At 48.3% G+C, this 251,755-nt stretch overlaps 5 protein-coding genes and 1 long non-coding RNA gene across 14 annotated transcripts; 3 read left to right on the top strand and 3 right to left on the bottom strand.

Annotated features, from left to right (window-relative positions):
• Window positions 1–11,152: 11,152 nt before the first annotated feature.
• LOC114021096 lies at window positions 11,153–16,236 on the bottom strand. The gene is made up of 3 exons (XR_003565767.3): window positions 16,094–16,236; window positions 13,084–13,127; window positions 11,153–12,715 (listed from the first exon to the last, which is right to left on the bottom strand). It is a non-coding gene; the product is annotated as an uncharacterized LOC114021096 (long non-coding RNA).
• A 16-nt stretch (window positions 16,237–16,252) lies between these two features.
• LOC102943251 (ER degradation-enhancing alpha-mannosidase-like protein 2) lies at window positions 16,253–29,525 on the top strand. Its single transcript, XM_037915678.2, has 11 exons — window positions 16,253–16,477; window positions 16,870–16,980; window positions 17,757–17,796; window positions 18,809–18,914; window positions 19,960–20,085; window positions 21,085–21,296; window positions 22,540–22,681; window positions 23,189–23,313; window positions 24,086–24,230; window positions 25,470–25,591; window positions 26,546–29,525. Exons 1-11 carry the CDS (start codon window positions 16,380–16,382, stop codon window positions 27,044–27,046), a joined length of 1,728 nt encoding a protein of 575 aa, XP_037771606.1. The 5' UTR covers window positions 16,253–16,379; the 3' UTR covers window positions 27,047–29,525.
• Window positions 29,526–45,130: 15,605 nt separating this feature from the next.
• LOC102947502 (transient receptor potential cation channel subfamily C member 4 associated protein) lies at window positions 45,131–121,673 on the top strand. Of its 4 annotated transcripts, XM_037877303.2 has the most exons (20): window positions 45,131–45,307; window positions 68,969–69,097; window positions 69,388–69,504; window positions 76,913–76,970; window positions 77,965–78,020; window positions 79,909–80,037; window positions 81,487–81,688; window positions 86,935–87,123; window positions 90,518–90,660; window positions 99,044–99,175; window positions 99,631–99,689; window positions 103,722–103,823; window positions 105,861–105,944; window positions 106,258–106,348; window positions 106,870–107,010; window positions 107,560–107,668; window positions 108,092–108,204; window positions 108,442–108,648; window positions 118,522–118,696; window positions 119,478–121,673. In XM_037877303.2, the coding sequence occupies exons 1-19, from the start codon at window positions 45,176–45,178 to the stop codon at window positions 118,657–118,659; spliced, it is 2,331 nt and encodes a 776-aa protein (XP_037733231.1). In that variant the 5' UTR covers window positions 45,131–45,175; the 3' UTR covers window positions 118,660–118,696; window positions 119,478–121,673. The 4 variants fall into 4 exon arrangements, with proteins under 4 accessions (XP_037733231.1, XP_037733230.1, XP_043382564.1 ...); XM_037877302.2 differs by having other exon boundaries at window positions 118,522–121,673; XM_043526629.1 differs by lacking the exon at window positions 86,935–87,123 and having other exon boundaries at window positions 118,522–121,673.
• Window positions 121,674–123,667: 1,994 nt separating this feature from the next.
• MYH7B (myosin heavy chain 7B) lies at window positions 123,668–175,587 on the bottom strand. 3 transcript variants are annotated; one of them, XM_007053910.3, is made up of 42 exons: window positions 175,573–175,587; window positions 174,574–174,736; window positions 173,601–173,704; window positions 169,035–169,178; window positions 168,040–168,196; window positions 167,038–167,065; window positions 165,303–165,399; window positions 164,471–164,494; window positions 159,605–159,697; window positions 158,555–158,618; window positions 158,337–158,435; window positions 156,799–156,902; window positions 152,914–153,052; window positions 152,055–152,173; window positions 150,840–150,989; window positions 150,352–150,522; window positions 149,472–149,651; window positions 149,242–149,374; window positions 147,932–148,008; window positions 146,318–146,405; window positions 145,465–145,582; window positions 144,652–144,775; window positions 143,889–144,025; window positions 142,558–142,813; window positions 141,473–141,715; window positions 138,485–138,661; window positions 138,101–138,246; window positions 136,726–136,816; window positions 135,373–135,762; window positions 134,606–134,732; window positions 133,515–133,633; window positions 131,426–131,622; window positions 129,211–129,560; window positions 128,649–128,773; window positions 127,847–127,962; window positions 127,468–127,660; window positions 126,984–127,187; window positions 126,597–126,722; window positions 125,711–125,881; window positions 125,463–125,567; window positions 124,835–124,930; window positions 124,099–124,342 (listed from the first exon to the last, which is right to left on the bottom strand). In XM_007053910.3, the coding sequence occupies exons 2-42, from the start codon at window positions 174,662–174,664 to the stop codon at window positions 124,139–124,141; spliced, it is 5,877 nt and encodes a 1,958-aa protein (XP_007053972.3). In that variant the 5' UTR covers window positions 174,665–174,736; window positions 175,573–175,587; the 3' UTR covers window positions 124,099–124,138. The 3 variants fall into 3 exon arrangements, with proteins under 3 accessions (XP_037771960.1, XP_007053972.3, XP_037771959.1); XM_037916032.1 differs by lacking the exons at window positions 165,303–165,399; window positions 168,040–168,196; window positions 169,035–169,178; ... (1 more) ...; window positions 174,574–174,736; window positions 175,573–175,587 and adding an exon at window positions 123,668–123,794 and having other exon boundaries at window positions 124,205–124,342; XM_037916031.1 differs by lacking the exons at window positions 165,303–165,399; window positions 168,040–168,196; window positions 169,035–169,178; ... (1 more) ...; window positions 174,574–174,736; window positions 175,573–175,587 and having other exon boundaries at window positions 124,100–124,342.
• A 29,374-nt stretch (window positions 175,588–204,961) lies between these two features.
• Window positions 204,962–222,212, bottom strand: LOC102943825. 2 transcript variants are annotated; one of them, XM_007053911.3, is made up of 4 exons: window positions 216,485–217,010; window positions 214,040–214,147; window positions 210,594–213,415; window positions 204,962–206,099 (listed from the first exon to the last, which is right to left on the bottom strand). In XM_007053911.3, the coding sequence occupies exons 2-4, from the start codon at window positions 214,140–214,142 to the stop codon at window positions 205,995–205,997; spliced, it is 3,030 nt and encodes a 1,009-aa protein (XP_007053973.3). In that variant the 5' UTR covers window positions 214,143–214,147; window positions 216,485–217,010; the 3' UTR covers window positions 204,962–205,994. The 2 variants fall into 2 exon arrangements, with proteins under 2 accessions (XP_007053973.3, XP_043382705.1); XM_043526770.1 differs by lacking the exons at window positions 214,040–214,147; window positions 216,485–217,010 and adding an exon at window positions 221,199–222,212.
• A 213-nt stretch (window positions 222,213–222,425) lies between these two features.
• On the top strand, window positions 222,426–241,134 carry GSS (glutathione synthetase). 3 transcript variants are annotated; one of them, XM_037915554.2, is made up of 14 exons: window positions 222,426–222,539; window positions 223,031–223,232; window positions 225,344–225,489; window positions 227,582–227,727; window positions 229,572–229,647; window positions 230,396–230,535; window positions 230,753–230,869; window positions 231,572–231,652; window positions 233,145–233,222; window positions 236,057–236,123; window positions 236,795–236,989; window positions 237,331–237,412; window positions 238,196–238,385; window positions 239,791–241,134. In XM_037915554.2, exons 3-14 carry the CDS (start codon window positions 225,352–225,354, stop codon window positions 239,912–239,914), a joined length of 1,434 nt encoding a protein of 477 aa, XP_037771482.1. In that variant the 5' UTR covers window positions 222,426–222,539; window positions 223,031–223,232; window positions 225,344–225,351; the 3' UTR covers window positions 239,915–241,134. The 3 variants fall into 3 exon arrangements, with proteins under 3 accessions (XP_037771482.1, XP_037771483.1, XP_037771484.1); XM_037915555.2 differs by lacking the exons at window positions 222,426–222,539; window positions 223,031–223,232 and adding an exon at window positions 223,234–223,449; XM_037915556.1 differs by lacking the exons at window positions 222,426–222,539; window positions 223,031–223,232 and adding an exon at window positions 225,586–225,937 and having other exon boundaries at window positions 225,356–225,489.
• Window positions 241,135–251,755: the final 10,621 nt, after the last annotated feature.

A 251,755-nucleotide genomic window follows, 5' to 3' on the forward strand; every position in this document is an offset into this window, starting at 1 on the left:
GGCTCCACTGATGTCAACATCAGAATTCCCATAGATTTCAACAGGGGCAGGATTTTACCTCCAGTGTGGCTCTACCGTACAGAGCATCCCATTCCCCGTTAACAACAGATCTGGCTGGGCTCCATCATTCTCTCCGTGACTACTTGTGGCGATTCACTTGTGCTGCTTTCACAGTTATTTGGATGTCACAAAATTGGAAATTATTTAGCATCCAAGTAATTTTCACAGAGGATAACGGGTTTCAGCATCTGTCAGATTATTATCGCAAGCAGACTAAAACAACAGCATCAGGGAGGAACTTGCTATTTACTCCTGTCAAAAAATAAGTCTGAAGACATGATGTAGCCAAGAGGATGTTCTCTGATTGGCTTTAATGTGACACACTTCATGTGAAGGCAACGAAGTAATTTTAGGTTTGAAAGCAGAGATATTGAGACAAGAAAAAAGAAGGCATATGCTGTCTCTGAAGGCATATGCTGTAATTCAATGCATGTTCCAGCCACATGTATTTAAATGCATATTTACTCGCAATACTTTCACAAAGAACCTTCATTAAGCAGAACCTGCCACCAGGCTTCAGTGTTCTGCATAGACAGCATAATCCCATCCCTCAACACTTGAGTTGAAATCCTGTCTCCATTGAAGGCAATGGCAAAACTCCCATTGATTTCATTGGGGGCAAGAGTTTACCCTTAAAGTGTAACACCATGCACTGGAGTCAGCCATCATGTTAGGGGATAGCTGACAAGAATTATTCACTAATACTAAATAAGCCAGGCATCAGCTGATTCAAAACATTACAACACAGACTGAGTGAGTGACATGTGCAAAATCCTGGAGAAAATCCTGGCCCCAGTGAAGTGGGAGTTTTGCTATTGACTTCAATGTAGACAGGATTTCACCCCTGTTCTCTAAGCATGGAATTTTCAAAGGACCATAAGGCAATTAGGGGGGCTTCATGTGCCTAACTCCCATAGGCTCCTTTGAAAATCCCAGCCTAGATCAGTTACAATCCAGCTATTCTCTAACGGTACCATTAGGAGCAAGCATTTAGCCTGGTGATTTTAGCCTCGCTCTAGTGCACTGATCCAAAGCTCCTGAGAATTAATGGGAGCCTTTCCTAGAAATGACTATTCATTTTTGTGAAACGTTTCTAAGGAAGCAAAGCAATTGCTGTCTGGTTAGAAAATTTTCAGATTTTTAAAAATTATTTTCAAAATTCATTTCAGTTAGGTTTGAAACAAACCATTTCATTTCAATTCTATTTGCTCTGAACCTCCATGAAAAAAATGGTTTTAATTTTTTGGGTCTTTTCCTCCTACGTTCTCTCACTTTTTTGCCCACTAGACAAGGGAAATAAAATGGAGTGAAGGGGAGGGGATAACAAAAAATAGAAATTGAAAACTCTGCTCTTATTTGACTAAACAAAAATTGGTTTAACAAGAAAAATCAGAAACTTTCAAATGACAAAAACATTTTCATGAGAAATTTTTGTATCATTTAAAAAGACATTTTTCACTGAGAAAACTTACCAATGAAAAATTTCGACCAGTTCTTATTTTTGTTGACATAGATGTAGTTAAACTGGTGTCACTTCTATGCAGAGACACGTACACTTTACAATGAGTTTATTTAATCTGGTAACAAGCCCAATGAGGCGACATCAGCATAAGGCACTCAAACGGATTTGAGAGTGTCCACAACAATATAACCACACTGATCTCAAAAATCCAGTGTGTGTGTGTAGGCCTTAGAGCAGTGGTCCCCAAACTGTGGGGAGCACACCCCACCCTGAGGGGCATGGAGGAACATTCAGGGGGACACAGTGGGGCCTGGGCCAGCCCCCATGGGGGGGCGAGGAGGGAGCATCACCCAGCCCTGCTCTGTCCCCAACTCTGCTCCTGGCCCACCCCCTGCCTCGGCCCCTGGCTACCAGCTCCAGCCTCAGCCCCTGGATTCCTGCCGTGGCCCCGGCCTCGGCCTCAGCTGCTGGCCCAGCCACAGCCTCGGCCTCCGGCTCTCAACTGCAGTCTGGCTCCTGGCCCCACTCTTGGCCCCAGCCGCGGCTCTGCTCCCGGCTCCAGTTCTGGTCCCAGCTGCTGTCGCAGCTGCAGCTCTGACACCAGCCGCAGTTCTGCCCCGGGCCTTGGCTCCTGACTGTAGCTCCCAGCGAGGGCAGGGGCAAATTACATTGGGGTAAGGGAAGTGCGACTTAAGAAGTTTGGGGACCACTGCCTTAGAGTCAATGGAACAGCACATTCTGCACAATCACTGCCTCCTGCTTTAAAAAACAACCCCTCCTTGTTCTGACCATTAGCTAACAGCAGGAAATCCTGTTGGCAGGGGAATCCAAGGGCCAGTGAGTTCATTTTACATGGTCCTAGCCTACTAACTCAAACCTCTCTGTATCCAAAGTGTGTGTTAAGGTAGCCAAGGGAGAAATAACTCAACACTTCTGCTCCACTTCCATGTTAAACTCGGGCGATCTCACCATGTTTCCATGTGGTCATGAAAGGAAACGCTAACAGGTGCAAAGCCTTTAAACATCTAGGATGCAATTGTGGCCCCACTGAAGCCAATGACAAAACTCCCATTGATTTCAATGGGGCCAGGATTTCACCCCTCATGGCAGCTCCTCTTCCCTAGCTCTCCTGTGCACAGCATTGATCAAGGTTAGAAAAGTCTGCATGGTCCAAGACTCTTTCATCTACTAAAAGGAGCTCCACAAAGCATTCCTGGTTCAAAGACACTGGGAGGGAGAAACCGCGTCTCCCCTGCAAACATAGATCCTGGAACTAGGGTGCTGGGGGTGCAGCAGCACCTCCTGGCTTGAAGTGGTTTCCATCATATATAGGGTTTACAGTTTGGTTCAATGGCTCTCACATTATACAAATTGTTCCAACACCCCTGCCGACAAGGGGCACAGTTGTTAAATGTAGAAAGGCAAACAAGCAGAGCTGGGCAGAAGATGGTTTTCACGATTCCAAAATTTTTCCCGTTCTGTATCAGAATGAAACCAAGACCTTTTGAACATTTTAATTAAAAACACAAGGATGTGGGAGATCTAGGTTCAAGACTCTCTGTTCCCACATGAATATCCTACACATGGGCCATTGTTTCAGGCTGTCTGCAGACTCAGGCAGAGATCACGGGGCAGGTTTGTCTCAGTCACATTTGGGATTAAGTTTGCAACCATGAGAGGCTAAAAATGTACATGAAAAAAAAAGCAAAAAGATAAAAACATGAGTTTCTGCAGAATTGTAATAATCTATGCATGCCAGCTGTGTGACCTGGGACCTAGACTCTACAGGGCACTTCCCAAATCCAATACAAAACAACTCTCTCCCCTCCCCCCCGGCTAGACATGATAGTGAAAGGGACTCCCAGCCCTCCAGTGGAGTACTCTTCACCAATGGAACCTCCAGTTCTCAACACTGAATTCACAACTGATGTTCAGAACTGACTTCCCCATCATACAATACAACCCCAAACCTGCTGCCTAGGAGGGGAGGCAACTTGAGATGCCCTGTTACCAACTCACAACAGGCTCGTGGATGACAGTTTAGGACCTGGTCTCAGGTTTTGCACATGGATAGGACAGAGACTGAACGCGCCATTTCATCCTAAAGCTCATCTACCCCATCTGTGTACAAGGCAGCCAAAGATGGAGGGGCCAATCCTGGAACGTGCTAACACACTGCTGGAGCCACTGGGGGCTGAAGGTGCTCAGTGGCCCTCAGAAGGCACTCAGTACCCCACAGGATTGGGCCTGAGGCTTGTACGTCTGGCACCTCTCCTGGCCAATTGTAGAAATACCCTGCAATGGGCATGGAGCCTCACCGTGTCAATCTATCTAGTTACTCATATAGTGGCCATCTCCACAGTGTCTAGTGCCTCCAAGTCTGCTTGGGTAAAGAAGACCAAAATCATAATCCCTTTGGGAAAACCCTAGTACTTGGCTAATGAAAACAAAACCCCATTCACAGAAGTGTGGCAGCCCTGGACTTTATTGAAGTCATGCAATGCGAGTACCAGAAATGCCCATCCTAAAAACCTAGACATGTTAACAATTAAGTCTGGTCTATATTTCTAGCTCACCTGCCAAAAACATAGCACTAAACTGGACCTGCATAAAATATTCATATTCTATATAGATCCATAATTCTTTGTGTGATGCACATAAACAGTCTCGCCATGACCTACTGCACTGTACCCTCCTATTTGTAAAGTACCTGCTCTTCGTAATCCTCACTGCATTATTATAATGTAGGGAACATCCTTTTTTTCTCTGGGTATTGTCTATGGATGGATGATGGATGATGAAGAAAAGGAAAGAACTGTTTAACTCAACTGTTCTGCCGGCAACGATATACGAAGTGGAAAGTTGGTCAATGACGAAAGCAGAGGAAGAAAAATTCGCTGTAACCCAGAGAGCAATGGAAAGGCGAACGTGTAATATATCGTTCCGTGATCATATACCGTATGAGGAGATCAGAAGGCGTACAGAGGTGACCAATGTAGTGCAGGCAATGTATGACGCAAAGCGAACATGGGCAGGTCATGTAGTCTGCGGGCACGACAATGGGTGGACAACCCGCATCAGTGACTGGATCCCCAGAGACCACAAGGGACCGCTGGGCAAACCGAAAATGCGATGAGCCAATCCCATGACAAAAACTCTTTGGACAGAAATGGAAAGAACGTGCTCACAACAAAACAGAATGGTGTGGCATTGACTTGCCTTTGTGGAGGGATGGACGAGGACAAGCTGGGCATAGGTGAAAGGTGATTGTCTACGGACAATCTCTGAAAATCAACGTTTATTAAAAAGCGAAAAGGAGATTTAAGGAGGCACAGTTGAAGCCTATGGAGTTGCATTGTTTATGCCACCCTGGAATGCTGCTGAGTCAACTGCCGCCTCTCCCCACACATACTTTCTGTCAGTTTCTGATCCTTTTTGAAGATATACACCCTTCCCCCTTGCTCCCCAAGGACTACTTGATTTTGTAACGCAGCGATAGGATGTCCTGTCATTTATAAGTGAAGAGCTGTGTGCATGCTTCTTTCTTTTTAAACTACAGGATGACATAATTTCAAGGAACCCAAAAGAAGAAAACAGGGTCCCACTGTATTTTCTGTACAGTCAGCTCTAGTGTTTGGCTGTGCTTTGTTTTTTTCTTTCATTATTTTAGTCTCGTGCTAAGCAAATAAAATCAATTCTGAACGTATAAAAAGCAATTGAAAATGTCTAGTCTTTTATAGTGAAATCTCAACTCGGCAGCCCACAATACTTGGAGAAAAATCAATCATCATTTCCATCCTGCTACGGGTGCTACTAAAATTAAGGATTGATGTGAGCCTGCAAGTGAAAATTATTCCAAGAGAACCACCTTTGCAACAATTTTTAGTGTTCATAAAACTCCTGTTTATGGTTTCTTCTTGTAGCAAGCAAACTCCTGCATTCCGGCATGAATTATAGATATTAATGGGGTATCCTGATTTACATACAGTTTCCATCTTAATGGGCATCAGATCTGCAGGCAGGGCAACAAAACTACTTATGATAATAGTATGTAGTAAACAAGTCATCAGCTTAAGGATTTCATAAACTGAAGCATTAAACGCCCTCATAATAATTAGGGAGTACCCTCCCCCACAGCCAAACAAAACTTTTTATGACTTCACCAGTGGTCTTTTGATAAAGATTGAGTGCCTGAGCAGTATAGTGAGATAGCTGAAGAAGCACTTAAGCCTGATGTGGCCTAAATATTTTAGTAATGTACCATGTCCATTTGAAAGCACTGTTCTCAACATTCCTTTTTGCATCCATTGGAGCCAGACATATGTAACTAGCATGATCTAGGGAAATATATGAGGTATTCCACCACAATCAGACCAATAGTTTCCATTTCTCCACAGTATTTCTGTTCGCACAGGGCACATCTGTGCTTATTAACATTAAGGCACTGCTTGTGCTACTACCTGGCGTTCACTCTATATCCTAAAGGCAGGTGCTACGCAGGCTCCAGCAATTTCAGTTTCTCTAACACGCTCTGGAAGCATGAGCTATTCAGAGCCAGATTCCTTCACAGCGATGCTGCCAAACTCCATGCAGCGGAGGGCGTGGCACTGCCCGCAAACTCATTTTGTTTCAATGGGATTTAGGGTATGTCTACACTAGGAAATTAGGTCGAATTTATAGAAGTCGGTTTTGTAGAAAGCGTTTTTATACAGTCGATTGTGTATGTCCCCAGACAAATGCTCTAAGTGCATTTAGTCGGCGCAGTGTGTCCACAGTACCGAGGCAACCGTCGACTTCCGGAGCGTTGCACTGTGGGTAGCTATCCCACAGTTCCCACCGTCTCCGCCACCCATTTGAATTCTGGGTTGAAATCCCAATGCCTGATGGGGCAAAAATATTGTTGCGGGTGGTTCTGGGTACATATCGTCAGGCCCCCCCTTCCCTCCCTCCCTCTGTGAAAGCAACAGCAGACAATCATTTCGCTCCTTTTTTCCTGGGTTACCCCTGCAGTCGCCATACCACGGCAAGCATGGAGCCCGCTCAGCTCTTCATCACCGTATGTCTCCTGGGTGCTGGCAGACGCAGTACTGCATTGCTACACAGCAGAAGCTCATTGCCTTTTGGCAGCAGATAGTGCAGTATGACTGGTAGCCATCATCACCGTACTCCTGGGTGCTCTTTTAGCCGACCTCGGTGACGTAGATCAGGGGCACCTGGGCAGACATGGGAGTGACTCAGCCAGGTCATTTCCCTTTTTAAGTTTTGTCTCATGGAGATTCAGTCCTGCCGGCAATCGTACTGCACAGTCTTCTGGTAAGCAGCCAGGAGACGACGATGGTCAGCAGTCATACAGCACCGTCTTCTGCCGAGCACCCAGGAGATGACGATGGCTAGCAGTTGTACTGCACCGTCTGCTGCCAGCTAAAATGTATAGAGATTGATGAAGTGGATCAAAACAAGAAATAGACCAGATTTGTTTTGTATTCATTTTCTCCCCCCTCCCTCCCTCCATGAAATCAACAGCCTGCTAAACCCAGGGTTTTGAGTTCAATACTTGAGGGGGCCGTTTTGTTTCTCCTTGATGCAAAGCCACCCCCTTTGTTGATTTTAATTCCCTGTAAGCCAACCCTGTAAGCCATGTTGTCAGTCGCCCCTCCCTCCGTCAGAGCAATGGCAGACAATCGTTTCGCGCCTTTTTTCAGCACAGACGCCATAGCACTGGGAACATGGAGCCCGCTCAGATCACCACGGCAATTATGAGCACTATAAACACCACGCACATTATCCAGCAGGATATGCAGAACCATAACCTGCAAGAAAAGCTAAACCAGGCGAGGAGGAGGCGACTGCAGCGCGGTGACGAGAGTGATGAGGACATGGACATAGACTTCTCACAAAGTACGGGCCCCTGCAATGTGCACATCATGGTGTCAGTTGGGCAGATTCATGGGGTGGAACACCGATTCTGGGCCCAGGAAACAAGCACAGACTGGTGGGACTGCATAGCGTTGCAGGTCTGGGACAATTCCCAGTGGCTGCGAAACTGTCGCATGTGTAAGGGCACTTTCATGGAACTTTGTGACTTGCTTTCCCCTGCCCTGAAGCGCAAAAATACCAAGATGAGAGCAGCCCTCACAGTTGAGAAGCGAGTGGCGATAGCCCTGTGGAAGCTTGCAACGCCAGACAGCTACGGGTCAGTCGGGAATCAATTTGGAGTGGGCAAATCTACTGTGGGGACTGCTGTGATGCAAGTAGCTAACGCTGTCACTGAGCTGCTATAAAGAGTAGTGACTCTGGGAAATGTGCAGGTCATAGTGGATGGCTTTGCTGCAATGGGATTCCCTAACTGTGGTGGGGCGATAGACGGAACTCATATCCCTATCTTGGCACCGGAGCACCAAGGCAGTGAGTGCATAAACCGAAAGGGGTACTTTTCAATGGTGCTGCAAGCACTGGTGGATCACAAGAGACATTTCACCAACATCAACGTGGGATGGCCGGGAAAGGTACATGATGCTCGCATCTTCAGGAACTCTGGTCTGTTTCAACAGCTGCAGCAAGGGACTTACTTTCCAGACCAGAAAATAACCGTTGGGGATGTTGAAAGGTCTATAGTTATCCTTGGGGACCCAGCCTACCCCTCAATGCCATGGCTCATGAAGCCATACATAGGCAGCCTGGACAGTAGTCAGGAGCTGTTCAACTACATCGCGAGTGCGTTTTTTTCGCCTTCTAATCTTTGCTAGCCTCTGGGAAGGAGAAACATATGCAGCTGGTGGAGCGAAAAAAGGGAGAGTGGTAGTTAAAAAGACACATTTTATAGAACAAGGGGTACACTCTTTCACGGTAAACCTTGCTGTTAACATTACATAGCACATGTGCTTTCATTACAAGGTCGCATTCTGCTTCTTATTGAGGGTATGCCAGTTTGGTGTGAGAGATCACTCATGCAGGGCAGGACAGCAGAATTCGGCTTGCAGGCAGCCATGGTAAGCCACAGTCTTTTGGCTTCTTTAACCTTCGTAACATGTGGGAATGGTTTCAAACAGCAGCACCCTCGTTTCCCATACGAAGTAGCCGTTGGGTTGGCCATTTAAAATGGGTTGGCAATTGAAAAGGAGGGGCTGCGCTTTCCAGGTTAACGTGCAGCAGAAACCCAACTAACCTCCCACCCTGCCCCCCGCACACACACACACAATTCTCTGGGATGATGGCTTCACCCCTCCCCCCCACCGCATGGCTAACAGCCACAGGCAAACAGCCCAGCAGAAACAAACACCTCTGAATGTCCGATTACTAAAACCACCCTTTTTCAACCAGGTGACCATGAATGATATCACTCTCCTGAGGGTAACACAGAGAGATAAAGAACGGATGTTGTTTGAATGCCAGCAAACACCAGGACCATAAGCTGCAATGCCTTGTTCTGCAATGATTCCCGACTACGTGCTACTGGTCTGGCGTGGTAAAGTGTCCTACCGTGGAGGACGGAATAAGGCTGCCCTCCCCAGAAACCTTTTGCAAAGGCTTTGGGAGTACATCCAGGAGAGCTTTATGGAGACGTCCCTGGAGGATTTCCGCTCCATCCCCAGACATGTTAACAGACTTTTCCAGTAGCTATACTGGCCGTGAATGCCAGGGCAAATTAATCATTAAACACGCTTGCTTTTAAACCATGTATAATATTTACAAAGGTACACTTACCAGAGGTCCCTTCTCCACCTTCAGGGTCCGGGAGCCTGCCTTGGGCGGGTTCAGGGGGTACTGGCTCCAGGTCCAGGGTGATAAACAGATCCTGGCTGTTCAGGGAAACGGTTTCTCCACTTCCTTGCTGTGAACTATCTACAACCTCAACATCATCATCATCTTCCTCGCCCACAAAACCCGCTTCCGTGTTGCCTCCCACTCCTTGCATGGAGTCAAAGCACAGGGTTGGGGTAGTGGTGGCTGCACCCCTAGAATGGCATGCAGCTCATCATAGAAGCAGCATGTCTGGGGCTCTGAACCGGAGCGGCCGTTTACCTCTCTGGTTTTTTGGTAGGTTTGCCTGAGCTCCTTAATTTTCACGCGACACTGCTGCGGGTCCCTGTTATAGCCTCTGTCATTCATGCCATTGGAGATTTTTTCAAATATTTTGGCATTTCATCTTTTCGAACGGAGTTCCGCCAGCACGGATTCGTCTCCCCATACAGGGATCAGACCCCATACCTCCCGTTCGGTCCACGCTGGAGCTCTTCGGCGATTCTGGGACTGCTGGTCACCTGTGCTGATGGGCTCTGCATGGTGACCTGGGCCAGTGAGGTAGTCATGCTGGCCAAACAGGAAATGAGATTCAAAAGTTTGTGGGCCTTTTCCTGTCCACCTGGCCAGTGCATCTGAGTTGAGAGCACTGTCCAGAGCGGTCACATTTGAGCACTCTGGGATAGCTCCCGGAGGCCAATACCGTCAAACTGCGTCCACACTCCCCGAAATTTGACCTGGCAAGCCCGATTTCAGCGCTAATCCCCTCGTCGTGGTGCAGTAAAGAAATCGATTTTAAGAGCCCGGAAAAAAGGGCTTCGTCGTGTGGACAGGTGCAGGGTTAAATCGAGGTAATGCTGCTAAATTCGACCTAAACTCGTAGTGTAGACCAGGCCATAGGGTAAATTGGCAGTTTGGTTCCCAAGTGTCTAACATGATTAAAAGGCAAAGCAGTCAGGGGATGAGGACTGCCAGGAGTTCAGAAATGATGCAAAGTTCCAGCGCTACTTCACCTCAGCTCCTACAATACAGGATCCATCTGCCTCTCAAATGTTATATAGCGGGCCTGATCCTGTAAACACCTTCTGCATGGTGATGAGCTGCTATTTATAATAGAAGTCCAGAGTCTTAGCACTACACAGGATGGAGTCTGTTACAAGCAAGACTCATTTTAGAACCACCTATTCCTCCATCCTAAACAGTTCTGCTCTCCCATCATTACACCTTAAAGGAATGATTCAACATCATTGACAGCCTCCTCCTCTGTTAGTGAGACAAGGTGGGTGAGGAATATCTTTAGCAATGAGTAAGAGCTCTCTGGAGCTTGAAAGCTCATCTCTCTCAACAACAGAGGTTGGTCCAATAAAAGATATTACCTCACCCACTTTGTCTCTAATATCCTGGGACCGACACAGCTACAACACCACTGCAAACTCCTCTGTTAGTCTCGTTCTTGGTCTTGGACACACTCTGGCCTTAGCAGGTCAAAAGATAGGAAGCTCTTTTGTTTGGAATATTTTCATACCACATTATAGGAAGGAGGAAGGAGATTTTTTTCCACCATATTTCACAGGTGCCCACTGGAGTAATGTGCAATTAACATGCTCCGATGGGTATTTGTGTAATTTCACCTGTGGAATCTGCCTTTTTCATATTCCGTTATTTGTAGTCTCACTGTTGATGTCTTGTGTCCCAGATTCCAGCATCTCACTGTATGAGAGACACTGGAACATTTTACTGCTCTAGCATCTTGTCCTCCTGTTTTTCTTTCAAGTCACATACTGTATCTGTTTCAAAAATATGTTTGACAACTTTTAGAATTCAATAACTGACTTTGATAGAGAAATGACTGTTCCAGTGCATGGTAAATGACAGTGGTCTAGAACACTGTTAAATTTAAGTCTGGAAAATGAACTTTAATAAAATGTGCTCCAATAATGTGCTGTGACAGCTTTTAGTGAAATCAACTCCAGTACTTTGATCCTCCCAGGAGCGTAGTGAGACATACTCTAGCAGCCTTCAGCCATGGAATAAGAGAGCAGACGGCTTTATGATAAATGGCCCTAGAAGACTAAATTACAACTGCAGCAAATGAACAATATGTGGAAATTATTCGGTGGCTTTTTGTTTGTACACAAGCCTGCAGTGACACCTAGTGGTCACACACCCAGCCAAGAAACCAACCCACCAGCACTGTAGCTGTCAGTCCATGAAACTTCCGCTTTCTTTAAAAGAACACCAGTTTGCAAAAGACTGCACCAAAATTAGCTGTCACCCCGCTCTGCCCACTGCTGTGGGTACTTCAAATAAAGATGTATCCCCTTAAAGACTGAGAGTAAAAGCAACTTTCATTCTAACAAGTGACAGCTGGCAACAATGTGATGCACCATAGCAACACACAGCTGGCTTTCAGGCTGACCGTACTCTTCCCTTTCCTGAGAGCAATTTGCTTGATAGGTTTAGTTTCCACAGAGCACAGCTTTGGCAGGCCAAGACCTAGATTGCCAAATGCCTTGACCTTCCTACCATCCCTTCCTGCGCATGTGCCTCGCCTGCACTCCTTCACCATGTGCATGCACACTCACTTCCGGGAATAACTGCTTTAGAGAGAGAACGTGAGCTATTATGGACCAATCGAACCCTCTGAGACATGGGGGGCACAGAGAAGAGAGACCAGCCGCTGTTAATAAACACCCATACTGCAAGGGAGAGCTCACAATCAGCATGGGGGAACATAGATTTAATGGACCGTACCAAGAGTGACGTTGGGAACATTGGGTAACTGCCAACCATTCAAAACCAGGGTAGGTCAGGATTTACAATGTGCTGCCAGTGGGGAATGCTGGCAACAGCACATCAGTATAGCTCAGTGCCAGCCATCAGCCTCCAGCTTGGTTGAAGCATGTCCCTGTGGGCACTGGGCATCTTGCAAGGGCTCAGTCTGAAGTGAAGGGAGGCAGAGCACGTGGAAGGAGGAAATCTGGAAGGCCAGGAAAGGGAAGAGACATCTCCAACTTCACCTGTCGATCCCCAATATACAGGAATCTTCCCAGTTCAGCTCCCAGCCAGATCATAGAGCAGAAATGGCATCAGTGACCTCCTCCTATCCCCACACAAGGCAAGGGTGCCTATTTGCATGACCCTCAGACCCTCTGTGGCACCTGGTACGGTCAGCTGCAGTGTACCGCACTAATACAGGCCTGGAAGAGAATGCTCTAAGATTCTACCGATTCTTCTTTGCAGCCTGCGTTCAGAGTGATGAAGTACTGGTCTTCAGCAGATCATTCACCTGTGGGGCTCCAGAGGCACCATGCTCTCACCTATCCTATTCAAGATCTACAGGAGGAAATCATGAGACTGTACAAGCTCAAATAACTGCTCTGTCTCCTGTTCTTAGACTGAGCTCTTCTGGGCAGGGCAGGGCTGTGTCTTCCTGAGTTCATGAGCCGCATGCTGTGGGCATTAATGGAAAAGAAAAGAAAAGAAAAGAAAGATTAACTTCTGACATGCATAGTGCCATCATGCAGCTATCCTGGTTCCATTCTAGACTCCACTCTTGGGTGAGAAGCAGCTGCCTGGAGATGAACTCAAACAAGATGGAGCGAACGGTGGTGAAAATGAAAAGCTAGCTACATAGCATCACTTGGTCTGGAGGAGGCTTGACCTCCAATAGCCACATTGGTTCATGATCCAACTACACTCATCACTGCCCAGCAGCACTACTAACCATCAGCTGGGGCTGTGTTTATAAGAAAATATGTATTTGTATGTGATTGTGAAACTGAAAATCATGAGATTTTAAAAATAAATATGTGGCTTACCTGTCCTTTGGAGGTGGAGTTGCTCATATTTTCCAAGCTTTTCCCTGCAACCATAAGGATGAGAAACTTACAATTTGTTTTAAACCAAAGCTAAGATTCTCATGAAATCACATGGCTCTGGGAACTGGGGCTGTAAGAAAAACAAGCAAGTGTTAGAGTGGGGAAGCGGGGAGTGATGAGCCAAGCAACCTCTGAGCTGCTGCTCCTTTGAGAGCAGGGTTGTGAGCAGTGAGAGAGAGCAGAAGGTGCTGTGTTGGAGTCTTCCCAGGAGGAGAGCAAAGCAGCATAGCAGCCTGTGCACAACAAGCTGGGTCTTCCACGAGAGGGTGCACCAGGAAGAGGGGCAGCAGAGGGCCCCCAAAGAAAGGTCAGGAGGAAGGAGCAATTGACTGTTGAGGTGGAGGTGCCCCCACTGCAGTAGATTCTGGGAGGGTTGTAGGGCCTCAGTGAATTACTTTATTTGACAAGGAGAGGGGTGAATTGGTTTTGCAGAGGGAGCAGTTCATGGGCAATAGAGGCCTAAGAGAGATTTTGAGTGGAGGGTGTATTACTGAGTGGCATGGAAGGAAGGATAGAAATTTGGAGATGAAGAGTGTTCATGGGAACATGGGAGCATGGAAAGGGAGATGGGCTGAGTTCCTGGGGGCTGGCTGGAAGGAAGCAAGGCTGAAGGACCTGGGGAAGAAAACACTTTTCCCTCAGGGACTGGACCAAGGAGACTGGTTTCATAGGGTCAGAAGAAGGCAGAGACAGGTGTGTTTCTGAGGCACAGAGGCACTAAAAGCAGGATTCAAAAAAGGAAGCTCACACTTCCTGCCCCCCACCCCCAAAAGCCCAACTGGTGCTCTGAAAAAGTAGCTGAGCAGCTCTGAACCCAAAGTTGCGTGCCAGGACCTGTGTTGGGAGCTGCTGTTAGGCTCTAATGAACTTTACTTTGAGGGGTAATCTTCAGAAGAAACCATTTCAAAGGCTCACTAGACAACAAAGAACCACAAGTTATCTTTCACCTGAGACAACAAAGAAACCATTTGGACTTTATGGGAGATCTTGACCAAAGGGGCTGGTCAGCCACTTTCTGGAGCATATGTTGGTAAGGAAACTCCCTTGAACAAAGGCTGTAGCTTGTTTTGTAAGGTCTTAGCCTCTAGAAAGCATTTTTCACTTTAATTTGCTTGTAACCATTTCTAACTCTACCCTTTATACGTGAATTCACTTACAATCTTATTGCCTTTTGTTAATAAACTTGTTTTACTTTTAATCTAAACCATTCCAGTGCTGTGTTTGATGTAAAGTGAATGTTAACTCTGGCTAAAGTGGCAAGCCGCTTGGTAATATATTTTTAAAGGAACAAACTGGATGACTGGGAAACAAAATGGCAGATGAAATGTAATGTTGATAAATGCAAAATAATGCACATTGGAAAACATAATCCTAACTACATATACAATAATAGGGTCTAAATTAGCTGTTACCACCCAAGAAAGAGATATTGAAGTCACTGTGGATAGTTCTCTGAAATCATCCACTCAATGTGCAGCGGCAGTCAAAAAAGCAAACCGAATGTTGGGAATCATCAAGAAAGGGATAGATAATAAAACAAAAAATATCATATTGCCTCTATATAAATCCCTGTATGCCCACATGCAGATGTGGTTGCCCCATCTCAAAAAAGATATATTGGAATTGGAAAAGGTTCAGAAAAGGGCAACAAAAATGATTAGGCATATAGAACAGCTTCCGTATGAGGAGAGATTAATAAGACTGGGACTTTTCAGCTTGGAAAAGAGGCGACTAAGGGGGGATATGATAGAGGTCTATAAAATCATGAGTGGTACAGAGAAAGTAAATAAGGAAGTGTTATTTACTCCTTCTCATAATACAAGAACAAGGGGCCACCAAATGAAATTAATAGGTAGCAGGTTTGAAACAACCACAAGAAAGTATTTTTTCACACAACGCACTGTCAACCTCTAGAACTCCTTGCCAGAGGGTGTTGTGAAGGCCAATACTATAACAGGGCTCAAAAGGGAGCTAGATAGATTCATGGAAGATAGGTCCATCAATGGCTATTAGCCAGGATGGGCAGGAATGGTGACCCTAGCCTCTGTTTGCCAGAAGCTGGGACTGAGTGACAGGGCATGGATCACTTGATGATAACCTGTCTGTTCATTCCTCTTGGGGCACCCGCCATTGGCCACTGTCAGAAGACAGGATAGTGGGCTTGATGGACCTTTGGTCTGACCCAGGATGGCCGTTCTTATGTTCTTAGTCTCTCTCTGAATTCTCCAGGAAAGGGCTGGACATTACAAAGCACATGTTTTGGGGAAAATTCAGGACTGGGGGGGGGCATTGCGTTCATCGTGCCAGGTATAAACAAGGCTGGTGAAGGCCAGAGTGGGGACATGGTCTAAAGAGCAGGTTCCTAGAATTAGAAGACTGAACCTGGGCTGCTTAATACACAGTCACTGGGTGTGTGCGTTGTGATGGATGGATGCCTCCAGACACAGGCGCTCCAGCGGCAGGTGTTTTGAGGCACTCAGGGTTACAGGGAAAGCAGCGGCACCACCGCTCACTGGTCTGGAAGGCACCCCGGAAGAGAAGACGTTTGATTCAGGGAGTCTGAAGAAGTCCCAGGGAAAGCAGCAGACTGACAGGGCATTCGAGGTAAGGCAACGGCCACGATAAAAGCTGCGTACCAAGGCTCCTGCGGTGCCGGAAGAACTGGCGGGAAATTAAGCCACTGGTTCAACTCAAAGCTGACCGGCCGCGGGTTAAAACCCTCCCTCTCATTCGCAGCCCCGGAAGAGGACCTGCCCCCGGGCGCCCCGCGCAGGGCGGGGAGAAGAGCGCGGGGGGGGGGGGTTGCCAGGGACGCTGTTGTCTGTGCAGGGCTGGGTCACCGCGCCCAGGGCGAGGCCCGTCCCTGACCGTGGCTGTAACGGGCCGGGCCAGGCGCTAGGCCGGTGGCTGGGACACGCCCCTCCCCGCGAGGGAAACCAAACGCGGCTACCTCTAGGGTCAAGACCCCTAGCCTGGCAGCAGCTCCAGGTGCTGCCCTATGCCCCGGAAGGGGAAACCGCAGCCTCGTCCTGAGACACGACGGATTCCGGAGGGCGGCGACTTGCTACGGTAGCTAGAGAAGCCGGAAGTGGAAGGTACTTTTTGTGCGCAGGCGCATTAAGGCTTACTGCGGCGGGGGGAGGGCAAGTAGTGGGACCGGCGCGCAGAAGGGGCGTGGCTACCCCCTCGTGAGGGGCGGAAGTGGCGGCGCGGCCGGGCTCCGTTGCCACCCCCCGATGCTCCGCTGCTGGTACCTGCTGTGCTGCCTCTGGGCCCTGCACCTGCCGGGCGCCGGGGAGGGGGCGGCCCGCGGCATAGACACCGCCCACTACCGGTGAGGCTCAGGGCGGCTCGGGTCCCCCCACCTCCCCACTGCCGGGAGCGGCCCCCTCAGCCTGGCCGGCCCCGCTCCAGCCCCGGGCTCGCTGCGGGCCCCGCGCGGGCCCGGCTGGGGGCAGTAGGCGAGTCCCGCCCAGGCTTGTGGAAGGGGCCGCGCCGCCCATCTGGGCGCTTAAGGGGAGACCCGGCCTCCCCCGCGGGCGGAGCCGCGCGCCCGTCCCCGCCGCGGCGAGCCGCAGCCCCGAGGTGCGGCTGCCCAGCGGCCCGGGCAGTGCGGGCGGCGGGCGGGGGAACCCCGGGGCCGGTTTGGCCAAGCCGGGGGCGCAGCCCTCGCGCGCCGATGGGCCCGTAGCCGTGTCCGTGCTCCAATGCCGCCTCTGCCCTCAGGGAGCGGGTCAAGTCCATGTTCTACCACGCCTACGACAGCTACTTGGAAAACGCGTTTCCCTACGATGAACTGCGGCCTCTGACGTGCGATGGACAGGACACCTGGGGAAGGTACTGGAGAGGGTTAATGTTCCCTATGAGCTTGTTCGCCTGCTGTGTCCAGGGTGCTGGCGTTTCCCTACCTCTCCCTAGACTTAAAAATCTAAAAGACCTTCATCTTTAGCTCTGATGACTCTGTGGGGCGCTGTCATGGTCTCTGCTGTAACTGTGCCAAGCCATTTGGTAAAGGTGGAGTCTCAAACTGCATTAGCTTGAATCGTTTATGTTGGTGAAGGAGAAAAACCAATTGGATCACGCAAGCCAGGCACCTGCCAGTAAAAGAGAATTGTTTAAGGAAAAGATGAGAGACAGGGTGGGTAAGGTAGTATTTTTTTATTGTCTCGCTAATGTTCTGGGACTAACGTGGCTAAAACAACTCTGTAAATAAGATGATTATGTCACGAAATATTATTGGGAGGTATTTTTCCCACTAAGGCTGCAGGTATTGCTGTTGGAATACAGTATATTTTTGTTCTTAGCTCCACCTGTTGCTTAGCCCTCCAGTGGAGTCACAATTTTGTGTTGATGCTATCAGTGGCAATGGTTGTGATCTGACAGATTCAGCAGGATGATAGATGTCCTGTGGGTAGAATTCCCAGCCTTCTCTATACACAGCTTAGGGGTCTCAGGTTGGCTCATGCTGTTGCCTCCCAGTAACTGGAGTTGTAGTTAGACATTTTTTGTTTTTGCTGTTAAATATTCAAGTGTTGTATTTGTTACTGTCTGTCACCCTGTCTGCTACTTATCTCACTTGACATTTCCTCACACTGCCTTCTTTTCTCTCTTAGTTTTTCTCTCACGTTGATTGATGCTTTGGACACTCTACTAGTAAGTACCTCACTCAATTACAACCTTTTCTTGTTAATTTCCCTCTGTTTTATTTCATACAATATTACTTTCTGCACTTCTTAAATATCCTGCATTAGAGGCCTCGATTTACCTCTGCTCCTCTCAGGTGCTCTTCACCTACTTGTGAGAGTAACTTATTAACTGAGAGAGGGAGAGCCTGCATTGACTTCACTCCACTGAGATGCAGGTGCCTGGAGTGCCCAGCCTCTGACACCTTCTAAATATGGCATAAGGACCCAGAATGAGGGGGGAAAGCTTTGAAGACAATCAAATAGGAATCTTTTTCTTAGTGTCTTTTATAACCTCAGTTTCGTGAATCAGCAGCTTGTGCTCCCAGCTAGTCGGGGCGGCAAGTTGTATGGGCCCGTGGTGCCCGGGCTCCAGCAAGTTCAGGGCCCAGTTCCACCAATGTTTGGGGCCGGGTCTCTCCCCCGGCTCTGCCTGCCACCCCCGCGCACCTCCCCTGAGCTGTCCCCTGCAGCTCCGTGCTGCGCTCCCTCACCGGCCGCTCCCGGCTACAAGGGAGCAGCACCAGGGGCAGGCTGAGGCAGCTGCTGCGCCGGAGGAGGCACATGGCAGTCCATTCGTCTGTCCCCCCAAACTCCCTCTCAGAGCGTGCATCCCCGCCTGCACCCCCTCCTGCATGCCTGCCCCAGCCCAGAACCTGCACCCGTCCCAGAGCCCGCATCCCTCCTGCACCCAAACTTCCTCCCAGAGCCTGCACCCCAAACTCCCTCCCGCACCCAAACTCCCTACCAGAGCCGTGGGCAGGATTTGGACCTGTTCTGGGCACCACCAAAAATTATACAAACCTGCCGCCCCTGCAGCTTGGTCAAGTGAAAAAGGTTTAAAACAGCATCTAACCCTACAGTGAAGCTGCTGAGGAGTCTGTTATGTCATGCGTTCCTTATAATTGTTCCTTTGTTTTCCTGAGTGTAGTCATTTGCTGCCTCATGAGCCTCCCTCTCATTTTTCCTGATTTCTTTTCCAGATTTTGGGAAATGTTTCAGAGTTCCAGAGGGTTGTCAATGTGCTGCAGGAGGGGGTGGATTTTGATATTGACGTAAATGCGTCTGTCTTTGAAACCAACATCCGAGGTGAGCTGGGTGCTGGAGTAGGGCTTAACTTGAAAGTCGTTTGTGTGTCACAATCACAGTCTCTGTGAATTCATAATTTTATATCTAATGCAGAAGAACAGTGTGAATTGAATTCTGCTGCATACAAATTAAACAAAGAAAAATACACCTCCCTTCCTTCATTGTGCATTACTTCCCAGCCCCCTTTTGAATGGTTCCATATGTAAACTATACATACTACAGTTTGTGTTCTTGTTCAAGGTTAGTTTTGAGTTTCAGAATGAGAGGTTTCATGCTGAAGTCATAAAGTTACACATCAAATCTGCTGTTGCTTCTAGAATAAGTTTCTTGTGTCCCTTGAGGCAGACTTTGCTCTGGAATGGAGAGTAATTTAGTCTATTTAAGAAGCTATGATTAAAGTCCTCTTTCTCTTGAAAAATCATGACGACCTCTGCCTTCAGCACTACTTGCTTGTTTTACTCCTTCAATTCCCTCCACCTAAATGACACTTTCAGAGAAGAAAACTGTGCTATGCTTATTCTCATTTTCCTGCTCTGCTAGTTTCTGCACCCGGAGACAGTTTCTGGTAAAATATTTTACACATTAATAGTTTTTGACCTACACTTGCTATGTTACGCATTTCTGGGCTCATTTAAAATACAAGACAACCCCATCCACCCTCTTTTTTCCTTTCAATTGCTCATACTTTATTCTCCTGATGTCATAATCCCAGTAGTTCTTCAGTTGTCTATAGACTAGTACAGATAAATGGGCATAGGTAAGATCTGCTGTTTCTAATGCAATGAGGTAGAAGAAGTGCTTCCAGTTCTTTTTGACAGTTTACAAAGAAGCAAGAACAAGAATAAATCCAACTTTTTGTCTTTGCAAAGCATCTTTGATTAGCACCTTCTTAGACACTAGAGATGAGCCATCTGTCTTCCCCTTCCCCGCCACAACTTCCTAGTTATGGAATCAAATGCTGCTTATTTGGGGGTTTTGTGGGCAAAACCATCAGTTCATTCCTCCCTGTACTTCCTAATGAGCCCCTCACTTTGCACTGTTCCAGTGGTAGGTGGTCTCCTGTCTGCTCACTTGCTGTCTAAGAAAGCTGGTGTTGAAGTGGAAGCAGGATGGCCGTGCTCAGGGCCTCTTCTGAGGATGGCAGAAGAAGCTGCTCGTAAACTCCTACCAGGTGAGTACCTTTCCAGAGCTGCAGATCTAAATTCTCTCTGCACTCTTCTGCATAGTAGATGCTGAGTTAACTGGCCAGTAGTAATACAAGTGCCATCACTTCAGCATCTAAAATAGTCCCCAGATCACTGGAATCATAGGGGAAGTCTAACTAGCTGTATTAAACAGCCATATTTTTGTCAGTGCTGCACTGATGTACAAGTATTTTGGTGTTACTGAAGTCTGGGGAATGAGCCTAGGCTCAAATAAATCCTTTACAATCCACATGGAAACCTCTGAAGCTTCCAAAGCAGCTGTGGGATGGTTGTTGGAAGCAGAATGCAGGACTCTGGGTCACTTGAGACAAAATATCGCAGGAAATGTGGGTGTATTCTTCTGAAATGACAGCATTAGGTATATGTAATGCCTGTAGGAAACACCCGGAACGTGGTGCTATCAGTCACATGAACGTACGCCATCATGTATATTAGTTACTCCAAGCAAAAAAAAAAATGCTTAAAGAACATTAAGGTGGTCAAGTGATGGTCTCTAGAGGCAGAAAATGTGCAAACTCAACTCTGCCCAATGTGGGCTTCCATTAGGATACACAGTCAGAGTACGTGAGTTGTTGTGTTGGTTTTATGTGCCTCGTCCCGGGCACAGGTTGGACTGCATTCAGTTAATGAGGCAGCTGTTCAGTGTTTGCATCCTCACAGAGATCATCCCGCTTGTGCAGTGAGGCAGGCATACCCTCAAACACTGCATGCTAAGTGGTAGGTCTCCACAATCGATGTCCAGCATTTCTTGTCTAGCCTTCTGGGTTCTACCTCTCTCCCCCATACTGGGCTATGGTGCCACCTCCCATTTATTTCAGTGCACTTCAGACTACTCCAAACCCTGGTCTCTTGCTGGCATCCATGCTTGAACGAGAGGCACAGGCAGTAACAGTCAGCCTGTTAAATGTTGTCTGGTGATGGATGCCGAACATTCTCCTGTGAATCACGACTGTGATGTGTTTCAGCTTTTCAGACCCCAACTGGGATGCCATATGGGACAGTGAACTTGCTGCATGGAGTAAACCCTGGAGAGACCCCGGTTACCTGTACTGCTGGTATCGGAACATTCATAGTGGAATTTGCCACGTTAAGCCATCTTACGGGTAACCTAGTGTTTGAGGATGTGGCCAGAAAAGCCATTAAGGCCCTGTGGAAAAATCGTTCCGATATTGGATTGGTGAGTGGGGGGAAATGCCCTTCATGTTATGCTTACATCCTTTTTGTAAACAGTGTACAGGAGGCAGTACTAGGTAAGCCAGGATAGATAGAGGACATGCGTTAGCTTTAAATGAGTGATACCTTATAGTACTACATGAGTATAACTGCAATACCAGTAATCCTGCAGTAGGTGGCACGTAGCCTACTGTTCCAGAACACTGGTAACTTCAGTTACAAACTATATCCACCTCAGATACATTACACAGTTCTTGAATTCTACCCAGAAAAAGCTGACGGACAAATATGGTGTGGTTTTCACAGTTTTTATAACTCTGCTTTCGTTATGATCCTGTCATTACTGACTCACAGCCTCCTTAAAATGCTGCTTTAGCGCCGCTATTCCAAGTTTAGTCTCTGTCGAAGGGGGATTTTTTTTTTTTAAAAGAGACTAGTCAGTTCAGATGTTTATAATTTAGGCTTTGGAGAGGAGGGTTGGAACACAATTTCCCCATACTTAAAATATAAATATAAATATTTTCTCTTGACACTTACATTTTTGTACACAACTTGGACATTTCTGAAGTTTAAAAATGTCTGTCTCCACATGTGACTAGACCTCAATGAGGACCTTGGCAAATTTAAAGAAAAAAATTATGAATAACTACAAATCTGTTTCCACACATGCACTGTAACAGAGAAAAATCTTTAAGCATATGGTTATGGTCTTGCCCAGCTCCATAATGCCATGCTGTAGAACTCGAGTGCCACAAATAGGTTTTTTTCCTTGTATCTAAAGAGTTTTTTCTAGCTTAAAACCCTCTGGAATTTCAGAAAAATGCATTTACTCTATTCTGTAGTCCCAGAGTTCCGGTCAGATAATACCTAACAAAGCTGCACTTTATGGCATTGTAATCAATAAAATCCTACGTAAAACTTTATACCAATGAGGCATTAATGTTGCAAATAAAAAATGCAAAGTAGTGGTTCCCATAGCATTGTTCATGTCTGCCTATTGACAAACCAGGTGTAGTTGTGAAATGCAGAAAACATTTAATTTAACTTGAAGGTTGCAAATTCATCATAAAATCAGGACAGCAATACTAATGTTGTATTGCTATATGTGTCTGTAGTTCATAAAGTCTTTGCCAAGTGCTTTGGAATCCGTGGCTTTCAAATAAACGGTAGAAAGAGAAGGTCGTCCTCGGAATCTAGTATTAACAGGCAAGCTTTGGCTTTTCTTTAAACTCTTCCTTTTCCCACAGGTGGGTAACCACATTGATGTGGTAACTGCCAAATGGGTAGCCCAAGATGCTGGCATTGGGGCCGGGGTAGATTCCTACTTTGAATACCTTGTTAAAGGAGCCATTCTGCTGCATGATGAAGAGCTGATGTCCATGTTCCTAGGTGAGAGCTTTTTTCTCCTGGATGACTGGGCCTTTTTTCACCAGATTTTCTCAAAAGTGTCTCCTTAAGTGCACCTGCAGATATCTGTATGTGCAGAGAGAGGCCCCTGGAAATGTGACCTTAAGCAACTCCATGGTGCAGACTCACTTCTGAGGTATCTTCAGCTCTGTGGGTGAAATTCTGGCCTCCCATTGACCTCAGTAGAGCCAGGCTAGTACCTGTGTCTTTTTGGAGCTAAATTTCTTTTTCCATCATTTGGTGTGTTAGACTCCTTTTAACAAGAGGATGCTAAAAGTCTGACAAAACTCCTTTCTAAACTGTTTCCTGTAGTGATGGTTTTTGTTACAATAAGGCCTTGTAAGATTTGTGAGTGTTCTGTATGACAGTGCTTGGGAGAAATGAATGTTCTTAGTGTTAATTTGACTAATCCACAGTGGAAAAAGGGGCTTCTCTTCTGCTATTTAAAAATTCAGTTGTATTAAATTATTTTTCTCCATTTCTTTTTAGAATATAACAAAGCCATTAAGAACTACACAAAATTCGATGATTGGTACCTGTGGGTTCAGATGTACAAAGGGACAGTGTCCATGCCTGTCTTTCAGTCCCTAGAGGCCTACTGGCCAGGCTTACAGGTAGGAAGAGAAATAACATACACTAATCTTGTTCCTCCCTGTCTTGGGTCCATCTGCACCACAAATACTGTGCCAGGGCATATGATGATAACTTATCTTCTGTCCTGGTTAAAGCCTGGCTCTGCTCCGCAGTATAGATGGACTTCACCTCCTGCAGCCTTTGGCAGAGCTGAATTAGACTCCAGAAGTGCTACATACAGAACCATAGATTAAGTGTGAATGGGGACAGCCATATGGTAACCTGCTTTCCTAACACAGTTCTTATGAAGATGGGGGGGGGAGGGGCCCTAAGAAGAGAGACCCAAATCCCTTCCCCATCTCCTCCTAAACACTTTTTATGTTTGAGTCTATTTCTTGCAATGAGAATTGCTTATTGAGTAGTTCCCACTCCCTAGTGTCCTGTAGTTGACTACGCAGCAACAGCCCCTCTGCTGCTGAAATGAAAGGAACAGTGTCTTCTAGATGAGTCAGGGAAGCTCTAAAATGAATACTCTGAGACCCACATCAGCCAGAAGGGAGTAGAAAACTTGGTATGAATTCAGAGATCACATGGAATATGATCCAACAGAAAAGTGTCACCAGCTTCCTTGTTAGTTCCAGCTATTCTTAAGGTACCCTGTCTGAATATGACTATGTTCAAACTCTGTGAGCAGTCCATTGGCTTCTCATTTAATGACTGTAGGAAAGCTTGTGTTTTTTTTAAGCTAAGTCCTGTGTAGTTTGTTCTTTCCCAACTGAGTGTTGCTTCACTAGGTGTTTTTTCTTTCCCCAGAGCCTGATAGGGGACATCAATAATGCCATGCGAACATTCCTCAATTATTACACTGTTTGGAAACAGTTTGGTGGGCTGCCTGAGTTTTACAACATTCCCCAGGGCTATACAGTGGAAAAGCGAGAAGGATACCCACTCAGACCTGGTAAACAGAAGCAACAAATAACAAACATGTTGACACTGAGTCCTGCTTTTACTCTAGTGTAGTAATTAAATGTTACCTAACCTCTAACCTGCAAGATCTTACGCTACTGCAATAATAACTTCATTCTCAGTGCACTCCCATTTTCCATTTCCGGCAAGAGTCTGACTTTCACTATAGGTAGGACTACATTTTAAAGGAGCCTAACCACTGTGCCACTTCTTAAAGGGGCCCTGTCAAATGGATTAGGCCCAAAATACAGGGTTTGTGCTATTGGAAAAAGATGCATCAAGTGTAGTATTAAGTGTTCTCAAAGTCTGTCAGTAAAAGGCTTTTTAATGTAAATGTTCACTTGCACACATGAATTCTGTACTAGTGTAACTAGAAAGTGAAATTGACTATAAACAGACCAGTCTGGTTTTGCTGATTGAAGTGCATAGAGTAAAGCAGACTTTTGCTATTCCTCCAGTTTTATTAACCTTATTGCAGTTGAGTAACACAAATAATGTTAATGATCCCGTGATGTAAGATCCTCTGTGAAACTTGAAAATAACATTTCTCCCTCGTTCCTTTGTCCTTTTCTGTTCCACAACCATTGATTTCCCTTTTCCCTGTTTCTTACAACACACATGGTTCTACTTCATTTACTTGTGCACCTGCATCATGTAGGTCTGCAAATGCATTTGTTAATTTGAGTTTCCTGAATGGCTGTTACAGCAGCATAACAGCATTCGCCATGTGGCATGTAAACTTAGCATGTATCACAATATCACAGTAGCAATGTTTCTAGAGTAAGGAAAAGAGAAGGTGCACCTGATGTCTGCCGTGGATGTATCCTTATTACCCATCCCTGTATCTAAACATCAGGAAACCCTATCTTTCAGTAGCTTATAAAATGTACAACTTTTTTTTTATGGGGCTGAAATGTCTGATGCAGAATTGCGGTATCAAAGAATTTTCTAAATTTAGGTTTTTTTAGGGCAAGTTTAATTTTAAATTTTTTTAACTTCACTTCATTCCCATCCCCTAAATGTGAGGCGGGAAATGCATAGTTAACATGTCATCTCAATTCAAACTGTTTAATTTCAGATTTGGCTTGTCCTCTGGGAAGATGGGTGAGAGCCAGAGGCAATATATAGGGCTAACTGATCTGATCCTCTTGAATTGTATTGGTGAATCTATGCAAATTGCAGGTGTGTCTTCTGTGCACTGTAACAAAGTCTTTGCTGCTGGATTTTGCAGAGCTGATCGAGAGTGCCATGTATCTGTACCGTGCCACACGAGATCCCACCCTCTTAGAACTGGGGAGAGATGCTGTGGAGTCCATAGAGAAAATCAGTAAGGTGGAGTGTGGATTTGCAACAGTAAGTATCTGCCGAAAATCAGCTTTCAACCAGCAAGTGTTGGTCTCTTGATAGTTTGTCAAAGAGGGTGATGTCTGTAGGCTGGCTGATCACTTGTGGGGAGGTTTTCTTGTTTTTTAAAGACCAATCAAACAGTCCCGTGGTAAAACTCAATTTTGTAACCCTGCTCGTGCTTCAGGGAGTAACTCCACTGCCAGAGCAGTAAGGGAGTTAGGGCCATATTGTGCCCTGCTACTGTGTGGGTAAGAGCTGGGGATGGCACAAAAAGCCTCCCCACCTCCCTCTGCCCTCAGCACAGGAACTACTTCCTGCTGGTGCCTCTGTGGGTGCAAGGGGTTGGGGAGAAAGCAGGGCCAGGGCATGTTCCCGCTGCATGTAGGGCACTGCACCTCTCAGCGATCTGCTGGAATGGTGCAGGTCTGCATTGTCCTGACATGGGCCTGTGCTGATCAGATACAACTGAGCCTGTACGAGTGATTTCTTTACACTTCTCTAACACCTGCCATTCAAGGATCTCGCACTGTCACAATGAATCGTTAATGCACAAACACTGAGAATTCAACCTCACAACTCTGAAGTAGATAAGTCCCCATTTTATAGGTTGGGAAATGGTGGGTAAGTCGCTTCATGTCGCTAAGTCACATGGGAAATCCTTAGCACAGAACTCCTCTCTCCTGATTAGCAGTTAGAGCAAGTGACTGGCAGACATTTCAACTGGATAAAACAGCCAAAAAGAAACTGTTAGAAGTAATTAATTTTAAATGTTGTGCACCATCAAGCCAAATGGCAACTCCTCGGGGTAAGGATCGGCAATGGACTGGTGAGTCCATGTATTGCTTAGCTGTAGGGATGAATTCCAAGCTGACTGTTTTCCCAAGTTCATGACATCTTGGAGTACTCTGTGAGGTTCTGGGTTCAGGACAGATGTAATCCACTTGATCTGCTCTCTTACAGATCAAAGACCTGAGGGATCACCGACTGGATAATCGCATGGAATCCTTTTTCTTGGCTGAAACAGTGAAATACTTATATCTGCTGTTTGACCCAGATAACTTCATTCACAACGATGGGTCAGCCTTTGATGTGGTGTCTATGCCTTATGGGGAATGCATCCTTGGTGCTGGCGGATACGTCTTCAATACCGAAGCTCACCCCATAGACCCTGCTGCCCTGCACTGTTGTAGGAAACAGAAGGAAGAGCAGTGGGAAGTGGAAGACTTAATGAGAGCGTTTTACTTTCTGAAGAAAAGCAAAAAGTCCACGTTCAAGAGAACTGCAGACCATAGTGGGAGGGAAAGCCAGACAGCATCTGCAGATACTTCCTCAGAGAGCAGCAGGGTGGAAATGAACCCGGAGAAGAACACCAAAAGGAGAATCCCTCTCCTGAGCTGCCCTAATCAGCCCTTTACCTCCAAACTTTCAGTTCTGGGACAGGTCTTTCTAGACAACACGTGACTCCTTCACTACGAGTCCGAGTTGTTGAAGTTAATAAATCCGCTTAGATTTGCACTCTGTGGACCTTTTTATTCTGTGGGAAATATTTTTCAGTGGTGGAAAAAAATGCACAACAGGATTTCCACTGTTACGTAAAATATCCTACAATTAGATCCCCTTGCACTCTTGCCTTTTGTATTGCGTGAATCAGGGTTACTCTTCCGTTTGTTAACGCAGCTCAAAGTGTTATACCAGAATGAGTCGCCAGTTTGGAAAGCAGAAATCTCTGAGAAGGAAGAGCCTGCAGCCTGTGACTTTTGCTGTTTCATTTGCAGCTGTGTTAAATGTTCTGAGGCCGTTTAAAGTCTCGACCATATGCAGAGTTTCCAGTGCCTCCTGCTTAAGAAAAGAAGGAAATTGAGCTACCTGGCTGTAGCAACATGAGAACAGAAGCGAATTACTAGCAGCTACTTCTCTTACTCCTTAAATTGCAGATTTTCTCTGATTAGCCTTAAATTTTACTGCTGGTCCCAGGAGATCATGTGGGCACAGGCTTGAACACCCAGAGAGCTCCCAGATGGGGAATAGTTCATGGGCAACCTCTATTCCAGATAACAGGTTTTCAGTTCCATGCTGGGCTGTTGGACAAATGAACTGTACATCTGGCAGCTGGGGGGAACCAACATGGGAGGATCTGTCAAGTGTCAGGAAATGAGTTAATTTGTGTCATAGAACATTTCACATCACACATTCCCTTACATCTAGCACTAGTGCTCATTAGTACCCTGTACGTGACACTGTCCCTTAGGAGGCTGGCTGGCTGATTGCTGGGTGGATGTCACCTAGAAGCTGATTAAATTTCTGTAGTTTTCTGGGGCCTGTGATGTGCGGAAGGAGGGACTTTGTGCTGTGGATTAGAAACCCTTCTAACCCCAAGGGACGAGGCTTGACTGACTCCCCAAATGTTCTGCCTGCCTCTGCTCTGAAAAACCCTTCCTCCTTCCCTGCCTTCAATGCCTAATATGACCCATCTCCCTCTAACAGCTGCGTGGACCTTCTGGTTGGGAGCTAATGCGGCAGTCAGCAGGAATCCACGCAGCATGAGGCAGGCAGCATTGGTCGGGCAGGGGTAGTGTGGGGTGGGGAGATGGGACCAAAGCCAGGGAAGAACACCAGTTTTGTTCAGAGTGAGGTATAGAATACTCCAGCCCCTCAATACAGAGGAGAGGCTGAATAGACATGTAACTCCTCTAAAAGTGGGGGAGGATGGGTTTCTAATGGCCACATTCTTTTAAAGTGAAGTCGAACCATGATGGTTCCCTTTCTAATAGTGAAAAGCCTTGCTCCTGAATGAACAGGCTGTTGGTGGGATCTGACAACCCCTACCGCTCTGTGAGTCTCAGGAGATATAAAGAACCCTGACCCTTCTGCTTCAGCAGGGGAGATGATCTTCCAGAGTCCCCTGGGGAGCCTGTCTCCACCTCTATCATGGTGGCCAGGTGCATTGCAAGAGTTTCATTTTGATGTAGCAGGAACCAAACTGCCCAAGGCTACAGATGGCATAGCCTGATGGTTTGATTCCATATAGCCATTCCTCGCTTCCCTTCTACCTTTCTTTGCATGTGCAATACATCTGTTCTTGCTTGGGGTAGCAGAAGCTGACCAAGCAGGGGCTCTCTACACTCATTTTTATGCCAGTAGTGCCCCACGGTGTTAAGTAGAATGGGAGCCTTGGTGTGGCAATAGGTCTATAACTTTTGCCTGTTTTAGAATTGGCCATGGAAAGTAGGTCAAGTTATTTTCAATAAAGAACATTGTAAATAGGTGCAAGAGAACCAGACAACCTAGATTAGCCTAAACCAAAAAGGCCATGATTGATATAATCCAAGGACTGTTGAAATTATGCTCATTAAAAACAAATGATGTGGAGCCAGAAGTTAATGAACTGAAGTTGGCGTGTTGCATATTAGGCCAAATTGGTGGATTAAACCATGAGAGGATCAGCTATTCCACCCAACATTCCCTTTTCTTGGTCCTTGAAGAAAGACACTTTGGCGGAGGGGAGATACAGAGAGAACTCTCAGAAGCTTCTGGAGGAACTTCATCATGGCTGCCACTCTCACCATCTCCTGGGACCCTGGGCCTTCAGCATCCTGATCCTGAGGGATGTTCTGACCAGACTGGACCAGAGAGAGGAACCCCAATGACATTGCCACCTGTACTGGCCCCAGCTGAATCTCAGACACCAGCTGGGATGAAATGGGATCAGACTTTAACAGCATCGACGGCTCCAGCTCATTTCAACTTCTTCTCTTTTCCCCAAAAGGACAGTTATTACCATCTGATACCATTTAAGAGACTGTCAGACAAGGATGTTTTCCTTCTAAAAACTCTCCAGCTTAAGGGAAAGGGGGAAAGGATGTTGTTAAAATTAAAGGCTTTACATTCCAAATACTGTAACTGTTTGTCCTTCTTTATCTTTAATAAAAGGTTCAAATGATTTTTACTGTCATGTTTAGCATGATACTAGGCAGGCTAAGGTCTCTGTATACCAAGCCCCAAACAGTAACTAGATTATGTTAACACAGGGATTCCCAAACTTTTTGCCAGCATAACCCCATTTTGAGACTTATGGTCTCCAGTGCCCCCAGACCACATCATAGCAACCAAGGAATTTACACATGAAGTACATTATTTAATGCTCTCTAATGTGAGACAGGGGCTTGTGTGTTGCAACACAGCTTCCTGAAGTCTGGTGGCATAGTAGAAATTGCACATCTAATCTCCAGTTGTGACATCCACAGTAGATCAACCCTGAAACTTGATGGACACAAGCACTGAATCCAGCCTCACCCAAATACAGGCTTGCAAATGGCACCATCAGTTTGAAGGTGCAGGTTGAGAGTGCAGGATATTTGTTCTTGTGACAGTGAGCCAAATTCCCAGAGAGAAAGTTGAGCACGTGTTCCTCGCAAGAATCTATCACAGGAAATTTCAGTGAGCTGTTCAGTTTCAACTGCTGGCAACTCCATGGTGTCAGGCTTGTACTGAAAAGGGTTTCGCACCCAGTCATACTTTGTCATGTCCAGGTCAGGGGGAAAGGATGTAAACTGTTCTGGCCAGCTGAGACGCTCGGCCATCACCTGTGTAGGAGGCTGAATAATTTCATTGTCAGCCAGGAACTTGCAAAGCTGAAGGAAGGATTCATAGTTTGTCTTCAATAGATTATACTTCCAGAAAACAATTCATAAATCTTGTGATTTTGATTGACTCAGCTGAAGGATGGGGGGGCAAGGGGAGTCTTTCCTTGCAGACCTGTATTTAGTTCATTCAGATTCCCAAATACATCTGTGACAAGGCAAGAAGGCACCTCTTCCTGTAGGCATACAGGAAAATCAACACATTCACTCTGTTCACAGTCCATTGCACGGGCACACAGCTCGTCTCTCCGTTCAGAAAATTGGCCCAGCACTTTTCATTTTGAGAGCTAACAAGCTTCATTGTGGAATAATAATACGGCATGATCGGACCCCAGGTCTTCACACAGTTTTGCAAAAAGACCTTGCAGGGAGACAGAACAGAATGTCTTTGAGAACTGCACCATACGTGTGACGTCGCACTGTGTGTGTGAGGTCACACCATGAGAAGGCTGCTATTTTGATCTACAGCCTGGTGGCCAGGTCATGCTGGGTAGGGGCTACCATTTTGTAGGTCAAACAGGCAGCCTCCTGGTGTGGCATTTGTGGAGCAGGTCTGGACATGGTGTGGGGGATCGGGGACGGGACAGGTGGTATTGTCTTGCAGGCCAAATCTGGCCCATTGGGCCCATAAGCATATGTTCCTCCACCACCATCTGCTGGTGGTGGTACAACCCGATTTGGGGTCACAATCCACAGTTCCCAAACTGTGTCCCATATAGTCCATGGCACAGCCCCCAGGGTGGTGTACAAATGCATATGAAGATATATTCTCTGTCTTGAGGAGCTTGCTTTGATGACTTGAGTGTGAGGTTGCACCTGCTGACTCACTCCACAAACACAAAGGCATGCTTTTCTCTGTACGCCTATAAAGTTTCTCCACTCGTTTTGTAGCTTAGTCAATTCTCTGCCCTCTTTGGTGACTGTACAGAGTGCTCTTACCAGAACCACTGATAAAGAGTAAAAAAGGAGACTTTTGAACAGAGAGCAAAGGAATTGCATGTCACCTGCCTTCACACCCAGCCAGCTGGAACAGGCAAACTGGCTTTTGTAATGCTAATTTTCATCCCAGTAAGACTGCCTGGCTGCAGCCCAGGAGGAGTAGGGTTTGTTTGGGAACATCTCTGAGCTATACTGGATTACACTAATTAGACATTGGATAGAGGAAACTCAGATCCTCCCATGCACCATGGCTACTTCCTGTGCCTCCCATAATGCTCCTTTTCCTGGAGTCATTCCAGAATGCAGTGTGTGCAGCCCAGGTGTGGGAGAAGGACATGGTTTTTCAGTCTTTGCTTCCACTAACATCCTCTTTTCCAGCTGCCAAAGCACCAGCTGTGGCTCTAGCGCATGGGGCAGTGAATGCTGTAACCAGCTCAGTGGCCTGTGGAGGAGGGGTTGTGGGGTTTTGGCAGGCCCCATAGGTCTGTCTATTACTGAATGGGAGTCCTGTGTATTGCTGAGTTTCTGTATCCCTGGGCAAGAGGGGGTCAGACCAGATACCCTTAAGAGCAGGCTGTGGGGTAAGGTTCACGTAGTTTCCGGCCACACTGATGCTTGTAATGGCTTACTGCTGTTTCGCAAACACAGCTTGAATCCATTCCTCTGGTGTTGGAAAGCATCCTGCAACTGTGTTCAGAGCCCTACAGAAAACCCTACCATAGACCTCCATGGTGCAGGGTCAGAAACTACCAGGCTCTACCAGGTTGGCACTACCAGTTCTCCCTGCCCCAGAAACCCCCCTCTCCCAATTTCTTTTATCCCCCCAGAAATGTCAGAGAAGCTGGTGTAAGAGAAGCAAAAACAGGCCAGGTTTCTGGAATTAGGCAGATGCCTGCTCATGGAGGAGATGCAGGTGCTCTGATATTATAGTAACAACAAGTGTTATTATCCCCTCTAAATATATGTTAAGTACTAAAAAACCCTATTTTAAAACATTAGGTTGCAAAGTGAAACACTCATTCCAGAACTAAGTTTCTTCCCTATGTGGGTAGGCCTTATGATACAGTCTCTGACTGCGTGATTATGTACAGTTTTTTCCACGGGACCCCTGCCTCATGCAGTGAGCTGTTCTCAGGGAATGAGACTATTGTTCAATATTTCTGCTTGTCCTTGACATTCAAGCTGTGGCCCCATATCTTATTTACTACACACTGTTCAAACCCTGCACTGACTAGGGAATATTAATTGCCTCATGGTCTTTTCCATCCCACTCATCACCATGTCTCATCCTCACAAGTATTAATACCTGGCTCTTATGTAGTGTTTTTTGTCAGTAGATTTCAAAGCACATCACAATCTTTTGTGTATTTCTCCTCACAGCCCCTCTGTGAGGAGAAATTATTCCCGTTGAACAGATGGGGAACTGAGGCACAGTGAGATCAAGTAACATGCCCAGCGTCACATGGGAAGTCTGTGACAGAGCAGGGAATTAAACACGGGTCTCCCAAGACCTAATGCTCTAACCACTAAGCCAGGATTGCTTTGCATTTCTCTTCACTTCTTCCTTGTGAGACAGAATGTTCTCTTCAGGTCATAGATGGGGAACTGTGGCACAAAGGAATTAAGGCCAAAATTTGCAAATGTCTCCACTAATCTTGGATGCTTGAGTGATTGCAGCACACCAGGCTTCATTTTTCAGAGTACTTTTCTATGTCCTAAACACTGTGTCGAGGGGATGCAACTGATCCTCAGCCACCCAGGGAAGTAGGAGAGGAGTATTTCCATTTTACAGATGGGGAAACTGAGAAAAACAGCAAGTTGCACAGTGAGCCAGTAGCAAAACATGCCTCAGAACTCATAATCTCTTAATTCCCAGCACTGCTCAGTCCACCAGGGCCCACTGCCAGAAATATTGAGCAGTCCCAGCTTCTCTTCACTTCAGTTGCAGATACGTGCACTCGGCATTTCTGAAATTGAGGACACAGGTGGCTCAAGTTGGGCATCCAGAAATTGAAGCACACACAATGCCTCCCGCAAGAGCTTTGGCAAAGATAATTGAGTTTTCCTGAGTAGCAATCATTTGTGTAACTCCAAGATCATACTTCCTTTTCCTGCAACCCTTGCCTCGTTTGCTGCATACCTGCTAACTTTTGGAACACACGAAGCAGGACTATCCTACAAACAGGAGCTTCATTCCCTGACTCAATCCCTGAGCTCCGTCCATCCTGTGCACTGAATGAGATAGAGGGATTGTGGAAACTATAGGATAAGATCTTGCAATTATAGCCTGTGTAAACCTTCTGTAACCTTTCTGTGAAATGTTCCCAATTAATATTAAGTTGTTAAAATAAGGGTGCAGTAAAACCCTACTTAGTGTTCTGATTTGAGCCTCTAGGTTGGTTACAGAACATTTATTTAGTGGAGGACCACTAGGTGACACTTGGAATAATATAATTAAACTTTATTAAAAAGAATAATGATTAGTTAAGCTAGCAGGGATGCAGTTACTACTAACACAATACTACAATTATATTTACCTGTACACTCATAGATGAAATAGTGTATCAATGTGTGATCAGTCGACTAACAACAGAGTGAAGTACCCTTTATAATCCTGGAACCTAATAGTACCTTTCTGATGTTAACTGGAGCTCTCCTGCAAAAGCTCTCTCATTAAAAACCTTGCTTAACCCAGTTATAACCACAACATAAGGGTAACATAACCCTGGGTCATGGCCTTCTAACTCTTACTCTCCCATAACACTCTGACTCCAACGTCTCACACGGGCAGCTTCAGTTTCCCAGACTCCTCCTCACTTCAGCTAACTTAGGTCCCCAACCTGACTTCCACTTATTTCTTAACCTAAACCATCCTACAGGCTACATTTTAATGGGTAATCCATACAAGAAAGGGGAAAACTTAATTTTGGCATTTCCTAACTTTTGAGTGCTTGACTTTGCAGCCTTAATAACACTGTTTTAACGGGGGGAAGGATGGGGAGTAATTTCCTAGGTTCTTTTAAAAAGAAAGAAAACAGAAACAGCAAATTATACTATGTGCAGCTCTAACAGTCACCCCTTCGATCCATCAGCATCACTGCGTGAACTGTAAACTTTCAGCACTGCAGCACAGACTTGAGCTAAAAGGTAGCTGCATTAGCAGTAGGCTAATATTATCCTCTGTGGACTAGCCACTAGAGGAAGACATATAACACATTTAAACTGTGAGGTTACCTATGCATGAGTAGCACCATTTTACAGACAGCCTAGGCAAGGACCAGTATTTGGGAGACTCTTTCAGAGGGACAATTAGATTAAGTGGCTGATGCTTGGTTCTGCCATATTAGTGGTCTGGTTCCATTCACAGGTCGTGTAACCCATGAGGCCTTCTTCATAATAAGGGTTATGATGGGTACAGAGTTATTAACACAAGTTAGTTGAAAAAGTGAGTCTAGATTTCCTGGTTCCCAGTACAGTGCATCTTCCCCTAGGTCAGAGGCTATCAGAATCGGGGACAGGTTTGGCTCTGTGGACTGCTGAAGTCAGGCAAGAGGGTGGAGTATGTGCCGCATTAATAGAATCTCGAGGGATAGAGGCAGCAAGCCAAAACCAAGCTATGCTGTGTGAAACACAGGTGGGCAATGGTGATTTTCAGTGGTTTACAGCTCAGCCAAACTTGACTTGATTTTCATGAGGCCCCACCTTGCTCCCAGGCTATGCTCAGAGTCCTGGTGCAAATTGTGGAGTTGGCAGAGCTCTTCACAGAAAGTTCGCAGGAACTAATTTCATGGACAATGACAGGCAAACTAAATATAGGTTTCAGAGCAGCAGCCATGTTAGTCTGTATCCGCAAAAAGAAAAGGAGGACTCGTGGCACCTTAGAAACTAACCAATTTATTTGAGCATAAGCTTTCGTGAGCTACAGCTCACTTCATCGGATGCTCACGAAAGCTTATGCTCAAATAAATTTGTTAGTCTCTAAGGTGCCACAAACTAAATATAGGGGCCAGGGCTACTCCCCCTGTAATGTCGTTATTTCTCTTCTTCCCCACAAGCAGGAAACTCAAAGCAGACACTATTGTAATATTTCAGGAGCAGCTTGCCAGGACATGTTTGCAGAGTGCCAGATTTATAGCTGGTTGAACTCTTTGCTGTGAACAATTTACTTGAGCAAATTGTTGATCAGCAGATCATGATTGTTACAAATTCGAAACAGTTTAGTTAATAGATTTGATGAGCGTGTTGGGGCCTGTGGATTGTTCACAAACAGCACATAATGGGAGATACACCAGAGACGTGCTGCACTGTCAGTAAGAGAGCAATCTTTTGTTTCCTGGCTAGTCACATGACATGGGCCAGTGTTACAAACGGTTAGACAACCCTGCCACATCCATCTCCATGGACTCCAGTGGCTGCTCTTTCAACTTCCCTCTTTTCTTTTGCACGTCAAATGAAAATAAAACAAAATATTGTTACCCCTTGTGACCTAAGCGGTGAGCCAAAAATTCAGGGTCTTGTAGGTTGTTCCAGTTAGGAGGTGAGAGTTGGGTATTTCTTTGATGCAAGTGTGTTTATTTACGAAGAATGTACAAAACCCTGCTTCTCTGAACATGGGAGGAATTCAAGAATGGAAGACAGTTTCCTTGCTCACAGATCCAAGCTTCTTTCCATACGGCACCTTGACCCAAAGCCATAGATAACCCGCACCTACCGATAGTGGGGGGGCAGAGTGAGGGCAGCAGGCTTCAGCAGTGTTAGTGAGCATGCTCAAGCCATGTGAGCAGCATACTCACTACAAGCTAAGCCACAAATCTGGTAGGGGTGGGCCTGTGACCCCACATGCTCCCCCCAACGTGTCACCTCGGCCCAAAGCCTCTCTCCAGGATTCTCCTAGGGCCACACACCATGCGACCAGGCTGTGGCTGCTTGGTGTTCCTTCTGCTTCTGAGGTGTGCCAGCCTGGGCTGTGTGTCTCACACATGGAGACAAAAACAGTTCCACCAACCCAAACACTAGCCCCTGCATTGAAACCCCCTGGCCACATGGTTCAGCTTCTTCTCAGGCTTTTTCCAGGTGCCCATGTTTTGGGTGCTACTGCTGTGGTTTCAGTCAGGTTCTTATGTTCATCCTGAATGTAAGGCAGTAGTTACCCCTTACCCATAACAACAAGGTTTAACCCAACCCAGAGCAACATAAACCAAATCCCACAGACACAAACAAATAGAGCCCAATAATTTATATCTGGCATGGAGGTCGGGGAGACAACCTGACCCTTCCGACAAAGGAAAGCCGTGTTCACTCTGTTAATGCACATATTACCTCAAGGGCCTTCTTATCATGGAGCCACTTCTGGTCTCAGAACAGTTTCTTTTGCAGTGGCTTGTTCAGCCAATGACATGGATCCACCTCCTGAAGCCGGTATTTGTTGCTTCTCGTGGTTTACGCTGTTGGTAGTGATGGGTGTGACGCTGGTAAAACAAGTGCTAGCTCTGGCCAAGGCCATAGGTATCAGCTAAGAACTGACAAACTTATAGCTGGAAACCAAACAAACTCACCTGTATGTTAGTTTTGTTCAAAATAGGTAGTAGTCTGATACGAATGTATTTAGTGTTCAGACTGTGAAATGCTTGTAAGTTGCTGCCTGCATTAACCGCACTTGCAATGTCTGTATTCCATGCTATAAGGAAATATGTAAATTATTCTTTATAACTTTGAAAATGTTTGCTATGAACTTGTGAACCCAGGCATGGGAATTGTCCATCCAGCTCCCACCCATCCAGAAGGACTATCCAAAATTAAGTAGGCCATTATAAGACAAAAGTTTTGTTAATTGCCCCATCCGCCCATGGAGGATTATATGCAGAAGGCTGGAAGAGGGAAATAAAAATAGTGGACATGAAGATTTTTCATCTCTTTGCTGTTTGAACTCTCACAGGGCCAGAGACATTACATGAAGCCAGAGATCCCCAGGACTTTCCCCTGGGTCTGCCCTGAAAGACATTTTGAATTGACAGATTCCCATATCTTTGTCATCTTTAGAAATCATAGATAGTAGTAACTCATTTGTGTGTACGTTTGCTTGCTTTCACTTGCTTAGCCTGGAGAATCTAAGGGGACTGTCTGTGACTCCATGGTAAGACTGTCATCAGTTTGGGGTGTCTGCCCTGTTTTTGACAGTCTGCAATGAGGTAGGCACTCTCAATGGTGAGCCACCCCAGACAGCATGACAATGGGCATGTCACTTTTGTCTGCCCAGGAGAGCTGTCAGAGGCATTCTGCATGGCCCCAAGAAACAGAGAGACAACATCCTCTTTCACTTGGTTTCAGTATCTTCACTAACCCTCAGGGGTTTTTATAATGTGTGGTCTTAGTGAGGACAGTAGCTGTTATTTTAGCAGATTGCCATCCACCTTCTGTTTTCATACATTCATAGATTAGAAAGCCAGAGGGGACCATTGTGATAATCTAGTCTGACCTCCTGTAGAAACAGGCCAGAGAACTTCCCCCAAATAATCCCTTTAGCAGATCTTTTAGAAAAACAGCCAATCTTGATTTTAAAATGTCCAGTTATTATCTCCTGCTTGCTGGGGGGGTGGGTGGGGGTGATAACCATGTGACACTCCTGCCATATTACTTCTCCTGCTCTAGTTTCCTCTCATACAGCTCTTTTGTTACTACTTCAGAATTAATGTCAATTGGCTCAAGATGCTTTTCAGATGCTGCACTCTGGATCCTAGTCCTTGTTCCATAAGCCTCTGAACTAGTAACCCTGTGATATTCTAACACAGCTAAATATGACAGGTTTCAGGGTAGCAGCCGTGTTAGTCTGTATCCGTAAAAAGAAAAGGAGGACTTGTGGCACCTTAGAGACTAACAAATTTATTAGAGCATAAGCTTTCGTGAGCTGTGCTCACGAAAGCTTATGCTCTAATAAATTTGTTAGTCTCTAAGGTGCCACAAGTCCTCCTTTTCTTTTTACAAGCTCACGAAAGTTTATGCTCTAATACATTTGTTAGTCTCTACGGTGCCACAAGTACTCCTTTTCGTTTTACAGCTGATATGCATCTCTTGAACTACCAGAGCTTTCTAAATTCCAGTACTCAGCTCTTTGTACTGACTGGTCTACTGACCCTTTGACTGTATGTAGTAAGGGCTTGAACTGATATATTAAAGAGAATGGACAAAATGAGTCACACATGGGTTGTGGGTCATTATCCATTATCAACTCAGCTGGTATCCCACAGTGAGCAAACTGCCGTTTGCAATGTATTATGCCACTGCAGTGAAACTGACTTCAGTTTCTCTCTGGCACTCTTTACGCTGATTGCTCTGTCTTGTATACCTAGCAGTGTTTTGGAAGGAGGCTTGATATGCAGAAAACAAACTGAGTCAGGGAAGCTTCTCTTAAAATCAGACCTAGAGCTGTGGCTGACTTCGACATGCAAAAACCAAGATACAGCAAGCAAGCAGACGCTGTGCAAATCATTACTGGATCAAGCTCTGTGAAGAGATACAGAGAGCCTCAGACACAGGAAACCTCAAAGTCATGTATGATGGCCTGAAGAAAGCTCTAGGTCCCATTGTCAACAAGGTTGCCCGTCTCAAATCACACAGCGGTGAAATCATTACAGATAAAAGCAAGCAGTTGTCTCATTGGGTTGAACACTGTTCAGAGCTATACGGACAAGAAAGAAACATCACCAGTGAATCACTGGACCAAATACCAGCTCTACAGGTCATGCCAGAGCTAGATGTGGAGCCCACTGTAGAAGAGCTAAGCAAAGCCATTGATTTGCTATCTAGTGGCAAGGCTCCTGGAAAAGATGGCATCCCAGCGGAAATCCTCAAGTGCGGGAAAGACAGCCTATTACCATATCTTCATCAGCTGCTACTTAAATGCTGGAAAGAGGGTGAGGTACCACACGAGACGTGCGATGCAAACATCACTTTGTATAAAAATAAAGGTGAAAAGGGCAACTGCAACAACTACAGTGGAATCTTGCTACTAAGAGTAGCAGGAAAAGCTTTCACAAAAGTCATGTGAGTGTGACTACAACAGCTGGCAAATCTTGTCTACCTTGAATGATGGTGTGGATTCAGGGCTGGAAGATCAACTATAGACATGATATTTTCTCTGTGTCAACTCCAAGAAAAATGCAGAGAGCAAAACCGACCATTATACATCGCTTTTGTGGACCTAACCAAAGCATTCGACACAGTCAGCAGAGCAGGTCTATTTGCAATACTAGAAAAGATAGGATGTCCACCAACCTTGTTAAGTCTTATACGTTTCTTCCACAACAACAAGAGAGTAACTGTCCAGGTTGGCGGGTCCACTTCGGACAGCTTTAAGATGAAAAGCAGAATGAAGCAAGGATGTGTTCTTTCCCCTACACTCTTTGATATCTTCTTCTCTGTACTTCTGAACTACGCGTTTAAGGACATGAAAGATGGAGTGTATCTCCACACAAGATCAGATGGGAAACGCTTCTGTCTGTCCCAATTTAAGTCAAAGACCAAAGTCAAAAAGGTGCTAATCAGGGAACTTCTATTCACTGATGCTGATGCCCTCATAGCCCATAATGAAGATCTATTACAAGAACTCATGGACTGCCTTTCAAGTGCCTGTCAGGCATTTGCTCTCACCATCAGCATCAAGAAAACGGTTGTATTAGGACATGGGGTTCCACAAGATCATAAGAACATAAGAGTGGCCCTACTGGGTCAGACCAAAGGTCCATCTAGCCCAGTATCCTGTCTTCTGACAGTGGCCAGTGCCAGGTGCCCCAGAGGGAATGAACAGAACAGGTAATCATCACGTGATCCATCCCCTGTCGCTCATTCCCAGCTTCTGGGAAACAGAGGCTAGGGACACCAATCCTACAATCACTTTAAATGCAAACCAGCTAGAAGTAGTTCAAAAATTCAGCTATTTAGGTTCTACAGTGACCACCAACCTCTCACTGGATGAAGAACTAAATGTTTGCATTGGAAAGGCTGCCACCATCTTTAGCAGACTAACTAAAAGAGCATGGAACAACTCAAAGCTTACCATCAAGGCCAAAATGCTAGTGTACCAAGCTTGCGTCCTCAGCACTCTCATGTATGGTGGGGAAACATGAACAACTTATGCTCATCAGGAGAAAAGGGTGAACAGTTTCCACCTACATTGTTTATGCTGCATACTCAACACCAAATGGCAAAGATAAAGTCACCAACGCAGAGGTTCTTCAAAAGGCAAATTTACCAACTGTGACAGCCCTGCTCAAGCAAAGACGACTGAGCTGGCTGGGCCATCTGAGTAGGTTGAAAGACGGATGCATACCCAAGGACATGCTGTATGGGGCGCCATCAGAGGGAACAAGAACAACAGGACGTCCCAAGCTTTGCTATAAAGATTCATGCAAGCGAGATATGAAGGAATTTGGAATTGATCCTGACCAATGGGAAATCTTGGCAAGTGATCATAACAAGTGGTGCCATCGTCTCCAACAGGGTATCAAAGTCCATGACAGAAGCTGGCTCCTTCAGCTTGAAGAGGAAAGAGCCCGTAGGAAGCAAGGAGCTCCCAACCAAGATACATACATTTGTAATACCTGCCAAAGATCAGATTGGCCTATTCAGTCACATGAGACATTGCAAACCATCTACCTCATAGGCTGCAATTCCCACCGTCTCTCGCAGACGAAAGGATGCCAACAAAATATACCTAGCAGTGTTTTGGAAGGAGGCTTGATATGCAGAAAACGAACAGAGTCACGGTAACTTCTGTTAAAATCAGACCCCAGAGCTGTGGCTGGCTGATTAAGGTTATCTCTGACTAGTGTTCCATGACATTACTCTGCAGTATTGTCCGTCTCCTGTCCTGTGGCAGCAGCGTGAAGGATGCAGTGACTCTGACGGCCTGGCTATGCTGCTCCAGGCAGTCAAACATTTTATTGCAAGGTTGCTTGGTATAAAACTCCTGAGAAGAACAGAATCCAAACTGAGTGAAGAGACACCAGCTCTATTTTTCGATATGACATTTGTTCTGGATGAAATGTGCCACATGTGTAATCAGTGTAATAAATCCTATTAGGCACATGCCATTGGACAGAGGCGTATTAATTAGGCTAAGAGGACTAGTGGAGAAGTAGCATAACTGAAATTGTAATGACTTACAGGCCACTGATACCTCCTGCACTACCTGCTCTGGTTTATTTAAGATGTTGTGAATGTCCCTATAACAGTTTCCAGAAAGTGTCCGTGTAACATAGTGCCGGCCTCGAATAGTGCCGGCCTCGTTATTCACTAGGAATTAATTAGCTGATGAAGTTAATCTTTGTGTATCTGTCAGCAGATCATCTGAAAGCCCAATCTGCTCTGTGTGAATCTATCGGGTTATTCATAAGTATTCATCAAATAGGCTGAACAATTTTCAGCCAGTGGGATAGATGTAAAATGATCACTTCTACTAGTATCTGTGTGCGTGGTGGATGATTGATAAAGTAAGTCACGTGGTTTTGTTTCTACTCCCCAATTCAAGAGCTGAAACTTTTAAAACAGAAAAATAAAGAATAACAAATAGTGAATCTCTGGGATCATGTACGTGCACAAAGGACAACTGTTTCCCAAACGCTCATGTGAACAAACCCCAGTTGTGCAAATGTGGGCAAATAGCAATTAATGAAAGGCTTGACGCAAGATGGCACCAAATAGCCGTTCAGAAGTGGAAGGAATGTTTATGAACACTGTTTTGGAAATATTTGACCCAGTTCTAGTCAAGAAAGAAACATAATGGATGCTTCATATGAGTAACTACATACAAAAGCACTATGTTAAAAGAAAGTTAAGGTTGCAAAGTCAAGCACTCAAGGTTGCCAGAATTAAGGTTCCTTGGGCAACCTTAAGTTGGCCTCTTTGGGCAGATGATGCATGTTGATAGTCATTAATTATATGATCACAAATTATTTTTTCCAAAAGACCCCTACCTTGCAGAAGGTGCAACTAAAGGGAAAGTCCTAGTCAGTTCTTGCAACCCCAGGTTGAAGCCAGCTCAGTGCTGATGGACTCTTCAGAGAATTTAAATGCCAAATTCTATCAAGTCTTTATTGAGCATGTGCAAACTCAGATTTTTTTCAAAGCTTTATAACTTGGTCAAATTTGAGCAATTTTCCTGGGGAAATTCCTGACACCAGGATGATCTCCCCACTCTGCCAAATTTCACGTCTGCATCAAAGCATGGAAACTCTTGAGCTTCTCAGTGAAATGGCTGTAAGAATTTTTTAATGTGGGCAAAACAGTGTATTTTTCCTTAACCTCATTTTGAGAAATGGCTGAACTATTTTAGCTGAAACTTTCCAGAAAAGTTCAGCCTGAGGCAGACACCCAGTATGGAAAATTTCAGCCTGGATAGTTGAAGGGTGGCAAAGTTTAAATCAACTGAAACCAGATTCTTATAATGGAAAGAGTCAGGCAACTCGAGGCATTGCTGCAAATTCCACCTATAACACACATTCACATAATTAAATATAAAGCTGAACAGAAATAGCGGTTTAATTAATTGAGTTAATTAGATGGCCAGGATAGCGGAGGCTTGATAGCCATGGTTATAGCATATTGCAGCATAGTATAGAGTAGCTAGGTACTGGGTAAAGCTTCAGTCACTCCACTCTGCTTAACACTATTGTCTGTTTCTCCAGTCATGACCCGGTCCCACTCCACACCCAGCTCTGATGATGTACCTCAGTCCTGACCTTCAGTGCCTTCTGCTAGTCCAATAGTGGGCCACCACATAACTCTACCACTGTATTGTAGACTTGGCCTGTAGCATCCCCTGCTCTTCTAGTCCTGGGCTCTGGTGTAGCTGTGCAGTGCACCTGCAGCTGCTCCTCTTTCTACCAACCATAGGCTTCTTTGTAGCTCTGCCAGTGCACTTCCATCCTCACTTGCCACATCCTGGGCTAAATTCTGTCCCTGGATGTGCATACTAAGGTTCCCCTGAAGTCAAGAACAGCTGCACGCATATATGTATCTGAGGGCAAAATCTCTCCCTCACTCACTCATACATGTCCCCAACACAAGCGCTGGCTTCCAATTGTCCACCAGGGTGCTCAATCCTCCCGCTCAGCCCCAGGCCCCACTCCACCCCTTCCCCCAATGCCCCACCCTGCCTCTTCCCAACCTCTCCTCCGAGCGCACCCTGTCCCCGCTCCTCCCTGCCCCCTTCCAGCACCTCCTGCATGCCGCAGAACCCAGCTGATTGCAACAGGTGGGAGGTGCTGGGAGGGAGAGGGAGGAGGTGATCGGTGGAGCCACTGGCAGGCAGGAGGTGCTGGGGAGAAGGGGTTAACTTGGCTACTAAGCACAAATTTTTTTTCTGTGGTGCTCTGGCCCTGACGCACCAATAGAGTCAGCACCTATGGTCCCCAAGCTCTTCCAGTCCTGGGCTGGGCCCCCACACTTTTCCTCAGTCCTGACCTGCTGTCCTCCTGTTCCCTCAAAGAGCTGTTCTGACACAAGTTCTGTAAGTCTCTTTGCTCAATCAGGCCAGATGTCGTTTGCTGCTGTCACACTGTTTCACTCTGCTGGTGTGTTCTACCCCTTCCCCCACCCGATGACTGTTTACACTGTAAGGGCTTCGGGGCAGGGACTCTGTGTTTGGACAGTGCCTGGCACAATGAGCCCCACTTTTTCTTGACGCTTAGGCACCACTGTAATAAACAGGATTCATAATAATGCTGGCAGAATGGGCTGAGAGTAGCTGTGTGCATTGTGTTGTGTTGTTATTATGTAGTACTTTGGTGCTGTGGGGCGGCATGTCATAGAGTCTTAAGAGTTTAAGGCCAGAAGGGACCACTAGATCAGCTAGTCTGGCCAGCTGTATGTCACTGACCATCAGCACCATCCAGCACCTGCACACTAACCCCAATGGCTGAAATGAGCCCAAAGTAAATGACACCCACAGGAGCCTAGACTGTGATGTGCCCCAAGCTGAGAACAGAAGGGGACAAAGTTTACCAGTGCCCGAGGCCCCTGTAGTGGGACAGAGATGATTAAATGAGATCTACCCAGATAATTCTGGCAAGTGACCTGCACTCACACTCTGCAAAGGAAGGCAAAACTCCCCAAAGTCACTGCCAATCTGCCCTGGGGAAAATTCCTTCCTAACCCCACATATGGCGATCAGATAGACCCTAAGTGTGTGAACAAGAATCAGGCAGCCAAACACCTGAGAGAGAGAATGCTCGGTGCCACCTCAGAGCCCTGGCCCACCCCTCCCAGGATCGTGTGATGTGGGTTGCTGTGTTGTTCGGTGGTTTTGTGATGTGCAGGAATGTGCTATGACATGTTGTGCCCTGTGTTGCAGTTTTGTGTGCTGTGTTGCAGTGTGGTTATGAATGTCTGGCTGTGTTGTGTTGCAATTTATTTTACTGTTTTGTAGTGTTTATGACGTTTTGCAATTAGGCAGTGTTCTGTGCAGCAGTCTGAGTTGTGTGTTTTGTGGCATTCTGTTGTGTTGTGCACTATGTTGCAGTATGGTTTGTGGGTGCTGTACTGCAGTGCTCTGTAGTGACTTGCAGTGTTGTGTGATGTATTGCAAAGTGGTTTGGATTGTGTTGTTGCAGTGAGGGTGGTGTTGCGGTGTTACAATGAGGGTGAGATTGCAGTGATGGGTGTTGCAGTGAGGATGGCATTGTGAGTTGCCCTGTACTGTCCACCCTACAGCTCTAGGTTGGAATCTGGAGGCAGACCCCTGCCCAACCGAGCACCCGTTGCCTATAGGCGGTCCTGGTGCGCACGCGCGCCATGTCCCCTCCCGGGATGGGTCGGGACTACGTTTCCCAGCGGCCCCCGGGCGGGCGGGCAGGCGCTGCCCCTCGCTCCGCCCGGCCGTGCAGTGCGGCCGGGGCCCAGCGGCTGGCGCTGTGGGGAGGGCCCTGCGCCGCTCCGTACAAAGCGCTGGAGGCGGCGGGGGGCGCTTCTTCCTGTTTGTCTCCGTCCGATCCGAGGCCGAGCGGCAGGAGCGGCCATGGCGGCGGCGGCGGGGGGTCCGGGTTTCGGCGGGGGCGGCCGCCGCGGAGCCCGCAGGGGGGCGGCCAACATCCTGGCCCAGCTCCGGCACGGGCAGCTGAGCGGCCGGGGCCTGACCCGGGGGGCGCAGGTACCGCGGGCCGGGCCGGGCCGGGGCGGGGCGGGGGGGGCGGCGGCGGCGGCGCCGGCGGGCTGAGGAGGCCGCGGGTCCCCGCACGGGGCGGGCCCAGTCGGGCTGGGCGCTGGAGGGAGTCAGCGCCGGGGGCAGGCCGGGGGGAACCGCCTCGGGCGGAGGGGCAGGCCCGCCGCTGGAGACCTGTCAGAGGGGCCTTGGGGTCCGGGGCGGCGGCCAGCCGAGCCCTCCTGCCTCGAGCTTCCCCAGTTGCCTGTCCCTGGCCTGGCGCAAGGGCCGGCCTTGGAGGCCTGTTCCGGAGCAGCCGCTCGGCAGGGCACCGACACTTCCTTCCCCGCTCCCAGCCCGGGGTCGTGCTGCTCTGGCCTTGGCTCTGCTTGGCCTCGAGCCTTCGCACCTTCTGCGAAGGTGGAGATCGCAAAATCTCGCCTGGGCTGGGAGAAGCCTGGGCTTTGCGCTCCGGTTTTGTGTGCGGCAGAAGTGAAGGTCTCTGATTCCCCTGCTGGATGCAGGATTCAAGTTCACCGTCGCCAGGGCTGTAGGTTTTTAAATTCTCTCCTGGCTACTTTACATCTGCCCACTTGGAAGACTCTTGCCTGGCTGGGAGGCCTCTGGTTCCCCCCTTGGTGGACTCTTCAGTGTATAGAGACAAGGTGGGTAAAGAAGAGTTAGGTGGAAGCTTGAAAGCTTGTGTCTCACCCACAGAAGTTGATCCAATGAAAGGTATTACCTGCCCCACCTTGTCTCTCTAATATCCTGGGACCAGCATGGCTACGACAACATTGTATATCTTCAGCATATAGGTTGTCTGGAGGGCCTCACCACAGCTGCTCTAGTGGGTCTATGTGGAAACTAGAGGAAAAGTCAACTGCTGAACAGCAAAACTGTAACTAATATCAGAGGTTTTAGAGGGGTAGCCATGTTAGTCTTTATCCATAAAAACAATGAGAAGTCCGGTGGCACCTTAAAGACTAACAGATTTATTTGGCCGTAAGCTTTCATGGGTAAAAAACCCACTTGCATTCATGGGATCACAGAATATCAGAGTTGGAAGGGACCTCAGGAGGTCATCTAGTCCAACCCCCTGCTCAAAGCAGGACCAACCCTCAATTTTTTCCCCAGATCCCTAAATGGTCCCCTCAAGGACTGAACTCACAACCTTGGGTTTAACAGGCCAGTGTTCAAACCACTGAGCTATCCGTACCCCCATTCTTCAGATGCATGGAGACATCTGTATCTCCAGGCATCTGAAGAAGTGGGCTTTTTTACCCATGAAAGCTTATGCCCAAATAAATCTGTTAGTCTTTAAGGTGCCACTGGACTCCTTGTTGTTTTTGTGAAAGCTGTAGCTGAGTTCTTATTTAGTGGCAGCAACTGAAGAAGCGACCCTCCGTGTCCCCAAACTCTCAACCACTTTTCTAATTAGTTCTTGGGCCTTCCAGGAACTAGGTTTTCTCCCCTGTCTGCTTTCTGGGTCCGTCTAGCATTGCAAGCCATCAGCACTAGGAACCTAAGCATCACCTGTAGCGAGGAGAATGAACTTATTTTTTGTGACTTGCTTTCTCTTTCCCTGCCACCAGGGTATTTGTGTAAAAGAACTGGAGGAGAAGGGCAAATTTCCCACAACATAGAAATGCTGTTCTGCAGCAGCATTTTGATTGGAGGTGGGGATGGGTAGCTCTCTGTTCTGAAGAGAAATGAAGCCCTGCATGGAATTATGATTTAATATGTTAAGCCCATTATTGATTCAGTTGGCGCACATGACCTGGTGACTTTAGTGCTGAGCAGAACTCTGGTTCTGCACCTGTTGAGTAGGAGGCCCGTTTGTGTGTTCTATTAAAATAACACTGATCTTGACTGTTTGAAATCACTGTTTTCACTGTTGGTCTCGTGGACTATTGAGAATGACGTCTGTTTCTTCACTGGGACATTGCTTACTCTGTGTCTTCTGTTTTGGAAAGCTGTGCATGGGTGCTGGATGGCAAGCGGCTATTGCTACAAAGAAAGTAGCATTTATTTTGGAGGGAAATATGAAGAATTATATGGACATTGCAGACTGAGAATTTGTTTATACTATTCTGGCAAGCCCTTCCTCCTCCCCCAAGTAGAAATACCCGCAAAAAAGGTTCACTGAGCGTTGGTTAATGAGACATGGCCTCTACACTTAACTTCCTTGCTGTTGGGAGGGGAATGGGACGAGAGATCATTTCAGTGGAAACAGGTATTTGTGTTTAGGCACTTTTGACCTGTCCAGGATATTGTCCAATCTGAGCCAAATGACTTTTCACCAGCTTTTGCTTTTCCTTATATTTTGTTAACATATTAATTTAACCTTGACATGGCTTCTTTAAAATGAGTTTTTATTTCCACAGATCGTTTCATATCTGTAATACATTTGGGGTCTGAGTTATACCTTGTGCTGTGTTCACCACAACTAATCTCATGTTATACAGATTTAAGTAAATGTTCAGGTGTGCATGTAATAAGAGAATGCACAGTAAGGTGTTCTGTCACTTTAGATATCTGTACAGCTTCACTTTAGCCCCTGTCTCTGCACATAGCTGAGAAGTGCTGATGACCGCATTAGTGCATTTTTTGTTGTCAATGCTTGTATAAAGTGTGTGTGTGTGTGAGTGTGAGAGAGACTAGACCTGTGCAGTTACCCACAATACTTGGTCCGAATCTTTCTGCTAGCTGCCTCACTCCTTTTATAAAACTGACTTTCTGAAATGCTTTCAGCATGACTTGGCTCTATTGAGCGGCTTAAAGCTGAAGGCTGAGAGCTCCAAGTGCTTAAGTGGCCACAAGAACACTTCATTAAATTACTTGGATTGAGGGAGCAATTTAATTGCCTGACAGGTTACGAACTGTATAACTGGCATAGGATTAGCATTTAACTATGGCATTAAAAATGATTTTAGTAGTGCAGTGTTAAATGCCACGTACCTGTGTACACTTGCTTGGAGCTGGGAGATACTCAAGCAAGTGTCATAATTTCAACCTGGCATGTATTTCTTTTGTGTTGTGGCAAATGTTGCTGCTCTTTTAAACTCATGGGTTTTCATGTGTTGTGTGAAAGACTTCACCAAACAGTTCAGTTCACCAAACAGGGGCGGAGGGAGGGAGTAATCACTGTTCTGATATACTGTCTGAGTTTCTCCTCTGTTTCTGTGGGAAGTCCATGTGTAAAGCACTTGGGTGTGACTCCTGTTCTGTTTGTTTGGACACTTATTTACTGCTTATAAAAACAATCTTTAGGTGCCTTGTAATCAGTTAAAATTCCATGTTATCAAAGTATTACAAATATTTCCCAATAGACTCTTAGTTCATTTAGTTCTTAAGCCCTCATCTGAGCAGGCTTCTCAGCTATCCTTCCCTCCCTTCCCCAGATGGTCAATTCATCCACTCCTAGATGCCTGAGAGAAATGGTTGGCTTTGCAGGTATATGGAAGGCTAACTGAGCTGGGCTCTGACAACCCGAGAGTGGAGATGAATTTTAAAGTCAAGGATAATGGCACAGGGGTCATTCTTTCCTGTTCATAGCAGAGAAGCTCCATGTCAACTGCCTCCACTGACTGTGGGTGAGGCAGTACAGCAATGGGACAGGCAGTCTCTCAGGACCTGGTTACCTAAACCATTTAGAGGTATATGAGTCAAAACCAACACCTCCGATTCCATCTAGACCCTGAGAGTCAGGCAGTAACCTTCCTTGAGCATCTCGTATTTGGTCTCCACATGAAGCTCTAATTAGTAAATGGATTCCTGTATTCAGCACTAGCTTCAGTTTCTGGGCAATCTCAAAATCCAGCCCCGCATAAGAGGCAATATAGAGGCCTAGTCTAAAAATGACAAAGGCACAGATAAATGTTTCAAGATCTGCATCTGGAAGGTACAGTTCTAGTCTTACCAGGAACAGATGGAAAAGCTTGTCTGGCTGCAGCTGGCACCTTAATATCTAGCAGCAGTTTGCGTCTCGCCAGACCCGTGAACTATGGACATCCTATAACAAATTGTGTCACGTTCTCTCAGCAAGCGTGCTGATATAATTCCTTTCAGTTCTTCCTGGCTACTTCTCAAATCTACTGACATTATCTCCATCTTATCTGGATTGAGATTCAGCTAGTTAGCCCTCATGCGGGCAGGCACCAATCACCAGTAAGGGACTAGGTCAATCCACTGTGCTGCGTTAGTAAGGTCCTATAATAGAGACATAGAGCATAGTGCCAGAAACTCAAACAGAAAAGACTCTGTGTTTGTCTTAAGTCTTGCCTCAGTTTGAAACAGGTTTTCTTCGAGTAAAAAATTCCTCACAGCAAGAAAAAGTGGGTGCTAACAAAGTAAAGGAACATTGATAAATTATCAACCCATCAGAACATTTTCACTCTATGCAACTCTTCCTCCACCATAGCTTCTGCCAATAGACTTTTATTTGCCTTCTGTACAGTCATGGCATAAGACCTGAAACATTTAGTTGCAATTGATCAAACTCAAAATGAGACTCCCCTACCAGTGTTCTAACAGTCTCTCCTCTTCCTTTATCTGGTGCAAATCATCTGTAAACAGTGGTGTAATGTGAGGGTGAAACCAAGTTGCCTAGGGGCCTCTCTACAATGACATTTTTTCCATCATTATTGAAAGTCCAGCCAGGTCATTCACGGTGGTCTATTGGCAACACACTTATGCTCCCTCAGCAGTCTCTGAGAGCAGGCTATCAAATTGGTCTTAAACCCTGCAGGACTGCCAAGGTCTAGCTGAAACAGTTGGAATGACGTTCAAAAGGCCATTCTCTACCCATGCCATATGATCTGCTGCTCCTGGGAATAAAGTCTCCAAGCTGACAGTGCCATTCTTATCCACTTATATCAAATCCCTCACTCCCAAAGAAAACGTTTAATTCCTTAAAAATATACATATTATCAATACTCTGTACAAATCTCTTCTCCTCTCCCCACAGCATCACCTACAATTTTTTTTCTTCTAAACAGTCTTCTCAGCCCTGTTCAAGTATTGGCCCTTTAAAAAAGGGAAGTTTCTTCACATCCACCTCACCCACTCAAAAAGCACTATTTCTGTTGCCAGTCAACAGCCTCACACAAGTTCATGCAAAAGGGAGGGATCGGGCTACAGACAGAGGAGCATCTGAGACTCCCTTGTAGTCTTGCTTGGCTGTAGCCTGAGGCCTCTGACAGCTTCCTCTTCAGGCTGCTCTTCCTACTGGTGAAAGGACGTGGCTGGCCCCAGTGAAGTTGCTGTTGGTAGATTGCTGCCTGTTCAGGATTGTGGGCATAGGAAGCCTGGGGATGTGCTTATGTATGGCAGAAGGGAGAGCATGCCTGATGGCTATACCCTGCTCTAGAAGTGCTATGAAATAAGTGCTGGATGTTAGTACTCTTATACTATTACTTTATTTAGTATACATAAAAGTGAGTAAAAAGGGAAAACTTTAGTCAGTTTCAAGGCGCCGGTAACAACATCTTCCAAAAATTGGTCACCTCAAAGTGAGGAGCCAATCCAGTTACTTTGTGAACCACTGTTATTGCCTTGTGCTAATCCATAGCAGAGTATGCATGTCCAGTGTCGGAATGATCCATCCATGCTAAGAAATTAGACCCTGTTCTAAATGACAGTTGTCATGGAATAACAGGATGTCTAAAGCCGACACCAAAGGATAACCGGTACTGGCTGGCATTGCACCACCTGATGTCAGGAGGAAGATAGCAAGCCAAAGGAAAAGATCACGGCAGATGGAAGATCCAAGGTATCCATTATACGGTCACATAGGAGCAATCAAATGCCTTAAATCACAAGAGTTTTATAGCCAGTGTAGTGCCTTTGGAAATGCCAGCTGGCAAGGCATGACTGTGGTTATGGAATGAAAGACTACGCACAATTGGATGTGCTGAAATAGATCTGGAACCCTAGGAGGACATTCCCGGAGGGGCTGATACAGACTGGTCAACGTGGCGATGCCCGAACTGCCTGTGCATGCAAACAAGCAGATCAAAGTCTATAGCTCAGTGCTTTGAGCATTGGCCTGCTAAACCCAGGGTTGTGAGTTCAATCCTTGAGGGGGCCATTTGGGATCTGGGGCAAAAATTGGGGATTGGTCCCGCTTTGAGCAGGGGGTTGGACTAGATGACCTCCTGAGGTCCCTTCCAACCCTGGTATTCTGTGATCCTTCTATGATCAAATGGGACTACTCTAATGACACGAATATATGTGAGTGTGGTGAGGTGCATCACCTGCTCGTTTGCTGATTCCCCGTCTGAAGGAGGACCTCGCTGCAGCGACGGAAAGAGCCATCGCTTGTGCACAGTTCTGGTTTGTGAAAAGGGCACAGGAAGTTGTTTCAAGGCAGTAAACTTTCCAATTTTGCTATCCTGTGAAAGAACAGTCAGGGATTGAAAGGTAAACTAACCAATGGATGGGGTTGTTTTCTTTAGAGAAAACATACTTGCCTTGTTCTGAGCATTAGAATGTCTAAATATCATTGGCCTTTTCTGCAAACTATCACAGTCTGCTCAATACTGATGGCTGCTGTAATTAAGGGCAATATTCTGTAGCTGCTGTACACACACAAACCCCATTGTCTTTAGTGGGATTTCCACATGAGGAGGAGCTGCAATATTGGATCCATTATTCATCTTGAAAGGGAGACTCTTCAGTGATAGTGGGTTAGCATCAGCTCAGGCACATCTGTGATTGGCAATCCAGCAAAAAAGAAATCTCCTAAAATGTTCAGGCACTGAGCTGCTTATAATAATGAAAACTGCAGCATAATATGATACTTTCGGTATAAGTAAATGTAAAAAGTATGTTGCTAATGTTTTAAAAAGAATCTTTTGTATAATTAAAAGTAAGAAGCCACCATCTTGAATCTGACATGCAATAGAATAGGACACATGGGCAGTTCTGCATACAAGAGCATGAGAGGCAGGGGTTTTTCATAGTCTTTTCTAAAGTAAAGTAACTTTTGAAAGAAAGTATAGCATTGTGTTATGGTAGTGCCTGTACAAACACGTAGTAAAAGGCAGTCCCTTCCTTGAAGATATTAGTCTAAATCGACATGGCAGACAAAGGGTAGAAGGGGAAACAGGCCCAGAGAGGTGAAGTCACTTGCCAACAGTCTTGCAGTAGGTCAGTATCAGAGCTGGGAAGAGAGCCCTTGTCTCCTGAATCCCAGTCCAGTGCCCTAGCCACTAGATCATGCTGCCTCTCAAGTAATAGTAAAAATTAATGGAGCGCTATAAACATGTAACTCTTTAAAAGACCGAGGAGTCCGGTGGCACCTTTAAAGACTAAGGTGCCAGCGGACTCCTCATTGTTTTTGTGGATACAGACTAACATGGCTACCCCTCTGATATTTAAAAGCCCGAAGGATATATTACATGTAATCTTAACAGAATTTGGAAAGTCTCGTGCAGGTTTAATGCTCTCATATGTTGGTTGAGCTGCCCTACTGGAGTCCCAGTTATATCGTTATCAATAAAATAATCTCTGCGGTAATCGCAACATTTACCATTTATTTATGGATGAGCAATTCATCCCTGTTCACTTAAAACTGCTCTGAAAATTACTGTGTAATCCTGATTTAGTATTTCTGTTACCATGTGTAGTGGTAAATTGAAGTGGGTGGTCTTGTTCACCTTTTCAGTCGAATTGTAGTTCTTTCTGTAGAGAGAAAGTTGTATTGAGAAAAAACAGCCAAGCTGACGTTGTCGTTAGTGACTGGAAAACTACAACTAAATTAATCAACTGAGATGACCGGGCACTCCCTAAAATAAAGAATAGCACTCCTCTGGCAGTTTTCCAGTGAGTGCTTGCCAAGGAATACTAACTAGTCTGAGTAAAGGATTTAAATGATTAGTTGCACAGACATCAACATTCCCTTTTTTTTTCCTCCAGATAAAATGCTTAGAACATATCAAGTTTAAAAAAAACCAAACGAACCTTCAAAAAGTTTGAAGATTCCTTATTTTTAATAATGTGGAATTTTTAAAGAATGGAAAAGCATATCTGAGATAATCAAACAACCTTAATTTTGTTGATTAGTACCATCAGCTCTACAGTCTTCTCTTAAATTTGTAGAAGACCGTGTTTGAAAAGCTGACAGGTGAAATACTGGAAAAGTGGGAGACTTGGCATTTCTAAAAGGCTTCCAATCTATGTTTGATGCGTCATTACCACACTAACCTTTTTTTATACAAGTGCTACAGTTTCAGGATCGTGGCCTAAGGATTCACTCTCCAGTGCAAGGTGTAATGGTTAAAGGATGGTTAGGTGCCCATCTTTTGGGAACTAGAGATAATAGAAGCAGGGATAGGAAATGACAAGGAGGGAATGCACATTAACAAACATGGGACGCTGGGGGATAATCTGAAAAGATTCGTTGGAAGGGAAGAACATGGGAAGCAGGAATGGCTGAAAGAGACTTCAGGGTGATAGACAGTCAGATAAATGTATTTGCAAAGAAAGTACAGTTTTGAGTGCAAACACAGTGGCCCTGTCACAGAGCAGAGGATGGGATAATCCCCTCCGTATGACAGATTGCACCTGGAATACAGCATCCATTTCTGGGCACTTTAACAAATGCATTAGCAAATTGGAGTGAGTGCCGAGAAGAGGAACAAAGCTGATAAAGGGCTTGATTTTAAGTAAATATTTTAAGGTTGGGCGGCTATTTCAGATCATCTGAAAGCTGCAAGTACTAGTGATAGTCTTTGGGGTATTATAAATAGGAAGAATGGGATGAAATTAAAAGGAAATGTATCACTTTGTTCTTAAAACGCCTCTTTTGAAAGCACACGGTGCTGAACATAGTTTAGAAATAAACATAGGAATAGATTTATTTAGACGAAATAGTGGGGGAAAAGCTTCGTGACTGAGTTATCAGGTTTTGGAATGATCTCAAGGGAAATGATGAACAGTCCTGGGTGGGCTGTATGGCTGAGGTATTTTATAGCTCTGTGTTTTAACTACAGTCTTCTCTAAATATATTCTGCTTGTTAGCTTTCAAATGAAGCTGTACTTTTATGCTTTCAGTTTTACACTGTCTGGAAACACAGAGCTAATATTTGATTAGGTGTGGTATGTAGAACAATGTACAGCTACCTGGCAATAAAAGCTGACCATTTTGAATTTCTTTCAGCCTAGCACGTGCCATTAAGTTGGGACGTCCTCCATAATAGTACAGGTTGTCTGCTTTCTGGTTGAAATCCTCTGCACAATATGAAAAACATGGAAGACCTGAAAATCCTTACACATACCTTCAAGTCTGTTTGTAATATCTAAAGTAAAGCAAAATAGTACCTTGAGAGAGAGGTCCTTCAATACTTCCACTGTACGTAACCCAGTATTAAAACTAGCACAAGTGTTTAAAAGTTCTAAAGCTTGGTGACTATAGTGTGTGGATGACTCTACTTTTCATCTAGTGTAGTTATGCTTTAACTTCAGTTAAACTTCTTTCCTCTGTAATGCCAGTTAAAGCATGTGATAGTCATAGCTCCTTTAACTGAGAATTGGACTGTCTAGTTTAATGGATGCTGTCTTATCTAGTTATACTCCACATTCACTTGCTATGCAGGACCTTCTTATCTCAAGCTGCAAATCATATATCAGAGGCGTAGCCGTGTTAGTCTGTATCCACAAAAACAGCCAGGAGTCCGGTGGCACTTTAAAGACTAACAGATTTATTTGGGTATAAGCTTTCGTGGCATAAGCTTTTCGGGGTTCACAGGTCCAACCTAGTATAGGTTAACAACCAAAACAAAAACCCATTCCGTAACAGAGATCTGTGGTGAATTGGACCTTCTCCTCTTGTGGGTTCCAGGACTAGCTGCTCCAAGAAGCAGTCATTTAAGGTGTCAAGGAACTTTATCTCTGCATCCTGTCCTGAGGTGATATGTACCCAGTCAATATGGGGTGTGACAGGGCAAGGCCAGATGGCTATAGTAAAGTAGTCCTGTTGGGATCCAGGAAGTGGGTGGGCGGAAGCCTGCCCACTGCTAAAGCACCTCCCCCCAATGAAGGGAGGTAAGAGCTTGGAGAAGGTAGTGTTCTCTTTTGTGTTACTAACACCTGCTAGCTGGTCACTACTGTAGACTGTTGCCTTAGAGAGGGCTTTACAGTAACTCCTCGCTTAACGTTGTAGTTATGTTCCGGAAAATGCTACTTTAAGCGAAACAATGTTAAGTGAATCCAGTTTCCCCGTAAGAATTAATGTAAATGGGTGGTTAGGTTCCAGGGAAATGTTTTTCACCAGACAAGAGACATTTTATATATATATATATAATACACACACACACATATATACAGTATAAGTTTTAAACAATTTAATTCTGTACACAGCAATGATGACTGTGATGCTTGCTTGAGGTGGTGGAGTCAGAGGGTGGGATATTTCCCAGGAATGCCTCGCTGCTAAATGATGAACTAACACTCGGCTGAGCCCTCAAGGATTAACACGTTGTTGTTAATGTAGCCTCACACTCTACAAGGCAGCACAAATGGAGGGAGGAGACACAATAGTTGCGTGGCAGTGGCTGCGAACATTCCCTGCGGAAACTGAACATGATGATGAACCCATGCTATCCCACTGGAGCACACCACTCCCTCCACTTTCCAAAGTGGCGGGTGGTGCATGTGAGAGAAAGACAGAGGGGTGTGGCGGTGGGTGTGGGTGTGTATGAGAGAGATGCGCGCATTGCCCATTTAAATACTTTGACCCCACTCTTAAGTACGCTGCCTTTAAGTATATCAGCAAGTTGAGACAGCAGCTGCTGCCAGCAAGCTCCCTCCATCCTGAACCTTGTCATGTGTCCCCCCCTGCCCCCGCTTTGTGGAGATGGGGTGGAGGGGGAGGGGGACACCCTGACATCAGCACCCCTCTTTTTCCCCCCCCCCCCACCCCTTGCACAGCAACCAAGAGCTCCCAGGAGCAGTTCCAAGGCAGAGGGCCGGAGCAGCACACAACAGTGCGGTGTGCAACACCTGAACTGCCTGGCACTTGATAGCCTGCTGGGTGGCTGCCGTGCAGGAAACTTAGGGGAGCTGATGGTGGGCTGCTGGCCCACCCTGGTCCCAGACCCCCCCCAGCTAGCTCCAACAGGCCGCTCTTCCTGCAAGCAGTGGACAGAGCAGGCGGCTGCCAAACAACGTTGCGCAACTTGAAACGAGCATGTTCTCTAATGGATCAGCGATGTAACAACATTAACTGGGACGATGTTAAGTGAGGCGTTACTGTATCTCCTTCCAGCAGCCCAAAGGAGTGGCAGGGGAAGGGAGCTGACTTCACATTTACTAGAAGTCCATTAGCCAGAGGCTATTACCAAAATCACAAGACCAAGACCTAAACCAAAACAACTGCAAAGAAGAACCAGCCAGCAATCTGGATTGGTGCAGATGCTTGTACAAAATGTGCACATTAGCAGATGACATCACCTCAGTAGAAATATGCAAAGCCAAGGTAGACTCAAACAAATACAGAATAATGGACCACCAACTAAAGTTAGATAAGGGAAAACCCAAAGCATATTGCAAACCCAGAGAGAGATTGACACATACTTCCTTCTCTCCCTTTCAAAATATTGGGGCAGTGCTAGAGAGATTTCTTCAAATTAGCAGAAGTAACTTCTGTTGCTAGATGCTGGGACTGGCCGACAGTATGGATCACTAGATAATTGCCCTATTCTGTACATTTGCCTCTGGCTTTGGCCGCTGTCAAAGACTGGATACAGGGCTGGATGGGGCATTGGTCTGACCCAGTATGACTGTTCTTATGTTCTAACTTGCCATTAATTTTTGTGTGGGAGTCGGGGGAAACGGGGGGGTAAGAGGGAGGACTTTATTACCCAAGGAAAGAGGACAGATAGTATAGCCTTTGTTAGCATCCTATCACTGAATCTGAAAAGGGCAATAATGACTAATGGACACAGGGTAAAAATCTCTTGCACATTAAAACCCTGTCCTGGGCAGATGCTTTGACAGAGGTATCTGTCCTTTTACCTTGCAGTGCTTGGATTGCTTGTCTGGTTAGTAATGTCTTCTGAGTTGAACTAGGCATCATTATAGCACCTTTCCCATGGCCTGGAGGGTGGCATCTGGGCTTCATATCAGGGCATTGTCCCTGGACCTTGCTACAGACTCCTCCTTTGATATTGGTCTGTTCCTATTAGGTGTAGTCCTCTGGCAACAGATGGCTGGTACATTTTTCAAACTCTGGTTATTAGTAGTGATGCGTGTGCATTGAGATTCTAGCACACACATAGTGATGTGTGTGCTAGAATTTTTTTAACTTGGGTTAATTGATTGCCTGTTTGTATATACTAACTACTTTGGTTTATAGCTAGTTGGGACACTCCCCAAACTTTTGTTCCAGGTGAAAAACAATTTGTGCTTTATTCTAAAGTGAGCCCTACTTCACATGAGATGCATGTACATTAAGGAAAATGATAAACTGCGACTTTAGCGTACACTGGGTTTTATTCTCTTTCATGTATCAGATTTCTAGCTTTGAAGTTCTGATGTTTTCTATGTACGTTATTTACTTAGCCATGTGTCCTTCATACAGTGATGTATTCATATGGACTTCCTTTTGTTCACCACTGGTATATTCCCAAGGAAGTTTAGAACCTCTCTTTCCAAACAACTCAGCTTACCACAACTGTCTAAAGCAGTGTCTGTCTGCATGGAAAAAATGATCCGTTTCTTGGTTCAGTTGCATATTGCAACTGTATTGGTGAAAAAGCTGGTTTTGAAACACTTTACTAGGTGCTTACTAGACTGGGGGAAAGCCCTCTGGCAGCTACGTAATAGGTAGCCTGGTGTCTTTCTCGTCTACCATGCAAGACTTCCCTGAGGGTTCTTCCACTGTGGGAGTGTGCCCTCTCCCCATTTTGCAAGACAGATGCAAAGGAGTAGTCTCCACTCCATTGTAGTTAAGTGAGGAATTTTCTCTTCCTTCTCTCCACTAGGCATTAGGGTGAAGAACGCTTCTTTCTAGTTCCCATTATCCAAACCGTGGTGACTGTGAGGATGGGGCATCACTATCTGTTCCCTTTTTGACAGGTTTCAGAGTAGCAGCCATGTTAGTCTGTATTCGCAAAAAGAAAAGGAGGACTTGTGGCACCTTAGAGATGAACAAATTTATTTGAGCATAAGCTTTCATGGGATGAAGTGAGCTGTAGCTCACGAAAGTTTATGCTCAAATAAATTTGTTAGTCTCTAAGGTGCCACAAGTACTCCTTTTCTTTTTGTTTTGTTTTCTCTTTCATCTTTCTTCATTTCCTTGTCTTTGTACCTTCCCAGGATCATGTCAGGTTTCTGCTATTAAGTGAAACTGCCCTATTTGCGCAGGAGAAGTGAAACATTTGCAAAGCTAAAGGAATCTCCTTAGCTGTATCTACTTTGCTGAGTATCTTCCATGCTTTACAGTAACACTAAATATTCTTGGACAGAAGTGGTTTGGGGCTTAACACTATTAACCATACTGAGAAGTATACTTTGCCTTACCATATGTAAACTGAATTGTAATTACAAATATTTAATAATAATTAGCATTACAGAGTTTATTGCCAGTGTGTCACCCTTTTATTAAAGAAAATAATAATTTGTTTCATTGGTGTCATGGAGTATCCAGCCAGTGTCACAAACTCTAGATTCCTGGCATAGCTGCCCTAGCAGTTAGCTCAGACATGCCAGTTACACTTGAGTGTTCTTTATTCATGGTGAAAATACTCCTCTTTCGTGCTGCTGTGCTGAGCTTGACTGAGTATGTGATTCTCAAATGTAAACTGACTGTCTACCTCAATCCCTCCTTTCAGCAACAAATTCACCATCAGATTGTAACTTTTAAAAATAGGTTACCATGAGGTCTATTGGACTTCTGCGAAGCAATCACAGTGTACAGGCATAATGTATTTTTTTAAAATAAAGTTTGTCCCCTCAGAGGAAAGTGAGCTCTTGTCATTGTTCAATGTGTAATGTTCCCTCTTAAGTTACTGTTTTCAAATTTGTCCATCATACATGTTGAAACTCTTTTCTTCCTAGCTTACTTCTATGCTAGTATCCATTCATGTCAGGCTTCTTGGAAGTACAGTACAGACCCATTTACGCTTGGATGTCGGGAGTCAAGCAGTCACGACTGCGTGTTAATGGACCGCGGGTTAAGAGGGCCATGCTGAAAAAAGTGTCTCTGATTCACTTAGAAAAAACACCGTTATTTTCTGCTCTTTCTGGCTCGCATTTTTTTTTCTTATGAAGTCTGTCATTTGCCTCAGATGAATGATTTCGATATTTCCGCATTTTGCTCCTCCACAAATCTTACAATAGTTTCTACAGCACTACGGGCTTCTGTGGGCGAAATTTTGACTTTTTCAACGACATCCTCGCCATCACTTTCGCAGTCTGACGTAGCCTCGCAGCCCGTTAACGTTTCTTCCTCAGACAGAAATTCTGAAGTCAGGCAATCTTCATCCATCTCCAGCCACTCACTCAGTAATGATTTCCAGCCATGTATCCAAACTAAAATCTTTTATCATTTGAAAGAGAAGTTTACCTTTATCCTCTTTTGTCGTGTGCGTGTTTGTAGGATGTCTTCTGAAAATCCTTCGAAGTCTGGCTCTGAATCAGTGCCACTGCTGGAGTTTTCCGAGTCTGAGCCGTCTTTGATGGGAAAGGCATCACCGAGAGCCTTCATCCAGCAGTTTTCAATGGACTTTTGTTTTACTCCTTCCCAAACTTTAACTAAACAAATAATGTCCTTCATGTTTAACTGTTTCAGGAATTCAGAAATGCCTGAAGACGTGCATGACACGATCGCCGAAATCTGCTCCCGTCGATAATTCTTTTTAAAATTGTGAATAATGCCCTGGTCTAAAGGTTGAATTTTTGATGTTGTGTTGAATGGTAGATATAGCACTTGAATTTTTCCATCGCTCAATACCAGTGATTCAGTTGGAGGATGGGCTGGACAATTGTCAAGTAGCAAAAGTGCTTTGGCTTCAAGTTTCTTCAACCGCAGATGCTTACGAACAGCTGGAACAAAGCTGTTGTGGAACCAGTCATCCAAGCATTTTTGCTGTTAGCGTATATTACTGGCAGTTTGGATCTATTGAGTTGATTAAAGCAGCGAGGGTTATGAAAGCAGCCAATGAGAAGGGGGGCAAGCTTATGGCTGCCTGTCTTATTACTACAAAAAGGAAGAGTCACACAATCTTTTATCTTTTTAAATCCAGCTGTTTTCTGTGTCTCGTAATTAAAGGCTAAAGTCTTATCAGGTAGCAGTTTTGCAAATAAAGTAGTTTCATCACAACTATAAAGTTGTTCTTCATGGTAGCCTTCATTTTGTAAAATAGATTTTAACTCTGCGGGAAACGCGTTGGCGGCCGATTCATTGGTTGATCGGCTTTCTCCAGAAATCGATACCTGCGCTATGCCATGACGCTTTTTAAAACGACTTATAAACCCCTTTCTGGCTTGGAATGATTCATCCCCCGTTAAATTTCCAAATTTTGTCGCTTGGGCTTGAAGAATTGGCCCACTTAGTGGTATTCCTTTCAGACTTTCCCGAGCAAACCCCGTGCACATGGCTTTGTCTGTTGTGGATTTTGCTGAATAGCGCACAGGTTTTCGCTTAAGCTCCGCGGCAGAATCGATATTTTGTACAAAGCCATTCAGTTTAGATTAGTTTTTTAGCCATCCTTGGAGAGTAGATTCGGCAGTCCCAATATCTTTTGAAACTTTGACCTGGGTTTCTCCACTATTTACTCGATCTATTGCAGCTAGCTTTTCTTCTACCATGTAGGAACACTGACGCTTGCCCTCTGCCATTATACAGTATTAGGCCTAGGGTTAAAATTTTCTAATATAGTGTGTGTGTGTGTGTGTGTGTGTGTGTGATATAAACGACTATATATTATATATCTCTCTAGCGTGACCATGACTAAGCGTGCGTGATATGTCTTTACCAATATCGGTAAAGATGTACAACACATTTCCACTCTGTACTTCCTGTCGATTTCTATGCCCGTGAGTTAGTGAGCAAATCTGTAGCGCTACATAGCAAGTTCCTGTACCGCGTATTAACGAGTCTCGCGTGTTAAATAGGTAGCACTGGGAAGCATGGCGCTACCATGCGATAAGCAGATTCGCGTGTAAACGCGTCTGTACTGTAGCTCTCGCGCAGCTCTGATATACAAGTTAACTAAAGATAGAGCTTGAAAGCCGTGAAATGTAAGCCTCTTGAACAAGCTTCTTACCTTGGGTTAAGTACTTCAATGAGAAAGGAGCCCTACTGTGAGGGTGTGGGGCGATCTACAGGAGCGAATGCCTGTCGGATTTCTAATTAGAGATGGAATTTTTTCTATCTCAGGAGCTTCAGTTCAGCTTGATAAGATTTTGTTTTGTCTGAAGAGCATGCTGGGTAAGTGCTGTTAGTGTGCTTGGCACTGTACTGTGCATACAGATGGAGACAAGGTCTCTGCCCAAAGGAGCTCAAGCCTAAATCAGATGCTGACAATAGGGCAAGGTGGAAAGCAAAAATTCTTATTTGTGAATCAAAGCCAAATGCTGAAACCTCGGTGTTGTGCATCAGGATGAACCAACACCTCTTGGAATTTTTTTGTGAAAACAAGGGACTCCCGTCCTTGAATATCCATAGGCCAGTGGTTAAGTCCCTAACCTGGGATGTGGGAGACCCAGGTTCAGGTCCCTGCTTTACCTGATGCTTTTCCTGATTCAGAGGCTGGTCTTGTGTCTGGGTCTCCCACATTGCAGGTGAATGCCTTAACCACAGAACTAGTGGCTATTCTGGGGTGGGTGTGTCAGATGTTGACCAAAATTCCATCTTGGAGCAGAGAAACAGGTATTTCACTTCTGGCGAATCAGCATTCTCTGATGGAAAAGAACATTTTGTTAAAATTGCTGACCAGATGTAGCTGATAAGTGTTGTACTTGATATGAAAGCTCAAGCTTCAAGAGAGGCTGTATGCCCGTGTGTGCATAGTATGTATTCTAAATTCAGTGGTGTGTTGAATAATGGGCCTCGGGTACAATTAAACAATAAAATCCAAAATGTTCCTGCTTGAGACATGTCTGTGTTCACTGGAAGAACAGATGAAAGCAGTACAATCCCATCCCTAGGGAAAGTCTGGTAGTCATAGCCTGGAACTTCTGTTTATCTTAATCTGTCAATGGTCCCCAAACTTTTTTGGTCATGGGGCCCCCCCATTACTTGGCCCACGCCCCTGCCTGCCAGGGGCCAGGAGCTGGGGGCTGCGGCTGGGAGCGAGGGGCCGCTGTTGGGACCGGGGCTGGGGCCAGGGGGCAGAGGGCAGAGCGGGGCTGGGTGTTGCTCCCTCCCTGCCCCCTGTGGGGGCTGGTCCAGGCTCTGCTGTGTGCCCCCCCCCAACATTCCTCCATGCCCCACAGTTTGGGGACTACTGGTCTACGGTGATGTCCAAGAGGCTACATTTCTAGGATAAAGAGACTCCAGAGTGTTTTGAAATGTGGTGGTGGACTCTGCCTGTGTTTGAGTGTTCTCTGATTACAATAGGTATGCCATTGTTCTGTAAGCATTTCTTAGCAGGTCCTCCTGCAGCGGACTGCCCATCTGACTCAACACAACAGGGGCAAACTTCCTTGTGGAGTTCAGTCTAAATTTATGCATGAATGTGCGGGGATGAAGGAGGGTAGAATAATCCTACTGAAGAACCCCTTTTCTTTGGGTGAGAGGTTGTCTCCCTTTTCAGTGCCCCACATCATGCAGATCCTTCCTCCCTTTTCAGTGCCCCACATCATGCTGATCCTTCTTACAGAAGGAGGCTGGACGTGGTTTTGTTGGTGCCATTCATGAGCTGGCCAAAGGTGTACTGTCTGTGAAAGGAGTACCGTGGGGATAAACAGTCATCTCCCTATGAGTTAATGGAGCCATCTTTTCCTTTCCAGGAAGATTAGCAAAGGTGTATTCTGCAGTTCCTGAAGCCCTCAGATGGATTTCAGACCTATTAACTTATAAATGTTGCTATTTCCGTATAAAAGAAGAAGACTGAAGCCATGCATAGAGATGGGTATCTTAGGCTATGTCTACGGTTAGGGCATGTCTACACTACAATCTTAAATTGACCTAAGTTAGGTTGACCTATAGCCACTACAGTAATAACTGTGGTGGCTGATGTAGACACTGCCCTCTTTCTGTTGGTGGGGCGCATCCTCACGAGGAGCTCTTCCACCGACTGAAGAGGGGCAGTGTGGGGGGCTGAGAGCCAGGGCTCTGAGCTCTGCGCAGCTACCCACCACGAACCCAGCTGCCATCTGGGGCTTCTTGCCTTCCCACTCGCAGGTGGGGGAAGGAGGGGAGAAGGGAGGAAGCTGCCTGGGGCTTCCTGCTCCCAGCTGGGGAGTGGGGAGCTACACTCTGAATCCAGTTAGCTACTGTGCTCCCAGCAGGGAAGCTGAGAGTTGGGCTCTGAGCCTGGAGTCTTGATACAGCCTGGTGGGGGAGGGGGAGGAAGCAGAGCTCCAAGCCGGGACTGCGGGGGGGGCAGCCCAAGCTGGGAGCCTGGGTGGCAGCCTGGTTTGGAGCGAAGACCCGGCAGTAACCCAGCTGGGGAGCAGGGCTTTCTTGCCAACAGCGAATGTAAATCATGCAGTGTTTACGTTGACACTGTGTCACCCTAACTACACCAACATAAGCCCTATGCCTGCCAGTGTAGTAGGGCACTAACATCAGCGGGAGCAAGGCTGTAGTGTGTACACTGACATAGGTCAACGTAAGCTGCCTTGTCAACCTAACTGTAGTGTAGACCAGGCCTTATACCAATGCGGTATCACAGCAGCAGTGTTGCAGTGTAGACATTCATTACAACAATGGAAGGGGTTCTCCTGTTATACTTAATCCGCCTCCCTGAGAGGTGATAGCTAGGTTCATAGAATCATAGAATATCAGGGTTGGAAGGGACCTCAGGAGGTCATCTAGTCCAACCCCCTGCTCAAAGCAGGACCAATCCCCAACTAAACCATCCCAGCCAGGGCTTTGTCAAGCCTGACCTTAAAAATATCTAAGGAAGGAGATTCCACCACCTCCCTAGGTAACGCATTCCAGTGTTTCACCACCCTCCTAGTGAAAAAGTTTTTCCTAATATCCAACCTAAACCTCCCCCACTGCAACTTGAGACCATTACTCCTTGTTCTGTCATCAGCTACCACTGAGAACAGTCTAGAACCATCCTCTTTGGAACCCCCTTTCAGGTAGTTGAAAACAGCTACCAAATCCCCCCTCATTCTTCTCTTCCGCAGACTAAACAATCCCAGTTCCCTCAGCTCTCCTCATAAGTCATGTGTTCCAGTCCCCTAATCATTTTTGTTGCCCTCCGCTGGACTCTTTCCAATTTTTCCACATCCTTCTTGTAGTGTGGGGCCCAAAACTGGACACAGTACTCCAGATGAGGCCTCACCAATGTCGAATAGAGGGGAATGATCACGTCTCTCGATCTGCTGGCAATGCCCCTACATATACATCCCAAAATGCCATTGGCCTTCTTGGCAACAATGGTTGATGGAAGAGTTCTTCTGTCATCACTGCATTGTCTGCACCAGGAGTTAGGTTGGCGTAATTACATTGCTCAGGGATGTGGCTGGGTTGACGTAACTCCTTAGTATAGATTTAGCCTTAGATTATAGAGAGCTGGGAAGGAAGGTTCAGGAAGTATTTGAGTGGCAATTACCTGGTTGTAATTACCTTACACAGGGTAAGCCTCTGCCCCACAGCAGTGTTGTGAGATCCGCATAGCTTGTGAGCCGAAACCTTTCTACTAACAATTTTGCGGGCATGCAGCTTCCAACACTCAAAGTTTCAGCAAGCCTCAGGAATTAGCTGCTTCGTTTTGTACTGTTCTTCCGATCTAATGTATTATGGGTCGTGCTGGTAGCGACACCTCTAGTTAAGGTTGCCTAGTGTTTTCCATTGTAAGACCATGTTTTCAGTTGCTTAAACTTAGCCAAACTTAATGTTTGGGCTGAAATTTTTCATACCAGATGTCTGCTGCAGGCTGAATTTTGTTGGAAGACTTCAGCAAAAACAGTTCAGCTTTTTTCTCACAATGAGGTTAGGAAAAAACATATTACAACCATTTTATTGAGAAGCTCTAGCTTCGTCACAGAAAACTTGAAATTTGGCAAGGGTATCAGTAGGAATATTCCTGTAGTGTCTAGGACGGGCACATGGAGACCTGGCAAACTTGTACCAGGATGAGGCTGTTTAGGGCATTGCTTTTAGCTGCCTCTTTCTGGTCACAGGCTTGCAGCAGTGTTGCAAAATATATAGTCTTGGATGGCTAAGCCAGATTCTTATTAAACAGAAGGCAAAAGGAGAGAGAGAAAAGAGAAGAAATAAGGTTGGGAAGGAAAAGGACAGGGGGGAGGGAATGAAATCTCACATCCCAGGTAGTAGTTGGGTTTCAGCCGCTTTCTGGCCTGGCCTGGTCTGGTCTGGTCAGGACATCCTTCAGGATGAGGATAACAAAGGCCTGGGGTCTCAAGAGATGGTGGGGGTGTAAGTCAGGATGGTGAAGCTCACTCCAGTAGCCAATTTTTCTCCCCAAAGTCTGTCTTTTGGGTCCTTAGAGGGAGTGATGGGTGGAATAGCCCATTCCTCTTACTATGGTGTCCACCAGTTAGGCCTAATTTCTGACACACTAATTTTGGTTTACTGATTTCTGTTTCTACACTTCTCTTGTTTTCCATAACACAGTCCTTGAGTTATAGCTGTAGGCCTTTTTTGTTTGGACTAATTCAGTTTTTCTGTCTTGCTTTTTCACTTTTTCCCATCAACATTTGTTATAGGTGGTTATGACATTTTATGAATGTATACTCCTCACGGCTGAGCTCACAATTAGGGCAAATTTATAGGCCCAATTATCACAACATGCCCAGGTCAGTGGGAGCACTCATGGTAGCAAAGTTGAGCATATGCATAAGCGTTAGCAGGTTGGAAGCCTCTGAACACAGTCCATCCTGTGAATTGAATGAGACAGGTGCTGTGGGGGAAAAATAGACTACGATCCTGTAATTAGAGTGTATCATAATGCATACACGCAAGGGAGTCAAATGAAGGTTGCATGGGAAACCTTAATTCTGGCATTTCGTAACTTGAGTGCTTGAATTAGCAACTGTAATGTTCTTTTTATGGTAGATTTTAATGTAGTTTTTTGTATGTAAAAATTTTAGTGTCTGTCGTAGTGTGGAAGTGCTCAATACAGTAATTTAGATTTGCAAGGTGTAATTCACAGACCACATTGCGGTGGATGATACTGAGTCCTCCGCTTCCAGGTTCTAGGAAGCTTTGCTTCCTACTCTTTTTTGTGACTAGTTCCTTCTTGGTCATGGCAGGGGGGCTCCAGAAACTCTCTTAAAAACAGCTGGTAGTATTGAGTTGAGTAAAGGTTCTTTCCATTCCAGACTCTCCAGCAAGTGCTCTTTGTTGTGGCATATACTTCTCCTGGAATTGAGAGACTTAGAAATGAGAATCTGTAGAAGGTTTCGCACAGTGAGTGCATTTGGTGCAGTTTATATATGCTTTTCAGCATCCATTCCCCCCACTCTTCAGGTCCTAGTTCGTGAGATACTTAAACACTGTTGAAATCCTTCCATCTTTTTCCAATTTAAGTTGGGAGATCTTTGGTGTTTTCCTGGTGTGTCTAATTTTGGGGCACTGCCCCTGTTTAAAAAACCCTCACAGCCTGCCAAGAACTTCCCCTCCCCGCTCCATCCACTCAGGAAGTAGTCCACCCTGGGGAAGATCTGTATTTTCTCTGCTGCTATGCATCCCTACTGGAATCTGCATGAAACTTCATTCAGAATCTTCATAGACTTTCAAGGTTAAGGAGATAGGGTTATCTCCAATTCTTCCCCGCCCCCCTTCCATTTCTGGTTCATTGGGATTAAGGTCTTTATATAAGACTCAATTTTTGACAGCACTCTTCTATTTTGGACTAGCTACTACACAATACTGTAAATTTACTCAAGTGTAGCGGGTTACAATGCTCTTTAGGCTTTCCTACAAAGGAAAGTTGACACAGTTGGTACCAATCAACACTGTCCAGCCTCTTGTTGAGTGTCGTCCCTCCTGCCATAACTAGCAAAAAGGAACTACTAAGAAAAGAAGCTTATATCCCTGAACAAATTTGATTTCATAAGCAGGCCCTTTTTCTACTCCTTGAAGTGCAATTAATGCTCAGTCTTGCGCAATGTGGACAGGAGCATGTTGGTGACTCACTAAAGAAAGGTTTCAGAGTAGCAGCCGTGTTCGTCTGTATTCGCAAAAAGAAAAGGAGTACTTGTGGCACCTTAGAGACTAACCAATTTATTTGAGCATAAGCTTTCGTGAGCTACAGCTCACTTCATCGGATGCATAAAAGTGGAAAATGCAGTGAGGATGTTTTTATACACGAGGACCATGAAAAAATGGGTGTTTATCACTTCAAATAGCTTATAAGATAAGCTATTACCAGCAGGAGAGTGGGGTGGGGGGAGAAAACCTTTTGAAGTGATAAACATCCATTTTTTCATGGTCTGTGTGTATAAAAACATCCTCACTGCATTTTCCACTTTTATGTGTCGGATGAAGTGAGCTGTAGCTCACGAAAGCTTATGCTCAAATAAATTGGTTAGTCTCTAAGGTGCCACAAGTACTTCTTTTCTTTTCACTAAAGAAAGAGAGCAGTGTATAGGTAGAGATATAAGATATTGCTACCCTCATTAAAACAACAGCTTAGAATCTGGGACTCTACCGCAGTATTCAAATGGGTCATGAAAAGCACTAACTTACTAGAGGGTTGAATACGTAATTGCTTATATAGGCCAAACTGTACAGCCAGCTGGGCCCTCTCCCCCACTATAGCAAGGCCCCTTTCTCTCTGGTCAGAACCCTGTTGTTGTTGGTGTTAGTGAAAATCAGAACCCCTGGTTTTTGTGGCAATAGCCTTTATGTCTAATTTTATTTTAACTCCAACCTTCTCTCCACTTTGCTGGGCCAGTGTAATTCCTGAAAGAGGAAACAGGAGCTGCTTATGATGCTGGCAGCAACAACATATGACTCAAAGCTTTACTAATCTCACAGGGAGAAATATGAACTTACTAAATGTAATGGAACTACTGAGATTTTATAGACAATATCATAAGTGTGGAAAGAAATATTTAATATACTAAGTGACACCCTTGCACAAAGATCTCTCATCTTGTAATGCCTACAACACCTTGGCAAACCAGTATGAACCCTTTCAGGAACAGTAACATTATTCAGACGCTGGTCCTGGACCAGTGGTTTGAGAGGCGAAATGCTGATCTCTACTATTGGGTATTCTGGTACGGATGTTCTCTCGCTCTGTTTGTGCTGGAATAATCTTATTTGGTACCCAAATATAGATTCTTGTTTTCTCCTTTTCATGGTTTATTTACCTTAAAATTAGAGAACCCCTTCAATTATTCCTTTGTTTGCGTTGTATGGAAACGTTTAGTGGTTAAAATGGAGTAAAATAAGCGAGAGCTCACCAAATTTGGGAGCATAACAATGGGTGAGTCATGAGGTCACCTGATGGCATGCAGTATGGGGAAGGGGTAAGCAAATGTTAGTGTGAAAGCCAATGGTATTCTCCCTTGTCATAGATCACTGAGGCCTTGTTAAAGGAAAGGGATAAACAAGCAAAATGGAATGGAATTCCCCTGCTGTTGCAGAAACTATATGAGAACAGCCATCCGAACAGCGACTTCTCTCAGTGCCAAAGCATCCTCAAGGTAATCTATACTCAGTCACTGACTCTACTGAAATACCACCCTGCTTCTTGGAAGCCAGTCTCTTCAACTGTTGCATGTTGGGAAACTTGACTTCATGCAGTTGTAGCTTCAGTCCTTGAAATCGGGCATATGGAGTAATGCCCATCTGTGAAGTGGAATAAGTAAAGAGGCATGTAATCACAACTAGGGATCAGATGATCATCCAGTTATTCTAGGGCAGTTACAGAAATTGTACATTGCTAGTGTTTTGACTGAATGTGGTGGTGGCATTTTTTTTTTCTTCTTCTCAGGAAATTTCTCCACTTCTCTCAATGGAGGCCATGGCGTTTGTCACGGAAGATAGAAAAGCTGCTCAAGAATCCACTTTCCCAAACACCTACACATTTGATTTGTTTGGAGGAGTAGATGTAAGTGTTTGGGGTTTTTGTTAACCATGGCTATAGTCGAGAAACCCTCTGAGGCTTTTAACGAGAGTAAATGGGAGAAGTGTCTTTAAATCAAACAGTTTGGAGGGACTATAAATGCAAATCACATATGATTAGAAGCTTTGGTTGTACTGTCATATATGTTTGATTTCATAAGAGAATCACCACAAGATTACGTCTGCTTTCAGTTTGGTTTGCAAGTACTTTCCAAGATATTACGTGTTCAAAAGCAAGAGACTCTTTTCCATGTGGTATAAAAATACTTGGTGAGTTTCTGTTCGGGCTCTTGGGCACATAACAAAGATGATATTCTTTTACATTGCTGCCTGATATTTCCGTGGGATTTAAGAAAATAGCTAAATTCTTGGAAATGATAAACAGATACCAGACTAAGTTTAAAAAAAATAGATTTCTGATTACATACATAACTTGTATAACATGAAAAGAAGCAAATATCACTTTAAAAAAGAAAATGCTAACAATACTTTGGATACTTAAAGTTCTGCAAACCCGCCCCCCGACCAAAAAAAAAAAAAAAAAAAAAAAAACACAAAACAAACCGAAAAACAAAAACCTAATCAAATGGTATTGGGCACTCCTTAAGTGTCTTCTGTCCAAGGATCTCTGTGCTATATGGTAGGGACGTGGGGGCAGAATTGGGGATTGAGGCCAGAAGTTCTTGAACAGTGTCCCTATGAAGAAAAGGAGTACTTGTGGCACCTTAGAGACTAACCAGTTTATTTGAGCATGAGCTTTCGTGAGCTACAGCTCACTTCATCGGATGCGCATCCGATGAAGTGAGCTGTAGCTCACGAAAGCTCATGCTCAAATAAACTGGTTAGTCTCTAAGGTGCCACAAGTACTCCTTTTCTTTTTACGAATACAGACTAACACGGCTGTTACTCTGAAAAGTGTCCCTATGGACGCTTCACTGTAGGTGTGCTTGTGTCCATATGCAACTGATCGGACACTACTACTGAAGTTCTCCATTCGACCTGCACGTGCAGTGTCCTCCTTGTGCCCCTCCACAAGGCTAACCAGCACATGGGAGCTAACTCCCTCAGTTCCTTCTCAGCTGCCCCTGGCTAGAGACACAGCAATTAGCAGTTTGTTCATGATGATTAACTTCTTTAGCATTTTTAGTAGTTAATCTCCTTCAGTTTTAATTGTTTTTTCTCTTTATTTTCTCTTTGAAAACAGAAAAACTGTTTATTTCCCCCCCCCTTTTTTACTGGGGACCCCTTTTTCTAACAGGATTTGCCCAGCTCACCAGGCTTCAAGAAGTGCCTTTCTTGCAAAGAGGCCATCCCTGTGGCAGAGAAACACTCTCGCTGCATAGGCTGCCTCGGGGGAAAACCACATTCTGCAGAATGTGGGTCTCTGTCAACAGTTTAATAAACCCAGGTCTCAAAAGGATAGGGAGTTGAGACAGAAGATCATCCTGATGGAGGCAGCCCTCCAACCTTCCCTGGGTCCATGCCAGGAGTCACCCAGAAGGCATGAGTCTTCCCCCGTAGGCCTCAACATCCAGGAACTATGGGTCAAAGAAATCCCCTCTTGTACATCTAAAAAAGAGAGCAGTGAGTCTCCAGAGTGAGCCGTGAGCTAGCTGCGAAAGGTCTCCGGCAACCTCGGTAGTGTCGGCTCCAAGACCATCCAAGCCTGGTACCTATAGCTTACGAGGGTCTGGAGCTGCAGGTACTATAGACACGCTCAAAGACCTGATGGGCACAGGCACCAAGCCCCAACTGTAACAAATGGCAAAGATCAGAGGGGTAGCCGTGTTAGTCTGGATCTGTGAAAGCGGCAAAGAGTCCTGTGGCACCTTATAGACTAACAGATGTATTGGAGCATAAGCTTTCGTGGGTGAATACCCACTTCTTCAGATGCATTGACAAAAGACAGGATCAGGGAGCACACCAGTAAGAAGACACTTCCAGTACGCACTGTACTTTCAGCACTGTCATCAGTGAGCCAGCAAGCACTGGAGCATTCGGTGCAGGCAAGATCCCTGACTCCCTCCGTACCACCAACAGCACCAGATCGGTCCGATTCAATTCCAGGGAATTCCAGCACTCAGGAGATGTCAGGATATCTGTTAAACCAGAGTCTCCTCTTGTCAGCACCAGGACTTTGGTACCGAGTCTTCTCCAAGTGTGGGAATCCTCTCCGGTACTCTGCCATGCACCTGCAAATGTATAGTGGCAAATCAGACAGTGAGCCAGAGGAGGTCATCTCCCACCACTCCACCCATGCTCTCTATGATGCCCATTATCAAGAGGCTCCTCAGGCATACCCTCAGCCTGCTGCACCACCACCATGATATGGCCAGCCATGGGCATGACCACCAAGCTCTATCCCACCACTTGAGTGGCCCTACTGGGGTCTCTGGGTGGCATATAGCCCCCACACCTCTCGGGCTTCCAGCCTCACCTGTGAGTCCCTGAGACGTTCTCCCTTGGCTATGGCATCCAGAACCTCGGAATCTCCAGAGGAGATTATGGAGGAACAGATATGAGAAGGAGGTTACACCGAGAACTAATATATCTTCCTCCTCTCCAGATGAGACAATCATGCTTCCACCACCATCCTTAGCCAATGATTTCCAGCTCTTCCAGGCCTTGGCAAAAAGGGTAGCAGACATGCTGCAGATACCCCTGGAGGAAGTCAAGGACACTCACCACAAACTCCTTGACATCCTACGCTCTTCCTCGTCCTCCAGAATAGCCTTACCCTTCAGTGAGGTTCTCCTGGATCCTGCAAAAACTGTATGGTAAACCCCAACATCGGTGATGCCTACTTGTAAACGGGCTGATAAAAAATATTACATTCTGGCTAGGGAGACGGAATTCCTTTTTCCCCCGACCCCAGCTCCATTGTTGTGGACCCGGTAAACTCCCGGGGCCGCCAGCACTAAATGAGATCATCCCCTTACAATAGGGATGGGAAATGTTTGGACCTCTTTGGGAGAAAAGCCGATTCCTCTGCCACATTGCAATTTTGAATCACAAATTATCAAGCCTTAACAGCAAAATATGACTGTTATTGAAAACTCAACACCTTTACTGATCAGCTCCCAGAGTCACAGCGTGACCAGTTCCGAGCTATCGTCCAGGAGGGGCAGCTAGTGACAACAGCCAAAACAACACTCCAGTCAGCCCTTGATCCAGCTGATAAGTGTCCCGGTCCATCTCTATGGCGGTGGTTATGTGACATGCATCATGGTTACACCTTTTAGGCTTCCCTAAAGAGGTGCAGATGATTGTTGAAGACTTTCCCTTTGAAGGCACCAAAGTTCTTTGCTGAAAAGACTGATGCATCCTTGCATACCCTTAAAGATTCCAGGACCACTCTCTGCTCATTAGGGATCTATATGCCTGAACAAAAGAGAAAATTTAGGCCACAGCCCCAACATAAAACCTGTACCTCCCAATACCCAACTCAATGCTTTTACAAATCTCAAAGAAAGAAATCTAGGTTCTCCAAATGCAAACCATCAGGTCCACAGCCTTCCATGTGACAACCATCCACCTCCATACATGAATTTTGACATGTCGGTCAAGGTGTCGACAAACCATTCCCCTCAACCACTACAGCTGACCAACCTATCCTACCCATTTGACTACCACCTTGCCAAGTTCTGCAGCATCTGGGAACATATAACATCGGACCAATGGGTCTTGGAAATAATTCGCAATGGGGGTATTCATCCATTTTACCTACCCCTGTCCCCAGCACACTTCTCCATCCATCTTTAGGGACCATTCTTACAAGAGTTTACTACAACAAGAAATAGATCACCTCCTCCAGTTAGGAGCCCCAGAACAAGTATCTCGACATCTACGAGGCAAAGATTTTTTTTTTTTTTTTTTTTTACTCTTGCTATTTCATAGTACCCAAGAAGGAAGGAAGGTTGGAGACCCGTACTAGACATCAGAGCATGCAACAAGTTTGTCAAAGCCCAAAAATTGAAGATGGCCACTCTAGCAACAATTATTCCATCATTGGAACAGGGAGACTGGTTTTCGGCCTTCAACCTTCGGGACACCTATTTCCATATCTCAATCCTACTGTTCCACAGGTGGTTCCTCAGATTTACCCTGGGACAAGACCACTGTCAGTACAGAGTATTCCCCTTCGGGCTAGCATCAGCTCCAACGGTATTCTCCAAAGTCCGCTCAGTAGTGGCTGCTCACCTACACTCCCAGGGGATCATGACCTACCCCTACCTGGACGATTGTCTCCTTCAACGAGGCTTGCTGGATTACCAGTATCGCAATAGACTTGTTCATGGAACTGGGTCTGAAGATCAATGTCCAGAAATCAACCCTCACCCTGGTACAGCACCTGGAATTCAGAGGGGCCAACCTGGATTCATTACAGACCAAAGCGCTCCTGTCTCAGCAAAGGTTCCTCTCCTTGGCCACATTCATAGACCGTACAAAATAGCCCCCAAATATCAGCCAGACACTGCCTCCAACTCCTGGGGCATATGGCAGCCAGCACAGCGGTGATACCTCATGCCAGATTTCATGTGCAGTGTCTCCAGAGTTGTTTCAGCTCTGTCTACAGACCAGATAGACAGACTAGACAAACCTCTGTCACTGTCCACCAAGGTCAAAAATTCCCTGGACTGGTGGAAAACCACAGCAAATGTTTGCAAAAAAGGAGATCTCTCTGCAAACTTCCCTGTCGTTACTTCTCACCACCAATGCATCCCTTATAGGATGGGGTGCACATCTAAATGACATTACAACACAAGGCAAATGGTTGTCTATGGAGATGTCCTCCCACATCAACCTCCTCAAGCTCAGGGCGGTCGGGAATGTCTGCACCCATTTCCTCCCACTGATCAAGGGAACACACGTGAGTCTTAACAGACAACATAGTATGTATGTATTACATATATTGACAAGGAGGAGCCAGGTCACCCTCCCTCCACGCAGAAGCATTAAGGTTAGGGAACTGGTGCATTTCCCCCATCACGCCATCAGCGGCCTATCTTCCAGGAATGCAAAACTCTATAGTGGACAGTCTGTCGCAAGTTCCCACACGACCATGAATGGGAGATAAAGCCATGACCTATTAAGGCGGCGGGGGGAGACGGGACCAACCACAAATCTGTTCACTACTTACCTGTACAAGAAATGTCCATGACATTGCTCCAAAGCAGGGATGGGGCAATACTCCCTGCGCAACACTTCTTCTGTGGGACAGGGACCTTCTGTATGCCTTTTCTCCGTTTCCCCTACTATCGAAAGTCCTATTAAAAATAAAATAAGAAGGCCCACATGTCATACTGATTGCCCCCACTTGGCTGAGACAGACTTGGTACCCTTACCTGTCACAACTTGCGGTGTGCTCACCGAGCTCTCTCCAGTCCACTCCATGCCTGCTCTCGCCGAACAAAGAACGCACTCTATGTTCCAACCTGAGGATTCTCTGCCTCAAGCTTGGCTCCTTCATGGTTCCAACACAGAGAAAGCTCCTGCTCGGATGAGGTACAAGAGGTATTACTATGCTTAAAAAAAATCCACAACGCTCCGTACTCTACCTTCAAAAGTGCTTCCGGTTTCAGACTTGGTGTAAATCCCAACAAAATTCTCCGACATCTGCTACTCTTCCAAAGTTCCTAGGCTATGTATTGACTCTTAAAAAAATTGACTCTCTCAGTTCACTCAGGGTCCACCTAGTGGCTATAGCAGCCTTTCACCAACAAGTAGAGCAGGGCTGGCCAACCTGAGCCTGAGCAGGAGCCAGAGTTTAACAATGTACATTGCCAAAGAGCCACAGTAATACGTCAGCAGCCCCCCGTCAGCTCCCCCACCCCGCTCACAGTGCCTCCCACCCACTAACAGCCTCGCCAATCAGCACCTCCTCCTCCCTCCCCGCACCTCCTGATCACCTGTTTTGTGGCATGCAGGAGGCTCGGGGTGGGAGGAGCGAGGGCACTGCAGGATCTGGGGATGGGGCAGGAAGGGGTGGAGTGGGGGCAATGCCTGTTGCAGAGCCAGGGGTTGAGCAGTGAGCACTCCCCAGCACGCTGGAAAGTTGGCTCCTGTAGTTCCAGGCCCAGAGTCAGTGCCTATACCAGGAGTCGCATGTGGCTCCGGAGCCACAGGTTGGCCACCCCTGAAGTAGAGGGATACTCAGTACTATCGCACCCAACCACAAAATGATTCCTTGGGGGTATAGTAAACCTTTTTCCCCAACCCTGACATCCCACCCCAAAATGGGACCTAAACCTAATGTTGAAAAGCCTGACTAGACCTCGCTTCGAACCCATGGCTACCCATTCTCTTACATACCTATCAATGAAAACAGCCTTCCTGGTGGTGGTCACCTTAGCTAGGAGAATAGGAGAAATAGCAGCTCTGATGGCACATCTTTTCCCTCCTTCCCGCCCCCCTCCCCAAGTATTCTTTCAGGACCTGGAGTACTGATGTTTTGTGAAGCTGGTTGACTGGGAACTACTCAGCTTTTCTGATTCTCAGTAACATCCCTACTTCCTGCTCCAATCCAGGAATTTTCTCCTCCAGCATAGCCACCAACTTGAACTTTATGCACAGGAAATCCCTTCCATCTTCAGGCACGAAAGAGAACATGGCACGTGTGTAGCAGGTCACCGCCACTGTTGAATCACTAAGCAGTTTGAAATGTCAAGTGCAGAACCTGGAAGGAAAGCCTTTCGTGGTCCTTCTCTAAACTCCCTCCAAATCTCTCCTGTTAGTTACCTTTGTTCACTGTTAAGGAGGAGAATCCGCTTGCTCTAACTAGCATAATCAGTTAAGGAAAACTTTTCTTTTTATCTAAAATTCTTTTTGCTTCCAGTTGTAACGGCAATGGCTGTGGGTGATTTCCCGTAGGATTGAAATGATGCTAAAATCTGGTGGGCTAGGCATTACTTCAATCTGTGACCTTGAATATCTGTTAATGGGATCTTGTTTAGAGGTGGAAAAGGGCACTTGGTTCAAAAAACACTTTGGTAAGTTTGAAATACTTCATTTAATATGTTTATTACTTCAGTTCCAAAGGGCCAACCAGTAGCAGGATCCCATTGTGCCAAGTGCTCTCTCGGCTGTTTTGTGCTTGGACAATGCAAGGTGTAGGAATGTGTGCAGCGCTACAAGTGCGTGTGCAGTACCTGACTTCCTCCAAAACCAGAGCACTAGCTTAGCAGCAGGCCACATGATATTTCATGCAACCAGAAAGGAGGTAAATTGAAGCAGCCATGTTTGTACTAGTTCCCTCACTGTTATCTGTAGCTCTGTAAGAAATCGGACTGATTTGGGGCTTGCTATTTAGAGAAAAAAACATGGGTCTTGGGTGTCTTTTTGATTGAGTCTGTTAAAATGACTCTGCACTTCAGTTCATTCTCTTATTTTCACAGCTTCTAGTGGAAATTCTCATGAGACCAACACTTATTACACAGAAAAAGAAACCGAAAAGTAAGTAGATAAAGGTTTAAGGTTAAATAGCTGTTTTCAGTATCTTTCCTTGTTTCCTCCTCCATTTATTTATATCTTTCACCCTTTCTTTACTAAACAAATGATTCACTTTTCCTGAAATAGGAAAACTAATGTCAGTCATTCTTTGTGGTTCTAATTTGAGGGGGTGAATTATAGTCAGTATGTGTTTAAGGCTTAGTTTGTTAGTGTCTGTATTTTTTTTCAGTGTATAAATTTGTTTTCCAGGCATTGGCATGTCTGCAAATGTTAGAAACTTCCACTGAAGTTACTGGTGGCTATATAGCTCCTATTCAATCCCTCCAGAATGCTGTCCCTAGAATACAGAGCAGTTGAGTGAGTCATGAAGAGAATCCTATTTTTCCAGACATGTAATGAATAGTAATTTCCTAACTATATAATAAAGGGAGTGTGCCAAAGTGAACTAACTAGTTGCTTCAGAATAGCATTTTGTCTGCTGGAGCAGCTCAGTAGGCTCAATATTTGTATTTTTCATCTTCCATATCTACCTGACACTATCCGGTCCTTGCAATACCTCTGAGAAGGACAAGTATTATGATATCCTCCCCACTTCTCAAGTGAAGCAACTGAGATTCACAGGTGAAATATCAAGATAAAATCTGTCAAAGGTTTTGTTTACGCTGGGAAAATGCGTCCTGTTCGAAACCATGTTAGTTGGTTGCGGTTAATCCGAGGAGGGAAAGACTAGAAGACTGATGTTCGTTGGATGTAGGTCAGAATTAGCATGCCCTATAACATGTCCTCGGGCCATTAAATCTCTTGGACTATACTGCTCGGGTATCTCATTAATCATTTCTAACTGCTTGCTAATTGCAGCTTAATTTTTTTGCATATCCGTTTCAGGCTGTTTAGCTGACTATATAAAATGTCATACACAATGCTCTGTGATTATAGCATAGAAATTAAGTGTTCTGGAAACTGTGTAATGAATTGGTGTCTTATTTTTGCTTTGTAGTAAGTGACGACCTGATCAAGGACTGCTTAAGCATATTGTACAACACTTGCATATGTGTAAGTATTACCTTTTAAAAAATACTTTGTTCCATTTCTTGGCAAACAAACATGTTCCACGCTTCGGCATTGGCAGCACATACCCCAGGAATGAAAGTATATTTGCTTTAAAACATAATTTAAAGACATAATGCAACTCTAGTTTGCAACATTTTCCAAAGCCTTGTTACATATCTGGACCTACTATATTCAGCCACTCTCTGTGTTTGGGTGTTTAAGTAGTGTTTTATTTATAGGCCTTTCTATAATGCATTACTGCAGTAGCTGAGTGCCCAGTAATTCTGACACACTATTGTGGACATTAGTCTACATATTCATGTTCCCATCTGAGAGCTATTTTCAGCTCTTGTACTTAGAAACATAAATATCAAAATTAGAAAAATGTATGCCCATTAATTTGAGCATCTCTGCCTGTGTGCTGTTCAATACCCTAGTCAACCGAGGGTATTAGGGGCCTGATCCTGCAGACCATTCATATGCAGAACATCCTTGGTCAATCACTGGAACCTGAGTGCCGAGGAAGGGCTGCAGGTTAGAAGTCTGTAGAGAACTTGGCTCAAAAATTGAGGCCTAAAGTGCATATCTAATGACTAAAACACTGTCAATAAGGAACATATTTTCAATATTGTATAGTTAGTCATAACCCTTCAGTGGATAAATGATCACAAGCCTGAGAGCACATTTAAAATACAGTAGTTTTAATGAAATGCTGCATGTAATCACTGAGTTGGAGCCATCTTAGAGAAACTGACTTTCTCTTAACATTACAAAAGTATTCGTGCACAGTGTTCTCAAAACAATACAGAGACCCAGTAAAAGTGGCAAGGGCTGGTGTTTGACCATTCTTTATTTGATCTCCTAAGGGGGGGAAAATAGAGGTAGTTTGATAGCTGCATTTGATCTAAAGACGAGCGCATTTGCAATCCATAGAATAGCTGCTGGCTGACTTAACTCATTTCAATTGTAGTGCCCTCTCTGGATTATTGGGATGGATTTGAGTGGAGGGTTTCTTCAGGATTGTAAGACTGTCTAATGTCTTGGTGCAGTTCTGGACTAATTCTCTTTATATCTAGGTATGATATCTATGCTGATATCTAATCCATTTGATCAATACCTTATTGATAGGGTTCAGAGTAACAGCCGTGTTAGTCTGTATTCGCAAAAAGAAAAGGAGTACTTGTGGCACCACAAGTACTCCTTTTCTTTTTATTGATAGGGGTTTTTAAGAATAGTTTGTACAAATGCCTGTCAGGGAAGGTCAAGGTTTACTTGGCCCTGCCTCAGCGTAAGGGCCTGGACTTGATGACTTCTTGAGGTTTTGTTTCTATGCTACGGCCGCTAGTACATGGTCAGTCTTGCTGAACTCTGAACAGACAGCATTTCAAGCATTTGGGGTAGCATTTTCTGGAATAAAAAAAATACTGAATTAAACCGAAGAGCAACCTTACTCCAACCAGTGATCAGGGTGAAATACTAGCCCCATTGAAGTCAGTGGAAACTTTGAGCAAACTCTGTTCAACTGAGAACTATGTTAGCAGTTAGGCAAGAAAGATTAAGGCAACTGCTATCAGCTCCAATAGAGAGCTAAAGCCCACAGGCAACGCAGGATCCAGCTGTGCAACTTTTAATCTTGTTCCAAGCAGGCAAACAATTCAAGTCAAAATGGAGTTTTTCATCCCGGGGACCTGTAGTTTTGGCAGGCCCCATGAGGATTAGCTGAATTGTTGATCTTCCTGGTCAGCACGTCACCAAGTTCTAGGACTTGCCGAATTAGGTAACCAAGAGAGTGTCTGAAAGTGGCTTGCTACATATGATTATCACATCTGATTTGCCAGTGCAGCCACCTGCCATTGTTGGGTGTATTTTACTGTTCCTCACTTTCTTCTAGACTGAAGGAGTCACTAAACGATTGGCAGAAAGAAATGATTTTGTGTTGTTCCTGTTTACATTGATGACAAACAAAAAAACATTTCTGCAAACAGCAACGCTTATTGAAGATATCCTAGGAGTTAAAAAGGTCTGTGGATGTTTCCTATAATCGTGGTTGCGTAACTGTTCAGGGTTGTGTGCTAGAGGGGAAAAGTCATCTATGTTAATAGTGGGGTTTTTTTGTGAACATGCATTGAAGAAAATTTGCCATTTGTTACATGTCATTTAGTGTTACAAATAAAATATTGTTGGAGATATATAACCATTGTAAAACCTTGGGCAGGATACATTTAAGATCTCATCTACATTATGTGCTATAATCAGGTCAGGGACCAATGTTGTAAATTGATCTTTTGACACTGTTGCATTTGTAAGGTAGATGTACTTCTCTGTCTTGTCTTTGGGAATTTCATTCTCATCGCTAAATACTGAAGAATGAATATGTCAGGCTAAACTGCTTTCCAAATTGTCCTAAAAGGAGCCTTTTTGCTTGAGTTAGTCAGTCATTTGGTGGCTTTTAGTCTTCTCTAATTTAATGTTCGGGACTTTGTGCAATGTCACTGTTCTGCCTTAAAGGAATGTAATATTTAAAATATTGGTAGCCAAGCTTCCTTATGTTGAGAAAAAGTTCTATTAAAGTTGAAACAGCATAGATAGCAGGTGGAACAATGAAAATACACTTGTCAGTTTTACTCCCTGGTTCTCGTGCAGTGAGTCCTGCTAATGCCAAAACCTCTCCTTTTTAAAAAATGTCTATAGTACTGTTTTAATAAATTCTAAATGATAGCCCTGAATAATATGACCAGTATTCCTTCTTAGAGGGTGTCACTGCTACAAACCTAATTATTCCCTTTCCTCTGCTAATATCTCTTCAGCGGTGAAATATAGTAATTGGATTTCAGTGTCCAGCTAATTTCTGCCCCATAGATAGGGTTTTGGGGTTATATGGTTTGTGTTTTCCTGAAATTCAATATTTATGTAAATTCGGACTAATTATTAGGTTGTATATTTTGATTAACTTTGCTGAAGGATGCTTAGACGCTGTCTGAACTTTCCTTCTGATTACTTTTCAGAATCTTCCCTTATCACAGATGAAACTGTAATTTAAAAATAGCTGACAGCGTAGTCAATCTTTAGATGCATTTAACTTCGATAAATTTGGGGGTACAAACCAACAAAAGTTGGGGGGCGAAATTAAAATTTCAAAATAGCTAAAATTGACTTAGCGCTTATTTTTTCACAATTCTGTTTTGTTTTTGTTTTTTTTAGTAAAATGACTTGAGAATAATTTGATCTCTTATGAATTGGTGAACACATGGGATCTTAGCCTTGATTTGGGATTCACAGCCCCTTTCAAACTCTGAGGAATTTCTGCTACCCATCTACCCTTGTGTCTGACTAAATTTAAAACAATTTTAATTCTGTTGGGGAAGGCTCTTTAATTTTTATATGTTCCCTCTGTTAACGTTGATTTTTGGTTAAAAGACTGTGGGTTTATTTCATCGAATGATCAATACATTGTTTTTGTTTTCTATAGGAAATGATACAGTTAGAAGATATTCCCAATCTTGCAAGTCTAGTGTCCAGTTTTGATCAACAGCAACTTGCTAATTTCTGTAGGATCCTTGCAGTCACAATTTCAGAGCTTGAGACAGGGAGTGATGACAAACACACGCTTCTTGCTAAAAATGCACAGCAGAAAAAAAATTTGGGTCCTTCTCGAGCTGAAGTTAATCAAGGTAAAGTGTCCCAGTTACTAGAGTCTTGCATTCTAAACACAGGTCCAGAGGAATCAAAAAGGAAGTCCATAAACCTTCTCTCCATCCTGTCAAGAGTCTGAGGCTTCTGTATTGTGATATTGTAAGCCTTCTGCATTTATGATTCTTATTTCTTTAATTCTGCATTCCATGTAGGTTCTTACCCAAACTATCATTATCAACAACAACAACAAAAAAAACAGTTTAGTTTGATTCACATGCACCCTAGAAGTTAGTTGAGTAGGTATTGATGGTTAGAGTGGAGGGAAGATGTTTTCATGCTATGACGGGCTATAATGTCTCAGTACCATAGGTGTAGCCAGTGCTTGTCTGTTACCCAGGCAAGCATTTACATTGGTGTCAGGTGGCTTTATCTAATATCTTGCTCTAGAGCAATATATCAGTCTTTTTCCCCTTTCTCATTAAGGAAAAAATGTTTAATACAGTTTTTGGTTCTGGCCAGTCACCTACCAATTGCTATGCCAGTGTGGAGGAAAATACAACTTCCGTGGGGAGGGATACTCTTGATTTATTTCATACATACTGGTGAGGAGGTAGCATAGTGCATTAGAGTGTTACACTCGGAAGCAGACATAGGTTCTGTGTCTGTCCCTGAACTAACTTGGGTTGTGACCGTGAGCCAACTCATTGACCTCTGTCAGTGTCCAAGTGAGCTGTGCTCGTGAAGGGTTATGTAAGAGCTACGTGTGGATTTATCACTATTTGTGGACCTAGGATTTCTAGCTTGCGTTTAGTCATGCTTTTGAAGACTCTCTGGTGTGATGATCTGACTAGAATACCTCTTCCCTTAGAGTTTCAGGAGTTAATTTTCCACGTTATGGGAAGTAACCTTTTATATTAGATATCAGAAGGTGAGGACCATTGTAAGAGAACAGTCCAGACCAAAGTCTGAACTAGAAATTATATTGGGCAAAATCTGTCTAATCTTAAATTCTTGCTGGAAATCTTGAAGCAACACGTGTGCTGCTTTTCAGATTGAGTTGGCATTTTTGGAATAAAACTGAATGTTAAGGAGTTAATATTTTAAGCAGTTTCAAATAGTATTAGGCTAAATCTTGGTTCACATTTTGACCTCAGTTTTTTGGTATAATGATGACTCATATTAAGTATACTTAATTAAACAAATAGCAGAGAGAGATCTGTATATAGACGTTGCTTACATTTAAAGTCCCTGATGGTTTGTAATTTTTTTTTTCCAGAGGTGTTGCATGCCTGATGCCCTTTTGGGAGGCATTGGTAGTTGCAGGTGCTCAGCATCTTGGAACTTGAGGCCACTGTGTGAGCTTTTTTATTGCCTTGAGCACCTTTGACTCGAATGTTATCTTAAGTTCCTACTTCACTGTGAGCCTTCTAGGCTTTATCAGACAATGTAATCAATTAAAATGCCAGCAAAGGGAAGGTGAACTGGTTTCACTTTTGTTGTCTGAAACTCTTTGAAATATGAGCAGCCCAGGGCTTTGGTATATAGACTCTCCAGGAAGCTCTTGTCATTAGGATCCAGTCCATTTAGCGGTTTCAGTGTCAATATCTAAATGTTCAACTTAGCCCTCATCTACAAGTAGCAAATTCAGAGTATGAAGCAATGGGCTGGCCAAAAAGATTCTCCTCACACCTCTCAACAATCATGCTGCTACATTCTGCACTGGTTGTGGGCAGCAGAGTGGCCTTTTCAGAAGCTCTTTGTAAAAAGTATGTATGCATGAGAGTGGTGCCACTGGATGGTGACAAATGGGTATTCTTTACCGCAAATAAGCCCTTATGGCTGAAGATCCAAGGACATCTAATATATTAAAGTGAATGTGCAAATCTTCAGGCTGTTTAAGCAAACTAACTGAATATGTCCCGGATCCTGCAAATGCTTAAATCTGAGTATTTCAGTAGTCTCTCTGCACATGCTTGAAGTGAGCTATTTGCATGTTTGTTTGCAGGGTCCGGGTCTAAATGTATAAACCTAAAATATTATTTTTCACATATAATTTTAAGTTAACTTAATCTTTTTCTAAGTTCAGAATTCCATGGTTGACATGCTGCTGCTGTTGGAATTGCAGCCACTGAAAATGGTGGTACTTAGACTAAGGGCCTTGGCTTTTGAGTGCACAAGGATGAAGATTTAGCGTAGGATTATATCTAACAGCTCTGTTTTTATTTGATGATGAAGACCGGATACTATGTATCTTTGTGAAAGCCTTACACTGAGGGCAAACTGCAGCTTTTATTCAAAGTTGACATAGGAATCAACAAAAACAAATCGAATGTGTAATGCAGCAACATCAGTCCACCCTGCGTGGGAAAGGATTTAAAGTACCGATTTTAATCATGATTTAAACCAGCAAGCAGGAAAACTCAATTTAAATAATTGATTTTGATCTTCTTTTGCCTTTGTGCTTTTTAGTTACTTTCCTTTAGTTGATTCTCCATTGGTTGGTAATCATTATATTTAGTTGAAAATCAACATGTTTTAGTCTCTGTGCTAAATTTGGTGGTACTTTTTGCCAACCAGAAGGATACATTATATCTCTACATTTATTTAAGCAGTTATATAGATTCTTAATTTTTACATTTCCTTGTTATGTTAGAAAATGGTGAATAATGCATTTCTTATTAGATGGTTTTTTTACTTGTTTCAAGCTCTATTTGGATGGAAATTGGAATTCAATTAAAAATATGCAAAAGCATTGTTTTATTGATTAAATAAGCTATCTTAAATATCCTATACATATAAGAGAAAAAAGTTTTTCAAAACCATGTGCATTTAAAACTGATTTATTAAACAAAGGAAGTATTATCTGTAGTTGTGAATTATACTGATAGTTTGAGCACCATGTCCTTTGTGATTTTTGAGCTAGTAGATACCATGTTCTCTCATTTAGTTTCTTTTAATATATTGGAGAAAGAAAACCAGCTTTCCTACTTTTTCAACTCCCAATCAATTTCTTAACTTTTGAAAGAGCTGGTCATTGAACTGAATTAGTTGAATAAAGTGAAATGGGGAAAAAAAATTCTTTTTGCATCTGCAGAAGAGGCAACTATTGTTAAAGCCAGTTTAACAATTCAACAAACGCTGGTTCCAGGGCCTTAGCCAGTTACTTCCACCAGTTCAGTGGTCTGCCTCTCGTTAAAACTTCAGTAGCAAATGTATTGATTGATGTGAATGTTTTTGTTTTATTTAAATTATTTTAATAGGTTATAGTAAGTTTAGGCCTTAACAGAGGTTGTCATAATTTGAGTTTAATTTTAAACTAGTAGATGAAAACCTGCACTGTTGCACAGATGTAATCTGTAAAGGGAGGTGTGGGGGTGTTTTTGTTTTAAGAGAAGGCAGAGAACTTTAAAAATTGAACAGTAACAGACCGCAAATCCCAGTGATGATGGAATCTGGTGATATTTTAAACAAAAAGAGTTCTCAGCCATACAAGTATCTGTTTCCATCACTTCACACTGACTCAGCGGATGTTCAGAGTTGAGGATAGATTATTCTATGTGCTGGTGGTGGTGGTGTGTGGGTGGTTGTATTTGTGTTGTCCTGGGAGAGTTGTATAGATTTGTGCAGGTGGTGAGTGAGGACTGGGTGCTCCAGTGAGGGGAAGGGTGTTTGAGGCTATTGTATGTACTGGTGATAGACCTGTGCATGGTTTTGAAGAACTGTAGCAGTTGGGCCAGGTAATCCATCATCTATGCCAAAGGTCTCAAACTCAAATGACCATGAGGGACACATGAGGACTAGTGCATTGGCCCGAGGGCCGCATCACTGACACCCCACCCTTGCTGCCCCCGGCTCCTCCCCCACTCCACTCCTTCCATGAGGCCCCACCCCTTCCCTGCCCCCATTTCAACCCCTTCCCCGAAGTCCCTACCCCAAGCCCGCCCCCTTCCTGCCCCCAGAGGGAGCAAGAGGGGTGCAGGGTGTGGCGGGGGCTGAAGGCAGGGTGTGCAGTGTGTGGCGGGGGCTCAGGGCAGGGAGTGCAGGAGGTGGGCAGGGTGCGACAGAGGGCTCAGGCAGGGAGTTGGGGGGGTGTGGGGTGCAGCAGGGGGCTCAGGGCAGGGAGTTGGGGTGCAGGACGGGTTCAGGGTGCAGGCTCCGGCCCAGCGCCGCTTATCTAGAGTGGCTCTGGAGTGGCAGCGGCATGCACCGGGGCCAGGGCAGGCTCGCTGCCTGCCCTGGCCCCTCACCCCTCTGCTCTGCTCCAGGAAGCAGCTGGAACCACGTCCCTGGAGGTGGAGGGGGGCACACAGCTCTGTGTGCTGCTCTTGCTGCTGCTCCTCCAGGTACCTCCCCCAAAGCTCCCATTAGCTGCGGTTCCCTGTTCCTGGCCAATGGGAGCTGCGGAGGGCAGTGCCTGGAAGCGAGAGTAATGCATGGAGTCCTCTTCTCCCTCCCCCCCGGGGAGGGGGGGGGCCGCAGGGGCATGGTTCCGGCCGCTTCAGGGAGCGGCGTGGGGCTTGCGGTGCCACGGGGTGGAAGGAGGGGCGCGTGGGAGCTTGGTGGGCTGCACGAAAGAACCCCGCGGGCCACATGCGGCCCGCAGGCTGCGTGTTTGAGACTCCTGATCTATGCAGTCTTCCTCATACAACCAGTGAAATTGTTGCCTGCTAATTAGCTGTTGAGTAAGGGTGGTGTTTGGTTGAGTTACTTCAGATATCACAGTGCACTAGGACTCTTGACATGGCAGACTAAATTACTTTCCTAAATGATTTTAATAAGTAAATGTAATAGTAAGTTTAGGCCTTAAACTCAAATTATAACAGCCTATGTTAATTTTGAAACTAGTTGCTGAAAGCCCTTGCTGTTGCATGGGTGTAATTCATAAAGTCAAAATGGCTGAGAACCTAAAAGTGGGACAGTAACAGACTGAATCCCAGTGATGATGCAACTTGATGATATTCTGACCAAGAAGAGCTCTCAACCAATGCTCGTAGCTGTTTCCTTCTCTTCATGATGACTTAACAGACATTCTAGGCTTAAAAAAGATCCATTTTTTAAAAACGATTTGTTTTTACCCAACCTGTCATGTCTAACTGTCAAGGATCTCTCTTGCTGCTGTTGAGCGCTCATCAAAAAAGCCAATATTTGGCTCTTGTCAGCTATATAGAATACAGTTGTGTACACTGTTGTATACTTCGATAAGAGCATTTTGAAAAGTGAATTTGCCATCTGGCATGGAGTCTTTTGTTGGTTGTTGACTTGTTGTGGTGTTTTCCTGTTGTAGCTACACTCCTGAATATTCCAGGCTTTGTTGAGCGATTATGCAAACTGGCAACAAGGAAAGTATCAGAAACAACAGGTACTTCCAATTTTCTCCAGGAGTTAGAGGAGTGGTACACCTGGCTGGACAATGCGCTTGTTCTTGATGCCCTGATGCGAGTAGCAAATGAGGAGGCAGAGCAGAGCAGCACAGGTATCTGTTGTTATTTACTAATCTATGGCTTTGCTTTATGGCTTGTAGAATAGCTGGGTTTCGCTTCTATCTCCTCCCCATTCCCTCTTCCAAAAAAAAAAAAAACCAAATCAACATGTTGAGCACAGTATGCTTAAATCTGTCTCCTGTTTTACTGCAAAGTGATTTGATTTTTGTACTTACCAATAGATCCTATTGCGAAGTTTACTTCTCAGCTGTCCAAAGAGCTCCTTATATAGTGTTATGCTTGCAACCCTCTGAATCCCTCTCACGAGAGGTAGGAGAGTTTTATTTCCATTTTACAGATGTGGGAAACTGAGGCACAAATTAAGCAATTTGCTCAAAAGCTACAGCAAACTGGCTGTAGAATTGGGATTAGAATCTAAGCATTCTTGCATCCATCTCCATGCTCAGGCAACTCAGTGATTAGTCTTCACACAATGGCAAGTAATTTGGATAAACTGTTAATTGTTCCAGCAAATCATTTAGCTGCTATCTCCAACTGAATTAAGACAACTTAGAACCATACAAATGTAGGGCTGGAAGGGACCTGGAGAGATCATCAAGTTCAGCCCCCTATGCTGAGACAGGGCCAAGTAAACCTCAACCATCCCTGACAAGTGTTTGTCTGTACAACCTAATCTCAAACGATGGGGATTCCATCATTCTTTCCTTGGAAACCTGTTCCAGAGCTTAACTACCCTTGTAGTTAGAAGGCTTTTCCTAATATCTCACCTCAATGACCTTTGCTGCAGATTAAGCCCATTACTTCTTGGTCTACCTTCAGTGGACACAGAGAATAATTGATCCCCATTCTCTTTGTAACAGCCCTTAACGTATTTGAAGACTGTCATCAGGTTCCCCATCAGCAGTCTTTTCTGAAGACTAAATGTCCAGCTTTTGTAACCTTTCTTCACAGGTCAGGCTTTCCAGACTTTTTATCATTTTGGTTGCTTTCTTCTGGATACTCTCTCCAATTTGTCCACATCTTTCTTAAAGTGTGGCGCCCAGAATTGGGCACAGTACTCCAGCTGATGCCTCACCAGTGCCATATAGACAGGACAGTTACCTCCCATATCTTACATACTACACTCTTGTTAATACACCCCAGTATGACATTGCCTCATTTTGCAACTGCATCACTTTGTTGACTCATATTCAGTTTGTGATCCAGCAGTACTACCAGCCAGCCAAGTACTCCCTATTTTGTAGATGTGCATTTGATTTTTTTTCCCTTCCTAAATGTAGTACTTTGCATTTACTGTAGAATTTCATCTTGTTTTCAGACCAATCCTCCAATTTATCAAAGTCGTTTTGAATTCTAATCCTGTGCTCCAAAGTGCTTGCAACCTCTCCCAGTTTGATGTAATCTGAAAATTTTATAAGCATACTCTCCACTCCATTATCCAAGTCATTAGTGAACATATTGACTGTACCAGACCAAGGACTGACCCCCATGGAACTCCACTAGATACACCATCCCAATTTCACAGCAAGCCATTTATAATTACTCTGAGTACAATCTTTCAACCATTTGTGCACCCAATTTACAATAATTTCATCTAGACCACGTTTCGCTAGTTTGCTTATGAGTGTGTCATGGGGGACTGTATCAGAAGCCTTTCTAAACTCAAGATATATCATGTCTTCTGCTTCCCACCATCCATTAGGCCAGTAACTCTGTCAAAGAGGAAGTTAGAGTGGTCCGGCATGGTTTGTTTTTGACAAATCCGTGATGGCTTTTCCTTATAACTGTATTATTCTGTGCTTACAAGTTGATTGTTTAATAAGGTGTTCCATTGTCTTTCCAGGTATTGAATTTAGGCTGACTGGTCTGTAGTTCCCTAGGCCCTCTAAAAATAGGTACTATGTTTGTCCTTCCCCAGCCCTCTGGGACCTCACCCGTCCGCCATGTGTTCTCTCAAAGATAATGGCTAATGGTTCCACGATTGCTTCAGCCAGTTCCTTAAGTACCCTAGAATGAGTTTCATCAGGCCCTGCTGGCTTGAATACATCTAATTTATTGAAATATTCTTTAACCCGTTCTTTCTCTATTTTTGCTTGCATTCCTTCCCCCTTTTTATGTTTGTTTTGAAGATGTGTTATGTAAGCTCTGAAGTATTGTGATGAAAATACATATACACTCCCTTCACTATGGGAATACATAGATTATGAGGTCAGAAGAAACCATTCTGATCTTCTTCTTAGTTTGACCACTTGTATAACACAGGAGGTGAACTACTCTCCCAAAAATGTAGTCTCCTTAGTGGAGTAGACCTTATAAGGTTGTTTTATTGATCTCCAAATTTTACATAGCTTCTGAAGATACATAGGAGCAACTTTCGTCTTGATCCTACTTGATCAGGATTGTGGCAAAAACTCTTATTAAAAATCCTGCAAATATACTAAAACAAAATTAAGTGTAGGTCTTGCACACAGAACTGTCTCTGTTCAGTGTGTTATCTCGGTATGTGTGCACAATTTTGGTTTGGTGTAAAGTGGAAAAAGCTTGCTACTATAAAAGAGAACTCTCTCAGAAATGGAGTACACATTTCACAGAACTCTTGATCTTGGATAATCTCTGTGATCATCAGAATAAGGGCTGCAACTTCCTCTTCTGGGCAATGTGAGTGTCTCTCTGACTTTGGCTGCATGCCTCCCAGCACTCATGCATGTTTAACCGGTTCACAGAAATGTAGTATGGGGACAGCATGACTTGCACCTCCTTAAGTCAAGCCACCATGATGGGTCTAACTTTAAATCCTAGCCTGTTTATTTAAAGTGTGTCAATTTTGTGATCTAAATAATTCCATATCGTGGCTTCCATTGCATCCCAAACGTGTTACATTTTTATCTCTGTCCTTCAACATTATACTTACAGAATGGATTTTCAGAAGCATTTAGCACTGGCCTACCTGTAACCCCCCACTGGAGATAGTTAGAGGAGAGTTAGGCCAAAGCTGAGCATTTTTGAAAATCATACCCCCGAATTCATGATTTCCTGTGTACAAAGAAGAGAACAAGGGTCGAAGTGACATAGTGTCATTAGGAATTTCACATTTGTAATCCATTAGTTTTGTGTATGAAATGCTGTTTGGCTTGTTATGAGAAGGTGAGCTATTTTAAAAAAAAATATTTGAGGTAAGGATCCTAACGCTGTCCTAATCTAAACCATAGTGGTGCGTTTTTCCCAGAGTGAGAAAAACGTCTTGCAGATAACTTGGAATTGCTTATTTCAGTCCCATGACACATCTTCATTTTTGCTAGGAAGATCTTTAAGCAAATGTGCTGGTCATACGTTTGCAGTACTGCAGTATTGGTATTACATAAAGCAGTAACCAGTCCTTTTCCTGTGGGGACTACCTCAGGCTCATGTCTCTGATCTCTCATTTAGAATCTTCAGATGAAAGTGGATTAGCCAACACCTCAACAAGAACTCAGCTTCCACAGTCCATGAAGATCATGCATGAGATCATGTACAAGCTGGAGGTGTTGTATGTTCTCTGTGTATTGCTGATGGGGAGACAGAGGAATCAGGTGAGTGTCTACCTAAATGTTCATGTGTGCATAGAATAGTCATTGTCTTTTTAAATCCAATCATTCAGTTTAGCCTACCTGAACCCACCATCATGCGCTCCAAGTTTTTGTTTAGTGAAGCTGTATTGGAGTCACTGGTTAGAAACCACTCAGTACTTTCCCGCTTAGAGTTCCTTTACATCTGGGCCTCATGGTGAGGTTTGTAAACACTTTTTTTATTTAGAGAAAGTTCTACAAACAAATGTACATTTTAAGTACAATCCTATAAGCACAAATAACTGGTACTTTATAAACCTACGTACGGATACAAAAGAACATGAAAATGAACAGAAGAATTGTTCATGGTAGTACACAATGTGTGCTTCGCTGCTTTCTGGGCAAAGCACAGTCTCTGTTGCATGGAGTTCATAGTTCAAGGACATACAGAGAAAGTGAAACTAATATATATGGATAGGCTGGGGCTGTGGGATCAAGAAAATCATGGACTCTGTGAAAGGCTTTTTGATGGGGGGGGGGGGGGGGGGTTGTGTAAATGCAAAGACTTCATTTCTGCCTTTTTCCATTGCAAGAATGCAGCTTTCATAGTATACATGAATGTGCTGCAAAAAGCTGCCTCCGATTTCTATCCCACTCCAACCCCTTTCGCTGTCATAAGGCACAAACTTTGCTGCATACAGGTGTCCATTTGAATACTATTTTTGTTAAGTATGGCTGTTTGAGAAGTAAGCGTTCCACTGAAATCGAGGCACATTATAAGGAAATCCTTCTCTGATTCCACTATGCTGAGAAATGCCAGCAGAAAAACAACGTGTTCATGGATACTAAGGTCAGAAGGGACCATTATGATCATCTAGTCCGACCTCTTGCACAATGCAGGCCACAGAATCTCACCCACCCACTCCTGCGATAAACCTCTCACCTATGTCTGAGCTACTGAAGTCCTCAAATCGTGGTTTAAAGACTTCAAGGAGCAGAGACACCTGCAGCAAGTGACCTGTGACCCATGCTACAGAGGAAGGTGAAAAACCTCCAGGGCCTCTTCCAGTCTGCCCTGGAGGAAAATTCCTTCCGGACCCCAAATATGGCGATCAGCTGAACCCTGAGCATATGAGCAAGATTCACTAACCAGATACCCAGGAAAGAATTCTCTATAATAACTCAGATTCCACCCCATCTAATATCCCATCACAGGCCACTGGGCCTATTTACCATGAATATTTAAAGATCAGTTAATTGCCAAAAACATGTTATCCCATCATACCATCTCCTGCATAAACTTACGGAGTCTAATCTTAAAGCCAGATAGGTCTTTTGCCCCCACTGCTTCCCTTGGAAGGCTATTCCAAAACTTCACTCCTCTGATGGTTAGAAACCTTCGTCTAATTTCAAGTCGAAACTTCCCGATGACCAGTTTATATCCATTTGTTCTTATGTCCACATTGGTACTGAGCTTAAATAATTCCTCTCCCTCTCCTGTATTTATCCCTCTGATATATTTAGAGAGAGCAATCATATCTCCCCTCAACCTTCTTTTGGTTAAGCTAAACAAGCCAAGCTCCTTGAGTCTCCTTTCATAAGACAGGTTTTCCATTCCTCGGATCATCCTAATAGCCCTTCTCTGTACCTGTTCCAGTTTGAATTCATCCTTCTTAAACATGGGAGACCAGAACTGCACACAGTATTCCAGGTGAGGTCTCACCCAGTGCCTTGTATAACAGTACTAAAACTTCCTTATCTCTACTGGAAATACCTCGCCTGATGCATCCCAAGACCGCATTAGCTTTTTTCACGGCCACATCACATTGGCGGCTCATAGTCATCCTATGATCAACCAGTATTCCAAGGTCGTCATCCTCCTCCATTACTTCTAATTGATGCGTCCGCAGCTTATAACTAAAATTCTTGTTGTTAATCCCTAATGCATGACCTTACACTTTTCACCATTAAATTTCATCCTATTACTATTACTCCAGTTTACAAGGTCATCCAGATCTTCCTGTATGATATCCTAGTCTCTCTCTAAATTGGCAATACCTCCCAGCTTTGTATCATCCGCAGACTTTTTTAGCACACTCCCACTTTTTGTGCTGAGGTCAGTAATAAAAAGATTAAATAAGATTGGTCCCAAAACTGATCCCTGAGGAACTCCACTGGTAACCTCCCTCCAGCCTGACAGTTCACCTTTCAGTATGACCCGCTGTAGTCTCCCCTTTAACCATTTCCTTATCCACCTTTCAATTTTCATATTGATCCCCATCTTATCCAGTTTAACTAATAATTCCCCATGTGGCACGGTATCAAACGCCTTACTGAAATCTAGCTAAATTAGATCCACTGCGTTTCCTTTGTCTAAAAAATCTGTTACTTTCTCAAAGAAGGAGATCAGGTTGGTTTGGCACGATCTACCTTTTATAAAACCATGTTGTATTTTGTCCCATTTACCACTGATCTCAGTGTCCTTAACTACTTTCTCCTTCAAAATATTTTCCAAGACCTTGCATACTACAGATGTCAAACTAACAGGCCTATAATTACCCGGATCACTTTTTTTCCCTTTCTTAAAAATAGGAACTATGTTAGCAATTCTCCAATCGTACAGTACAACCCCTGAGTTTACAGATTCATTAAAAATTCTTGCTAATGGGCTTGGAATTTCATGTGCCAACTCCTTTTAATATTCTTGAATGAAGATTATCTGGGCCCCCGATTTAGTCCCATTAAGCTGTTCGAGTTTCGCTTCTACCTCAGATATGGTAATATCTACCTCCATATCCTCATTCCCATTTGTCATGCCCTAAGATCCTCATTAGCCTTATTAAAGACTGAGGCAAAGTATTTGTTTAGATATTGGGCCATGCCTAGATTATCCTTGACCTCCACTCCATCCTCAGTGTTTAGCAGTCCCACTTCTTTCTTTTTCTTATTTATATGGCTATAGAACCTTTTACTTTTGGTTTTAATTCCTTTTGCAAGGTCCAACTCTACTTTATCCTTACGTGTTCTGACCTCAATAAGGTAGCTTTCCTTGCTGATCCCTCCCATCTTCCACTCCCTGTATGCTTTCTCTTAATCACCTCTCTGAGATGCTTGCTCATCCAGCTTGGTCTACAACTCCTGCCTATGAATTTTTTCCCCTTTCTTGGGTTGCAGGCTTCCGATAGCTTCTGCAGCTTTGACTTAAAGTAATCCCAGGCCTCCTCTGCCTTTTAGATCGATAAGTTCTTCAGTCCAATCCACTTCCCTAACTAATTTCCTTAATTTTTGAGTCAGCCCTTTTGAAATCAAAAACCCTAGTTGCAGGTTTATTTTTGTTTATCCTCCCGTTCAGTTTGAACTGAATTAGCTCATGGTCACTTGAACCAAGATTGTCCCCTACAACCATTTCTTCTATGAGGTCCTCACTACTCACCAAAACCAAATTTAAAATCCCCTCTAGTCGGTTCAGCAACTACTTGATGAAGCAATCCATCAGCTATCGCATCTAGGAAAATCTGAGCCCTATTATTACTAGCACTCGTCCTCCAGTCTATATCTGGGAAGTTAATCTCCCATGATCATGCAGTTTCCATTAGTATTTACTTCATTAAAAACATTAGAGGGCTGCATCCATATCCAAATTAGATCCCGGCAGTCTATAGCACACCCCAAGCACTATCCCAGGGGAGGCTCTAGTAGTTTTCTTCCCCAATGTAATTTTTGCTCAGACGGACTCTGTCTTATCCATTCCATCACTTATTTGTTTATGTTCTGCCTCATCACTGATATACAGTGCTACTCCACCACCTTTACCTTTATTTCTGTCTTTCCTAAACAGCACATACCCTTCAAAACCCATAGTCCAATCATGACTACTGTTCCACCATGTTTCTGTTATCCCTATAATATCTGGTTTCACTTTCTGCACCAGTAGCTCTAGTTCCTCCATTTTGTTACCTAGGCTCCTCGCATTGGTGTACAAACATCTTAATTTTTGCTCTTTGGCCTCGCTCACATTCTGTGCCCGATTAGGCACAGTCATTCTACAGCCAGTATAACCTATTAGACTGGTATCCACACTGCCCTTCCTTCTTATGTCCATTCTCCTACCCACAGCTGTATCCTTTCTTACTTCATTTTCTTCCCTCTCAATGCTAAAATCCGGCATGGAGATTACCTGGACATCTCCCAACCATCTCCCCCAAATTCCTAGTTTAAAGCTCTCTTAATCAGTTGTGCCAGCCTCCATCCTAGAAGTCTATTTCCTTCCCTACTCAGATGAAGTCCATCCCGAGAGAACTGTCCTCTGTCCATGAATGTCTCCCAGTTGCCATACACCCCAAAGCCCTCCTTATAGCACCACTGCCTAAGCCATTTGTTGATAGTCATAATCTTGTCACACCTTTGTTGCCCTTCTCTAGGAACAGGCAGAATCCCACTAAAGATCACCTGAGCCTCGATTTCCTTAAGCGTCTTCCCCAGCCTAGCATAGTCTCCCTTAATACTTTCCAGCAAGAATCTATCCGTATCATTTGTTCCCACATGAAGGATAATTAAGGGATTCTTTCCTGCTCCCTTTAGGATCCTTTTCAACTTCAGGTCTACATCCCGTATCTTAGCACCTGGAAGACAGCACACCCTTCTAGTCTCGGGATCAGCTCTGGTTACAGGCTGTCTATCCTTCTCAGTAAAGAGTCCCCGATAACATAGACCTGCCTTTTCCTGGTGACGGTGCTATTCTCCAGTCTGTCCCCTGATCCCTCTGGCTGCAAGTTCTTTCCATTCCTGTTCTCCCTTGTAATCCTCTTCAACCCATCCTGTATCCTTCTGGGGCTCATATTTTGTGTGGTCTCCATTGACTCTTCCCCTTTTCCTATAGGACTAGCCGCTCTTCTCTTCTCTTCTTGCCCTTCCACCTTCAGTGACCACCTGCTGAGCCCCTTCTTCATTTTCCAACTCTGCAAACCTGTTCTTGAGCTCTATTTCTCCTTCACTAGCCCATCTTTTCCTCTGCCTGGTTCTTTTAGTCACATGCTTCCACCGTCCACTTTCCTCACCTAGCAGTCTCCCCTCAGAATTCCTCAGTCCTGCTTCCATCTGCAAGTCTGAGCTTTTCCCTTCAGATACCTCATGTCTTTGCTCCATAATCTGCTCAAACCCCTTCCTAAACTCTACCAGACTTTCCACCTGCATCTCCAAACCTCGGATCTTTTCCTCCATCAGCTCTATCAGACGGCATTTCATGCCGACAAAACTCTTACCAGGTACCCCCTCCAGGATCATGGACATACCGCAGCTTCCACATCCAGTCATCCTCATTGTGTCTTCCACGACATGGGTCACTCCCACTGCTGCCTCTGTATCTGTCATAGCCTTCCCACCTAAACCCTGTTAATCTTCTCCTCCAACAGAACTGCCACTGAAACTCCCCTGCTTACAGCTCTGTGTGCTGGCTCCTGGGCCGCTGCAGCTGTCTGTGCTCTCCCTCTGCTGCTTCTGCCATGGTAACCACCATATAGATCAGCAGTTGCCAGGCTGAGGGGATTAAAGGTCATAGGTTTGTGACATCAGTCTTCCAATTCGCACAACCAAAGATCTTGCTTCAGCAATTCCATGCAGAATTATGCTGTTGTCTCAGGAGGTTACAAAACTCTTTTTGGATCACTGATTTATGAGGAAAAGTGTAAATAGGCATTTAATTTTTCAGCAAGGGAACATTCTAAAAAAAACTAAATTCTCCGATACTGAAGCATCTCTCTAGATTCTCTTCCTGGTGACATCGTACACTGTTCAGTTCTTCTCTGCAGTGCTAGCAGTGGCTCCGTGACCACACTGCACTGCCCCCTTGGGATGATCACACTCGGGTAGAGAAGTGGCTCTTTACTGCATTTGTTGGCTTTTCATGCCCTGTAATTATAACCGCACCCTCATGTAGTCACTTCACATGTTTCTTTAGGTTGTCTTACATGGTTCTACTTAAGTGGTGAAAGATACTCTGCTGCTCTACCTGCTCCTTTCTCGGGGAGCCAAGCTGCACGCGTTAAGAGGACGTGTGATGGGGTTTAGCATAATGAGGAACTGGAAATGGGCATTAAACCATCTGCACAATCTTGAGCAGCAGTGGGAAGGTGCCAAAGAGGATTTGTTCTGGCATTAAACTGAACTATATAGCTATAGTTCAAATGGGGTCTCTAGGAGGGACAATGAAATTAGAAAGCAACCCTTATGGTTTATGGGTGTCATAGGATATAAAGGTTAGCCCCGCTTGGTCTTAGTTCAGCAGGCTAATATTAAGAAGGCAGGAAACTATCTAGGGGTGTGTTGGTTGGCACAGGACACAAAGGCACGGAGTATGACAATCTGATTCTTGTTGTTAAAACGGTGAACACTGGTGGAGACAACAGGGAAGCTGCAAGTTCTGCATTTTCACATGCAGGTTTTATACATTTTATAGTTCACCCTGCTGCAGTTATGCCATACTGGCCACTGTGAGGGGCTAGTGCATCCAAAGTAGTTTCTGTGGACAGGTATTGGCAACTGTCTCTGGAAATGATTGGGAGAGTCCCTTGCTCTGTGCAGGAGGCTCTTGGCGTGTGAGAGCATGTGAAGGCGGAGGTGGGGGTAGGTAAAAGGCTGACTGAAATGTTGGACAGAGTGCAAATATAATGTTGGGAGGATTCCACTTTCTGGGACTGCTGAGTTAGACTTCATGTGTGGTTCCAGAAAACTGATGCAGAAACAGGATCCCACATTCCCTGTTAGGGAAATGTCCTGATTTACTGAGAGATCATGTTAAAATGTGACTGCAGGCCGTCCGTGGATTTCAGTACTATGACTGCTAAACAAAATGCCAGCTATGGAAATGATTGATCCAAATAAAATTAAGAAACCTGCTGCCTGGGTTAATCTAAACGGCTGAACTATTTGAGGAAAGATGGGCTAACACCGACTAAATCATCCCAGCCAGGGCTTTGTCAAGCCGGGCCTTAAAAACCTCTAAGGATGGAGATTCCACCACCTCCCTAGGTAACCCATTTTAGTGCCTCGCTACCCTCCTAGTGAAATAATGTTTCCTAATATCCAACCTAGACCTCCCCCACTGCAACTTGAGACCATTGCGTCTTGTTCGGTCATCTGCCACCACTGAGAACAGCCTAGCTCCATCCTCTTTGGAACCCCCCTTCAGGTAGTTGAAGGCTGCTATCAAATCCCCCCTCACTCTTCTCTTCTGCAGACTAAATAAGCTCAGTTCCCTCAGCGTCTCCTCGTAAGCCATGTGCCCCAGCCCCCTAATCATTTTTGTTGCCCTCTGCTGAACTCTCTCCAGTTTGTCCACATCCCTTCTGTAGTGAGGGGACCAAAACTGGATGCAATACTCCAGATGTGGCCTCACCAGAGCCAAATACTCATAAGACTGTCCTAGTCAAGCTTGTGAGTAGAACTCTGACTTGCACCTCATCTCCAGGGCCATTGCTCATTTTAGTCCCAAAGCTCCCTACATTTCACACACACTTGGCCTTCTCTCTCCCCCTCCAAATCACTTACATCAGAAATGGAGAATTCTGAATCTGAGGTGTTAATTGAAGTCCTTTCCACAGAAGGAAGAAATCCCACAGCATAAGTTTCCTGCATGACTGACTGTCCCTCATTCTGGTTTTGTCACATGGCGTCCCACATCTGGGACTTGGCTGGCAGAGGCATGTTTAAGAGATGATCCGTATTTTCTTTCTTTTTAAAAAAACAAAAACAAAAAAGAACAGGGGGTGGAGTGTGGGAAGCATCAGGAAAAACATACTGGTTTGCTGACTAACATTTGTGCTGCTTTTGCATTGCAGGTCAGTTCCCTGCTAGTGCTGCAGGACAACATTCTCCACAGCACCTAGTATCCCATGCTAGGACCCTGGGAAAATGCCACAGGCATTATTTTCATTCCTGCCTGCAAGGAGCCACCCTAGAATCAGTGGCCTGACCTAGGATCAGCAGAAAAGAGACTAGGGAACTGGCACTAAAATGTTATAGGAAGAATTTCAGCATACATAAATAGTTGGGTGTCCCTTTACCTTCAGTGTGCTAAATTTCCTCTTCCAGAGTATGCTGTTGCCCCTAGCTCATTCTTCAGAGGAACCTCCATAAATTCAAGCATCAGTTTAGGCTGTCTCCAAAGAAACTGGATCAAATGTTTCTGTTCAATGGACGTGGGCAGAATTAATTCTTGAAGGAGACTGAAGTCTTCCCCTTGGGATTCACCACTTCTTGTGTGTGGAGTAAAACCCACATTGTTCAGTAACACATTTCAGTGTCTCTGCTAACAAGAGATGATGTAGCCATGCCCATCTGTGTTCTAAACTGCCTTTTTCCCCTTTGTGAAGGTACCAGACACGTTTAACACTTTTCTTTTCTTGTCCAGGTTCACAAAATGATAGCAGAATTCAAATTGATTCCTGGTCTTAACAACCTGTTTGACAAACTGATCTGGAGGAAGCATTCGGCATCAGCCCTTGTTCTGCGTGGGCATAATCAAAATTGTGACTGTAGTCCAGTGAGTACCCTAGTTTCACATTTGGCATGGTAATTTAGATGCTACAATTATAGAACATTTCCCCCGCCCTTGGAGTTGCTGTAGTCCATTGATTTGAGAGCCTTGATACCAGATACGAGGCATTGCTTTATACCTGGAAATGTGGAGGTAAACTTAGCTTTTATTTATTTTATTTTAAATAAACTTAGCTTTATGTTACACTGCACACATCCCGTCACCCTTTTCATTCTCTTCTGTTTTGGGGAACTTATGATGAAGTTCTTTCCTTCCTTCCTTTACTCCAATTGCTTGTCACATTCAGGATGTTGTGAATACTTTTTCAGTCTTGAAAGATGTCCAACTCCAGCCTAGTCTGAGATACCTATTTCTTCTCTGCTTATCATTAGTGATGATACTGTAATATGTATAATACATATTTAAAGGGTTTTTTCACCTTTTTTTTTTTTTTTTGGTAGGACATTACTTTAAAGATACAGTTTTTGAGGCTGCTTCAAAGTTTTAGTGATCATCATGAGTAAGTATGGAAAAAATAAGCTTACAGTAAATTGTATTTAGTAGTGTCTCTTGTTCCCTTCTAACTAAATTATTGAGCACCCCAAATGTATTTAAATGCTTTGCCCCGAGCTATTGTATTTAAATGTTCCACTGCTGATATAAAAAGGCTTTTTGGTAAATGAGAAATAGTGTGAAAGTAGGTTTCATGAGTGCTAGGTGGCTCTCCTCCCTCAGAGTGAGTACTGAGCCAGTGCAGTAGTGTGGCACAAGGGTTTTGCTGCAGGTCTTTTGAGATAGACCTTGATTTTGCTAGGCAACTTGTGATCATTAAGGGTCCTATGGAACTCTTCACAAGTAAGGATTTAGTCCTGATAAAACTCAGGCTTAGGGAATTGTATTTAATCATCCTAAATTTCTTCCTGTAGCTTAAATTGATAGTGTTTTCAGGAGGGTACATAATGAACAGTTCTATCTCAGGTGCTGTGTATGCAGTTTTTCCTTCCAAAAGGTGGTGAAGGTGGTCTCAATATCCTAGTACTTGCTTATTGGATGTCAAAAATTGAGTGTCTTTCTAAGAGTATGTCTACACTGCAATTAGACAACGTGATTGGCCCGTGCCAGCTGACTCAGGCTTGTGGGCCTTGGGCTAAGGGGCTATTTAATTGCTGTGTGGACATTCAGGCTTGGGTTGGAGCCTGAGCTCTGGGACCTTCCCCCTCAAAGGGTACTAGAGCCCGGGCTGCAGCCAGAACCTGAATATCTACATTGCAATTAAACCAGCCCGTGAACCCAAGTCAGCTGGCATGGACAGCCGCGGGTTTTTAATTGCAGTGTAGATGTATGGGGAAGCACCCCCATGACCCCAGCCCAGACACCCCCAGCCCCCCCATACGCCATGCCCTGACTCTTGCACCCCCCCACATCCCCACTCCCACCCTGATCACCAAATGGGAGTTCCTGAACACGCGTGCACATAACACACGCGCACCCCTCGCACCAAATGGGAGCTGCCCAGGTAAGCGCTCCACACCCAAACCTCCTGCCCCAACCCTGAGCCCCCTCCCTCATTCTAGCTCCTGGCCAGACCCTGCACCCCAACCCCCAGCCTGCTCCTTCACCCCCAGCCCTGTGCTCAGTGCACTCCCACCCTCATCTCAGTGCAAAGAGAGGAAGAGAATGGCTAGAACCAGGGAGAAGGTAGGTAGCTACTGTATGTGGACGGGGCCGAGCGGCAGCGGGCCGAGCGGCAGCGGGCCGAGCGGCAGCGGGCCGAGCCACTTAGCCCACTGCCAGTCTGGGGTTCTGGCTGCCGGTCCCTTGCCAGCTGGGATCCTGGCCTCAGGCTCCGCTCAGCCTGCTGCCAGCCTAGGTGAACGGAACCCCAGGCCAGCAATGGGCTAAGCGGGCCGGCGGCATAAGATCAGCATTTTAATTTAATTTTGAATGAAGCTTCTTAAACATTTTGAAAACCTTGTTTACATACAACAATAGTTTAGTTATATGATCTGTAGACTTAGAGAGAGAGACCTTCTAAAAAATGTTAAAATGTATTATTGGCACACGAAACCTTAAAGTGAATAAATGAAGACTTGGCACACCACTTCTAAAAGGTTGCCGACCCCTGTTATAGACTAACAGACGTATTGGAGCATAAGCTTTTGTGGGTGAATACCCACTTCGTCGGATGAATGTAGTGGGGCAAATTAAGAAGTGTTCTGTCACGCTTGCCTTTATCTGATAATTTGTTAATTACATTCTTACACCTTTTCAGCAAACATCCCACTGCATGAAAAATGTCAGTCTGTAATTTGTAATTTCCTGAAAATAGGGACTGGGAAAGGAAGTGCTGCCTGGTGTAGAGCTCTAATAAGAACTAATGCGGAAGTGCTTTCTGACAAGGATAAATAAAATGTTCACTTCTAGACACAGACAGTGCAGGTAATTCCCATTTCAAGGAGAAATCTAAATTACACCTATAGCACTGGATTCTGACTGGTTTGTAATGTTTCAGGGGAAAAAATGCAAGGATAGAAAATACCAAAACTATCCTAAGAGCATGCACACGTTGCTCAGAATGAGAAAACATGCATCTCATCTCGAAAGGTCAAAATGGGGTAGGTGGAGGGAACCCAGATGCTGTTCTCTTGCACTCTCAGAAGTTTCTGGACTAGACAGTAAATAATGCTCTTACACCAATTCTTATGCTGTAAAAGTGTCACATTTACCTTGAGAGATCTCGCGCCATGAAAGCTGGGACCTAGATCTGTATCTCAGCCAAACAAAAACTTTCCCTCTGCAGCCACTATTAGCCCAGCAACAACTCCCAGATGGTACAGTAAGTCTCCTCAGATGCTGTCTGTATTAAAGCGATCACTATAAAAACCTCAAGCATGGTTGAAACAAAAATTATAAAGTTAAACATCTAAAAGTTGAACATCTTTAGATCATGAACATTGGAATCCACTGAAACTGAATGAAAAGTGTGGAATCTAAAACAGACATGCTTAAGAAAATGGATTATTAAAATTAATAGTAAAGTAAAATCTCTGTTAAGGCATGTAAAATGACTGATAAACTTGAGTTACCTGAAAACCTGATGAAAGCAGGAGACTGAAGAGTGCTTGAACTCAGCTGGTACAGGGAGAGAAGACTCAGCTAAATCCCTGAGTTCCTGGCTAAGGATTCAGAGAATTCCTTTTTTTAATAGTGAGAGATGTTAGAATTCCGTTGCAGAAACCTGTTGACCTGGAAGGAAACCGAGATACCATGTGGCAACTCCAGCTGATGCTAATCAGCAGGGTTAGGTGTTAAAAGTAATAAGGCATCTGAGGAACAATTTATATTTTGTCTTGGTCCAGCATCTTAAAGTAGGGGAGAGGTGCTGGCAGATGCTAAACAATACTTGGAGAGAGATCTCAGTCATTACTATAGCCAGTGAAAGGAAGCCTTTTGTCATCTTGGAAATCACCTTGACTAACTGGTGGCTGGAATTGGTGTGACCTAGAAAATAGCTAGATAACCTCCTGGCCTTCATTTTCAGGACTATGTTTATAGTTAAAAAATCATTGTTGGCCACTTGCAACTAAAACAGACTAAAATTTATGATTTACGGCAAAAGTGAGTGTGTTGCATTTGAAAGAATAGTTCTTGTAATGCATTTCTTTAAAAAAAAAAAAAAATTCTTTCACAGTGAATATTGTAGAATAGAGTATATAAATGATTTTTGCGTTCTCGAAAATGGGGAATGGGCAATTCAGGTTTGTTTGAATGACATTGGAAAAACACTTTCTCTTTCACGTAGTTACTTGGCTAAATATTTTATTGTGTGAGTTCTTTACATTGCTATACCCGTCCCTGTTTTTCTAGTTTGTTTCCTGATGTTTTTTGGTGCTTTCCAGGAGTAGGATGGGAGCATAGTCAAGTAAATTGTAACCAAGTACTGGAAAAGTTGAGTGCTTTATACAAATTAATGTTACTAGTTAATCTTCATATTTTTGGGCAGGTATTGATAGGCAGCATAGAGACTCTTTGAGGGATTCTTGGAAGGCTGTGCTGTCTGAATTTTCTGAAATCTGTTAAGCTGCCATTTATATTTTTGAAAGTTAATGTCCTTGCTATTTAATCTGTTGGAAGCTATTATAGGAGATGAAATACCTCTATTTTGTAAGAGCTGAAAGGCTATCCTTGTATTGTATCTTTTTTCTCTAATTTGCTTTTGGATGGTTATGGTATAATAAAGACAAGCGTAAGAAGCCTGGCACTGCTTTTTTAATGATTAGCGACAGGGACTGAATTTCAGGAGGACTAGCAATGTGATAGCATGCACTCTTAGGCAGGGCGACAGCCCAGTAGTGGGCTGCACAAATAAAGGTCTGTTCCCGTCTTTCCAGTTCCACAAATAACTTAGCCACACTGTCTTGTTCGGCTTGGAGTTGCTGGTTGCAGCTGCAGTGTCTATAACTAGCAGCATTTACCTACGTCATGAATTAAGGAGACAAATGGATGTGCCCGGCCTCATTTTCCCTTTTCTCTCTCAATGATTTTTGTTCAGGAACAAGTATCTTCTGCTAAACAGCCAAGAACTTAATGAACTGAGTGCAATCTCCCTCAAAGCCAACATCCCTGAAGTAGATGCAGTCGTCAACACAGACAGGTAGGGAGGAAGCTGTAGGTTTTGTAGCCTGCTATTTCAAGCTTTCTTAAACTCTGAAAGTTTGGTAAGTGCTTACACTAGATTTTTGTATTATTTTCTCTGCTCTGTTTGTTTGAAATCCTTCATGAAGCCTCGTTCCTTTAACTTCAGCAATAAGTTACACTAGCAAAACCACTAGGAAATTGTGGAAATGCAAAGAGATGCATTTTCCATATATCACATGTGAAAGAAGCTAGGTGAAATTGCCACATCAGTATCAAAGAGTGTTGCTCTATAAGGCCATTGCACTGCCAGGTGGAGAGCCAGATCTTTCAAAGGAAGAAATAGCTACCCCTATTTTCATGGTAAAGACTAGCTGACATCTTAAAATGCACTTTATACTCTAAAAAGAGGCTATGACAATGGCATTATGGAGTTTGACGTTTTGTGTCCGTGATCTCTGTTATATGCTTTTCTAACTGCCAGCCTCACAAATTGCGTGTTGTAAATCACGATGGAATCTTTCTAGCTCATGAATAGCCACCAGTAATATTTTGCAGTTGCGATTTAGGCCTGGCCTACGCACACACGTTACACCAATTTAACTAAATTGGTTTCTAAATCAGTTTAATGAAACAGATGAGAATACCTGCAAAAGGGGTTCGATTTAAGAGGGCTAATAACCAGATTAAGCTAAATTGACACAACACATGTAAACCCATTTGAGTGGCCCCGCAAAGGTGTTCTGTGATATTGATCTAGTTACATCAGTATGACTTCTGAAGACAAGTGCTTGGTAAACAGTTCTCTTCATGTACTCCACAGAAGAATCCAGCTCACTCCCTCTGCAGGGCTCGGAAGAGAAAGCCAACAAACGTATTTGGGTCACTAAACCCTACAGCTAATGTTTCAGACCAGGAAGCTGGTGTGAGTGGGAAGGTGCCATTGGCTTTGAAAAGGAATCTCTGGCACACAATGGGATTTCCCAATTCTTAAATGTTGCCAGCTTCCTCGTTATCTGCCTTGTTGGTGAGAAACCGCCACCGGTGTTGACCAAATCCTCTCTTCCTAAGCACTGCTACCATTCTGGCCCTGCTTCAGCCATTCAGAGGGAAACACTGCCCTGTGTTGTACGTGTGCTAGAAGGAGGAGGGGTGAGGCCACAGGAAACCTCTTCCATCCTGCGTAATCTGCAGAGCAACCTTCCCTATTTTCTGATGGCACTAGTAAGGGGAGCCAGCTATCCCGCAACCAGTGCCCTCCTTTGTGAAAAGCTCTGTTCTGCAGACTCCAGGCTGCATCCAGCACCTCAGCTGGCCAGTACACAAGCAGTGACCAGCATGGACCAACTGAGCGGCCTATCTTTGTGAACAGTAGAAAAGTAAATCCCTACCCTAAACTATCTTGCCTTACGCCTGGAGGTTGGCTTATGGTCTAAGCACATGGACAGAACCATTCCATTTCCTGCCTTTGTTTTCAGGTGCCACGCCCTTTCCGAATAACATGATTTTTCCGGCAGTGTGTCTGCATAGGTCTCCTGCATAAATACATCTGCCATTTCTGTCAAGGTGCTGTTCATGTTTGTCTGCTTCAGTTTGATGGGTTTTCCCTGTGGAGACTGTTAACTCATTTGGGCCGCTGCCTTGGTCTGAATTTCGATACCAAAAAGTTGTGCTTGCTGAACCAAACTCTCCCTTCCACAAATGTGCAGTGAGACCCAGCCCCCTCCATTCTCACTCAGAGCTGTCAGGCCTGCTGCTCCCTCTGGTCACAGTGCTCCTGTTTCTTTCCTATTTGGTAACTTCTCAACAAAAATGCTGTTTGAAACTTCCTTGAAAGCCAGTTATGCTGCAGCTCTTGCAGCATCAGAGCTACGTGGTCATCAATTCTTGTGGGCAATGTGAAATGCTCGTGTGTGACATTGCTGTGTAATACTGGACTTTTCATATTCAGCTTTGTGAGTAGTATCTAGCTTGATCTCCAGAAGTACGCTCTGTAGTGACCTGCTTTTGCCATCCTTCCACGCACATTTGTAACTTTTTTCCCCACATGTTTTAGAAGTCTAGTCTGCGATGGCAAAAGAGGTTTGTTGACCAGGCTACTACAGGTCATGAAGAAGGAACCAGCTGAGTCCTCTTTCAGGTGGGTTCCATTTACACTGGTATATGTGGTGTTTTGGTGGGGTGGGAAGACTTGCTAGTCTTCAGAGTTCATGGCAGCTGAAGTATTTTATTATCCATCGTGAGAAGACTTAAAATATTCTGATTTGGTTTCTCTGGTAGTGTGAGTGGAATAGAGTTACTATTCTATGGAATCTCTTTACCTCTCTTCACTTTCACGTTGATACTAAATGGACAGGGAAACTTAGTTTAGTCTGAGGTGTATGTAGTAAAGTAACTTTTCCCAATGAGTTATAGCCTTGTTGAATTAGTAGTTGAATTTATATTTGTCCCAGGTTTTGGCAAGCAAGGGCAGTTGAGAGTTTTCTACGAGGTGCCACTTCTTATGCAGACCAGATGTTCCTGCTAAAGAGAGGACTCTTGGAGGTAATAACCTAGATAACTGCTCTGGCACAAATACACTGTAACAAACTTAGCATGTATCTCCATGGGAACTGGTGGGCTTAATTTTTAAGAAAATCCAGGAAGCTTAAAAAACAAGTGCTAGAATTCACTGCAGCAATAGGCAGATCTTATACCTAATGCAAGACCTTTTGAGAGGTGTAGCTCTGGTTTCAACAACAAGATGAACTTTTAAGGGGGTGGTAGGTAAATCTGTGATTTATAGGAACCTGAAATGTACATGATTATAGTTGCTAGGTTTGGTTCAATCTAACTCTGGGAACTGGTACAGTTACTTACAGTATCCAGATGCTAAGTGATTTATATCTATCTTCAATACTCCACTTGTGGGTGCTATGGAAAAAATCACCTGATTTACCTACTCTAAAAAGAATGAAATCTGGATAAACTTTTTGAAGCAGTAATTGGATCACAAGCATTTGAATCTGAGTTTTCTGGTGACTTAGGCTAAAATGTGGTGGTCACACACTTTCCTTTCTTGCCAGCAAATTCTCTACTGCATTGTTGACAGTGAGTGCAAATCACGGGATGTGCTTCAGAGTTACTTCGATCTGCTGGGAGAACTGATGAAATTCAACATTGATGCTTTCAAGAGGTTCAACAAATATATCAACACAGATGAGAAGGTAAATCTCTTCAAAAAAACAGCCACCCTGCTCTATGCCAAATACCAGGTGTAGTGCTGTGATGTACATGGGTTAATTTGCCCCTTTCCTTTTTCTGGGCAAGAGTAGAAGCAATTTATAATTTGGGGGTTGAGGGCTCATAGTTACCTCTGAAATGAACAGGACATCTGTACTTCTGAGCTACTGTTTTAGGTAGTCTACAGACTTGGATGCACAACACCTGTTCAGGATGTGACCTGGCATCACTGCAAGCAATGTGGCTAGAGATTCAGTCCTTTAAAACAAAAGCTCAAATTCTTGAGCACAGTTATGCAGTAACTTTTCCAAAGGCCATTTGTGTGGTCACATAATTGTACTTGTCTCAGGGCCTTGTCTGCAGACCTACCTGCAGTGGGCAGCTAATCCTAATTACTGTTCACGCCGTGGGTAATATGCAGCTTGTTAACCACATACAATGCTCTCAAAGTGTATGAAACTCTGCTCCACAAGTGCCTAGCAGTATAGAGTATATCACTTTTGCAAACATAGCACTAAAATGTCTGTCTTTAGTTTCAGATCTTTTTGAATCAGATCAACAGTTCACTGGTTGACTCAAACATGTTGGTTCGCTGCATTACATTGTCCCTGGACCGATTTGAGAACCAGTCTGATATTAAAGGTAAAGGAAGACTTGGCATTTCTTTGAGAGATTGTGATCAGGCTTTAAAATCCTTAGCAGGAGTGTGTCTCTCAGATGCATGACTTGGCCCATGTGCTTACTGGGTGTGAGCACCAGTTCTTTTTCCTGTGCTGCCCGTTGTCAGCTGGGATGGCCTTCAGTTGCAGACCACCCAGCAGTAAAAGAACATTGTGGCTGAAGACAATCTGTCCTCAGGACAGCCATCTTTTTCAACCAGAAGTCTCCCTTGTCTCTGTTCGGAGAGAAGCACAACCTGTCTGCAGCTCTGAATATGACGGCTAGTCTTGCATTAGGTTCAAGAACGACTGTCTTCCCCTTACATCCAGTTTTTTTAAGAATGACGGTTTCATTCTTTTGTGTCTAAACTCTGCAAACCTAATAATCTGGTTTTCTTCCCTATAGTTGCAGAAGTCTTGTCCGAGTGCCGCCTGTTATCATACATGTCTCAGATGTCCATGAGAATGTCCTTCCTTTTCCGCCTCATTAATATTATTCATGTACAGACACTCACACAGGTAAAGAGCTGACATTAAAATATGATCACTGTAATCATTCATTACGTGTATTAATGGGTTTGGGGGTCTGACTTCTTTTCAAGACATGCTTTTTTTTTTTTTTACTGTGCAGTAGGCATTAGAAGCATTTCTCTTGGATAGGTTTGGACCCTAAATGAATTCTGTGTGTTCATTTCATGGAATATTTGATCTCTGCATTTTTCTGTAACTTGATTTACCATGTCTCCTTTATTTTAGGAAAATGTCAGTTGTTTGAACACAAGCTTAGTTATCTTAATGCTGGCCCGAAGGAAAGACAAGCTACCCTTCTACCTGCACACACTGCAAGAGATGGAATACACGGAAAAATATCCAGGGTTCATCCTGAACAACTTTCATAGTCTCCTGCGATTCTGGCAACAGCATTACCTCAACAAGGACAAGGACAGCACCTGCTTAGAAAATGTATGTGTTCGATCTCCTACTGCCCTAGGGGAGAACCATGGTAGTCTTAGTGGCCCAGCCTGCACAAATGGAGAAATGAGAAGTTTTGAGGGAAGTAAGGAAATGGAACTTCCTAAAGTGCTTTTATAGTGTCTTAGCAATCCAGTGCCAGGGTGCACATGATCAGAAGAGCGTGAGGCAACTGTAGGGCTTGGATCTGTTCAATCCTCTGATCAGATCAGAGGTGGCAAAGACCTCTGAGGCACTCTGGCCAGGTTCCTGAGGAGGCAGTGCAGAATTGTTCCCTAGAAAGTATACTGTTCCAGAGCTGTGCCATAAGTGTCCCAAGCAATGGGCTTCTACCACTTAGCCCTCCCCAAGGAGTGTGTGTGAGGAACTATTATGCCATTTTCATAGATTTCAATATCCAGAAGCTTTTCATGCTATTCAGCCCAGCTTTTCCCTAACTTATGCTAATGCACCTGTCTGTCCCACATGGTCATGCTTCCCCCACAGATACCCAAGCAATTCAAATACAGGTCTTAAGCTTTCACTCTAACACAGCCCTTCCTGCTCGTTAATCTGTTGATGGTGCTGTTCTCTTAAATCCCTCTAACTTGTCAATATCTCAGTGTTAGAATATTAACCCGTGTAATTCTAACACTAAAAGTAAATGATGCTCATCTTTGGTGGCTTATAAGTCCAGATCCGTTAACAATCTAAATGGAACTCTTCCTTGCCCCTTTGTATCTGTACCAGGTAACATACCCTGGCTGGAGAAACAGCTGAATTGTCCTGTGCACCTTGGTGGCAGTAGTCATTGGTAGCTTGGACAGTATGAAGGGAATAGCCCCATCTCAATAGCTTTATTTACAGAAAATCCTGTCTTGATTGGATCAAATGCCGGGTAGGTTCAACCACTTTAGGTGTCCAAAGTCTTCCTGATATTTAGTCTAATATTAAATTAAGCCTTAATTTTCCTTGTGCTCAGTTTTTCCATTTGTCTCATGTTAGCTTCCCCGCCCCTTTGTACGACAGCTCACTTCTCAACCTCCATGCCATCTATGTCATTTATATTCTTCCTAAGCACTATGTGTAAATGATTCTTTTAAAGCATGTACTCAAGCTAAAGTCCTCTAAAATAGAGATGTAGGAGGAGTGTTCAAAACACGTCTAAAATTCAGCGTTTGTCTATCAGCTTTGACCCAACCCAAGACCCATAGATATATCTCCATTAGGGCTTTCAAACTATTAAAAAAATGAATCGCGATTAATCACACTGTTAAACTGTAATAGAATACCATTTATTTAAATATTTTTGGACGTTTTATACATTTTCAAATATGTTGATTTCTATTACAACACAAAATACAAAATGTAGTGCTCACTTTATATTTATTTCTTACAAGTATTTGCACTGTAAAAAAACAAAAGAAATAGTATTTTTCAATTCACCTAATAAGTACAGTAGTGCAATCTCTTTATCATGAAAGTTGAACTTACAAATGTAGAACTGTTTTATTTTTGAATGCAGGTTTTTTTTGTACAATGTAAAATTTCTGAGCCTGACAAGTCCACTCAGACCTACTTCTTGTTCAGCCAATCACTCAGAAAAACCAGTTTGTTTACATTTTCAGGAGATAATGCTGCCTGCTTCTTGTTCACAATATTACCTGAAAGTGAGAACAGGCGTTCACATGGCACTGTTGTAGCCGGCCTCACAAGATATTCATGTGCCAGATGCGCTAAAGATTCATATGTCCTTTCATGCTTCAACCACCATTCCAGAGGACATGAGTCCATGCTGATGATGGGTTCCGCTCAATAACAATCCAAAGTAGTGCAGACTAATGCATGTTCATTTTTGTTATGAGTCAGATGCCACCAGCAGAAGGCTGACTTTCTTTTTTGGTGGTTCGGGTTCTGTAATTTCCGCATCCGAGTATTACTCTTTTAAGACATCTGAAAGCATGCTCCACACCTCATCTCTCTCGGATTTTGGAAGGTACTTCAGATTCTTAAACCTTGGGTCGAGTGTTGTAGCTATCTTTAGAAATGTCACATTGGTACCTTCTTTGCTTTTTTATCAGATCTGCAGTGAAAGTGTTCTTAAAACGAACAACATGTGCTGGGCCATCATCCGAGACGGCTATAACATGAAATAAATGGCAGAATGCGGGTAAAACACAGAGCAGGAGACGTACAATTCTCCCCCATGGAGTTCAGTCACAAATTTAATTAACTCATTATTTTTTGTAGCAAGCGTCATCAGCATAGAACAGGGATCTCAAACTCGAATCACCGGGAGGGCCACATGAGGACTAGTACATTTGGCCTGGGGGCTGCATCACTGACACCCCCTGCCCCGCCCCCACTCCACCCCTTCCATGAGGCCCCGCCCTGCCTGTTCCCTTCCCCAAATCCCTGGCCCTGCCCTGCCTCCTCCCCTGAGCACGCAGCTCCCCACTCCTCCCCCCTCCCTCCTGGAAAGCGCTAAGTGCTGCCAAACAGCTGTTTGGTGACGGGAAGTGCCTGGAGGTAGGCAGAGGAGCAGGGATGCAGCGCGCTGGGGAGAAGGGGAGCGGGGGGAGGGGAGCTTGGCAGCCCGCAGGAAATAACCCCGCGGGCCACATGTTTGAGACCCCAGCATAGAAGCATGTCCTCTGGAATGGTGGCCGAAGCATGAAGGGGCATACTAATGCTTAGCATATCTGGCACATAAATACTTTGCAATGCCGGCTACAAAAGTACCATGCAAATGCCTGTCCTCACTTTCTGGTGACATTGTAAATAAGAAGAGGGCAGCATTATCTCCTGTAAATGTAAACAAACTTGTTTGTCTGAGCGATTGGCTGAACAAGAAGTAGGACTGAGTGGACCCATAGGCTGTGAAGTTTTATGTTTTGGTTTTCAGTGCAGTTATGTAACCAAAAAAAATCCACATTTGTAAGTTCCACTTTCATGACAAATAGTGCAATCTTTCTACTTGTACTTGTATGAGGGGAATTGAAAAATACTATTTCTTTTCATTTTTACAGTGCAAATATTTGTAATTTTTTTTTTTAATTTTTTTTAAACTTTGATTTAAATTACAACACAGAATACATTATATATGAAAATGTAGAAAAACTTCCAAAATATTTAATTTCAATTGGTATTCTATAGTTTAACAGTGCGATTAAAACAGCGATGAATCGAGATTAATTTTTTAAATTGCGATTTTTATTTTTAAGTTAATTGCGTGAGTTAACTGCAATTTAATCAACAGCCCTAATCTCCATGAAAAGGAAGTAAAAAATCCAATGGGAAACTGAACAAGCAAACATCCTCTGTAGTATCTAACCCGGCATCCACGCTTCCTGCAAGTGAATGAGAAACCAATTAGGAATGGCAGGCTATAAATAGATATGAACCTGACCATTTGGGTTGCTTGTTCATATGAGATACAAATGTAAACGGCATCTATCCTGGATGTCAGCTAGTGTTATTGGCAGCATGGTGGCACGTTGCTCAACACTTCCTATTGTACGACCCTTTTTTCAGTGACTCATAACTTTTTTTGCCAGACTTTTAACTGTTTGGGCTGAAATTTTCCATGCCGGGGGTCTGTCTCAGGCTGATTATTTGGGGGAGAACTTCAGCCAGAAAGGTTTAGACATTTCTGAGAATGAGCCTAGGGGAATTTTTTTTTCCTTGTGTTAAAGTTCCGGTGACCTTTTCTCTCAAAAGCTTAGGGCACCGTGCTTTAGAGCAGGGACTTGAGGTTTGGCAGTTGGCTCGTCTTTGTGTCAGGGATGTGCCTTTTGCCATTCCTGTGAAAATGCACCAAAATCTGGTTATATGTTTTTGGAAAAAAAATCCGTCCACACACGCTCAGTAGAGACTATAGATTTTAACAGCTATAATCCTTCAAGAGTCCATCCACAGTGGACGTGCCTGAGCCTTGGGCTCAGCAGGACTTCCCCTGCATTTGCAGTTCCTGGCTTCTGTGGGCCCTGCCAGTTCCAGGCATCTGAACTGAGAGCAGGGAGGAAGCCTTTCCTCTCTGGTGCTCTCAATGACACCCCCCGCCCCCGCTGTGCCCAGGCAGTTATCAGGCAGCCTCCTCCGCCCTGAGATTGCAGAGGACTTTACTGGACAGGTGGAAGTGGGTGGAAATAGACTTCTTGCCGCCATCTAAGTGGGGAGGTGAAAATTGGGATTGGAGGCTGGTGGGGACGAGGGAAGGGAGCTGGGGGGTGTCTGGGTCTCTGAGCCTGGGGAAGGAGACTGATCAGATGTGAAGCCATGTGTACGAGTAGGGGAAAGAGAGACAGATGAGATGGGCAGAGACTGGAACAAGGAGGGTGTGTGAGAAGACTGAAATTGGATGAGGGAGGTGGGGATGGGGAAATGTGGGTTGGGGGCACAACTGGAAGCCAGAGTATGTGGAGGGAGACAGATTGGATGGGGAGCCAGGGTACAGGGAACTGGGACTGGCTGGGGACAAGGGGATGAGGACACTGGGATAGAGAAGAATAGAGGGTTGAAGCTAGGACTGGCTCAGCAAGGAGACTGGGAATAGGCCTGAGAAGCCTAAGGAGTTGAGACTGGAACTGGCTTGCGACAAGGAGCCGGGGTGGAGGAAGAGACAGGACTGGGACAGAAGGGATATTCTAGAGCACACTTCCCTCCACTGCCTAGATTGGAACCCAAGGTTCCCAAGTCTCTCTCCATCCCTCTGCTGTCCCATCCACCAAGTGCTGGTCCACAAACTACTCCTGCTTCCAGTTACTCTGGGTGGGAATCTAAAGGCTCCAGCCCTGCTGCTGAACTCTGGGGCTGTCAGGCTGATGACACATCATGAAATTTGGTTTTTGGTTTTCTTTATTTAATTTAAAAAAAAAAAAAAAAGGTAGGAAATTATCCACATAAAAGCTTAAAAATGAAGTTGCGAAGTCAAGCACTCAGAAGATGGGAAAAGCCAGGATGAAGGTTGTCGGTCCAACCTTTACATGGCCCTCTTGTGCATATGCATTGATACTCTTCAGTACATGATCACATGCTACTTTTCCCCCACTGGACCCGCCTCATTCAGCACAGAGGCAGGACCTGCTCTGGGGATGAGTCAGGGTTGTGTAGTGAAAGAGGCTGTTGTCTGTGGGATCCTGCTTCATTTGTTGCAGACCTGGGAAGGTGGGATGCATGCTGGGGGGCCCAGGGCTGTGAGGCACCTTGCTGCCACCTGCCCCTAGCCTGAGGACTTAGCCTGTGCCTGCCAACGGTCAGCCCCCTGTCTCCGCCAGCCGCAGGCAACACAAGCACTCCCCTCTCAGCCTAGGCAGGCTTTGCTGTCCCTGTGCAGGTAAGTAACAGGCACACTCCAACTCGGGAGTATTCCAAGTGTCCCATGGGATGTCCAGTCCCCGCTCCACGGGACGCTCACAGAATTACCAGACCCGCTGTTCCCAAAGGAACAGTACACCCCGGCTTACTGGTTACACCTTAGGACACAGCGCCGCTTCACATGCAGCACTGACGCTTGCTTTCTTTATAAACAAATCTGTTTGTTTAATAAAGAACAGGGAGTCAAAGTATAGCAAACAGAAACGCTGGCATCAGAGTTACATATACAGTAAAATAATAACACATTCTAGAGCCTAAACCTGACCGAGAAGATGCCTCTTGTCTAATAAGGTCCTGCTTACCTAAAGTCCTTCGCACAGCTTTTTCAACCTGGATGGCTGAGACCCTCCTTTCATAAATCTCCCCCTGCTGGCAGCTTGCCTCCCCCGATAAAGGGTGCCAGGGCATCTTTCTGCACCCCTAGGTATATTGGGCCACCTGTAAACAGTATCATCATTCTCAACTGCCCCTGTTAATTTCTTCTCCCCACATCTCAGCTCTCTCTCCTTAGCACCTGACTCAGTGTGCAAATAGACTCCCATTGGAAGACACACAATGCACAATGGTCAGCCAGGGAGATAAGTGTCTCCTGTCTGGTGGAACCTGTCTTAAGGCATGTTACCTCTGGGTGAGCTGCCAGTAACTGCCCGGCTTTAAGAACATAATTTTCTATATAATACATACACGTACACTTTGCAGCGATTTAAGATGATCGCTGTGACAGGCTTTCAGCACAAACCATACATGGCCCTTTTTGTTAAACTTGTATGTAAATACCAGACCAAGGGGATCCCTGTAAGCCTTATGCACCCCTGTGGCCCCTGCCACTTGGCACCGAGAGGCCCTTGGGTCAGAGAAGGTGTGTAGTGAATGAGACTGGGCATTGCAGGAAGAGCAAGGCCAATCTCATGGTTAAAGCAGCGGGAGTTATATTCTCTCTGCCTCTGCCATTGAGTTCCTGTGTGGTGCTGGGCAAGTCACTTAAATCAAACCTGTCACGGGGGGGTATTTTCTGGGTGCTCAACTTGAAATGCTGGTGCCCGATTTGCAGAAGTCCTGGGCACTTGCCGCTGCGTCACTGGGAGCCTGACGACATTAAGTGCTGTACAACGCTGAGCACTCTGAAAAGTCAGGTCCTCCGTGTCTCAAATTGGTCATCCACAATTCCTGGAGAATTTTGACCTTAATCTCGATCTCTTCCCCCTCTGTAAAATGGGATATTTATTTTCTGTATGATAATACCACCCTCTCAGATGACAGTGTTTTATGAAAATAAGCTGTTTGAGGCACTCACTACTAGACTGATGAGTGTCCTAAGAAAGCCCACGAGGAAATTAATAATTCTGTCTTACGAGCAGGGCTTGAATAGTGCCCAGTAAGGCCTGGGCCCCACCTTAAACAATGAGAAATCAAAAGATGGAATCACTTCATTCAGTGCGCACTGTCCCTCCTGTGCACTGAATGGGGTCCTGTGAGTAAAAACGCAATTAGTCTGTATCGCCTTGAATGGTCCCTTTGAGTATATGCTAACTACTTCTGCTAAACGATCCATTTAATCTTGTATTTAGCTGGGACCTTGTTTACGCTAGAATTTCCTTGTTTGACTTGCGTCATGCAGGGGTGTGAATAATCCACACCCTGAGCAACGTAAATTACACTGACCTAAGTGCCAGTGTAGGCAGCCCTGTGTCGGCAGGAGAGCTGCTCCCTCTGACATGGCTGCTGTCACTCGCGGGAGGTGGAGTCATGAAGCTGACAATTTAGAGCATCGGCTTAGCGCATCTGTACCAGAAGTGCAGCGCTTCTAGTGTAGACGTACCCCGTGTGCTTTTCCCAGCCTTGAGGAAGAGCTCTGTGTAGCTCGAAGGCTTCTCTCTCTCACCACCAGAACCTGGTCCAATAAGAGATCCCCTCCCCCACCTCATCTGTGTCCTAACACACATGCATGAGGGGGCTGAATTAGGGTTACCCAGGGAACCCTTCCAAACCTGAGTGCTTGATCTAGCAGTCTTTGTTCTTTTCCCATGGTTTGTGTAATATATATAATACTAATTCACTTCCAGTATTGATGGTATAATATTTACATATAATCCATGTTAATGAATGTTTGCATAGGTAAGGACACTTATTTCTTAATTATTTTTATAGTAGTAAGTTGGCTGTTGCATCTAGCCACTGAAGTGCCAGGGATGGGTGCAAGGAGCCAGAAAGAATCTGGGTCAGCAGCCTGCAACATGCTGCTGTGTTGGTTTCCCTACAAAATCCATCAGTGTTGGTTTCTGTACATTAACTCCACTCCCAAGTCCTCTCCCAAACAGCTGTTATCCTAGGAGCAGGCTAGCAAGCTTGCATAATAGCCTGTGTTCATTACGTGAGACCACTAAAGCCATGTGCCTGGGCTGGGAGGGGGCATAGCTAGAAGGGCTTGGGATGGTGAGGCACTTGAACTGCACAAAATGAAAGCGGGAGAGTCAGTGGAAGGATGCGGCGATGGGCAGGAGCGGAGTTTATGCTGCATGCAAGGTGCAGACTTGTGATTTCTTTGAGAAGTTTCTGATCTTTACTTCTGCTTGGCATTCCTTGTTGGACTTGAGTGACAAGCGAAAACCAGTCTTCGAGCCTGTAGATTACTCGGTGCACAATGGAGCTCTTTGCAATGCACAGGCACTGCACTGTCTTATCTGTTTGTGCAGTTAATACCCAATGACGGCTTCTCATTGTGTGCCTCATTGTCTTGCTAGAGATGCTAACACATCTCTGAAACTGCCATAGCATCTCGCGCTCTGCCATTGTTGTGTTCCACTTCAGCGTGGCACATGGCTGTCAGTCCATCCTGTCTCTTGAAACTGACATGCTGGCATGCCTGGTCCCTCTCATGTAGGCACCAGCTGAGAGCCGTCTACATGAGAGAACGGTATTGTCTGCCATAACCATTGCGTTGCTCTCTTGGCGCCTGGTCTGCCGTGAGGAGGAACTGACCGTTCTATGACGTTAATGAAAACGTGCACCTAAGCCAGTGCCTGCGCTGTGCATACGCAGCTGTTCAGCTAGAGGGTGACTTTGTCTCACCTCCACTTGGGCCTGGGCTTGAACCATATAACTGGTTATCACCACAGGGTAGCCGGCCACAAGCTTCCTGGCTCAGATACCACAGTGGCACCTGCTCATTGCCGGAGACCCGGCAAAAATCGGGCATGTGAACAAAAACGGAGTTCTTAGGATTGGTCCTGTTTGCTGTGTAAGGGAAGCCATGTGCTCCACTGTGCGCATGGCTGCCTAATTGTCACGTCCTTGGCAGAAGCAGTGCCCCACCCTATGCCCTCCCCTGGCTTGCCCTCTGCATGAGGGGACAGTGCCATCACCTCCCTGCACCCAGTCCTGCGTGGCTTTTCTGTGTGGGCCGAGTTGGAGCACCCTCTTACACCTCTGCCTCATGCCCACCTACCCTGCTGCGGACCTGCCAGGGAGTGGGAGTGGAGCTGAGCCACAGCAGGGGCAGGTGCCTGCTACCCCATTGTGAGCGAACAGGACCTAGGAGACAGGACCATGCTTAGGACCTTAGAGTGCTGGGGCCATATGTCGGCTGCTCCTGCAGCCTGGAAGAGTCCTGTCATCTTGTTCTGTGACAGCAGGTTCCATGCATTGCATGCAGCTCTACGGCCTGTCGCATGGAGACCTCTCACTTAGGCGGTAACCCCTCTGTCCTGTCCAATTCATCTTCGCCCCGTGACGCCCACTGCCCATCCTGCACACCCAGAGCTAGCCGCCGGGCTCACTCTGGCCCTGTGTTTTTTCAACCTGCCCACCTACACCTGGACTAGAAGGTGCACTGCTGGCCTGCTAGAGTTTAGTAGGGTAGGTTCATCTCAATGGGTCTCTCCATTGAGAGCACGCTCTGTAGGGATCCCTACTCTGCACCTTAATGCCTCCTCCTGCAGTAGGTCTGTGGCAGTGGAGTTGGCTCCCCTTGCCATCCTTCTCTCAGTGCAGAGCTCGTGGGACTGTTGCACCTCTCCCCTTTCCTTGGCTGGATCCCCTCTACCATTGTCTGGCTGGAGGAGGAGAAGTTGGTTCTGTATCGGATATGTATAAATATCGTCTCAGCTGTGGGACAAGAAGAAAGGAAGAGTCCTGTGGTTTGGGGTGCTATAAAAAAAGAACTGCTTCCAATATTAGTCTTCTTTACAGAGACTCATTGGTGCAGGCTGGCTTCCGTACATACGCGCATCATCTGGTTTGTGCGGGATACATTTCCATTGTGTGGGGTAGCTTTCCTAAAGCCGAGCAGGATTAATGGTAAACTGACCGTTACGATGTTGGCCTGATGAGCAAATCGGACCCGAGTGTAAGATGTCTCTCCTTGGTGCACAGGAGGAGGGAGATCTGGTTCATGTTCGTAGCTCATATTTTGGGGGCAACTCATGTTCACGCTAATGAACTTCAGGGTTATTTGCAGCCTGTCACCTAATTAGACTTTCTCTCTCTCTCTCTCTCTCTCTCTCTCCACAGAGTTCATGTATTAGTTTTACCTACTGGAAAGAGACTGTATCTATACTGCTTAGTCCCGACCAGACATCACCCTGTGCCATAGTTAGCTATATTGACGAAGCGTATATGGACATTGACAGAGATTTTACTGAGGAGTGATTCTTCAGACTGGCTTCAAATGGACAGCGCTTGGAGGGTATCTGGCAGATGGTGGATTTTCAGGGATACGTTGCGTGTTGCGCGCGTGTGTGTATGTGTGTGTGTGTAGGCTTGGAACCATGGATGTTACTGCTTTGTTAAAGACTCTTCCCCCACCTCTGATCTCTGAAGGACAGGACTTCATAAGCTATCTGGGCGACATTCAGGGATGGAGCTTCCAGTTGTTTGGGGATAAAAATAATCCCCTGCAAAAACTAGCCTTTTTTCTGGCACCCCCAGTGCAGTGTGGCTAGACAAGGATACTCCACATTAGTTGTGGCTTCTCCTTGTGGCCACCCGAATTAGCACGTTAAAAAGCACAGCAAAGGCCCCAGGCCATCCAAACCAAGGTCAGACAGGCCAAACGCATGCAGATGCCCCCCACACATCTACTAGGAGCAATCTTTTCAGGGTTGAGTGTGTTGGGGTGTGGGGATCAGGGTGGGTTAGATTGTGTGTGGTTTTGAATTCCTAGATGCTGTAGCTCTGTTCACCTTTTTACTATCCATTTTTGGATTGTTCGGTGATAAATCTGTTTAGCCCACATCTGTCTGTGCTGTTCCATTAGGAGGTAACTTCTGCTCCTGCTCTGCCCAGCGGCTCCTTCCTGTTGGAAGGTGTTGTTCAGTGCTGCAGAGAGCAGCAACCTTTCAGTGAGGGGGAAATTGCAGTCCGGGGCCTAGACTTGACCAGGCATTAATAGATTAAAATGTACTAATTTTTAAACGTGTGGCTTGTCCCTTCTTGGGTTACTAATCTGGTTTTAAAATTGCCTTCAGGAGCACTGCTTTTGCTGCAAGGTTCTCCACTCTTGAACACGGCGAGTGCTAACCAGCTGTGCCTGGAAACCTAACACCGGAGTCTAAGCAGTCTTCAGTACCTTAAATCAACATACCAACATTCATTTCGAAGTGCAATATTGACTTGGAGATGTCAGGTTTTTCCTAGAGTTGTTGTTTTAATCAGAGTAACAGTGCTAGATGCTGGGAATAAAAGACCTTTGATCAAAATAATTTTGTAAAGTATGTTTTAAAAAAACAAGTTTGGCAAAAATCTGACTGCTTTGCTTAGCTTTGCCTGAGCTTGCGATTCCTAATCAACAGCATCAGACCACGTCGTTCAAAGGCCAGATGCTGGATGTGGCCCGAGATTTCTTGGAATGAAATAAATCAGTGCAGTGCCGAAGCATCGTTGAGCCACTGCATTTAAAGCAAATCTCATGCCTTTGTGGCTTACGTTGAGACCCATTTTCCTATTCTTCCCGCAAACTTTACCTGTGAATTTTAATTATTTAGGTTTTAAGTTTTCACTAATATTTGGTAGCTCAGACAGTTAATGGGAAACATCCTTCAAACATATTGCAGTGAGTGCAAGTGAGAGTATCTCTGACCTGCAGTGTCCTCCCCTTCTGTGACCAGTACCTCCTTCCCCAAGACTTTATCTGCAGCCAGAAGGAAGGGAGAGCAGTGGCACAGACACACAATGGTTGTCTGAATGTGTAGGACCTTTGCCAGCAAAGGGAACACAAATCTTTGGGTCCCTGAAGCAGGGGTTGAATGTGCAGGACAGATGTTTAGCCCCTGACATTAGATTGTACCGTCTGAAAAACTTGATTCTGAAGAGCGTTGACCTGTTTGTAATTGGAGTCGCCTTTGAAATGGCTACGCTGTTAGAACTGAGTGAATGTTGCAATGCCCAGGCTAGTCTTAATCCACACTTCAGTGTCCACCCCGGGCAGTTCACATTCAGACTGACTGGTAAAACGGAGAGTGAGGAGCAAGGGGCAAACAAGTTCCAAAACTGCTGAGCCAGTGCATCCAACTGGAGCTTTAACCGAGTTTATAAGGAGCTATTAATGTTTTCCCCCGAGGGATTTCCTTCCCCTAGGGAGATTTTTTTTTTTTTTTTTTTTTTTTAAACACACAGCTCCAGCAGATGCCATTCCTCCAAAACGAGGCGACCCACTGGGAGAACCTTTTGCCATGACAGCTGCAACTCTCTATCAGCTTTCCCGCGGGAGCAAATTTCTTTTCCATCTGTCCTTTTATTTTTTGTTTTGTTTTTTTCTTGGGATATTTGTGGGTTTGGTGAATCTTTGCTTATTCTTAACTGTAATAGATGTACACTTAAAATAAATGCTTCAAATGAAAAGGCTTTTAAGTTACAAGAATGCCTTTTCCCTAATCTAGCTAATTGTTGCATCCAAAGATTGATGCTATAAATCTGCAGAGAATATATTTTATTCTTAACTTGATCTGTGTATTTCTGGAATTTACAGGTAGGGGCCAAGCTGTGTTTGCCCTTGTTTTAGACATCCCCCTCTTCATGTATTTTAGCAGCTCCAGGGACTGATCTTGGAGCCAGGGCTCTTTCATCACCTGGTTCTGATTGAACTGGCTTGGTTCGGACAGGTGCACAGGAAGCAATCTCTCCTCCCACAAAGGAGCTGATCTGGCCTCCCTGGAAGGAAGGTTCTGTCTGACTTACGTGAAGGGACAGAGGATCCTTCATAAACTGAACGTTTCTAACAATTTTTTAGCTTTGTTTTAAGGCACTAAATAGGTTGAGGTTAAAGCTCACACTCACGCTCTCTTGGCTTCCATGGAACTCTTCGTTCACATTAGCCGCTCGTATAAACCTGCCCTGCAAGTGGCCAGAGGTGGCTCGGTCCTTCATTCTTACTGTGGTAGCAACCTGTTGTCAGTGAAGATGTCTCAGAGGAATGGTCCGAGGGCAGGAATGTTAATGTGATGGACCAGAGAGCTCGCTGCTGCTCTGCTGTCATTAGTGTGGTTTCCAGCAGCTCAAGTGATGGACTGTTGGGGGCGGCGGTGGGATCCCAGCTGGTTAATGTTCCTGGAATTCTGCACTATCCCAAATGCATTGCTGAGGTTTTTGCTGCCCAGATTATTGCCAATTTACTAACTGCAAACAAGCATATTAAATGGAAACTATTAAAGAACTCTATTTTAAAAGAAGTGTGTGGAGAGACGTCTTTCTTTATAAGGGTCTTGCCTACTGTGGTGATAGGATCTATGCCTCATCCCTGCTCGAGTGCAGCGCTCCCTGTTATGTTGCAGTCCTCTTCAAACGCCTATGGGCTCGCTGGCATTCTGCTCGCTCTGGTGGTCGTCCCTGCCTTGGGTGCTCTCTCGGCTGAAGTTTAAACTCCCTGCTGGATGGTGGGTGAGTGCTTCAGACTTTAACACGTTTGACCAGATCCTAACCTCAGTTTGGCTCGTCCCCCTGCACAATTTGGCTGTGCACAAGTTCTCTAAACCAGGTCTGAAGAGTCTGCATGCAGTTCAGCGTACCCCATTTCTGAACCACTGGTGGGCAGGGCCTTATGCAGTGACTCTACTTATATAGAGCACTATAAACCTGCCCACTGCCTTGCACACATGCAGGGCCCAGGGTGGTGACCCCAAAAAGGTCACTGTCTAAACTGCCAACGGCTGTGAACAGGAGAAAGGGCTTCTGAGCAACGGCTGTGATGGAAAGTTTCCTGCCACAGCGGCCGGGTGGGTGCTGGGAGAGGCTGAGCAAAGATGGGGGTAAGTAAGGCCAGCTGCTCGGTGAGTCCTGAGGAGCGGGAGGCTGCCTCACACATAGGGGAAGGAGGACTGGTCCAGGCACGGGGGAGCATGAAAACTGGCTGAGCCTAGCAGGGCTATTCTGTTTCTCCTGGGTTTTAAATGCCTTTGAGTGCTGCCTCCTTGGGAGCTGCCCTGCAAGAGCAGAGAAAGAGAGACCAGAGTCCTGCCCTCTTAGGGCATGTCTACACTGCAACATCATGCCCCTGGCTGGCCTGTGTCGGACTTCCTGGCTCAGGCTAGAGCCCAGGCTCTGAGCCTGAGCAGCAGCAGGGTCCCTGAGCCCGAATGTGTCCACTGCAATTTTATAGCAACGTGAGCCTGCATCAGCTGCTACAGGCCAGTTGTAGGTGTTTTATTGCAGCATAGCCGCACCCTTACTCTGCATGGATTTGTCCATGCAGCCCCAGGAAAGGGGCCCGTTCAGTAGCGTCTCCCCACTCCTTGCAGCTGGAAAACAGGAGCGTGATCTGCAGTAGCTTCCCCTTCAATATCTGATCTGACTCTGGAATTGCATCTCGGGGACTTCAGCAGCCCTGTGTTCCCCTCTTGGCAAGAGGCTTTACAAGCCTCCCCCCTCCCTCCAGTGCCACTCGGGGTTGATCCCTCCCCCTGAGGACAGAGTCAGGCCGTGCTTGCTGCAAAAAGCAGTCTTGGGACGTGAACGTGGGTTACACATTTAAGATACTAGCACATTGCCCCAGTCGCTGCCTTCCTGTGTCCTGAGGAAGGCAGCCTTGGGGCAGGGGTAGCAGGAGCTCTTCCGACAATGGAGCTGGCTCTGCACTGAAATAGCCACTCCTTTGGCTCCTCCTGGGGTCTGCTCCAATAACTGATCTCTCCCCTCCCCTGGCTCGTGTCCCGCTGGAGCAGGAGCAGGGCTGAAGCACTGTGCTAGGGAGCCAACATAGTTTGCTGAGCTGCTGCCAAAGCCGGGCCTGTTCTGCTGAGGGTTGGGACTTCCCAGCCAGTGCTTCTTGCAGGGGCTAAATGACAGCAGGGGCTTGTCTGCCACAGGGATACAAACCTGGGTTCTGGAGCTGGCCTGGCCTGTGCGATTCTAAACCAGTGTTAACTGTTAGTACCATACTCTCTATGTTCCCGACCTTCGCTCCCACGTCTTCCATCGGGCTGCTCCCCGCACAGCCATGTGTGCTCTCAGGCAGCCCCGGCCTCCCCACAGCCCCCTGTGGGGCTGATCCCAAAGGGTAACTAGGTCCTAGCCAGTAGCAAACTCCCGGCCTCCGTTCTCCTCGCTGCCTGGCTCTTGGCACATTCCTCTTGCAGGCCTGGAGCCAACTGCTCTTGGGCCAGTGCAAGCCCTGCTGCACGGAGCTCCGCTAGAGCTTCCCTCCCACCCCACAGACGCAAGGAGCCTGTGCTCTTTGGAAGCTGTTTATTCACTCAGCACAGAGACGCAATGACTGTTGCAGCCAGTTGCACCTCACACAACAGGCGGGTGTGATGGCGGCGGGGCGGGCGCTGCGGCTCCTACTCCTCATGCTGGCAACAGAAAAGAAACACGGACTCAGGGACGTTTGACTTGCTGGGGTGGAGCAGGTGCAACCCTCCTGCCAACAGCAGCACCTCCGCAGGGGTCTGAGTCCCAGTATCCCTGGAGTGGATGCTGTTCCCATGCGTGGCCCTGGCCCCATGCAGCCACTCCTCCTGGCTGGTGGCTGGTCTCGCCCTGGCCCCAAGGGGCCTGGCAGTAGGGTCTGTTGGCCCCTTTGATAAGCCTGCAGCTGTGGGACTCACTGCCCATGGGGCTGGTGCAAACATGGAGCTGGCTGTAGCCCCAGGCAGCTTCTCTGCTCCCCCTTCCCTTCTGAGGGCCCACGTCAGGGTTAGTTCAGGCTTCGCTGGTTCCCCCCACTCCCCCACGGAACCAGGCCCTGCAGCTGGGGCCTTACCTTGGAGGTGATGACGTCCCTGGTGCGGGAGCGCAGCTTGTTCACCTGCGTCTCGGCGATGTCGGCCCGCTCCTCGGCGTCATCCAGCTCGTGCTGCACCTTGCGGTACTTCACCAGGTTGGAGTTGGCCTGCTGCTCCTGCACCCGGCAGTGCAAAGGGGGTGAGGGGGGCAGGGCTCTGCGAGGACGAGCCGTGTCCTGGACTGAGGTGCCAGCAGCGCCCTCTGCTTTGAGGGGGTCCTTGCCTGAATTCCCAGCCCCTCATTTCCTGGGCAGCTTTGTGCATCTCCCTCGGCAAGGCGCCGTGCTGGGATCCCAGCCCTGGAGCCCAGGCCTCATCCACAGACTGGCAGGCCATTGGCAGGGCTGGTAGGGTTGTCTCCTCCTGCCCTGCAGGCGTGTTGGCACCTCCAGTGCAAGGAGGACTCCCTGGAGAAGTGGCAAGGACTCTGGCTGGCTTGGGCCTTGGGATAGCTCTGGTCCCAGTGCTGGGCTATGGGGAAGCCCGGGCTATTCAGGAGCAGCCTGAGCCCCGGCAGGAGAGGGGTCCAGGCTCCAGCCCCCCAGGAGCAGGGCCAGGTGTGTCCTGCCTAGGAGGGCAGGGGGGTGGGATCTCTGCCTGGCACTTACCGCCTCCTCGAACTGGCGCTTGTAGCTCTTGACCTTGGTCTGCAGTTTGTCAATTAGGTCCTGCATCCGTGCCAGGTTCTTCCTGTCCTCCTCAGTCTGAAAGAGCCCAGCCAGGGCCACCAGTGAGTCATCAGCCCCTGCCGCCCGGCCTCCTAACCCTTCCCCTGGCCAGGCTGCCGCCTGCCCACGGCCTGCCCATGGCTTCCCCTCTGGCTGATCTCCCCTCCCCATGGACCCCCAGTGAAACTCCACTGCCACAGACCCCACCCTCTCCCCACGGAGCCCAGGCTGGCTCATGGCTGCTCAGCCCCTGCTTCCTGCCTGCCCTGGGGCAGCGAGGAGGTCACGCCCGGGCAGCTGAAGTCAGGAGGGATTTGGGGGAGGGGACTGGGGAGGGCTGAAAGAGTCTGGGCTTTCCTACAGGTGACGTGCACTGTGCCCAGGGGCTGAGGCTTGGCACCTGGTGAGGATGGGCCTCTGAGTCCCGTGTGGGGCAGGCAGGTGGGGCTGGGAGCTCTGGGAAGGGGTCAGGGAGCAGGCAGAGGGAAGGGACATAGGGAGACTGGTGTGGAAGCAGGGGGAGGCAGGGAACCGGGTGCGGGTGTTGGGGAGCCCTGCACAGCTGTACCTGGTAGGTCAGCTCCTTGACCCTCCTCTCGTACTTGCGAATGCCTTTCTGGGTCTCGGCGTTCCTCTTCTGCTCGATGTCCAGCTCCCCCTCCAGCTCACGCACCTGTGGGCAGATGGAGGGTGGTGGTGGTCGGCTCTGGGCTCCCAGCTGCCCAGGTCAGGCTGAGCTGGGAGGGCCGGGCCCTGGCCTGGCAGCGTGGGAGGAGCTGGGAGAGGACACCCCCTCTGAGCCCACTCTGCACTTACCCTGGCCTCCAGCTTCTGGATCTGCTTCTTGCCCCCCTTCAGGGCGATCTGCTCGGCCTCGTCCAGGCGCATCTGCAGGTCCTTGATGGTCTGCTCCATGTTCTTCTTCATCCGCTCCAGGTGCGCGCTGGTGTCCTGCTCCTTCTTCAGCTCCTCCGCCATCATGGCCGCCTGAGGGGACCGAAGGGAGGGGGCCTGTCAGGGCCGGGGCCAGGCCTCATGCAATCAGTCAGTGCCGCTGGCAGGAGCGCGGGAGAGGGATGCAGGCTCATTGTCCATCCCACACTGGCTGCTGATCCATGACACCCCCTCCCCCCAGGTGCTACACGGAGGGCAGCAGTGAGCCCCGAACAACGTGAGCTGCTGCCCTATTGCGAGAGCCTCGTGAAGCTCAATCAACTTAGCTTAACAAAGAGAAGCTTCGGGGTGACTTGATCATGGTCTGCAAGAACCTGCATAGAGAACGAATATTTAATACTGGCTCTTCAGTCTAGCAGAGGAAAGTCTAGCAGGATCCAGTGGCTGGGAGCTGAAGCTAGACCCATGCAGACTGGAAATAGGGCGTAAGTGTTTACGAGGGAGGGGACTTGCCCCCTGGAACAACTTGCCAAGGGGCCTGGTGGAGGCTCCAGCACAGGCAGGTTTTGAATCCGTACTGGGTGTTTTTCTACACGCTCTGCTCTAGGGACTGTTGTGGGGCTGGTCTCTGGGCTGTTATACAGGAGGTCAGACAAGAGGGTCACAGTGATCCCTTCTGGCCATGGACTCTGAATACCGGCCTGCTGCCTCCTGAATGCCAGCACCAGGGTGCGTGACCACGCAGGCCCTTTCCCTGAGGGCCCCTCTTGCTTGCTGAGCCTGCGCCCAGCACCCCCGGTTCCCTTACGTCGGTGATGGCTTTCTTGGCCTTCTCCTCAGCGTTGCGACACTCCTGCACGGCCTCCTCCACCTCTGAGCTCAGCTGGGCGAGGTCCGCCTCTATCTTCTTCTTGTGGTTAATGAGGCCTGTGTTCTGGAGCAGCAACAGGGCAGGGTTATTCACGTGGGATGGGGACGGGGCTGTTTGCACAGGAGCAGGGTGGGCTGTTCACGGGGCGGTGGGTGGGACAGGGCAGTGCCCTGGCTGGTTCCAGTCACCTCTGTCCTCACAGTGTGGGAGGGCCTGGAGCTCAGCAGCCCAGGGCGCTGCGCTGTGTGGGGTGAAGGGGCCCAGGAACCCACCCCCTGTCTGCCCCCTGCTCCGTGGGCTGGGCCTGCACAGGCTCCCGCTCACCTGGGAGTGCAGCAGGTTGACTCTCTCGGTGGCCTCCAGCAGCTCCTGCTCAGCCAGCTTCCTGCCCCGCTCGGCCTGCTCCAGCGCTGCCCGCAGCTCCTCCACCTCGGCCACCAGCAGGTTGTTGCGCCTTTCCAGGGCTGCCGCCTGCTCCTTCAGGTCGTCATTGTGGCGCAGGGTGTCGTCCAGCTCGATCTGCAAGTCCTGCCCGGCAGCGACACACACAGTCAAGGGGGGATGGAGACGGACGGGGCTGGATGCAGGCCCGGAGCCATCACCCCAGGCAGGCGTGAGCATCCGGCCAGACTAACCCTGCTTCCGGCTGGCAGGGGCCAGGGCTGGGAGCCAGCTGGTGCACCAGCTGGCACTACCCGACACTACCCCTGCCTTCAGCTGGGGGCTAGCACAGCTCCCGAGCGCTGTGATCACCACCCCCCCCAGCGCAGCAGCTGGAGCCCTGCCCGCTGTGTGGGGCCGCACTGACCTTGATTTGGGCCTGCAGCTGCCGGACCAGTTTCTGGGACTCGGCGGCCTGGCGGTTGGCATGGCTCAGCTGGATCTCCATCTCATTCAAGTCGCCCTCCATCTTCTTCCTCAGCCGGATAGCCTCGTTCCTGGCCTTGGCCTCTGCGTCCAGTGTGGCCTGCATGGAGTCCATGGCTCGCTGGTGGTTACGCCTGCGAGAGGAGAGGGGTTAATCCGCCTCCAGTGCTCAAAGCTTACTGCTGGGGGCCAGTCCCAGGCGCGGCATGGGCCCCTTGCCCTTGGCTTTACCCTGGGGTTATGCCAGCTCTGCAGAGAGCTCTGCCAAGCCACCCCCGTGGGCTAGATAGCAATGGGAGGGGGGCACAGGCAGGCGCTACCTGAGGTTTTCAAACTCCTCGTCCTTCTCGGCCAGTTTCCTCTCCACATCAGCCTTGATCTGGGACAGCTCGAGCTGGATCCGCAGGGTCTTGCTCTCCTCGTGCTCCAGTGCCCCCTACAGGCAGCAGCAGATGGGCATTAGTGTCACATTGCTGGGGTCCCTCTCCTGGCTTTGGCCCTGCCTCCCCTTTGAAAACGTGGCTGTACCGAGAGGCCAGGCGCTCGACCCGGCCTGCTCTGGGTGCAGCGGGGCGAAGAGACCACGGGGCAGAGTTGCTGGGTCAGAGGTGGTAACCCTCTCCCAGCCCCAGTGCGGACAGGCTGAACCCGGCCGGCCGCGCACTCGGCCACAGAGAAGAGTGGCCGTCGGCTGCACTGCAAGCAACGGGCTCACTGGGGATCCTCGCAACCCCCACGCTGGCAAATGGGGAACCCAAGGGCCAAATGTGGTGACTTGCCCAAGGTTACAGAACACGTTAGTGCCGGAGCAGGGACAGAGCCCAGGAGTCCTGCCCCATAGCCCCCACGAACCCAGAGGCCTCTGGGCAGGTGGCAGCTGTCGCCCTGGGCAGGGGTTGTTTGGGGAGTGTCTGATGCCTGCCCAAAAGCAACATTGGTGAAGGGGTGTCGGGGCGGCAGTGGCTTGGCTCGGAGAGCGTTTCTCACAGGCTGACGGCACCCAGAAGAGAGCGCTGTGTTCGGAGCCCCGGCCCTGGGGCACCGCAGGGAGGGGGTTGTACAGGGCATTGCACTGTGCAAGGCCATGGGATGGGGCATTCATTAACGTGAGCCCAAACCCACCTCAGCCTCCTCCAGCGCTGCCTGAATGTCATTCTTCTCGCTCTCCAGGGCCTTCTTCACCTTCTCCAGCTCGTGGATGGTCTTGCCGCTCAGGCTGATCTGGTCTGTCAGGTCAGCGATCTCCTCTGGAGGGTGACAGAGGGTGAGCATGGGGGGCCCGCGTTCCCCTAACCCCCAGCTTTCCCACAACTGTCAAGCAAAGCCTCCGGCTTCGACCCCCTCCCCCCATCCTGGGCCTGCCTGACAAATGGCAAAGGGCCAGACTCGCAGTCTGGGGATGTGGATTTGGACCCCTCCCAGCCCTACCTGCAGGCCCAGGCCCTCAAGTGGGCTGTTTGGGCACTAGCAGCTGGGCAGGGGCTCTGCCAGCCACCCCCCAAGCCCCCGCACTGGCCAGTGGGCCCAGAGACACAGCTGTGCTCAGCAGGCCAGGGCACGGCGCTGGCCCGGGGGTGCCCCCATGCTGCCTTGTGCCCAGCCCTAGGGACACAGAGCTGGGTGCCAGAGCCTGGCTGTGCCCAGCCCCAGGGACGTGGCGCTGGGTGCCGGAGCCCGGCTGTACCTTGGAGGTTCTTGTTCTCGCGTTTGAGGGTTTCCAGGTTGTCCAGGGACTCCTCGTAGGCGTTCTTGAGTTTGAAGAGCTCCGTGCTCAGGCTGCGTGACTCTTTCTGTGAGGACTCCAGCTCTGCCTGGGTCTCCTCGTACTTCTGCTTCCATTCGGCCAGGATCCGGTCGAAGTTACGCTGCTTCTTGTCCAGCGCGGCGGCCGCAGAGTTGGCTCTCTCCAGGTCGATGGACAGGTCCTCGATCTCCGTCTGCAGCCGGTGCTTGGTCTTCTCCAGGGAGGAGCACTTGGCATGCGCTGCCTCTACGGCCTCCTCTGCCTCCTGCAGCCGGATGGCCAGCTTCTTCCTGCCAACCGCCGTCAGAGGGTGAGCCGGGGGCTGGGCACAGCTCCACGCGTGGACACGGAGCCCAGCAGGCGTGCGCCTCAGGCCAATTCCATCAACAGGGACCTGATTCCAAGCCCAGGGAGTCGGGGGGAATCTTGGCCATTGACCTCAATGGACTTGGGCTCAAGCCCATCCTCGAGATTCTCCTGGCCTGACCCGGAGAGGAAGGCCCAGGCGTAAGGGGGCTGCTGGCCTGTCATGAAACTCAGTGTGGCTTAGGTTGGCCCTCTCCCAGTACCAAAAGAAGGGGGAAGAGCTGATGAGAAATCAGGACCCTTAGACTGACGGTCCCTTGGGCCAACGGGGAGAGGCCAATGCTCCAGGTCAACCTGGTTGACAGGGCAGGCAGGCCAATGAGGGAGACTGGGGGTCCTGTCCTCCATGTGAGCTGGAGCTGGCTGAGGCAGAGCTAAGGAGAGAGCAGGAGCCCGAGCTGAGCTGGGGGGGCAGGGCCATGCTGGCCGGGGCCGGAGGAGCAGCCCAGGGAGCTGGAGGCAGAGCAGCAGCAGCGCTGAGGCAGAGTGGAGCTGGAGCAGGCCAGAGCTAAGTGCAGTAAGCGGCTGGGGAGAGCAAGGGGGACCCTTGGCAGAGGGCCCAGTGCAGGGAGATGCCCCAGCCAAGAGGCCTTGCAGGCCGCACTGGGAGGGGGATCTTAACCCCAAAGGGGGGAGGAGAGAGGGCGCTACTCTGGGAAGAAGGGTCCTGCCACCTAAGCTCGAGGGCATGTGGCCACCGCAGGAGCAAGTGTCCAACTCGTGGCATCCCTGCAGAACAGCCAGGGCCTGGGACATGTGAGAGACAGACTATGAACTTCCCTTACATTCCAGAGACAGCTGTTTGTGATGTCCAGGTGCCCCAGAGAGAGGACTCTGCCACACAGGAGAGGGGAAGTGGAGCCCTCCCTCTCTGGGTAAAGAGAGTGGGAGCAAGGACTTAGATCCCTTCGCTAGCCAATTCCACCAGGGTAGTGTATAAGCCAGGAAAGTTCCTCACACTAGCGGGACCATTCCCTCACTTACACAAGAACTAGGGGTCACCCAATGAAATTAATAGGTAGCAGGTTTAAAACAAACAAAAGGGAGTATTTCTTCACATAATGCACAGTCAACCTGTAGAATTCCTTGCCAGAGGATGTTGTGAAGGCAAAGACTATAACAGGGTTCAGAAATGAACTAGATAAGTTCATGGAGGACAGGTCCACCATTAGCTATTGGCATGGATGGTGTCCCTAGCCTCTGTTGGCCAGAGCTGGGAATGGGCGATGGGATGCATCACTTGATGTTTACCTGTTCTGTTCATTCCCTCTGGGGCACTTGGCATTGTCAGAAGACAGGATATTGCGCTAGATGGACCTTTGGTCTGACCCCATATGGCCGTTCTTATGTTCTTCCACAAATGCCACATCACCCCTTGGACAGCCACCAGCCCCCGTGCAAACCCATTAGGCACCTGGATGTGTGTGCACGCACAGATATGTTGGCTGATGCACAAATCCCCAGACAAGCCCCCACGGAGCAACATGCTGGGCAGTCCCTGGGCAGCGTTGGTGGTTGGAGCTTGGGGCAGAGAGCACCCTGCTCTCACACACAGTGCCAATAGGCAATGTATCCCTTGGCCAGGCCCAGCATACGGGCGTTCGCTGAGCCAGCCGCGTCTCTGTGTGAACGCAGAGGTGTCTCTGCAGATACACGTGGGAGTGTCAGCTCAGGAGCTGCCCTGTCCCTCTGCAGAGACCAGCAGCCACCCAGGAGATCTGCTCCCAAGCAGCCCTAGCAGGCGGATGGAGCAGCCAGTGCCCAGTGCATGACCCTTGCTGGAACTTACTTGGCTTCCTCCAGCTCCTCTGTCCTCTGAATGGCGTCCGTCTCGTACTTGGTTCTCCACTGGGCCACCTCAGCATTGGCCTTTGACAGGGTCCTCTGGAGCTCCCCTTTGGCCTCCACCTCCTCCTCGTACTGCTCCCGCAGCAGGTCGCAGTCATGGCGCGAGGCTTGCAGCGCGTGAGCCAAGGCGTTTTTGGACTGCAAAGGGGAAGGCAGGAGAGCCGAGATGGGCAGAGGGCTCCCCTCAGGCCTGGGGTGGGAGTCAGCCTTCACGCTTAGTCAGTGCTGCCCAAGGCCGGGACCCCCTCTCCCCCCTCAGGCAGGCTCTGCTGGGGCAATGCCTCCTTTAGCGCGGGGAGTCTAGCTCCAGTGAAAGATGCTGGATTGCTGGCCTGGGGACTGGTGCTTTCTGTGCAGGGCATGTTCCCACACCAGCAGCAGCAGTGCCGGTCTCCCCTCCTGTGTGCCACAAACCGGCCCTGTAGGGCAGCCTAGCAGAAGGGAATTCAGCCTCCCTGGCCTCTCTGCTGAGACTGACCCCAGGGGCCAAGCTGTGCAGTGGTGGGGGTCCATGTCGGGGGGTGCAGAGAGCAGCCTGCTGGGCAACAGACCAACACCCACCAGCTCCCTTCACAGAGGGCCCCAGAAAGCCACTGCCTGGGCTGAGCTACTGCTCACGCCTGATCAGGGCTGGATCCAACCCCAGCACCAGGCGCAGGGTCCCATTCCCAGTACCTGTGCTGGCCAAGGCCCCCCTGCACAGCTACCCTCCCAGACATGTTTTTCCGGCTCAGAGCAGTGGCTTCAGCCCCTTGCCAGGCTTGGCTGGGCTGGGTGCCCCTGAGCATGGCCAGGCCCAGTGTCAGTCTGGCCAATGACTGGCAATTTGATGGATACAAAGCTGGCTGGGTCGTCAGGCTCAAGGGGTAGTGATCAACGGCTCAATGTCTAGTTGGCAGCCGGTATCAAGCGGAGCGCCCCAGGGGTCGGTCCTGGGGCCGGTTTTGTTCAAGATGTTCATTAATGATCTGGATGATGGGATGGATTGCACCCTCAGCAAGTTTGCGGATGACACTAAGCTGGGGGGAGAGGAAGTTATGCTGGAGGGTAGGGATAGGGTCCAGAGTGACCTAGACAAATTGGAGGATTGGGCCAAAAGAAATCTGATGAGGTTCAACGAGGACAAGTGCAGAGTCCTGCACTTAGGACGGAAGAATCCCATGTACTGCTACAGGCTGGGGACCGACTGGTTAAGCAGCAGTTTTGCAGAAAAGGACGCAGGGATTACAGTGGACGAGAAGCTGGATATGAGACAACAGTGTGCCCTTGTTGCCAAGAAGGCTAATGGCATATTGGGCTGCATTAGTAGGAGCATTGCCAGCAGATGGCGGGAAGTGATTTTTCCCCTCTGTTGGACACTGCTGAGGCCACATCTGGAGTATTGCATCCAGTTTTGGGGCCCTCGCTACAGAAAGGATGTGGACAAATTGGAGAGAGTTCAGCAGAGGGCAACGAAAATGATTAGGGGGCTGGGGCACGTGACTTATGAGGAGAGGCTGAGGGAACTGGGCTTATTTAGTCTGCAGAAGAGAAGAGTGAGGGGGGATTTGATAGCAGCCTTCAACTACCTGAAGGGGGGTTCCAAAGAGGATGGAGCTCAGCTGTTCTCAGTGGTGGCAGATGACAGAACAAGGAGCAATGATCTCAAGTTGCAGTGGGGGAGGTCTAGGTTGGATATTAGGAAAAACTATTTCACTAGGAGGGTGGTGAAGCACTGGAATGGGTTACCTAGGGAGGTGGTGGAATCTCCATCCTTAGAGGTTTTTAAGGCCCAGCTTGACAAAGCCCTGGCTGGGATGATTTAGTTGGGGTTGGTCCTGCTTTGAGCAGGGGGTTGGACTAGATGACCTCCTGAGGTCTCTTCCAACCCTAATATTCTATGACTCTATGATTTTCCATCCTTTTCTAGGGACTTAGGTGCAAATCCACATTGCTGGGCTCCCCAACTCCCTTCCTGACTAGCCAGCAAGCCCCCACTCCCACAGGAGAGAGGCCCCAGAGAGCCAGTCGTCTCCCTCACACAGCCTTACCTTGGTCTCTTCTTCCAGCTGCCTCTTGATTTCCTCAATAGTCTGGGTAAACGAGGTCTTGCCACGGCTCAGCTGGTTTATAAAAGACTCCTTTTCCTCCAGCAGCCGGCTTAGCTCCCCTAGTGCAGACAAAGCCAAACAACTGGAATGGAGCTGGGCAAATGGAAACCGTGCAAGGCCGTGTGCTCATGTCCTTCAGCTCCCTGCGGCCCCTGAGCGCCAGCATGCAGAACTGACCCCCAACTGCCTCCGGTTCCAGGGGGCCCAAGGTGATGCGCTCGCTCACAGCACTAGGCCTGAGCCCATCTCTGAGTTCCCGCAGAGCTAGAGGAGTCTGGACCTGGCCTTGCAGTTATGGCCCATCACTAGCTCGGAGTCAGTCGAAATGGACTTTATCTAGCGCTTCCCATCCCCCAAGCAATGACTTGGCTCTCAGCCAGGCTGTGAGGAGCCAGCCACTAGTCTGGGCCCTGGATGGTCCCCACACAGTCTAGGGTAGCAGAACCTGGCTTGCTGGTAGACGGGATGTTGGCCTGGGCAATTGGCCTATTATCTCTCGTGCCAGGGGCTCTTTACCTCTCGCCTGGGCAGCAGGGATCTCAGCTTAAAGTCACAGCTCCCTGATGCACTCAGCCCTTTCAGCGCAGATCCCAGGAGAGCCTGGGCAGAACCTAGCCTCACTGGGTCTCCAGCCTGGCATCCTTGGACCCAAAGGCAGCAGCTGCACTGCTGGGACGGAGGGGGAACTCTGCCAGCAGGGAGCTTCCTGCTGGCAACACTGGTGGTCATGGCACATTCTGTAGCCACGCTGAGGCTGACGCTACCTCTCTCCTCTCGCTGCCTCCGCTGTTCTGTCTTGGCTGGCCGCGCTGCCCGCCCTGAGTGGGGCCTGCGGGTACATTCTGCAGCTCCTCCGGGCACTGCTTTGGCATCAGTAATTACTCAGCAACCTGCTCCCTGCCAGAAGAGCACACTGACCTCTCGGAGAGGCAGGAAAGTGGCTGATCCCAGTCCCCTGGTTTAGCAGCAAGCCCAGCCTCGGGGCCCCTCTCAGCCAGTCCCAGAGCTGGGCGAAGGCGTTCCGAACCTACCGTTCTCAGTCTGCAGCCGGCCGCGCTGGGTGCTCACGTCGGCCAGCTGGCGCTGCAGCTCATCCACTTTGGACTTGGCCTCGCTCAGCTGGTCCTCGTACGTTCGGCACAGCTTCTCTGCATTTGCCTGCAGCGAGCAGCCAGGGCAGCGTCAGATCGGCAGCCCCGAGCTAGACAACTTTGCTCTTCCAAAGGGCTCAGCTGCTGAACACGCCTCCCCGGGAACTGTCCTGCCTCCTAGGCTATGGTTGAGACTGGGGAATCCCCCTTTCTCTGACCCACTCTCAGCTGAGTGATGCAAAACAGGATTCCCATTAGGCTCTCACACAGAGCCCTGCTAGTATGGGACCCTTGCATGTCCCCCTCGGTAGAGGAACAGGTCCTGCAGCTGCCTTCAATACAGAGAGCTCAGCTGCTGTTCTGCGCACATGCAGCAGCTAGGATAGAACCCAGGGCTTTCCACACCAAGAGCTCCAGCCTTTGCTCTGATCTTAGCAGCTTCAGAGCCCTCCGGCCCAAGCACGGAGCAGGTACGTGTCGTTATCCCCACTTGCAGCTGGAGGCAGGGAGGTTAGTGACTTGGCCAAGTGAACATCAGACCTGAGCTCAGCGCCCAAGACTCCTGCGCAAACCACCTACACTTGCTGGGTTAGAACTTAGAGCCTGTCTTGGCCTCCACCCGCTCTTGGGCACCCTAGTCCCCCACCCCAATCAGGTCTGGTTCCACCCAGCGGGGGCAGCCCTGCTCACACTTCCCAGTCCCTCACCTTGTTCTTGGTGAGATACTCAATGTTAGACGACAGGTCGTCCACCTCCATCTTCATCTCGCTCTTCTCCTTCTCCAGCTTCTGCTTGACCCTCTGCAGGTTGTCGATCTGCTCGCCCAGCTCGGCCACGGTGTCGGCGTGCTTCTTGCGCAGGGCTGCCGCCGTCGACTCGTGCTGCAGCGTCGCCTCCTCCAGATCCCTGCGCAGCTTCAGGAACTCTGCCTCCCGTTTCTTGTTCATCTCCAGCTGGACAGCCGTCACGCCACCCGCCTCCTCCAGCCGCTCGCTCAGCTCCTCCAGCTCCCGCGACACTTCCGCGCGCTGCTTCTCCACCTTGGCCCTCGCTGCCCGCTCCGCCTCCAGCTCCTCCTCCAGCTCCTCAATGCGGGCCTGGCGGGGGGCAAAGCAGGGCAGGTGCTATGGGGCCAGGCAGCCCTAGCATCCTCGCCGTCCCAGCTGGAGTGAGAGCCTCACTGCAGCACCAAGCCACCCCACTGGGACAGGCAGCCAGCGCCCCAGGCCCCCGGGCTGAGCTAGCAGCAGTCCCAACACTGATTCTGCTAACACGATCACCCCTAAAACCTTTGGAGAGCTGGGCCTGAGCCACCCAGTCTGGGTCCAGCTGTGAATCAGGATTCCAAGCCCAGCCCCACCCCCACAGCTAGGGTGATCTGGCCCTGGGGTTCTGGTTTGGCCCTTTGGGCCCCTCTCACAAACTGTGACATCAGGGTTTGGGGGGTTGGATTTGAGGTTCTGGTGTGTGGGCAAAGGGCTAGCTCCCTCCCGGCTGAAAGGCCAGGAGCTTGTCTTTGAGTTTTTAATTAAAAAACCCCAAACCCGACCCCATTTAACCTGCCTCCCCTACAGATCGTGCCTGGGATTGGTCCGGAGCACACCAGCCCCACTGCGCTGGCTTGGCTTTCCCCAGACATCCCTGCTGGGCTCCGTGAGGTCCGTGCTCAGAGTGCTGCTAACAAGAACACCCCTCTCATGTCCGGGGTAACAATCCCCCCCCACAGTGTGGGCACGTAACGAGCTGCTGGGCTTCTGGGGAAGCCAGCTGGCTCCATTAGATCTGAAACGTGCCCAGCTGAACTGGGATCGAGGCCCCAGGGCTGGAGAGAGGGAAGAGGGAGACACGCTAGCTTGGCCGGCCCAGCCGGAAGGGATGGTGGAAAGCAGAGCCCTCTCCGCATAGCTCCCTAGAGGTGGCAGCTGGCCCAGGGAGGCGGGCAGTGCTCTGCCCGCTCAGGGACAAGCTTGTCTGTCAGCCCTGGGGCACTCGCCTACTCAGCCCCCTGGCGGTTCGCTGTGGATCGCCAGGCCTGTGTGGTCTGTACAACACTCCTTTACCTGCAGCTCTTTGATCTTCTTCTGCAGCTGGGCGCCAAGCACTTGCTCATCTTCAATCCTTGAATTCAGCTGGTTTGTCTCAAACTCTTTCCTGCACAGAACCAGGACAGAGGCCTGTGGTTAGGCAGAGAACAGCTGCCAGGCCCCTCCTAGCCTGTCCCCCAGGGGCCAGTGTAGGAGACTTCCCTGCACATAGTGACTCGTGCTTTGTCCTGTACCAAAGGATGAATGAACCGGTACTTGCAACCTAGACTGTTTGGAGAACTGTAGCAGAGCACCTAAGACAACCCCTCTACATCAGGTTCCCCTGGGGGCACACAGCCCATCCCTGCATCGGGGCGGTTCCCCATGGGGCACACAACCCAATCCTGCATCGGGGCGGTTCCCCTGGGGTGGCACAGCCCATCCCTGCATCGGGGCGGTTCCCGGGGGGACACAACCCAATCCTGCATCGGGGCGGTTCCCCTTGGGGGGCATAGCCCATCGCCGCATAGGGGCAGTTCCCGGGGGGACACAACCCAATCCTGCATCGGGGCAGTTCCCCTTGGGGGGCACAGCCCATCGCTGCATAGGGGTGGTTCCCAGGGGGACACAGCCCATCCCTGCAGCGGGGCGGTTACTGGGGGGCACACAACCCAATCCTGCATCAGGGCGGTTCCCCTGACGGGGCACACAACCCAATCCTGCATCGGGGTAGTTCCCCTGGGGGGACAGAACCCAATCCTGCATCGGGGTGGTTCCCCTGGGGGGACACAACCCAATCCTGTATCGGGGCGGTTCCCGGGGGGGCACAGCCCATCCCTGCAGCGGGGCGGTTCCCAGGGGGGCACAGCCCGTCCACGAATTGGGATGTGGCAGCTGATATCAACCCTGCTGACTTGCTGGTTACATTTGCAGCCCATGGGGGCTGCAGGTGACAGCTCTGCATAGCAGCCTCTCTTGAAGCTTTGAGTGCTTTTCTGGGCTCCCTAAAGCCTGGGGTGCTGGGAGGCAGTTCGATGGGGCGGGTAGAGTTCTGGACCATGAGTCAGGAGATGGGCCTCTGTCACAGGCTCCTCTGGGTAAGTCACTGCACCCTATGAGCCTCAGGCCCCACAGCAACATGGGGATGAGAACCCCTCCTGCGCTGGGCTGCTTAGACCCTCTCTCCCTGGGTGTCTGGGTAGTGCCCAACGCAGTGGGTTCTGAGCATGGCTGGGGACACTAGATGCTACAAAGGATAACAGCACTTTCCAGTCTGGAAACAGCTCCAAGAAGTGAGAATGCCAGCCCCCCGCACCTGTGGGCGTGCTCAGTGCAGGAGGAAGCAGGTGGCAGGAGCAGCGCCTGCTGGGGTTGGCTGCGGGGTATTTCCCCAGGTGCTGCTGGCACTCACTTTTTGAGTTTCTCCTCCAGTTGCTGCTTGTCGTTCTCCAGATCCATCACAGACTCCTGCGTCAGCTTCAGATCCCCTTCCAGCTTGCGCTTCGCTCGCTCCAGGTCCATTCGGATCTTCTTCTCCTGCTCCAGGGAACTTTCCAGCTGGAGAGAAGGAAGAAATGTAAATTCGGAAGGGAAATACTCCCTCCAGTGCCCCTGACATCTCCTGTTCCTCCACATCCTCCTGCCTCTGATGAGAGGTCCCTTCTCCATTGCTGGCAGAAACCTAGCATGGCATCTAACACATCTCCTCTGTACCGGGGCGGTTCCGCTGGGGGCACACGGCTCATCCATACAATGGGATTGCTGTCACTGGTCTTTGCATTCATGTTTTACTCACATCATCCACTTGCTGTTCCAGTTTGACTTTGGCCTTCGTCAGCGTGTTGACTTTGTCCTCTTCAGCCTGCAGGTCATCTAGGGCCTGCTGATGCGCCTCCTGCAGCGCCTTCTTCTCTTTGGTCAGCTTGGCGATGATCTCGTCCAGAGCCGCCATTTCTTCAATCAGGTTTTTAACCTAGGCCGGCAGAGGAAAAAGAGAGCTTAACTCCTCAGGAGACAGTGGTTGGGGGCAGATGAGAGCTAAACTCTAGAATACCACATCACCACCATTGCCTTCCTCACCACCATCACCACCATTGCCTTTATCTCCATCACCATCACTGCACTCATCACCACCATCCCCACCATCGCCATCATTGCCCTCATCCCCACCATCCCCACCACCACCTTCCTCACCATCATCACCATCACTGCCCTCATCACCACTATCCCCACCACCACCTTCCTCACCTTCACCTCCACCACTGCCCTCATCAACACCATCCTCACCACAGCCATCATTACCATGACCTCCACTGCCATCCTCACCATCACCACCACTGCCTTCATCTTCATCACCATCACCATCGCTGCCATCTTCACCATCCCCACCACCACCTTCCTCACCATCACGATCACCATCACTGCCCTCATCACCACCACCCTCATCACCGCCTTCCTCACCATCATCACCACCACATTCCTAACCATCACCACCATGTGCGATGCTGTACGGAATGTGGGAGACACTTAATGATACTATGGATACCAATATTTTAAAATTGCAATGAATCATGCTAGCTATGCTGTGTAAAGTATCTACAAAAATGTTATAATTTGCCAAATATGATAATCTTGTTTATATGTTTGTATCACCTTCGTATCGTGAGTTATAGATATGTAGGGTATATCTGTATTTCCAATCTTGTGCTGTGTTTCTGGGTGACACCCCCAGACAGATTGGCATCAGCACTAAGCCAGCTTGATGGCCCATCAAGGGACATCACCTGTACAATAAACCAATTGAAAAAGCCAGGGAATACACCTGATGAGTCAGGAAGCAATGTAGGGGCATGCCTATGGACAAAGAACTCTAAGGCTTTTTCCATCCCCATTCTTTTGCCATGAAGCTTGTATTTTCTGTGTCCCAAACACAAGCTTCACAGCTGAGAATATAAAAGACAACTGCTTCATCTCCATTTTGTCTTCAGGCCTGCTTCCCACTGGAGTAACTTTCCTACAAACGAAGCTCTGAACAAAGGACTGAATGACCTGTCCAAGCTGTGGATGTGTTCCAGAGGGACTTTCAAGCCAGCAAACTCACCAATACTGCTCAGAACCTGATATATGGACTCTGAAGTCTCTGTATGTATCTGACTGCTTTACCATTTAACAACTCTCTTCTTGTTCTTTCTTTTTTCCTTATAATAAACTAGAGGTGGGCAAACTATGGCCCATGGGCCATATCCGGCCCGCGGAACCGTCCTGCCCGGCCCTTGAGCTCCCGGCCATGGAGGCTAGCCCCCGGCCCCTCCCCTGCTGTCCCCCCCTCCTCCACAGGCTCAGCGCGCCGCACCGCCAGCACTCTGCACGGCGTGGCTGGCTCCAGCCGGGCCATGCAGCTGCGAGCTCCTGCCGCTCTGAGCGGCATGGTAAGGGGCTAGGGAGCGGGGGATTTCAATAAGGGACTGGGGGTCCCACGGGGGCAGTCAGGGAGCAAGGGGCAGTTGGATGGGGCAGAGGTTCTGAGGGAGAGGGGGTGGTCAGGGGACGGGGAACAGTGGGGGTTGGATAGGGGTGGGAGTCCTGGGGGGCCTGTAAGGGAGTGAGGGTGTGGACAGGGGGTGCAGCAGTCTGGGGACAGGGATAAGGGGGGGTTGGATAGGGGGTGGTGTCCTGGGGGGTGGTGTCCTGGGGGGTGGTTAGGGGTGGGGGGACCCGAGAGGGGGCTGTTGGATGGGTCGCAGGTTCTGAGGGGGGCAGTCTGGGAGGGGGCAGATAGGGGGCCAGGGGCCAGGCTGTTTGGGGAGGTACAGCCTTCCCTACCCGGTCCTCCATACTGTTTCACAACCCCAGTGTGGCCCTCAGGCCAAAAAGTTTGCCCACCCCTGTAATAAACTCTTAGTTTTAGACACTAAAGGATTGGCTGGCAACATGGTATTTTGGGTAAGAGCCAAACTAATATTGACCTGGCAATGTGGCTGGCCCTTTGGGGTTCAGAAGAACATTTTGTATAGTGAGCAGAGTTTTTAAATAACTTCTCACTGTGCTGGACCTAGGTTGGGATTGGGAGACAGAGAACTGGAATGCAATAAAGGGGGCTGTGTGATTTCTCTTTTTTAATCTTCTAACCAGTGTGGGGAATCAGAAGCACAGTTTGTGACTGATGAATGTACTTCAGTGTTACCCACCAGTCTTTGGTAGTATCTGCTCTCCCTTTTGCAGCCTGTCCTGACCTTGGCATTTCCAGTGAGGGCTGCCCTAGACATCACCACCATCACACCCACTGCCATCCCCACCATCCCCACCACCGCCTTCATCACCTCCATCACCGTCAAGCATCCTCACCGTCACTGTCACCATTACTGCCTGTAGCCCCATTGCTCTTGCAGGTCTGTCATGGGCTTGCTTCTTATTCCAACGCTTTCACCAGCTACACCAGGCAAAACTGAAGGCATTTTTTGGAGGTGGAAAGTCGTGGCATTACCCCCGGCTTCGCTTATTGCTGCACAGACTGTGCAATGCTCTGGGGCCAGGGAGGTTTTTGCTCTTTCAGATACTACCTTCTACAGAGCCTCGCTGCATTTTGGCCAGCCCTGCCAGAGACTGAGCCCTTCCTCTCACACCCTAACAGCAGCCTCTTCTCCCTGAGCAGGCCCCTGGGCTCCTACAGCAGTCACAACGCTCAGGGAAGCCATCGGGAGTGCAGCCACAGAGCTCTGTGGAGCCCCCGGTAACTGGCTGCAGCAGTTGCACAGTGACCCCTCTCACATGCGGTGCCTGTTACCTTGTTCTCTGTGGCGTGCTTCTCCTTCTCCACCTTGGCCAGCGTGATCTCTAAGTCATCAATGTCCTTCTTCAGCTCAGCACATTCGTCCTCCAGCTTGCGTTTCTTGGAGGTCAGATCCGCGTTCATCTCCTCCTCGTCCTCCAGACGATCCGTCAGCTCTTTCACCTTGGCCTCCAGCTGGATCTTGGCTTTGATCAGCAGGTCACAGCGCTCTTCTGCATCAGCTAGGTTGTCTTGTTCCTGGGAGAGCGCATAAGGAAACACATGCTCATCCATTTCCCCCAGGAAATATTACCATCCAGTCAGGGGTCCTAGCCCCTGGCAGAGATCACTACACCCTCATTCTCCTGGACACTAGCTGCTGATGCTCTTCACTTAATGTAGAGAGCAAGCACAAGCCATTCAGGCAGATGGAAGGAAGCTTTTGTTTCTTTCTGGCACGTTCCCATCCTTTCTCTTCCCATCCCTTAGGGCCAAAGGGGAACAGGAGAGCTGCCGAAGCTGATGCTGGTCCTTCTGCTTCAGGTGTATCGGGTGGTGGGAGGTGCTGGACTGACAGTGCCTGGAGACCGCGCTCCAGGGAGCAGGCACAGCTTGGCCAGCAGACACTCACACTTCCCACCCATGTGCTGCAGCCTGTTCTGGTGAGGTCACCTTTGCAGAGCAGCCCATTCATTCCTCGGTCTCTGCCCTGACACAAGGTTTCCCCTTATGACGGGACTTTTTGTGAGACGGGCATTTGCTCAGCACTGGACTAAGGCCTTCCATCTCATTTCATGCCGGCCGCTGAATGGCCAGCAGATGACACTGGACCATGGCTGCCCTAGACCAGACTGAGCAGTGACCTAGAAATTCTCCATTCCCAAGCCTCGCTCCTTTGAACAATCCTGTCCATAGTGTCAGGTCCTTCTCTGAGCCCTCTCGGGTGCAAGGGGCCAGAAGGCTAGTGGTTCCCATCTAAGAGACACTTCTCGCTTGTGGTATTACATTTGACCTGTCTGGCGGGGTATATCCATGCCTACCCCCACTCTCACCACCCACACCCACATCTCCCCTGCCAAGGAGCTGCACACGGGGCTTACAGCTTGAAGGTGGAGAGACAAGTCATTCTTCTCCTGGATCATGGTAATTTGTTTCTCTTCAAGCTCCTTCCTTTTAGCCTCTGACTTCTCCAGAGCTTCCTTCAGCTTCTGGAACTCCTCCTTCAAGGTGGCCATCTCCTTCTCATTCTGCGCCGACCGGAGCAGAGGCTTGATCTTGAAGAAAAGCTTCATCCAGGACCAGTTCTTGACAGCATTGAAAGCGCGGATGTTCCACTGGATGGTGTAGAGTGCTTCCCTGTGGCACGAGAAGGGCAGGCTCAGTCAAACTGTGATGCTCAGGGACTCCCTGCTTGCTCCCACCCCACAAACACCTTCTTCTTGGCTGGCAGGTGCGGAGATAGGTTTTCACAACAGCTCAGTATGTCAGGTGCATGTCAGGGGTTGAGCTCTTTGGGGTATCTGGCCCTTGCGGCAGCAATTGCCGGGACTGCCCAACCATTGCATGGTGCTTATGTACAGCAACAGAAGGGTCAACAATGGCCTCAGGTCTGGTCCATGGCCTGGAATGCATTGACCCTCCCAGGGGTTTCTATTCCAGTGCATCCCTAGTGAGCCCTCCACACTGACTGTAAGAGACTTCCCAAATATGGGGACGTGGCTTTTTGTGTCCTGCTGCCAGGCCCCTCCCAGTCCCCCTTTGCAGGTCATGCAAGCCATGGAAAAACACTCCCCGGGCAATACAGCTGACACGCATGCTGGGATGCTTTCCTTGCCTGCCGCCTGAAAAATCCACCACCGCTCAGCCTGAGCAGCCCAGAGAGGAAACTGATCTGCCTTATACAGTCTCCATTCCCTCACCAGGAGTAATAACGCCCATGGATGGCACTGCTGCCTGTACAGCAATGGGAGAATGACCCCCCTGAGTGGAGCAGGGCAGGGGAAAGGGCATTCCGTCCCATGGAAGAACGTTGTATTTCAGAATTTGGTTTCATTCTGATTTGGAATGAAATTCTCCTTAAAAGGGAACGGAGCTGCAGGCAGGCTGCCAGGCGGAGCTGCCGCAGAGCCATGAGTTTGGGAGCTGGGACTTCTGGGCTCTTGGCTCCCCATCAGCCCTCCAGGCAGGCTGCCCAGGAGCTGGGCAGGCGAGCTGCACTGAAACTGCTGGAACTTCAGCAGCATCAAACCATCTCCACAAAACGGTTCCATTTTGATTGATTGGCAAAGGTTTCATTGGAATTCCATCCAGCTCCGCCCCTGGACGTGTCTGACCAACCGGGCGTGGTGGGAGGTTCATCCCTGCCTGCTCTGATTGGACAGCAAAGGGTGAGCGCTGCTGGCAGGGCAGGCCGCCCCTCTAGCTGCTCTACCTCCGGCTGATCATCTTCTGATACTCAATGCGCATCAGCCGCCCACGGATTCTGGCCTGCAGCATCGTCAGGATCTTGGCCAGGCGCTCGTCTCGCATCTCCTCCAAATGGCCCAGCAAACCAGCTTTGAAAAACACCTGCAAGGAGGGGAATAAGAGCGAGCTTATGGGACCAACGGGCACCCGAACCTCTCTGAGCAGCCATCAGACCCCTAGACACCATTTCTTCAGCGCCTGAGTATGTCATTAGCGCTGCCTGGTGTGGCCCCACAGCGCCAGTGCTCCACAGCCCGCTCGGTGACGTGTGCCCCGATTGCTAGGGCAGGGCCTACGGGAGCTCTGAGCCAGCGACTCAAATACCACAACGTGATCTGGGGTGATGGGACCCTGGGGAAAGGGGGGTCCTTGCTGGACCTCCTCCCAGCCTGTCTCTCTGCCCTTCCCTAGCTACCCACCTCCAGCTGCCGCACTGAGCCACCCCCACCCTGCCTCCTCCCACGGGTGGAAGAGCAGGCAGGCAGAGCAGGGACCTGCAGCGGGAGGGCCTAGTCCAGACAGCGCTGGGGTGGTGGGGTTTGGAGCAAGACCTCTGGAGGCGATGAGCTCTGGGGAGAGCAGAGTGAGCTGGAGCCGGAGAAGAGCACTGGGAGCTCTCACCCTTCCCCTCCCTGCAGCTCTCCAAGGAGGAGTCCCATCCTCAGGGCAGACCACCCAGTCCCAGCTCCCTCCCTGCCTGCGGGAGCCCAGCTGCCCTCCCCTCTCACCTTGGTGTGACCAAACTTGTACTGGGTGTGGTCCAGCTCCAGGGAAGTCAGCAGCTTCTCCGTGGCCTTTCTACTGTCCACAAACTTGTCATCAGGAATGGCAGCAGGATTCAGGATCCGATAGCTGCAGAGACACAGCAGAGGGGCCATAGCACCGAGCTCGTAGCTCCCCCTAACCCCACGCAAAGAGGGACCCAGCCAGGAACATGTCTGTGCGACACGTGCTGTGGCCACGCTAGACACCGGCAGCACCATGGCACAGGTCGCGTGCTGGCTTGTGCACCGGTACGTAGCATGCCTGGCCAGCTCAGAGCTGCCTCCTCTGTGCTGGGATCTGCATGATACAAGCACCATGGGGCTGAACTGCCAGGATCAGAGCCAGGCCAGCAGGCTGCCAATTATGCCTGGACCTACACTTCCACCCAGCTCCGAGCTCAGCTCACAGAGGGAGGGAGGGAATTGAGCTGGGCTCTGTGCATCTGATGCGGGGAGCCTCATTAGCCCCTGACTGACATTCAGCCTCTGCCTTGGGCTCCGGCCTCTCACGCCGAACACCATCATTTGGGGGAGGGCAGCACAAGACCCTGATGTATCCACGTTAGCCCAGGTGTATCCAGGAATCTCGGACGGCTTTGCGCTGGGAAGCAGGATGAAGGCACCATGCACAGCAGGGCCAGTGGCAGAGGGCGAGCGACGCACATGCTGGATTCTGATGAACCCCCACGCGCTGGGGAGCAAAGCGGAGCCTGGGGCAATCTGCTGCCTGCCTGAGCTAATCCCCACCAGCCAGGGGAGAGAGAGGGGAGGCGTTACCGCTGCTTGAAATCAGCGTAGAGGATCCTGTTGGGGAAACCTTTGCGGCAGATGCGAATGCCCTCCAGCACACCATTGCAACGCAGCTGGTGCAGCACCAGGAAGGCGTCCATGGCTCCTGCAGAGGAGAGAAGGCAGGGGTTGTGTCAACAGGGCCCACGTCGACCAGGCTATGGCCTGGACCAAACCCCCATGGCCAGTGGGGCTGGGGAGCTGAAAGCTGAGCCTCCAGCTGGACCTGGATTTTGCACATGGCCCCTGTTTTAATAACAGGTTTACCCCACTTGCTGGCCTGGACCGAAACCCAGTGCTGTGGCCTGGGCCCCCTCTGCTCTCTGGAGGGTGGCCAGTGCTATGTGTGTCTCCTGTGCAATGGCAGAACACAGGCTCGCAGCATAGCTAGGGAAGGATTTGCCTTCCATCTCTGCTGCTCCTGCCAGGAGACTCTAGGAGGGGTGGGAGCAGCATCCACAAAGCGCAGGTGTTTTACCCACAGCTCCTGAGGAGCAACCCACTTGCTTCTGGGTTTAGACCCCCTGTATAGGTCCTTGTCAACTTTGCATCCAAGGGGCTCATGCAGACAGGGAGCTCTCCTGTGGCCCCTCTGGGCAGCCCTAGGGCACATGGTGCATCTGGAGGGGGGTGCTTCCCCTGACCCCTCCTGACAGGAGCTGGAATTCATGGGCCTAGGAGAGACACCTGTCAGGCCTCCTTAGCTGGGAAGCAGTGACTAGAGGTGGGGGATGGGATCCTCAGAGCTCTGGTGGGAACAGGTGGCACACGCAGCCCAGAGGAGATAACGATGGGCTGCCATTAATCCGAGTGCTGTCCTACCAGTCCTGCAGCTGCATACCTGGGGTCTTGGTCTCGTTGGGGATGATGCAGCGGACGAAATGAGGCTGGGTGGCCCGCAGGTTGGTCATCAGCTTGTTGAGGTTCTCCTGTAGGGCAGATACAAGGGTGAGGCGGGACACGCTGCCTCTGTCCTGCCGGGTGTCACCACTCGCCTCACATCTCCCTGCCCCATGTCTCCTCAGGGGTCTTTGTACCTTCCCAAGGCTGTGGGAACAACACCCTAAGCCCGGCTTCCATAGAAAGGTCTCTGGGCCCTGGAGGCCTTCAGCCTGCGGGGGAGGGCTCAGCACAGCACTCCTTTGAGGCTCTTCTGAGCAGCCTCTGGGTGGTGCCATTCTCCGCGGGGGTTTGCCATGCATGGTAGGGGCTACCAAGTGCATTTTCACTTGCGGCTTGGGGATGGATTTGATCCCAGGAGTCTGGAGACGAGAGCCAGCCACGCCGGCAACCCCCGCACCAGCCACGCTCCTTGTGAAAAGTGCAAGGACAGGGCACAACCTGGGGGGAGGCGTCCCCCCGTCTCACTCAGAGCATGAGTGATGCATGATGTTTGTTTCTGGGACTTCCTTTCTCTTTGAGCAATGGCCCAAGCCACCCAGAAGCCCTGCCCTTCCTTGTGCCATGCCAAGCTGCCTCCTCTCCTAGGCCAGGCAGCCCCCTGCTCTCGGTAGCAGACACCCTGCAGCAGCTAGACTGACCCACTCACAGCAGCGTGTCTCTAAGGCAGATAGGCCTTCCCAGTGCACAAGGAAGGAGGCCAGTAAAGTGTCCCCGCAGTGGGTTGAACCCAGAACCCTCAGCTCTGAAAGTCCCCCTATCTGACGCTGGAGCCAATGAAGACTGGCACAGCTGCTGCTCCCCTGTCATTGCAGGACAAGACTCTTCCAGCAGGATCTAGCTTTAGGCTTATGAACCCCAGTCTGGTCTGGTTCTCAGCTGTCCCCCTGGCTGCCTCAGAGACAGAGACACCCCCGGAGTGAGTGCTGTGAACGGGGTTCAGGGCCCTGTGCTGCACTGAGCTAGCAATCTGTCCTAGCCATCTCCCAAGGCAGGAGAGCTGCAGGGCGGCTCCATAATCCTCCCCTGTTCAGAGCCCCGTAAGATCCACCTTCATTGTCTTCTGCCAAGGGCTGTCCTTCCCGCAGTTCAGAGTGAGGAGAGAGGTAGCACAGACTTAAAGTGATGTTCATGTAATACATTATCTAAACATCACTGCAAGTCTTAACTGCCGCTCTCCCAAAGGCGGAGACGCTGCCGGGCGCTGGGCAGCACTGCCATCGCGGGCTCAGCAGCGGCACAAGCCCCACCTCAAAGGGGGACATTTTCTCTCCGTCTGGGACCACGGGTCCTTAGCTGAGCGAGTGCAGCGTGGAGAGGAGCTGGCAGCAGGGGGCTGAGACTGTTCCCGACCCGGCACAGAGCTAGCACCTGCTCTAGGGCTGAGGACCTGTCGCGCCCACGCAGCAAGAAACACCAACCCTGTAGGGTCTTTGTGTCTCTTACAGCGTCAGGGGCTTGTGAGGGAGATGCCCCCGAGCTGTGTGAGGGGCTGGGATGGATTCTCGGAGGGGAGTCTTCACCCTCCTGCCCTGAGTGTGGGTCTCGCTCTTACCTTATGTAACTGTGACACCGTTTGGAAGGAAGCCGCCTTCTTACGCTTCTCCTTGACCCCTGACTTCGGTGGCTCATCTGTTGGAGGGAAACGGTAAATTCATGATGCCGGTGAAGTACTGGTCTGTGGTCTGTTGTGTCTGCTGCATTTGGAAGACTCTGGGTCCCATGTTAGTGCACCTAGATGAGCCACAGGCCTGCTCTTGGGAGTGTGTGAGGTGGGAGGAGGGTGTGTGAGGCAGGAGGAAAGGGTGTGCAAGGGAGGAAGAATGGGTGTGCAAGGAGGAAGGACTTGGTGTGTGAGGCGGGAGGAAGGGGTGTGCAAGGAGGAAGAATGGGTGTGTGAGGAGGGCAGAATGGGTGCGTGAGGCGGGACATGGGTGTGTGAGGTGGGAGAAAGGTGTACAAGGAGGGAGGAAGGGGTGTGTGACGCAGGAGCCAGGGGTGTGGGAGGCAGGAGGCGGAGGGGGTCTGTGGTGGGCCCAGACGCGGTGGCAGAAGTCCTATGAGTGTGTGGGCAGGGACGTTGGAGGGAGAGTGGAAGTATGTGTAGGATTGGTGAGCACGTTAACTAAGGGGCAGAGCTGTGTGTGAGTCCCCCGTCTCTCCCCTCACTGGGGAGTGGAAGGTGGCTTGTGAGTCTGGCCTGGGCAGAATTCCCCGTCATGCAGATCTTAGCAACCCCGGGCCAGCACCGGGCGCCAGGTCTCTGTTAAGGGGGAAATGGCAACACTTACCCTGGATCACACCTGCAGACCGGGATAAACGTCTGCTCCCCTCTGGTGTTGCCCAGCTTTCCCTGTTGGGATTCCCCTTCACTCCCATGACACCATCCCCCACTGGGCTCCCCAGGACTAAGCTGCAGCACCCCATTGCCCAGGGAGCAAGAGGTTGTGAATGGGAGTCAAATCCAGGCCTCCCAGGAATCAGTGCAGCGTGGCACCCTAGGTCTCTTGGTGAGCAGGGGATGGCCAGTGGCGGATTAGCCACTGGGCCAATGAGGCCCATGCCCAGGGGCTCCGGCTAATTGGAGGGCCCCAGGCAAATGGGTGCCCCCATGCCCCGATCCTATTTCCCTGGCAGGAACATGGGGGAACTGCAGGCAGAAGGGGTGGGGAGGGACCCCCACTTGCTCTGGCCCAAGGCCCCACAAAACCATAATCCGCCCCTGATGATGGCCTTCTGTCAGAGCCACGGCATGCTGCAGGCCTGCTGGTGCCAGCAGAGAGCAGTTCTGGGCAACTCGTGAGGTGTTCCCAGGCGAAGTCACGGTGTGGGTGAGGGGCGAAGTGGGGCAGGACCATGGCTCACCTGAGGAGGAGCTCACATAATTCTCATATAAGCTGCCCAAGAGCTTGTTCTGTGATTTCTGGAAGACTCCCACCACTGTCTCGTTCAGGGGGTCTTTATTCTTATCCAGCCAGCCAATGATGTTGTAGGGCACCTGTCACAACAGGACAAAGAGAAGCGGGTCAGGTCAGCAGCCCAGCACAGAGGGCCCAAGAGGCCTGGGAAAGAGAAGGGCTCGGCGGGGGACATACCACTCCCGCGTAGTGCACCAGCTCAAAGTGCGCCTCATATTTGCGCTTCTTGTCTGGCCGTGGCTTCTGGAAGTTGGGAGACTTCCCGATGTGGTTGTCGTACAGCTTGGCCTTGAAGGACATGTCTGAGGCTTTCGGGAACATGCACTCCTCCTCCAGGATGGAGAGGATTCCCAGCGGCTGCAGGAAAGGATACCCATGAGCCGCTCAGACTTCGGCACAGCGGGGAAAGGACAAGAAAGGCCCCCACCCAATCCCGGCCCCCAACCAATCCCTGGCACAAATGCAGCCATCCTAGCAGCTGAATTGCAGGGGAGACTTGCTCTGCACTACTGGCTGGGGAGGTGCTGAGGCCCTTGCCAGGGAAGGAGAGTCAGGCCTCTGCAGAGAGGTGCTGGGAGAATGTGCCATGGGACAAACTGTCACCACCTTGTGACGGCATTTCCCCCTCATTCCCTCCCTACATCCCAACTGGCAGGATAAACTCTATTGTGGAAAGCCCCCTCCCGCCCCATTACCTCCAGCCCACCGCCTTCTGGGGTTCCCCTAATCAGTAGGCCGTCCCGCTCCCCTGGACTTGTTTTTCATTTCCCTCTCGAACAGTCAGGGCCAGGGTGAAATCCAGAACTCACTGAGGGCTCAGCAAGCCGGTTAGAACGGTTAGAGCCCTCAGCCCTACAGCTCAGTCTGGCGGCAGCCAACTATCCTCCCCCTGTAATAAAAGGATCCGCCAAACGGTATTGCTCAGCTGGCTGCTTGGTTACAGAGATTATCAGAGCCCATGCAGCCAAACCGTATGCACAGCCCGCTCCTGTCTCACGGAGCCACCCAAGCGGGCTGGCAGAGTCACTGACCCCCATCTCCGCGCCTCACGCTTTACCTTCTCAATCAGGTCAATGCAGGCTTGCAGGTCCAGGCCAAAGTCGATGAAGATCCATTCGATGCCTTCTTTCTTGTATTCTTCTTGCTCCAGGACGAACATGTGGTGGTTGAAAAACTGTTGCAGTTTCTCATTGGTGAAGTTGATGCACAGCTGCTCAAAGCTGTTAAACTACAGGCACAAACCAAACCTCTGTGTAAGCAAAGGGGAGCGTCCTTTGGTCCCAGTGATTCCACCCAGCCCATCTGGACCGGCCCAGCTGGGGTCCCATTCCAGAGCAGGCGGAAAAGAACTCAGCTGGGACTGAATCGTCACTCTGGCCCTCAGGGGGCTGTGGTGGGTGTACTCTAGGTAAATGAATTGACACATGAGCTCCATTCTCCATAGACACCCATGTCTTCGTGGCAGAACTGCCAGAAGCCGTGGGAAAGCTGCCTGTGTGTCTATGGCACTGAGTCAGTTTAGTACACGCCACCCCTGCAACCCACCTCAAAGATCTCAAAGCCTGCAATGTCCAGTACGCCGATGAAGAACTGCCTGGCCAGCTTGGTGTCCAGGGTTTTGTTGATACGCGTCACCAGCCACTTGAACATGCGATCGTAGGTGGCTTTGGCCAAGGCCCCGACGGCGTACACCACCTGCCAACGCAAACCGGAAAGGGCTCGTTACAGCGGGACTTGCTCCCTATCAGTTTCATTTTGTCTACGCCCAGCCTGAGGTGGTGGAGACCTGTTACTCTCAGAGCAGGAAGGGGAATAGCCAGACAGAGCCAAGGGAATTGCTGCTCCCACCAAGGGCCGTTCACATTTTCAGCTATTGAATTAGTCCGTGTGTTTGTGCTCCTGCAGCCATTTATCTTGTGCCCTCCTTTCCTGACTAAGTATACCTGAAGCTCCATGTGCTGCGGATGTGCTGGGGTCCAGATGAGATCTAGGGTGACATTTTCAAAAGTGCTCCAGTAACTTAGGAGCCTGTCCCCCATGGACTTTCTGACCCCCAGGCTCCCTAGTGCGTAAGTCACTTCTGAAGATGGAACCTAGGCCCACGACTCAGATAGGAATGATCAGAAATGTGACTCCCAGGCTGGTGTGCAAGGTGGGTGCGCAATCCAGGCCAAGCTTTGGGTGTGTGGCTGAGGGTGCGGAAACCTCATGAGCTGTGCTTGCAATCTTCCCGCCCTCGGCAGTGGGAATCTCACAAGAGCTGCTGTCCTGGGGAGGTTTCCACCATCTTGAGCCAACATACTCATGAAATAGGGGCTGCAGTTGAAGCAAGAACCACAGAAATTAGGCCCCTCTTGTGTGTGGATCCAACCCAGGCCAAACCACAGGGCCCAGGGATTTGAACCGAAACCCTCCACAAATTGAAGGGGTTCGAACTGAAATTCCAGCCTTGGCCCACCACTGTAAAATGCAATGGCCAAAAATATCTGGCCATCAAGCCAGCACACTCCCTGCTTCCACGTCACACTAGCAATGAATAACCGAGACAGCTGCTAAAAGCCAGCAACAGCAGGCTCAGCTTACACCATGCCCTTGGGGCTCCCAAACTCAGACTTTATGGGGCCACCAGAGGGGAGAACTCCAGAGCTAAGGGCCCTGGACTGGGAACGTCACCCAAATCCATGGCTCTCCTGTGGGGCACAAAGCCAAGGGATTCTAGGTAACAATGCAGGCAGGACACTACAGTCCCAGCACACTCACCTGTTCCACGTTCTGACCTTTTGTCACATACTCATTTCCTACTTTCACTCTGGGGTGGAGCAGCCCTTTGATGAGGTCAGCTGAGCTGATTCCCATGAGGTAGGCGGCCTTGTCAGCACCTGGAATACATCATCAAACCATGAGGAAGCAGCCAGGCGATGGGCATACTCAAGACAAAAAATATAGGGTTCTGTGGCTGAGATGATGCTGTCCTAATTCTGCTGGCTTTCACTAGCCCCCAAATGCTCTGTAGTCTGCCCACCTCCCCGGCGGGCAGTGTCTGTATTGTGTTCTCCAGGGGTTGTAGGGGGCTTTTGGGATCTGGCGATTTTTGTACATGTGCCTCTCTGAGGTATTACCAACCCAGAGAATCTCTGTCTAGGAAAATTTGCTCATCTTAACGACGTAGGGGAATCGTTTCGTGTTAGATCAACATTCTCTTTGCTGTGCTCAAATATCGGGAACTGCCTAAGCTAAGGTTCCCTGCACAGCCCTTTCTCTGCCCTCTTGTGCTGAGAGAGGACAATGCAATAAGGGAGAACAATAAATCTTTGCACAGGGCAGCTGGTTTGACAGAAGCAGACACAGTGTCCTGCACCAAACAGATGCTCAGAGAGGCAGGGCTGCTGTGGGGAGTTCTGAGCACTGTGGGAGGCATGGCCCCTAGTCAATAGGCATTGCCACATGAGAGGAATTTGGGAAAGGGAAGGGATGGAGGGCAGATGAATGGGAAACTTAACGGGGATTGTTTCACTGCTCCAGCCCTGGGATTTCCTGTACAGCTGTGGAAGGAGTTCACGCACCCTGCTGGGCTCAGCAAAGCTTGCCCCAGCCCTACTCGGCCATGGGGCAAACTCACTTTCAGTGTTTTCGGCCTCCGCCTGCTCCTCCCGCTGCTTCTGCTTGAACTTCATGTTGCCGAAGTGCATGATGGCGCCCACTATTTTATAGCAGCCGTACTTCTCTTCATTGCTGAAGCCCAGGATGTCCATGGCATGCTGAGGGGTGACAGGCAGTGAGGGTAAGCCTAGCCACTGTCACAGCAAACCCACCCCCCACCAGCGAACAGAGACCTGAGTTTGGCAGTTGACTTGCACCCACAAGGGGCTCTCCAAACTCCCCAGTGGTCCCAGGTGCTGCAGGCTCAGCATGTTCTCATGCCCCGTCATAACGCATCCCCTGTGCAGCGTGGCCTACCCCGCGTGATCAAAAATCAGGAGACAGGCACTGAGAAATCATGAGATTGCCTTAGACACCATAAACTGGGGGCTATTTTCATTTGGTGTCTGGTTTTGGAGCCTTTACTTGGGACACATCTTCAATCTTTTCTCTGCAACCTTGAGGGCTAGAAACTCACTTCTTGGAAGGAAGGAAGGAAGAAAGGAAGGAAAGAAAGACAGAAAGACAGAAAGACAGAAAGAAAGAAAGAAAGAAAGAAGGAAAGAAAGAAAGAAAGAAAGAAAGAAAGAAAGAAAGAAAGAAAGAAAGAAAGAAAGAAAGAAAGGCTCAGACTGTCACATAATCACATGACTCCAGGAGCTGGGGCTTTAAGAGAAAAACTAAATACTGAGAGACTCATGACATCATTGTGAGTGTTGGCAACATGAACACTTGGAGTAGGGTGGGTCCAACATTTTAACCAGTTACTGATCCATGAGAGGACCTTCCCTCGTACCCCATGACAGCTTAGTTTGCCTAACAGCCTCTGATGTGGGAACTTGTTGAAGGCTTTCTGAAAATCCACATACACCACATCCACTGGATCATCCTTGTCCGCATACTTGTTGACACTCTCAATAATGCCAATAGATTAGTGAGACATGATTTCCCTTCCCAAAAGAGAATTTTTGACTTTTCTCCAACAAATCATGTTCATCTATGTGTCTGATTATTCTGTTCTTTAGGTTCAACCAATTTGCCTGATACTGAAGTTAGGTTTACCGGCCTGTAATTGCCAGGATCACCTCTGGAGCCTTTTAAAAAAAATAGCATCACATTAGCTATCCTCCAGTCATCTGGTACAGAGGCTGATTGAAGCCATAGGTTACATTCCAAAGTTAGTAGTTCTGCAATTTCACATTTGAATTCTGTCATAACTCTTGGATGAATCCCATCTGATCCTGGTGACTTATTACTGTTTAATTTATCATTTAGTTCCAAAACCTCCTTTAGTGACACCTCAATCTGGGACATTTCCTCAGATTTGTCACCCAAAAAGAATGGCTCAGGTGTGGGAATCTCCCTCACATCCTCTGCAGAGAAGACTGATGCAGATAATTTATTTATTTCTCCACAATGGCCTTGTCTTCCTTGAATGCTCCTTTAACACTTGGGTCATCCAGTGGCCCCCCTGGCTGTTTGGCAGGGGTCCTGTTTCTGATGTACTTAACAAATGTCTTACTGTTAGTTTTTGTGTCTTTAGCAAGTTGCTTCTCAAATTCTTTCTTGGCCTGTCTTATTATAATTTTACACTTAACCTGGCAGAGTTTGTGGTCCTCCCTATTTTCCTTACTAGGATGTAAAATTCACCTTTCACCTCTAATGGCTTCCGTAACTCTGCTGTTTAGCTGTGGCGACAGTCTTTTGGTCCTCTCAGCGTTTTTTCCGGTTTGGGGTACACATTTAGTGTGAACTTCTATGATGACGTTTTTAAATAGTCCCCATGCTGCTTGCAGCTCCTTTTAATTTCCGTCTAACAAGCGTCCAAATTTTTATGTAGTTCCCCTGAAAGCATTTCAAGTTAACAGCTACCATGGGGGGGGGGGTTGTATTATCCCCCCTACACGGATATTACACTGAATTACATTATGGTCACTGCTACAGAGTGGGTCAGCTAGAGTGATCTCTTGGACCAGATCCTGTGCTCCACTTAGGATGAAAGCAACAATTGCCTCTCCCCTGCTGGGTGTCAGGACTAGTTGATCTGAGAAGCAGGCACTTATGATGTCTAGGAGTTTCTCTCTGACTCGCTGAGGTGACATTTACCCAGTCAGTATGAGGATAGTTGAAATCACCCATTACTGCGCTTTCTGCTTTTCTAGGCTCTCTAACATCCCTTAGCATTTTGCAGTCACTGTCACCATCCTGGTCAGGTGGTCAGGAGTATATTCCTACTGCGATACTCTTATTATTCAAGCCTGGAATTTCTATCCATAGAAATTCTTTGGTACAATTTGATTCAGTTAAGATTTTTACCTTATTTGATTCTCTGCTTTCTTTCACATATAGTGCCACTCCCCCATCAGCACGGCCTGCTCTGTCGTTCCTGTATATTTTAAGCCCTGGTATTACTATGTCCCATTGATTATCCTCATTCCACCAAGTCTCTGTGAGGCCTATTATATCAATAGCCTCATTTCATACCAGGCTCTCTAGTTCACCCATCTTAGTATTTAGACTTCTAGCAGTTGTGTATAAGCACTTGTACATTTTGTCAATAATCAGTTGCTTGCCTTCAGGTGCTATATATAAATGTGACTCTTTTACACTTGACTCTTCCTCACTGGCTCCTACCTGTACTTTACCAGATTCTTTCCTATCCTCTCTACTAGGATATAGAGTTCCCCATTTAATCAGTTCATTCCTAAGAGACATCCCCACGCAAACCATGTACTCTCCACACCTGTCGGATTTCCCCCAGCCCTTACTTTAAAAAATCCTCTACAACCTTTTTAATTTTACATGCCAACAGTCTGGTTCAGTTTGGGTTGGGTAGAGCCCCGTCCCTCCTCTATAAGCCAATCCTTCCCCAAAAGGTTCCCTGGTTCCTAATCAACCTAAATCCCCCCTCTCCACACCACTGTCTCATCCATGCATTGAGACCCTGCAGTTCTGTGTGCCTTACTGGCCTTGTGCGAAGGATGGAAACATTTTAGAGAATGCTACCATGAAGGTCTTGTCTTTAATCTCTTACTTAGCGGCCTAAATTTGGCCTCCATGATCTCTCTCCTATATTTCCCTAAGACACTGGTATCTACATGTACCATGACCACTGGCTCCTCCCCAGCACTACCTATAAGTCTGTCTAGGTGTTTGCACCAGGCAGGCAATTCACTAGGCATTTCTCCTTGTCATCACAAACCCAAATATCTATATTTCTAATAACTGAATCCACTATTACTAGAACCCATCTCTTCCTAAAACTGGGGTTCCCGCCCCTGGAGGGGTATCCGTCATAGGTTCCGACTCCATGGGTGCTCCAGGCCTGGAGCACCCACAGGGGGAAAACGGTGGGTGCAGAGCACCCACCAGCAGCCCCCCTATCAGGGGCCAGGACTCCGGGTTCTATTCCCGGTTCTGTCACTGAGCCTCTGTGGTTTTCAAAATGAGATGCTCACTCCTACATGTCTAGGGCTGTGTGCATCATTGGTGGCCATGTGTCTCACTGGCCATTTGCATGGGACTGACCCCCTCTGGGTGCGTAGTGATAGGAACGACACACACTGCCATGCATGACCCTTACCCATGCTGTGCCTTGCTTTCCAGTCTATAAGTGGGGCTGAGAATGCACTCTCCCTCACTGCGGGGGACAGCTGGGGAGTGAATGTCTGCAAACCTCGGGGTCCCTTGCGGGGCAGGGGCTGGAGATGTGCACAGGGTGATTATTAATAAAACATCAGCAGAGCTCAGCGGTGTCTAAGCAAAGCTGGGCCATGGCCCCATTTCAGTCCAGGAGCATGTGAAGCCGTTCTCCCCTCTGCCCTCTTCCCAGGCCTCTCCCCTTCTCTGTCTCGCAGGTACGTACGTCTGTAGCCATGAGCTCCTCGCCATCATCCAGGTTGTCCACCGTTGTTACGCCTTGCGAGCAGAAGTGGTAGTCGTAGGGGTTGAGAGAGAGCAGCAGCATATCTGGGAGCAGGAGGGAGAGCACGGGCGTGAGGTACGGTCGGCTCCTCTGCCTGCTGACTTACGTTCCAGAGCAGACTCCACTGGCAAGGCTGGCACAGGACTGGAGGGGCCTAATGCTCTGCACAGCTCCAGGAATGAGCCCTAGGGCCCAGTGTAACCAAGGCTCTGCCGTGGGACATGCCCTCCCTTGGCTGAGCTCTGGGCCTGCAAACCTGGCAGAGGGCTGGGCTCCCAGGTGGACACCCCAGGCATCGGGAGGTAGCTGGAGGCTGGCTGGAGCCCTGCCCCTTGGAGCCGCAGGGAGGGTGGAGGGCAGTGCTCCGGGCAGGGGCTAAGTGCAGTGGGATGTTTGGTTTCTCCCGGGCTCCCTCGATCCTCGCCCATAGTGCAACATGCGCCATGAAGCTGGCCCTGGCGCATACCACAAAACCCACTGCTCCTGGGGAGGCTCAGCTGGAGCCCCGGGCCGTGCGCTGCCATCTCCGGCAGCTTGCTGAGCAGCAGCTGCCAAAGAGCAGTGGAAAGCTACCCTGCTCTGCCTTCGCTCCACCTGTCCTGGTAATGCCCCAGCACGCCAGTGCCCTGCCACTCCCCCTACCCTGGTCTCATTGCCCAGGCCCTCATAAACACCACACTGTGCCCATTGCATGGCTGTGGATACAGCCCCCTCACTGCAGCACTGGCCCCCTGGCGCCGTGGCATGTACTGCTGGTGCCCAGTTCCCACGGCTAAGCAGCGCACGCTGTGTCTCTGTGGGCAGGGCAGGGGGAGGGCTGGGTGGCTGAGGGCAGAAGAGGGAAGCATGGCTGGGTGTGACTCCCAGCCCATTCCAGTCTGTTGCCTCAGCTCTAGCTCCCTTGATGGGACTGGCGGGTGGGGCTGACTCCAGCAGGCCCGGCAGCCCTTCGCAAGGCCCATCTCTTCTGCAGCTCCAGCTCCCTTCTGCTATCTTCGGAAGGCTGCTGGGCTGGAGACTGATTTAGAAGTGGCTGTGCATGCCCTCGTGACCCCCAGATAAGATTACTGTTCCCCGGCTCTCCAGACCTGCCTAATAAGGTGCTGCTCACAATCCAGCAGCAGGCTCAACAGGCGGCAGCCAAGAAGCTTATCACGCCAGGGGCTCTGCCAAGCATCTCTCCAGTGTGGAAAGGTTTCCTGTCACGCGGCCCCTGGATCCCAGCCCCGCTCAGTGCCTGAGAGGTGGCTCAATGGCAGAGCCTGGCAGGGCCAGTTGGGATTATTTCTAGGCCCTCCGCGAGGTCCCAGAGGGCAGTGCTGAGTAACTACAGCTCTGCCCCCAGCATCCTTCCTCCAAGGGATCTAGTTGGGCTCCCTCCCCCTGCGGGGCACTGACTTCACCGGGGGCTGTGGTTGCCAGGCCAGATGTGTTTACACTGTCGTTTCCCCTGGGCCTGTTGCTTTGAAGCTGCTTACCTTGGAGCTCGGGTTTCTTCCCAGAAACGATCTGGTAGTAGATGTGGTAGCTTCTCTCACCGGGTTGCTGGAAAATCACTCTGGATTTTTCCAGCAAGTCTAGAAACAAACAGAAAAAAAACCCCAAAAACCAGATTGGGCTTTTTCCGGAGCTGATCCAGTGTCAGGGCATAAAAAGAGCGTGTTGAATTAGCAGCTGCGCAAGGCTGCTTACTCACAGATATCAATGTCAGCGGAGGCCAGTTTCCCTGAGGGGCCAAAATGGATTCGGATGAACTTGCCCTAAGGGAAGGAGATAAATACTTAGGCTGGACAGAGGAACTAAGGCAGGCACAGCTGCTGTCCTGGGTGGGCAGCTCTTACAAATCAGACAGCGGGGGAGGGCTAAGGGTCTGTCTGTTCTCTGCCAAATGCTAATGTCACACAACTTTGGGGCTCAATACAAGGTGGCTGGGTGAAATTCTCTGCCTGTGTTGGTCCCTTTTGGCTCAGAGGGGGCTCATCCCCCTGAGCGTTGCTCCATGCGGCTGTGCTCTCGTGCAGCACTCACAGGATAGTTGCAGATGGCCCCTGACAGTCCCTGGCTCCTGGGCAGAGCTGCATGATGCTGGGTCTGCAGCACAAACTACCTGTATAGTCATGGCCTGCTACTGCTGATCAAGCTCAGGAGACCCTATGACACTCCCAGGCCCCTGGTGCATTGGGGAATCCAGAGAGGACCAAGAATGCTACTGTGGCCTCCAGCACATTTTTATGGAGATAAATGGGAACGAGCCATTTGGTTGAGCCAAACACAGGGCCAGGGTTCGATGAAGGGCACACTGTACCACCGGTCCACTGAGGCACCTCCCAGCATTGGCACTTCCTGCTCTCCCTTTGTGCCAGGCTCCTTCGTGGCACTGCCGGTCATCACCCACAGCCTGATCCAAGCAGAGACGGACTTTGGGCCTCCCCTAACTCCAGCCTCACCTTTTAGGGCCAGATCCTCAGCTGGTGTAAATTAAATGGCACAGCTCAGTGAACTAGCCTGGGCAGTTAACGCCAGGGAGTGGCATTGCTTTACAGCAGCAAAGGATTTGGCCCTACATCCAACCCATCTAAAGAAGAGAGAGTTGCTAGTTCTGACAATGATTTGTTCCCTATGTAAAAGCTAGCTCTGGAGATCTGTGGCCACCTCACACAGGCATGGGTATCGATAACTTGAGCGTTGCTGCGTCTAGAAATATAAACCCGGTGTATTAACAAACATATCCTCCTAGCATACTTACAAAGCGTGAGGAGTTATCGTTTCGCAGGGTTTTGGCGTTGCCAAAGGCTTCCATAGCAGGGTTGGCCTCAATGATTTGATCCTCGAGGGTACCCTAGAAAATGCAGCCAAAGGATGGGTCAGCTTGTGTCTGTGGCATTAGTAACAGTGGCTCTGTTGCTACAGATGCAGCTAAGGGGCAGCAGGACGCAGGGCAGGGGGAAGTGCTGTGCACCTCAAGCCTCCGCTACTCTCACTCGCTTCCCTTAAGGCCTTAGTCTCCAGGGTGGCGCCTTCCTACCTGGCACGTCATATTTTTAATTAACATTGGGGAGAACAGAGCTGGGCTTTGAGGCCATGAATTCTGTGGCCATCTCCTCCCCTGTGAGTGGTGCCCATAAAGGTCTGGGCTAATAGCTCAGCTGTACATGGGAGTCCTCTGTGACAGGGCCATAGCTATAAAGGCCTGGAGAGGAGGGCTCGAGGTACTGAGAAAACCTGCCTTTGTAAGCGAAGGGGTCCAGGAAATAGCCCAGGAAGAGACATTAACAACCCTCTGTAACATTCCTAGGTGAGTATTCCTTTAAACGCGTGTCAGAACCGTTCTCCCCAGAGTGGTGGTGTGGTGTGGGGTACAGTGTTATAGACACTGGCTGGGGGCAGCTTCAGAACTCACTGATGGCCTCTTCACAGCACTGCCTCTGCCCCAGACTCATGTTCTTGTTATGACATTTGTATGCCAGTAGCATCTAGGAGCCCAGTGTGCCAGGCACTGTACAAACACACAGAAGAGACTGTGCCTGCCCCAAGAGCTTAAAGCCTAACTACGCAAGACAGACAAAGGGTGTGAGGGGAAACTGAGGCACCGAGTGGTGAAGTCATAGAAAAAGCAGAGCTGGGACTAGCACTCATGTTTCCTGACACAGAGCCCAGCGCCCTAGCAATTTTATACCATGGCATTATAACTTTGTACCACACCGTACCATCGTGTCTTAGCCACTGTCTCTCTATATGGTACGGTGTGTTTTCCATATGTTTCCAGAAAGCTACAGTCCATTTACTCGATTCATCATCTGACTGCTACCGACTGCTCCAGATACAGCCAAGCAGTATGCTGACTATCCCAGGTGTACCTAGGCAGAGCCCCCCAAATGCTCAGGCTGTCCTGACACCCTAGTCATGCCAAAGGGATGCAGGGCCTTGCCTGCACCAGGAAACCAGGATGTGTAATTCTCCACGGGTGCTGCTCCACCACAGCCACCAGCAATGGAAGCCGCAGTGGAGACAGAGTGCTGGTGTTTTTCATCACTGTGTCTTCAAACGTCGGAGTCCTAGCTACGTTAAACTACTTCTGCAGCTTCCCCAGGTGGTGGTGTGGGTCCAGAACTACAGCACTGAGTGTTGCTGGTAAGACCATGTCACAGAGAAGCAGCCAGCTCTCCAGCGTCAAAGCTGTCACTAGCTTTCAGTTTGTTCTCTAATATCATCCAGCCTCAAAGATCCCTGGGACAGTCGGGCTCCCACCTTTCAAACAAGTGTATCTCAGTGTTTGAATGTTAGCCTAACCCTATTGCCTGGAAATTCCAAAGCTGGGCGCTAGGTTTTGTATTTGGGGTTGGACCAAAGACTCTTTTTTCAAAGGCTCTCATTAGAGTAAGTCCCTCTCTTTTCTGACCCTTACATCTCCTTGCACTGAGCCATAAACACTAGGGGCAGAGCCCAAGCATGTGGCCGGCTCTAGTGGACAGATGAGAGGGCTGGGAGCTAGGCACTTGGGTATCCTGTTCGCAGCTCTCCCACACTATGTGGCCTTATATTGCACGTGGGGCGGTGTATCCCTTGTTAATTATTATTAATTAGCACCTCTCCTCTCAAAGAACATCAGACAGCTGAGTGAATTGGGTCTCCCAATCCCCATGCGTGGTAGCTAAGTTCTGCAACATTCGCTTATAGAACTTGGGGGATTTATTAGGACACTGCACCAGTCAGGACCCTCTGGTGCATGAGAGCAGATTGGCTCATGACTGAGTTCCTGCTTTGCCCGGCACTCTGGAAATGTTCGGTGGCGCCCCCTGCAGGAGGAGAGAGCAGCACTGCTCAGGGGGTGCTGACCTCTCCCCTGCGTCCTTGCTGTGCTACCTGCCCCTGAGCGGAGAGGCTGCAGCCCACACACCCTGGATGGTTTTGTTTGATGGGGGGCTTGGGAGAAGGGAGGCTAGCGGTGAGCTGATTTCACTTGTCACCCCAGGACCAGCCAATCTGTCGCTTCCAAGCCAGTGATAACGTACATCATGGGTTAAAAATGGCCCCCATAGGAAACACCCAGACAAACACTGCTAACTAGAAGGTGAAATTCAAGTTTTAAATCTCTAGCGATAATTTAAAGTCAGCAAACTGGGAAATACGCTTAAACCCCAACCAACCCCCACTCTTGGAAAATACCCCAAATAACCTAAACCCTGCACCTATACCCCTGGCCACCCTTCGCCCCCACTCCTGAGACAATGGTACGCCAGTGCTGCATGCCTCCAATGCACTGCTATTCTAGGCACACAGCCGTGGCCACCATTAACCCACTACACATGGGCCACCTCCCTGCCTGGCACCATCTACAATAGCCCTCCCCTTTCCCTTCATACACATGCCCAAGACTGGCCAGCTCCTGCTTGGCCAGCCCTCACACCACACACTGGACTTTGGACAGCCATTTGCACCTTTTACTAGCCACAGGGCTCAGCTCCCTGAGCCAGCAGAAGTGCTGAATTCTTATCTCACTGCAACTGGGCTACGTATCCTCCAGTGTCTCAGCCGCACGGGACATGGTTTCAGATCATAGAATCATAGAATCATAGAATATCAGGGTTGGAAGGGACCTCAGGAGGTCATCTAGTCCAACCCCCTGCTCAAAGCAGGACCAATTCCCAATCAAATCATCCCAGCCAAGGCTTTGTCAAGCCTGACCTTAAAAACTTCTAAGGAAGGAGATTCTACCACCTCCCTAGGTAACGCATTCCAGTGTTTCACCACCCTCCTAGTGAAAAAGTTTTTCCTAATATCCAACCTAAACCTCCCCCACTGCAACTTGAGACCATTACTCCTTGTCCTGTCCTCTTCTACCACTGAGAATAGTCTAGAACCATCCTCTCTGGAACCACCTCTCAGGTAGTTGAAAGCAGCTATCAAATCCCCCCTCATTCTTCTCTTCTGCACACTAAACAATCCCAGTTCCCTCAGCCTCTCCTCATAAGTCATGTGTTCCAGACCCCTAATGTTTGCATCCACCAATGAAACACCAAGGTACAAGGTTTAAAGTATCTCAGCTATCAGGATCCCAAGGCAAATCACTATGATTTCCAAGGCTGAGTGTCAACTAGAGCGATCCTGGCCATAGACACGCCTCTGCCGAGCATACAGGGTGCACAGCATGTGCCCTTACGGTTGTTTGGGGTTAGAACGTAACCTTAACTCTGATGGTTCTGGTAGCTGCACTGTGCTTAGGAAGGTTATTTTCCTGAGGTCTCTGATCCAGATTAACTTCCTTAACTCCAGCTAGCACAGTTTCTAACCCCATCCCATCCTCTCTGTGTTGCTCTGAGATCACATTGAATCCAAGATAGCTGGCTGATAATATTGGAGCAGATGCAGCAAAGACTGCCTTTGAAGGGATATGTTAGAGAAACCAGCTGTCTAGTTCACGTATAACCTTGAGAGGGGAGGGGCAGCTCCAACTGGATGGATTCATCCAGCCTTATTGACTGGGCTGCCCGCAGCCCACCATGTGCTCGCAGCCCTTTGATTACATGGCTCTTTACATAATACTGTTATTCACAAGCACTTTACCCTCCGATACAGAGCTGGACTGGGGGACCCTGGAGCACAGCACACTGGTCCGTTGGGCAGGTGTAACATGGGAGCAGGAGTTATGTACTGCCTAGCGGATCCACTTGGGTGGTGATATTGGGTGATGATATTTTCGATGTACTGCTACCATTGTAAATGTAACTGTTTATGCAGCGCCCTAGCGCCTCACTTCCCTCCCCCAGCACCACGGACAGAAACTGTTACCCATTGGGATTAGGGACGTGTTGTTGCTAAAACTCAGAGGCAAACGATCCAGATTTAAAGCGGGGGATGTGCGTGACAGAGTGAAACTAGGCTCCCGCGGTCGGGGTGAATCCACTCAATGCTCTGGCCCCAAAATTTAACAGTCACTCTCATTTAAATGAGTTACCCTCCCAAAGCAAGCATCCACTGGCATCTGGACTCAAAGGTCTGGTACTGAAGGCCGTACTCAGGTCAATGCCTGAGGAAGTCAGCGAGAGCTCGGCCTGACCAGACACTGAGTAACTGCTTCAAGCCTGGCCCTCTTTAGACATTTCTGGTTTGCAATGCAGCCTCTCACAGAGCCACAGCCTGGCAAGAGCTTCCAGCCCCCTTCCACTGAGGCTTGCAGTGAACTGGGAGCTAAAGAAATTCCATCCCCAGGGCAGTGGATAGAAAATCCCAGCCTGACTCAATGCCCTGCAATGTGCAGATCCCAGTCCTGGCAACAGTGATCCCTCCACTGAGAGAGAAGCTGCTCTACGAAGAGACATGCAGCCTCCCTGGATCCTCTCAGCAACCACAAGAGCACTTTCCAGCTGCAATACTGCCTTGTCACATCAGCAAAACGCAGTCCTGTGCACAGGGGCCTGATTCTGATCTCATGTCGTTTCACAATGCTACCATTCCAGTGACATCATTGCTCAAGTTACTCTTGACTTGCACTGGCATAAGTGAGCTCAGAAAGGGCCCAACACCTCCCCATCATAGTGGGAGTTAACAAAGTGCTGCTTAGCAAGCCTAGCCTCTCATTTGAGGATTGGCCCCTATTCCATGTAACACTTACCCCAGTTTTAGTGGCAGGAGCTTGCTAGAAAAAGGAAAGAAAACTGTCTTTAGAATTCCAGAAGGGACAGGTCAGAATCACAGAAAGCATCAATTAAAAAAGCAGGGCGTTAAAATTTAGTTACTAAAACTGTCCAAAAAAATCGAAGGATTAAATTTAAAAAAATACACCAAAAAGATGTTAAATAGATTAGCTCAAGAAAAAGAAGAAAACCACCAAAAAGCAGGAATAGTTAAATCCAAACCCAGGGAAGAGGAAAGGAAAACAATGCTGGAGAATTGCTTATCAAATACCTGAAACAGCCAGCCTGCTTCTGCAAGGGAAAGCAGGCTGGGGCATCAAGTATCCAGAAGAAATAAGCAATTGCAAGGGATCTCAAAAATAACCAACACCAAAGAAATGCAAGAAAGAATCAAAACAAGAGCAAGAAAAAGCAGAAGCTGGACAAAGACCAAAATGAACACAAGAACCAAAAAGAGAAAAGGGGGGAAAAAGCAAAAAGCAAGGCTTAAAAGAGACGGGGTGGAAATGGGGAGGGGGGGGGGTCTGTCCCCTTTAGAGCATCTGAAAAAGAAAATATGTTGGGGTGAAAGAAAAGGTGGGCCCAAAAGACCCCAGTGTGGCTGATCCGTTTGGTGAGCCACTTAAAAACTCCATTTCCCCAAGATCAATTGTTTCAAGCCTTGCTTGTTCAAAAGTCAAAGGAAAAGCAAAGCCCATGAGGGGCCAGATCCAAACATGTTTCCAAATGCAAAAAGTTACAAAAAAAAAGAATAAGAAAGAAAAAAAGAAAAAGAAAACAGCCAAAGTGTGTTTCAAATGAGGGTCTTACTCCTTTCTTGCCCGGCGTGTCGCCCAGGGCTGCGACAATGGCAAAGTACTGAATGACCCGCTTGGTGTTTACAGTCTTACCAGCACCAGATTCTCCGCTTAGGGTAACAGAAATACACAGATCAAGAAAATGAGGCAGAGTCAGGCAAAACCTTTACACAGAGACTCAGAAAACTAAGGACACGGCCCAGCCCCCTCTAACAGTGTCATGTAAAAGAAGTGAAACACCGAGGGAGGAGTTCAGCCCTGCCCAGCCCTGGGCAGTCCGTGATCCCTTCCCATTGGCTAACACGCTGCACGGGGGCAATGTGGGGGTTTCAGCCGCTGGGCTCAGCCCCTGTGGTGCTGCACTGGCACAATTCCCTTGAACAGACGGGCAAAGCTGCTGGACTTGGCAGCGGAGTGAGTGATCTCCCCCGGTGTGAATCCAGCACAAGCAGTGCTGCTGCTCATCTGGGCTTTGCCCGGCTGCATTAGGGGGCTGTAATGGGGCTTCTCCACCAGGGGCAGCCCCCCCCAAGGCTGACACTGGGGCAAATCACCACTGTAGACATGGCCAGTGACTCCACGAAGTGCCAGGTGGGGAAGTCTCCCCCTCTCCAGGCTCCTCCTAGTCTGTTGCACGCTTGGTATGAACTTCAGCGCTCTGGGGGCTCAGCAAGGAGCCTGCCCCCTCCTGCTACAGCTCAGGCTTTGACACTTTCACCCCAGTTCCCTGGGGAGCGAGGGGCTTCTACGGTCTGTGGGACGTACTCTGCCCTCCCCCACCCCCCACAGGGAGCCCACTCCAGTTTGCAGAGGAGGGCCAGGAGTCCAGGTGAGACCCAGGGGCTGGCTTCTTTAGCAGGCGGGCTGGGCAATTCCTGCTGCCCTGATCTGCACCGCCCGCTGGCACTGGCTCACAAGGCCTTGCAGTGATTTCATTCCTAGAGTTAGCTGCTCTTCTATTGTAATCCCAGATCACAAAGAGCAGGGATGGGTGTGGGGGGGAGCTGCCGCAGGACAAGAGCCAATTACCTAATTAGGCCATGGCTGAGGCTAAAAATGTCAGTGGCTCATGGCAGCAGGGTAGGGCCCTTCAGTGAACTTTATATAGCCCTCATCTATATGTCACTTGAACTTAACCTTGCCTGCCCCTCCCCCATCACCCTCCTGGGCCTGGCTGCCTCCTCTGCCCACCAGTCCTGGTCAGGAGCACCATGCATGTTCCTTCTGGGGGCAAGGCCTTAGCTCCCCCAGCTGTGGGCTAGCATCACGCTGCATGTGGCCAGCCCCAGCGCCGGGGCTGGGAAACAGGTTGCTCCAGGGGACCCATTTGGGAGATTCCTGCCCCGTGATGCCAGCAGCAACAAGTGCAGGGTGAGCAGCTGCCCTTGCCACTGTCACCAGACGGGCTGCCCTGGAGGGGCTCTGGGAGCCGATGGTGGGGATGTGAAGGAGACTTGTTTGGGGGGTGGTGGCAGCCAGCGAGGCCTGATGGGGGCCTCATGAGGGGCCAGGTGGTCTGATGGCTGGTGAGGGGGTGCAGCGGGGGGCATCACATCTCACAGGGGGAAGGCTACCAGTCAATGGGTCAGTCCAAATGACAGGGGAGAGTAAACCACTGCCAGGGACCCTAAAGACAACTTGTATCCTGCAGTGACGGGCAGGAGAATTGGATCCAGGAGCCTAACCCAGAGACACGTACAATGCAGGCAGGGAACAATGGCCAACAAAGGGAAGCATGGGTCACTTACGTGATGAGCATGGACTGGTTCTCACGATCTGGAAAAGAAAGAGCCAGTGTTAGACTGAAATGTACCAAGATAGCTTGGCGCTCTGAGAACTCTCCAGGGCTGCCGTGGGTCTGGGCTTTCCCTGTTTATCCACAGCCACACCTGGCTGGTCAGTGACCATGGGTATTCCCCCTTCATCCACAGCCTGTCCTGGCTATCAGTGACCATGGTATTCCCCTTCATCCACAGCCCCTCCTGGCTGGTCAGTGACCGTGGTATTCCCCTTCATCCACAGCCCCTCCTGGCTGGATCAGCAACTATGTTCACCTGACTTATTAACACCAAGCTTTACCAGGGTGAAAGGTCCAAAATGAGGCTGTGAGTGCAGGAGTTCCCTCAGGCTCCAGGGGACTGGCACCTCTGAGAAGAAGTATCCTGGTGTCTTTACATTTCTAGAGTGTTTCTTTTTATCCTGCTGTATCTTCCCCTCCTTCTCTGGACCTGGCCCCACAGCATGAGCCTGAGCCAGCCCACTGTGCTGCCAAGGCCCTGGCCCTGCCAGAGCAGCCCAGGGTCCATGCAGGTAGGTGCCCTTTCTCCTCACCACTGACTGTCCAGCTAAGGTAATTTATGGATCATTTTCCCTTTTAGGGGATTGTTACACGGCACTGCTGGTTCAGGACAGCTAAATGCCAGGGCTGTGTGTGGTGATCCCTCGAGATACAGGCTCTGACACCCACCCAGAGTCTGTTTTGCTGGAGGAAAGGTCTATTGGTTACTGATCAGTATTGCCTGTAATCAGTGTTTTTAACAGTGGTCCTGAACCCAGTCCAGACACAAATGGTCGGGTTTATCCGGAGCTGGGTTTGATCCAGGCCCATCTCTGCTACTGTGCATTAGTTTCCTCTTGTGAGGCGATGCCCCAATGCCCTCCCCCGCAGCATTCCCCCTCCCACTGAACAAGGTCTGGCCTTCGCTGGGGGGCGAGCACAGGGAGGAGAGGGAGGAAAGATAGCCGCTTACTGCGCAACATGTCGTTGTAGGCGTTGTCCGCAATGGAGTAGATGTGGGGCGGGACCTCTGACCTCCTCTTGCCCTTATAGGCTGCTACCACGGGGGAGGTGTAGACGGGCAGCCACTTGTAGGGGTTTATGGTGACACAGAACAAACCTGAATAGGTCTGAGAGCAGAGAGGAGGCAAGTGAGTGCAGAGGGACACAGCTGCCTCAACACAACAGAACAAAGACTCTTCAAAGCCACCGGGCTCATACAGTGAGGGAGCACAGAGCTAGAGATGCCGCAATGGGGCCCACCTGTCTGCACCATGCTGCTTCCTTAGTCTACTACAGAACAGGGATGCAACCAGCCTTAACAGCGACATCCCCTTGTGCTGCCAACCTGCCTTACCTTAATGGTGACATTTCTCCCCCACCCCACAGGCAGCAGGTCTATTCATCGCTACCCCCTCCATGCAGGCAGCTGGCCTTTGTCAGTGACATCCCTCCTGGAAAGCCACCTTTAGCATCTCCTCTGGAGGTCCTCGGGGCCGCCAGCTTTAGCCTTATCTAGAAATCCTTCCAGCGTTAGGAATTTTGGGAAGCATCGTGAATTGAGTTTCATTTTGCAGACTCCCTGGTGAGTGAGTCTCTTCACCTGGCATCCCGAGATCAGCCTGGGGGCTTATTTCGTTTTAATATGTTTCCCAAGTGAGTCTAATCAGTACACGTAAATCTATACCTCTATCTATCTACATCTGCCTGGGGATTTCTAATGCATCCACATGACTCCCATGTCACGAGGAATACTGAATGGGTATGGGTTCCTGAGGCATGACAAATCCAGGGCATAGCTGTCCTGATTCGACATGACCCTGGCTGGGATAGCCAGTAATCTGGGACAATCAAGGGGAGAAATCTGTGGTAGTTTTGAGTTGGTGCCATTTCAGTCAGCATTGACCTCTCGCTGTGCTGGCCAGGGCTCTACGTGTCACCTTCACGCCCTGCACCAGCTTCACTTACATAGATCATCCAGTGGGAGTAGCGGCGCTTCAGGTTGTACAGCACTGAGGCCTCGTTGAGGTGCGTTAGCATGGCCATGTCCTCAATCATATCGAACTTGGGAGGGTTCATCTGCTGGACGTCGTCCTCCTTGACAACCCGGCTCTGCAGGGAGGAAGCAAAGCAGGGGAGCCTGAGTTTGTCCTTGCTTCCTTCCAGCCGGGACCAGGCTTTGCGGTCGCCATTAGCATTGACAGGGCAGCATGCTGTTTGCTCCCATCTGTTGTGCAGAGGGCTTGATTCTGATCTCATTTACACTAAGGTAAATCCTGATGATGGAAGCACTCCAGATTCACTTCAGTGTAAAGGGACGCAGCATCTGGCCCAGTCTCGTGTCTGGGCCTCATACCCTCCTGTGACTCTCTGAGGCCAGATTCTAGCTGCCCTGGCAGTGTCTAAGGAGATCTCTGATGCCATCCCCTCACCCTCGGCCCGGTCTCCATCCCTGCTTTCCTCCTGAGGGCAGGCAGTGAGACGTCTTTGCTCAGCTGGGCACAGGTGCCCCCACGCTGGGGAGGATGCTCAATGCCTGAATACGTCGGTGGGAACTCTTTGGAAAAGCAAAGTTTGGCCTTTGCCAAGGGGAGAATGACACAAATGACCTAATATGGATCCAGAACACAAGGGGGCGAGGGGCATTTGCTGGGCACCTAAGCTCATGCCACAAGAGGGCACCGGCAGGAGACAATTGTGACGGAGACCAAGGGCAGGCCTACACTAGAAGTGCTACATTGGCATGGCTGCACCGGTGTCACTGTAGCACGTCAGGTGAAGAAGCTCTATGCTGACGGGAGAGCGCTCTCCCATCCATGTAATTACTGCACCTCCGCGAGAGGCGGATGCTTTGTTGGCAGGAGAACGTCTCCCATTGACATAGCACTGGTGTGGACAGCGCTTAGGTCATAGAATCCTGACCTCAGGAGGTCATCTAGTCCAACCCCCTGCTCAAGGCAGGACCAATCCCCAATTTTTGCCCCAGCTCCCTAAATGGCCCCCTCAAGGATTGAATTCACAACCCTGGGTTTAGCAGGCCAATGCTCAAACCACTGAGCTATCCTCCCCCACTGGAATGTGGTTGCTGGTGCGGGGAGGAGTCTTTTTCACACCCCTCAGTGACATAAGTGGAAGTGGAGACCTGCTCTGCGGGGTGAGCTCGTTCCACTCCAGAGGAGTCCCCAGCACTGCTCTGAGAATGCACCCTGTGACTGTGGCCCTGTCCGGCTCCGCAGACCTGCTCCCCCCGGGTCAGAGCCAGAGCACAGGGGAGCCTACATGGCAAAACAGGGTGGTCGCTGCTGTCTGCTCCCTTCATCCTGCACAGCCAGCCCAGCTCAAACATGCCACCCCACCCCACCCCGCAGGGTTCTTCCAGAGGGACACACAGCTAATGGAGGACAAGCCGGGGTGCCATGTGAAGCTCCTGCCAGGGCAGAGCAATGTGAGGGTGGAGGAGGGACACCAGGCACAGGACCGGGGAGGGCCATGGAGTGATCAGCATTTCACCCTCCCCCACCAGCCATTGCCAGCTCTCATGCCACTCCACTTCCCCAGGGACAAGTGGCCTTGCTGTCCACACCCCAGCCGCCAATCCCTTCCCTGTGCCGTCTGCCTCTGGCCAGACCTCCCAGCTGCCAACCATGTCACCTTGGTGATGAGCATCTGGCCAGACCCCCCTACTACCCTGCCAAAATTGCCATGTTTCTGCCCCCAGGCACGGACTCCTTCTTGCTTCGTGGGGAAGGTTATTGCACAGTCTGAGAACCCACCACGAGAGATCAGAAATACGAGAAGGCGTGCTCTAGGGCATGGGCCTGCCCTGGTCCCCGGCACGTGGCCTGGCTGTTCTAACAGCTCTTCTCCATCCAGTGGTACAGCTCAGTGCTGAGTGCTTCTGCTGCTATGGGCCTTACTCCTTTCATAGGCAGTGGCCCGTGGGGCAGTCCGGTTACGTCTCATCTCAAAGAATATGGTGCAGGGAGCGTTAAACAGCCGACAGGTACAGACCATCTCTTGTCACTGTCTTCACTTAAATCTATACATCTAAGTACTGGAATAGCTCTCACATTCTGCCTCTCTGCCTGATTGGGAGAAGGTGAATTTAGCACAGGCCACTGTTAATCAGAGTTGAAGAAAAGAGAGTTTCATTGCCACTCTTAGGTGAATTAGAGAGAAAGTCTAGTAGCTAAAGCAGGGAACTGGGTCTCAGGACTCCTGGGTTCTAATCCAGGCTCTGCCCTAGATTCTGTGGCCCTTCGTCAGTCATTTTTACCCTCCCTGTGCCTCAGTCTTTGTCTGCATCAACACTTTTGTCAGCAAAACTTTTGTCGCTCAGAGGTGTGGACAGTGCTATGCCGGTGGGAGCCGCTCTCCCGCCCACAGAGCTACCATCGCTTATGGGGGTGGTTTAATTATGCTGATGGGAGAGCGGCTACTCAGGAGAGCTTACAGCTGTGCCACTATTAGCCACTATTTTATAGCCTAAGTCTCACTAGCTATAAAATAGGGCTAATAATATCAGCTGATTTCACAGCCTGGTGGTGTAACACGGTTCATGAATCGTTTGTAAGAAGAACCTGGGGCTAATTCTCCTCTGATTTATTCTGGTGTAAATCAGGATAAACGCCATCAGAGTCGGTGTAATGACACTAATGCAAATCCAGTGTAATCAAGATCAGAATCGGACCCTTCATAATCCTGCTCTTGCATATACTGGTGCAACCCCACTGTACTAACTAGTCTAGCCCTGGTTTAACCAGAAGCAGAATTTAGGCAGGCTTAGACTAGATCTGATTTAGATAGACCTGCTTGGAAAAATTTAGTCACAACAGGTTTCTGTTGGAAAATGCCATTGCAATGAAACAGATTTTTTTTTTTTGCTTAAATTGTATCGATTTTGATGAAGTCTCAGTTAGAAAAAAATGGAAACAAAAGTTTTGAAAACACCAAAACATCCCATTTCGATTTTTCATTTTGAAATGCCTTTTTGTTTTGAAATTTACTTTATTTTATATTTTTTTTAAATTAAAAAAGGTTGAAATTGAAGGAAACTTATTGAAACAACATGTCTCAGTTGACCTGAAAGAGTTTTGGAGGGCATTTCATTTTGTGAAATACTTTGGAGTTTTGACTTTTTGTTACAATTCAGAATGAAAGTTGTTTTGAAATCTCGAAACTTTTCCCTGGGACAGAAAATCTGTTTTCCAACCAGTTCAAGATTTTGACAGATGTAAGCTATTGCTCATTACATTGACTAGCACCATAGCAATGCAAACAAAGAAGTACATAGTTCACTGTGTACATAGGACATGACTCTCTATTCAGTTACTCCAGTTTTACACTGGTGTTACTCTGTTGAGTAGTGGTGTTACACTGGCATAAAAAGAAAAGGAGGACTTGTGGCACCTTAGAGACTAACAAATTTATTTGAGCATAAGCTTTCGTGAGCTACAGCTCACTTCATCGGATGCATTCAGTGGAAATGCTCAAATAAATTTGCTAGTCTCTAAGGTGCCACAAGTCCTCCTTTTCTTTTTGCAGATACAGACTAACATGGCTGCTACTCTGAAAACTGGCATAAAACTGTTCTAATGGAGTGGAGAATCCAGCCCAGAAATTATTTTTACCATATATTATTTTGGTAAATAGAAATTGACTGGAGCAGATTGTGAGCTTACACCAGTGTAGCTCTGGAATATTTCCACTGAGTTCCATGGGTCTCATTCTGATCTCCCAGCTACCCTATACTGGTGTAACTCCATTGATTTTTGAGGATTCACTCCTGATTGCCACTGGTGTAAATGAGGTCAGGCCCAATGGATTGACATGGGTGGAGCAGAGTTCAGAATCTGGCTATATGTGTATAACAATTTAACAACGTCTTAGTCATATGTACCTAAACACTATAATGAAACTGAGGTACCCAGATATTGCAGCACTGAGTGCTATGGTGATCCCTCTAAGCAATGTAGTTAGTTCATTAAAATATTGATCTTTGGACAAAGTCTGTGCTCTATAGTACTGGTGTAAATTCAGAGTAACTCTAGATTTGCACCAGTTCCCCTTATTCCTGCTTTGAACGGTTTTCTCTCAGGATTGACTGAATAATTTCGCACAAGGGAGCAACTGGCTGTTTGCAAACTGAGCAGACTTCTCCTGTTGGCTGTTGTTACAGCTGTTAAGATGCCAGCTGATCACTGGGGCTGGGGAAGCCCTACTGTCATTCTTGCAGTCTGTTGTTTAGAGAGGACTTTTTGAAACTGAACATTTGATGCTGGTTTACTGAAGCCCTGACACGTCTGGCAAGTCAGATAGCACATTGTTACCGAGTACATTACGGTGTAACAAAAGCCATTTACACACTGAGCTGACTGATCCCAGGTTGATCACTTAAGTAAGAACTTGTCTAGTTTCAGAGATGAGCTGTTCACACATACCCCCCCCCCCCGCCCGCATTCCTTTCCTCTGTGCTTCTTTCCCCATTCCTATGGCTGCCCTTTGAAAACCAAAAATCAAGATTGTTTTGCTTACGTCTTTATTTTTGGTTTCCACGGTGACTTTGCCACCAGAGATTTCTTTGATTTCAACCTCGATATAGGCTTCCTTGTCATCTGGGATCCAAGCTCGTTTCTTTCCTTCAGGTCCAAAAAAAAAGAGAAGAAAACAATCTGAAGCAAAGGGAACTGTTTGCTCTTGTCAATAGCTTTCAGAGAGCGGTAAGAACACAAACTAGCAATATTAAGGGACATTTGTTTTTTCCTTCCAGCGTTTGTGGTCATTTGACCAGGATTCCCTGGGAGTTTTCATGCTGGATGCTTGTTTAATTTTCCCCAATTAATGCTAAGATTGACTTTCGTCTGTTGTTTGCTGCATTTTTGGAGACTCATGTAGAAAACACTTTAGGGAATACAAAATTTACCCCCTCCCCCCATTTATTTATTAGCCCTCCAAAATTTATCCTGGCACAAACCCAGGGCTTTTTTCTCCCTGGCACACTCTAGCTGTGCAGCAATGGCAATCGAATATGATAATGGAACGAGTGGAAGGATAATGTGAAGAATCTGTCACCCAAATCTATGATGATCCCCATTTATCACCAAAGTGAATGGGAAGAGGGCTTTGCTGAGATCTGTTTCTGTGGAACAGGCATTGCTGGCTCCCTCAGTCCTTCTGGGCACTTTACCTAGGCGCAGATAAACAGCCACCTTGTTACCCTCCACACGGAGACACCACAGTGACTGCCAAAAGCAGCTGCCGCCTTTCGCTAACACTGAGTTATTCTGGTCCTCTGACTTCTTACCAGTGAGCACAAGAGCAGGGCTGCAGGTGGGGGGATTCCACTGCTGCAGGAGCATATGGGAAGCACGGGACAAAATGATGCTACAAGACCCTACCAGGGTCCACAACACTGGGAAGGGAGCTGGAATACTCTGCAAACCAGGCCATGGACGTGAGAGCCCCTGTGACCAGCACGTGCCATGCTCAAAGGTGCTGCTGATCTTACCATCGAATGCGATGGTTTGAAGCTTGAGCTGCTCTGTGTAGCTCTTCCGGAGGAAGTCAGCAGCCTCCCCGAATTCGCTTAAGTCCATCATGGCTATCTTGCCTCCTGGGAGGGAGAAGACTGGGCAGCAGAAAAGAAAGAAGAAGCCAAAGACTTGTGAGCCCTGAAAAGGAGGGAAAGTAGAGACAAGGAGTCAGTCCAGAGAGACAATGCCAGTCCACAGGCTGCTTACAGGGGGCAGATACAATTTTCAAACACACCATGAACTTAAGCGGGCCCAGGAGAATAACAGCAGTAATAAACAGCCCCAGATCTGCCAAAGTAATTACTAACCACACGGTACGCCTGCCATCTATATTGCAATGCACCTCTCGCCTGTCTCTCTTAGTGGGTGGAAACTGAGCTTCGATCCTGAGTCTGTTGAAATCTACCCACTGCACATTTGGATTTCTGTCAGCAGCCAAGATGGCAAAGAGAAGCCCGCTTTTCACGGTCACCTCTGGCAGCGCAGTTCCTGTTCTGTAGCCCCTCTGAAGCAGGCACCACTTTTGCAAACCCCATAAGAATACAAGGGTCCCTGCTCCAAAGTTAATACTGGAGTGGAGAACAGGAAAAAGAAGGGTGAGAGCGTTAACCCCTGAAAGCTCTTGAGTGCCTTCCAGGTGGCTGCCATAGTAGTTGCACTGACAAGCGATATTATTGCATTATTTCCTATCCTCCATACAATACAACACCATGCAACAGAACTGAGAAACCCCGCATCAATACAGACATTGTAACAAGCGCTGGTACCAGGAACTTCCCAGATTTCCCAGATCTCATTAAATATGCTTTTCCCTATGTCCCTCTCTATCTTGGAGACAGGCTGCTCTGACCCACCCTCCCTACACCCCCCAGTTAGTACCCAGTCCTGTCTCTCTGGAGCTCCTGTCCTGCTGGCGGGGAAGCAGGTTAGCAGCACAGAGAAGCATGCACACAGACATGCTCTTTATTACCAACCTTGGTTATAGGACTGAATGGCTGTGGGTGTGCAGTGAAGCCCCCTTTTATTGTGTCTGTCAAGGTCAGAGTGGGAAGAGATATGTCAGAAATTCCCATGTGTCACGTCCACGCAGCTCCATTGGTGCTGCTGTCCTCCTGCCCAGAGAGACACAAAAGGCAAACCTCGCTTTTATCTCACTGCAAATGCGGGCTGGTTATTTTTACTCCTGTATTGTCAGGCGAGTACAAAGGCAGCGGGAGGCTCCAGTCTTGGGAGTCAGCACCGCTCTCCAAGCCAGCCTGTGCCTTGCTGATCTGCAGGGGACAGAGGTACAAGGGCTCTACCTCTCTCCTCTGCCTTCACCTGACATTGTCTGTGTCTCGCCACACGCCTCAGTGCCAGGAGAAGCACAGCCTGGGCGGGCACAACGGCTCCCACACTGATCTCGAAGCCACACTTGCCCCGAGCTTTTTCCTCTGCCTTTCCCTGGGCCAAGCTCCCATTGATTTCAATGGGCACAGAGCTAAGGAAGGTGTACACGTTTGGACCAGTAGGTTTAGCTCTTTTCTGCTTTCCTTCTTCTCACAGGGCTCAGGTTGGTTCCTGGGAAGGTAAGTGACTCTGGAACGTTTGGCACCCAATGTTAGACCCCCAAGAGACTTTTCTCTTGCTGGAGCAGAATCGCCGTAGGTGATATTTTTAAGAAAAAGGGACCAAATCTCCCATCGCACCATGAATTCAGTGAGGCCAGTTGAATGAAAGCACCATGCACCCAGATAGTGTCTGCAGTACAGATGGGCTGTGGCCTTGAAATCTGCACCCAGATGTGAACTGTTGATAGTGATGAGCTCCAGTGAGTTGGCTCAGACCTTTGGAGATACACCAGCCAGCTTTGAAATCCAACTGGGCTTCTGGATCCAAACTGCCCCAGATTTCAGAGGGGTCTTAGGATCTGGGATTGTTCTGTGTGGCCAGGTCTAGCTGATAAAACTGAAGCTCTCCCAACCCTGACGCAGCCTGGGTGGTCGTATAAGAGCAGATCACTGGGTAACTAACAAACAAAGATTTGACATTTAACATGCAACAGGATAGCTGCATAAATGAGTACAGCTCAGTCACTGCACTTCCTGAAAACCATATCAAATGGAGATGATAGGGCTGGTCCAGGCCCGTAGCTGAGGTCTGGGATCACCCTGGACTGTGGGGCATCGGGATCCACTACCCCAGTTTTGGGATCCCCTGTTACCACGAAAAGCCGGGTAATAGTAATGGGGAATTCAGTTATTAGAAATAAAGAGAGTTGGGAGTTGTGATGACCGGGAGAACCGCTTGCCAGGTGAGAAGGTTGCAGATCTCACAAGATATCTAGACAAACTTATGTGGAATGCTGAGGAGGAGCCGGTGGTCGTGGTATGTGAAGGTACAGGGAAAGGTAGGAGAGAGGTCCTGGAGGTGAAATTTAGGCTGCTAGGTAAGAGATTGAAAACCAGGACCTACATAGTAGCATTCTCTGAAATGTTTCCAGTTCCACGCACAGGGCCAGTCAGACAGGCAGAACTGCAGGGTCTCACTGTGTGGATGAGACGATGGTGTAGGGATTGGGGGTTTAGATTTATTAGGAACTGGGGAACCTTTTGGGAAAGGGGCACCCTATACAGGAAGGATGGTCTCCATCTAAACCAAAATGGAACCAGATTGCTGGCATGTAAAATTAAAAAGGTTGTAGACATGGGTGGCAGGTATCAAAGGCGGGAGGGGAGGGGCTGTGCCTCCCCAAACAGCCCTGTGTGGTCCTGCCCACACTCTGCTCCCAGGCCTCCTCCTGCTTCCCAGCGCTCTGCAGCTGGGGAGAGGGCACCGCTCTGGCCGGCTGCCCAACACTCTGGAGCTGGGGGTGGGGACCGCACGGCCCGCCTGCCTGGCGCTCCAGGGCTGGAGTGGGGGGCCATGCCACCTGCCTGCCCAGCACTCCAGGACTTCCAGGGGGGCTGCGCCACCCGTCTGCCTGGAGCTCCAGGGATTGGGGGCTTAAGGGTGGCCCGGGGCTAAGAGGGGGCTCTGGGCTCTAGCGGCAGCAGGGGGGGTGGGGCCTTGGGCAGAAGGGGGGCACGGGCTAGCCTCCCCGTGCCCAGAGTTCACCTTCCACCCATGGTTTTAGAGGATTTTTTAAACTAAGGGCTGGGGGAAAGCCAACAGGTATGGAGAGCACAAGGTCTGGGTTCAGACGTCCCTTAGGGATGAATTTATTAAAGGAGGAAGTCTATATCCTAGTAGAGAGGATAGGAAAGAAGCTGGTAAAGCACAGGTAGGAGCCAGTGACGAACAATCAAACATAAAAGTGTCCCATTTAAACATAACACATGAAGGAAGCAACTGAATATTGACAAAATGTACAAGTGCTTATATACAACTGCTAGAAATTGAAATACTAAGACGGGTGAACTAGAGAGCCTGGTATGAAATGAGGATATTGATAGCACAGGCATCACGGAAGCTCGGCGGAATGAGGATAGTCATTCGGACACGCTTAATACTAGGGTACGAAATATACAGGAAGGACAGGGTAGTTTGTGCTAGTGGGGGAGTGGCACCATGTGTTAAAATGGCACAGAGTCAAATAAGGCAAAAATCTTAGATAGAACAAACCATCCCGTAGAATCTCTAGGGATAGAAATTCCAGGCTTGAATACTAAGAGTACATCAGTAGGAATATATCCCCAACCACTCCTAAGCTGGTAACAGTGACGGTGAAATACTAGAGGAGATTACAGCAGCTACAGAGAGGCCCCTACAGAGCCCTCGAGCCCCAGACTTGTAAAGCTACTAGGCAGCTAATGGCTATACGCTGCCCCACTGTAACCAACTTGTACTTTATAATGGACACAGACCATGGGAAGTCCCGCCTCAAGGGGTCTGACAAGCAGCAGCCCCATGGCCCTTGATTGGCCCCCTGCCCTATATAAATCCCAGGGACATTCCAGGAAGTGTCCAGGTAACAGTGTGGCTCTCTTGTAGCTGCTATGACCATTCCTGCCCCTGGCTTTGACCTTGGCTTTAGTTGGACTTTGCCTCCAGACCGTGACTTAGACCCTTGGTAGTGACCCTGGTCTGGAACCTGATGACACACTTTACTGCTATTCCCAGACTCAGGTTTGATCCTGCTCTGATGCTTGGTCCCAAGAAATGTCCTTGATTGGGTCCTGACAGCTACAAAAGCAGAAACTGCAGTAATAATGGGTGACTTTAACTACCCTCATATTGACTGGGTACATGTCAGCTCAGGGTGTGATGTAGAGGTAAAATTTCTAGACACCATTAACAACTGCTTCTTGGAGCAGCTAGTTCTGGAACCCATCAGGAGAGAGGAAATTCTGGATTTAGTTCTAAGTGGCGCACGGGAGATCCAAGAGGACACTAGAGCTGAACTGCTTGGCAACAGTGGCCACAACATAATTAAATTTAACATCCTTTTCGGGGGGAAAATACTAAAGAAACCCACCACGGTAGCGTTTAACTTCAAAAAGGGGAACTACACAAAAATGAGGAAGCTAGTTAAATGGAAATGAAAAGGAACAGTCACAAGAGTGAAATGCCTGCAAGCTGCATGGGAATGATTTAAAAACACTGTAACGGAGGCTCAAATTAAATGTATACCCTAAATAAAAAGAAAGGCAGTAAGAGGATCAAAAAAATGCCACCTTGGCTAAACAGCAGAGGCAAAAATCCATCCTTTAATAATTAGATGTCTAATCCTAGTGAGGAAAATAGAAAGGAGCATGAATGCTGGTAAGTCAAGTGTAAAAATATAATAACGCAGGCCAATAAAGAATTTGAAGAACAGCTAGCTAAGGGCACACAAATTAACAGAAAAAAAAGTAAGTACATCAGAAGCAGGAAGCCTCCCAAACAATTCAGTATGTCTTCTGCAGTTTCCACAGTATGCATCCGATGAAGTGAGCTGTAGCTCACGAAAGCTCATGCTCAAATAAATTGGTTAGTCTCTAAGGTGCCACAAGTACTCCTTTTCTTTTTGCGAATACAGACTAACACGGCTGTTACTCTGAAACCTAACTTTAGTATGTAACCTATGGCTTAAATCAGCCTCTGTACCAGCTCCAGAGGTGATCCTGGCAATTACAGGCTGGTAAGAATAATTTGAACTATAGCAAAAGAAAAAAATCATCAGACACATAGGTAAACATGATATGTTGGGGAATAGTCAACATGCCTTTTGTAAAGGGAAATCATGCCTCACCATTCTATTAGGATTCTTTCAGGGAGTTAAGCATCTGAACAAGGGTGATCCTGTGGATATAGTGTACTTGGACTTTCAGAAAGCCTTTGATAAGGTCCCTCACCAAGCAGTCATGGAATCAGAGGGAAACTCCTCTCACGGATCAGTAACAGGAAACAAAGGGTAGAAATAAATGGTCCATTTTTCAGAATGGAGAGAGGTAAATAGTGGGATACATAATAGTGTACAGGGACCTGTGATGATCAGTGTTTTCATAAATGATCTGGAAAAGGGGGTGAACAGTAGGGTTGCACAATTTGCAGACCACACAAAATTACTCAAAATAGTTGAGTCCAAAGCTGACTGAAGAGTTACAAAGGGATGTCACAAAACTGGTGACAAAATGGCAGATGAAATTCAACGTTGTTAAATTCAAAGTAATGCATATTGGAAAAAATAATCCCAACAATACATATATATAAAATGATGGGGGTCTAAATTAGCTGTTACCTCTCAAGAAAGATCTTGGCGTCATTGTGGATAGTTCTCTGAAAGCATCCTCTCAATGTGCATTGGCAGCCAAAAAAGCAAACCGAATGTTAGGAAAGGGATAGATAAGAGAGAAAATATTATAATACCTCTGTATAAATCCATGCAGTTCTAGTCACCCCATCTCAAAAAAGACATATTAGAATTGGAAAAGGTGCAAAGAAGGGCAATACAAATGATTAAGGGTATAGAACAACTTCCATACTCGGAGAGATCAAAAAGATTAGGGCTGTTCAGCTTGGAAAAGAGAGAACTAAAGAGGGATATGACAGACGTCTACAAAGTCACAAATGGTGTGGAGAAGATGAACAAGGAAGTGTTATTTACCCCTTCACACAACACAAGAACCAGGGGTCACCCAATGTAATTAATAGGCAGCAGGTTTAAAACAAACAAAAGGAAGTATTTCCGCACAGTCAACCTGTAGCACTCATTGCCGGGGGGGATGCTGTGAAGACCAAAGGTAAAATGGCTTAAAAAATAATTAGATAAATTTGTGGAGGACATCAGTGGCTATAAGCCAAGAGGATCATGGAGGGTAATTCCAAGAGGGTCATAGAGGATGTGGAAAAAGCTAATGTACTCAGTGCTTTTTTTGCCTCTGTCTTCTCGAACAAGGTCAGCTCCCAGACTGCTGCACTGGGCAGCACAGCATGGGGAGGAGGTGACCAGCCCTCTGCGGAGAAAGAAGTGGTTCGGGACTATTTAGAAAAGCTGGACGAGCACAAGTCCATGGGGCCGGATGCGCTGCATCCGAGAGTGCTAAAGGAGTTGGCGGATGTGATTGCAGAGCCATTGGCCATTATCTTTGAAAACTCATGGCGATCCGGGGAAGTCCCGGATGACTGGAAAAAGGCTAATGTAGTGCCCATCTTTAAAAAAGGGAAGAAGGAGGATCCTGGGAACTACAGGGCAGTCAGCCTCACCTCAGTCCCTGGAAAAATCATGGAGCAAGTCCTCAAGGAATCAATTCTGAAGCACTTAGAGGAGAGGAAAGTGATCAGGAACAGTCACCATGGATTCACCAAGGGCAAGTCATGCCTGACTAATCTAATTGCCTTCTATGACGAGATAACTTCTCTGTGGATGAGGGGAAAGCAGTGGACATGTTGTTCCTTGACTTTAGCAAAGCTTTTGACACGGTCTCCCACAGTATTCTTGCCAGCAAGTTAAAGAAGTATGGGCTGGATGAATGGACTATAAGGTGAATAGAAAGTTGGCTAGATTGTCGGGCTCAACGGGTAGTGATCAATGGCTCCATGTCTAGTTGGCAGCCGGTATCAAGTGGAGTGCCCCAAGGGTCGGTCCTGGGGCCAGTTTTGTTCAATATCTTCATAAATGATCTGGAGGATGGTGTGGATTGCACCCTCAGCAAGTTTGCAGATGACACTAAACTGGAAGGAGAGGTAGATATGTTGGAGGGTAGGGATAGGATACAGAGGGACCTAGACAAATTAGAGGATTGGGCCAAAAGAAATCTGATGAGGTTCAACAAGGACAAGTGCAGAGTCCTGCACGTAGGACGGAAGAACACCATGCACCGCTACAGACTAGGGACCGAATGGCTCAGCAGCAGTTCTGCAGAAAAGGACCTGGGGTTACAGCGGATGAGAAGCTGGATATGAGTCAACAGTGTGCCCTTGTTACCAAGAAGGCCAATGGCATTTTGGGATGTATAGGTAGGGGCATTGCCAGCAGATGGAGGGACGTGATCATTCCCCTCTATTCGACATTGGTGAGGCCTCATCTGGAGTACTGTGTCCAGTTTTGGGCCCCACACTACAAGAAGGATGTGGAAAAATTGGAAAACATCCAGCGGAGGACAACAAAAATGATTAGGGGACTGGAACACATGACTTATGAGGAAAGGCTGAGGGAACTGGGATTGTTTAGTCTGCGGAAGAGAAGAATGAGGGGGGATTTGAGAGCTGCTTTCAACTACCTGAAAGGGGGTTCCAAAGAGGATGGCTCTAGACTGTTCTCAGTGGTAGCTGATGACAGAACAAGGAGTAAAGGTCTCAAGTTGCAGTGGGGGAGGTTTAGTTTGGATATTAGGAAAAACTTTTTCACTAGGAGGGTAGTGAAACACTGGAATGCGTTACCTAGGGAGGTGGTAGAATCTCCTTCCTTAGATATTTTTAAGGTCAGGCTTGACTAAGCCCTGGCTGGGATGATTTAGTTGGGGATTGGTCCTGCTTTGAGCAGGGGGTTGGACTAGATGACCTCCTGAGGTCCCTTCCAACCCTGACATTCTATGATTCTATGCTCCGGATGTCTCTAAACCTCCAACCGCCAGAAGCATCTGGCACTGACCACTGTCAGAGACAGGATACCGGACTAGACGAACAGTTGGTCTGACCCATATGGTCATTCTTATGATCCAGTCCCCCAGGTCTGGCATCCCCTGAGCCATGGGGCATAGGGATCCAGTCTGTCAGGTCTCCACCTTCCTGCACTGTGGGGCTTCTTGACCCGCAGTGCTGGAGCTAGATCTGTCTGCTAGATTTGATCCCAGTCTCAGAACAGGCCAGAGTCTGTTTCTGGACCTTGGCAATGAAACGTGGCCCACACACTGTGGCTGTCTGCTGGCAGGCTGGCCCACAGGCTTCCCTCACACTGCACTGTCTGGAAGAGGGGCACACAGACACTGCTGGGAGTTGTAGTTGTGATGAGTGGGGCTGACAGCAGGGCAGCGTTTAGCATTTCAGGGGGCTGGGCTGGTTTTAGCACCTTTGGTTTGGCGTGTTTAAGAAGGAAGCCAGAATAGGCATGTTTCCACCACTGTATACCACAGCACATGAGAAATGTACCCGCTCCTCCAAAGCCAGGCCCTTCTGAGACAGCCATGGTGGCTCGTGGACACGGTCATGTGGCAAAGAGCAGCACCCTTTGTAATCCAGCCCTAGTCACAAAAAGTCAGGGGTCCAAATCCAACTGCTCCGCCATCTGCTGTTCACTATCTGTCACTCAGACACGTCCTCTGGCAAGTCAGAGGATGGGCATTGTTTGCAAAGCAGCTTCACTTCTTGGCTGATACCAAGACGTTTTTACCCACGTGTGTCCATGGGCACATGGGCCCTGACCCGGACACATGCACAACAAACAGCAGCAGCCTCCGAAGCAGCAAATACCAGCAGAGCTGCCCCCTCAGACCTCTTTTAACCCAGAATTTATGGCTACGAGTGTGCGTGGCGGGGCCGTGCCCAGACTTTGCCCAACCCAAGGCCAGGAGCCACTGGCATAAGGATGAGTTGCCATGGAATGCACTGCAGAACTCACTGTGGCCACCCAGTATGCACAGTGGGCCCCTCTGGGAGAGCTACTCAGGGGGAGTAAGGCTGGTGGGAGCAGGCCCATAACTTGCCTGAATATGGCGGGGGGTTTTGATCCCAGAGGTGACCCGTTCCTCTTGGTCTCCCTCCATTGTAGTCTCTGCTAAGGGGCACACTTAGACTGACTTTTTTTTTAATCTATAGACCACACGTTTATCAGCTCTCTCCCCCTTCTCCGAACACTCCTGTCTGAGGATCCAGAAGGCACTCCAATAATCGGACACAGAGAAAATGCATCTCAGACTCTTCAGTGTGAGATTCTTTTCTTATCACTTTTTCTTATGCTGTCGCTCTAGTTCCCCACATAGTGCCTCCAGCCCGTCTTTCTGTCTCTCTCTCTCACATCCTGCGGCTCTTCCATGTGATTTTTCTCCTGTGCCAGGTTTGGTTGTATTCCCAATGTCCTCATGGCACAGACAGCATTACCACTGAACCTTTGGGAAATATTTGCTTCCTTGTTTACACCTTCTGTTAAGACTGGGGGTTTGAGTCGAGTATTGAGGTTCGGCATCCTGGGCTCTCAGCCCCGCTGGACAGACTGGGGGCATGGCCAGGTCTAGTAATGATAACCATTTCCGCTTTCTGGACGTTACCACTAGGGGCTTTTCTAATACATATATGGCCTCCGCTGGTACCAGAATATACCCAGTGGGGGTGGGAAAAAAGGAATGGCCTTCGTTTCCTGGGTATTTTTACCTTCCAGGTGTCTGCGATGGAACCTAAAATAACCTGTTCACTTGAGAGTTTGCTCACACCAAGAAGAATCTACCTTCCCTAGCCAAGAGTGGCTTCAGTGTTCTGGGTTGGGCTGGGAGAGCATCCAGCCCTCTTCCTAGGGAGGCAGTGTGGCCAACTGGATAGCGTTTGGCACTGGGCATCAGGAGACCTGAGGTCTGTTCTTGGCTCTGCCACTAGTATGTTGAGCGACCTTGGCAAGTTACTTTGTTTTTCTGTACCTCAGTTTCCCCTGCTTGAGGTCTATGATAATAGCAAGAGATTAATTATTGGTCACTTTGCATGGGCTGAAGCACAGAATCTCTGCTTTAGCCAATCATCAGTTAATGTTCATCCCTGTCCAGGGTGAAAATCGATTTGTTAAAAATCCAAGGGCCTGACCCGCAGCCCATGGACGTAAGTGGGAGACATTGGAGGGGCCCCATATCTCCCCATTGATGCGTTTCTGTCTCTCCACCCTCCCAGTTCAGAGACATCCTTGGCAGACTCCACCTCGGGCTAGTGACCCTCGGGCTACGCTGCTGTGGTGTGCTACGTTCTGCGGGAGCAGGGGAGGGAGACAAAGAGTACATGGTGATGATACTTTGCAGTGGCAGAGCATGGGTGAAACACCACTGAAGTTACACTGGAGAATCGGGTCCTATAAAGCCACAGGCCCAGAGAGTGAAAGGTATTTAGGTGTTGCTGTGCTCAGCGTTGCAATGTCTAACTGATTTAGGAGCTTAAAGCTCATTTTCAAAAGGGGTTTCGGCACCAAAATCCCATGGACGGCTGGAGTTTAGACTGAGCCCCTTTAAAGCCTGGTCCAAGAGCTGTCCTACGGCTAACTCCTCCAGCTGCCCAGCCCCCACAGGCAGGTCACATTTAGCCTTGCTTTAGCCAGCTGAGGCACAGGGAGGCACGTGCCTCTCGCGAGGTCGCCCAGCTCGTCAGCTGCCGACCCAGGGCTGGAGCCAGCCCAGCCCATGCATGTTCCCCCAGGCGCTGCGGCCTCCCCTGGCGCAGGCACAGTGGCTGAGCAGCCCCGCTCAGCCCCTCCACTGCATTAGTGCTAAGGCCGGTGTGCTTTGGGTGACTCCTGCTGTTGTTACCGCCAGGCCCAGTTCCTTCCCTGCCGCACAGACGTTCTGTTGGGCCGCCCGAAGGGAGGAGGGAAGGGGAAAGGGAATCCAGCAGCTGCGGGAGGGAATCCCTTTGGCGTCAGGCTTGGGGTGCGATGTGGTTCTGGCGCTGTGGGGGACTCGGCGATGTGCGGCCGGGAAGAGCTCACCGGCCCAGGCAAGGCCCTGCACGTGGTGAAAAGCAGGCCTGGGGGTGGGTCTAGGTGAGGGCCGGAGGGCGAGGGCTTGTAGGGGCCTGTTGCTGAGGCTGGGGAGCGGGGTGGGGGCTGAAGCAGGAGTCGGAAGGGAAAGAAGCGGCTGACGCTGCACCGCCCTCATTTCAGGCTGGTGCGATGTCACTGAAAGCAGCAGAGTGACACTGGGACAATGCAGAGGGGAATCCGGCCCGTTGCTTCCAGGTCTGGGGGGAGAGGAACTTGAGATATTGTGGCTTGTCCCTGGGACAAGCAGCCTGTCCGGAGACAGTAGTTCCTTCTCGCTCACCTCTCCTGGCTCTCCTCAGTGGCTCTGGTGTCCCTACGTCTTGGCTGACTGGCCCTCCCTCCCGCAGGAGCTGCTTGGCACCTGGCTTAAGCCTGTGGTTCATGATGATGACAGTAGCATGACTGGGATGGTACAGGGCTATTTCCCCCCCCCCCCCCGGCTCCCCCCCAGGAGGAAACAGGCCTCTCCTTCCAGAACATGACCAGGCCCACAATCCTCTCCTCCCACAAAAGGCCAGCCTCAGTTACAGCATCACTGGGCAGTGGCCAGGAGCCAGACTGGCCCCTGCTCAACGAGGTGCTTTCCCATCAGTTCAGTTGCCATGTGCCCCGAAATAAGTTTCGATCCCTCTGAGACAGTTTGTGTCTGAGGGCCTTTGGCATTTGATGGGAATAAGAATGACCTTTCCCGTGAAATTCCCAGGACATCCCTGAGCCAGGGCTAGCTCCCCGAATCCCTGCTGGAGAAATAGTTCCCATTAGGCATCTCTGATTAGCGGCAGGAAGGGGCAGTTCTCTGAAGAGTGCCACACTTAACATGTCGCTGCTATCAGCTACCGTGAAATGTGCTGCGAGCAAGTGCTAAGGCTGCTGATTAGATAGACCCAATCTGCAGCGGGGCTATTTCAGGCATATTTCCATTTAGTAAGAGTACCTACTTCAAGGGAGACAAGGCTGGGGTGACATATTCCTGCACTAGCTCCCCAACGCTGCACCAGGCTGACAACAAGCCGGCTGAATCATGACCCAGCTAATGTGTGGCTGCGATGGTGGAGGTGGGATTCTTGCAAAAAACAACAACCCCAAATGCCCCCCAAAACCTCAGCCCATGGTTTCTAGGAAACCCATGTGCACCTAGACACAATCCCACCTTCCAGGAACGCAGCATGACAGTGCCTGGAATGCAGCCAGTTCCAGGGGCTGCTCCGTTCATACACCTTGCATAGTCCCTGCCCCTTCTGACCATGGGAACTGGGGCAGAGGGAAAATAAGAGATAAGGGGCTTAGATCTTCCCAGCTGGTGTCACTCCATTGACATCAACAGAGTTACGGCTGATTTACGACAGAGTGAGAAGAGAATCGGCCCCAAGCTCTTGATTATGAGAGAATGAAAAGTGGATTTTTGTGCAGGACAGTCAGGTCCACCAGCATGGACTCTGAGACCATTGGAGCTCCCAAACCAAGCAAGATTGGGCAGAGACAGTCCTTTGATGCCAGACAACTGGTGCTGTAGGAAACAGTGCTGAGGTCTTGGAAAGAGGTACCGCCCCTCTGAGGTGCGGGGTGCAATGCCCCAGCATGGGGCCAAAGGGGCACGTGCTGTCAGAGGTGAAATGTAAAATTGAAGATCACCTGTGGTCATTACAAATCTCCTGGCACTTCCCAGAGAAGTGTTGTGGGGGTGCTACCCCTGGAATCCTGCCCCAGGTCAAACTCTGGCAGAATGCAGGTGCCTTTCTTTCCTCATCCTAGCTGTTGTGAGGTGGTGGTGGTGTGTGCTGTTAATCAGCTGCTGCTTCTCACCCCAGAGGTGGCTGCATTTTGGTCACGAGAGAAGAGATCCATATATTGTGTGTATATTCGTGGGTTAACTTTATAAAGCTTCATGATGGCGGGGCGGGGCTGGGAGGGGAGAAGTGCGACAGATCCTAAGTGGGGCCCCTAGGTGCTACCAAGAGTGCAGAATAATAGTAATAGACACAAGTTGTTCTTGCCCTCGATGTTCCCATGACAACAGCACCGAGTGCGTGAGCAGCACCCACACCTCCAGACCCTGGCTAAATAGAATGAGGGGTTGTTTCCTTAAATAGTTAATTTTACTGTCAGGCACAAAGCAGTTTAGGCATGAATTCCAGAAACATGCCCAGCTCTAGCCCCCATAGGCCCAGAGGGCCTCACAATAAGGGCTGGGTTTTTAAAAGAAGAGAAGCCCAAGGTCTGTGTGCATTTTTTGTGTGCTCACGTGCATGCCTACATTTACACACGCAGTCCTTGTGATTGCACACGCACAACATGCTAATTGCACACATAAATGTAGGTGCACACATAAGCCTCCACTGTAAAACCGAGGCCCTTGAAAATGTCCTAGTTTTAACAGGCAGGGAAAACAGATAGAGAAATTCTGTGAGACTTTAGAAGCTGAGGCAGCTAAGCTATGCATCCCAGAAAGTGACTATTAGGCAGGGGAAGCCAGGCGTGTTTGGGGTTTGTGAAATCTTTCAGGGGAGGGGGAGTTTGCCAAATGTTGGTTTCATGAAACATTTTCCCAAGGGAATGAAATTGTAATGTTAAACTGAATTTAAAAATCACATTTGTCTGAAATGTTTGTTACCAGCTCCTTTTACAAGATGACTAAAATGGAGCTGCTTTGAATTGCACCTGCGGAGGATCTGGTGCTATATCTCAAAGAGATGAGGGAAGACACTATATTACTCTGTTTTTCCAGCTACTCTGTTCTTTGGACAGCACTGGGTGTATGGTCAGCGTGACTGCTTCCCCTACAGCCAGGCAGATTCTCCTGGGGTGAATTTGCCGGGTGGGGGCTGTCACACGGCGCAGGGATCAGGAAACATTTTTAAAAATACAGGATTGTGATTGTGAAACCCCAAAGCTCAGCAGGGGGACCTGACATCAGGTGCGGGTCAGTTTCTAAATACCTGATTATATTCCAAGCTGACAGTATCTCTTTAAAATGTCTTTTCACTAAAGAGAACTCTGGGGCATGCAAACAAGTCTCTTGTCTGAAGAGACTCTGGTCCTGTTTCTAGGACAGCTACCCCGTAGTGCAGCAGGTCTAATCTCAGTCTTTGGCCAGAACCAGTGATGCTCAGGTTCTGGTCCAGCTCTAGCCCATGTGATCTTCCCAGGGGACTCTAAACTTGGCTAAAGGAATTCTCCTTTCCACAGTGTGTTTAATTCAAGTAGACTAGAGAGAGAGAAAAGCCTGGCATCTGGGCTAGACACCCAGGGATCAGGGGGATACTGGGTAGTTCAGGCTAGGGGTCAATCAACTTTATTTTAAGAACCTGATACTGAATGAAAGTGAGCCGCTAACGCGCCTTGCTTGCTCATTGGGGAAGGGCAGCTAAGCACCTTAAACTCCTGTCTGGACAGTGTAATTAAGGCATGTGCCGCAGACACTTGCGGCTGGGGCTACTGTTGTTCTGAAGACCCGCAGTTATTCTAAGGTCTCCATTCTCCAGAGTTATTTTGAATAGCAGCCCGTGTCAGATTCCAGGAGTGCAGCCGGGTGTCATCCATGTAAAACATACAGTTGTTGTAGATTATCATGCATGCAATGCCAACGCGGGGCTGCCGAGCGGGGCACAGAGGTAGTCTTTGTTCAGCCACAGCCCCCGTTCTGGTTATACAGCCCCCTGGGTGAGCCAGTTGTGACCCCTCCCCTCCCCCAAAAGCCACTTCAATGGAGCTCTTGGGATGGGCTGCCCCCACCCCCATGGCTGATCCTGCTTATTGGCCTTTGGTTTCCTGACTCAGTATCCTGCCTTTGTGTTTGCCTGCAGCACACAGTGCCCCACCAAGTGCCCAGACCCAGGTGGAAGTGGGCAGGTTAGAGCACAAAGAGGCGGGGGCTCCCTCCCCCATTGCTGACCTTGTGCTGAATGAGGAAGCAGGCGGTGGGGTGCATCCAATGGCCACGTCAAAAGCTGCAGCAGCCTGGCCTAGGCCATGTCGCATGTGTTATTCGATGAGTATCCGGGCAAGACATGGGCTCCAGAGCAGAAAGTCCTCCCAGCTGTATCTAGCCATTCCACAGTGTCATCAGCATCAAGCGAACTCTGGGATAAGGGCTCAGAGATGCTTCCATGCAGCATGTGTGATCAGGCTGAGCCCAAGTCCTTGGGAGCCAGTTTGCCTGTCTGTGGGAGACACAGTCAGTTCCCTAAGGAGTGGGCCTCGTGCCTGCCACGTGGACTTGATAATATGACCTGGTGTCACTGCTTCAGGAACTTGGGGCAAATTAATCTCACCTAGTAACAGCTCTTTGCCATTAGATGGTGCGGTTCTTAAACAGTGCTCTCCCCATAATACAGCTAGAGACGCTGAGGCCTGGCACACAGCGAGGCAGTGGCAGAGCTCAGATTAGCACCCAGATCTCCACAGGCACCCAAGGCCCAGACCACGGCTGCCTCCTGTCCATAGTTAGGACATCGTCGCAGTTGTGGCTTGCTACCTTTTTCTGCTCTTGCATCAGTTGTGTTCCAGAGAGATTGCATTGTCTCCTCTGCACCGTAGGGAGCTGTGAGGGAGCTGGTGCTTCCCTCCTCACGGCCAGGCCTTACCCCACTGACTGCACACAGCCATCTGGGCAGCATTCCTTTTCTGTTCTCTCTCGTATCTCATCTTCTCCTCTGCTCAGGCCACTCAGACACACCAGCCCCAGTGACCCAGCACCCTGCAGCTCCCGAAATACAGATGGAGCGCACTGATTCTCACACACTTCCCTACTGGAGACCATTCCTTAAGGGAGATCCGCCCTGGTGCTCTCCCCACTTGAACTCCCCTGCAGCGGTTCTTGTACTTGTAACTCCATAGAGTTACTTGTTCTTGTAACTCCATGGAGAAGCCAGAAAGAGACAGAATCCAGGTAAAAGCTGGGCTGGGCTGGGCACAGCTGCTTGGCTTTGTGCTTTATTTCCTCTGCCCGGTGCAGGGCTTTACATTTATTGGCCCTGAGTCTTCACTCCCAACCTGAATGCCCCAGCGCTCTGGTAAGACCTGTGGGAAAGAGAACTGTGCGTCTGTGTCCACTGAGAGGAGGACAGGAAGTAACGGGCGTAATCTGCAGCCAAGAAGATTGAAGTGAGATATTAGGAAAAACTTTCCTCCTCTCAGGGTAGTTTCGCTCTGGAACAGGCTTCCAAGGGAGGCTGTGGAATGCCCACCATTGGAGGTCTTTAAGAACATGTTGGACAAACATCTGCCAGGGATGGTCTAGGTCTATTTGGTTCTACCTCAGTGCCGGGGCTGGCCTCCCTTGACGACCTGTCATGGTCCCTTCCAGCCCTGCTTTTCTGCGATTCTATGACACTCAGAACATGGCACTAGCTCACACCAATCAAGAGAACAGAACCTGCTGTATTGAAGGGGGTGCTGGCCAGCTCCTGGGGATCCCTAACTCACGTGAGCAAAGCCAGCAAGAGATAGGGAGCAAGGATCTAGGGTTAGCTCTCCCCGCACTGAACATCAGGGGCCATGCTAGGCACGAGCCCAGTCCTGGTGTGGAGATTTGAACTCACAACTCACTGGCTGAGAGGGAGGAAAGCCAACCCTGACATAGGCGCTGCAGTCAATACATCGTGGTGCCCAGGCACGTCTGTCTGGTATCTCACGGCTCCATTTGGCATCTGGGGCACTTTTGCGGACCTTGTGTGATTTCATTGTTCCTGTTCTCACTCTACGGAATGTCTCCAGCAGTGAAGGCTGAGAAGAATCCTTGGCATTTCCCACACTGCAGATAGTCTGCAGGTAATGCGTGACTCCTGCCTGCTTGAGCACAGTAGTCCTGCCCCTTGTGGGAGACCACCCTTTCTAGGACATGCCCCAGCTCTGGACACGTTTGCATAGTGTGGCCTCTTTGTACCGCTTTGCACGCACAGTCTCATATGGGCAAAATGACATCGCTGATGCCCTCCCCACCCGCTCATGCCAGTCTTGGCTGAGCACTTGGGATCGGTGTATGTGAAATAGTGACGCATGTGGGATTGCATTTAGGCAATGATGGGCTGGCCTTTTGCTTGCCTTTTCCCTACTGCTGAGATGGGGATCAGGTCCTGGCATGGCACTGGATTTCACCAGTCCCCTGGCTTGCGGGACGCAGGATCGTGGTCCCCTGCTATCCAGATGCCATTATTAATAAGAACACCTGAAGCCACTGCTCTGTGGGTCAAGACTGCAGCAGTCACTGTGACTCATAGATAATGCCCCCTGCCCTCAGCTGCAGGGTGAAACCTGCAGCACGGCCTGGAGGGAATCACAGAGGTGAACAGCTGGGATGAGGGGTTTTATTGCTCTTCCTTGCAGAGCATCATTGCAGCCAGGAGAGCTGGTGTCAGTCAGGAGTAACTCCCTGAAGTTACACTGGTGTAAATGAGAGGGGACTCAGTGCCCAGGACTGCAGGCAGACACGCTCCATTGACAGCACAGCACACTCTGCCTTGTCATTTCTTGGGGGCCATACTCCTTTGGGAGTCTGGCAGGTTATTTGTTCTCTGTCTGACCTTTGATTAGAACCTCACTTGACCACGGTGTGACCGTACCCCTGTGCTGATGATCACACTGCATGGGAGAGACTGGGGGAGACTCCTGAGAGCCCACATTTCCGGTGGCTAGCTACATCCTGTGATGGGAATGCAGGTAGCCAGGAGTTTCCTCGGACTGTATCGGGAAGTGACAAGGCAGAGAACAAGAGTGTGGTTTGCAAAGACGCTTTTTGTGTTTGGTCAGAATCCCATTGTCTCTCTCTCTCTCTCTCTCTCTCCATTCTATTTATACTTTGCCACAGTGCTCGCTGCCTGTTAATGTCACAGAACAGGCCTGATGGAAAAGGCTAAGGAAATGAAATTACTTTGGGGAAGAAATGACCTGACCTGTTTATAAATAACTCAGGTTTCATTGATCTTTTAGCTGTTCCGTTGGCAGAGTTTCCAATGTCATTGCTCCAGTAATGTAGACAATACTTCGGCATTGTTTTATTCTCAGTTACTGGGAAATGGACAGCACCAGCTGCCATTCTATCTTTAGCTCATTAGAGCACCCTCCAATTGTTGTTCTGCACTTCAAACAATAGCCACATGCATTAGGGGTTTAAGATTGCTGGCCTTACAAGAACATTTCACATTGAAATGCAGCTTAGAGACAATAGGTTGCTTTTCATGCCCTCGATCAAGCTGGTATTTACACAAAGGAGAGTTCAGAATGCAGGAGCTTTTGCTTGTTTGTCCTTTGCATTACTGGCCACTCAAAGATCCAGCTCGCTGTGGATTGATACGAAACCTCTCCTGCAAAAATAGCACAATTGTTTTGGCTTTATTTAGCTAGAGTCAAACATGGTGTCATCCTCTCCAGTTATGTGATCAATCTAATGAACTTATTACCAAATCCATAAAGGCCCAAATATCTTTGGCTTTAATATACAATAATATAACAGTGTTAGCTGAAAGCTCAGAGAAATGGCCTTTGCTAAGGTCTATCCCCTGCAGCATGGTGAATAAGCAGGGGCTTGGGGTTTTTTTTGCCAGTCTATGCATTTCCCTTCATTGGATGTTTTGGCTGGGAAATGCATCCTCTGCTGTGTGTGTGTCACTGTTTGAAAGAAGGAATCAGGAGCATGGCCCAGCAAGAGACACCCGTCAGCTCCCGCGTCAGATGCCTTTGCAGAATTTAGCAATGTCTTTGGGGAACAATTTGCTCAAATGGTTGTGCTCTGTGTGTGTGATCAGTGTCAGGGGCGTTTCTGGGGTGTGTGTGTGTGTTGTCAGTAGGGTTATCTATATGTGCTGCGGGGTGCATGTGAACGTGGCAAAGCTCACACAAACACATCAGGCTGTGGTGTTCAAGACAAGCAGGGTCATGTGACAGCTACTCATTCCTTCCCTATTGTTGCGGGCACTGTATCGAGCTTCCATTGTCTGAGCACTCAGCAGCCCTTGAAAGGGGACGCTGCATCCCAGGGTCAGGCAGCCTGGCTTCGAAGGCTCTTTAACAGACAGAGGAGAGGTTAACCAGCACAATGTGCTTTTTTTAACACTTTGCCGGATGCTATTTTTAGTGAATAAAGATAATGTCACAGTTGCTGTTGTTCATCTTTTGTTGCAGATACGTGCCAAATACTTACCATGTCTGCCATATTTGTTTATCATTTAACCTTCCCTGAGCTATTCTGCAGCCCGCAGCGGGTGTAATGGAGATTAGGGGCTGGGTTCATTAGCAGATCCCTCCCAGGAGCCCAGGATTACAGTGCAAATGGTTTCAGTCCCGGGGGTGGGGGAACAAAAAAGGGAAGCTGGAGTTTTCGGTACAAAAGCTGCTTTGCCATTTTGATCAAACATGGGCCGGGGCAGTTCAGACGGGCTCTGCATGTGTTAAAGGTACTTACTGGGGGGGGGAGAGGGAGCGAATGGGGCCCTCTCTTACTACATTAGGGTGGAGAGAGAAGGCTGGAAGTGAGGGGTTTTAAGATACAAAGTTGGGTGAAGGACTCTGCCTCGTCCTTGCGTTGTATTCGGGTCTGAGCGCCCCTGTTTTTCTGGCAGACTCGCAGGGGGAAGGGCAATCTGATGGAACCGTGACATCACAAGCAGCAAGGAAGTGAAAGTGATGAACTGGGAGGAGATTGCCTGGGTCACACAGTTTAAAACTCGCCTATTTGTTCCTTAATTCTAATTCCTAATGAACACCGGGAAGAGAAGCGCTTTGTGAAAGACTCGGACATCTCCCCCTCCTCCCCTTCAATGGAGGGCTAGGAAAGCTCCTTCCAAAGACTCCTCCAGCAAAGCCAGGGGAGGGTGTCGGGATAGTCCTGATAGTTCTACAATAAAAAATAACAGGAAAAAAACCCCTTAAACCCCCCTCTCTTCTCCGCCAAGACACAGCAAACCAGGGCCCTGCACCGGTGCTTTGTACCGTTTGCAGGTCACCGTTAAATTATAGGCCTGATTCTCACAGATGCTGAGGACCCTTTACATCATTCTGGTAGTGGAAAGGGGATGTCGAGAGGGCACAGAGGCCACTTGCCCTGCCAGAGGGGTGTAAAGAGGCCCGATTCTAGGATCTTTAGCAGCCCTGCGAGCAGAGGACGTTTGTGGTGAAAGTAGCAGGGGGGCTCTTCATGAGCAGCTTCACTCTCCTGCTAGCAATCCTGGGCGCCCGAGCAAGGAGCCTGATGTGCAAGGCCAGCATGCTGCGGGGGCTGCAGCCACAAAGGCATCCCGTCCCAGAGCCCCTCTGAGGGAACCACGGTGGGGATATTCCTGCCAGTTCTGGCCTCCTCAGCCCAGCAAGCTGTCAGCAAGCCCCGGGGGTTTAATGAAAAGCTGCACTCGTTCAGGGGTGGGGCGGGGTGTAGGGAGAGCGCTCAGTGCATCTCTACTGGGTTACAGGTTGCAGAGGTGAACCCCAGGAGGGTGTGGGATAGTGTAGGGGCACAGAACTAAGGAAATACAGAGGGAGAAGTGGAGGGGCCCAGCTGAGAACCCAAAGGGGGAGCAAATAACTCCTTGATCCTGGGACTTCTGCCAACCCCCAAGAGGCTGGTGTAGGCAGCGCTCCAGCCAGCACAGCCTCTCTGGCTCCCGAATCCTAGCTGGCGGGTCAAGTCAGAGAGCCACAGTATTGCAAAGAATTACTTTTCTGTCTGACAATCTCTCCAGAGAGACAAGGTGGGGGAGGTGATGTCTTTTACTGGATCAACTTCTGCTGGGGAGAGAGACCAGCTCTTGAGCCATACACAGCTCTTCTGCAGGTCTGAAGAAGCTGGTCCAATAAAAGATATGATCTCCCCATCTTGTCTCGCCAATATTCTGGGACCAGAACGGCTACACCGCCACTGCAGCTGTCCCTGTGGCTGAGACAAGGGCATATCTGTCTGGGTAGGGCAGGTAGGGGCGTGATGGGACTGGAGCAGCTCATCGCAGACAATCTAACAGGCAAACCTGGGAGGTTCACTTCCCATGAGCCCCACAAACTCCATTGCTGCCTCTCTGCATCATTGAACCAGGGGTCGGGCTGGAGGCCCAGCAAGAGCTGGCTCCCCCCATGAGCTATGCTGCACTAGCTCCCCTCATGCAGCCGCTGCTGCCTGCTCTCACTTTCCTTCAGGGGAGTTGCAGCAGCTCACAGATTCAAGGAGAAGACCTCATTGCCAGGGAGCGTCGTGCCTCCTTACAAGGTGAATTGCCCCAGTGGTAGCTACTGTCATCAGGAAACAATGGGTCACCCCTGGGGACAGAGTGTAAATCGCTCATTCCTCCTTGGGGAGGTTGTCGAGCTGTGACTGTACAATCACTTGGCTACCATGGGACCTTCAGAGACTCCCGCAGCCCCCAGCTCACACCCTGCCGATCAGGGAGCCTATAGAGATGTTGCATCCCTGGGTGAATCTTTACACACACCTCCGTGCAGGGTGCTGCCCTATGTGTGTGTGTGTATATATGTATATATATATATATCTGTCCCTTCGATGCACTCTAGCTCCGTCACTCACTGCAAGACTTAGCGACGTTCATTCTGACAAGGAGTGATGTGGGGACCACTGGTTCTTTTTCATTCACAGACTCAGCAGCTCTGGAACTGGGTAAAAATTCAGGCCCAGAGGCCAAGAACTGACAAACTGCACACACGCCAGGCAAACTGCAGGTGAGTAGCAGGGGCACTGGGCACTGCACACACAGAGAAGCTGGAGGGAGCTGGAGCCTGGACCTAGGAAGGAGACTGTGCTAACTGTGCAGGCTGAATGCTCGGCAGGTTGCAGGGCGTCTTTCGGGGGGCGAGGAGAGGCAGCTACAGGTCCTGTGGCTACAACACCAGACTAGGGCTGAGGCCAGCTGGGTTCAATGCCTGGATCTACCACAGAGGTTCTCAAACTGTGGTCTTGTGGACCACCAGTGGTCCACGAGCTTTATTCAGGTGGTCCGCGGATAGTTCCCTCTAAGGTGCACGCCTGAGCGGCCGCACATGAGAAAATGAAGGACCACCCACCTAATTAGTGGAGCCATCCAGGCCTGGCTCCACTAATTAGGTGCATGGACCCTGGAGAATACGCACACATAAGGTGAGGTGGTGGCCTTGGGGGGAGTAGAGGGTAGGTGGGAGGTGGCAGTGGGGTGAGAAGAGGGGGTGGGGGGAATTTGAGACGTGCAGGGCTGCGGCGGCCAGAGAAAGAGGCGACTTTCCTCAGCTTGAGGGCTGTGGCTGCTGGGGAGAGATGGCCCTCCTTCCCAGCCCCAGCTCAGGGGCTGCCACGGCAGGGGAGAGAGGGCACATCCATCACAGTAGAAAGGTCAGACTACTGATATTAAAATATGAGTTGTGCGCTTTTATTTGTAGAACAAAAAAATGTTAATTATTATTACATTTTTTTTCATATAGTGCTTTTATCCAAAGCGCTTTACAATAGTTAGCTAACGGTACAAACAACATTTGGAAAGATCAGTAAGTGGTCCGCCGAGACCCTCAGTCATTTTCAAGTGGTCCACGAAAAAAGAAAGTTTGAGATCCACTGATCTACCACACATGCCCTTTGTGGTCTTGGGAAAATCCCTTCAGCTCACTGGCCTCAGCTCCCCTTCTCTGTAACAGGAGGAACTAAGGTTCCCTTTTGTCCGCATGCGATCTGCCTGGATTGCTTCAACTGTAAATTCCTCATGGCAGGGACCATCTCTTCCTACTTGTCTGTACAGAGCTTAGCTCGATGGGTCCCTGATCTCAACACTATCACTTGAATCTCTGGTCTTTGCTGAACACACTTCTACTTGGTCTAAATGTATCTAAGTGCTGTGAGTTAAGCAGAGCGGTGACCTGAGGTGGAACTGGTAAACTGGGGTGGATCTGCTTCTTTGGAAGCAGCGAATCTGTGAATGCTGCAAGTGTCCAGTGGCATAAGGGCTGGGCACTGCTGGGAGAAGCTTGGAGGGGTCGAGGGTTGGGGTGTGCCAGTCATTGACCCACAGAGTGACAGCGAGGCCTGCAGGGTCTAGAGGGCAGTGCTTGTGTTGCTGTGGCTGATGGAGTTGGGGAGCTGACCCCGGCAGGCACAGACAAGACCTCCTCGTGCTAGGGTGGAAGGTAGCAAGGTGCCTCACAGCCCTGGGTACCCCGGGAAGTGTCACACTAGTCACAGCTCAGACAACTGTACCTATATTCCCCCTCTGTGGTACACGAGGGCCCCCACTTCTAGGCTCCTGGCTCCCAGCTGTCACCTCTCCTGGAGGGAGACACGTGTCTCTCTCCCTCCTGAGCGGGATGATCCCACACTACGCAGTTCCCTGCCTGCACTGTGATATCCCTCAGCAAGCCAGCACCTGCACTTTGCTCACTCTTCAGAGGCTATGAACAGAGAAACTGCACAGCTACAAGTCACCACACAGGCCTTCCTAAGCCAGCACAGTTATTCTTAAGGTGACAGCATCACAGAAAAAACACATTAAAACAATACAAGAACCTACATGCATGCTAGAAAGCTTTCCAGCGGTCACACCTCGACCCCAACCTCGGGTTCTGGCTGGTGATCAGTCCTGCATACCCCACACAGGTGGTTGTTGGTGGTTACAAGCTTTAGCTCAGAACAAGAACACTCAGGAACAGTTCGTTTTTCCCCTCTACACAGCTTGGGCCTTTCATCTTGTCCTCACGGACAGGTTCCAGGAACAGGCAATCAGCTCTCTGCTCAGGGCACAACCCCCAAAGGGTCCGGAGGTGGAATTATGCATTCACCTCCCCCAGCTATTTCCTAGGAAACTCATTTAACTTTGTCCCAAAAGTTCCCTCTTGTCTGGCATATCATTTAAAATAGTTCTTTGAAGCTCCCACACTTCCCAGAGTTTAAACTGGCCATGCCCCCTCTAGGGAAGTTACAGCCAATCCCACAATAGTATGTGAACTTTGCATTTAATATAATGGATTCCGGACATCCTTACACGTCAGTCAGTCAGGTTTGTCAAGGGTCCTACAGGGAATTGCCCTGTTGTTACAATGCCCTTCACCCAAGAGCAGCCCTCCTGCATTGGCAATGTTTGTCTGAAGGCGATGGGTATTGGTTGCCCAGGATTGGTGGGTACAAAGAGTCATTTGTATCACATGACGGTGCCCACTAAAATCCTCCCCGGAGCCACACGCTGACCCTCCTCTAAGAGACCAGCGAGTCCCCCAGAGCAGCCATGCGCCTCATGCTGCTCCCTTCTAGCGACCTCTGTGCAGTAGTTGGGATCTTCCACACTGTGGAAGTTTTTGATCCTTTGTCAGCTTCAGCCGTCTGGAAGGGGCCCGGACCCCTGCATGGGGACTGGAGGGCAGAGAGAAAGCGAGAGCTGACCACTGCTGCTCTCCTCCCCCCGCACATCAAGGGTGGATTGGATCCTCGCTGCTTTCCATGAGGAGTACAAGGGCAGGGACTGTGCCTGGGTTTATAAATCCCTCCACTTCCCAGGACACAGCACCAGAATTGCAAAGTCAGGGTGAGGACGTGCCATTACTGTCGGCTTGGTGTGTCTGGCCAGGATTCTCTTCACCTTGGACGAGGGCCCCCAATCAGGGAGCGCTGGGGGCTTTAGTTTCTTATTTATGAAAACACCTAAGCAAGCTGGACGGTTCTGTCCACTCCAGCAAGTGTCCCCCTGCTCTGTGCAAGGGCTGTCCCCGCCCAAACTCAGGAAAACACGCCAGGCAATGCTAGGCACCAAACCTGGGAGGTCAAGCTGCTTGTTAGCTTTCTATACCCCATGGGATCTCTTTGTCTGCTCTGCTCACTTCTGGGGCCTTTGACATGGCCGGGGTCACTATATCAGTGAGGATGGAGCCATAACTATATATAGCCTCTCCGTCTAGCCAGCCTCAGTGGAGATTACACAGATTAGGGACTTTCTCCACAGAGAGGAGCTGTTTGGGGCCAATATCCCCCTTTAGCTAACTGTCTTCCAACCAACCAGAGAGGCTCTGGGCTCCGAGGGCAGGTGGAAAGGCCCCGACTTGGGGAGGAAAGGCTTGGCATTGCCAACAGCTGACCTTGTGCTCAGATTTATCATTGCCTAGCTTTGAGCAGTGGATGACGCAGCATTCCTGCAGCCCCTGGAGAGAGCCACTGGAACTGCCTCGATGGACTCTGGCGTGGGTCTTACCTGCCCGCTGGAACGGACATGTCTGGCTGGAGTGACAGCACTTGGCTACTTCCCCTGCTCAACCTCTCCCCCCGCCTCCCTTCACACTAGTATGGGATGAGTTACAAGCCCACTGAAAGTCAAGAACACAGACACCGAGAGGGCTTCACAGCTGGACTCCGCGCTCAGCATGAGAGAGTTCAGGCTGAGTCCTGTGGAAGCCCTTGCTGCATCGCGCAACGTCCAGGCTGGCTGACAAGGCCCCTGTCGGGAAGCCAGCAGCAGGCAGGATGCCGGACTGAGGCTGCAGGGCGCCGGGCCCTCGTGGGGAAGTGGAAGGGGGTCTGTGGCCCTTGCTCTGCAGTGCTCCTCTCAGGGGAGTGGTCGCTTGCACCGACGGGGCGTGGCAGATCCTGGCTCTGAGTGGCCCAGTGCCCTGCCGGAGCAGGGGCGTGAATGCTGTCATTCTCCATCCCAGGGGGTGGAAAACAGAGAGATGCAGGGATGTGAGCGGCCACTGAGCGAGACAGGGCCAGAGGTAGGCTCTGCTTGTGCCAGGGGCTACACTGGTTGCTCAGCAGAGGTGCCGGCTCAGCTGCTGGCAGTCAGGGGAGCTTAAAGCCACACCTGGCAGCATCTCCCCTTCCCACGCCAGGGTCCCCTCCAAGTGGTGAGAGGCCCGGGCACTGCACCAAGCACACCATTCACACGGTTCAGCTCAGACAGCCGCTCTCTCTGCCCTCACGGACTCCTGAGAAGCAGCACCTCTGCTCGCTGTCTTCGCACAGTTGCTGCGTCTCCCCTCAGCCCTCCTGCCCCACCCTCCAAGCTCCTCCTTGCAACCACGGCATTACTAGTAAAGCACAGATGACATTCAAAATGATGGGATTCCTCTGGCGCTTCCTTTGCACTAAGACCCAGTATGATGGTGAGGACGAAAACACAGCACTGGACCCTCAGCTGGATCCCTCCATCAGTCCCTGCCAGCCTTTCTCCAAGGTGCCCCATCTTCCATTTCTAGCACAATGATCCTCTCTGCTCTGCGCTTGTTGGAGGATCCCATGCCTAGAGCATATGCCAGACACTATGTTAGTACCCAGCACCCATTCAGCGCACATCACAGAAGGCCAGTACACCCATGTGTTGTTCTACCCCTGCCAGGCTCTCCTCCCTTTCCTAAAGGAGGTTTTTGTCATCCCTGACTTCCCTGCTGGGCCCTGCCCTGCTCCCCAGCCAGTTATCACCAGCCCCATGGGGAAGTGATGCATCCAACAGCTGTAAACCACAAGTTCCTCAGAAATGCCAGCATGTGGCTGAACCAGCCAGAGAGGAGAGTGTGTTTGTTCCCTCCCAAGGAGCACTTGCTCCAGCACAGCCGGCCAAACTGCTCTGAACAAGATTACAGCAGAGGCTCTCAACCTTTCTAGACGACTGTACCCCTTTCTGGAGTCTGATTTGTATTGCGTACCCCCAAGTTTCACCTTACTTAGAAACGACTTGCTTACAAAATTGGACCTAAAAATACAGAAGTGTCCCAGCGCACTGTTACTGAAACATTGCTGACTTCCTCATTTTTACCATATAATTATAAAATAAATCAGTTGGAATATAAATATTGCACTTACATTTCAGTGTATAGTACATAGAACAGAATAAACAAGTCACTGTCTGTATGAAATTTTAGTTTGTACTGACTGCGCTGGTGTTTCTTCTGTAGCCTGTTGTAAAACTAGGCAAATATCTGGATGGGTGAATGTATCCCCGGAACACCTCTGTGTAATCCCAGGAGTGCGCGTACCCCTGGTTGAGAACTGCTGAATTACAGTATACAAACCAAATCTAGCAGAGGATTTCCCCTGGTAAGTTATACTGGACTCTGTATCTGAGCCGGGGAGGGGGGCTTCGCCAGGCTGCCCACCATCACTGCTCTAGGCTTTGGCAATGCTTTGGTGGAGAACACAAACATCTCTCAGGCTCCAGCCATGTCTGCCTGCTAGTGGAACGGCTGCCACCTGCGCATCCTGCCCTCGCTAACAGCTTTGTTTATTGCAGGTCATCGGGGCACTAAGGCGAGGATAGGGTGAGGGGCAGACACACGGACTCCCAGACAGACAAACGTAATGAGAGGGGCCTTGCGAGCCAGCTGCAGAGCATTCTCCTGCTGAGAGCTCCGGGGCGTGGTGGCCTGTCAACCTCTCAGGGTGGGTCAATGAAGAAGGCCAGCCCTGTTGGTAGGGAAAAAAATAAGCCCTGACTTCAGGAGGCAGGGATCAGCGTGTGATCATCACCTCCACCGCTTCCAGCCTCAGCCTGGAAATGACATCCTGATGAGTGCCCCCCAAAGACAGGCAGCCACAGCCAGCACCCAGCAGGGAGGGTTCCCCACCACCCCAAAGGCCTGAGATCCCAGGCTGAATCACGGGAGCCATTTTCAGCATGGATGGTGACGGTGCCCAGGATAATGAGCCTGGGAAGTCCCAGAGCAGCCCAGATTAGTACTCAGCTCAGACAGGGGCCTGGGGCCAGGGAGGTGGCCTGTACAGCAGCACCATGCCTAACTTGCCCTGTCCCCAGACACACACCCATAGGACATGCACATGTGAATCGTGTCTTGGGGATGGGCACTGCTTGACCCTGAGGACAGACATAAAAAGCACAGCTACGCTTGCTCCCCGTTCACACCAGGCCTAAGAGCTGGAGACAACGATGCCAGACCCAGACCCCAGCTCTCCAAAACATAAGCCCAGACAAGAGCCTCACTCATAATTAAATCACAGACCTGGAGGTACTGAATACTTTGCAGTGAGCTGCATGAATACCAGTGGGATGGTGACCCACCATACACTCATGCTAGTAATATAAGAACGGCCATACTGGGTCAGACCAAAAGTCCATTTAGCCCAGGATACTGTCTTCTGACAATGGCCAATGCCAGGTGCCCCAGAGGGAATGAACAGAACAGGTAATCATCAAGTGATCCATCCCCTGGTCGCCCATTTCCAGCTTCTGGCAAACAGAGGCTAGGGACACCCTCCCTGTCAATCCTGGCTATTAGCCACTGATGGACCTATCCTCCATGAATTTATCTAGTTCTTTTTTTAACCCTATTATAGTCTTGACCTTCACAACATCCTCTGGCAAGGAGTTCCACAGGTTGACTCTGTGTTGTGTGAAGAAATACTTCCTTTTGTTTCAGAGTAGCAGCCGTGTTAGTCTGTATCCGCAAAAAGAAAAGGAGTACTTGTGGCACCTTAGAGACTAACAAATTTATTTGAGCATAAGCTTTCATAAGCTACAGCTCCGATGAAGTGAGCTGTAGCTCACGAAAGCTTATGCTCAAATAAATTTGTTAGTCTCTAAGGTGCCACAAGTAAGTCCTCCTTTCCTTTTGTTTGTTTTAAACCTGCTGCCTGTTAATTTCATTTAGTGACCCCTAGTTCTTGTGTTATGAGGAGTAAATAACACTTCCTTATTTACTTTCTCCACACCCGTCATGATTTTATAGACCTTTGTCATATCCCCACTTAGTCTCTTTTCCAAGCTGAAAAGTCCCAGCCTTATTAATCTCTCTTCATACGGAAGCTGTTCCATAACCCTAATAATTTTTGTTGCCCTTTTTTGAATTTTTCCAATTCCAATATATCTTTTTTTGAGATGGGGCGACCACATCTGCACACAATATTCAAGATGTGGGCCTACCATGGATTTCTATAGAGGCAATATGATATTTTCTGTCTTATTATCTAGCCCTTTCTTAATGATTCCCAACATTCTGTTCACTTTTGTGACTGCCGCTGCACATTGAGTGGATGTTTTCAGAGAATATCCACAATGACTCCAGGATCTTTGTGGTAACAGCTAATTTAGACCATATCATTTTATATGTATAGTTGGGATTATGTTTTCCAATGTGCATTGCTTTGCATTTATCAATATTGCATTTCATCAGCCAATTTGTTGCCCAGTCACCCAGTTTTGTGAGATCCTTTTGTAGCTCTTTGCAGTCTGCTTGGGACTTAACTATCCTGAGTAGTTTTGTAACATCTGCAAATTTTGCCACCTCACTGTTTACCCCTTTTTCCAGATCATTTATGAACATGTTGAATAGGACTGAGCCCAGTACAGACCCCTGGGGGACACCACTATTTACCTCTCTCCATTCTGAAAACTGATCATTTATTCCTACCCTTTGTTTCCTAACTTTTAACCAGTTACCAATCCATGAATGGGCCTTCCCTCTTATCTTAACAAACTGTGGTTACTGCTGACATGAGCAGCACTGAACCAGTAATTCAGCAGTGAAGTCTCCAGATCAATTTCCAGTCCCAGAGTCAACTGGTTCCCGGGACTAGTGTATTGCTGATGGAATACTGGCTTCGTGCACTGCCATCTAGTGGAAGCAGAGTTCATGGCCATGCAATGAACTTACCCTACCGCTTCTCTGTGGTTGATAGACTAAAAGATGCTTCACCTGATGATCGGAACATATGGGCCAGCAGATAACAGAAATGATGGTCAGATTTCAAAACATTCCTCCCTCTGCCCGCCCCAGATACCAGTTGGTGCCTACAACAGCATTGGCCTCTCTTGTGTGTTAACAACAGTGACTTTAACTAGGAATGGAAATACCGTTTTAAAAGTTTACTGTTTAAACAATGTAAAATATTTCGTTTAAACGGTTAACTGATTAAAGGGCCGGCCGCCCGGCCGGCATGGCTGGTGCTGTGGCTGCTCTGGCTGGCATGGCTGTGGCTGCTGTGGCTGGGGCCACTCTGGCTGGAGCGGGGCTGCTGGGGTCTGTGGGCCGGCGGGCGCGGGGCTGCTGGGGCCGGCCAGCTGGCCAACCTGGGGGTTAACGGTTCAGGCAGGTTAACCGGTAAGACTAATGCGTACCAGGTAACATTCTTCCAGTTCCAAAAGGACTCTGGGGACCTGGACGAAAATCAAACAGTCTTGTCACCACAAGCCACATCTCCCCAGCGCCTGCTCAGAGAGTGATAGAGCTGGCAAGGTGCTCCCCACCATGCCAGGCGCTGAACCTGCTGCCGCTGCGCACTCCCAATCCTGCTGGCCACGGAGCTGAGCAAGGACCTCCTTGCCACACCAAATGCCCTGTCACTGCATTGCCCCGGACCCCTGCTGCCTGGGGGAGTGAGGGGCTGACTGAGGGACTTCCCCCCGCCCTGCTGTCAGAGGTGGGCACTTAGCCAACCAGCCGTTACCCAGGGTGTGGGACTACATCTGAATGGGTGCTCATTTGACTATGCAGATGTGGAAAATGGTGGGCCACTTCCTGGCCAGCAGGAGCTGGGAGCGCTGCAGCAGCTGAGCCACGGGTGGTCTGAGAGCCTGCGGCGTGGTGTCCTCCGCCAGGGAGGTGGGAGCTCCTCACCCTCAGGCAGCAGTAGGAGCACTGCAGAAGCTACACGCTCAGCTTCTCCTGGGCTGGGAGAAGCTTGTTTCCTGGACCAGTGGGGGGCCTACCTCCATTTTATGGGTAAGGAAACTGAGGCACAGAAAGGTCCCTGAGGTGCCCTGCTGCCCTCGCTGTCCAATGCACCATGGCCTTGTCCCCTCCCCCCTTTTCAGGAAGGAGAGTGCTATTGTGCCTGGCCCTTGTGCAGTGAGCATAAAGAGGGCTGGGGTGGGCCTTTCCCCCCCTGCACACCCACACAGGAGCTAGACACCACCTGGCTCCTCGCGTCGTTCCTGAGGCACACAGGGAACCTGAGCCCAGATCAGAACCCTGCAGTTCCCGGCCCCTTTGCTCTGTGTACAGCTGTAGTGTCCCTACACCCTGTTGTGCGAGGTGCTGTCAGCCACCGGCGCTGCCCCAGGGAGTTTACAATCTAATTAAAACAAGCCCCGATGAGTGAGCATAGCAAAGGGAAGGGAGAATGAGGGGACCTGTAATGGGATAGGATTTTACAAAGGCTAATAATGCACATCTGATTTGGAGGCTGGGAACCGTTGTTTTTTATGTATCAGTATCAATGGGCTTCGTCCTTTCACAGTTCGGTCCATCACACTTCACTGCCTCACCTCGGAATCATCAGCTTTGCTGTGCACTTTATTGGAGAGTCTCTATTTAACAGGCCCAAGTTCTTAGGCATAAATTATCACTTCCGCCATTTTGAGCTCTTGCTTCTTGTTTTCACTCAGCACCCCTCCCACCGGCAGGCCACACTGAGCTTTGCCTTCCCAGGCAGCCTGCTCGTTCCTCTGGTCTTTTCCAGCCACAATGGTTTTGTGAAAAATCCTAAAGAAAAGAAACAGTTAGTGAGAAGAGAAAAACTCTGCCTCGCTACTCTGGGCAGGGGCCTGCCCTGTCAGGGGAAGGCAGAGGATTACTGTGCTGTTCATACACGGGTCTGGTTTGTCATTGAATTACACTTTAAGCTTTACATTTCGAACAGTCCTTTTGCTCGTTTGCTGAGTATGGGTATCACTAGTGAACAGAGAGGGCAGGGAAAGGGCCAGGAGGGAACATCTTTCAGCAGATAAGGGTCCAGCTCCCAAACACTGCTGAATTGAAGAAGACACTGTTGCTGAGGTTGGGTGAAACCTTGTTGCAGCTGGTGGGTAGAACTGCTGCCTTTCACTCAGGGCTTGTCTTCACGTACAGCACCACAGCACCGTGCGGCTGCGCGACTGTAGCACTTTCAGTGAAGACGCTATTACGCCAATGGGAGAGCTTCTCTCATCGGCACAGTCAATCCACCTTCCCAAGAGGTAGTAGCTACTTTGATGGGAGAAGCTCTGCCGTTGACATAGTGCTGTCTACACAGGGGTTAGGCCAGTATAACTACGTCGCTCGGGGGAATGGATTTCACATCCCTGAGCGACACAGTTATACTGATATAGGTCTGTAGCTTCTCCCATCAACGTAGCTACCACCTCTCGGGAAGGTGGATTGCTGGCTGGAAAGAAGCTTGGAACTGTCTTTGGCTGTGTTCAGGGAAACAGGACTTTGTACATTCTTTGTAAGTAAACAAGATTGCACCAAAGACATACCTGGCTCTAGCCAGTGGAACAACCTGCAGGACTGCAAAACTTGGCTAATTGCTCAAGTCAAAAAGGGGTCACACTATTCTCTTGAATTGCTCCACTAAACTCAACTCTGGCAAATCCCTAATATGCTCATCAACACTTCACAATGCTTGTGTTTCCCAGCACTTGTGAATAGCACACATCCAGACAACACTAGGTGAGATGCAGGAGTGTGCTAGAGAGGGGTATCTCAAAAGTACCAATGTAGCATTTTGGATCAGATTGCCACTGAAAATATAAATCTACACCGTAGCCGTAGTACCACCTTAACTCTTCCCCTTGTGCATATGCATTATGAGAAAAATCTTTAATTACATGACCCCGGCTAGTTTGTCCACCAGACCCTGGCTTCATTAAGTGCACAGGTTGGATGTTGTGCAGAGGATGACACAGGGATATGTAGTGAGTCTGGATGGGGTGAAGTGGGGAGGGAAGATTCTCTGTTGTCCTGCCTTGTGTGTAGCTACTAACTCCAGTGCAAAGTGGGTGTACAATACTCCCAGATCAGAAGGAAAGTACTGTACACACACTTTGTGCTGGTGGAGGTGACTCCACAGGCACAGGGGAATGGAGAACGAGGCCCAAATTCAGTTTGTAATTGGCTAGTTCTTGGTTAGACGGTGTAGACGCCACCGAACACGTTATAAGCCTCCACAGCGCTCTGTCCAGAGCCAAATCTGGCGCGTTACAGGTAGAATGCCTGCAAGGGATAGTCCTGATGCCGTCCAGTCGTCGTGTTTTAAATCTCCTGGGGGGTGTTTTCACTGGCTCAAAGTCAAAGATGATTCTCCCAGGGAAGCTGGTAGGCATTGGAACAGATGACCATACCGCCTTAGAGAGCACTGGGTGCCATTTCAGGGAACGGGACCTGTTTAGTTAGGAAGCAGAGCTCTTCGTTTGACTTGAATTTGTACCATTTGATGGTTTTGATCATGCTGAGATGTTTCATCTCAATGGTGTCAAACTTCTTTTCAATCTTGACAGTGATAGGCCAGGTTTCAGTCCCCTAGCGCAGAACACTGACCACTGAGCATTATATATCCTCATATCTATCAAGGTGTTCGGTTTGAGAAAGACATTTTTGACGAGACTCGCCCATTACTGACTTCGCTTGTGCAGTGTGGGCTTCAGGTTCTTTCTCAATGCCCCTCACGTTATCAACAACAGAGCTGAGGTAGGTGAAATCACTGGCAATATCGACTGGGTGGCTGCCCACTAAGATGCTAGAGGCCACAGCCCAGCGTGTTCCAGATCAGTGACCAGAAGAATTTTGGGTTTATCCAAATTAGTTTTCAGGACAATTTTTGCAATTTGCAATTCCCCTGATTCTAACTGAAAGAACTGAGCCCTTAGCGGACACAGTGGGCAGCATGTACAGTAGATGAGACAGGCAATGTATGGTAACATTATCAAAAGCACCAAAGTTCTACTGAAAGTAATTTGGCCATAGCCTAGGGGTCATGTCAGGGAATGGCTAGAGCTTGCTGTGCTCCTGCTATCCCAGCTAGCATACAGTCTCTTGGGAACTATTGCCAGCTGGTAAGATCAGAGCAGACTCAGAAATGCCCTGAGAGTCAAAGCGCCATAGCTGACTGCACCTTCCCTCCACATCAGAACTTGGCACAGCAGATAATCTGAGTCTGTGCTGTAAAGCATAAGCATGAGGGGGCAGAGTTAAGGGTGTACATACAAGACTAACTTTCCCTGATTCTTCAGTGCTGCATTGTGCAGCCTCACAATTCTTTTAACATAGTTTTTTGAATGGAATATACTTCAATATTAGACACACACATTGCAGGTTGTAAACCACAGTCGTGTTCAAGTGTTCTAACAGTTACATTCTTTTCAGTCAGATGTTGCAATAGGTTCAGTGAGTCTCACTTTTTCGTCTCATAAATGCCCTACGAGAAGTGCATCGTAAGTACTTTAACAAGTCGGTTCCATTAAGCACCTATCACAGAGTATGGAGGTGAGGTTGGGAAATGCTCAGAGGGGAGCCCTAGTGATGATGAAATCTTTGTTCTATTTCCGTTGCTGCTGGGCTTACGTTATCTGCAGGTGATTTCTGGAGTCTAGTTATTTTATTCGAGGTATTTCTAAGGATTTGCCCAGGGTGTTCAGAGCTTGGCACACAGGCTCTTTTGGGCAGTGTAAGTATAAATCTGAACAAATAAAAGAGGAAGACGCAATTTTTTCTTTACACACCATCACGAGGTTAACGCTGCATTAGCTCAGAACCTGCCTCCTACAAAAGTATGCCTACAGCTTGTTATTTGCTCTTCACTTCCCAATATTTCCTTTTAGCAGAAGTTCTTTTTGAGGCAGCTTTTTAGTCATGTTCCATTCTCAATACAGATTGTTACAAAACTGTCTGACCGCAGTTCAGGCATTATTTTCACACTGCAGCAAATGTTCTTCACTGCAAATGTTTAACATTATGAGAGAGACAAGGTAGGTGAGGTCATATCTTTTATTGGCTCAACCTTGTCTCTCTCATATACTGGGATCCATATGGCTATAACACTGCATTTAACACAATGTCATTTTGAGAAATACTGACTGAATTGAAATTGAATCATTTCCAGCTTTGCATCTTTAACTGAAATACCATGTGACAGGGTAAAAGAACATTTTAATGAAACGGATAGATAAATGGTATGTCTAAGGTTGTTAAAAGAAGTATCGTCTTGTATTACTTGAGAACCTGTATGGAATCATGTAATTAAAGAATGTATTATAAATGCATGTGCACAATGGGAGAGAGTTTAAGAGTACTTTTCTTATTATTCTTTGTGTTATGGCGGCGCTTAGACACTCCAACCAAGATACCATGGGGCTGGACACCATCCAGATGCACAATGAGAGACATTCCCTGCTCAAAGCTAGGAAATGCAAGCTATGGCTGCATTAATCTGGATTCACTCCTGCTAGCACACAGAAGTGTAACCTGCACCTCCCTGCCCCAGGGAGCTCTCTATATGCTAGTAGGCATTCACCCCACGGGAAGGCAGGGTTCACACAGAGCTTTAGTCTCCAAAAGGAACTCTATAGGCGCCCTGGCAATGGAGACTGCTGGAGTGCTGGGGGGTGGGGGATATGCTGAATTATTGTACCCCCTTCCCTGCCTAGCCAGAGCTGCCCACTCTTTGAGCTGTGCTACCTGATGCAGCCGCCTGCCCCAGCAGACGGGAGGTGACAGACACTTCCCACTACATTCAGTTCACCTGAGGCCCAGAAACAATGCAGGAAATTTGAAGAACACCAAGAAAAAGGAGCTGGGGTCTCAAGGACTGACTTACAAACAGTGTAGGCTAAATAGCAATGAAAGAAGGAACATGACAAGTGTCTGAAAGATGTAAACACTAAGGAGACAGATTGCAAAGATAAATTGAATCTGACTAACAAGAGAAATGAGACCTTTTACACTGGTGATTGCAGTCTTGATGGAAGTCTCACTGATTGGGACCTTTAAAATTAGCTTGGACAACACGCTTGAAAATGCATTATAAGAACAACCCTGCCCTACTGGGGCTGGAGCAGAATAAGGCTTTTCCATCTTTAACTTCTATAGTTCTTCAGACATACTGCAGGATGCATGTATTGAGGGAATGCTCTGACTTTTGGGGGCACTGAACAAAATCTTTAATGTTATTCCACTAAACATTTGCATGTGTTAACATAACTATTTTGAGTTGGTACAAACCTGAATTAGGTCTGGGTCATTTCTCTTTGGAAGCGTAGCTCTATTTTCCTCATACGCGATACTTTGTTCCAGGTAGGGAAGGGGGATTTCTTGAGAACATCTGCATTGGCTCCTATTCCCCAGGCAAGGATCAATTGTAAGCCCTCTCTCTATGCTCAAGTAACTCTCGGGTTCTTTCTGCTTTGACTTGAAGCAGTTATAATAGTCACTTGATGTGCCTAGTTTTTGGGTAGCAGCAGGCTGGCAGGATGGGTAACAGTTGGGGTGATGTATGGAATACTCTGGTAGGGTTTTCTCTCTCCCACCATCCTCAGAAGGTGTTGCAGCATACATGCCATGTGCACAAATTTGCTGCATAGCAGCAGCATCCATATCGCTTCTGATATTCCCGCTTTCACCCATTTCCATTCGCTTCCCTTCTTTTAGGAGTTCATTTGTCACCGTCTTTGCTGGAACACTGTTCTCAAAGTAAGACTGTGTGTTAGTGAACTGCCCTCTTGTGGCTTCTTGCTTGCGTATGTTTTCCAAAGATGAATGAGTTGGGAACACAGATTGGTTACTGTACCAGTATGTTTCATTCGTGTTATCTGGTATTTCTCTATGGCTGCACTCCTTTGCTGGCTCGGGTTTGCAGGGTCCCATACCAGTATCACGGCTGCTTATGGTTTTCTTAGTAACTGACTGGAAAATATCTCCAGTAGGGAAGAGTCCATGTTGTGGCATCTGTCCACATCTGCAAAACATGAGTTTCTTCAGGATGGAGTCTCCAGGAGGAACTGAGGCAGACTCAGAGTCCAGTTTCTCCAAGGGTACATTATTATTGGCCTGAAACATACTCCTCTGCTCTGGTGGCTGCACAAAATTACTGATATTCCCGGTATAAGGAGAATCCAAGGTATTCAAATTGTCTTCAGGATGAAATGTCCCATCTGCGAGACTCTGACTCGTTCTTTCATCTTGGAGACATGGGGCAGTCAGACTCAAAAGACCTTCCTCTTTTATTTCTGGATCATCTGCAGTGTAAGAGAGCTCCCCTTTACATGGTGACCTGTCATGTTTCTTTTGTGCCCCCGGCCACCCAAAACAAAAGTTCAGAATGCTATGCATCTTCAAATCCCTTTTTCTTTTGGCAGGAGAGATGTATTGGGTCTCCTCAGTACTGTCTCTATCACTTAGCAGAGACTGTGCAGAAAGTCTACGTGTTACACCACCTCTTTTGGATGGTTTTCTGTTAATGCTCAGGGATTTCTCAATGCCAGAATATCTCCGCTTTGGATATAGGTTGACACTCAAGTTAGATAGAGGACTGCAATGACACTTAACAGCTTCTGATAAGGGCACGTTATTCAATTTACCTGTTTCAGTTTCTTTCACAATTTTGTAGTGACCAGATTTTTGCTTAAAAGGTTCAATATCCAAAGTCTTTGTGTTGTCAAGGTTGGAAGAGATGTAGGGTTTGTTTATAAATCTTAGATCTCTTTGAGCTTCTTTGGGTTTGGTAGACACAATAGGATGTCTTATGGATCTGCAGACTTTTAATTGATGTTTCTGCTCTTCAAAGGGCTCTTTAATGGATATCCCTTTTCTGTAGGGAAATTTTTGAACACTATAAGAGGTAGAAGGCCAAACTGTATCCTGTGTATCTTCAGAGGACACAAAGAACTGCTTGGCAGATGGGGGTTTAAATATAGAAGATGCTTGTTCTATCTGAGCTCCAGGAATGTCAGAATCAGATGAATCTGTCTGCGTTTCCAGAGGCTGATTGATTTCAGGACCTGGGACTTGTTGGAGTCCTACCTGCCCAGTAAACGGAATAGCTTGCTTTTGAGTGTCAGTATCTAAGTGCGCAGGATTTGGAACTATAGAAATACACAACTTGTTAAAATATTGGTTAAGCTCAGGTTCTTTAAGTTTGAAAGCTAAGACAGGTCTACTTGCATCGCCTCTGATTTTCCTAACCTTTGAAGAACTACTATATTTTGTTTCAGCTCCTGCTAATGAAACAGATGGAACTGAGTAACCTGCTTCCAATGCTAGAGATATAACAAGAGTTGATGAACTAATGGGTAAACACCAATGCTTGGAGGTCTGTGGTTTGACAGGTTTATCAGTCACTGCTTCCAAAGGACAATGTAAATGTCCATTCACCAGTTCACCAGAAGATAAATCTTGATTGGCAATACTTTCAGTGTTATGAAACACAGCAACTTTCTTCTTGTCCAGTTTTCTGTTTCTCTCTTCCTTTAACAGTGACTGTTTTGAACATTCACAAACAATACATTCACCAGGGTCTTCCCCTCTACAAGTGAAAGAAGCCTGCACAGCTTTATTGCACTTTGAGGTTGGAGGAGAATCAGCTGACAGGTGCTTTTGATGTAGCTTATTAACTATGTAAGCTTTCTTAATTGTGAAAAAGGCTGGCTCCTGTATTGGGTGCTCAGTACTGAAGAGCTGGGAGGGTTCACTTTTGGAAAGTAAATCTTTTCGAGATGATAAGGCAGACCTTGACTGAAACACTCTTGCTGAACAACTTGCAGATGGGTGATCAATTGTCTGATTTCTGTTAAATGTAGAAGGTGGTATGGATTTTGGTGCCTTTTCTTTTTGGCTGCTCCTAGAATGTTGTGATTTTTTTCCTTGTAGTAAAAGATAGTCCCTGCCGTTATTTTTTCTGTTGGTTTGATTGTTTCCTGAGACCAGAAGAGCTTCTGTCAAGTCATTGGTTCTTTTGCTTCTTTCCCTCTCTTCTCCCAGTGAATGGTACCGATCCTTTGTATCAATGTAAGTATGAAGATCACTTTCACTGTCAGAGCCAGTTAAATCTAGAGAGGAAACACTTAGAAGTTATTTTCAACTAAAAATGATTCTTTACAATAGAACACTTACAAAATATATCACAAGGAATCATCATCGCTTACAATATTAACTAATGGCAAGATATATTACTATAAAGCAGCGGTTCTCAAACTGTGGGTCGGGACCCCAAAGTGGGTCGGGAACCCGTTTTAATAGGGTCACCAGGTAGCTGGCTTAGACTTGATGGGGTCCAAGACCACAGCCCAAGCCCTACTGCTCGGGGCCAAAGCCCAAGGACTTCAGCCCTGGGTGGCGGGCTCAGGTTACTGTCCCCCTGCCTGGGGCTGAAGCCCTTTGGCTTCGGCTTTGCTCCCCTCCCCGCCCGGGGCAGTGCGGCATGGGCTTTGGCCCCTTCACCTGGGGCGGCAGGGCTCAGGCTTCAGTCCCCCCTCCAGGGGTCACGTAGTAATTTTTGTTGTCAGAAGGGGGTCATGATGCAATGAAGTCTGAGAATCCTTGCTATAAAGTATCCGCAACAAATTCACAAGAAAGAAACAATTCATATTCATTTATTTAATAATTCACTATTTATTCTTCAAACTAAAACACTCCTGAAAGTTTAGACAAGGTTCTGTAGCCTTTCATTTTACCTTTGCAGCTACAATGACTATGTGAAAAGCTTGCTTCCCAGGAACAAGAATAAAAATCAGATTCATTTGCAACGTCACACCATGCTGAGTTCTTGCTGGACATAGCACCTACAATATAAACATATTAGAAGAGGCTTTGAAAAAGTAACTCCTTGGAACAGGGAGGTTGATGCCACTGATGGAAAAAAATCTGACCTTTGTAGAGATGTCAAATAATTAAATAAGATACCTGACTAATTCATCCACTCCTCACAATGTATTCGATAGGGTTTCTATGATTATTGGGAAAGATAAAGAGAGATGGAGCCCTCAGGGCACCTCTTTCAGACAGAGTATGGCTCTGTGTCTTTTTATAGATTTTCAGAGCCCTAATGATATTATTGTGATTGTTAATTTGTATTTTGGTAGTGGTAGTGGACCAGGACCCCACTGTGCTGTACAAACACAACACAAAGATGTCTGCCCTAAAGAGCTAGGGTTCTTTTACTGTTGGGAAAAGAAGAAAAATAACTTCACTATCACCACCAGGTTGCAAGAGATGCAGAAATCTGGCAGAGGATTCATAGGCTACTGCATAACTACACAGCTTTACACAGAGATGGAAACATAAAAGATCTGGTCATCTAGTTCTTCCGCCATCTTGTGAAGCATCAGCAGTTCCCATTTAAAGACAAGTGAAATAATAAGAATCAGATGAGAGAATTAATCTATATTCAGTCTGAAAAAACTGAGCGGTCTATTCTAATCTGGGAGCAGCAGCTTTGGTAAGCCAGTGCTTAAAATGTGTGCCTCAGCAACCTGGCACAATTAAAAAGTAATTTTTTTGCCTGGCCTGCAACTAGGCAGGCCACTCCTCTGCTTTTCAACTGGACAGTCCTGCTTTTGTACTGTCTGTTCCCCATCCAATACTGAGGCAAAACCAGATGTGGTTTTGTCCAATATCAGACAGGCAACACCATAATTGAGAGCATGCCACTCTGCCCCAACCAGCATGACCTTGCACACACTGTGTGTGCGAGGTCACACCAGCAGAGGCAGGGCAGCATGCTCTTCCAAATGGCCCCCCCACGTGGCATGACCTCCCATGCACCATGCGTGCAAGGTTATGGCAGCAACAGGCCCACTGTTTCTGGAAGTACCAGAATGTCTGGCATTTTGGGAATGTGCGAGAGGCCACCCTGCCTGCAACCCCTTGTGGGTCACCCCACACACACATTCTAAGCATTGTTTCTATCCTCATTCAACTGCTTAATGTCATTTGTGTTTGTTAAGGGGATACCATCCTCCCTTTTCAAGTAGTGACAATGAAAACATTCAGGAGGGCTCATTTGTTTCTTTCTTTCTGCTACTGACGTCTTCTTCCAACTATAACTTTTTCCCCTTTGAGAACTAAGCAGATTGAAATGAATTAGCTCTTGGAAATAAAAAGGGTGGGTTTTTTATTATTTCTTACAGAAATCAGTTTCACAAAGGCCCTATCCAAACTAGATAATTTTTCCAAAAATATCCCTCCAGTGCCATGTGTTCTGTTCCACCAGTGGTAGCAATGTGGGAAGTCCTCATGTAGACAGCACTGGTGGCATATTAACACCATCACACATAACCCTTCTTACAGTAGATCCAGCTGACAGGTGTTAAAAATGCTGGCGGCCCATCTACACTTTAGCTTCTGACATTGCTGCCACAGTTAAAATGGTGTTAGCAGTGGCATTCCCAACCCCACCAGCTCCATGGGGAGAGCTGCCCGCTATGCATCTTCAACCCCACCAGCTCCATGGGGAGAGCTGCCCCCTATGCAACCCAAACCCTGCCAGCCCCATGGGGAGAGCTGTCCCATGTGCACCCATAACCCCACCAGCCGCCTTGGGAGAGCTGCCCTTTATGCACCCCAACCCTGCCAGCCCCATGGGGAGAGCTGCCCCATGTGCACCCCAACCCTGCCAGCCCCATGGGGAGAGCTGCCCCCTATGCATTTTCAACCCCACCAGCTCCATGGGGAGAGCTGCCCCCTATGCAACCCAAACCCTGCCAGCCCCATGGGGAGAGCTGCCCCATGTGCACCCATAACCCCGCCAGCCCCATGGGGAGAGCTGCCCCATGTGCACCCATAACCCCACCAGCCCCATGGGGAGAGCTGCCCCATGTGCACCCATAACCCCGCCAGCCCCATGGGGAGAGCTGCCCCATCTGCACCCATAACCCCACCAGCCCCATGGGGAGAGCTGCCCCATCTGCATCCATAACCACACCAGCCGCCTTCGGAGAACTGCCCCATGTGCACCCCAACCCTGCCAGCTCCATGGGGAGAGCTGCCCCCGCGCAACTCAAACCCTGCCAGCCCCATGGGGAAAGCTGCCCCATGTGCACCCCAACCCCGCCACCCCATGGGGAGAGCTGCCCCAGGCCCTGCCCTGCCCCCTGGGGGTCGATCTCCGCCCCTCTCACCCGCAGACTCCGCCCCTCCCGCAGCTCATGGCCTCTGCTGCCCCCGCGCCCGCCGCTTCCGGGTGCCCGGGGGGATTTGCGTGACATTAGCATGATTCACAGCGCCGCGGGGTGACGTCATACGGCACTGTGACGGAGTTCCGGCTTCAGCCCCCCCCCCCCCCCTCGGGGGGCACTGGCCGGGGACTCTGCCTCCCGCCCCCCTGCAGCGCCCGGGGACTCCCCGTGTCAGGTAGGGTCCCGCACCTCCCGGGGCCAGCCCCTCCGCCTGGGACCTCCCCTCCCCCTTGGGCGCTGATCCCCCAGCGCGGGGGGGTCTGTTCCCACGGGGGGCTGCAGCCAGGGGGCCCCTCCACGGGTACCAGCCTCCCCAGTCAGCGCCCTGCCCAGGAGACCTCCCTGCCAAGTGGCACCCCCATCCCCATGCGCTACGTGGCACAGTACCGCCCCGGCGCTCAGACAGGGCCAAACCGCCTGGGGTGGGCAGTAAGCAAAGGGCCAAGTGAGCAGCTCAGAAGAGAGAGCTGATGGCATCAGGCTGAGCTTCCCTCCTCCTCCGTGGGGGTCTCTGTGGTTTAACTGCCCTGGGAAGGGGAACGAGGGGAGTGTGAAGCTCTGCGCAGTGCCTCCCTGCCCGCACTGGCATCTAGGGACTGGCGAGGTGCAGGGCTTGTCTACCTGGGAAATTATTCCAGCCGGAGTGAGGTAGGGTGTGAATTTAAAGCACTCCAGCTATTCTGGAATAACTCTTTGTGGGGACACGCTCATTGTGGAGTAAGAGAGCCTTTTTCTGGTTTTTGGCCCTGGGGTAAATGGACATACCTCCCATTAACTTCACTGACTGCTACTGGACTTCACTGGGAGTTGTGAGCACGTACACCAGAGCTGAATTTGATCCAGAATATGGCTAGTAACTTCACAATAGGCATCTCAGAGCTCCAGGTTTGTCTCGCTGATTCCATTTCCAAAGTGCTGAATCTACAAATTAAAAACTGATCTACCCCACATGCCAATGACACAGGTTCCATCTAGAACACTTCTGGTCCACACATCACCAATCACTAAGATGCTGCAAATGGAACTTAGTTAATAATTCTGTTGACGTGCGAGGCAAAATAGACTCCAGCTTTCTCATCTGATATAAAGGAGCAGCAGACACCACTGATTTGGTCAGTTTAATGTACCCTCTCTACACACACGCTCATCATATATCATTCTAGAGCTTATTGTGTATACTTGAAGATGAGGTTTGCTGTGGAGCTGTCAAGTGGTGTCCCTACCATAAAAAACAGGGATAGCGTTCTTATTTATCAACACATTAAAATGACCACTTTGAAATATTTGCATTAGTTTCTGTTTAATGACTATGTATTATTTTAAGACATAAATTTGGATTTCTTTTGACCTCAAAGTATCACAACAACAATCTAAAGGGTAAAAAAAAAATCTAATAATAAATAATACAGGCATCATTGAAATGTAACAGCACTGGTGACATTTCTAGTCATCATCATCATGGGTTGCCACATTCTTTATTCTCTTGGTATATACAGTTCTGTGCAGGGAAGATTGTTCTGACTAGAGACACAGTTGATTTTCTCAAGTATTTTTCATGGTGAACTGGTGCTGGACATTTTTTTTGGTTTTTCAAATGCTGCATAAGAGAATCTGCCTGGGTAGAGTGACATTTTTTTTCCCCACACTTCAGTGATATTTCTTGTGATGCTGGACTATCTGGAGACTGTTCTTGAAATACCACTCTATCCATTGAATGAAAGATATTATTTCAGTCAAGGATCTCCATGTTGATTATATTATCTCCTTCCTGGATGAGATTTCCATCCGCATGTAGTGGTACAATTCCATTTGGAATGAACACATCTCCCTGGAGTCTTTTTACTTCAGTTTTTGCAGCACTAGTAATGAATTGCTTCCGTTCATCATAATTGATATCAGTGGAGGTGTAGCCTGTCAATTAAATTACAAGCCCCAGACTCATGGTGTAGCGGTGCAGCAAGGTTTATGTGCAGTGGTGTGTCAATTTTGGAACTGTTAAATCCTGTGTGCTCTGCAATTGAGAGCATCTTATTTGAATGTGTTCTGAAAGATGGTACTCATTGCTGGCTGAATTATATACATTTTTATCCATCAACGAATGGACAAAGAAACTCTTGCACCAACTGGGGCACAAAAGTAGATGACTTCTCTAAACCACAATCATCTGGCTTTGGATAATATTCTGAGGCTTTCATTTTGGCTATTTCAGACTGAAGGATTGAAGTGGCATTATACAAAACCACTTAGTCATTTGAAAGCTATTCATCAAGCTCGCTCACCAGAAGAACATCGACCAAACATCTGGATGTCTTAAATTCCTGCTTCAGCTTACTAGTAGCTTGGATAGCATCAGTTAATGTTGTTGCACTTTATAGAACAAAGGTAGATTTGCCTAGTTCGTGCTGTGCATGGAATGAAATTGCAGAACCAGAATGTTTTTCTAATCTTGCTGTTGGAACTGCTTGCAGTTTCTACATCTGAGGGAAGTAGGGCTTTATATCTTTGTAGCAGCTTGGATAGAAGAGCCTTCTTGCTGGATAATGATATTATATACATTTCTTCAATCAATTGATTGAAATGCAGTGTCATAAGATGACAGTATTGTTGAAGTGTGACTAGACAGTTTTAGGTTAAGGTTCATTTTACTCAAGTAGGAAGAAAGGCATGTTGAGTGATAAATTGCATCCTTAGCAATCAAGTCTTCCACAGGTATTCTTCTGCACAACATATCGTCATCTCCTCTTTGAAGTGCTGCCTCCCTGATATTGGTTGCTCTCTCCAGTGTTTCTGTTTTATTAAGGTTCTTGTGTTGTGTGTTTTTTATCAAGCAAATGATGCAACAGGACCAATCACTGGAAGATGTGCGTACTCTGGAAGCGGGTGAATATGATGCTGTCTGATCAGATTGTCTGTTTTCTTTCCTGGGTTCACTACAACTCTGACATGTGTCAAAGTCTATTTTCTTCTGTATTTCTGAAAGCAGGCCCTGTCATAGAGTATTGGTGGCACATCATCTAAACTAGAAAAGGCATCCTATGCTAATACTATTAATTTCTCCTGGCTTCTGCTGCCAGCATCACAGAATTCTGTCCAGCATTGGTGGCTTTGGACAGTTTTGTATTGTTTTGATTTCCTCGACAAACATTTTTCAAAGTTTGTAGAGAATCTTTTTCTCTTTGATGTAAGTTTTAAGGGGTCTGTATACTCCATGTCTTCATATAGTGTAACTTTCCTGTAGAGTTAAAATTCTCAAAGTATCTTATTAGCATTACTATCACCATTACCACCATTTTTCATTTTGTACAAGTAAACAGGCTTATGCTAATCTAGATATAAATTAGGCCTGTTAGTATCAAAATTGCCATTTTTGTTTAGTGAGCACTTTGACTGTAGCCCAATATAAAGCTTTGTATGATCATCTCTAACACTAAGTGTGCATAAATGTCACTAAATTAAAAGCTAGTTTCTAGAATATTTCAAAGGCTAGTACTGCATGCATTACAAATTAAAACCTTCAACCAGGCAGCCTAGATGCTACATTGTATGTACAAAAGCTTACAAATGGAGAAGCATTACATTAGGAATTCACATACATTTATATCTACCCACTGTTCAGGACAAACTACGGGCATCCAATCTATGCTGCTGGTGCACAACCTTCAAATAAATTTGTTAGTCTCTGAGGTGCCATTAGTACTCCTTTTCTTTTTGCGAATACAGACTAACACGACTGCTACTCTGAAACCTTCAGTCTGAGATTGATCTGGTCAGCAAATTTCAACTGAAAATATAAAAAAACTATTAGAATGACATGTGAGATACTTTGACAATTAAGAATACTGTACGCAATGCGAAAACATTTCATGTTAGTATATTGGAAAATGTTGATATTGGCCATTCTTGCCACACGCTAAACAGCTTAATCAATCCTGGGAAAAAAATACTTGCCCATGCAAAACCAATAAAAATCTTTTAACACATTGTCCTATGGTAGCTTTAACCAATAAACACCATGTTAAGGTGTTGAAATTAACAGTAAAAAGCTGTACTCAATCGTGTTGCTGTATTTCTGGAACTGTGCAAAAAATGACACTTTCTCTTTTTGGGTACGATTGTTTCACTTACAGCACCACTTGACAGCTTCACATCATGCCTCACCTAATCATACATAAAATAAGCTTTCAAATGATATATGATGTGGGTGGGTGTAAGGTGGGTACATTAAACTCCAAAAAATTGCCTTTTTTGGAGAATTGCCTTACAACTGTGGTTGGCTCTTAATAGAAGAAGCTTGTATTTGTCACCAGCAGCTCTAGCTCTGATATACACAAAGCAGACCTGCTGAGTAAGAAGACGCAGTTTTTATGCCCCCTTCTTTTCTGCAGGACTTCCCAAATGACAGGGATTCGAGCCTTTGATTAACTCTTGCTTTTCCTTGTAGCACCTGTGTTCAAACTTTCTCCCTATCCTGACATATATTATATGAGGATTTTTTCCTGAAAAATGTAATGGCATCTGTTACTTCATCATAGTATAATACCCCCTTGTTAATATGTGCTTCGCAGCAACCAGAATGACAAAATGGGGTCTGCTGGATTGGGGTGCAGCACTAGACTTTGAAACAGAAGATCCATGATGTGATAGAGCAGTAGCTCACCAATAACTGGTACACCAGAGTCTTCTTGGCCAGACGGTGGCTATTGTAAATGTCACTGCTTGGTCCTTCATGAGCTTAATCAGAGCTCTTACAAGCAATGAGATCAGAGAAGTACAGACCAATGATCCTGATGGGGCTGAAGCAAGATGTGGCGTGGATGGCTCTGCAGTGCTGTCTTTTGCCATGTGTGAAATACTTGCATCATGACCTTTGTGATTATTGGAAGCAGCTTGACACCAGTTACTTAGGTCTGACACCTTCTGGCTATTTGAAGTATCCTGCTCAGCTGATTCTTTGGATCATTCACAGATCTCTTACTATGTATGGACCGCAGAGGTAACAACACAGTCTTCACCCATCTGTATGGTTCTAAGGCTGAGCTTCCCTGGGTGTTCTTAGGAGCCACACTATCATTAAAAAGTCCTATCCCCCCCACCCCTTTCATTCTTTCCTCATTGACAGGAAAACCTACTTCATGAGAGACACCACTCACCATTTATCTATTCAGGGTAAATTCAATAGATGAAGATTTATGAACTGCAAAGAGCAGAAATTTGTGGAGCTGCTGGTTTTGCTTAGATTCTCTCTCTCTGGCTAGCGTCTGAGCTTTTTCTTTAAAATCTTCCACAATTGCTGTAGTGCTGGTGCCCTCCAATGGTGGGAGTGCTGTTATAAACTTGCTGCCTGTATTTTTAGCCTTGTGTCAGCTAGACCTGCTTTAAGCAGAGTTGGACAACAGTGGTAAAAGTATCAGCAGTCAGTCTACGTTAGTACTCCCACTTTTTCTAGCCCCAGTGGAGCTGAATCAGTCATATAGCAACACTGAGAGATTTTTAAAGAAAAAGTTCAGTGTTAGACACAGTGTCCCAGACTGGGCCCACGGAGGAACCTATTCTCGGCCTGTGGATCACTTTCTGTCCCAAGATGTCAGCCTATGCTAAAAAAATTTGGCGTCACATTTCTTCAGTAAGTGAGAGAAGTTGGAAGCATGAAGCAAAGCTGTGTAGGTATCAGGGAGACCTTTCCCAGACCTGAAGAAGGGCTCTCTGTAGCTTGCAAGCTTGTCTCTCTCACCAACAGAAGGTATTACCTCCCTCCCCTTGTCTCTCTGGGTATCGGGGGGACATCGAACTGAGAAGGGGATAGACTCCAAGGGCTGATGATACGCAGGGAACCCGGCTTCAGCTGACCACAGAAGTCCCGTTAAGCAGGCCTCCCCTCCTCCAGACTTTGGCAGCCGGCGAGCAGGAGGGAATCCAGGAGCGCCTGGACCAGGGTTGAACGAGGACAGCTTGGGCTCCGGGAACGGAGCAGCTGCACACGGGGCGTTGGGTGCACCAGGTAAGACGATCGCGGTGGGACAAAAATGGGCCGGCCGGAGGCTGCGTTTGAGAGAGGTCGCCGTCGAGGACGTGGATTTGAAGCGCTGGTTGCTGGCCAGCGTGGGCCGGAGAGCGAGGGGTGGCTCTGCTCCCCAGGTGGCCTCCAGCAACTCGCATAGGGCCGGGCATTGGGGGAGACGCTGCCGCGGCAGGCACCCAGCGGGGTGTTTAACGATGTGCATCGTCGGGGCCTGAGCACCCTGAGGGGCCGGCAAGGCACGGCGCGCCGCCCGGCCAGGCCAGAGCCCAGCGGCTGCAGCCTGGCGCGCGCGGATCAGAGCACGAGGCCAGCCCGGCCCCCGACTTCGCGCCCTGCCGCTGCTCCTCAGCCCTTGTCGGGCGCCAAGCGCCGTGAGGGCCTGACTGAGAGCCCGGCGCAGGCGTATTGAGCGCCCGAGTACGCAGGGGAGGGCGGCAGGGCCTCCCGTTTACGATTTATTCCTTCTGTAGCTGGTCCGGAGTCCAGCCCTGACTGGCGACCTTGCCCGCCCTCCTTACTTCCCGGTGATAGGCCCACTCTCCTGCCAATCATGGGAGAAGGCGGGCGCTCGATGCCGTTCTGGGCGCTGAGAGAGGCGTGTCCAGTCAGAGGTTGAGCGGAGCAAGAGCACCTTTCCCTTCGCACGCGCAGCCGGCCGGTGCCGCGAGCTAGGTACGGGGGCTAGGGGGCGGGGCCGGTCGCTTCCCCTGGCAGGTGGGGGGGGGCCCTCCCTGGGCTCGGTCCGCTGACGAGTGGCGGCCTCAGGTGAGGGTCCCGCGGGGCGGGGCCGCGCCGTCCCGCGCTCTGCCCCCACCCCCGGGTCCGTTCGCTCCCCGGGCCGGGTCCTCCCGGCGGCCCGGCGCTGGCGGGGCGCGCAGCGTTACCCGGGGTAAGTCACAGCGCTGCCCCGGGCCGGGCAGAAGGTGCCCGCGGGCCGGCAGGCGCGAAAGCGGGTCACACGCTCCCCGGGCCCCGCTCGGCGTCAGGCGGGGCCGGACGGGCCGTGACCCGCTGAGGGCGGGATAGCGGAGCAAGCCAGACGCTGGGGTAAGGTGGGCCCGGCTGTGCAAAGCGCCGGGCTGCTACTTCCAGGCGGCTGCCCTGGGGGGGCTTCTCCTTTGTTCCAGTAGGACTGGCTTATTTGGATGAATAGGTCACGAACTTAACTGGTATATTTAAAATGGCTTATTGTTTATCAACTAGATTTATAAACAAAATGGCACACAGCCCAGGGTGCGGTATCCTGTGGCCCACGAGAGCCCTTCATTGGGCTTTGTGTGCCTTGCTGAGACACACACACCTTAAATACCGATGTCTGTTTCAACTTGACCAGTTAAATGACTGACTCCTTTCTAAAGCAGGTGTCTATATAGCGATTGTAGGCTTGTCCTCTTTCCAACATGACACTTCTCCAGGTGACATTATGCCTTGAAAGGCTCTATTGACGCTTCCGTTACATTTATAGAGTGCTGTAATAAACGTGAGCAATGCTTTGTACAGCACGTAAAGAAGCCGCGATCTGTGCCCTGAGGGGTCTCTGTTTATCTGCAGAGATTGTACAACCTGAGCAATGATGATACAAGCTTCCCACATACATGCTGCCTCATCAGTAGGCCTCAACCCTGCCCTGGCAGGACCAGTTCTGTGCACCATGTAGGACTGTATTCATTGTAATTAGAAATGGTGACATGCTCATCTGGTATAGTTACAGCACTAAGATATTTCAGTGCATCAACACTGCATGATATTTCCTTGCTCAACCATACCTCTGTGGTGCAAAAATGTGGTTCTTGGTGCATTCAGGTACTTTTGCCATACTGTTCTGGCAGCTGAGGGCAAGTTACACAGATGCAGCTTGGCAGTCATGTTAGAAATTACAAATTGGTGAGAGCCTGATACTTGTGTTACAGCCGTGTTCACAAGTATGGTAAAAAGAGTATAGTTCCTAACCATGTGGCTATGTCCTAACCATGTTCTGGATGGTCACAAACAAGGTACCAATCAGTAGAGCAGATAGGAGAGTTGGGTTAGTCCTTGATCTCTCTGCTAAGTCTGTTTTCTAAGGGTCGTGAAAACATGAGTATCTGCTTTACTACTTCAACAGTGAAGTAGTAACAGTCACAGGGGGAGGGATAGCTCAGTGGTTTGAGGATTGGCCTGCTAAACCCAGGGTTGTGAGTTCAGTCCTTGAGGGGGCTATTTAGGGATCTGGGGCAAAAATAATTGGGGATTGGTCCTGCTTTGAGCAGGGGGTTGGACTAGATGATCTCCTGAGGTCCCTTCCAACTCTGATATTCTATGATTCTATGATTCTCCCCACAAAAACAGTTTTTCTGTATCTGGCAATACCTTTCCCTCTAAATATGCATCTATTATGTTTAATAGGTGATATTAGAACAATTAGTTGGGTCAAAAGCCCCAGGAATATAGTTACAGTGCCTGGCCTGAGGACCTGTTTGGCACTTGGGCAAATCTCACAGGGAAGTTAGTGTGAGTGTTGCCTGAGTAAGGAATGCTGACTAAGGCCTATATTATGCTAAGAGCCTGTTCAACAACCCTGCTTATATCACCTCTGCTATCCAGACCAGAATTCAATACAGAAGGGAACTTGCTAAAGCTAGGAGAAAATTGCAGTTCCATCTGGTCTAATTTAAAATGAAACAACCACTTTCACACCCCACCACCATCACCTACTAAGCAAAAAAGGTTAGGCCATGTACAGGTAAAGAGCACTGGACTCTGTTCCCTCCCCGTCTTGTGAGTGACTTCTCTTCTGTCTTTAGTATTTGAAATGACTGCCCACCTGGCCCTATGGGAAGATGTTTTGCACAATGAGCAGCTCATTCCAGAGGTAGCTGCAATCGCTGTGGATGCAGCATTGCTTGAAGGAGTTCTGATGAGGACCAAAGAGGATTCCAATTCATCTGACGTAAGCTCAGCTTATTTAACTACTCAGTGTTCTCACACAGAAATAATGCATTCTTGGAAAAGGATCAAATGACTCAGCAAGATTTCTGCCCCACAGGACAAGCTCTTGGGAGGGAGATGGTTGCAGGTGATGAGGCTTGTTTATTGAGTCATCATGAAATGTGCAATATTTTGCAGTAACTGCACAGCTCCACAGGAGACTAACCAGAGTTGAGACAATAGCAGAGTAAGCTTCCACCACACTCCATAATACCAGCTGTGGTCAGACTCAGATATTCTGCTGAGAGATCTACCTGCATTATGAAAATCTGTTTTATTTGTCCATGAGAAAACATGAGGTTTGGATGTGGTGGCTTAACAGTGGATGTCAGTGCTGTGTGTTCACTCTCCCCAGGGGCAGTCCTGGTGTGATGGATGTGCTCCCAATATCTGAGCAGAGCTCATCTCTGGTAAATCCCAAGAAGTTTGTCAGTGGGAGGTTCTGCTTTTCAGGAACCTTCAGCTACCACCACAACTGAACAAGGAGAAGAGGATGGTGTCACTTTAAATGGCCTGGACTTCACAGGGATACCAGCTCTGCTTGGGAGGCAACTTCTCCCTTTGGTGAACCTACTGTAACTTGCCAGAGGGGAACTCTTGTGTTATAAGCAGGGTCTGTCAGACCAGGATCCTGCTTGTGGACCTGATCAGGTTCACCAGCAGCCTGTAAGAGAAAGGGACTGTGTATTGGCAGAAGGCTGGCTAGTTGCCTGGCATCTCCATGGGCAGGCTGCAGGAAGACTGTAGAGATGACTGACAGTGATGCTGTGGAGTATGTCTCTGCCATGTATCTTTGTGTTTTGATGCTGGCTCTGCTGTCCAGTCAGTCTCTCTCAGATCAGCATCTGCCTAGGGCAGGGGTGGGCAAACTTTTTGGACTGAGGGCCACATCTGAGTATAAAAATTGTATGGCGGGCCATGAATGCTCACAAAATTGGGGTTGGGGCTTGAGGTGGAGGCTCCGGGTGGCGCTTACCTCCAGTGGCTCCTGGAAGCAGCAACATGTCCCCCGTCCAGCTCCTACGCGGAGGTGTGGCTGGGCAGCTCTGCTGTGCTCTGCCCCGTCCGCAGGCACACCCCTGCAGCTCCCATTGGTCGTGATTCCTGGCCACGGGGGGCGATGCTTGGGGCAGGAGCAGCGTGCGGAACAGAGCCCCCTGGATGCCTCTATGCATCAGAGCCAGAGGGGGCCCATGCTCCTGCTTCCGGGACCCGCATGGAGCAGCCCCTGCCCCTGTTCCCTGGCTGGAGTGGGACAAGCCCCAGACCCCGCTCCCTACGTTAAAATGGCTGGTGGGCTAGATCCGGCCCATGGGCTGTAATTTGTCCACCCCGGGGCCTAGGGAATTCTAGGATTTGATGCTGAGGAGTAGGGAGGTAGTGTTGCAGAGCAGACATACACATTGGCTTCTGAGAGAGGAGTTGGCTTCTCTTGGCATGCACAAAAGGTTATGACAAACAAGGAGAATAACTTTTGTCCTGTATAAAATTGCTGTTTTCAAAGTGGCTTATGCCTGGGATGTGGTCTCAGTGAGGAGGTGTATCGAGTCTGGAATTTGCAGTGACTGGAGTTGAGTAGCCAAAGTGAGTCAAAAATAATGAGACTCTCAGAGATAAATTTCAGAACTGGATATACTATAAAATTCAGTCATTCTTTGAATAGTACTTGTGGTAAATCTGGAGACTACATTCTATCATTAAAGTGGAAACAGAGATTATACTCCTTTAAATGAAAAGTTCAACACAGCTGTAACTATGGAGTTGCTACTGAGGTCTCCCAACTCAAATTCCATTATATTAAGTTTTGTAAAATGAAACACTCAAAAGTAGACATGCCAAAGTTCAGGCAATGCAACCTGTGGTGTACTGCGGGAAAGTCTGTTCAAGGACAAATGAAGTAAGGATCTAGTCTAGAGTATGTCAGTTTTAAATTGGGACTCATTTAAATGGGAACTGGCTGGGCCACACTTTCAGAGGGTTTCAGCCCAGTCTGTTAGGAAAAGGAAGTATGAGGAAAATGGCTGACTTCTCCATTGCTGAACCCTTATCTGCAGGTGGTGAATTATGCTCCCTTTACATTGCTCCCATCTGTAGTACCAAGCACCATCTTTGAACAAGCCTATGCTGTTCAGCAAGATTTTAACCTACTTGTGGATGCTATTAGCCAGAACGCGGAATTCCTGGAACGCACTCTTGCTAGGTATTTATTGTACTGTATATGTTAACTAAACAAATATTTTAAATGTAAAGGTTCTATCACTCTTAATCTTAGTCCATTTTTGCTGTTACTTCTTGAGTTGCTGCCCTCAGTCATCTCTACTGATAGTTTATGGATGTCCCTCAAGTTCTTCAGGTTACAGACAGGGTATAAATACACCACTTCTGCTGCAGGTTACACTTTCTGTCTGCCAGACTGGTCACAGAACTAACCTCTCCTTTTCCCCACCACATTAGTTTTCATAAAATGGTTGCCAGTAGTTCATAAATAGGTGCATTAGACTCTACATTCTTATTTAAATTTAGTATTTTTTAGCTGTTTTCAGTAAGGGTTTTGGGTCTCTTTGGGCCTTGCAAAAGATGACAGATCTATATGGGAAAATGGGGTATGGGTAGGGCTTCTCTTGCCTCACTATATGCTCCACTTCAGATGGTCTTACAGACTTTATCCTCCCACCTGGGAGCCTGCTTGAGACTTAAATTCAGTGTTAACCACTGGGATCTTGCTGTCTGTACCGCTATTCGCTGAAGGTTTTGTTTCTGGCAGCTGTTGGCATGGCCAGGAGGGTCTGAGAGCTGCAGGTTCTGATTGCCAGCCCACGTAATAAAATATTCCACAAAGACAAGATGCTTGGGCCTTCCCCCAAATTTTGGACCAAAATTCTGTCAGACTTTCAGCTCCATCTGTTGCTATCCCTACCTGTCCAGTAATCCTGGGGAGCTGAGGGTGCACCTTTTATGTTCAAAGAGCTGTTGTACTATGGCAACATGACTGATCTGTTATGACCCTTGTGGGGGGAGGAAAGGGACTAAAGGTTGTGCCATCTAACCTGCAGGGCTGTCTAAATGGACATTTGCCAGAAAAGACATGCAAACTCCAACCTAGTAGCTGATACCTGTAGCTATGTGGCCAGGCCCAGGATTCTTGTGGCTCTTGGCCAGGGGAAGTGAGGGTAGTGTGTTATGTAAACAACTTATTGCTAGTAAGTAATCCAGTTGTTTGGAGTAGAACATACATGTAGTTTGTGCCAGGGCCCTTTCTAGAAGGGTTATACAGCGGTGAGTACAGTGATGTGCAGCTTGGCCAGCCAGTAAACTACCAAAACGTGAATTTGGTGGTGGCCCCCATAATTTGCACTGTGAATTATTATACCAGACCCCAATGGGAGTGGGGAGACTTTTGGTCTTTATCTTTGCTGCTTTTTTCTATCTTCTGTTTGTCTTCTCTCTCTTCCTTCACAGAGATTTACACTGGCAGCTGCAGAGGGAGAGTATGGGAGGGAGAGCCTCTGCAGCATGGGGCCTGGGTCGCATGCGGGTTTAAACTAGTGTAAATGGTGGATTCTCTGTAACTAGAAGACTTTAAACTATGATTTGAGGACTTCAGTAACTCAGCCAGAGGTTAGGGGGTCTATTACCGGAGTGGGTGGGTGAGGTTCTGTAGCCTGCAATATGCAGGAGGTCCGACTGACTAGATGATCATGACGGTCCCTTCTGACCTTTAACTGTATGAGTCTCTGAAGCTTCTTCACAGAGAAGCTTTTTATTAGGGTCCCTATTGCTGTGTGTGTGGATAAGGGTTATCTGACCACTTGAAACTCTTGCCTTATGCACAAGGGTACATTGTAAATGCTCTAGGTGAGGCTTGAGCTTGTGCAGTTCTTACTAATGCTCAAGAGCATGGTCTGACCACAGCCCTGTGCATTGTGCTGGGGAGTGTATCCTGTAGCTTCCACCATGTAATAGATAATAGATTTCCTCAGGTAAGGGCTTTATCTCCCTTATAACAAAGTAAATTGATTGGTGTACTCTTTTTTTTTTCTCTAGCACCATCAAAGTGGATAACTTCACAGCTCATCTCTTTAAAATCTACAAGCAAGTTCTGAAAGAAGGGTTGGCTCAGGTATCCCACAGGAAGTAGTCTCCCCCTTCTTCCCTCCTCTTACCTCCCACCGCCCCATTAGCAGCCACTCTCCTTTCTTTCATAATGGAAGTTTGGGGTTTTTTGGTAATTTGAAAGATCTCTCCTACAGGTTGATTTTTGAACTGTTCAGTCAGTAGGAGGATGTACAGGGCTACTCTCTAGATTATGGTATCTTGAGTAACTTGTCCCATTTTATGAGACCGTTCAGCAATCATGCCTCTAAGTATTTTTGGTGGGTATTGCTGGGAGCAGTCTAACCTTGTGTGAAAGAGGACTGTGATTATACATACTTCTAATGTTGTCTTCTGAAAGTCTCAAAAGAGCATTTTGCTGAGTTCCAGTTCAATGTAGCTGGGTCAGAAGTAGCACTTAAGGGCTTTCCTGTGCTGTTAAATTTCTTTTGTAGCATAGTTACATGTTACCTTTTCTTGCCATGAGATGTATATGAAAGAGGGAAATGATAAGGGTTTCATATGATGTCTGTCCAAATAAATGCAGGAAATAAGCTAAGGACCCAACCAACAGTCTTTACTCTGCCAAAACTCTATTTGACACCAGTGGTTACTTTACCAGAGTGAAGATTGCTGGCTGCAGCCCTAAAAAAGAGGGTTTTTAAGTGAATTTGTCAAAGTGGCCTGTGGCAAGTGAGGTGCCTCACTATGCTGGTCAGAGATGTGGAGGAATGGCCGTTTGCTATATTTTGCATTTTATTTTCCCTCTCGTTCAGTCAGTGTTCTTAGGAATAAATCGCTCAGATTATATGGTTGACCATGGTGCAGATGGCACTCCAGCACTGAAGCAAATCGAAATAAACACCATTGCTGCCAGCTTCGGAGGCCTTACTTCGAGAACCACTGCTGTGCATCGGTAAGGGAACCCCTTTGAAACAAAGGCCAGTCCCGGATACTTCATTGCTTAGCCAGTGAGGAGGTTTCAGCAAACCATCAGTCTGCATGCTCTGTGTGTCTTGTGCTGTCACCCTGTCATAACCTCTTAATATCTACAAACTCTCTAAACTTCTGTTTTACAAATCCTAGGTCAGCTGGGATCATCATGTGATTTTGTTATTTCTCTTATATCACAGGCACATATTGAATGTTTTGGGTAAGTCCAAGGAAGCTTCGAAGTTACTGGACAATAATCCATGCCAAGGGATTGCCTTGGGCATTGCGAAAGCTTGGGAACTCTATGGCTCAGCCAGGTAAGGGAGGAGTAGCTTGTGGGAAGATGTCAGGATGAGTACACATTTATTTCTCGAACTGCACCTTTTAAAAGGGATCTATTTAATACATACAACACTTCTTTTAACTCTGTAGTGCTCTTATTCCCCTACCATCCCAGAGAAGGAGGATCTCTGTTCTTCAGAGCACAAAAAGAAAAGGAGGACTTGTGGCACCTTAGAGACTAACAAATTTATTGGAGCTTAAGCTTTCGTGAGCTACAGCTCACTTCATCAGATGTTAGTCTCTAAGGTGCCACAAGTACTCCTTTTCTTTTTGCGAATACAGACTAACACGGCTGCTACTCTGAAACAGAGCACAAAGTTACTGGGTTGGCCATACACTGTTTTCTTTAAAATTACACAGTATCCAGCTGCCCACAGGTACTCCCTAAAAGGCATGAAAGACTTGTACTGGTAGAAGACTTTTTGTAGCCATTCTTGAATCCTCCTATTTCTTCCCCTTGTGCTCCTGCCCAGAGCTGCTTTTCTGTAAGAACACGGCACCTGGCACTGCCTTTTAGCAGTGGACTAGGAACTAGCAAAGAACATCAGTTGGAAAGCCGTGCAAGCAACACACACCACCAAAGTGAATTTAAAAGGTGAAATGTTTAGCTAGAGGTCCATAGTTCTGTGTGGGGTGTGTTTCAGGCTCTGATGCAGTTCTTGGGGTGTATGTTTCAGGGCTGTGGTGGTGTTCCTGGTTGCAGACACCGAAAGGAATATTTTTGACCAACGCTGCATAGAAAATGAGCTGTGGACCAGGTAACTGTTTAACGTTTTAGGATGAAATAATTTGTTCAATCCCACTTTACAAGGACCCAGATCACATAACTCATTTTAAAAAAACAAAAAAACCTTGCATGTCTTTCTAGTATTATCTTAGATTATTAAAATTGAGCATTTAAAATCCAATGTGCTTTTAAACACTTGTGTTAGGGTTACTTAGCATTTCAGTTTGGGCAATAGACATGCTCTTAGACCGGGGTGGACAAACTACAGCCCATGGGCCAGCCCCAGCCCCTCAGGGCTTTGGATCCGGCCTGTGGGATTGCCACCCCTGTGGCTCTCCCAGAAGCGGCCAGCACCATGTCCCTGTGGCCCCAGGGGGAGTGGGATCAGAGCGCTCCACGCATTGCCCTTGCCTGTGGGTACCTCCCCTGAAGCTCCCATTGGCAGGTCCCGTTCCCATCCAATGGGAGCTTCGGGGAAGGTACCCACAGGCAAGGGCAATGCGAGGAGCCCTCTGCCCCAGATGCAGCAGGGATGTGGTGCTGGCCACTTCTTGTGGCGGCAAGGGCAGGCAGGCAGGGAGCCTGCCCTGGCCTCTGTGCGCATCACTGCAACCCCAGAGCCGCTCCAGGTAGGCCGGGCCAGAGCCCGCACCCCTACCCCAAACCCCTTGCTGCACCTCACACCCCTCCACCACCCCAACCCCCTGCCCTGAGCCCCCCTTGTATACTCCGCACGCCTCCTGCACCCCAACCCCCTGCCCTGAGCCCCCTTGTACACCTCACCCCCTCCCATACCCTGCACTCCCTCTCGCAACCCAACCCCCTGCCCCAGCCCTACATTCATGGCACTGCATGCAATTTCCCCACCCAGATGTGGCCCTTGGGTCAAAAAGTTTGCCAGCCCCTGTCTTAGACTATGAGCAAAGAATAAAACTGGTACAGGAGGACCACCAGAAAGTATTAGAGCAATGCTATTGTATTTGGGGGTCACAACATTGCAGGGGAATATTTCTGTTCATAATAGGCTTGGTTGTACACCACCTCACTTCCCCTTATACCCTCAACCCCTCCCCCCCTTCACATCTAAATTATGACCTAAGACCATCACAATTCTCTATCCTTATAGTGACTTCTTAAAGGATCCTAGTCCAGTTACAGTGGTATGAAAACCTAGGGATGTATCTTTCTGCTTTTTGATCTATTTTGTGCTATGTATATTAATACGATGGGCAGGAGTGATGGGGACAATCTCCTTGATGGAAAGGGGACACTTGATTATGGGCCAGCCACATAGACCTTTTTAATTTCATTACCTTGGCTCCTCGCCAGTATTTAAGAGCTCTGGGTGCTGAGGAAAATCTGTTAGAGTTAAATTACCTTGGAAAAAGGGAAGAGAAGCCAGCAAGCCTTACCCTTTTCCTCTAGGGCTCTAAAGCCATTGGGGATGTAAATTCCATTTGTGATTTCACTTGCAGATATCTGTCTCTTTGCCAAGTTCAATGACTCTCACTCCTCTCTCAAAGGAATATCCGGGTGATCCGGAGACGGTTTGAAGATGTGTTTGAAAAGGCATCGTTAGATAATGACAGGAGACTGTACATGTAAGTACTTGCCGAGGCCCTGCCACAGCATTCTGCTGTGTTCTTAAACAGGCATTAGACACAGATGTGTGACCCCAGATTGGCAGAGGTGGGTCTGAGACATTCTTTTCACATCACACTCAGTAAATGGTAACTTTCAATCCAAATTGGTGGCATACCCCTCTCTTTTGAGATTTAGTAGGTTTAACATTTTTATCCTCTTCAATAAGAAATCCAGAGCTTGCTTTTCCTGGATTCACTGGAACTGAAATAGTTTTAGAAACGTTTCTGGGTTGTTGGTTTTTTGTTTTTGTTTTTTTATATGGAGGCATAAATTCCCTCTTCTGAACCACAGCCCTGAGGACCTGGCAGGATGGCATGTTTCGTTTGTGTGTGTGTATAAAAACAGTGTAGCTGTTACAGAGCAGTGTTTCTCAAGCTTTTTGGTACCAGGCACTGGCTTTACTGCCTTCTTAAAGTGTGTCAGGGAGATCCTGGGGACCGGCACCAGTCCACGGACCAGTCGTTGGGAAACACTGTCCTAGAGGGTGCCCCAAAGAGCACTCTTCTGCTTACTGGCAGTGTGACACATTGCTCATGGGAACGTACATTTACTGGGAGAACTTTATTGCATGGTTATTAGTGCCACCATAGGAAGCACTGTTCCCTTACTCTTCTCAGTTGTTGTAACCTCCATCTTATTCATTAGTTGGAGAAAGTCTCACTATTTCTGCTCTTCAGTCTCCTGGACTCCTGACACAGGTCAGACTGTTGAAACTATAGTGTGACATTCACAAAATCCAAATATGGTGCTTATTATCATTTGTTTTGCGCAGGTCCTCAGTGTGCATGACGCTGTCCAACCATAAAAGGGGCAAGTCATGTCCCAAAGTTCAGCTGTGTGGCTACATTCATTTCTCTCCAGTTCCACATTTGATGTTTCTACGGTTTTGTGTGTGTGTGTGTGTCCCATACCCCCGACTTTTTAATCAGAGATATCATATCAAACAAAGTGTACATTTCCTCCAGGAATTCCTCTTTTCTTACTGACTGAATCCCTTTAAATCATACGTGGTATATAATTAACTTCTCCAGCTGTTACTCACTGATCATGTACAGAGTTGGTGAAGCCAGAGCTTGGTCTTGTGGTAGCTGCTGAACTTGAGAGTGGATATACTAAGATCACCTGCATTATCAAGATATCAGAGTTGTTGTTCATATCTGAGACTTAATGGCAAATCTAGGGCAACTGCTCTTCCAGTGATTTGTGAAGAACAACTTCAATATTTTAGGACAGTGGTTCTCAAACTGTGGTCTATGGAGTGTTAGCTGGTGCTCTGCAGGTCCTTCTTCCAGCTGGTGGTGTTGCATCCAGGCTCTTCGTTGCAAAGAAAAATCTGGGTGTCCATAGAAACAGAGGACAGTCTTGATGCATCTACTCTGGACCACTTCTGTAGAGCAGCAGATAGAGCCAGAGCTATCAACATACTGGAAGAGCCAGATGTTGCTGGAGAGGGACCAGAGCCACTGGTGGGAGAGGATTGTCCTGGAGAGAAGAAAACCAGACAGTATATCCAGGGGGAGTGGAGGGAGAGGAGGACAAGGCAGTGGTGAGGCATTTGGGCTTGATGCAGAGTTTGCGGGGTGAGGTTCTTTGGCCTGAATTCATAGATTCTTAGATACTAAGGTCAGAAGGGACCATTATGATCATCTAGTCTGACCTTCTGCACAATGCAGCCCACAGAATCTCACCCACCCACTCCTGCGAAAAACCTCTCACTTATGTCTGAGCTATTGGAGTCCTCTAATCGTGGTTTAAAGACTTCAAGGAGCAGAGAATCCTCCAGCAAGTGACCCGTGCCCCATGCTACAGAGGAAGGCAAAAAACCTCCAGGGCCTCTTCCAATCTGCCCTGGAGGAAAATTCCTTCCCAACCCCAAATATGGCAATCAGCTAAACCCTGAGCATATGGGCAAGGTTCACCAGCCAGACACCCAGGAAAGAATTTTCTGTAGTAACTCAGATCCCACACCATCTAATATCCCATCACAGGCCGTTGGGCCTATTTACCATGAATATTTAAAGATCAATTAATTACCAAAATCATGTTATCCCATCATACCATCTTATAGAGGAGGTCAGTATAATGGTCGCTTCTGGTTTTAAAATTTATGAATTTTCACTAGAGAAGGGAAGTATGTGCAGGAGAGCTGAGAAGGGGACCAGTAGCAGAAGTGCACTGGCAAGGGTGTGAGGAGATGTCAAGGAGACAGTGGATGAAATCTTGGCCCCATTGAAGTCAATGGGAGTTTGTCATTACTTTCAACAGAGTCAAGATTTCACCCAAAATGTGATTAGCTTTTACTGTGACCAAGAGCAGAAGATTGATGTTATTAAATGTAGTTAAAAATATATCAGAACTTTCCTACAGTCACTTCTCCATAGAAGCAATTGCTGTAGTTGCCACAGGGATGTTACACAACAACAAATAGGAGGGGAGATGGTCTGTGCACTGGGACGGGAGGTGCTTTAAAAAGCTGGATAACTGTTGCTCTTGAAGGAGTTTGTGTCTGATTGTTCGTATGTTCTGAACGCTCCATTTCTCAAATTGTTGATGTTCTGATGCATAACCAGAGGCTTCTAGCTACTCTTCTGTGAAAAGCCTTGCATGCGTGCCATACACAGCTGGCTCCATCATCAATTGCTTGCCCCACTAGCTAATCATTACCCACAGAGCTGTCTATACGTGCATTGTTCTTCACAGATGTTCGCTTTCAGGACATGGAGGGAGAGCCATCCCTATTACAGCCTGAGGGCTAGAGGAGGATGGATTGATATGATGGTCTTTATTCTAGGGAAGGCCAAGAGGTTGCGGTGGTGTATTACAGAGAAGGTTACATGCCAGAGAACTATAACAAACAGGTGGGTACTGACTGCTTTTATTTAAAAAGCAAACACCAAGTGCAGTTACCCTGAACGGGGTCATTCGTCCCTCAAGTCTGTAAATTACCTTGGAAATCACTTAATTATCTGAGCTTCTTCAGTGCACCCCTGGCATTCGGATAGTGCTGGTTTGGGGAATATCTGGGACGTATGAACAGATTTCTTCCCAAAACAATTTTCTGCTGCACATTGTTGTCAGTTCAGTGCTTTTACTAAGCTGAAGGGGACACATTCACTGGTAATGTATAGGGCTAACCCTCTGACTAGAGATAATGTCTGACCTGAAGTATTGCATTGGGACCATGTTGGAAAAGTACATGTCTGAAATGGATTTTTATCCTTGTTTAAAAGGCTTTAGGCAATAAGGTACTTCCAGACTAGCACCAGAGCGTAGAATCACCACCAGTGCTGAGCTGTCTGTCTGAGCCAATCCAGTGAAGAATATCCAGGCTGACCTACTAATCATTTGCTAGTGCTTCTTCCAGCAGTAGGAAAGGACCCATATGGATTCGGGTCTGCATGCCTTCTGTGTGCTCCTTTCCTGCCCGCTGGGGCTGCATGACAATGTTTAACTATAGGAAGTGGAATACATGTGGGGGATCAGGGAACCTAAATTCATTCAAGTGACTCTTGCTATATCTCCCTCTTAGAACTGGGAGGCACGGTTGTTGATTGAAAGGTCCAAAGCAGTTAAGTGTCCTGACATTGCTACCCAACTTGCTGGGACCAAAAAAGTTCAGCAGGAATTGAGCCAGCCAGGAGTAATGGAGAAATTACTGCCCAGCCGGGCTGAGGCGGTTGCTCGGATAAGAGCGACATTTACTGGCCTCTATTCCCTGGATATGGTAAGTAGTCTCATTTATGTGGTGCATAAAGCAACACTTCTGTCTCCTACCTAGTTCACACCTGCTTTGATTTGATTGTGTGACCTCTTAGTTAAAAACTATAGCACAGTAGGAGAGTAGTGAAAAATGCATTTAAAAAACCCTCTCTTAAACAGTGTCAAATTTAAGACTTCAAGTTGTTTTTTGTTTTGTGTTTTTCTGGCCTCTTCAGTGAACTTGCTGTGCGGGGTGTGGTATTTCTGCTCAGTTTTGGAGTAGAACAAATAGCCAGCTGTTCTGGAGATAGAAACGGGCAGGAATACTGCTGGGATTTTGCTGTTGCTATTTCTGTCTCCCACTAGGGCGAAGAGGGTGCTAAGATGGTTGCAATGGCCATTGCTGATCCGGAACGATATGTGCTAAAGCCTCAGCGGGAAGGCGGAGGTATTCAGCTTCCTTGATTTGTGAGCTACAGAGCCCAGCAGCCTGGCTGGAGGATCAGGCCTTTGCACTTCTCTAGGATATTTGTTCTGTATTTTCATTGCAGTGTTCGTAAGATACCTGGAACAGGCAAGGTGCCTTATAACGCCATATTTGGTGTATGTAATACTTCGGCTTTCCTCCTACCAGCTGTGGCATTAGGACATAAAAGTGGCTTAAAGCCATCTTCACTCCCCCTCTTTGAGTTTTGTGTTGCACCTCTTGGAGGCACAGCACAAAATCTCACCCAGCAAGTTTACTTTGTCTTATGCCCTCTTCCTTCTGTCTCTGCCCAATTAGTACAAGCATCTTCATCTCTTCCAGCATCCTGTGTTGACTGGTCAGCTTTGGTTTTCCTTCTTTCCTGCCTCTTGTTCATAGAGAGATTTGTCTTTTTAACCTGTCTTTCAAACCTGCAGGCTGTTCTGCAGCCATGGGCCAGCCCCTGTGCGCCCCCCCCACCCCCACCCATTGATAGTGCTTATGATTGCAGTTGTTGGGGTTGGTGATCACTGAGGGGATCCCAGGACCCAGACTAGTGGAAACCAGGCCCATAGTATTGAATCTAGAATTCCATGGAGAGCCAGTGCCGTCTCCGGGGGGTGGTGGTTGCATCCATCCTTGTTGCTTAATGGGTGGATGTTCACATTTGCACCATTTGCAGTTTCTTCAGGGCCATCTAATGCAACTGGATCCAGTGGCTTCTGTTGTGGGGATTTGTTGAAATGTATGATTGTATGTTACCAGGGAACAATCTCTATGGGAAAGAGCTCAAGCAACTTCTGGAGAAGATTAAAGACAGCCCTGAGAGGTCCTCCTATATCCTAATGGATAAGATCACACCTCAGACATCAATGAATTACTTGCTCAGGGCTCACAGTCCCCTGAAAATATCAGAATGTATCTCCGAGTTGGGGTTTTTTGGTGTCTACATCAGGTGAGAAGTTGGCTTTCTTTGCAATATTGCCATGTCCCGGTCTCGGCCATCCCCTCAGCTTTGGTAAATTAAAACAGTTCTGAGCAGCAGGCGTTACAGTGCAGCAGCACCAGCCAGACAAGTGTGCGGAAATGAGTGCATAACAGAAATGCAGCTCTTCCAACATCACCTCTGTCAATAGCTTTCTGTGCATGTCACACAGGCACCAAACTGTGGCACACTTGCACTCCCAGCTAGTGCCAGACTATGCCAGTTTAAAATACAATTAGAATTCATGCCAGCAGACTGGACCATAAGCTGCCTGAAGTAAAAAGGATTAGAAACTTGATTTCCAAGGGTGTCATCTTCAGGATCTTAGGCCCTGCAGGAATTTCATAAGTCAGGGGCCACAGAGAAAAAGATTAATATTGGCAGGTCTCTCTGTGCTCTCTGGTGCTGAGTTGTGCAGCAGCCTCAAATACATTCCAGGCCAGAGGTTTTCACTGAATGGACTATGCAGCTGAGCAATACTGCTTACCGTACAGTTTTCCCTGTACTATGTATTTTGATACTATGTCAGCTGATGCTTTGACTCTCCCCTTTTTGTGTATGGACAAACCCAACCCCTCCAGGGCCCCTAGAAATGTTGCCATGATTTCAGAATAGAAACCCATTGTATACAGTTTTGAAGACAAACATTCTCCTCAGCAGCACTTACAGCCCAACACTGGATATGCTAGGGAGAAAGAACTAAAGTGCAATTGTTGAGAAATTGACTAGCCTATGTACAAGCCCAACGCAAACAGTAGTCAACATACCTAGGGCAAGAGAAATTTTTTTTAAAATTGAAAAATGGAGCTAGTGCCATAGGAAATTCCTTAGTTTTACAACTATTTTAACTTGACAGTTTGTGTTTTTTTTTTTTCTTTCCCCCCTCTCTTGCAGCCAGCCTGCTCTAATCTTAGGCAGGCCCAGTTGCCTCTCATTTCCCTGTCATGTGTTGAAGGCACAAAGTCTAATAAATTTCCTGAATTTAATTTGCCAATATAGCTCTTTCTTGTGCTGTGACCTAGGGATTATGGTTGTGAAGGTGCTATTATTGCATTGTTTCCTTAGTAGATGTACTCCTCCTGAAACAGGCTCACATCTAATCTTTTTGGGGCAGGGTCTGTCTTTGTGCTTTGCCTAGCACAGTGGAATCCTGGCCCAGGACTACAGCTCCTAGGTGCTACAGCAATACAAATCTGTTCTCAACAGAAGAGAAGCCTTACCATTAGGCCCAAAGTGTTTTACACATGTCCTATTGCCCAGGGCTGTGGCAGAGGGGGACCAGGCTAGAATTCTCCAGATCTAGGATCAGTAGAAATGCCAGACATTGAATAAAGCTTTAAATTTTGCAGCTGCTCACTTTAACCTTTCATTGCAGGCAGGGGAAGGACATTGTGGTGAATAAGCACGTCGGTCACCTCTTGCGAACCAAGGCAGTTGAGCATGCAGATGGCGGGGTGGCAGCTGGGGTGGCTGTGCTGGATACTCCCTATGTGATATGAAGAGGATACCTCCCACATCTGTTGCCCTAACTGCTGCCAGAAGAGCTGTGATTTCCTTTAGGGTTTGATAACTTCAGTGTTTTGATAAATTTCTGTAAACAGGACCACAGGGACATTCCCCCTCCTAGCACAGTGATCACGGGGAGGGCACGTGCAATCACACTTGTACCAAATACTTTTGTGCTACTCCCCCGCCCCCCTAAGTCTTTCCTTTTTAATTCTTCCCTCAGAAAGTCTTGGGTTCTCATCTGATCTTTTTGCCTTATTGATAACTTCACACAAGCTAATCCACAGACCCATCACCACCTCTGCTCCAGGCAGCCAGATGTGAATGTAACACTCTGAATTGTCCTGAATGCAGCTGCTTTCTCAGGAATGAGGCCAACCTATTGTTCAGAACTCCTTGTAACTAGGAGTTGGGATTTCCATATGTACCCTGTTCAAGACACTACAGCTGCCCAGTCTCTCCTTAAGTGCCTGATCCCAGAGGGTTAAATGTGCCTTCCACGTTTTCTGCTTCTCATTTAGTTGCTACCTATGAGGGCATTTGCTTTCTGGGCCAAAGGAAAGGAAGATGGAGAACAGAAATGAGGGTTGATGGATTTAGTTAAGGGCTTCCTACCCTAATGCTGCTAGCCTCTGTAGTAGAGAGAGAGCCTGGAGCGAGGCCTGAACCAAAGTCAGCAAAAAAAAAAAGCTATGAGCAAAAGTCAGACTATCAAAAAGCAGCTGCTTGCTTACAGGTTCACTGTCTGGTACATGCATGAGGCATACGCATAGCTAGCATTGCTAAAGCCCAGGCATTCCGAAGAAGTTTTAGGTACAGGGTATTAATGTAAGCACATTCCAGAAGGCTGGTCCAGGTACACCACAACAGAGTTATGGAACAAACACAGTCCTAGGAGAGTGTACAGAAACACACCAACCCCAAGTAGGACAAAGATAGAAGGCTAGAATGATGGATGGAGATGTCTTGTTCAAACCAGCACAAACAAGGTGTAGGGTTGGTAACCAATCATGCCAGGAGTGTAATACGTAACTTGTTTGTATCAATGTATAAAAGGAGAAATCATAGGAGGGGGCAACAGAAAATCCTGCTGCTGACTGAGCTGAGCCCTTGTCAGTGGGCACTCATGTTAGCTTACATGTAACCATGGAGCCAGGGGGCTAATACTGTGTCTTAAGGGCAATAAACCTGGCCGAGGGCCTTTGCCACCGAACCGAGTCTGGTCTTTCTGGGTAATGTTATGGAGGTCTGCTGTACTAGCAATCTGCACAGAGCTGGGACAGCGCACGCACACAAACTGACGGCACTGGCTGACCCTGACGGCTGATTTGGTAAGTGGTGAGCTGTCCACTGTAGGAATTGACATCTAACATAAGAGAAAACTCTGAGCTAGGGACCCCCCTTTCTTTTACCTTCAGATCCCCACAGGGTTCAATGAGGAATAGACCTGCTGGGTAACAAGTAAAGGCAGGCCACAGGAGTTTAAAAAAGAAAGTGGGGAAAGGTGAACTGGAATACGTAAGGCTGTGGTAGGGACATTAGCCTGAAAGAAGAAGAATAAAAGTAAGAAGGGTAGACTATTGCAAACTGTTGGCATGGCTGTGAGATGGCTAAGGCGAAATGCCATAAAATTGGTGAGGCAAGTAACAGAACCGAAACAAGAGAAGAGGTAACCCAACCTGTTGAGCACTGGAATGCCGAGGCCCTGCTGCGAGGGCATCAGGCACTTCAGATGCATGATATGCTTGAGCAACTGAAACAGGAAAATAAAGAGTCTGGGAGCCGCAACAGAAAATCTGCAAAAAAAGTGCCATCTTCCAGCATAAATATTGGAGGGCAACAACAGACTGCAGGTACTTTCATAGCACCTGGAATGTGGGGACAGAAATGGAAAAAGGTGGCCTTAGCAAAATTAAAAGATGGAACATGGGATTATTGGAGTGTGTGGTGCAATGGGGACATGTGGAATGACCTAGACCACCTCCTCTCTAACAATCCTGGGCAGGGACCACTGCACTGCACCAACTCCTTATGATAAGAGCCAGGTCTTGGCAAAGCCTAAACCGAGACAGAGTGGTACCTCTTAGAATGGGCGAAGCACACGGAGAGGGGGAGGAAGAACACTCAGATGGGTCTTTCCAGAGAGTGGAGATTGAATAGGTGAAGAAACACAATGGTTAACAGATTTCATTAGACAACATGAGCTGTGAACTGATCAGGGGTAAGGCTATGATTAAGTCACGGAGATGGTCCAGCGACCTCTGTGACTTCAGTCTGCGGGGGTCGGGAGCTGCAGGGTCCCCTGTTGCCCGCGGGGGCAGGGAGCTGCTGTAGCCCTGCTGCCTCTGGTGGCCCCTGGAGCTCCTCGCTGCTGCAGGGGGCAGGGTACCCCACAGCTCCTGGCCACCATGGGCAGCAGGGTAGCCCTGAGCTCCTCGCTGCTGCAGGTTGCAGGGAACCCCCAGAGCTCCCAGCCCCCATGGGGGAACCCTTGAGCTCACAGGCCCCCAGAGCTGTGAGCAGCAGGAGTACCCTGCAGCTCCCAGCCCCCACAGGCAGCAGGCGCACCCCACAGCTCGTGGCCATGGGGGAACCCCCAAGCTCCTAGCTGTGGACCCTGGAGCTGCAGGCAGCAGGGGTACCCCGCAACCCCTGGCTGACACCAGAGGTGAGGGCACCCTATAGCTCTTAGCTCCCCATGGGCAGCAGGGGAGCCCCCAGAGCTGCAGGTGGTACGGGTACCCTGCAGTTCCTAGTCCCTGCACAGCTATCCCGCTTTAGACAGTGTGGGTACCTACAGATCCCATTTTGTCCTGGATATTTTTAGTAAAAGTCGTGGACAGGTCACAGCTCCTGTGAATTTTTATTTTTTGCCCGTGACCTGTCCGTGACTTTTACTAAAAATATTTGGGACAAAATCTTAGCCTTAATCATGGGAGAAGGAGAGTATAGACCCTCAAACTAACAAACCTAGAGACAGTGGGTTAACACCCACAATTGATATATTAAAGATGAATGAGCTAACTGCTCTGGTGAGAGCTGTAGGCCCCCCACCTGCCAGGACATTTTAATGAGTTTTTGGAGTGGATCCATAAACGTTCACAATTCTGCAAGCAGTAGGTATTTCTATAGCAGAGAAGCCATTGCTTTGGACATTATTGGCTGCGTTAGGATCCATAAGCACCCGCGCTGTTAGATTTGATGATAATGTTGCTCAAATGATTAGATGGGTGACTCAACAGCACTTTACATTATCTTCAAGCATGGCTGCAAAAATTGCACGAATGCCAGGGGAGGCTTCTGCACAATTAGCTGAGAGAAATCAAACATAGATTGAGAGAAGGGAAAGTAGAACAAGAAACATTAAAAGACGTGTTACAGGCATTGTTCTCAGGTGTAGTGGAATGGGTGAAAGCAAGATGTGAGAATGAAGGCAGACACATGCCTCTGTTTGAATGGCTGGGGAAACTAGAAGCAGCTGTGAGGCAGGAAGGGGGAACTCTAGTAAGTGAGCTGCATGGATAGTCTGGGGTTAGAGGTCATGGAATGAGTAGAGGCAGAGGAGTAGGAAGAAGTGATGAATGGATGCCAGTAGGACAGCTGATACAGGAGAACAGAGAGCTGAAAGGCTAGACTGATCATTTACAGCCACAGCTGCAAGCATGGGGGATTAGCAGGGACAGTGGAAATAAAGGTAAGAAAGAAGAGCCTGAGACTGGTCGCTTTCGCCGCTGGATTAAATGACCCCATCACCAACAAACAAATGCCATAGGACAGCCCTCCCCAGGACTCGGAATGCGTTTTCCAGCAACCCGTGACTGTAGATGTTTGGGGATGCCCCCACATAAGCATCCAAGTCAGGGATGGGCTTGTCAATTTTTTATTAGATTACGGGGGCACGGATCCCCCTAGTAAAAGATGTGTAATGCATACCAGTTACAGTCAGTACAAATACAGGGAACATCAAGGGATAAAAAAAACATAATGTTAAAATATTACCTCCCTAGTTTGGTGCACATGCAGTTCAGGAAAAGTGAGCCACTGAAGGGAGAGAACATCTGATTGGAGCAGAGACAACATAGCAATTGGGAATAATCACTGATTTCCCAAATATGTGTATCAGACAAGCCCTTACCTTGAAGGGGGGGAAAAGATGTTAATCTGAACCCTCTAGAGCTACCAACACAAACAGTGAAGGTGATAAAACCAAAGAACCATGCAGAAGGGCTGGGAAACTTGGTGGAGTGAAATACAAAATGTGTGGGCTAAAGATTCCCTGGACACAGAAAATGTACAGACCTTAGTGGGAGATATTCCCCCATAGGTTAAGCAATATCCAATACTGCAGGAAGCAAAGGAATCATTATGACAGGGCCTGACTTTTGCTCATAGCCTGGTTTTTGCTGACTTTGGGTCAGACCTTGCACCAGGCCCCAGGCTCTCTCTCTCTCCACTGCAGTCTCCTGGCTCTATTCGGAGGAATTAGCAATTCCTGCCTGGGGGAGGCAGCCGAGTGTAATTACACCTTTTAGCACACAGGCCATGCCTGGTCTGCTCTGGTGCTGCCTCGTTCCTGTATGTGGTTTAGTTCAGATTGGTTCCTCTTCTCTCAAAGGAATCAACTCACAAGCTGCAGACTGAGCAGGGAAAAAAATGGCTAAGCAGAACTGCAGCCTCCATTCAATGTGATTTTTACAGAGGTGCTGTATCTGCTCAGCTTACTGCTTGCGACCCCCAGCAATTTCACCCTCACCAGCCAGTTGATGGCTTTACTGTTACAGGGAAAATCAACTATATCGGGGTGGCCAACCTGAGCCTGAGAAGGAGCCAGAATTTACCAATGTACATTGCCAAAGAGCCCCAGTAACATGTCAGCAGCCGCCCCATCAGCTTCCCCCCGCCCACTCCCAGTGCCTCCCACCCATGAGCAGCCCCACCAATCAGCACCTTCCCTTTCCCTCCCCTCACCTCCTGATCAGCTGTTTCGAAGGCTCTGGCGGGGAGGATCAAGGGCACAGCAGGCTCAGGGGTGCAGTGGGGGCAGGGCCTGTGGCAGAGCCAGGGCTTGAGCAGCGAGCACCCTCCCGGGCACATTGGAAAGTTGGCACCTATAGCTCCAGCCCTGGAGTCGGTGCCTATACAAGGAGCCGCCTCTGAAGAGCCGCATGTGACTCCGGAGCCACAGGTTAGCTACCCCTGCGCTATAGCATGGAAAGGGGGGTTATTGATGGTAGCAGAATAAAGTGCCCAGGGCTAAAAAAAGTCTTTCTGATCCCTCTGTGGTGTTACGTAGAGAAGAAGAGCGGCTAGATGAGTCTGGTCCCTTCCCCCCACGTCACTGTTATGGGCTGACATGGCCCACACCTAAAGCTACTGAGGTTGCTGAGTTAAGAGCATCGATGTGAGGCAATTCCAGGACTAAGGTTGCCTGTGCAATCTTAATTTGGCCCCCCCAGGTCCACATGCATTTGGGTACAGTCTTTAATTAATTTAATTTAGTTACGTGGTCACATGGTACATTTTCAACAGGGCCCCTTCCTCATGCCGTGCACAGGATGGACAGTAGCCACTGAATGAGCCGGTGTTCGATACGCTGGTTTGTTGCTATTGTTTAGTCAGTGGCCCCAGACCTTATTTACTGCACACTTTGCAACCCCTGTTCTGAATACAGAATTGATTTCCCCTCAGGGTTGGTACTCATCACACCTGCGTCACAAGTATTAATTACTTTAGCTTCACAGCACCTCTGTGAGATGGGGGGAGGGGGGTTTATCCCCAGCTCATTTTGAGATGCCTAGGACCTGCTTTTTAAGAGTACTTAGCATTTTATAGCCCTTAATGTATTCAAGAGCAGCTCCCAGTGACTGCGGTTGCAACAGAGTGCTCAGCACTTCTGCAAATCAGGCGCCCAGGTTTCAAGGTGGGCACCCGGAAAATGAGGCACACGCCATTAGTGACCATCTGTGAAAAGCTTGTTAAATGACTCGCCTAGCATGGCATGGGAACTCTGGCAGAGGTAGGCGTAGTGCTTTAACTAGGAGACCAACCTTTCCCTCATGCCTCCCCGTCTCACAGGCAGCCTTAATCCTGGCATCTCCTACCTTTGTGTGCTTGACTATGCCCCCTTAATGTTCTTTTTAACATTGTTTCTATGTGTCTGATTTCCTAGAAATCCCACCATGTTGACACCCCCCCGGTGCATCAGCAAGGCTGGCACCTTTAGCTCCACCGCACCGACCTCTGGCAGCTGATAGCAAGAGTAGCTTGTCATCCTGTGTGTAGACAGGCTGTGGAGGAGGGGACACTTTTGCCAGGTATTGGCTGACAGCACAGGAATGGTGAGATTTAAGAATTCTGGGTATTCGTGCCGGCTCTGGAGGGGAGCAGTCTCTACTTGGACAGACTTTTCTGCCTGACTGTCTCCCCCTTCTCCCTGTCCTCTCCACCCTGTCCCCGTCCTGCTTCTCTCCCCACAGCCGCCCCATGGCTCTTTGGCCCAGGGAAAAGCCTTCTGTGCCACCAGCAAGCACTCTATGCAAATAAATTTAATTTTATGCAAATCAGTCTACTTTTTTTGGTCAGCAAATGTTGGTAGGTGCAGCGTAGACATCAATTATTTAGGGTGAATGACATTACAGGGCTGGTGTCGTTATAAATCCCTAGGCTATACCCACCCAGGAAATTGAGTTAAAGTGAAACATAAGAGGTGTAGCCCTGGTAGGCTCTAGAGATGCCCTGGTAAGGCACCAGTCAGCCTGGGCGCTGCCCTAGGGTGAGGGAGAATATTCAATGAAGCCAATGGTTTGTTAAGAAGCCATTTGAGCTGTGACTACAAACACCATAGGGCATTAATCATACTTGCATGGTTACTCCATGGTGTTACTACAGAGTAGAGTTACACTTGTGGGTGGCTTAACGGTATTTCTGTGTTTTTAACGGTTTGGGTTTATTTAAGTGTCACTTTTAACTCTGAATTTCCTGAGTTTATAATGCTCAGTTTGGGGGGCGTTCCAGCACTCCTCGCATGCAGATTGCCCTGACTTACTAATGGCCTCTCACCCTTTGCTGAATTTTAGTGTCAGTTTTGTCTGGGCATGTTAAGTTGTGTTGCTGCACTCGCTATTCCTGTTGTACATTTGTACCTGAGGACAGGAGTGCCTGGAGCATATGGATCGGCCTCCTTAATTAACATTTGCACAAATCTAAATAAACAAATAGCCCAGGCCCAGCCCATTTTCTCTGCACATTTGCTAGTGGAGGCCTGGTCCCCACTTTGTTTGCTCCCACCTGCATCCTGTTCCATGTCAGACCCCTCCAGCATCCTTAGAAAAGGCCTCTCTCCACCCCCAAGCGGCTCAAGCCCACCCCTGAACTCCTTTCCTCCCTTTCTGCCCCCCGGCCCATTGCTGTGACAACACGCAATGCTGGGGGGTGGGTGAGAATATCACTGACGCCATTCTGTGGGTGCCGTGCCTGGAACCGCCCCGCTGCAGCCGGGAACAGGTACAGACTCCTAGACATGAAGGGCAGAAGGGCGCCGCGCGATCATTTCACTGCACTTTCCTGAACGATTGGTCTGACCCTCATATTGTGATAAAAGTCTGGTGTTTCCTCTTCCTAACCGAGGCTCTCTCCGGCCGCAGGGCTGCTGCTGCGGTACAGACCAGTGTCTCGCACTGCACGTTCACTGGGACTTCCCTAGTTCTTACCCCGCTGAGACACTGTCACTAGGGAGCACCAAACGCCAAGGCTGGGCTGGGAAGTGCTGCTTGATCACTGGCCCTGAGGGTGGCTTTATGCCCAGTTATTGTTACACAGAGAAGCAGAGGCCTCTGGAAAAGATCCCTGCTTCCCATCCCTGATACCCCCTCTGAGAGGGGAGCAGACCAGCCTGCCCCCTGGCTGCAGGAGGGAATATGGGAGGGGGGTGAGAGAGGGGTCTGTGCCATACCCTGGGTCTGAGCAGCCCCAAAGGCCATGGGAGTGTGGCTTGGGCGCTGAACTTCATGGCTTGGGCACTGTTCTAGGCGAGAGAGGATCCACTGAGACCAACGTGAGTGGGGCGAGGCCAGCAGGTCATAGCGGTGGGGTGGGGATTGTTTAGCTGGGACTGTCTGGGGCGGGGGAGAGTTGAAGCACAGAGGTGAGCCTGGGCCGATGACACTTGAGCCTGTCGTCCCCCCCGCCCCAACCCTTATGTGGTGCAGGGAAGAGAGGGCTAGTAAAGTCATTTCTTCTGCACTATCCTTCAGCACCCCAGCAGGCCTCACCGGGAGGTGGGAATGGGGCATCCCAGCTCCCTGCGAAGTCATGGGGAACAGGTGTTGGTACTGCCCACATGAAATCAGTTCATCACAACTTCCCCGGGTGCCTCAGTTCCCAGGGATGGTGGTCTCTCCCGGCAGGTGCAGAGGTCCCAGTAGCTCCTAGTCCCCCCTGCTGGGCCCTGGGCTGGCGCAGAGGCCATGGCGATGTGCTCAGGCTGCGGTGCTGGGAGTCACCTGGGCCAGTGCAGGTGCTTGGGACAGCCAGCCCTGTCCCGATGCCTTGGGGGGGCTGTGAAAGCCCTGCCTCTGCCATGCTTATGGAGAGCCCCATACCATGCAGGGGAGGCTCGTGGGGCTTCCTGGGGCCTTCTCAGGAAGGAGGTGACGGGAAATGTTAGGCACCACCGTCTCCTCCCTGACCCTGACCACCAGGCCCCATTGTGGCCAATCCCCATCTCGGCCCCTTAACTCCAGCCCCTTGCTGCCCCCTGCCCCCACCAGCCCTTGTGGGGTCTCCTTCCCGTCCCAGCCCTCATGCCAGCCTCCGGGGTGCTCAGTCCTCTCATTCACACCCTAAAACCAGCCCTGCTCGGGGCTCCTTCCCCACTCCCAGCCGGGGCTATGCGCCTTCCCCAACATGCCCGCTGCTGTCCATGGCGGGGGGTGAGGCGGGGGGAGACTCAGAGCAGGGTCCCCTGCTTGGAAGGGAACGCGCAAGGTAGGGGTGGGGGGATGATGTCAGCTGGTGCTTGCACAGGCTGCTCCTGTACCCTCAAGCTCTGTCTGGCACCTGTCACTGGTGCCTAGACCCGTCTCTGCATGGCGGGATCCCAAAGGGATGCTGGGTTTTCTGTTCGCTTCACCCCTGCCCCCGGCTATATGTTTGGGCACAGGGTCAGTGGGGGGATGGGACGTAGGAATACCCCGCCTTTCATTCCGTACAAACACGGCAGGAGCCACGTGCGGGGCAGGGGTTGGGTCCAGCCAAACGAGAGCCAGGCTATTCGAGGAGAGGCCTTGTTCAGCCTTGACTTTAGCAACATTCTGGTTTACACAATTCTGTCACCCGCGGGTCGGGGAGGAGAATCCCCTGCCCTTGGCCTGGTACCGCGTGGCCAGTGAGCAGCAGGCCGAGGGGCCCTGAGCTGTTATCTCACTAACGCTGGCACAGCGTGGCCTGCACTGGCCAGTTCACTGGGACCCCAGGGCTCTGACTGGGCAACCATTAAATGAGGCCGAATCGTGCTCCTCGGGACAGGCCTAGCCATGTTAGCCTTAAGCAGGTGGCTGATGGGCAGCAGCCTTACAACTGTAGGCGGAAAAGGCTCAGCTTTCATACTTGGCCAGTTACCCCAGGCCCCAGCTACTGGCCTTGGACAGACCCACGCCAGCAGGAACGGCCTCCAGAAGCTAGGAGGGTTCATGCTTCCCTCCTTTAAAGAGCTGCTCAGAGACCAAGGAAGTAGCCACCGCGCCTGCCAGGCTTGGCCTGTAAGTTGGGTTAGCTGCAGCGTAAATGTCCGAGATGCCCCCTGGCAAACAGCCATAGGCCAGGGTGATCAGCAGGGGCCAGCCGTGCATTACGGACAGCTGCAGGCTGGAGCCACTGACCTGACCTGAATAGGAGCGAGCTGCCCAGCTCACTGGGGTTACAGCCACCTGAGAGGGGCTGAAGAGGCTGCTGGGCACCCCCAGTGCACAGCCGGTGGCCAGGCTTGGCCAGCGTTTGCACTACAGGTGCATTCTGGCTGTGCGTTGAGCTGCGGGGAGTGGCACAGTGGGGAGGGACTCGGAGGCAATGGGGATTGCGCAGACCAGCGAGGGGCAGGTGGCAGAAAGGGTTAGGGCTGCCCAAAGGGCCTGGGGCGCTAAAGGTCCCTTCCCGCCGTGTTAACCAGGTGGTGGAACAGTGCGTGGCCCAGGCACTCAGTGGTGAGAACAGGTGGCGGGGGGGAAGGGGTCGGGCACAGGCCTGTTCAATGCCAGTTTCCTCATTCAGAGATCCCACATCGACAGCCATGGGGAACCTCCACCTTATCCCACAGGTCAGATTCTGCCTTGCCAGACCAATGCGCGGGTGAATGCCGCAGCTAAGGGCTCTCCCCTGAGCACCCCCTGCCCCAGCACCCAGGAACTGAAATCGAGGGCCTGGAGCTCACAGAGGTCACCAAGCTCCAAATCTCACAGGGCTTTGCAGATAAAAAGAAACTCAAAAAAACCCCAAGCTCCACCAAACCAGCATCTCCAATGACATTTGAACTAAGCCAGCAGCAAGCACACTGCTGTAGCTTCCACATGGGCTTGACGTGGCAATCACCCAATCTGGAGGTACGAAGGCACTGGTAACTGTGATGACCTCTCACAGAAGGGACTATTTCCTAGCCAGTGAAGTGGAGACAATCCCTCCTGGTGAGGGCTGCTCCCTGGGACTCCAACCCCCTTACTTACTGCAACAGATATTGCTGTCTCCTCCCACAGGTCCCAAGCAGAGTGGACAACTAGCTAGGCACATGGCAGTTACTCTCTGCCTCATCCCCATCTGCTAAGTCACTTGAAGGACGATAAATGCACGTTAAACATATCCCTGCTTTTGGTTCTCCATGGAAGCAGTTGTAGCCGACCCAGGAAAGTATTTTATTGCCATGGGAGGGAAGGCAGACTCATGAAGCGATCATTCTATTAAGGCTTGAGCCATCCACTGAAAAGCCTGGTGAACTGCTGCCCTAGGTGCTTCACTGCGGCCACCAGCAGCACCTCCAACTCCATCCAAGCCTACTTCTATAGGCCAGGCCCTGGGAAAGCTCACCTGCTGCCCTGCCCATCTGTGCAGAGACATACTGATGACACAGGAAAGTCCTCCTGGGATCTGTCCAAGGCTACATCTGAGGTGTGGTAGCTGGTGACGTTAAACAGAAGCTACTTCAATTGGACATTTTAAAACCAGCAAGTCCAGATAATTTGCATCCAAGAATTTTAGAAGAGCTGGCCGAGGAGCTCGATGGACCATTAATGTTAATTTTCAGAAAGTCTTGGAGGACTGGAGAAGTTTCAGAAGACTGGAAGAATGCTAATGTGCTAATTTAAAAAAAAGGGTAAACTGGATGACGAGGGTAATTATAGGCATGTGAGCCTGACATCAATTCTGGGGAGGATAATGGAGCGTCAGTTACAGCACTTGATTAATAACAACTTAAAGAAAGGTAATGTAATGAATGCATATCAACATAGATTTATGGCAAATGGATCCTGTCAAGCTAAAAAAAAATTTTTTTGAGATTACAAGTTTGGTTGACAAAGGTAATAGGTTGATGGAATATACTTAGACTTTTGTAAGGCATTTGATTTGGTACTGCATGGCATTTTGATTAAAAAACTAGAATGATAGAAAATTGAAGGCATACATTAAATAGATTAAAAGCTGGCGAACTGATAGGTCTCAAAAATGGAATGGTAAATGGTGAATTAAACAGGTTTATTTCTAGTGGGATCCTGCAGGATTGGTTTTTGGTCCTACGCTAGTTAACATTTTTATCAGTGTCCAGGGAGAAAACATACCATGACCACTGC

This window comes from Chelonia mydas, chromosome 13 (assembly GCF_015237465.2).
Source record: "Chelonia mydas isolate rCheMyd1 chromosome 13, rCheMyd1.pri.v2, whole genome shotgun sequence".
In the NCBI taxonomy this organism is placed as follows: domain Eukaryota; kingdom Metazoa; phylum Chordata; order Testudines; family Cheloniidae; genus Chelonia; species Chelonia mydas.

Excerpts from the sequence above, each read along its gene's own strand:
- LOC102947502 (XM_037877302.2), top strand. The coding sequence starts at position 45,176 with ATGGCGGCGGCGGCGGGGGGTCCGGGTTTCGGCGGGGGCGGCCGCCGC. Across the intron at positions 80,038-81,486 it reads ATATCCTAGGAGTTAAAAAG|GAAATGATACAGTTAGAAGA; the intron begins GTCTGTGGATGT and ends TGTTTTCTATAG. Across the intron at positions 107,011-107,559 it reads ATATCAACACAGATGAGAAG|TTTCAGATCTTTTTGAATCA; the intron begins GTAAATCTCTTC and ends GTCTGTCTTTAG.
- LOC102943825 (XM_007053911.3), bottom strand. The coding sequence starts at position 214,142 with ATGTCCAGCAAGAACTCAGCATGGTGTGACGTTGCAAATGAATCTGAT. Across the intron at positions 213,416-214,039 it reads TAGTCATTGTAGCTGCAAAG|ATTTAACTGGCTCTGACAGT; the intron begins GTAAAATGAAAG and ends TTTCCTCTCTAG. Across the intron at positions 206,100-210,593 it reads ATGACCCAGACCTAATTCAG|GATTTTTCACAAAACCATTG; the intron begins GTTTGTACCAAC and ends TCTTTTCTTTAG.
- GSS (XM_037915554.2), top strand. The coding sequence starts at position 225,352 with ATGACTGCCCACCTGGCCCTATGGGAAGATGTTTTGCACAATGAGCAG. Across the intron at positions 231,653-233,144 it reads GAAAATGAGCTGTGGACCAG|GAATATCCGGGTGATCCGGA; the intron begins GTAACTGTTTAA and ends CCTCTCTCAAAG. Across the intron at positions 238,386-239,790 it reads TTTTTTGGTGTCTACATCAG|GCAGGGGAAGGACATTGTGG; the intron begins GTGAGAAGTTGG and ends CTTTCATTGCAG.
- MYH7B (XM_007053910.3), bottom strand. The coding sequence starts at position 174,664 with ATGATGGACTTAAGCGAATTCGGGGAGGCTGCTGACTTCCTCCGGAAG. Across the intron at positions 149,375-149,471 it reads TGGTGCACTACGCGGGAGTG|GTGCCCTACAACATCATTGG; the intron begins GTATGTCCCCCG and ends CTGTTGTGACAG. Across the intron at positions 127,661-127,846 it reads GAGGAGTTTGAAAACCTCAG|GCGTAACCACCAGCGAGCCA; the intron begins GTAGCGCCTGCC and ends CTCCTCTCGCAG.
- LOC102943251 (XM_037915678.2), top strand. The coding sequence starts at position 16,380 with ATGCTCCGCTGCTGGTACCTGCTGTGCTGCCTCTGGGCCCTGCACCTG. Across the intron at positions 16,478-16,869 it reads ATAGACACCGCCCACTACCG|GGAGCGGGTCAAGTCCATGT; the intron begins GTGAGGCTCAGG and ends CTCTGCCCTCAG. Across the intron at positions 20,086-21,084 it reads TGCTCGTAAACTCCTACCAG|CTTTTCAGACCCCAACTGGG; the intron begins GTGAGTACCTTT and ends GATGTGTTTCAG.